Genomic DNA, 288,358 nt, shown 5'->3' with positions numbered 1-288,358 from the left:
AACTTCGGACCGACGCAGTTGCTGAATCCGGTGACGCCGCCTACAACCGACTCTGTGATCTTCGCTGGAACGTGGCGACCTTCGCAGGCCCGACGCCGCTGCAGCCCCGCCGAAGTCCACAACTCCGTGGAAGTCGCCGCACCACATCGTGACAGACGCCGCTCGAAGTGCGCGGATTCAACATTTTGCACAGACGCCGAGATCCCCGACTTCGCGCATTGACTTATTTTCACGCATTGACTTATTTTCACTCTTCACCAAAGGTACTTTACTTGGGGGTCTACACGACTCCGTGTCCGACGCTGCTGCTGAATCCGGTGACGCCACCTGCAACCGACTCTGTGATCTTTGCTGGAACGTGACGACCTTCGCAGGCCCAACGCCTCTGCAGCCCCGCTGAAGTCCACGACTCCGTGGATGTTGCCGCACCACATCGTGACGGACGCCGCTCGAAGTGCGCGGATTCAACGTTTCGCACAGACGCCGAGATCCCCGACTTCGCGCATCAACTTATTTTCACTCTTCACCAAAGGTACTGTGCTTGGTGGTCTACGCGACTCTGTGTCTGGCTCCGCTGGTGTCAGCTTGTTGGGAACGACTCCCTCACGATGCCATGTTAACACCTCATCAAAGCATTTTGTGTTTCTAAGCGCTATTTTTGAGTTTAATCTTTAAAAATTCATAACTTGACTTGTGTATGTCGGATGTTTGTCGTTTTGTTCTTGTTTTGTTTAGGTAAATATTTCCTATTGTTCTAAACTGTTGTTGTGTCATTTTGTAGTGTTTTAATTAAGTTACTGTGGGTGTTGGTACAAATACTTTACACCTAGCACTCTGAAGTTAAGCCTACTGCTCTGCCAATCTATCAAGGGGGTAAGTAAGGGTTAGCTGAGGGTGATTCTCTTTTACCCTGACTAGAGTGAAGGTCCTTGCTTGAACAGGGGGTAACCTGACTGTCAACCAAAGACCCCATTTCTAACAGTGGATAAATAAATAACTACCTTGGACACAGGCAACGCATATCCAACATACATCATAGGGAAAAGTGCAAGACAAATTAGGTTGACAATGCACAAGACTAGCTGAACCATTTACCATTTGATATACCACCCAAAACAATGTCTCGCCCAATTTGGATACATCCCACATATACATCCATGCAACAGTGCATTGCCCTGGGTAGGTCCTGTACAGGTCTCAAAATGTAAATATACAAACGTGGTCACATTGATCACGATTAAGGGTGAAAATAACACACCTGCAGTCCTGCAACCCAATGTATCAAAGCACAGAAACAAGGTGGGGCAAGTGCTCAGCACCATGATGAATGCCTGCCCAGAAAAATCCTATCACCAGCATATACCATTACAATCTGTGCACGTACATAACAAAGTGCACCATAAACATATGTGGAGTAAAACCTGCCATAATGTGTAGACACCATGACATTGTGTCACAATCCAACTGATGTAATATTGGTATGTTCCCAAAACTAGCTAGGCAAAAGTAAAATAAGGACTAATGTTTTCAAAAAAACATATTTTAATTTTATATAAAACAAAAAACAACTGCTTAATTGTGGTGTGCTCACTGCTGTGCTTCCAAACTTGCTTCGGAAGACACTGCCAGGGTAACCTCCTCACAAAGGGACATCCATTAGGCAGGGTAGGCACCTCAAAGTAATCATTTGGGAGGGAAATGTTTGGGTTTGGGGGGGATGGACTTGGTATGAGAAGTGGTGGGTTGGGAAGATGAAGGAGTTGATCTACATTTAGGAGGGGGTGTCTGGGAAGTGGAAGGGGTGGAAACACATTTGGAATGGGTAACTTGGGACCTGAAAGAGGAAGAAGGGTGGGTAATAGGGGTGGGTTGAGAGGTGGGAGAGGTGGTCTTTTGTGGGGGAGGGGGAGGAACCTTTTTGGAAGTTGGGGGTTTGAGGTTTGGGAGGGTTCAGAGCCAGGGAAAAGGAAGGGTCCTCAACAGGGAAAGTTAGGAGTGGGAATGGGAAGGAATGGGGTCTTGTATGGAGAGAGAGGTACTGGGTATGATGTGTTTGGGTCTGTTGTGGGTGCATGTGCATGTGTGTCAGGTGAATGTGCTGAAATATGGGTGTGTTCACTAAATGTGGAGTGTGTTGGGTGATTGATTGTGTGTGTCTATGTTTCTTGGGTGTGAATATTGTATCTGTGGATGTTGCTGCTGTGGAAGTGCTGGGTGTGGGTGTTGATGTGATGGTGACAGTGGGTGTGGTTGTGTGTGATGTGTGAATGGATGTGATGGAGGGAGGTGCATGTGGGTGTGGTGTTGTCTTTGCTGGCTGTGGATGGAGATGAGGGTATGCTGTGTGCATGTGTGTGTACTGCCATCTGTGCTGTGTGTGGATGTTATGGGGGAGTGGTGGAGTATGTGGATGTGGTGTTGTTAGTGGCGGCTGTGGCAGTGATGGCCATGATGGTGTCTGTGGGAGGGGTGACGGAATTTAATGACTGTCTGGATCTGTGTCTGTTTTTTTGTATTTGTGCCTATGTATGGATGTGCTGCTTGGGCCTATATGTGTGTGTGAGTGGAAATGTGCGTGTGCGCTTTGGACAGGTGGGGGAATAGGGTACTGGTATGGGGGAGGGGCTGGTGGAGGGACACAAGGTTGGGGGGATGGGAGGCTGCACTGAGGGAGAAGTCCAGAGCCTGTAATGATCTCTGTAGGCCAGACATTGCACTATGAATGCCTTTCAGGTAGGCCACCATCTGCTGCTGATGGCTGCCTTGACCCTGGATAGCATTCAGAATGGCAGTCTGACCCACAGAGGTTTGTTCTCAGGAGGTCAATAGCCTCCTCACTCTGTGCAGCGGGGGAGCAGGGGCAGAGGCTAAGGTGCCTGGAGCAAAGGAGAAGGCCCCCATTTTAGGAGAGCGAGCCCGGCCAACTGGGTGGGAGCAACAGGGAGGGTGGAATTGGAACTGGTGTTGGCAGAAATGGATGAAGCAGGCACTAATCCCGTGGGGTCCACCACCACTCGGGAGTGTCCACTGGGAAAGGACTCAGATGATGCCGATGTTGAGCTTGCATCCTCTGTGGCCCTTCCCACACCCTCACAGCCACTGGGTCCCTCTGTGTCTTGCGACTCGTAACTGGAACCACTGTGGTCAACTGCTTCCCCAACGATGTTAGTCCTGTCTCCTTCGCTTGCCCTGGATGATTTTGAAATGACACATTAAAAATGGTTGATTGCATCTACGTGAACACACCTGACCATCAGATTCAAACCCAAAACATTAAAGAAGAGCACAGATTACTGCAGCTGCATGGCTCACTACATGGCCTTGAACATTAGTAAGTGTGTGTGCATGCATGTTAGATTAGCAGGGAATAGTTGGTCACAGTGATGTCATAATCCTAAAAGATCCTATACCATGATTTAACCTGTCAACACTCCATCCTCATGTATATAGTAGGACAGCTGACCACCTTGTATACTTTGGCCCTTGTAGCGTACCATTCTGAACTGATTTCACAAGATATGATGGCTACCAATAATACATCTCTATTGTGTCTACACAAGCCCCCCAATTCATCTAATGCTAATTTCTCTGAAACAACATCATGATATTATGAAGGGCACATAATTCAGCAAGGTAGCTGCAATAAGTGTGGAACAACACCATTCTCAGATTACGTTCCTAATAGCCAATCCACCTTTGATGTTTGCTGTATGGCAGGAATATCAATGACATGAAGAGGTGGACACAGTTCAGTCCTGGTGATATGGCACAATACAGCACCGTTTGGTACATGAAACACTAATAGATGAGCAAAAAATGAGGGACAGGGAGGTTAAAGGTCCAGTGTATGTTCTCCCAAACCTACTAAAACAAAACAAGAATACACTGTTCCTAATAGAGGAAAATGAAAGAAAAACACAGGGAAACCCTTAGGTTAAAAGCTAGTGCCCTCACACATCCCATCGTTTTTTGGGTTTTGAGCCAATTTTAACCTTTTCTGTTTGCCATTTCTTCTCTCTCCTCGCTTAAATGGTGCCTGGAATTGGGGCACCAACCACTTGATCTTCTTTTTCGGCACTGTGTTACTGAGAAAAGATCTCCGGCAAAGAGCCCCCGTTCAGGGGTGCCCATCAGACATTACAGCGCCGGTCTGACGAGGAGCTTGCCCGATGATGAAGCATGTGAATGTGCCTTGAAACTATATTGCAGATGAAACAACAGGGAAAAGTACATTAGGTAACATGTAGGCACTAATTCTGATGCCACCAGTGATGTTTGCACACTCACTGTAGAATCCCAACTTACCAATGGGAAGTATAGTTCAATCACTGCAGCAAATGAAACACTGTATGCTATGGCACATGAGACACAGTAGTGAGGGAGCATCACTCCTGACACAATGAAGACAAGTGGTCTGTCTGGTACAACCTTCATCCAGAACATCAAACAACATGAAGTGACCATGGCTTTACTCAGCAATGTGTCTGGTCAAAACAGAAAATTGGCATTTGACTGGCCTCTGTTGGCTTCTTGGTCATAAAGACATTAGGCAAAGCACATCATCATTCATCTACTACCATACCTACACAATCCCGAACTCTTCCCGTGCGTTGGACATTGCACACCCACAATGTTTTTGGGAAAATGGCAAAAAATAGTTTGTAAGGCTACATGGACAACTCTGGCCAGGACTAACCCCACTGTAGCTGCTGTTGGGCCCTCAACTGCCCATCAAGTTCAAGATAGGTCACTGCCAGTAGACGGGGCACTAGGGGTGGTCAGCTGCCGACATGCGCACCGTTGGGAGGACTTCCCCAGCTGGACCTCTGTGATCTTGCCAGTCCAGCGCCTCAGGACCTCCCACTTCATCCTGCAATGGAAACTGCAACTGCACCGACGATCTACCCCCAGGGTCCACACTTTCTGGGGTATGGCTTTCCAAATAATATGCTTCTGATGGGCATTGACCTGTATGGACACAAGAGAGGAAAAACAGTATGTCACTGCAAATATTTGGCTATTGTTTTTTGTTGTTACACAATTTGTCTACATCTAGCAGAAGCACAAATCTAAATTGAACATATAACAGGTTTGGTTTCCAGATGTTGAGCACTATAAAGACATGAATATATACAAAGGTAGTCATCTGCTAATCAACTTCATCCCTGGTTATGTCCTTCTCTGACTAAGCCAACACACCAACATCATGCAGCCCTGGGCCATCATACATATAATGTGATGGTAGACACTCTGAAACATGACACACCATTGTGAGCTTAAGAACAGCATACTATTTGTGCTTTATTGCACAAACATCTTTACAGCCAGGCCTACTGACTTGAGGTATATGGTCCATACATCCTGGAAGCATAGTACAGACTAGATCCTAAGACCTGGACACTCATGACAGCCCTTCCAATATGACCTCTGATAGCTTCCTCTCTGCTGATGTGTGGGCACATGGACAACTTAACATAATATCGTGCTATGTCTGTTAGAGTTTGTGTAGTACGCACTGGCATGACAGGACAAAGCTTTTGTCCTATGTGGCACTGTTACAGGGATGACATGAGCATACCATTGTTTTTCTTGTTTGGATGGATGTTAAATAACTGTTGATACATATATTAGAACCACTTTTAAAAACAAATATCTGCACTGTAAATGTATCACATGAGAAAAAGGCATTAAGAGCCTGTCATCGTGAAATGTGGGTCAATGGAATGAAGTATCAGGTCAAAGGGGTTACTTCAGTGACCATTCAAAATATATCCCATGTATAAGCAATCAGGGCTGCTATTGTATGTTCAAACTCTTTCAGTTATCATCCAAATCACAGATGTACAGGGAAAATACTCTTGGTATCAGTTGTATTGCCGCACAACTGGCAATGACTGGGCACAACTCATTGCCAGGCCTTGCTACCTGCAGGCAGAGCATACTAATCCTTCCTGAACATCACATTTCCAACCTTTCAACATACCACTTTTCAACTTGAGATCATTCCATATGTGTGCTCAAGGCTGTGTATCACTCTGAAGGGGTCTGGGAGCGATTGTTGGTTCACAGACAACATTTTTTGGAGTCCTGAAATATACTGAGCGATATGTGGGAACTTACACCTACTCAACATCATCCTCAACAGTTTTGCCCAGGATACATTTACAGCTCATGCAGGTAAAGGCCAGACATATGTTTGCATGATCTGAATATGAAATTTGTCATAGGTACCATGAAAGCTATACATGAATATATGTCTGCATACACCACAAATGAAATGTAGGGCTTTCCACACTTCCCATATCTCGATTATGATGTTCGGTACACAATGCATAGTGCTGGCCAATCCCTGACATTATTATCCTAAGTAGGGACCACAATACTTTACACCAGTAATCAAACTGAACAATTTGACTCAGAGGCACAATGTTACGTGTGGGAATGAACATTATGGTGTAAAATATAGAAACATGCATGTGAGAGAGTTACCTGTTCCTTTGGTGAGCCATAGAGCTGACCACACAGGGAAGGGACCTCATCTGCCAGCAGCTCTAGCTCCCCTGCTGAGAAGGCACGGGCCCTCTCACCTACTTGGCCTGCCATGATTGCTCCCAGAGGTGACAAACAGCAGCTAAAAATGGAAGAGGTCTTGATAGTAGCAGTGTCAGGAAGTGAGGTATTTTCCAAACATGGCGTACATATACGCGTTGTACGCAATCGTCAGTATATATAGACACAAGCACTGGCCCTCTACCATCACAATCCCCAACGTTAGCCTATGGCTGTGTTTATCGTGCATGTTAGACCTGGCAGCTCTTGGTGTGGTTTCCCTGTACTTTTTGCATCTGACCAACTGTTTTTGGACCCTGTGCTGTAATTCATTTTTGCTGGTTTTGATACTATGGGCACTTTACCACTGCTAACCAGTGCTAATGTGCAAGTGCTCTCTGTCTAAAGGATATTGATAATTAGTTTTCCATGACTGGCACATTTGATTTACTGGTAAGTCCTTAATAAACTGCACTATGGGTGCCCAGGGCCTGTAAATCAAATGCAACTAGCGGGCTTGCAGCACTGATTGTGCCTCCCACATGAGTAGCCATGTAAACATGTCTCAGACCTGTCACTGCAGTGTCTGGGTGTGCAGTTTTGCACTGTCAATTCGATCTGGTAAGTGTACCCAGTGGCAAGGTCCAAATCTTCCCTTTTACTACATGTAAGGCACCCCTAAGGTAGGCCCTAAGCAGCCCCATGGGCAGGGTGCAGTGTATTTCAAAGGTAGGACATGTACTGGTGTGTTTTACATGTCCGAATAGTGAAATACTGCCAAATTCGGTTTTCAGCAAGGCCATTCTCTCCCATAGGTTAACATGGGGACTACCGTTAAATATCTTTTAAATGGAGTTTCCCATTGGGAGCAGATAGAGATCTGGAGTTTGGGGTCTCTGAACTCACAATTTAAAAAATACATCTATTGGTAAATTTGGTTTTTAGATTGTCAGCTTGAAAATGCCACTTTTAGAAAGCACGCATTTTCATGCTTAACCATTCTGTGCCTCTGCTTGCTTGTGGAATCCATGTCTGGGTCAGACTGACAGTTGGGCTGTTTGTGAATTCCCTCTAGACAGTGACACAAAGGGAGTTGGGGAGTGTCCTGCATATCCTGATGAGTCTCCTAGGCTAGAGTGGGAAGGGATGAGCTGGCACTTACACCTGAAAGGGCTGTATCTGTCCTCACACAATGCAGACTCCAACCCCCTGGAGTATGTCTGGGGCCAGGCATGGGCAAGGCAGGACTTGTGAACAACAGATACTTTCCTTTAAAGTTTGCCTACTTCAAAGGCAGAAAGGAGTATAAGTAGTGGGCCCAAAACCCCTGACTTCAGATTACATCTGGATCAAGAGGAACCTCTGCCAAGGAGAAGAGCTTGATGCTTGGGAGGACCTGCCACTCTGCCTGTTCCTTTGCTGTGCTGGCCTGCTGCTTCTGCCTAAAGAGGGAAATAACTGGACTTTGCTTTCTGAAATCCTGCTTGTGAAGTTTCTCTAAGGGCTTGGACAGAGCTTGCCCCCTGTTCTGAAGTTTCAGGGACATCAAGGACTTCATCTGACAGTGCCTAGGCTCTTCTGTTGAGCGTCCTGACTTGCTGAGTGGGGTCAAATCCAGTCCCTGGGCCCTTAGAAGTGGAAGCTGGTAACTTGCAAGGGAAACTCCACGCACTGCTGTGTGCGTGTCAGAAAAATTGATGCACTCCCCGTCCTGCGGCTGAAAACTGGATGCAGCGTCTGCCTCACAGCTGGAAAAATGATCCAGCGCCTGTTCTCAATGTGGACTCTTCCCACAGCGCAGCGGAAATTTCCACGCACGGATCCTGGGCGTCATAATCTGCAAGAATCCCCACACGGACCTGAGGCTGCGCACCCATAATCGACGCACGGTTTCCCTTGTGAGTAAAGAACTGACGCACAGCCTCCAGTGCTGGTAAAGAATTGACGCATGGCCTCACTTGCGAGTAAGAAATCGATGCCTGGCTTGCTTTTCTGATGCACTTTTGACAGGCTTGTCACCCACTTTTATTGGCACCGAATGAGGAAGAACTCATATGCATTCTGCAGAACGCGTCAGACCTGCCAGACGAGTGGCAAATCTTGGAAAAGGTGCAAGGCTCCTCTTCAACCCTTTCCTGTCGTGAGCACCCCTTTTGAGCGGGTGGGCATTGACATTGTGGGGCCTCTGGATCCCAAGACAGCCATGGGCAACAGGTTTATCCAAGTCTTGGTGGACCTTTCCATCCTCTACCTGGAAGCTATCCACCTGAGGACAGTGACAGTGCCCACAGTGGCCAGGGCACTGATGGGGATCTTTACCGGTGTGGGTTTCCCCAAGGAGGTGGTATCTGACAGGGGTACCAATTTCATATTGTTATACACAAAGGTCATGTGGAAAGCATGTGGTGTAACATACAAGTTCACCACGCTTTACCGCCCCCATGGCAATGAGTTGGTTGAGAGATGCAACCGTACCCTGAAGGGCATGATTGTGGGTCTCTCTGAACCCATGAGGCGTAAGTGAGACGTCTTGTTACCACTGTCACGATTCACCCTTGGCTTACCGTCCGGATCAGAGGGAGATGGTGTGCGGCCCCGGTTCTTGCAAGTCCTACTCCGACTGAGGTGGGGGCGACCCCTTCCAGCAGCCACGGTGCTGTTGACAATAGTACGCCACCACAGTTCGTGCCCTCCAGATGGAGTCCCAGAGGAAAAACCCCAAGGGGAAAAAACCTCCAACAGGAACTCCCTGGAACAGAAAGGAGGACACAAGGAATTAGCACTTCGAAGCCTGGAAATACTGGAAAGCAGAGGAAAAAACAGGAGCAACTGGAGTCCAAGCGAAGACCAGCCAGAGCGTGACCACCACAGCAGAAATGTTGCAACGCAATGAGAAGAAGAATTGATTCCCCTTATATACCCCTAGACAGGAAGTGATAGACAGGAAGAAGTAACACCACCACTTTGGATTGGGAAGGGGCTATAGCAACAGATAGGAACAGATACCATAGCAAAAAAGGGAACAGATGCATGCAGGGAAAAAGAGAAGTGAATGGTGTGCTGGGAAGGAGAAGGCATGGCTCCATTAGCCAGAAGGAGGAAGAAAAGAAAGCCCTGGAATGGGGCACCCGGTAAGTGTGGGATTCGAGTGGGGGGTGCGGACACCCCATGACTACACCCGCGCTGCGCGCTGTGCGCTGTGAGGACCGACGCCCAATCCTGGGCCCCAGGCCGGAAAAAAGAGCTGCGGCGGTCCCCGCAGCCCCAAACATGGACCGCGGCCCCCAAAGCGGCCCGATCAGGAGATGCTGCGGGCCGCTGCAGCGAGACAACCATGCCTTTGTTTGCTTACAGGGAGATACCACAGAAGAAGATTGACTTCAGCCTTTTTTAACTTATATATGGGCACCCTGTGAGAGGGCCTCTCAGTTTGGCAAAGGAGAGCTGGGAGCAAGCTCCCCAGAAGCCTCCCTAGGATGTATTCAATTACATGCTGGCCTTCAGGAACCAGACAGCCTACTTCTGGAAACTCACCTAAGAGAATCTGGAGACTGGCCAGGAAGATATGAAACACTGGTATGACCAGAATACCATTCTGGTTGAGTTTCAGCCTGGCCTGAAGGTATGAGTGATGGTGCCTGTAGAGCCCCGTGCTCTCCAAGACCATTGGTCTGGGCTATTTGAGGTGAAGGAGCGTAATAGTGATGTCACCTACGTAGTGGACATGCAGACTCCTGGAAACCCCTTAAGGGTGTTACACATGAACTGCCTCAAATCACACTGAGAGGCCTGAGTTGAGCATGCTCTTGGTTACAGATGATGGGGGGGAAGAGGAGAGTGAGCCTCTCCCTGACCTCCTGTCTACCAAAGAGCAGAATGGGTCAGTGAAGGGTGTAAACTTCTCCCCTACTCTGACCCTAGATCAGCAGAGGGACTGTCTACAGTTGCTGAGACAGTTTGCCTCCCTTTTCTTACTTACCGCTAAGGTCACCCACTGGTACACCCATGAAATTGATACTGGGGACAGTCTGCCTGTTAAGCACAAGACTTACAGGTTAACTGCCAAAGTGAGAAACAGCATCAAGGAAGAAGTCTCCAAGATGCTGGAGTTAGGGGTGTGAGAAAATAGTGCTGATTGCAGAGGCCCCCTAACCTTTTGCCCCCATTTTTCACTTTTTGCTGGAGTTTTCCTGACTCTGATGTGCCCTGGGTACTGCTAACCAGTCCCAGGGCCTGTGCTCTGTATAAAATAGGTATGCAAATTAGGCTAATTATAATTACCAATATTAACCTACCTATAAGTCCCCAGTACATGGTAGGGCATGTAGGTTTAGGGACCCTAGTATAGGTAGTGCACCCATAGGTGCACTGCTGAGGTGCCCAGTGTCATTTTAGAGGCAGCCCTGCCTTGCTGGCTGCTTTTAAATTAAATGTATATGCAAATTCGACTTTGGAATTAAAAGTACTTTCAAAGTCTTAAACAACCTTATTTTTTTATATAAGTCACCCCTAAGGTGTGCCCTATGTGCCCCCAGGGTTGGGTGCCATGTAATTATAAGCAGGGACCTTATAAACATAGATTTATAAGCCCTGGTGAGGTAAAACATCCAAATTCATTTTTCTGTCATTGTAGTGAATGGCCTCCATAGGCTAGAATGGGGAGACTTTGGTGGTCATTACAACCCCTGGCGGACGGTGTTAAAGCGGCGGAAAGACCGCCAACAGGCTGGCAGTAAAAATTTTGCAATTACGACCGTGGCGGAAACCGCCAACAAAGACAGCCACTTTAACACTCCGACCGCCATGGCGGTACAAACAAACAGCGCGGCGGTCACCGCCAACAGACAGGCGGAAGACAATGTACCGCCCACAGTATCACAACCTACCAATCCGCCACCTTTTCCGGGGCGGATTCACCGCGGATAAAAACACGGCAGAAACAGCCATTTCAAAGGGAAAACGCTCACCTCTACACACTCCACGAGGAAGGAGGGCACCATGGAGCCGGAACTTCATATTCTTCCAGCACTAGTCTTCCTGCTCATCTACGAGGAGCATCAACGCCGGCGGTGAAGACCACGGTGAGTACTGCACCTACGACATAGGGGAGGGGGGAGGCAAAAACACAGGGACACACACACTCAACACCCCAACCCCCACCCGACCCTCACCCACTACAACACACACACCAATGCTTATCTATACATTACAGTGAAACACCCCAACCCCCCCTTGGAAGAATGCAAAGACAAAAGGAAATGAGTGGAACCATTGTAATATATCAAAATACAGTAAGCAAATATATACATATATATATATATATATATACACAAAAACAAAATATACTCCACGATTAGTAGTGCAGGTATTGCACCATTCATAGTCCGTGGACCACTGGACCCAGAATGCATGGGCGAGGCCCACACAAGATACCCGATCCAAACGGAGAGAACACTGCAGGGGCATCAGATAGAAATACAACAGGCACCTCAGGGGGAAGGGAAGGGGGGCACCTCAGCCGGATGAGTGCACCACGCCAAATCCACGAGGGGGCTCCATGCCCATTGACGTATCCTGGGGAGTGCAAAGCCACAGTCTCTCAAGTCTCTACAGTGGGTGGTATGCCCACTGTACCATCCTGGGGAGTGCAAGCCACAGTCTCTCAAGTCTCTACAGTGGGTGGGTTGCCCACTGTTCCATCCTGGGGAGCGCAAAGCCACAGTCTCTCAAGTCTCTACAGTGGGTGGTTTGCCCACTGTGCCATCCTGGGGAGTGCAAAGCCACAGTCTCTCAAGTCTCTACAGTGGGTGGGTTGCCCACTGTTCCATCCTGGGGAGTGCAAAGCCACAGTCTCTCAAGTGGATGTAGGTCTCCACTGGTTCTGGAGGGGGACTGGTGCCCAGATTGCTTCATCCTGCCAAGGACAGACAGAGTGGATGCAGGTCTCCACTGGTTCTGGAGGGGGACTGGTGCCCAGATTGCTTCATGCTGCCAAGGACAGACGGAGTGGATGCAGGTCTCCACTGGTTCTGGAGGGGGACTGGTGCCAAGAGTGCAGCACTCACCCGTGACGGTCCCAGTTACGTCATTGCCCCTGCCGCAAATGGGCTAGCGGTGCTTTCCATGGCGGTCTTTGCCCTGTTCAGCGGTGCTTTCCATGGCGGTCTTTGCCCTGTTCAGCGGTCCTTGCCATGGCGGTCTTTGCCCTGTTCAGCAGTCCTTGGCCTGTTCAGCGGTGCTTGAGTTGCCAGTGTCTGACCTGTTCAGCGCTGCTTTCCATGGCGGTCTTTGCCCTGGTCAGCGGTCCTTGCCATGGCGGTCTTCGCCCTGTTCAGCGGTCCTTGGCTTGTTCAGCGGTGCATGAGTTGCCAGTGTCTGACCCGTTCAGCGCTGCTTTCCATGGCGGTCTTTGCCCTGTTCAGCGGTCCTTGCCATGGCGGTCTTTGCCCTGTTCAGCGGTCCTTGGCCTGTTCAGCGGTGCTTGAGTTGCCAGTGTCTGACCTGTGCAGCGGTCCTTCCCAAGGCGGTCCTTCATTGCCCAGCAGGGCTGTGGCTTGCGGGGCCCTCCTGGCCAGCTGGGCTGTGGCTGGCGGTGGCCTCCTGGGCAGTGACGATGGGGCTGGCGGTGGCCTCCTGGGCAGTGACGATGGAGCTGGCGGTGGCCTCCTGGGCAGTGACTCTGGCGGTGGCCTCCTGGGCAGTGACGATGGGGCTGGCGGTGGCCTCCTGGGCAGTGACTCTGGCGGTGGCCTCCTGGGCAGTGACGATGGGACTTGCGGTGGCCTCCTGGGCAGTGACCCTGGCGGTGGCCTCCTGGGCAGTGACGATGGGGCTTGCGGTGGCCTCCTGGGCAGTGACTCTGGCGGTGGCCTCCTGGGCAGTGACGATGGGGCTGGCGGTGGCCTCCTGGGCAGTGACTCTGGCAGTGGCCTCCTGGGCAGTGACGATGGGGCTGGCGGTGGCCTCCTGGGCAGTGGGGATGATGGCAGTCTTCTCCGCCATGCTGCTCCTCCCAGACTTTGGAGATTTCTTCTGCCCCTTCCCCACCTTGGGAGGAGTCACAGCTGAGTCGACACTCCCCCCGAGACCCCTGTGAGCGGCTTGGCTGGCTGGAGTCTTCCCCCTCTCCCGCCGGGCACTGTCCAACTTCTGGTGCTTCACAGGGGGGGGACTGGCTGTGCTGTGGCTCCGTGCCACACTGGCTGGCCTGGTGGCCGGTGCACTCCACATACTTGTAACAACAGGCACCACTGGTCCCGGAGATTTTTTTGCTGATGTGCTAGTATGGGACCTATGAGTTGGACGGGGGGGTGGTGGTGGGAAATAGGTTAAGGGGGGACAGGAAAAGTTTTTGGGAGACACTGGGACGGGTAGCTGGAGGGGGTTTGGGAGTGGAGGAAGAGGTGGTGGTTGTAGGAGGTGTACATTTGGTGACTTTGGGTGAAGGTGCATGCGCTGGAGGCTGTCGTGAGGTGGATGGCTGTTGGGTGGGTGTGTGCCTGCATTTGTATATCTTAAGAGGGGGCATCACAGACACACTGGGAGAGGACACAGGGGACGTGTAAATGGTAGTGGGGTGGTGAGTGCCCGGGGTGTGGTGGTGGGTGTGCTGGTGCGGGACGTAGAGGTAGTGCATGCAGGTGTGAGTGTAGACGAGACTGGGAGGGAGGAGGGAGATGAGGAGGAGGGGGACACAGTGGAGGCAGTGGATGTTGGTGTGTCTGTATGTGTGTGATGCTTGCGTGAGTGCCTGTGGGATGTGTGGTGCTTAAGTTTGCCTGAGCTTCCTTTGTGTGTTGAGGTGTGTGCAAGCTGATCTGATGGTGTGCTTGGGATAGGCAGAGGTACAGGGGATTGGGTCTGGGTGGAGGAAGTTGGAGGGGGAGGCTAGACACAGGGACAATGGCTGCCATCAGTCCTGAGGCCAGAGTCTGAAGGGTTCGGTGAAGGGCAGCCTGACCAGAATGAATGCCCTCCAGGAATGCATTTGTGTGTTGCAACTCCTTTTCTACACCCTGGATGTCATTCAAAATGGTAGACTGTCCAACAGTGAGGGACCTGAGGAGGTCAATGGCCTCCTCACTGAGGGCAGCAGAGGTGATTGGGGCAGGGGCTGAGGTGCCTGGGGCGAAGGTGATGCCCACCCTCCTGGGTGAGCTGGCATGGGGCAAAGGCTGAGGGGCTGCTGGAAGGGCGGTGCTGGTAGGGAGCTCCCATCGGGGATCAGTCCGTATCGCTGGTTGCAGATCCTGTGACCGCCGTGGTCCTCCCCTCGCCCTCCATCCCACTGGTGTATTCTGAGTGCGTAGTGTGGCCCTCCATGGCCATGTGGGATGCAGCTCCCTCGTGCTCCGTTGCCACTGTACCTCCGCCTGATGATGCTAATGCACACAAGAACAGGGAGACCACAAAAGGGGGGGGGACAGCAGAAGAAAGACAGGTTGAGTGCATGGCTTACCGCTACCTTTAGCGGACAATACAGACACAGCAGCCCCCTGCACTACGTCTCGCTGTTGGGCTCTACAGATGCAATTCCTGGGAAATGGCCTACAAGGCTATGGACGATATCTGCACACATAGATGACACAGGGGCATGAATACCTGTACTTGGCACTCTACAGAGGTGGGGTGCCAAATGGGCTGCCTTACGGAGGGGCCTTGCCTACGGAACTCGCCCTGGCCTAGGGAAACCCACAGCCCTCCTCCCCCACCCAGACACCTTCACTGCGCGCAAAGTCCACTGAATGAGAGAGTACTCACTCCCTTGTGTCTGCTGTGATGCCCTCAAGCGCCCATCCAACTCAGGGTAGGCCACCGCCAGGATCCTGAACATCAGGGGGGTCATGGTTCGACGGGCACCCCTCCCACATTGGGAGGCCATACCCAGCTGAGCCTCCGCCGTCTTCTTGCTCCAGCGGCAAATGTCCTCCCATCTTTTACGGCAGTGGGTGCTCCGTCTGTGGTGGACCCACAGGGTCCGGACGTCCTTGGCGATGGCATGCCAAATATCCTTCTTCTGGTGGGCGCTGACCTACATGACATGTACAGGGGAAGAAGAGAAGTCATTACCAACTACACCGTCAAAGTGAGTGGCCCACATCCCTACCCTTGCCATGTGGCACATGCATTCACAGTCCTTCATGCACGCAGAACTGTGCCCCCTTCCTTCTTACAACCAGCCCTCTCCACACAGGCATAGCCCATACAACATGCTCCCTGTGTACTTACCTGTTGGTCTGGAGGACCGTAGAGTAGCGTGTACTGGGGGAGGACCCCGTCGACGAGCTTCTCCAACTCCTCTGCAGTGAAGGCAGGGGCCCTTTCCCCAGACGCACGAGCCATTGTCTCTTCCAGACCGAGGTCACAGCAGCACTTGCAGTGTAGGTCCTCTCCTGTCGAAGATCAGGTATCGAGTGATTCAACAGATAGAAAATGGCGGTCACGTCCGCAGCGGTCACGTCCGTGGCGGTGCGTACCATCACTGCCGGCGTACATCGTCATTGGCTCCTGGGACCCATAGGGTTCAATGTTAACCAATGCAGTATTGCGCTGCCGTCTTCGACCGCCTACCGCAACGGTGTACAACGCCAGCGCAGTTACCTCACATCCCATTGTCCCAGTTTAGAGGTCAGACAGCCGCCATTTCAGGGGCCCACATGGCCTAATTACCAACTGCGTCACACATACCTAGGCCTTGTCTCACAACACAAATACAGGCCACATTTTGTGTATGAATGGTGTTCTCCGTAGACTGTGGGTACATACCTCTGACTTGTTTGACTCTGTTGTCGCTGTTGTCCTTCACAGGCACCGTCCGCTGGGACATGTGAGGAGATGGCGGAATCCTCCTGTGTACCGACCGCTGGTGGACCTGTCGACAATGGAGGAAAGAAATCTGATAATCACCTACAGGCTTGACCGTGCCACAATCCAGGAACTGTGTACACAGTTGGAGCCAGGCCTGATGTCAGCAATCCGCCATCCCACAGGAATCCCCCCTCAAGTGCAGGTGCTATCAGTGCTCCATTTCCTTGCAAGTGGGTCATTTCAAACAACAGTGACCATGGCATCAGGGATGTCACAGCCTATGTTTTCCAACATGTTGTCCAGACTGTTGTCTGCGCTGCTGAAACACATGCGGAGCTATATAGTTTTCCCTCAGGTGGAGGACTTGCCTACAGTGAAAGGTGACTTCTATGCCATGGGACATATCCCCAACATCATAGGCGCCATTGATGGGACCCATGTAGCTTTGGTCCCCCCCCACAGGAGTGAACAGGTGTACAGGAACCGGAAGAGTTATCATTTCATGAATGTACAGATGGTATGTTTGGCAGACCAGTACATCTCCCAGGAAAATGCTATGTTCCTTGGCTCTGTGCATGACGCCTACATCCTGCGGAATAGCAGCATCCCTTATGTGATGGGTCAACTCCAGAGGCACCGGGTGTGGCTATTAGGGGACTCTGGTTACCCCAACCTGTCATGGCTACTGACCTCAGTAAGGAATCCCAGGACCAGGGCAGAGGAACGCTACAATGAGGCCCATGCGCAGACTAGGAGGGTGATCGAACACACCTTCGGCAGCGTTCAGGTGCCTCCATATGACAGGTGGATCCCTATTCTACTCACCAAGGAAGGTGTGCCAGATCATCGTGTCCTGTTGTATGCTTCACAACTTGGCTTTGCGACGACAGGTACCTTTTCTGCAGGAGGATGGTCCAGATGGCGGTGTTGTGGCAGCTGTGGAGCCTGTGGACAGTGATGAGGAGTGCAGAGGAAGAAGACATTGACAACAGGGACTCAGTCATCCAGCAATATTTCCAGTGACACACAGGTGAGAAAACATTCCTGCCTACTACAAGTACTTTAACACTTCTACCTCTATCCTGTCTGTCGATTTCACCCAGTGTATGGTCACTGAGTTGTCATTTTCCCTTACGGTTTCACAGGTGTGGTTTCCAACGTGTGTCATCTGCTTAGATTCCTCATGGACTTGAGCTGTGTGACATAGGTATGTTGACATGACATTTGAAAAAAAGCATTTTGTCACTGTAATTGCTAATACACAATTTCGAAATCACAGACTGACTCCAGATTGTTTTGTGCTTCAAGGGTGTTTATTGAAGTGCTCAATATTGGAGGGGGTTGTAAAATGGTGAGGGATGATGGTGGAGGAATGTCCATGGCAGAGTCCAGTCTATTAGTCTCACAGGTGCATTGCCCATATGGACATAGGAAGTGGAGCTGGGGCAGTTCCAATATAGACAGGGTTACAAAGTGGGACAGTAGGATGACAATCAGTGTGGTCTCATTTCTTGGCGGGGTCTTGGCATTGTGCTCTGTCTTGTTCCTGGATCTCAGGGACCGCTTGCGGGGTGGTTCTCCGTCTGCAGGGGGTGGGGTGCTGGTGTGGTGGTCCTTTGGCGGTGCCTCCTGTCCACTAGCGCCGGCGGAGGTGGTGGGCAGTTCATCGTCCATGCTAGTGTCAGGGGCCCCTTGGAGTGCCACAGTGTCCCTCCTGGTGTTAAGTATTTCCTTCAGCACCCCTACGATGGTGCCCAGGGTGGAGCTGATGGTTCTGAGTTCCTCCCTGAACCCCAAATACTGTTCCTCCTGCATTCACTGGGTCTCCTGAAACTTGTCCAGGACCGTTGCCATTGTCTCCTGGGAGTGGTGCTATGCTCCCATGATGGAGGAGAGGGCCTCGTGGAGAGTGGGTTCCCTTGGCCTGTCCGCCCCCTGTCGCACGGCAGCCCTCCCAGTTCCCCTGTGTTCCTGGGCCTCTGTCCCCTGGACCGTGTGCCCACTGCCACTGCCCCCAGGTCCCTGTTGTTGTTGGGGTGGTGGGTTATCCTGGGTTCCCTGTAGTGGTGGACACACAGCTGATTGACGTGTCCTGGGGACGGAGGTATGGGCCCGCTGGGTGGGTGCTGTGCTGGTGTTACCAGAGGGTGGAAGGTCTGTGGTGGGCTGTGCCTGTGTGAGGAGAACCGACTGTCCCGAGGCCCACGATGGTCCGGGCTGGTCACCTGGATCCAGTAGGACAGAGCTGCTGTCATCAATGTGGGCCTCTTCTGTGGGTGGGGTGGAGATGTCTGGACCCTCCTGTCTGGTGACGTTGGGTAGGGGTCCTGCAGGGGTGGAAAAACATGATTATTGCATCTGTGTGTATCATGGTGTGCAATGGGTGGGTGACCGTGTACCCCAGTGCTAGCATTCCTGTGTGGGGGCTTGTGTGATCATGGTTGAGGGGGGTGTTATGGGTATGTGCAGTGGGTATGCTTTAGTGATGGGTGTCCATGCTTTGTTGTGTCATGCAGGGCTTGGTGTTTGGATGTGTGGTTTGTGTTATTGGTACATTTGTGAGGAGTTGGATTGATAGGGGAGGGGGTGAGGGTAGGGGTCTGTGATGGCATGCAGGTAGGGTGGGGGATATGGTAGTTAAAGGTTTGACTTACCAGAGTCCATTCCTCCACTGACTCCTGCGAGGCCCTCAGGATGCAGAATCGCCAAGACCTGCTCCTCCCAAGTTGTTAGTTGTGGGGGAGGAGGTGGGGGTCCACCGCCAGTCCGCTGTACCGCCAGGTGGTGTCTTGAGACCACGGAACGCACCTTCCCCCGTAGGTCGTTCCACCTCTTCCTGATGTCGTCCCGATTTCTTGGGTGCTGTCCCACTGCGTTGACCCTGTCGACTATTCTTCGCCATAGCTCCATCTTCCTTGCAATTGAGGTGTGCTGCACCTGTGCTCCGAAGAGCTGTGGCTCTACCCGGACGATTTCCTCCACCATGACCCTGAGCTCCTCCTCCGAGAACCTGGGGTGTCTTTGCCATGCCATGGGGTGGTGTGGGTGATGTGTGGGGTGGTGTGTGTGGTGATAAGTATGGTGATATGTAGTGGTGTGTGGTGTTTTGTGCATGGAAGTTGTGTGGGTGATGGTGTTGAGTGCCTGTGGCTGCTAGTTTGTGGATGGTGGTGTCTCTCTCTGGCCTTCGTTCATGAATTTTGGCCATAGGGGTTGGTGGGTGATGTGGGTGTGTGTTTTATATTGTATTGGGTGTGTGGGAGTGGTGTGTGAATGTGTATCAGGTGTGTGTATTTTGAATTGTCCAATGTGGCGGTGTTTTGTAGAAGTGTGTGTATTTTGAGCGCGACGGTGTGTACCGCCAATGGAATACCGCGGTTGAAAGACCACCGCGTGGGTTCGTGTGTTGTGATAGTGTGGGCGTATTTCTGTTGGCGTGACGATGGAGGTTTTGTTTTTGCCAGTTTATCACTGACCTATGGTGTGGCGGAGTTGTGTGGGTGTCTGAATTTTGTCGGATTTCGAGATGTGGGTCATAATAGCTGTGGCGGAATTCCGCGGCGGTTTTTTGGCGGTCTTCTGCACGGCGGTAAGCGGCTTTTACCGCCAATGTTGTGATGACCGCCTTTATTTTGATTTATAAAGTCCCCCTAACTGTCAGATACCTCAGGTTTGGTATCAAATTAATTATTATAAGAAATCCCACAATTTACAATTGTTGGATTTAATATAACTTGTTAAGGTAAAGAGTTTTAAACTCTACCTAAAAACTTGCCAACGTCAGCCCTGTAGTGCTCTGCTCTGATTGGCCTGCCTCTGGCAGCCTGGCCAGGCTGCCTAGCTGGGCTCAGCCACATATAACCTCAAAAAATCAGTTTCAGCCATGATGGATTTTTGAAGAATGTTGCTCCCTGGGACTGATTTTTGCCACACTTTCCAGGAAGTGGTCATAACATGGGGAAGGACCCTGCACCTGATTGGGGAACCAGGACCCTCCTGTTTATCACCCAGGAGCAAGGATAAAACTGGCAGACCTGCACCCACGCCTCAGACCCCAACCAGATCTCTACAAGGTAGAACTACAGGAGAAGAAGGACTGCCCTGCTGGACCCCTGATCTGCACCTGGACACTGCACTCTGGAGGACTACACCAGCTGCACACTTGGGATTCACAACAAGAAGGACTTTGCCTGTCTTCATCTGGTTCAAGGAGGAACTCCCTGTTTGCTACAGGTAAAAAAATTGCTAACCAGAGTCCCCTGCACCAACTCCTGAAGAAACTGACCAGCTGGCCACTGTCCAGTAGCCAATTTGGAGTTTGTGCCAGGTGCACTCTGGGAGTTGTAGTCTGCACCCTCAAAGAGCATCTCAGAGCTTCTGGAACCTTGGGGTGAGCTGTGGACCCCAAAATAACCTTAAACATACATCTGGAAGAAGATCCAGAAGTATGGAGATGTTTGGAGAACTTTTGGAAAAAACCTCCATAAAGGGACCGACGAGCCACGGCAACTCTAGCTGCCTTGCCTCAACCGCGACTTGGTCCCACTGAAGAAAATCTTCAAGAAAACGACTAAGTCCGAAGGTAAACTTTTGACCAAGGCCTCCCATGGGCTGTAGCCGAGCAGGGCTCCATCGCGGTCAGCCTTAAACTTTGACTTTGCCCTGGTCGAGGTGCAACCAGATTTGCGCTATTCCTTTATAAGCGCTAAGAAGCATTTCTTTTTTTAATTCATTTCTACGGTTCTCCTTATCCGATTTTAATAGTTTGGGTGTCATTTTAAAGATAAAAATATAATCTATTTTTATAAATTGGTGTTGGATTTATATATTGTTTTGTGTTTTACTTATTTACTGTTTTGTGATTTTTAAATGCTTTACACATTTGTCTCCTAAGATAAGCCTTGTGGCTCGTTGCCAAGCTACCAAGGGTAGAGCTGGGTTTAATTTATTGAGACCTAACTGGACCTACGCGGATGTTAGTGGGTCTTTTGCTAAGTGTAGGTACTTACCTGACCTTACCAATAATCCATTTTCCAACAAGGGGTGATTGAGCACTCCAACAGCCCTTGGTCTAGCCCTGTGGTTCTGGTCCCCAAGGATGCTCCACCTGGTGTCACACCTGAACTTAGGCTCTGTGTTGACTTCAGGGGGCTCAATGCTGTCACCAGGACCGATGCCCATCCCATCCCCCGAGCTGATGAGCTCACTGACTGTCTGGGAGCTGCCAAGTTCCTCAGCACATTTGAGCTGACGTCTGGGTACTGGCAGATTGCCTTACCCAAGGAGGCAAAAGAGAGGTCTGCGTTCTCAACACCAGAGGGGCAATACCAGTTTTGTGTCATGCCCCTGCCACATTCCAAAGGCTAGTCAACCAGGTCCTGGCTGGGTTGGAGAACAACTTCAGTGCTGCCTACCTAAATGACATTGATGTCTTTAGCTCTATCAGGTAGGACCACTGGCACCATCGCCAGGAGGTGTTGAAGGCCCTGCAAAGTGCAAGCCTCACTAATGAGGCCAGTAAGGGCCAAATAGGGCAGGTGTCTGCAGTGTACTTAGGACTCCAGGTAAGGAGTGGGTAGGTGGCCCCTACAGGCAAAGATTGACACCATTCGGGCTTGGGCACCCCCCCCAAGACCCAGACTGAGGTGAGACCCTTCTTAGGACTCACTGTATATTACAGAGGATTTGTCAAGGGGTATGGCACCATTGTTGCTCCCTCGACAGAGCTGATGTCCAAGAAGCAGCCACATCAGATGATATGGACAGAGGTGTGCCAGACTGCATTTGACACCTGAAGAGGGCCATGTGCACAGTACCCGTGCTCAAGGCTCCTGACTTTTCCAAGGAGTCTGTGGTGCAGACAGATGCTTCAGAGCCTGGAGTGGTGGCTGTGCTCTCACAGCTGAATGAAGAGGGCCTAGATCAACCTGTAGCCGTCATCAGTAGGAGATTACTTCCCAGTGAACAGAAGTGGAGTGCAATAGCAATGGAAGCTTTTGCTGTGGTCTGGGTACTGAAGAAACTAAGACCCTACTTCTTTGGGACTCACTTCTGGGTTCAGAAAGACCACAGGCCTCTCAGATGGCTAATGCAGATGAGGGGTGAGAATCCTAAACTGTTGAGGTGGTCCATCTCCCTGCAGGGAATGGACTTTACGGTGGAGCACCGCCCTGGAACAGAGCACGCCAAAGCTGATGGTCTTTCCAGGTTTTTCCTCCTTAGTGATGAGAACTCCCAAGGGGTTGGGTAGTTCTCCCCACTTTCATTTAGAGGGGACACGTTAGACCTGGCAGCTCTTGGTGTAGTTTCCCTGTACTTTTTGCTTCCTTTGCTGTGCTGTAATTCATTTTCGCTGGTTTTGATACTCTGGTCACTTTACCACTGCTAACCAGTGCTAAAGTGCTCTCTGTCTAAAGGATATTGGTAACTGGTTTTCCATGAATGGCACATTTGATTTACTGGTAAGTCCTTAATAAACTGCACTATGGGTGCCCAGGGCCTGTAAATCAAATGCCACTAGTGGGCCTGCAGCACTGATTGTGCCACTCACATGAGTAGCCCTGTAAACATGTGTCAGACCTCCCACTGCAGTGTCTGTGGGTGGAGTTTTGCACTGCCAATTCGACCTGGCAAGTGTACCCACTTGCCAGGTACAAACCTTTCCTTTTACTACATGTAAGGCACCCCTAAGGTAGGCCGTAGGTAGTCCCATGGGCAGGGTGCAGTGTGTTTAAAAGGTAGGACATGAACTGGTGTGTTTTAGATGTCCTAATGGTGAAATACTGCAAGGCCTATCCCTCCCATAGGTTAACTTGGTGACTGCCTTTAAGTATCTTTTACGTGCAGTTTCTATTGGGAACAGATAGAGATATGGTGTATGGGGTCTCTGAACTCACAATTTAAAAATATATCTTTTGGTAAAGTTTGTTTTTAGATTGTCAGTTTGAAAATGCAGTGCAGGCATTTTCTTGCTAACCATTCTGTGCCTCAGCCTGCTTGTGGAATCCACGTCTGGGTCAGACTGACAGTTGGGCTGTTTGTGAATTCCTTCTAGACAGTGACACAAAGGGAGCTGGGGAGTGTCCTGCATATCCTGATGAGTCCCCTGGGCTAGAGTGGGGAGGGATGAGCTGACACTTACACCTGAAAGTGCTTTGCCTTTCCTCACACAATGCAGACTCCAACCCCCTGGAGTGTGTCTGGGGCAAGGCCTGGGCAAGGCAGGATCTTGTGAACAACAGAGACCGTCCTTTAAAGGGTGCCTACTTCAAAGGCAGAAAAAAGTATAAGTAGGGGACGCAAAACCCCAGACTTCAGATTACTTCTGGATCAAAAGGGAACCTTAGCTGAGGAGAAAAGCTTGATGCTTGAGGAGGACCTGCCACTCTGCCTGTTGCTTTACTGTGCTGGCCTGCTGCTTATGCCTGTAGAGGGAAAGAACTGGACTTTGCTTTCTGAAATCCTGTTTGTGAAGTTTCTCCAAGGGCTTTGACTAAGCTTGTCCCCTGTTCTGAAGTCTCAGGGACATCAAAGTCTTCATCTGCCAGTGCCTCGGCTTTTCTACTGAGAGTCCTAACTTACTAAGTGGTGCCAAATCCAGTCGCTGGGCTCTTAAAAGTGGAAGCTGGTTACCTGCAGGGGAAAATCCATGCACCGCTGTGTGCACGTCAGAAAAATTGACACTCTGCCCGTCGCGCGGCTGACAATTCGAAGCTGAGCCTGCCTGGCAGCTGGAGAAATGACACAGCGCCGGTTCTCAACGCGGGCTCTTTGCACAGCGCATCGAAAATTTCCACGCATGTGTCCTATGCACCAAAATCTGCAAACATCACCCCACAGACCCGAGGCAGTGCACCCGGATCAACGCACAGCATCACTTCCGAGTAAAGAATCGATGCACAACCTCTGATGTGGGTAAAGTATATGCGCACCTCCTCACTTGAAAGTGAGGAATAGATGCATCGCTTGCTTTTCTGACGCACTGTTACCCTTGCGACTTTATTTTCGATGCATACCAGGTACATGGTGCTAAAACAACACATCCATTGATTCCCATGGATTAAGACTCTTTTTATTTTAAAAATTCATATCTTTGCTTGGATATGTTAGTTTTTTGACGTTCTCATCTTGTGTGATGTAGATAAATATTGGCTATTTTTCTCAACTGGTGTGGAGTCCCTTTGTGGTATTTTCACTGTGTTACTGTGTGTGTTTGTACAAATACTTTACACCTTGCCTCTGAGATAAGCCTGACTGCTTTTGCTTAGCTACCAAGGGGGTGAGCAGGGGTTATCTGAGCTGTGTATCTCCCTTACCCTGACTAGAGTGAGGGTCTCTGCTTGGACAGCGTACAAATGACTGCCAACCAGAGACCCTATTTCTAACAGTGCACTCATCCGCCCACTGCATGGTCGACTTCCAACGGCAGTGTCAGATGAACAATGTCCAATATGCTAGCTCAGACAGCTGCCCTTTTAACATCTGAAAGTGCTGTTATGGTGACTGTTAACTTCGTCACCACAACTACAAATGAGGGGTTACATGAGTTAATATGTAAATAACCACTGTAAATTAATTTAATTACAATTTTCATTTGTCTGGTGCGTTTGTGTGCATATAGGCTAGATTAGCGTGGTGCACTGTACACTGCTGTTGATGGTATTTTCTCCAATACAAATTTAAAAAATAAAAATAAAAAGGTGCAAATGATACATCCAAAATGTATGATTTACACATCAATGGGCAAAAGACATGTCAAGACAACAATGTGGTTTGGTGATGGATGTTGCAAAATATACCGCTGAAATGTAAATGTCTATTTTGCAATATGAAACAGTTATGGACTGTCACATGAGTTTTGGCTTACTCTTTACATATGTTACTGTGGACAGTGTGACCAACGTTCCTTTACTGTTTTCAGTTCACACATAGGTACCCTGGGAGAGGGAGAAAACGACAGCCTCCTGTATTCCACCCATTTCCAAACCTTCACAGCATGGAAGAAAGGGACATCATCCGTAAGTTCCGTTTGAATAAGCAAACTATACTGGATCTATGTCATCAATTGGAACCTGATCTCCTGTCTCCAAACATCAATCCCACATGTTATGCCAATTGTGAAAGTGATGGCAGTATTGCATTTTCTGCCATCAGGTTCTTTTCAATACATAGTGGCAGTATGTGGTGGTATGTCACAATCAATGTTCTGTCATGTGCTAAGAGATGTGATTTCAACAATGATGAGACACCTGGACAGCTACATCCGGTTCCCCGTCATGAGGATTTAGCCAATATGAAGGCTGGACTCTATGGATTTGCTCGGGTACCACATTAGTTGGAGCCACTGATGGCACCTGTATTGCCTTTCTACCACCACATACCAGGGAACAAGTTTACTGTAAAAGGAACAAGTTCGATTCTAGCAACCTCCCAAGTTGCCTTCTTGCCCAATTTGTATATTTCCAATGTCTGTGCTCGGTCCTCTGGATCAGTCCATGATTCCTTTGTCATGCGGAACAGCACCATATCCCAGCTGATGTCACAACTACAACCGGAAAGGGCCTGGCCAGTTGGTAAGTATGATCTGACCTAACTTTGTGTGGGAAATGTCAGGTAGTATAAACAGGAACTGTATAACTTAATGTTTCACCTTCCATCTGTCTTCTATCTAGGAGACTCAGCGTATCCCAACCGGCCATGGATGGTGGCCCTGCAGAGGAATCCAACAATGCCAGGGAAGTCTGCTTTAATGTGGCCCATGAAGGACAAGGTGGTCAGTGGAGCAGAATTTGGGCTCCTGACGGTCAAATTCTGCTGTCTGGGCAAAACTACGGTATCCCTCTTCTACTGAAAAGGGAAGGTGTGTCAGATCACCATGGCCTGCTGCATCGTCCACAACCTAGCACTGTGATGGAAGGATAAGTTACTTACCTGTAAATCCTATTTCTCTTCCTGGGGAATCCTCATCAAAGGCATAAGCACTGAATACTCCTACACGCATACGGGGACCCCGGAGTATATATAAACATGCATGTATTTATCTTACATGTATATGTAAGAGAGAAAATCATATAGAGAATTTTAGTACATATATATTGTATACATGTGTAAGCAATCATGCAGTCTTTGTTGACAAACAGGCTAAAAATGTCTTCTTTTTGTAAAGTTTTTCTTTAATAAAACTCACCAACAAGAGTTAACACCTTTCTGCAATCCAAGAAGAGAGCATAGTATTATTATTAGCATTAGCAATCTCATATAGATAGAAAAAGTGCAGAGAAAATGCAAAGGCATTATTAGCCAATAGGCTGCATCCCATTTAACATAGTAGAACCAAAAAACTGGCACTGTGCCTTTAAGGCTCTGAGAACCTCCAGTATCCCACCATGCCTCAGAGGTGAGAGTGAGGTGACAGTTGGGCTACAGTTAGGTCAGTACTTTTTTACGGTGCTTAGAAGAGTAGAATAGAAGACTAAACTGCTGAACCTCCTGAATGACAACCGGGGTGGAGGCCGGGTTGCTTATGACTTTGATGAGGATTTCCCTGGAAGAGAACTTAGATTTACAGGTAAGTAACTTATACTATTCTTCCAGGGATTCCTCATCAATAGTCATCAGCACTGAATATATTAGCAAGCCCCTCCCGCATCTCTGCGGACGAAGAGGTGGAAGCAGAAGCAGCTTACTCGTTCTAGTTAAATACATTTCTTAAAGAAGCCTGACTCACTCAAGTGTCTGTCTTAGCGTCTGAATCTAGACAGTAATGCCTTGTAAAAATATGCACCAATCTCCAGGTTGCTGCTGTGAATATCTTGGAGATAGGAACATTCTTCAGAAGGGCAGTAATGCCTTGTAAAAATATGCACCAATCTCCATGTTGCTGCTTTGAATATCTTGGAGATAGGAACATTCTTCAGAAGGGCTGTTGTTGCCAAATTGCCCCTTGTTGAATGGGCTTTTGGTCTTGCAGTCAATTATTTGTTAGCCAATTGGTAAGTAAATACAATACAGGAGACTATCCACCTGGAAATAGTTTGTTTTGAGGCAGCTAAGCCCATTCTCATGGGGTCATAGTTTACAAACAATTGATCACACTGTCTTATATCTTTAGTCTTATCCAGATAACATTTTAGCACTCTTTTTACATCTAAAGAATGTAAAGTTCTTTCTGCTGGGGTAGCTGGTTTAGGAAAGAATGTTGGAAGAGAGATGGTCTGGTTAGTATAAAAATCAGACACTACTTTAGGTAGGAAGCCCGGATGGGTCCTCATTGCCATCCTATTATCATGAAAAACTGTGAAGGGTTCTTTGGAACAGAGAGCCTGAATTTTGCTGACTCTTCGGGCTGACGTAACGGCAACAAGAAAAGCTGTCTTCCATGTAAGATGTTGCAGAGACGCTTTGTGTATAGGTTCAAAGGGGGAACCCATGAGCTTAGACAAGACCAAATTCAATTCCCTTTGAGGGGAATGAGTTCGAAATGGTGGAAAAACTTTCCTCAAGCCTTCTATAAAATCCTTAACTACAGGCATCGTAAAAAATGATGCTTGCAAGGGTGATTTTCGATAAACAGTAATGGCTGAAAGATGTACCTTAATCGATGAAAACTGCAAACCTGATTTTGCTAGTTGAAGGAGGTAGGGTAGTCTGACATCCTCCCGACATAGACTCAGATTGGAGTCTTTCTGGATACACCACATGTAGAATCTATTCTACTTGAATGAATAAGACCGCCGTGTTAAAGGTCTTTTAGACTACTTTAGGATGTTCATGCATTCCTGCGAGGGACCTAGATGTCCATATTGCAGGAATTCAGGAGCCATGCTATCAAGCTGAGCAAGGGAAGGTTGGGATGAAAAACTTTCCCTTCTAATTTTTGGAGAAGATCCGGTCCGCACAGAAGCCTCCTGTGAGGTGGAGGAGATCCTTGTCCACCTTTGACAGGGCCATTCTGGGGCTATTAATATCATTCTGGTTTTGGCCCTGTAGAATTTGTTGATCACTGTGGGAATAGGGGAATGGGTGGAAAAGCATAGAGAAATGTCTCTGACCAGTCTATCAACAGAGCATTCCCCATTGTCCCTGGTCGGTAAAACCTGGATGCGAAGCTTGTGCATTTTTTGTTTTTTTCGTCGGCAAACAGGTCTACCTGAGGATACCCCCATTCTTGAAAAATGTCTCTTACAACGTCGTTGTGAAGCACCAGTCGCGTGTGTCTGAAAAGCTTCGACTGAGAGAGTCTGCTGGACTCCTGGTATCGATAACCTGCTTGCTATTAGCCAATGCCAGATGGTCTGCGTCTCTCGAGATAGGAGGCAAGATTGTGTGCCCCCTGTTTGTTCAAATAGTACATTGTGGTCGTGTTGTCTGTTTGGACTAATAGGGAGCTGTTCCTGATGGATGAATAAAAGGACTTGAGGGCTCGATAGACTGCTTGCAACTCTAGAAGTGGATGTGGTATTGCTGTTATTTGTCTGACCACAGGCCCTGAGCTTGGAGAGAGTTCACCTGAGCTCCCCAGCCGTGAAGCGATGCATCTGTTACAAGAGTTTGAGTAGGAGTGTTCTGATGAAAAGGAACTCATATTAACAGATGCTGTCTATGGGTCCATTACGGTAGTGAGTTCTTTGTTGCTGATGACAGTCAATTTTGCATCCCATTTGCCTGCAAACTGACTCCACTGATCCTCCAGATTCTCTTGGAGAGGTCTTGTGTAACCTGGCATTCGATACAATGAAAATGCACGAGGCCATGGAACCCAGAAGTGAGGCTATTTGTCTGGCCGTTGGTTGCAGGGTGTGAAGGATACTGTGACACTTCTGTGCTATTGATAATAGTCTCTCCTCTGAAGCATACAGTTTTGCGAGGTTTATAGCCAGCGTTGCTCCTAAGTAGCAGAGCCTCTGGGTTGGAGTCTGTGTTCATTTTTGTATATTTACTTGAAGACCGAGATTTCTGAAGGTATTCAAGCTGATTTGTAGATGTTGTGTGGTCTGAATTGAAGAGCTGCATTTCAGTAGTCAATCATCTAGGTAAGGATTAATGAAAATCTTTTTCCTCCTCGGGTGTGCTGCTACTACTGCTATACGCTTGGGAAACATGCGAGGAGCTGACTTTAGGCCAAAGGGTAGTACCCTGTACCAGTAATGCTTGGATGCAACTAGAAAAGTGCAGGAATTTCCAGTGTTTCTTTGCCACTGGGTTGTGAAAGTAGGCATCCTGCAGATCTAGGGAGCACATCTAGTCCCCCTGATGTAGTTGGGGGTAGATTTGACGGAAGGCCAGCATTCTGAATTTTTCTTTGCAAGTGTATTTGTTGAGATGTCTCAGATATAAGATGCGTCTGAATTCTGTGTTTGGGCCTTTTTTTCCACACCAGTAAATGTGGGAGTACACCCCTTTTCCTCTCTGCAAAGGTGATACTTCTTTGATAGCTCTTTTTCATAGCAGAGTAAGAACTTTGGGCCAGATGTATCAAACTTTTTGCATTCGCAAACTGTGCAAATCGCAAAAAAACGGCCGTTTGCGAATGCAAAAATGCCCTCCACGATGTATGAAAGGCATTCGTAGTGTGAAAATAAGGAATCACTAAAACTGATCATTTTAGTGAATTTGACATGGTTTTTCATGTCGCAAACAGCGTATCGCAAATAGCGACATGATTTACTGAATCACTATTTGCTTGAAGCAAACTGTGACAAAGAATTGCGAATCGCAGATAGCGATTTTCAAAATCATGAAGCAAATTGCGATACGCTGATTGCGACACGCAAAACCATGCCGCATTGCGATGCATCAAAAAATCACAAATTGCAATTATTCGCAGAATGGCCTTTTGGACATGCAAATTACCGCAAATTGAAATCAGGTGGTAACCAGGTCCAACCTATATAAAGAGGCCCAGAATGACTCAGCCTCTTTTACACAAAGGCTGCCCTCTATGTGATGGTGAGGAGAATGAGGATCTTGGCAGGTTTGAGGAGAGGGAGGAGGAGACAGGAGCGCATTTTCAGAGTGCGCATAACCCTATTTGACCAGACAGAGGATGACATTTATGAGAAGTACAGGTTAAGCTCAGCCATGATACTTGACCTGATAGCAGATCTACAACCCATAGTGCAGCGCACCACACACAGGACCAATAGTATACCCACCTATGTGCAGGTATTATGCTCCCTGCTCCTATTAGCCTCAGGGAGGTATCAAGGGGTTATAGCAGCAGCGGGAGGGGTCTCACAGAGTGCTCTCTCAAGCTCCTTCACTGAATTTCTCAAAGCCATGCTGAGCAAAATACAAGAGCACATAAGATTCTCCAACACACCACAGGAATTACAACAGACAAAAATAAATTTCTATCAGATTGCACAGTTCCCACATGTCATAGGTGCCATTGATGGGACACATGTAGCAATCTGTCCACCACCGGCCACCGAGTATGTGCATCGCAACCGTAAGAACCATTATTCCATGAACATACAGGTGATTAGCAATGCCTCCAACATCATTAGCGATCTCGTGACCAGATACACAGGTAGCACACATGAATCATACATCTTTCGCTACAGCGGGATTCACACAAGACTTCTAGCTGGGGAGTTTGCCGAAGGATATCTACTGGGTAATGTAATAGTTGTAAATGTTGCATTGATGTTATTGTGACATCAGATATCAGCAGTACTCATTTTACGCTCTGTTCATTACAGGAGACAGTGCCTATGCAGTGCGGACCTATATACTGATGCCCTACCTGAACCCTGCAACACCAGCAGAGAGGAGGTACAATGCTGCACAAAGTGCAACCCGCAGTGTGGTGGAGCGGAGTGGAGGTGCACTACAGTACATCCCAGAGACGACCTGCATAATTGTGGCTACATGTCCTATATTGCACAACATTGCAACCAGACAGAGCATACCAGTTAAACCAATGGAGCCGGACTCAGATGAAGATGGTGATCCCTTACCACTCCATCAGCCAGTAGACAGGAACAGTGCAGCCGAGGGCAGGCAAAAACATGCAGACATCACGCACAACCATTTCTGAAGCAAGTGATGACAACAACACTTCAATATTATGTATTTCTGTAATTAGCAACTTTATTACCTTGATTTCAGATAATGTATGTGTCAATAGGACATAGCCATCTACTATAGGCAAACGTGCGATTAACAGTGTCATACTATTAGCATCATAGTATAATTGTATAGCTACATATGACGGTAGTCCCCTGTAGTCCTCAACATTACTTCCTACATCCACGCACTCCACTTGAGTGCTCAGTGGCCTCACTGGCACCTCTTGTAGTGGGTTTACTGGCAGCACTGTGTCTGGTAATGTGACGCCTAGGATCCATCACAGAGGCTGTAAGACTGCTGAGGCTAGAAAACTCCTCACTATCCCCACCACCCAGTTTGCTATTTGTAGCACTGCGTGCTGTCTGCATTACATCCAGAACATTGGTTATTTGCACCCAACCCTGTGCAACGTCCCGACTGAAATTAAGACAGTTGAGCTAGCAAGCTGATTGACCGATCTGCAGAACCCATCAAACCTTCCCATGAATTGGTGATGGCGCCAACAGTAGCTGACAAGCTCCTGCTGAATCTCAGTGCAGAGGTCCCTAATGGCGTTTGTCAACTCCTTTGTGTTTTCTGCTGCTGTTTGCTGTCCCTCATTCAGAGACTCCAACTGCTCATTCATTGATCCAATGTTTTCATTGAGTACATCCATCTGCTTGTGCAGTACTCCCATATTGTCATTGTGAGACTCAAACTGCCTGTGCATTGCACCAATGTTATGATCGATTGACACCAACTGCCTGTACACTGACCTCATGCGTTTGCATTGCAGGTGCTGCACTTTCAGCATGGAAGCTTCAAGGCTGCCAAAGATTGATGGGCCCTCTTCTTCATCTGTGCACTGTCTGCCTGCTTTGTGACGCCTCCTGAGGGGAGTTGACTCACGCTGGGGCAGGGACTGCAGTCTTCCTGTGGATCTAGCCTCTGGGGTTGGTGTGGGGACTTCATCCGGCATTTCATCTGAGTCCTAGTTATACTCTGAGAGAGGTAACACCCTTGCCCTGCGTCTCGTTGGTGCAATACTGAAAGACTCACTTGTGTTGGAGTCGGACTGTGGCTGTGTTTCAACATCCCCCACATTTCCACCTTCTGCTGCAGCATGGCCCAGGACATCTGCAATGACAATGTGCAGCATATCATTTATGTATATATATCACAAGATGTTGAACAAAAGTATAAATGTACACTGACATCATTTCACTATGTGTCGGTTGTGTTGTTTCTCTATGTGGTTGCACACTAACTTGCTATTTCTGTGCTATTTTGACTTTAGGGTTGTGAACTACCACTCCCATAAGGCATAGTTGGGTTGTATGCAAGATTTGGCATGGACTACTGATCACAATGCATCTAACTAATAGCTATTTTCTGAGGGGGCATTTGTACATGCACATATGGGGATACACATCATTACTGCCCTTACCTTTGCTGGTGCTTGGTGTGTCTGAGGTGTCAATGTCAGTGACACCACTGACAACTTCAGGAAGAAGTGTGGACTCTACCATGTCTTCCATTGGTGTGGACAGTGTCTGGGTGGGTGGTTCTCTAATGCTCCTTGCCTCCTTTAGCCTGCTGGCTACCCTTTCTTTGGCAAGGGAACTTAAGTCGTACCATCACTTGCGTATCTTCTCAACAGAGCGCTGTGCAACACCCACTGCACATATTTTGGTCTGGATTTCTGACCACAGTTTCCTCTTCTCACTTTCAGGTACCTGGAGTGAGCTCTTCCCAAATACTTTGTGATGGTTCCTGACCACCTCCTCAGTGAGCACCTCCAATTCATGCTCACTGAATTTGAGCTTGTGCTTCCTGTCCCCTTTCTCCTTCGCAATCCCATCATTGGCAATGTTGCAGTTTGGTCCTGGCTGGCTCACAAAGCTGGCTCCCTGGTGCTGGACTGTGTCTCTCTGCCTGCTCATGTGGGCACGGCTCATGGAAACAGCATGGGCTGACTCACTTCCTGGTTGTGACGTCATCAGGCTGTTCCAGTTTGCCATTTTCGCAACTTACGATTTTCAAATACCGATTCGCTATTTAGTTGCGATTCGGTGTTTGCTACTCACAAATTGTGTTTGGGAATTTTAAGAAATCGCTATTTCTGAATCACAATTTTGATACATCCCATTTTGCATTTCTTAAATAGCGATTTCTTAAAATTCATTATTTAGGAAATGCAAACCGGGATCTTGATACATCTGGCCCTTCGTAGGAAAAGTTGTTGATGACAAGAGGTTTTTGTTGGTTGTACTGGAGGAGGTGGAGATTTGAAAAGTAGAGAATACCCATTTTCGACAATATTTAGGATCCATTTGTCTTTGGTTATAGAGCACCATTCGTGTATGTGATTGGTGATACTTCCACCCACTGGATTCCTCATTGTTTTCCTGATGTCTTTGATGTAGACTGATTTTTTCTGCCTGTTCCTTGTTCCCTTGATTGTTTTCGGAACTGATAGAAGGGTCTTCCTTGCCTTTGTTGCTGCCTTGGAGCCCAGTGAAGAGTTTGAACCCTCTGCTGGTATGGGCGCCTGTGTTAAGGCCTGTATCTTCTGCATTATTCTTTGCGCTTTTCCAGACCTACGGCTTTTAGAGTATCTAGTTCAGAATTGATTTTGGCCATCTCCTCGTCTGTGTGGGCCCCAAACAGAGAATTGCCCGTGAATGGTAATTTCATAATGTGATGTTGTGCTTTTGGCTTGAAGCCAAGATGATCTTCTGGTGCATATAGCATGAGCATACCCATGTGCAGCTAGATCTGAGCCGTCCGCAGCTGCACTAATTATTTGATTGGCTACTAGGCCTCCTTCTTGTAGGATTTCTTGGCAATCCTGTGTCCTCTTTGGGTAGTTTGTCGACAAATCTGGATAAGGAATCCCAGAGAGATCTGTTGTATCTCCCTAAAAGCACAGATGCACTAGACATTTTCATAAAGGAAGCAGAGGTGCCACACATTGTTTTCCCCAATGAGCCTAGATGTTTGCTTTCTTTATCTGGAGGTACTGTTGATGAGGACGCAACTGAATGGGTTTTTCTAGCTGCAGCAAGAATGACCGAGTCTGGAGGAGGATCAGATCTGAGAAATAAAGGGTCATGTTCTGGGGTTTTATATTTCTTTAGGATTGTTGCTGGTGATGCACATAAAGTTGCTGGTGTGAGGAACGTATTCATTGCTGGTTGTAAGAGCCCTGGAACCAGAGGAAGGAGTTGTCTTGAAGAAGAACGATGGTGCAGCATTTCAAATATTATTCAAAAAGATGCTGTGGGTTCAGGGATATCTATGTTAACTTTATTGGCTCCTCTGACCAACACTTCAGTGAAAGTGGTAATGTTGTCTACTGGGCAAACCTTCGCCTGAGGAGTATTCGTTAAAGTAGGTGAATAGTTTTTATTAGACGCCGAAGAAGCCTAAGACCATGAAGGTGATCTATGTTTTTGGTGATGAAATTGAGAGCTTCTAAAACTCCTCAAAGGAGAAGGTGATCTTCCTCTGGATGTTTGAGGTGTTCTTCTTCTTGTGCATGAACAAGGAGTTGTATGTCTTTTTTGTGGCACTGAATGACCTACTGGAGTCTGCGCTGTCACCATCCTGGTTTGAGGAGTCAGTGATGGCGTCCTTGGAAAGGCTCTTGAAGGAGAGTACATCTGAGAGTATTGTGAGTCTGGAGACTGATAACCTTGGGCCTTTGTTAAGACTCTCCAGCCATCTTGGTGACAGATTAATCGGTGAGACCTGACCTCTTGAAGGTGAGGAGGCTTTTGAGGATGCCAAAGGTGATCTAAGTGGTATAGCTGTTGCAGGATCATGTCTTTGAGCCATTGATGTTGTTAAAGAACCAGTAGGTGAAGTTGTTTTTGCCAGTGGAGAATGTGTCAGTGTCGTATGATGTTGCGTACAAACGTGATCTGTGTTGTTTCGATGTTAGAGTTTGTTTTGGGGTCGATGGAGCAAGTGAAGTGTGTCTCGACATCGAACAACGATGTACTGTAGCTGGTGGAGAACGAGAATGGCTATATTTTGGTGTTGAATGTCTTGATGTCGATTGAGATGCCGCAGGGGGAGTATGTCTCGAGGTCAAGAGGCGTCTGGTTGCCGCTGACGGAGAAACAGATCTGTGACTAGACGTCGATGTTTGTTGGCCTGCCGTTGACGTCGTGGTCTTCGGTGCGGAGTGTTGTCTCGACGTCAATGGGTCATGATGCGCCCTCGATGGAGTATAAACATAGTGGTGCTGGCTCAACACTGAGCAGTGAGTGCCTGTTGACAACAACTTCTCTTTAGACGTTGAGACTGTGGTTGCCGTCGTGGCTTTTGACATCAAGTCTCTTGACGTCACGTGTGTTATCGATGGAGGCATGCTTCTCGATGACGATGGTGTGATGTTGACAGAGGTGTCGACGCTGATGTCTACAACTAGGTATTTTCCTACCTGCTGAGGTAGTTCTTGTTCACTGTGTCTCCATTATACCTCTTTCTTTGGATAATTTCTTGTGAAGAGAGGTGGATGTTTTCTCCCTCTCTTATAAGCCATAAAGACGAATCCTTTCTCTGTCTCACTCTCACCTCTGAGGCATGGTGGGATAATGGAGGTTCTCAGAGCCTTAAAGGCACGGTGCCAGTTTTTTGGTTTTACTATGTTAATTGGGATGCAGCCTACTGGCTAATAATGCCTCTGTATTTTCACTGCAGTTTTTCTCTATATATGAGATTGCTAATACTTTCTATACTTTCTTCTTGGATTGCAGAAAAGTGTTAACTCTTGTTGGAGAGTTTTTTTACAGAAAAACTACAAAATTAGAATTTTTTAGCCTGTTTGTCAACATAGACTGCATGATTGCTTACACATGTATATAATATATATGTACTAAATCTCTCTATATGATCTTCACTCTTACATATACATTTAAGATATATACATGTGTGTTTATGTATAATCTGGGGTCCTGGCACGTGGGCGGGAGTATTCAGTGCTTATGACTATTGATGAGGATCACCTGGAAGAGAACATCCCTTATAACGCAGAGGACGGAGGCACTGAGGATTCTGGAATGCCAAATGATGATGACAGTGGTGAGGAGGAAGGAGCTGACGCGTCAAGATCTCATCAACAATGTCTTCTCATTAGTGTAAGTATTTTAGTGACATGTCATGACTTGGACTGTAACAGAAACACTAGTTGTGATGATAAGAGGAGTATGTTAGGAGAAAATATGATGGAGGGCAAGCTCTGGGTAATCCAGGTGGAAGGTGTTTGTTGAACAAGGTAATGACACATGGTCATTATGTTTGTGTTGCTTTGTATTGCTCTGATTTTTGTCACGGACTGTGTTTTACAGGAGTGGACTAACTGAATTGTCCTACCTGTGTGGTTTGATAACTAATGTTCATTCACTTGCTGTTTTGAGTACCTTCACCATGGCTTCATTATTTGGACATTTCAGAGTTTTGACATTTGTGGATATATGGTGCTGTTTGGATATACAATGGGGACAATGGTTGTTCCTTGGTATAACAGACACAGACTTTGGATGTACCAAGACAGCTTGCACAGTGATATGGTGGAAGTAATGGGGAATAGACTGGACTTGTTCCTTGTCATGTGATGGTCCTAATGCAATATGTGTGCCATCATATGCTACAACCAAATGTTGTTGTGGAGCCAAATCATACTATTCTCCCTTCAGACTGGCTAAATCACTATTTTGTGTGTTGTGTATGTAGCTGTTCATGTGTATCATCATTGTAGGGTAAGGTGCTTGTAGCACAACACAGATATTTGTTTGTGACATTCCACCAGATACTGGAAATATGGATTGGATGATCCTGTGATCATAAAATGTAGTATTGCCATGTGTATGTCTATTGATCTTATTGATGAGGGATTATCCTTGTAGGCTAGGTGATTTGGTTTCAGCTTGTGACATAGACCAATTGTGTTTTGCTTACTCAATATGTAATTGTCAGATGTATCCCATCCTTCCAAGTTCCTAATGTCTACAAAATAAACTGTGACCACTGGAACACATTATAGGTGTCATCTGATTTGGTATGTTTCTGACATGATGCCTGACTATTGTTGGCGCAATATACTTAAGATAGTATATGAGAACACACTTGTATGTATGTTTTGGTGAGACATGGTTGTGATCCTGAGCTACACATTGTATATATCCAACATATCCATACTTACACAAGTAGATATTTATGTCATTATCAAGTTCATGTGGAAGTACACTCATACATTGCTGGATGTGAGATATACAATAGCAGGCAATGAGCTTCAAACTCGTGGATTTATTTTAGTGAACAAGGAGAAAAGTAACATTGTGTAATACAGACATGAAAAATGAAAAGTGAAGAAGTCATTCATGGTGAATTAAACCATAGTTATAGTTGGCACATTATTTGGAGTCCAAAGTCCAAAATACTGCTGCTGTCAAAAAGGTAGATGTGTGCGGAATTAGTCCACAGTATGAATGTTACACACACTGGAGGAAATTAGGTTTGAGGTTTCTTGGTGGTGGAGGTCTTACCATCCTCACCTCCTGGTAATTTGCATTGATGTCTCCGCTTGCCAATGCGGATCTACACCTGCAGGGACAGGGGTTTCTGGAGGCATGTCTTCCTCTGGCAGTGCCTATCTTCCGCTGGCTGCAGCAGATGTTGATGCCCCTGATGTAGTCGGACCACAGAAAGAGGTAGATGGTGCCTGGAAAGCCCTGCACAGGTATGTAGAGATGTCAATCAGCACCCCTATTAGGGAGCCCATGTTGTAGTTATGAGCCTCCATCTGATGGTGTATGTCCCTCTGCAGCTACTTCATATCAATGAGTTAGGTGAGTACCTGTCCCATCATGCCATGGGACTCCTGATAGGCACCCAGGACCTGGCAGATGATGTCCTGGGTGTGAATGTCCCTAGTGGCCTCACTCTGCCAGCCTACAGTTACCCTCCTACAACTCCTCCTACCACAAGCCTGTGGCTTGGCCCAGGGTGCCCACTCTCACTGGTTCAGGCTCCTCTGTAACGGGGGTGATGACTGTCACATCAGGATCCAGCACGGGGTAGGTGGCACATGATGGTGGTTACTGTGCAAGGTGCATAGGTTGTGGTGGATAATGTTGGATGAGGTGTTGTATCTGGGGTAGGAGGTGTTGTTGTGGGCCCAGTCACGCTCACAATTGACGTCTGTCAAGGCTGACCAGATGGACCAGCACCATCATCCTTATCCAGATCACCAGGATTGTTGTCATCCCTGAAGGCTTGGTCCTGGGGTGAGGTGGATGTCTCTTCTGTCTCCAAGCTCTGGCCAGGTGCTCTGTCAGATAGACCTGTTGTGAAATAGAGAATAATGTTATCAGTGGAATTGTGTAATCTACCTCTTAAATGTTTGTGACACAGTAAGTAGAAACCTAGAAGAAGATAAGATAGGGAGAGGTTAGTATTGTGATATATTTCAGTGGTCTTAAGCTTGTTGTTTTGAGGGATGAACATGACATCTCCACAACATTCTGGTCAACACAGTGGAGAGTTAACAAGTATATCTGACTATTCCAAAGATCTAGCTGTATACAATACAGGCAATCACACAACTTGGTTATATATTTCGCATTAGTCATCATGCGATTGGTGCACAGACAATAGTTCACCTGCAATTTCTAGACAGCTGAGTTAACTTCATGCGTTGCAAAACTTTGGCGCACACACTGGTTATGATGTCACTCATTCCATCAATTGTTTAGGTTGGGGAGACCAGGACAACCTAAAGCAAAGTAGGCAGAATTGTCTCTGAGTTAGAGCACTGTATGTTGATTGCTCACTCCATGAGATGAGGACATCAGTTGTGATATGTCAGACAAGAGAGAATGGTCAAAATTACAATTGTGTTGTGTTTGGAGTTGCAAAAACAAGGCCTCATGGTAGTTGCAGTCATTTTAATGTCTACTTTCCAATACTTACAGAATGGTTACTATAACATACCTGTTCAGAAACTGCATTAGGAATGGGCCATGTAGTTACCTATTGACAAATATAATAGGTGATGAGATTGGTTTTTGTGGGACTACACTTACAGACTCCATTACAACATGTGGAATGTGATGGTAATTGATACATGTGATCTTCTATGCAACAAGACATATCAACAATGATAAAACAATCTCTCTGCTACTTTGTGGATCACATGTTAGGAAACTAGGTAAACAACACAATGGCAAAAGCTGGATTGGGGGCACACAGGACATTGAGGTTTTGTGACAGTTAGTGAGATGTAACTTTCCAGAGCCTACTCCCCCAGGTATTCCTGCTAAGCCTTCAGTATGTAGGATCTGCAAGACCTTCTCCTCCCACAGGAACCATCTGATTGGGTTGCTGGGAGGACCACCCCCAGTCCTATTGGTCTCCAGGTGTTGCTTGGAGGCCACTAATAGTGGTATGTTAGACTTGGGCACCAAACAATTGTGGCTCTACTCTTATGATTTCATCCACCATGACTGTCAACCATGCCTCTAAAAGTTAGCCATAGTCCAACATAAAACTACTCAAAGGGATGAGAAAGAAAGTACTGACAAGGTGTCTGGTGAGTAGTAATAGGGATGGGGAAAAATAGGCCTGCCTTCTCTCACCAAAATGCTGTGTCCAAATGGCTGTGCTGCAGTGGAGTGGCAAAGGATCATGGCCTGGAATGGCGTGTATTTTATACTGTGATTTGCAGGTGTATCCACTTGGCCAATGAACATAAGGTGTGTTGTATCCATCCAATGGCCACTGTTATGGTGCTATGCTGAGCACGTACCATGGCGGACGACTGCCATCAGTGAACTGCTGCAAGGAAACTGCCAGTGCCACTGTGTTTTTGCAATCTGCTCGGTGGGAACCTGCTGCCCTGACAGAGTACTTAAGCCAGCATTGCAGTTTGCCACTTCGCAAGTAGCACACACTCCTTCAACGCCGTCGGCAGTTCAGGCTTCATGCATCGTAATAGGGTGAGTGAAAGACCGCCGACTCAATAGTGTACTGGGACTGCCGCCACAGTGGACTGGCAGTACAACCCCAAACTTGCAATCAAGCCCAAAGACACTGCAAACCCTTGTCTTGTTTCTCATTAAAAAAAATCTCAGTATCAGACTTCTTGGTGAAGATGCAATCGCAGATTAATTCTCTTGATTTTCTCCATCTAGTAAGCTGCACAGCCAGGAATACGCAAAGGTGAGAGAGTACCCTCTCCGCCAAACGGAAGGTCCGGCCACCTTGTTTAGAGTTGGGCAGACCTTCAGTATGCTAACGGCAGAGACTACTCCATTTCTGCTGCTGCCATACACCTCCAACAGCCCAACAGAAAAAGAGCTGCCAGAGGTTTTGCCATTTGTCCGCCCACCCTATTTAGAGCGGGAGAACAAATGGCACGTTTTCACTACTCTTTTAGGGACAATAACCACTAAAAAATAACCCCCACATCATGGGAGAAAACACCCACAGTGATCTGAGTTATTGCTTTCTTCTTTTGTTTTAAACCAAATCCTGTTTTGGGATTTTCATTTTGATGGAGCCGTCTGTCAAATATTTAATGCACTAACAGGACCCACCATGAGAAACTCTAAGTGAGGCCCTTAGTTATTTTTTCCTCCACACAACAACTGATTGCAACAGCAACTGATCCATTGCATACTTATAACTCTGAAAAAAAATTGCAATTAAACGGTGGCAAAACGAAATAAATGTATTTTGGGTGTATCGATCCAAAATACAACTGGACTGTGGACACAACAAAGAATCCAAAACATGCCACATTATACATATCCTGTATTTTACGATTTAGACTCTATCTCCCTTTTGCTTATTTTGACAGCTCGTGAAGAAAAGTAACTAAGGAGAACATTCTTTGTTGTTTTAGAAACCCACGTGATTTGACTATCTAGAACATACTCTGCTTGTGCTCATGTTTTCCTATCTACAGCGAAAATATTTCAAACCAATTTTCCGACTTGAAGATATAACCTCTGTTAATGAGACAACTTTATGTTTTTAAGAGAATCTCTCCAAAAATAAATGGCCAAATTATGAAATTTAATACGTTTTTTTTAATTATCTAATAACATTCTAGAGAGTAAAATAATGAAAATAGATTTTATATCAAAAGAATGATAAACTACATTTATGCAGCTTTAATGATATGTCAGGTTACTTTTATTGCACATGGGTTTTTCAAACTTGTACAATGTATTTACTTATTACCATCAGCCGCCAGTGTCATACTTGATGCTAACTTTTCTATTGCTGAACTCTCCTGCTTCATCAAAGTAGAAGTTAAGGAAAGAGTAAACATCGTTAATGGCCAAAGAAAACTTTAAAGGTGCGAGACTGATTTTAAGTGTACCATTCCTGCATTTTGTTCAATTATCATTCAATTATTTGGAGTACTTTTCGCTAGATTAATTGACTGCTGTGGCTTACACCAGTTTCCATTAGGTGGTTGCTCAGACAGAAATTCAGTTTTTCCTGATTCGAAGCAGAGTGAAACTTACCCCACATAAATCTTTTGGCTGGCGTGATAAAAAGGTTGCTGCCATTTAAAATTGGAAAATTGGACAGAAGTAAGGATTGATTGATTTGGTGCTAGGGAATTTTATAAAGCGCAGTGTTCCCCAAGAAGATCTTAAGGTGCTAAGAAACAGTAATCTGTACAGCAAGACAAACCTAAGCAGTAATTATAGACTGAATAACCAGGCTATTCAATATCGTGCAAAACGTTAGTGAACAAGGTCCACTGCAAACATTGAAGAGGACAAGGTTCCAACCTAAGGCACATGAAGATGGAGAGTGACCCCTACTTCTCTCTTAAGGCTTTAACTGCCAGGTTTTCAAAACTAATACTGTGTTACATATTTAAATCAACCTCAAAATTAGATCAAGAGAGTGCATCACACGTGAATCATGAAAGCATATAAAGAAGTGACTGGGTAATAAAAGTAAGAATGAGAATATAGTAACCAGGAAATCCCCAACAAGACTATAAAATGTCAGGAAGTAGGGTCTTCCTGGTGCATTGTTTCCCATGGCACCAAAGATATTTCCACTAGTCCTGAAGTCCACATCCCTGACCACTTTTCTTCCAATTACAGTCATCACTGGGAGCATTACTTGTAAGGGCAGTCCTTAGAATACCAGCAGAGAGATCTGACGTCCATTTTGAGTGTTTTGATAAAATATTGAATACAAAATATTGTGAAGCAAAAATATTGTCAAGACTATTGCAGTGTGAAAAATAACACGGACAGAAATATCAAAGGTGAGAATATCATTTTAAATGTTGTATTTAATGTGTTGTAAGAAATATTGTTCCCTAATCATCATGGTAAATAATATTGTTTCATGGTTAATTTATTATTTATTTAATTAGTGTTGTATGTTAATTTTTATGTTTCCAATGTGTTCATAGCAATTCCTAAACATTATAAATATTTTCTTAACTATTGATTAGAGTATTGTTTTTCTTCTTTACATTTATAAGTTTATTCAAGTCATGGGAATGGGATATTGGGCTAATACGGGAAATGGGTGGGGAGATTTTTAAAATATGTCTGTATTATTCGTTTGTGAAATTGCCTGTATGAGTGATAATATGATATTTTTGTAATTTTAAATGAAATACTCTTCATTTAATGAGCAAATCTTGGATGAAAGTTTATGAACTTCTTATTTGTAATATTTCATGAATTGCTTTGATATATTTTATATGTAGAATTATTTAACATTTTTAATTATTTTGACAACTTTGTACATTTTTTTTTAATTAATATGTAATCATTTATATTACTCAAAAAGTTTAACATTTTTTAAAAGATTCAAATTTTGTGTAGTGCTAGAATTTTTAGTGCCGCAAAAATACAACAATTCATATTACAATAAAAAATAATGTATGGTTTTCCCATTACATATTAGGTTTTAATCATAAAGTTTTTATTTTTAATTAAAATAAGGATAATTCATATGCTTACTTGATTAATTTTCAATTTGTTTTGTTTAATGCATAGGTTTACTGTTATGCTATTTTTTGAAACAGTATATGATTTTGTTTAAACATGACCATGTAGTGGGCAGTACCGGGGCCCTCCTGCCCAGCACCCTTGGAATGCACACTGTCTGCTACAGTGCGCATTCCAAGGGTGCTGGGGACACCCTCTGTGCGACGGCATTGGCCTTGGCTCCCTGAGGAGCCGAGGCCAATACCGCTGCACTGTTTACACCTGGTTGGCCTGCGGAAACCTCCGAATTCAGAGGTTTCTGCCAGTCAGCCCGGCAAAAACATTGTGATAGGGTTGGGGGAGACATTCAGTTTTGCGGCTGTCTCCTCACCACGGGTTTGGCGGGCCGATGGTTGGCCCTCTAAACTCATATTGAGGCCCTTAGATTAGAGTGGGTAGAGTAAGCGTGACTACCTTAGTGTCCAATACCTTTCCCTCAATGGCTTCGGTTAGAGTGGGAAAAGTAAATGTCACCCATTTAGGGCCTGATTTGTCCGCCAAGGTACCGCCGCTGAATGACCGCACCGCGGTCAAAAGACCGCGGCGGCCATTTAGACATTTCCTCTGGGCCGGCGGGCGCTCTCCAAAAGAGCGCCCGCCGGCCCAGAGGAAATGCCCCTGCAACGAGGACGCCGGCTCAGAATTGAGCCAGCGGAGTTGCAGGGGTGCGACGGGTGCAGTTGCACCCGTCGCGTATTTCAGTGTCTGCTTAGCAGACACTGAAATACTTTGCGGGGCCCTCTTACGGGGGCCCGCGGCACCCCCTACCGCCATCCTGTTCCTGGCGGGCGAACCGCCAGGAACAGGATGGCGGTAGGGGGTGTCAGAATCCCCCATGGCGGCGCAGCAAGCTGCGCCGCCATGGGGGATTCTAAGGGCAGCGGTAAACCGGCGGGAGACCGCCGGTTTGCCTCTTCTGACCGCGGCCGAACCGCTGCGGTCAGAATGCCCTGCGGGGCACCGCCGGCCTGTCGGCGGTGCTCCCGCCGACCCTGGCCCCGGCGGTCTTAGACCGCCGGGGTCAGAATGACCCCCTTAGTGTCTAACACCTTCTCCTAAATCAGTGGTTCCCAGCATGTGGTTCAGAGACCCCTGGGGGTCCGCGACTGCTTTGAACATTAAATAATATTAACAGATTAATAAAGTGTATATAAATGGAGAGGCAAAATTTACAACTGAATATTTTAAAACATACTGTAAATGTCAAGGAATTTGAATTTGGAGGCTAAAAATTTAACTAGTATCCTCAGATTGATTAATGGGAGCAGTGAAGCTGCATCAAGCAGAATATAGTATGGATGATCTTTGGCTTCAAATGAATTTAGTAAAGCTCCAACCTTTCTATTACATTTTTTTTTTTTATTTACCTTTGTTTGCAAATGAAATAAAATATGTTATCATTCATTTATGTGTTTGATGAATATGTGTTTCTGTATTTTTTGTGCACTGTTTTACATTTCAAATCATCGTCAATGTATAGGTTGGGCTTCCCGGCTTCCAGTAATGACTCTGTAGGGGGTCCCCGAATTCGAATAAAGATTCAGTGGGGGGGTCCCTGGGTTTCGGTAATGATAAAGTGGGGGTCCACAGAAGTCAAAAGGTTAGGAACCACTGCCCTAAATGGTTTAGAATGGAGTGGGAATAGTAAATGTGAGCACTTTCGTGGCCAACACCTCCCCCTAAATGGTTTAGACTGGAGTGGGAATTGGAAATGTAACCCCCTTAAGTGTCCATCACCTTCACATAAATTGTTTAGATTACAGTAGGAAAAGTGAATGTGACCACTTTAGTGTCCAACACCTTTCCGTAAATGGCTCAGATTGCAATGGGAATAGTAAGTGTGACCCCCTTTACTGTCCAACACTTTCCTCTAACTGGCTTTAATTGTAGTGTGAATAGCAAAAAAACACCTGTTTAGCATTCAACATCTTCCCCTAAATGGCTGAGCTTGGAATGGGTATAGTAAATGTGACAACTTTAGTGTTCAACAGCTTCCCATAAATGGCTTATAGTGAGAATAGTAAATGTGATCCCTTTACTGTAGAACATAATTCCAAAAATGGATTCAACAGAAGTGAGAGTAATAAAGCAAACTGTTTTAGTGTATAGCATCTTTATACTAATATGTTATACAATCTACTAGATGTAAACTTTTAAGTATTGCAATTTTCACATATACCATTAACACTGATTTTTTTTTTAAGACTGTAAATGACAGTTTATGATTTTAAAATGTTTCTGTATTTATTTTTATATTTTATTTAATGTATATGTTTATTTTTTAACACATTTTTCAAAACATAAAATAAAAATTGTTATTTATTTACAACATTTCTTATATTTTTGCAGTGTAAAGCATGTTATATATTTTTTTACATTGTTTGGCGTATTGGTATTTTTCAACATCTTTGCAAATATGATTCCATTTTATTTTAACCCTATAAATTTGTTGTACATACATTTGTTGAAACAGTTTTAATATACTTTTTAGGTATATTATAAATAATACTATATTGCTTACTTCTTTTTAATAATGTTATTTACTTTATGCTTGCATAATTATTTGCATTTGCGTAATACATTTTTGGCAATTTTTACATTTTCTTAAATAAAATTGTTACATATTTGTTAAACATTTTAACAAGTTTTAGTTAAAGTCACAATATTTTCCATAGGGAGATAGTATTTTTTTTAATTTTCATATGGGGCCATTTTTTACCTCTATGTGTACTTCTGTTGTCTTTTCCTGTCATTTTTCATCATATTTTCTGGAAGTGAGTTGCATTTAGCAGCTGCTGATTCTTTTGATAATGTAGGGCCTTTTTTAAGTTTTTCGAATGGGCCGGGTATAAGTGGGATGTGGGTACAGCTAGTTAATGCTAGTTACGGTGTTGATTTTTATTTTGACAATAATTTAGTTGTAGAGTGTGTAGTAGTTTGATAGTAGATATTGTAATGTTATATTTTGTGTTTATTATAGCTGTAATGTATTCTTTATGTTACATTTAAAAATAGTGGCCCTCATTATGAGGCTGGCGGTCATGAGACCGCCAGTCTCTCTGTGGTGATTCTTCCGCCGCAGAGCTTGCGGGAAGGACCACCACATTAAGAGTTGTGAGGCTTGGCAGACGCCAAGCCTCCACAACTCCGCCTGACCCACCGGTGCGGTCACACCGCCGCGGCCGACAGTGAGCAACTCCAACCTGGCGGCAAGATTACAAGGCTGCAAACCGCCAGGCTTTCCGTGGCAGTCACCCCGCCATGAAAACCATGGAGGTCATGCACCTAACAACAGGAATCTCCATTCCTTTCGCTGGCAACACATGCACACGTCCCGACACATGCACACACCCGTCCACACACTCACAAACACCCCCTCACCCCTTCACGCACGCATGCATTCACATACACACCCATTCAGCATTTGTATGCATCCACACAGACACACCGTACAAGCGCATATACACGCAAACACACATTCACATTCACTTGCATACACACACACATTCATCACCCCCTCCCTCCTCCGCAGACACGCACACACGCACCCAAACACACAGAAACCCCCTTTCGGACGCCCATTTACCTTCTCTGTCGAGGAGGACATCTGGGAGGGGATGGGTCCTGGCAGTCTTGCATCGCCAGCACCACCACACCAGCAGGACTAGGGCCAAGCCGTACTACAGCTTGTAATACGGTACTGTCAATGCACCCGCCACATCAGAGTTGGACTTTCACCCGGAAATGTGAGGAAGTCCTCCAAGGACTCCTAATATGGCGTGCAAAAGAGCAGCACTGGCAGTCTTTTGCCTGCATCGGTGGTCCTGGAAAAGGACCTCAGAAGTTGTAATGAGGCCCAGTGTTTTGTGAGAGTGGGCATTGTATTTCTTTTAGAATTTTACGGATCAGAAGTCATCCCATGGATCTGGGGTTTTGCGTTTTGTTTTTAGGAAATTATTATGCTTTCTGGTAAAACAATATTATTAGTTTTACTTCTACTTATTAGTCTAATGTGTTGTCATATCCACTGAGAAAATTAGGTGCGCCACTCAAGTTGTTAATCTGTTATTTTACAGCCCTGAAGAAGCAGTAATATTACCATGAAACATATGTTGACTGTACATGTGCTGTTTCATTTAGAATATTGGATTTCATGAATAATGTACTTCACTACTTATACTGTCTAAAGAGAGAAATGGAATCTGGAACTTTGAGAATTAATTGACATAATTATTCCATGTTGGCTTTAATGAGTATTAACCTGATGATATTTTGTATATAAAGTATTTTACTTGTCAATCATTGATGAAAAAATGTATCTTCATGCTAAATTAAATGTATTGTTGGTTGTGTAGAATTAAGCACTAGTCCCCACACTCTAGTATTCTCCCTAGCCATCTCTCTTCTGCGTTGTTGGTTTTGGCTTCTTGAGCCATGGTGTTGTCGTAGACATATCACTATGGTATTTGAAATTTGGGTGGGCAGCTCTGTCCAGAGCACTGCAGTCTGCCAACCCAAGTGCCTTCAAGTAGTTCATTAGGGGACTTAGTTTGTTTTTGTTTTTTCTTGGTAAAATTGACATTCTGTAAGTAAGTTGTAGTGGTTAGCTACCTCTGTTACAGGGACACACAGTAGTGCAATTAGCTTTTTTATTTCAAACGTAAAATGGCTGTTTCTTACATATTCTACGTTAAATGCAGATTGTTGGAGATGTCTCCAAATGCTTTGATCGAAGTGGTAGTAACAGCCTTGAATAGCTGGGTGTGGGTATAGATTATGGGACTCACTATGAGTATGGCAGTCTGACTGCCGCATCCTTGGAGGTTCGATCAGGATTAGGATGCTGGTGGTCGGACCATCACAACACTGCCGACACCGCCAGGATCAAAGATCCTGTGGTTACAGTGGTGGTGAAAGCTGTGCTCATGCACAACGGTGCCCATGGCAGCACCGCCGTGCTGATCACGATTTGCCTATCCGCCAGCCTTTTCATGACGGTGTCACCACCATGAAAAGGCTGGCCAAAAGGCAGAGGTGGGGCCTCAGGGGGCCCCCTGCACTGCCCATGCCCCTGTCGTGGGCAGTGCAGGGCCCCCTTTCAGCACACTTGGCATGCACACTGTCTGCAACAGCATCAGTGCCCATTCTGACTCTGCTGGCTGTGCAGACAGTGCGGCGGGGAAATCATGATACAGTGGTTGAGAGGCTGCCGGCTTGACAGTGGCCTCTCAAGTGTTGAGGAAATCATGATACGGCGGTTGAGAGGCTTCAGGCTTGGCAGCAGCCTCTCAAGTGTTGTAGTTGCAGTCCGCCACAATCATAATCAGGCCCTAAGTATTGTTTGTATCATGGCTTTTTCAAAGTGTTCAGTGGTGTCGGGCTGCCCAAAAATGAGGCGCATGGCCTCATAAAACTATCTGAGTTGAGCAGGAGTCGCTCCGGCTCCTGGAAACTTAGGGAGGCACAGAGTCAGCCCAGGCACAGGCTCCGCAGAGTGAGGCCTAGAATGTCGATGCTCCCTCATCGATCAGCAGATGAGGAGAAGTCGAAGAAAGCTTCAACTTCTTGGTCTTCTTCTTATGCCTCGACTTTCCCGATCGCCCGAGGACTTGGAGTGGGACAACAACGATGGAGGACTCTGTGACTGATCCTGGTACCTTCTTCTTGACTTCTGTGGAGTCAAGCGTTTGGCCACCATCAGCTTTAGGGAGCGTTTCCTCAAAACCTTCGGATGCATGGTCCGACACTCGGAACATGACTTCAGGTTGTGACCGTGCTCACGGGCCTGAAGACACACAAGATGCGGACCCATGAAAGACATTGCCCGATGCCAGGATCCACAGGGCTTGAATCCGGATTTCTGGATGACATCCTTGACACATCAAGAATGGAACACTCGAAAAACTCTTCAACAATATTTTTAAAAAGGCAGGCAAAAAGTGACTAAGAGGTAGCTCTCGTCAAATCAGTGCTTGCTGGTGCGTAAGGAAAAGAACTTACATCAGTGCATCGGGGTGGCACCTATATAAGAACGACAATGTCATATCTGAAGCAGACGTGGCTAATTTCAGACACCGAGCCAATCAACGCCACCTAAAGGTACCAGGGGTACTGCTCAGGAAAATCTCCAGATCCAGTCTAACGCCTGGGGTAAATTCAAAGGCAAGGAATCTACAACTAGAAGTCTCTATCATTTACTGTAATTCATCATGGGACCCACAACTTGATGATAGGGAATGATTCAAGCATGCAAGTCTTTGAAATATTCAATGCTGGAGACAGTATTTTCTACAAGTAGACCTATTCTAAAAGATGACTTACTCTAAAAAAAATGGCTTATTGTTCTTTAGCAAATTGTTCATAAAACAGGGCCAACCATGGACCAGTACAATGCACAACCGAGCCCAGAATGGGGTATAACCAAGTCTTGCTTTTAGATTCTTGAAAACCTTGCTGACCTCAAGTTTTTTCAAGGTTTGGCCTACGGATGTCCAACATTTTTTTAAAAGAACCGTATCCTTTTCAGATCTTCAGGATAGGCACATATGAAAAATCTGAATAAGCTAGGTGAAAAATAATTTACATATTCACCAGTTATCTGAGACTCCGGCACACATTGAGCTCTTCTGGACCTACATTAGACACCCTGGTCTCGTCAGTTCAGTTTGTGCAGTTTCAGCTAGGACGTCTGAATGGTATCCACTCACCTATATGTTTCATCTTTGAGCGTATTGCACGCTGTATAATACTGGGTGGTATAAAACTATTTCTAGTTATTCTTGTAGAAATATGAATATATCAGACTGATGATAATGCATGGTTCCATAAAGACACAGTGCAATAGTATATTAACCTGTAAAACTCGTAGGCGCCAAACTGAAAAAATGTTAACATGCTAGAAACAGATACGGATTGTATAGCTTTCAGTATTAAGGCATGCTTCATCTACTCTGATTATTGATTTACACTATACGTGGCAGTACTTTATACAGTCGCGGCTCGCTGGGGCTACAGGGGCCGGGTGGGGCGTGGGTGGGGGGAGAGCAGGAAGGGTGGGATATTAATAAACTTAAAAAACATATTTTTTTTAAATTACCTCCGCTCCGGGCAGCGCCGCCGCTTCTCTGTTTCCTCAGCAGGCAGGCACAGGCTCCCAGCCTGCCCTGTGCCCAATCCTGACTCTGTTCAGAGCAGCATTAGGATTGTCTGGGAGCACGCAGCCAGGATGCTCCCACGCAGACTAGGAGCCTGTGCCTGCTCTCTCCAGCCAGGCAGCACAGTGCCAGGCTGGAGAGAGTACAGTGCGCATGTGTGTTTGGCTGGCCTGAGACGGCTGACCAAACATACATGCGCACTGAGCACTCCCCTCCATGGCTGTCATCCACAATGCCCGGCCCCTTTTACTACAAAACGATAATAAACATAGGTTAATATCATTTTGTAGTAAAAGGTTTGCAGAGGAGCCGCAACTGACTTTATAAATGAACAAAGAGTTTTATCAATTTCAAGGCGATTTATTGTCTGCACTGCTGTTTAAAGTGTTGCAATTTAACCATTGTTTGCTCTGCCCATGTTCACAGAATTTTAAGAAGGTATACAGGCGGATGATAGCATTTAGAATGTTAACTACAGAAAAACGTGAGATGAGATGGAATCTACACAATATTAAAAGGCACACGGGGAAATATAATAAAGACTGTCTTCATTTAGGAGGCAATTCAAAAGTATATTTTTTTAACCCAATGCCTACATAATAAACTAATATAACTCTCTCGTACACTGCAATTCACTTAAGAAAAATTAACAATGTCTAATTTGTTTGTAAGGAGTAAAACATAAACTTCAACAGCATAATACTTTAGGAAAAAATGAAAGGATTCCCTCTTCACTTGTGGGAGTCCTAAGGGAACAACAGGCCAGTTCTGAAACTCATGTGTGGATGTGTGTGTTTTGGCCAATTTATGAGTATTACGTTCAGGGGCCAGTATTGTTAGTTTCAGTGACTGCTGATTATCAAAATACAACACTCTTCACACTGGTCCCGGAACTGTTGCAGTTCGACTTGCTCTAGGTAAAACTGCTGGTTGAGGGATGACAGTACTTGTGTTTGTACTAAGCCAGTCCTACAAGAAGTCGCGACTATCGTCCCAATCCTCCTGGCTCACAAGCAGTACCTCACCAAAAACCTAACACAGTAAAAGCTGATTTGTGGCAGCCTTTACGCATGGACTCAAGAGTGCGACATCTCAGGGAGTGTCGTGGTTAAATGGAGATTACCCCTTTCTCACATGAACAACATGTCTCAGTCAAACACATAGGCAATGAAAGAGATGCAGTAAAGTTTCAATAGTTTTGATAAACAATACTGCAATCTACAATAAATTGCTTGGGCTGCAATGATTAGGATAATGAATAATGGAAGGAACAGAATTGTGAAAACAAGTCATTAATACAAAGACCCCCACCATCTTGCCATAACATAAAATGACATGAGATATGAAATATGTCCTAATACCCTAACATGATGAACCTAACCCCTAACCTAAAGAGAGCTAGGTGTGATAAACCTAATCTGCCAATGCTATGTCCATTGAAGGAGCCTTGTTACCTTGGAATGGGGTCTCTATATCAGACTCCGTGGGGACACGGAGACTGGGTTAGAATCAAGGTGACGTGCAGCATCGACAGCTTCGATTACATCTGGTAGGAATCCCTCTAACTATCTGTCTGTGTAAGGTACATTTATACAGATCTGATCGGACCCCTGAAATAGGTTTGTTCCAAAACAATAGATAACAAGACATGCTTGGGGCGGCAATTACATATACAATTCCCTCGAAAGCACAAAGTGGGAAAGTACCTAATGTGAATACCTACACCTTATTTATCTTTGGCGCTGATAGTGATGTCTAGGCAGAGTGGCGCTGATAACATGAAACTAAAACATCATCCTAACTAAAATCAATGCAGCCATCTTGGAAAGATATAATTAAATAATTGCACTAAAAGAGAGCAAGCTAAGTAGGGTAAAAGACACTGGGTGATGGGGCAGATGTCTGCAAGCCGGAAGGCTAGGCTAACTACTGCTTCCCATTAAAACAAGATAGGATTCACTACAGAACAAGTAAAGTCATGTGTGAAGTGACACTTCCCTTTTGTGATATGGGCTCCAAACTGCCCAGCAGTGTGCACCAGACAATAAACCATAAGTGCATCCTGTCATCAGAATGTGGGCTTTGGCCTGATCACCATGGGCGTAGCTTCGGAAGGAGGGCTGCTTGTTTGGGGTGTTACACCGCCTAATAAATGTATAATTTAATAAATAAGATGGATACAGGAGCTTTTAGTTGGGAATGGCAATATGGGTGTTCGATTTCATATGGGAGTTTTAAATACTCAATCACACCAAAACACACACATGCACGCACACACAAATATACACCTTCCTCTCTATTTTAAAGGTCTTAAAACATGGGTATTTTACAAAATACTGTGTTTTAAGTACCTCTCACAATCTGCACTCCATTCCCTTTAGCCCCATGTTGGAAATGGCCTTTCTGCAGGGTCACCCCCAAACTTTTTATTACCTAATTTCTGCTGGCTTTAGCACTCTGTGCACTATACCACTGCTAATCAGTGCTAAAATGCATATGCTCTCTCCCTAAAAAATGGTGACATTGGCTCATACCCAATTGGCATATTTAATTTACTTGTAAGTCCCTATCAAAGTGTACTACATGTGCCCAGGTCCTGTAAATTAAATACTACTAGTGGGCCTGCAGCACTGGTTGGGCCACCCACATAAGTAGCCCCTAACCATGCCTCAGGCCTGCCACTGCAAGGCCTGTGTGTGCAGGTTCACTGCCACTTCGACTTGGCATTTAAAAGTAATTGCCAAACCTTAAACTCCCCTTTTTCTACAGATAAGTCACCCCTAAGGTAGGCCCTTGGTAGCCCATAGGTCAGGGTGCTATATAGGTAAAAGGCAGGATAGGAACATGTGTGTTCTATATGTCCTGGTAGTGTAAAACTCCTAAATTTGTTTTACACTGCTGTGAGGCCTGCTCCTTGCATAGGATAGCATTAGGGCTACCTTCACATAATGTTTGAGTGGTAGATTCTGATCTGAAAGGAGTAGCCAAGTCATATTTAGTATGGCCAGAATGGTAATAGAAAATCCTTCTTATTGGCGAAGTTGGATTTAATATTACTATTCTACAAATGCTACTTTTAGAAAGTGAGCATTTCTCTACACTTAAATCCTTCTGTGCCTTCCAATCCACGTTGGGCTAGGTTAGTTGACAGCTCCCTTGTGCATTTCACTCAGACAACCCCAAACACAGGATGCTCAGTCACACCTGCACACATCTGCATACTGAATGGGTCTTCCTGGGCTGGGAGGGTGGTGGGCCTGACACTTACATGTCAAAGGACAGCGGCCTGCCCTCACACAATGGACTGCCAAACCCCCTACTGGGACCCTGGCAGACAGGATGTAACTGAAAGGGGACTTTGTGCACTTCTAAGCCACTCTCTGAAGTCTCCTCCACTTCAAAGGCACATTTGGGTATTTAAACAGGGCCTCTGACCCTACCAACTCAGACACTTCCACAGACACTTCTGGACCTGAACCTGCAACCTGTCAAGAGGAACTGCCTGGGTGCCCAAAGGACTCACAAGGACTGCTTTTCTGAGAAGGACTGCTGCCTTTCTGTTGCCCTGCTGCCTTGCTGCCCTCTGACTCTGCTAACAAGTGCTCTCCAAGGGCTTGGATTGAGCTTGCCTCCTGCTTTATGAAGTCTCAGAGCCAAAAAGACTTCATCTCTGCGAAGAACTCCTTGTGCGGCGACAAATCAACGCACAGCCTGCCGGTATCGACGCACAGCCTGCACTGCGGTGAGAAAATAACCGCACCGGAACGACACAGCCTGGCTCCCAGAGTGGAGATCGACGCAGCACCAGCATTGAGACCGGAACTTCGACGCACGGCCCTTTGGATTGACGCATTGCCAAGCCAGGACGATGCAGCCTGACTTCCTGGGAAGAGGAATCGACGCAGAGCCTGCCATGCAACAGACATTTCCCAGCATCTCCCATCGAATCGACGGAGCTCCTGTGACTTTGTCCCACACGCCCAGGATTTCTCTACATCACCCCCGGGGCGTACAATACCCTGCAACCCAAAGAGGATCCAAGTCCGTGCGCCGGAAATTGGCGCAAGACCCTTGCTGCGTGGAAACTATCGACACATCGTCTGTGTGCGCCCGGAGAAACCGACGCACACCTCCCAGTTTTCCATGCATCTCCACTTCGCATCTCCTCTTCTGCGGTCCCTTGCGGATAACTTAGACGCAAACCAGGTACTTTGTGCTTGCAAGAGACACTTATTGCTTTTAAGAACTTGAGACTCTTTTTATCATTTTCTAAAGTGATATTCCAACGTATACTTATCAAATCTTGATCGTTTTGACCTGCATTCAGTCAGATAAATGTTCTTTATTTTTCTAAACCTGAGTGATTTATTTTTGTGGTGTTTATACTATGTTATTGCGTGATTTATTGCACAGATACTTTACACATTGCCTTCTAAGTTAAGCTTGACTGCTCAGTGCCAAGCTACCAGAGGGTGGGCACAGGATCATTTGGATTGTGTGTGACTTACTCTTACTAGAGTGAAGGTCCTTGCTTGGACAGGGGGTAACCTGACTGGCAACCAAAGACCCCATTTCTAACACCCCATTATGCACTTCTTCACATATAATGATTAATATGATATGCCAGCGTGATTGTCAGAAAACCTGAAGCTCACACCCCACCCCAGTCTTACTGACCAAGAAAAGCCTCTGCTGATCTCATTCCAAACTGATATTTTCATAGCAAAGAGAGTGTGCTCATGAGTGCATATGCTTGGGTCTAACATAGAAGGGATTGGTAAAGTGTGTGGAAGAACTGTTTTTGGAAATATTGGATTGGTATGCATAGTGGAGTGAAGATTTAGGATAGTAGTGGCTGGTTGAAATGTGCTGAGACAGATGAAAGGGTGAATTCAGCAGTAGCCCCTGCAAATCTCAAGGGCAGGGGGGCGATGGGGACGAGGGAAGTAAATAATAACAATTTGTAAAAGTACCTGTTCCTGATGCCGATGCCTCGCTCCTCTTCTGTTCTCTTCTGGTGTGCCAGAATTCCCTGAGGCACCAGCACAGGCTCACCAGCAATCCTGGCATTTGCTCTCATGCTATACCTAGAGTGAGAGCCGTGTCAGGATGGGTCTGAGCGGCTTGGTCCGCCACTCAGACAGCACCCTGGACCCTGTGCAGTTTCTCCAACCCGGCTGTGGGCGGCCGGCCAAACACACATGTGCACTTAGTGCACAGACCCCACTGCCCTCCCCTTTCCCCCTCCCGTGGCCCAGCCCCGCACCTTCCCGCACATACTGCTGGCCGAGCCAGCAGCTGTAAAATAAAACGGTAGTGAAACATTGTTTTATTTTACAGCTGCTGGCTCTTACCAGGGGGGCGATGCTCCTCAGTCATTGCGGAGAAGCCACGACTGGGTGAATTGCGCATATGTGAGGTGTTGTAAGAAGTGGACTGCCAGGTCCAAGTGGACAGATGTAGTAGGAATAGTCCTTGAGACAAAGATCAATGGGTGACATATTTTTAAAGGGTCATAAGACAATGAGTTAGGAGTGATTTGTGTGTGGTGGTGGAGTTTTGTCTGTAGGAGGATCTGTTTCTTGTGTTGTTTAACCTAAGGAGGTGTGGTCTCTGCTAACCTGAAGGTTCACTCCTGGCCTTTGAGATACCTTGATTTGTGATACTATGGTTCTTGTGATATTGTGAGTTGCCATTACACAGAAGGATCTGTACTTGTTGGGACCGTGGGAGGAAGAGGGGAAGAAGCTGAAGGATTTCTCTGCAATTCATGTGAACGCTGGCACTTCATCTGGATAACTGCACAGTCTTGCAATCTTCTAGCAAATTTATTAGGGAGTGCTGATGTGTTTGTTTATAACCCGTACGGACTGGCTCATATTGGTTCCAGCAGTGCTGACCTTTCTGACAGACACAGAAAAACACTATTTGGGAGACGTGCACTTCGCTGTAGGCTTGCTTATGGTTAGAAGACTCCGCAAGACCCTGGTGACCTAGCAGTTTTGAGCAAAATGAACAGTGCAAGTGCAACATGCACAAAATATGTAATGGACAGTTTTCATTATACATGCCAGCCTGCATACATGCACTATATGCACACTAGCCACTTTAAAGGTGATGCCTTAGCCCGAGGAAGAGACACTAGTCAATCATGGATAGTGAACAAAACAATATTTACTGACGAACAACTACATGCCTACAATGTAAGGAGCCCTGCCTGTGTTGCACCTGACAGGGATGTGAGCATGCTGGTGCCTCTTTTTGAGAGGGTGTTTAAGGTTTTTCTCTTTCTGGCCAGGAAGTTGATATCACAGTTATTTCCAATTTCCAGTGGTACTATACACTTAATCCAGCGTGATATGTAGGTCCACTATTTCAGTAGGTAAAAAACTGTTTAACTTCCTACATTTTCATTACATAGGGACTACGTCCTTAACACTATCATTAAACAATTCACCAATAAGTAGCTTAGTTGGGTAATAAGGCTTCTAAGGAAACATTGCTATATATGGAGGTCATAGGTTTTACTATCAGTGAGAGCTCTAGTGTACTACGTTTCTATAGAGATAGTTTGTAAAGTGCTGCCGGTTGTTTCTGTGGTTTTCAAGGTAGCCCTGTTTCAATCTCTTCATTTCATTGTCTGGATATCTACGCTTCAGCAACAAGAACATACGTAATACACTTCCACTGTCTAAGAAAGTGGTCTCATTCTTCATCTTGTGCCATGTTAGCGCCATGGTAAATGGATCCCACCGGTTTCAAGACTCAAATTCATATACACACAGATTCCTACTACTACACATGTGCTACACGCATATTACACATGTGCAACCCCTCAACAAACGCACAGGATGTCAGTGCAAGGTGCTACGTTTTCACATAACAGCATAACTCTACATGAGAATAGCCAATAGCCTACCACCCCACTGACACAGAGAGAAAGTCTGGTAAACAATAGGAGATGATAAAATTCAGGATAAGCTGCCACCACTGTCTTACACATTAAGCCCAGGAGAAGGACAGTAGTCCCTTGTCCACACAGTGTGTACCTTGGCTGTGCCCCTGACCTCGTATTGTTTGAGACAGGCCTAGGTTTCCAGGTACATGCTAGATTAGGGCGTGGGGCCAAAACAAAAAGCCAGGATACCAGATACACAGGACCTCAAGGCAGGGGTAAACACATATACCATGAAAGGGACATTGCTGTCACGACAGAAAGCAATCCTAGAGGCAGAAAGACTGTTTAGTCTGATTCTATCGGCAATAAAAATACTTAATATAGCACTATCTCATATGCACATAATGTTGTTTTTCTTTCTACAGTTTTACATCCTCAGATTGCGTGCTATCCCCAAAAAAAGACTACTATGTTCTAAGCCCTGCACAAAAATCTGACTTTGACCTACCACTTTCAGTTGATCCATTTCCTTTCTTTCAAATGACCCTCTCCTTCCCTCCATCCTTTACATGCCTCTTCTCTCTGGGTATAGCCCACTCTAAGGTGATACCTGTTTCCCATACTCTTGTTTATTTTATTACTGCAGATTACTAACAAACTCATTTCATTGACCACAAGCTCCTGTTCTTTGAACCACCAACCATTTGCAAGAACTGTCATCTAATCTACCACAAAGAAACTGGAGCAACGGCATGGATTGCTTTCAATTGGCTAACACGATTATTTCCAGTAACTGTAATAATCAATAAACACTGGATCAATCACTATATCGTGGGTTCCTAGAGTAGCATGGTACGAGCTGTAAAACGCTTCAACACCTCGCCTCGGGAAGTAAGCGCTATGTAAAACCAATTACAGTACAATCTGGGTGAGGACATGTGCACTATGCGGACCAGTTGTCATAACGTTTAACCACTTCACAATGTGCTTTCAAGTGTTTCATTGCATAAACATACACTTTGCTCCTCAACAATTTCCGTGTGCAAATAAGTAGACTTTGGGTATGTGCACATGAATATAGCCCTTCTTTAGCGCAAAAGACACACATAGGGGGTCATTCTGACCTCGGCGGTAAAAAGCGCTTACCGCCGATCAGAAGACCGCCATAACACCGCCGCGGTCGCGGTAAACCGCCACGGTCATTCTGACCCGCAACTGGCAAACCGCCAAAAACCCGACACCAACAAAAGTCCGCCACACCAAAGGTCAGCGGGAAACTGGCGATGACCAAATCTCCACCGTCACGCCAACAGAAATACGCCCATACCATTCCGACCCACAAATCCCCGCAGCTGTCTTTCAACCGCGGTATTCCATTGGCGGTACACACCGCCGCGCTCAAAATACACACACCTTTACAAAACACTACCACATTGGACAAATCAAAATATACACACCTGAGACACATACACACACCACTCCCTCACACCCAATTAAATATAAAACACACACCCACATCACCCACAAACCCTTACGACCACAATTGCGACTGAAGGACAGAGAGAGACAGCACAGCATAGAGTAGACCATCACACAGAGGCAAATCACAACATCACCCACACAATTTCCACGCACAAAACACCATACACCACCACACTCACCACACTCTACAACACATACACCACCCCTCACCTCATCCACACCACCCCATGACACCCCAAAGACACCCCAAGTTCTCTGACGCAGAACTCAGGGTCATGGTGGAGGAAATAGTTTGTGTAGAGCCCCAGCTCTTCGGGGCACAGGTGCAGCACACCACCATTGCCAGGAAGATGGAGCTATGGAGCAGAATAGTGGACAGGGTCAACGCTGTGGGACAGCATCCACGCAATCGGGATGACATCAGGAAGCGGTGGAACGACCTACGGGGGAAGGTGCGTTCCATGGTATCAAGGCACAACATCGCGGTACAGCGGACTGGCGGCGGATCCCCACCTACTCCCCCAGAATTCACAGCATGGGAGGAGGAAGTCTTGCACATCCTGCATCCTGAGGGCCTCGCAGGAGTAGGCGGAGGAATGGACTCTGGTAAGGCAAATCTCCACTACTTCATTCCTCCCACCCCACCTGCATGCCAAATCATACCCCCACCCTCACCCCCACCCCCATCACATCAACTCCTTGCAAATGGCTCACCATCACATCCCACCCATCCCAAAACCTAGCCCTGCATGCGTCCCCAAAGCATGGACACCCATCCCCAAAGCATGCCCACTGCACACACCCATCACCCCCACAAGCCACCGTCGCAAAAGCCCCCACAAGGGAATGCCAGCACTGGGGTACACGGCCACCCACCCATTACACGAAATGCCACACACAGAAGCAATAACCATACTCTTATTCCCCTGCAGGACCCGAACGCCACCACACCGCCACGGAGGGTCCAGAGATGTCCATCCCACCCCCAGAAGAGGCCCCCAGTGATGACAGCAGCTCTGTCTCCCTGGACCCAGATGACCAGCCCGGCCCATCGGGGACCTCGGGACAGTCGGTTCCTCACAGACAGCCACAGGCTACACCTGACCTATCCCCCTCTGGGAACACCAGCACAGCTCCCACCCAGCGGGCCCATGCCTCTGTCTCCAGGACACGTCAATCAGCGGTGTGTCCACCACTACAGGGCACCCAGGTTGACCCACCAGCCCAACAACAACTGGGACCTGGGGGCAGTCGTAGTGGGCACACCGTCCAAGGGACAGAGGCCCAGGGAAACAGGGGAACTGGGAGGGCTGCTGTGCGACAGGGGGGGGACAGGCCCAGGGAACCGACTCTCCAAGAGGCCCTCTCCTCCATCATGGGAGCATACCACCACTCCCATGAGACGATGGCTACGGTACTGGCCAGGTTCCAGGAGATACAGGTACTGCAGGAGGAACAGTACATGGGGTTCAGAGAGGAACTGAGGAACATTAGTTCCGCAATGGGGACCATTGTCGTGGCCCTTAACCAGATAGTCACCACATTGCGGGACCATGTGGCACCACAAAGGGCCCCTGTCACTAGCCTGGACCAGGACCAGCCTACCACCTCCTCCGGCGCTAGTGGACAGGAGGCCCCCACACAACGACAGGCCACCAGAACCCCACCTCCTGCAGAAGAAGAACCACCCCGCAAGCGGAACCTGAGATCTCAAAAGAAGACAGAGTAGGATGCCAAGACCCCCGCCAGCAAACGATACCCCCTGATGTCATCCCACTGTCCCACATTGTCACCCTGTCCAACCTTGAACTGCCCCTGCTCCATCCTTCCACAGGCATATGGACAATGCACCTGTGAGACTGAGAACTGGACTCTGCCATGGACATTACTCCACCATCACCCATCACCGTTTTACAATCATGTTCCTAAATGTAGCACTTTAATTAAATCACTTATTGCACTTAAAAAATCTGGAGTCTGCTTGTATTTTGAACAAATGTATTAGACATAACGGTGCAAAAATGTTCAGTTACATTGTGATGACAACATACCACTGTCACACAGCTGTAGTCCATGGGCAAACAAAGCAGAGGTCACGCAGTGGGGCCAACATCTCTGAAAACGGAAGGGAAAGTCACAACTCAGTTAACAGGAACTGGGGGGGAACTCAGACAGTAGAGAGGCAGGAGACTTTAAGTAAATGTAAAATGGCGTGGTTGATTCGTACCTGTGTGCTACTGAAAATACTGTTGTATCACTGTGTCCCTGTTGTCTGTGTCGTCCCCGTCGTCTTCCTCCTCTTCACTCTCCACAGGCTCCACAGCTGCTACAACACCACCATCTGGACCATCCTCCTGCAGGAAAGGCACCTGGCGTTGCAAAGTCAGGTTGTGAAGCATACAGCAGGCCACGATGATATGGCACACCTTCTTTGGTGAGTACATTAGGGATCCACCTGTCATATGCAGGCACCTAAACCTGGCCTTCAGGAGGCCGAAGGTTCTTTCTATAATCCTCCTAGTTCGCCCATGGGCCTCATTGTAGCGTTCCTCTGCCCATGTCCTGGGATTCCTCACTGGGATAAGTAGCCACGACAGGTTGGGGTAACCAGAGTCACCTATTAGCCACACACGATGTCTCTGTAGCTGTTCCATTACATAAGGGATGCTGCTATTTTGCATGATGTACGCGTCATGCACTGACCCAGGGAACTTGGCATTTACATGGGAGATGTACTGGTCAGCCAAACAGACCACCTAGACATTCATCGAATGATAACTTTTTCTGTTCCTGTACACCTGCTCACTTCCACTGGGGGGAACCAAAGCCACATGGGTCCCATCAATGGCACCAATGATGTTGGGGATATGTCCAAGGGCATAGAAATCACCCTTCACTGTAGCCAAATCGCCCACCTCAGGGAAAACAATGTAGCTCTGCATGTATTTCATCAGGGCAGACAACACTCTGGACAAAACCTTAGAAAACATAGGCGGAGACATCCCTGATGATATGGCCACTGTTGTTTGGAATGATCCACTTGCCAAAAAATGGAGTACTGACAGAACCTGCACCAGAGGGGGAATCCCTGTGGGTTGGCGAATGGGGGACATCAGGTCTGGCTCCAGCTGGGCACACAGTTCCTGTATAGTGGCTCGGTCAAGTCTGTATGTCAGTATGACATGTCTTTCTTCCATTGTCGACAGGTCCACCAGCGGTCTGTACACGGGAGGATTCCTCCATCTCCTCGCAAGTCCCAGCGGACGGTGCCTAGGAAGGACAACATGGAGCACAGAGTCAAGCAACCCACAGGTACGTAACCACAGCTTGCACAGTACACGATTCGCTATGCATTGAATGGCTTGTATGAGTGGCAATGCAAGGCCTAGGCCTGTGTGACGCAGTAGAAATTAAGCCATGTGGGCCCTTGAAATGGCGGCTGCCTGACCTGTAAAGTGTGACAATGGGATGTGAGGTCAATGCGCTGGCGTGGCACACCGTGGCGGTAGGCGGTCGAAGACCGCGGCGCAAAGCAGCATTGGTTAACATTGAACCCTATGGGTCTCAGGAGCCAATGACGATGTGCGCCGGCGGTCGCAGTACGCACCGCCGCGGGCGTGACCGCCATTTTCTAACTGCTTAATCACTCGAGACCAGATCATCCACAGGAGAGGACCAATACTGCAAGTGCTGCTGTGACCTCGGTCTGGAAGATACAATGGCTGCTGCGACTGGGGAAAGGGCCCCTGCCTTCACATCTGAGGAATTGGAGAAACTTGTTGATGGGGTCCTCCCCCAGTATGCGCTACTCTACGGTCCTCCAGACCAACAGGTAAGTACACAGGGAGCACGTAGTATGGGCTATGCCTGTGTTGAGTGGGGTAGATGTAAGATGGTGGGGAGGGGAGCGAATGAGGAGTGCAACGCACGACAGATGAGAGCATGTGCCACATGGCAAGGTTGGGGAGGGGGGGCCACTCACATCGACCATGCAGAAAAGTGATGATATTTCTTTTTCCACCCTGTACATGTCACATAGGTCAGCGCCCATCAGAAGATCGACATTTGGTGTGCCATCGCCAAGGACGTCCGGGCCCTGGGGGTCCACAACAGACGGGGCACCCACTGCCGCAAGAGGTGGGAGGACATCCGCCGCGGGAGCAGAAAGACCGCCGAGGCTCTGCTGGGGATGGCCTCCCAACCTAGGAGGGGTGCCACACGGCAATTGACCCCCCTGATGTCCCGGATCCTGGCGGTGGCCTACCTCGATTTGGATGGGCGCGTGAGGACATCACAGCAGACACAAGGGGGTGAGTATCAGCACATTCTGCTATATTAGCGCACAGTGGAGGTGTCTGGGTGGGGGAGGAGGGCTGTGGCTATCTCTAGGCCAGGGCGGTTTCTGTAGGCTAGGCCCCTCCGTTAGGTATGGCCCTGTGCCCCCGCCCCCCACCTCTGTATGGTGCTAAGTACAGCTATCCATGGTCCGGGCTCACCTATGTGTGCATTTGTCGTCCATAGACTTGTAGGCCAAGTCACAATAATTGAGTAGTGTACCCCGAGTGCGCGGCGTAGTGCAGGGGGCTTCTGTGTCTGTCCTCTCCGCCAACGGTGCCGCCAATGCATGCACTCAACATGTCTTTCTTTCTTCTCCCCCCCCCTTTTTTTTGGTTTTCCTGTTCATGTGTGCATTAGCATCATCAGGCGGAGGAGAAGTGGCATCGGCGCACGAGGGAGCTGCATCTCACATGGCCCCGGAGGGCCATGCAACCGACTCCGAGTACACCAGTGAGACGGAGGGCGAGGGGAGCTCCACAACGGGGACCCGTGGAGACGTCAGCGACACCGACACGTCCTCGGAAGGGAGCTCCCTTGTGGTGGCGTCAACATCCGTGCCCACCGCAACAACAGGTACAGCCGCCACCCAGCGCACCAGCTCCGCCCTCCCAGCAGCCCCTCATCTTTCGCCCCGTGCCCGCTCGGCCAGGAAGCCGGGCATCTCCTTCGCCCCTGGCACCTCAGGTCCTGCCCCAGTTACCCCTGCTGCCCTCAGTGCGGAGATCATTGACCTCCTCCAGACGCTCATTGTTGGGCAGTCTACCCTTTTGAATGCCATCCAGGGGGTAGAAAGGGAGGTGCATCGGAGCAATGCATACCTAGAGGGCATTCAGTCGGGTCAGGCTGCCCATCAGCGATCGTTCAACGCTCTGGCCTCAGCACTGACGGCAGCAATTGTCCCTGTGTCTAGCCTCCCCCCTCCAACTTCCTCAACCCAGTCCCACTCCCCTGTTCCTCTGCCTATCCCAGACACACCTACAGACCAGCCTGCACACACCTCAACACCCAAGGGCAGCTCATCCAGACATAAGCACCACAGATCACACAAGCATTCACCCAAGCAACATCCACATGCAGACATGCCAACAGCCACTGCCTCCTCTGTGTCCCCCTCCTCCTCGTCTCCCTCCTCCCTCCCTGTGACGTCTCCACTCACACCTGCATGCACACCACCATCAGCCAGTACGTCCATCACCACCACACCCACCAGAACAGTCCGCACACGTGCAGTCACCACCCCACTGCCATTTACACGTCCCCTGTGTCCTCTCCCAGTGTGTCTGTCACCCCCTCTTCCAAACCACACAAACGCAGGCAGCCACCCACCCAACAGCCATCCACCTCACCACAGCCTCCAGCACAAGCACCTGCACCCAAAGACACCAGACTTCACTCTCCTACAACCGCATCCTCTTCCTCCACTCCCATACCCACTACAACTACCCGTCCCTGTCTTTCTAAATTGATTTTCCTTTCCAACCTTGACCTCTTTCCAACAACTGACCCACCCCCTCCATCTCATAAGACTCCAATCAGCACCTCAGCCACCACAAGCCCTGCACCTACTAGGACCATCGTTCAATGCTATTGGAGTCCACCAGCTCCTAGGGCAGGAACATCGGCCAGCAGCAAGGGGACAGCCAGCCCACCCCCTGGGAAAAGAACCAAAAAAGGGAAGGGCCGGCGCGACAGGCCTGAGACGGCTGCCCCCAAGGACACCACCCTTGCACCGTCACCTGGCCCATCCACAAAGGGAGGCAAGGGCCCCAGAGTTTCTGCCAAGGAGGGCAAGGGCAGCAGGGCGGACAAGCCCGGCAGCAGGCGAGCTGTCCAGGAGGGCCCCACCAGCCCCATTTGGGGTGTGACGGAGGACACCCACAGGCCCAGGACTCCAGCACAGGAGGGCCCTGCAAGCGAAAGGTCGGATGGCGACTGAGCGGGAATTATTGGCCAGATCTGGTTCCCTAGGAACACAAGACAAGCACCGCTGAACAGGGCCCCGCCGTGAGAAGCACCGCTGAACAGGCCCCGCCGTGAGAAGCACCGCTGAACAGGGCCCCGCCAAGACAAGCACCGCTGAACAGGGCCCCGCCGTGAGAAGCACCGCTGAACAGGGCCCCGCCGTGAGAGGCACCGCTGAACAGGGCCCCGCCAAGACAAGCACCGCTAAACAGGGCCCCGCCGTGAGAAGCACCGCTGAACAGGGCCCCGCCAAGACAAGCACCGCTGAACAGGGCCCCGCCGTGAGAAGCACCGCTGAACAGGGCCCCGCCGTGAGAAGCACCGCTGAACAGGGCCCCGCCGTGAGAAGCACCGCTGAACAGGGCCCCGCCAAGACAAGCACCGCTGAACAGGGCCCCACCGTGGGAAGCACCGCTGAACAGGGCCCCGCCGTGAGAAGCACCGCTGAACAGGGCCCCGCCAAGACAAGCACCGCTGAACAGGGCCCCGCCGTGAGAAGCACCGCTGAACAGGGCCCCGCCGTGAGAAGCACCGCTGAACAGGGCCCCGCCGTGACAAGCACCGTTGAACAGGGCCCCGCCGTGAGAAGCACCGCTGAACAGGGCCACGCCAAGACAAGCACCGCTGAACAGGGCCCCACCGTGAGAAGCACCGCTCCGCTGGGCCCTTCCTGTCAAGCACCGCTCCGCTGGGCACCGCCGTCTCTGAACTGCTCCGCTGGGCCCTTCATCTCAAGCACCGCTCCACTGGGCACCGCCGTCCCTGAACTGCTCCGCTGGGCCCTTCCTGTAAAGCACCGCTCCGCTGGGCACCGCCGTCTCTGAACTGCTCCGCTGGGCCCTTCCTGTCAAGCACCGCTCCGCTGGGCACCGCCGTCTCTGAATTGCTCCGCTGGGCCCTTCCTGTCAAGCACCGCTCTGCTGGGCACCGCAGTCTTTGAACTGCTCCGCTGGGCCCTTCCTGTCAAGCACCGCTCCACTGGGCACCGCCGTCTCTGAACTGCTCCGCTGGGCCCTTCATCTCAAGCACCGCTCCGCTGGGCACCGCCGTCTCTGAACTGCTCTGCTGGGCCCTTCATCTCAAGCACCGCTCCGCTGGGCACCGCCGTCTCTGAACTGCTCCGCTGGGCCCTTTCTGTCAAGCACCGCTCCGCTGGGCACCACCGTCTCTGAACTGCTCCGCTGGGCCCTTCATCTCAAGCACCGCTCCGCTGGGCACCGCCGTCTCTGAACTGCTCCGCTGGGCCCTTCCTGTCAAGCACCGCTCCGCTGGGCACCGCCGTCTCTGAACTGCTCCGCTGGGCCCTTCATCTCAAGCACCGCTGGCCCATTGGCAGGGCCGGATCTGTGTCGGGCAGGGCTTCACGAAGCACTCTGGCCAACATGCCTCCTCCATAACCAGTGGAGTCTGTAATCCAACTGATGGACTGTGGCTTTGCACTCCCCCGGATGGTACAATGGGCAATCCACCCACTGCAGAGACTTGGAAAACTGTGGCTTTGCACTCCCCAGGATGGTACAATGGGCAATCCACCCACTGTAGAGACTTGAGAGACTGTGGCTTTGCACTCCCCAGGATGGTACAGTGGGCATGGAGGCCCCTCGTGGATCTGGCGTCGTGGACTCATGTGGCTGAGGTGCTCCCCCTTCCCTTCCCCCTGAGGTGCCTGTGGTTTTATTATCTGATGCCCCAGCAGTGTTCTCTCCAATGGAATCGGGTCTCGTGTGTGGGCTTTGCCCATGTGTTTATGCACATTGGCCCACGAACAATGGAATGTAGCCAATATGTGCCAGACTTTTGGACTATGTATATATTGTTTATGTTGTAATATATTTATTTGATAAATTTCATATTTCACTTAAGTTCAAATATGCTTTAATATACTTCAATTTTAATGAACATTTTATTTTGTCTTTGCATTATTCCGGGGGGTTTGGGGGGTGTCACTCTGACTTTTTGCTCTGCATTGGTGTGAAGGGATTTGGGGGGGGGTCGCGTATGTGTGTGCCAGTAACCTTTTCTCCTTCCCCCTCCCCTGTGTCGTAGGTGCAGTACTCACCGTTGTCTTCTGTGCCGGCGTTCGTGCTCCTGGTAGAGGAGCAGGAAGACAATGGCTGGTAGGATGTTTAATTCGGGTTCCATGCTGTCCAGATTCCTCGTGGAGTGTGTATAGGTGAGCGTTTTCCCGTTCGTAGTCTGTTTCCGCCGTGTTTTTATCGGCGGGGCGCCCGCCCCGGAAAAGGTGGCGGATTGGTGGGTCGTGATAGTGTGGGCGGTACATCGTCTGCCGCCTGTCTGTTGGCAGTGACCGCTGCGCTGTTTGTTTGTCCCGCCGTGGCAGTCGGAGTGTTAAAGTGGCGGCCTGTGTTGGCGGTTCCCGCCAGGGTCAGATTTCCATTTTTATTACCGCCTGCCTGTTGGCGGCTTGGCCGCCACTTTAACACCGACCGCCAGGGTTGGAATGACCCCCATAGTCCCGTTGCGACTCACCCCTCATTCCCCATAAAATTCAAAGGGGGATAGCTGTAGGCTTGGAGGCTCCGCAGACCCATGTCCAAATGATCTTCTTTACCTCACTATATTCAGTAGCGTAACGTAAAACAATGGGCCCCCTGCAGTATGTGAGGAGGGGCCCTTGAGTCTCCCTTCTCACAAATATTCGTTGTCCTCGGGCGGAATGGCCTCTGCGAAGGGTTTGGGGACCCATAATGGGTAGGGGACCCTCCTGCGCCCCAGGGTTTGCAGGGACCGGTTTTATGGCCGTGGCGTGACTGACTATCAGTGTCATTTGCAGTAGGGCAATCAATTTCAAATAAACGGACTTTCTCAGCAACAGACGGATGAGTCTGGGTCATCAGTATCACTCTTTGAAGCAAATGTAACACTTGTCGACATTGCTGTGTAAAGTGTGCAGTCGGGTAATTCTACAGTATTTCGAAAGCGTTACAAACCCTACTTGATAAATACGCAAGAGTATTTCTGGCCGCAAGGCGAAGCGAATGAAACAAAAGCATACACTATCCGGGCAGTCTTGAGGTGGACCACACTAAAGAGAATTCTAGCCGGACTTGTATGAATGAATCCAAGGATTACATTGTGCAGCATATTACATTTCTGCAGCAAATCGAATGTCTGCAGCACATCAGAATTCCAGCAGCTGATGAAACGTGCAACCATTCTCCACTGCTCTATGAAATCTACAAATACACGCGTTCGCAGTGGAAAACAACCACAATGTTGCCTCATAAATATAAATGAAAAGCTGCTGCTACTCTCATAATCCATAAACCTCACTTCAAACACGGTTTCGTCAGGCAAAACATCTTTCAAATACGTTCAACATTCACAGACGCATTTGCGGTTTATCGGTGGGAGATAGTTGACAAGCTTTGCTTTCAGAAAAACGAAGCAAGAGGAAGACAAAAATGAGACATCTCCCGGAAATGGCAAGTACTAAATGTAAGAATCAACGTTTGCTTTTTTTAGTTGCTCTATTATTAACACAACACCACCCCATGCACTGCTTATACACGCCATCTAATACAAACAAATGCCTCCCACAATGGAGCATCACACACAATTAAAACAAGCATTTACAATGCAGTGGGCCTCGCGTTTGCTCGAATTAGAGCTATTAGCGTTGTAAATTCCTAACAGGACTTTTCTTTCCACAATAATTGAAAATAAAAACAGTTCACATAAGCAAGCCGATTCAAAGCTCCACGGCACAAGCATACGCGCAAAGGAGAGACACAAAAATAAAAATAAGTTTGCCCGCAGTCAAACGTATCGGCAAACTTGCAATTATCTATGTAAACAGGGTCGATGGCCAAGGAGGTAAGAAAACTGCCCCAAGGAGGGACAAACGTAAAGCATTTACCAATGATAACAGAGGGTTTTTGAAAGGCAAGCACATGAACGAGTGATAGGCATGCGGTGGGCGTGTTTAAAAGCCCACTGAGGTCACAACAAGTCAGAGCGCTTGCATGCTCGACCTAAAAAGTTACTTTAATTTCCCAGGCACAAACGTTGTCATCTGTGAAAGACTTAGGGAGCCTGAGTTCGGCAGTGTTTCACAATATAGCGTGTACCTTCAAAGGTGTTTGTATACAAGCTCCCAACCTATCCCGCCCTCTTACACTCGCAATCACTAACCTTGCAGCTTAGGCGGAAGGCGCAGACCGCTGGCACCAATGCACGTGCAGTTTATAGTGAATGCATGCCCACACAACACACTGTGATAACCACTGCCCCACCCTGTAGACCACACAGCAGCATGCTGGCGGCGCAGCATGCACTAAATCTGAATGTGCGGCCGCTCGAGCAGAGCTATGGACCGACATTTTAATGCCTCCCCCTCATCCCCCAACTTGCACAGTGCCGGCCAGAGCACAGTGTGTGATTGTGCACAGCGCACAACGAGTCTTAGAGTAAACTAGCTGGTCCCAGAACCAGTTAGTGTACTGTGCTGAGGGGGCCCCCTAGGGTTCGGGCACTCCTGCACCGCAGATGCTGCGAGGCTAATGTTAAGCCACTGACTCAATTTTGGAATGATCTGGGCTTCAATTCTCTACAGAGATTGGAAGAGACTCTGGGCTGTGAGTTTACTCTTAGGGAGTTCCACCGTATCTATCAGTCCCCTCTTTTTCTGATTTCTGTAGAGGTCACACACCTGCACCATTTAGAGAAAGAAGATGGTACCAATGGTTTTTGCAATATCTCAACAGAGAAGGGAGCGCTATCAAATCACAATGGGGCACTTGGGCAATTCAAGCCTGTCTTATGAGGGGTGATACCTCGAAACCGATACCAGGATGCTCATTTATGGTCCAGGGAGGACCTGGCCTGGAACTTGGGGCTGGAATGTTCCCATGGGGAGCAGGGTCAAGGCTGATTTGCATAGTTCTGGGTCCAAACTGGGGTGGCATGGTGAGCAAAAGAACAATGGCTTCAACCCAGATCAGTGACTGGGGGAGAGAGTTTCAGCACTCCGTCCATCATCTTTTTGTGTTGCTATGTTTGCCTGAAGTGGCCAGGGTATGCCCAGACATGGGTCCCTTGCTCACTGTATCACTGAATTCAAGCTAGCCTTGCCGATGAGGGGTGATACCTTGAAACTGGTCCCAGGATGCTCATTTCAGGTCCAGGGAGGACCTGGCCTGGCAGTTCGGGCTGGAGTGTTCCTATGGGGAGCAGATTCAAGACTGATTTGCATATGGCTGGGTCCAAACGGGGGTGGCATGGTGAGCAAAAGAAATATGGATTTAACCCAGATCTGTGATATGGGTGAGTGTTTGAAAGGTTTCAGCACTCCGTCCATCATCTTCTTGTGGTGCTATGTTTGCCTTAAGTGGCCAGGGTATGGTCAGACGTGGTTCCCTTGCTTTCTGTGCCACTTGATTCAAGCTAACCTGGCTGATGATGGGTGATACCTCAAAACCAATCCCAGGATGCTTGCTTCTAGTCTAGGGAAGACCTGGCCTGGCAGTTCGGGCTGGACTGTTCCCATGGGGAGCAGGGTCAAAACTGATTTGCATGGTCCTGGGTCCAAACCGGGGTGGCATGGTTAGCAAAGGAACGATGGATTTAACCCAGATCTGTGAAAGGGGGTGAGTTTTTGAAAAGTTTCAGCACTCCATCCATTATCTTGTTCTGGTGCTAAATTCAATTATATTGCCATAAACTAGAACATCATTCCTTTCATCAAGATGACAAGTTCTTCATTCAGTCCATACACACTTAGATACACAGGAGCTGTAATGGTGTAATGTGGCATCTTCAACACACTTTTATTCTTCAGTACAAAAATACAGCTCAGCCAATGGGTTTCGTCCCTCCAATAAGACTTCATCAGGGCATTTCTGCTTCCATTGTTGCTTCCTATGTCAAAAGTATGTTTCCTTTGGTGTTTTCTTCCCCAATATTAAATGAGAGCACTATCCCTTCTCTGTTGAGAGTGTTCTGTGAAAAAGTGGGGTCAGAGAGCAGTAGGGCATATTGAAGATGTAGAGCTGTAACTTTAAGATGTATGTAATAACATTGGTGCAGTCAGGGCAAACCTTTGTACTGCTATGTTTTTTGTTTTTTCCTTCGTTTTTTGCAGTGTGGCTGCTATCTAGGAGTCAGTTAAGCTCTGTCCTCTTTTGGATATGTATTCTGCAGTGATATATACCATGGTAACCCAGATTCAGTATTCATGCCTTTGTTATGTAGTAAATTGCTAGAGTTCAATTAGCCGATAATTTCTGCTTAAAGTGAGATCTTTTGTGAATTTCCTCAACTACGTACAGCTTAAAATAAAGAGAAATTGCTTTAAAATTAATAGTCCACAGATGAAAACACAATCAACAAAAATATCTCTGTACATAGAAAAAAATACTCTACCACACTGATAGTGTAGTGAAAAAAGTAGACCCACTCTTCACAGACTGGGCATTCTGTATTTGATCACAAGTGAATCTTCAATACTATAAAACAAGCTAATTAATTTTCTTCTCACGATAGGGAAAGCATTAAAAATAATATTCCGGTGGCCAAGGGCGTCAAGATGGCGGTCGCACTCTAAGAGTGCTCTGGACCCCTCCGTCATCCGCCCGGAAGGCCAAGCCGTGCCGCACCCGTAGCGGAAACCTAGGAGACCCCTTGTGGGTCCTGGAGTGCCGCGGGACCTGAGGCCGAAAAGTCAGAAGAAATCCGACGCCGGAGGGTGCCCTGGTGAGGGTCGGGCCCAGAGGCGAGAGAGGAGCGGAGTCGGCGAGGCTCGAGGCGGCCCCGCGGGACGGAGAGCCGAGCAGTGGCCGGAGCCTGGGGCTGTTGGAGCCGGGTGCGGTGTTCCGGGCCCCACGCGCGGGGGCGCCGAGCGAGGGACCGGAGGAGCGGGGCCGGGTGCTGCCGGCCGCCGGTGAGTCGCGTCGGCAGCTGGGCCCAGGGGAGGACCGCTGGGCCTGAGGTTGGGCCCCGCGGCTAAGGCGGGCCCCTGGCGTGGGCTCAGACGGACTCTGAGGACCCGGGTCTGGGCCTGGGCCTGGGGCCGCGGATGAAAGAGGATCCTGGGCTCCCTCACCTGGAGGAGGTTGGTGAGCGGACCCGCCGCGGGTGCGGCGCGTGCCCTGAGCTGCCGACGGGGCCTTGGCCCCGGCAGACACTAAAGAGAGCCCGGTCCAGCGGGGGAGGCACTCGGAGAAGCGAGGCCTGCCCACGAGGACCATCAGAGAGAGAGGTCCGGGACCTGAGGAATGAACCCCCTATCTAGTAGGGAATGGATACCTGAAGAACCTAGGTTGGTGCTGGGACCCTACTGACTCCAGTGAAAATCCTGTTACAGCCGCGAAAGGGGCACTGAGCGGGGACCCCGATACTTGCACAGGGACCTGGCCGATGCCGGAGGTGGGCTGAAGCGGGGATTATCTCTCAGTCCTCATCCTGCAGCGAGATCTCCAATACCCCCTGAGTGACTTGCCCCCAGACCGGGAGAGAGCAAGGGACAAAATGGGAAAGGACAGGGCCACCAGGCAGCCCCCGGCCTCGCAGCAGAAAATTGAACAATATACCGTCCCGGCGCCCCCCCACGGGGAGACTACGACGCTATCAGGAACCTCCACACCAGACGGAGTAAACGCAATCCTAATGGCTATTCAATCCTCGCAATTGGCAGTGGAGTCCAAGATAGGAGAGGTCCATGTGGACATGGGTCTCATTAGGCAAGACATCAGGAATGCTGTGGGCCGCATAACAGAGGTTGAAACTAGAGTCTCACAAACAGAAGACGACCTTGCTGAACTTAGAATTAAAGTGGCCCAACTACAATCCCGAACTGGCGAACTCCACCGAAGGGCCGAGGACGCTGAAAATCGCTCCAGGAGGAACAACCTGCGCTTTGTGGGATTTCCGGAGGGAGTGGAAGAGAATAAAGCAGTTGAGTTCTTGGAGAGCTGGATCAAATCCTGGATGCCAGACCAGTCGCTATCTCCGTGGTTCTCGATTGAAAGGGCCTTGTATCAGACGCCTGCACCTGGCCCTGGCGCACCGTGATACCCTGGCCGTCTCATCGAAAGCTCTTCTCCTCCTCGATTTTGAGAAGGCGTTTGACACAGTAGATTGGTCATACCTACATCAGGTCCTGAGGGGCAATGGGATTGGCCCCAGATTTAGGAACCTTGTGAAACTCCTGTACTCACAGCCGACGGCCAAAGTACAGGTGAATGGAACGGTGTCGGACTCTTTCCCCATAGGAAGAGGCACGCGCCAGGGTTGCCCCCTGTCCCCACTCCTTTTCGCGCTAGTGATAGAACCGCTCGCCAAACTGCTAAGAGAGGACCCTCTGATTGAGGGATGGTCCTGGCCCTCTGGCTCTGAAGACCGCGTGGCCCTCTATGCGGACGACGTTCTTGTATATGTCGCGAACCCTGCCACAAGCGGTCCGCGTATTCTGCAGTTGCTTGATCTTTTCTCGGAAGCATCCGGCCTCACCCTGAATCACCGTAAGTCCCTACTTATTCCGTTACACCCGGCGAGGGATTGCATAGATTGGCAGCAAACCATCCCCATTCGGCAAAACAATTTTAAATACTTGGGGATCTCAGTCTCCCTTGTACCAGAGCTAGCGTGGGAACTCAATGTGGCACCCCTCGTAGCTAAAGCCAAGACAGACCTTCTGCGTTGGCAAACCCTGCCCATTAACTTACTTGGGTAAGTGGCTCTCTTCAAAATGATGGTCCTCCCTAAATTTCTCTATCTGCTGCAAAACTTCCCTTTCCGAATCCCCAAGAAATGGTTTAAAAACCTGGATTCTATGATCCGTCAATTTCTATGGAAAGACGCCCGCCCGCGACTGGCACTCGCTACATGCCAACGTGGCCTGTGTGAGGGGGGGCCTCGCGATGTCAAACCTATACTACTACCACCTCGCGACGCAACGCTTCATGGTGAACGACTGGGTTAGTGGAGGCTGGTCAGACCCGGCCTATAGACTTGAGCTCTGCACGCTGCAATACGAGGGAGTATTCTATGTCCTTTACGGATGCCCAATTCCCAACTGCACCCCAGAGGTGACCAAGGTGACGCTCCTGGGATGGAGAGAGGCCCAGAGGGTCACCGGTTGGTGGAAACGAATCACCGGTCAAACCCCACTATGGCATGGTAGTCTCCTGACCGAGGTCAGGAGACTGCAGGGATTTCGGAAATGGGATGAAATCGGAATCTCCACACTTGGAGATGTCTGGGAGGGCTCACACATGAAATCCTTTGAGGGCCTCCAGAGCACCTTCTCCATGAAAAAGTCACAGTTCTATAGATACTTTCAGATTCGTCATGCTCTAATGACGCACATGCATACTGATGCACCCACACCAGACCACTCACCAATGGAGGCCAAAATACTGATGGGCAAACTCGGCAAGGGAGGAATCTCACAAATATACCGCTCATTGATTTCCAACACCCTTAGTCCTTTGACCAGACTTCGCAAGAAGTGGGAGGGATGGGTGGGTAGAATAGAAGAAGGAGACTGGAATGATGCCCTGGGAGCCCCCGGTACCCTAACTATATCCTCCAGGCTCCGTTTGATACAATCCTACTTCTTACACGCCGTATACATGTCACCCAAGAGACTATGCGAGGCGGGCCTCCGCCCCACAGCTGCCTGCCACAGATGCTCCCAGCCGGGAGCAGATTTCTACCACATGACATGGTTATGCCCGATCATACAGAAATACTGGAAAGAGATCGCAGCACAAATCTCTGGGGCCCTGCAAACAGACCTACCCCCCAAACCCCTCCTGTTCCTACTGGGGGTGGCGGGAGACACAGATTTGGGAAGAATGAAGAGCGCCTTTGTGGGTATAGCATGTCTGGTTGCCAAAAGGGACATCATGACCAAATGGATGACAGAGGGAGCCCCATCCCTAAATAAATGGAAACGGGGGATGGACTGGTGTGCACAACAAGAGAGAGTGGTGTACGAGGCCAGGGGGTGCCCGGGCAAATACGATAAGATTTGGGGAGGTTGGGAGGCCCGGGGAGTGGACTAGATTACATGGGATCCCAATTTACACTTGCGTTCCAAAACCAATTCCATTGACTAATCCAAATACTTGTGGGCCTGGTCCTCCTGCTCAACCTCGTTCTGGGCCTAAGGGAGACCTACCCCGCATAACTGAGTGGGGCCGACTAACAAAGGGCAAACCCATGATCGAAATTGGCCGCAGGGCGCCAAAAACGCCCACAAAATTTATACCATATACCATGAATCACTCGTGGACAGGAGACACTCTTTTCACCCTTTTCCCTCTTTTCCCTCTTTTCCCTCTTTTCCCTCTTTTCCCTTTAACCAACTCCCACGCCTTTTTCCTGTGGGTTTGTTTCTTTCGTATTGCTTTACCCATCTCAAGTGATCCTATTAATTCCGAAATAAGTTTTATGCGCACAGTAGGGTGCTAGGCAATAATGTGTATCACTTGGCTTGGCAATGTTTTTGTAAATCTCTTTTTGGAAAACAATAAAGCAACTTTATAAAAAAAAAAAAAATAATGATAATATTCCATGAAGTCTCCCATTATGCAAGAACGATAAGGTGCAAAAAGGAAAAAGACAGTAGCCAGAAATGTGCACAATTTACTCCAAGTTTCACTATAATTTTGGAGAACCAGCATTGGATTATTTGAAGCATTGCTCCTAGACGCAAAGAATGAGTAATTCAAAAATCAATGTTGTCCATTGCATTTGTTAGAAGTGTTCATATAATACATGCCTAACCCCAGAGTGCAGACAAGCTTTACGTCGGTCAGGCAATTAAAAGCTGAGAGGTGCAGATGACTTACAGATAGATGGATATTGCCTTACGAATAGAGTACGTATTTCATAAAGACTGCTGAAGTATCAACAGTGGATGTATAAATTAGAGAGCTCAGAGCCATGATGGGACATCCATAGTTCATATGCAGCCTTAGTTCATATATGCAGGTGTGTTATGGGAGGGGGGTAATTTTCTACAGATGGAAAATGAATGGAGAAGAGAATGTTCTTGTGTTGATCCTTTGGGGAGGTTGTTCCACAGGGAGGAGACAAATGTGGAAAAGGTTTCTTTATCTTATTTTCCTTGCTTTGAAGGATCTCCTTAACTGCTTAGTTTTTGCTGCTGGTGGTGCAGTTGCAGCCAGTGGATGTTAGTTCTTTGGACTGGTAAGTCATGCTTTTTGATGTGAATGGACTAGTAAATTATAATGAAAGAATTCACATTTGATGAGTGCCAACAGATCAGGCTTGTGGAATTCATAATGTGTAGGGCTGATTTGATCGTAGTAGTACTGCGTTAATTAGCAGGGTAATGGGGAAGCTCAAGAGGCTAGTGTGGGGAGCATTACTCTGACCAATATGCGATAAGGCGTAGGCAAACACAAGGAACTAAGGGGCAGATTTACAAGGGGCTCCGATGCACCCCTTTCCTTCCATCGCCCTGTGCCCCCTTTAATATCACCATGGTAGCGCTGTATTTACTACACAATGCACCATGGCACACGTCAGTACAATAGCGCAATAATTTATGATGTTATTGTGGTGCTTTGCTGGATTAGCACCATAAATTAGTCCAGCAAAGCACAGGGAGGCCCGTAGGCTAATATGGGAGTGCCACTTTAATGCCTGCCGTGAGCAGGCGTTAAAAATGATAGAAAAAATGGCGCAGTGAAATCTTGTAAATTTCACTGTGCCATTTTTGGGCCTCCCTGTGTGGGAACATCCCCCTTGCATAGAATTTTACCTGGTGAGGGTATAAGGTGACACAATGGGTTACAAAGTGGCGCAATGCATGCATTGCACCACTTTGTAAATATGGCGCTCAGTGGGGGCCTACTTAGCACCTCCTTTATGTAAAAAATAATTATGCTAGGGCGACGCAAGTAGTTTGTAAATATACCCCTAAATGAGCAGATAGAGAGGAAAGGTTTCATATCACTAAGAGGAACAATTTGGTACCCAACTGTCTGGATTGTATTGTTTATATCCTTTATGAAGAATAAGCATACACTGATGAGATGTTTCTCAAGGTGGACGAAAGGTCATTAAGCAACATGGCATCCAGCCATTCGGATGAGGGAGCTTGCCCTCATATATAAGCTTTAGATCAAAAGTAATATGATTAGGATAGAATGCAGATAGGATAGGTGCAGGTAGTGTCCAAGTGACAGATGTTAGCTGCTGAGGACACCTTACAGTACAGTTGTTTGTCACTTGCAAACTAGTGTAGGGTGATATTAAGTTTGACCGAAGAAGATCTAGAAACCCTAAGTATATATTAGATAACAGTGAGCAAGAAATGACACATTTAGGGACACCATACTTCAAATAGAAACAGGGAAAAATGGAAGTGTTCATGTAAATATATTCATGTTAACTGGTATAACCGGAGACAGAGCAATTAAGGACTGTCTTGTATGTGCTCACGTGGGTGGAGACGCTGCTAAATAGGACTTAGGCCCTTATTACGGCATAGACGGTCTTTTTGTAAGACACCCGAAGCCGCTGCAGCTAACAGAACACCAGTGCTGGCAGTCTGCTGACCGCCATATTAGGAGTCATTGGAAGAGGCGGTTGCATGGCCAGCACCGCCATGGCAGCAAGACTCCACCCGCCGTATTACGAGCTGTAATACGGCTTGGCGGAGTCTTGCTGGCGTGGTGGTGGTGGCGGTGCAAACCCACCAGGACCCATCCCCTCCCGGACGACCTCCTCAACAGAGATGGTAAGTGATCGTCTGTAAGGGGGGTTTGGGGAGTGTTTGGTGCATGTGTGTGGTGTATGCATGTATATGTGCAAATGTGGGTGCATGTGTGCAAGTCTGCGAGTGAATGAGGGTACATGTGCGCAAGTGTGCATATGTGGAGGGGCAAGTGTGTGAATGTATGCGTGCGTGGAGGGGGTGGGGTTGTGAATGACTGTGGATAGGGGTAGGTGGGGGTGTTTGTGGGTGTGTCTGTGCATGTGTTTGTGTGAGTGAACAGGGAGAGCGGGTGAATGTATGAATGCGGTGCAGGGGGAGGGAGGTGTGAATGTATTGCGGAGGGTGGTGCGTATGTGTGATTGGGGCTGTGTGTATGTCAGTGTGAGTCGGGTGTGGGTGTTTGGATGGCTGTGTTCCGTTGGGGGGTGTTTGGTAGTGTGTGGACATGTGAGGTGTGGGGACATGTGTGCATGTGTGTGACAGCGACAGGAATGGGGATTCCTGTCGCCGGGCGCGTCACCACCAGGGTTTTCGTGGAGGGGTGACCACCATGGAAAGCCTTGCGGTCTGCAGCCTTGAAATCCGGCCAGCAAGCTGAGGCCTGTCGCCGGGCTGGAGGTGGTCACCGCCAGCCGCGTTGGTGCGACTGCACCTGCAGGCCAGGCGGCGTTGTGGAGGTTTGGCTTCTGCCAAACCTCCACAACTTGAAATGCAGCAGTCTTTACTACCAGCTCCGCGGCAGTCAGATCGCCACAGCGAAGCTGGTGATCTGATGACCGCCAGCCTCGTAATGAGGACCTTAGTAATCAGTTGTGATAAATTCTGCCAAGAGGTCAAGGGGGGAAGAGGTGGGGAGCAAGAGGCTTCTGTGGTGCAGCTGGCGCACAAACTGATTGAAGGCATGACTGACGATGTCTGGGCTATGTGATCCTGAAGCTGCAGTGTCATCACACTCTTGCAAGCCTTAGTGAGAACGGATAGGTGTGGTGGACTAGTGATTGGTTAAGACGCCTGCGTCCAAATGGGGTTTTATGAGTCTAGAGTGGATATAATCAATTTTGAAAACGGATCGGAAGGTCCTATTGTACGGAGAGGAGCTCATAATACATGGTAGAGCACTGGCAGATGGGGTTAAGGCGAGGTTAGGAAAGGTTGTGTCTAGTGGTGTGCGAACTTTGCAGTATTTGACTTTGCATAATTACGTGAGAAATCAGTAAAACTACAAGAAGTTATGCATAATTAAATGAAACGAGAATCCATCATTTTGTATTACATTTAAACATGAAATGCGCCCTTGCATTAATTTTGCAGTGAGGAAGAATCGCAAACAGCTTCTTGCATACTGTTGCTTCTATACATTCATGGTTAATTTTTACTGCTAAAGATGTGTTTCGCTGTAATTTTTTACCACAAATAGCACGTAAGTATGTGAAGCAGCATAACCGCGTAACCGCATAACTGCGTAATCTCAGTAATTTTCCATAGCAAGCGTAATTACAAAAATTATGTGAAATAGTCCGGCATATTTTAAATTTGACCCAGGCCTAGTCGTGTCCTCAGAGGACTGGAGAATACTAACAAGATCATTGGTTAGTGGGAGCTTGTAAAGAGTTGTTGGGTTATAGCAGGGAGTATACCAGGTGTTTCCATAGCTCAGTCTGGATGAAATGATGTCTCAGCACCTTTTTTAAACTTCCATAGACAGTATAGGAAAGATCTTAAAGATTTCAATGGTAGAAAACAAGTAGCAGCAACCTCTAGGACCTGAAAAAGAAAGACAAGATTGGATCACAACAACAGTACTCAGGTTACAGGCCAGTCTGTCTATGAGAGGAGGGTCGTCTACGGCTGAATGTCACCGTCCCTATCTGGTGCCAGCCAAAACCCCGAAAAGAAGAATTTTGGGGCAGATTTAAGAGCCACTTTAACGCTGTCTTAGAGTAATTTTTTGACGCTAAGCTGGCCTTTTTCCTGTGCCATATTTACAAAGCATGCTTTGCGCCACTTCGTAACCCCTTGTGCCACATTAGGGCTGCGCCATGCATAATGTATGCAAGTGGGGTGGTCCCCCGTTAAGAGGTCTGAAAAAATGGCTGGTGAAATTTAAAAGATTTCACTGCGCACCATTTGTTCTGTTATTTTTAACGCCTGCTTAGAGCAGGTGCCAAAATGACGCACCCATTTAAATCAATGAGACTCCTTGCACTTTGCTGCACTAGTGTTAAAAAATTTTACGCTTGTGTAGCAAAGCGCCATAATAGCGTTAAAAATGTTGACGCTATTGTTTCAATTACCACCATGGTGCGCTCTATCTTATACATGACGCACACACGGTGGCGTTAGAGCGCACAGGGGGCAAGAAAAGTGGTGCTGCATTGGGTGCAGCGCCACTTTTCTTAAATTCGGCCCTTGGTTTTCTGAGACTTCAGTTTTAAATACCTGTCTAGTATTCATTTATCAAATGCAGTTGAGCAGTTATGGAAATGATTAGGGGAGGACAATAAACGAAGGCCCTGATTTAAGGAAAGTGGCGCGGCACTCGGTGCAGCGCTACTTTCCTGGCACCCCTTAGCGCCCCCTTAACACCACCATGTGTGCGCAATAGCTAAGATACGGCGCACCATGGCGGTAATTAGGGAAACTAGTGTCAACATTTTGGATGCTAGTTCGGAGCTTTGCAGGATTAGCGTAAAAAATGTTGACACTAATCCTGAAAAGCACCCAGAGGCCAACTGAAAACAAAAATTTTCATCAGAATAATATGAAAGTGCAAAGCAAAAGGGAGCAATAGGAATGCTAAAGAAATCATACAAATATGAATTGAAGTTTTACTCAATGAGGTGAGGAAGTTCAGAAGACACCACAGGGAAGCTCACAAAAATTGGAAGCAGAAGGGCGGAGAGCCAACAGTTTGCCTTGCATTGGTTAAACAAGATAACAACCAACCAGGGGTACAACCCACCCACCTCAATATGTGTCAAACAGAAGGAAGGGGTGGGATACTGTTTTGAAGGATGCTGACAGATTCAGTACAACCAGAGTCCAAAATAGCTTGATCTCACCTGCAGCACCTACAGCGGCTGCTCAAACAGATTCCATGTCATGAATTGCACAAAACAGAGCAGGATCCAGCAAAGAATGTTGTTCCAAGAAAAATCTAATTTGGTAACTGACATAAGATTCTAACGTTTTTGATATGACAGGAAGAGGCAAGCTAGACCTGAAGTTACCAAAGGATCAACTGTGGGCTATATTTGGAAAGTCAATTACTATATCCTCTTTCCAGGAAAATGGAACAGAGGTATATCCCAAAGGTTCACATGAAGCAGTGAAAAGTGTGGGTTTCAAAATCTAAATGAAAAAATTAGATAAAATGGAGGCAGATTAAATACTGCAAAAAGAAAGGAAATTTCCTATAGAGGAGTCACAAATATAGAACAAGTTATTTACTTTTGGTAATGCCTTATCTATCTAGCTGCAGATTCCTTACCTTAGAATTATCCCCGGGTGTCAGACTGGATACAGACATTTTTCGTGATCAGTAGCCCTGTGCACCCATAGGTGTAGTTGTTTGGGTCTGCATAATGTGGTCGGCGTCGTCTGCACAGAAAGTGATGTGCGTGCTCTCTGTATAGGCACCACCCCAACACACTGACTTGAGTTTCTTTTTGCAACGTTCATCTGATTGAGACTGCTAGTCGCAGATTCCTTACCTTAGAATACATACCCTAGCAATACCACCCCAGAGGTTGGTCTGCGAAACCGTTTCACACTAAAAAGAGGAAAGTGCCTGTCCCTATGGATGTGACTGTCCAGGCAGTACTCCTTGGTAAATGTCTGCAGCAAAGCTCACCTTGCTGCCCGGCAGATGTCCACAATGCAGAGTTCGGTCCTGGACATCTGCCGGGCAGCAAGGTGAGCTTTGCTGCAGACATTTACCAAGGAGTACTGCCTGGACAGTCACATCCATAGGGACAGGCACTTTCCTCTTTTTAGTGTGAAACGGTTTCGCAGGCCAACCTCTGGGGTGGTATTGCTAGGGTATGTATTCTAAGGTAAGGAATCTGCGACTAGGTCGAAGCCTTAGCTCTAGTGGCCTGAGTATGCAAACCCTCAGAGGAATGTTTCTTGGGCAGTGCATAGCAGATTTGAATACAGAGCACGATTCACCAGAAGACAGTTCATTTCTGCACAGCCTTCCCCTTCTTTGCTCCAACATATCCCACAAAGTTGGTCGCCCACCCGGAACTCTTTCAAGCGGTCAAGGTAGAATTACATCACTCTTTTTGGGTCCTGTTGGTGGAGTCACTCCTCTTCCTTAGATGGATGCAGTGGAGTGTTAAAGGTAGGCAGGGTGATGGACTGGCCAACATGAAAGGGATTGACAACTTTCGTCTGGAAGGAAACTCTAGTGAGAAGAACCAGCTTGTCTGGAAAGATGTTTAGGTACGGAGGCTTAGACGACAAAGCCTGGAGCTCACTAGCCCTCTGGGCAGATGTTATTGCCACTAGCAAGGTCTTCTTGTTGGTAAGGAGCCTGAGAGGACAATTGTGTAGTGGCTCAAAAGGAGCACATATTAGAAAAGCAAGTACTAAAACGAGGACCCACTCAGGCAGATGAAGGGAGGAGGTGGAAAAGTGTTTAAGACTTTTCAAAAACATATTCACAACAGGTAATTTCAACAGGGATAGCTAATCTGGTGACCGCACAGAGGCAGAGATGGCAGACAGATAGACCTTTAAGATGCCCAAAGCAGAGATCTCCTGTGCAAGAGAAAGAATAAATAGAAGGATCTGAGAAAGGGGAGTAGAGAGGGAATCAACTTGTTTTTCTGCAAACCATGCCACAAGCTTGCCCCAGCGGCAGGCGTATACCATCCTGGTGGGGGGACTCCTGGCTGTTAAGATAACATTGCAGACTTTGGGAGGAAGCTATTGCCGCTCATTCTCCATGCATGAAGGCAGAGCATTGCCAGGTTCAGGTGGAGGACCCTCCCTTGCTGCAACAGGAGATCCTCCTGAAAGGTTACCAAACTTTCAGTGCCAGTCTGGACCCAGGAGGATGACTTAAGCCTGGTTGTTCCTGATCTTCTTGAGAACTTTGGGTAGGAGAGGTATGGGCAGAAAGGCGTATAGGAGGCCCATCGGGGCTTAATAACAGGCTAAAATCCCTCGAGCAACATACTGAAGCGCACTTTTTAAAGATAAATTGCTCAAAAAGTAAAATCTTATGCTTTCACGGGAACAAAAAATTAAAGTACAGCAATTTTAACTGGACCATGGGAGCTCAACAGCTTGAAAGAGTAACCTCTTACACATATCTGGGTAAAATTGTCTGTGGGACTCTTAAAGAAAGAGAGCATATTGAGCACAATCAAAGAAAGGCCCAATCTCAAGCCAATGGTTTGAATACCCTCTATAGAGTAACGGGCAGAAGGCATTTTAAACATCTCTTAGAGGTATATCAGGTAAAGATACCTCCACCGTTACTGTATGGTATTGAGCATATTGCAGTTTCCAAGTGGATCTTTCTCGACAAACTCGAGGGACATGTTTTAAGAAATATTTTAAGTGTAAACCTCGCCTTCTGTGCACCATTACTAAGATTAGAGTTGGGCCTGTGTAGCTCTTTTATACAAGGACTGGACGCAATAATGCGTTGGATACTTAATTTGATGACGAGCTGTGACGACTCTTTGCGGTCACTGCTAAAAAAATAAATATTAGCTGGGCACAAAGTAAAATATACCATCAGTAGGAATTTCTTACACACCATGGATCTCTTACAACTAGATCCATCTGCAATCTTTGCCCTCTCACCAGCACAGCTTAAATTCGCTCTCAGAAAAGCAACTTGGGCAGTGAGTTTCAGCCAGGATAGTCAGGCTTGTATACATAGACAGAGTTTCCATATAATAGCTGTTAGAAATGGGGTCCTTGGTTGACAGTCAGGTTACCCCCTGTTCAAGCAAAGACCCTCACTCTAGTCAGGGTAAAAGAGAATCACCCTCAGCTAACCCCTGCTTACCCCCTTGGTAGCTTGGCAGAGCAGTAGGCTTAACCTCAGAGTGCTAGGTGTAAAGTATTTGTACCAACACACACAGTAACTTAATGAAAACACTACAAAATGACAAAACACAGGTTTAGAAAAATAGGAATTATTTATCTAAACAAAACAAGACCAAAACGACAAAAATCCACCATACACAAGTCAAGTTATTAATTAAAAATCAAAAAGAGTCTTTAAGTAGTTTTAAAAACACACTAGCGCTGCTAGAGTGAAAATGTACCTGGTGTGTGTCAAAAATAACCCCGCACGGGCGGGTGTGCGTCGAAAATAACTCCGCATGGCGGTACTCGAGTCAAAAATCCAGCCGCACGATGAGTTGAAGATCCCGCCGCGCAGGTTGCGATCTCCCAGCCTCCGTCAGCGATGCTGCGCGTCGTTTCTCCTGCTCCGTGCGTCGATTCTTCGGTTGCGTTTCCTGCGAGCGTCGTTTCTCAGCTGCGGAGCTGGCGGCGCGTCGTTTTTCAGCCGCAGATCGGATTCGCGTCGATCTTTTCCCCGCACGGCGCTCTGTGCGTGGATTTTCTTGTCTTTAGGCTGCCAGCTTCTCCTTTCAGGGTCCCAGGAACTGGATGGGCACCACAGGGCAGAGTAGGAGTCTCTCCAGAGACTCCAGGTGCTGGCAGAGAGAAGTCTTTGCTGTCCCTGAGACTTCAAACAACAGCAGGCAAGCTCTAGATCAAGCCCTTGGAGATTTCTTCTCAAGATGGAAGGCACACAAAGTCCAGTCTTTGCCCTCTTACTCTGGCAGAAGCAGCACTGCAGGAAAGCTCCACAAAGCACAGTCACAGGCAGGGCAGCACTTCTTCCTCAGCTATTCAGCTCTTCCCCAGGCAGAGGTTCCTCTTGGTTCCAGAAGTGTTTCTAAAGTCTGTAGATTTGGGTGCCCTTCTTATACCCATTTTAGTCTTTGAAGTCACCTTTCTTCAAAGGGGACTCACACCTACTTGTGAAATCCTGCCTTGCCCAGGCAAGGCCTCAGACACACACCAGGGGGTTGGAGCCGGCATTGTTAGAGGCAGGCACAGTCCTTTCAGATGAGAGTGACCACTCCACCTCTCCCTCCTAGCAGAGATGGCTAATCAGGAAATGCAGGTTACACCCCAGCTCCCTTTGTGTCCCTGTCTGGTGTGAGGTGAAAAACAACCCAACTGTCAAACTGACCCAGACAGGGAATCCACAAACAAGGCAGAGTCACAGAATGGTTTAAGCAAGAAAATGCTCACTTTCTAAAAGTGGCATTTTCAAACGCACAATCTTAAAATCAACTTTACTAAAAGATGTATTTTTAAATTGTGAGTTCAGGGACCCCAAACTCCACATGTCCATCTACTCCCTAGGGGAATCTACACTTTAATCATATTTAAAGGTAGCCCCCATATTATCCTATGAGAGAGACAGGCTTTGCAACAGTGATAAACGAAATTGGCAGTATTTCACTGTCAGGACATATAAACCACATTACTATATGTCCTACCTTATCCATACACTGCACCCTGCCCTTGGGGCAATCTAGGGCCTACCTTAGGGGTGCCTTACATGTAAGAAAAGGGAAGGTTTAGGCCTGGCAAGTGGGTACACTTGCCAAGTCGAATTTACAGTGTAAAAATACACACACAGACACTGCAGTGGCAGGTCTGAGACATGATTACAGAGCTACTTATGTGGGTGGCACAACCAGTGCTGCAGGCCCACTAGTAGCATTTGATTTACAGGCCCTGGCACCTCTAGTGCACCTTACTAGGGACTTACTAGTAAATCAAATATGCCAATCATGGATAAACCAATTACATACAATTTACACGGAGAGCATATGCACTTTAGCACTGGTTAGCAGTGGTAAAGTGCTCAGAGTTGAAAAGCCAACAGCAACAGGTCAGAAACAAATAGGAGGCAGGAGGCAAAAAGACTGGGGATGACCCTGCATAAGCAAAAGTCCAACACGACCCCCTACCAGCCTAAAGCCAGGGGAGAACAATCAATACCTTGATGTACTTCCCTGATTGGGGCGATAGAACAAGGACCCAGGCCCACAACAGCAGGGGCATGTTCCAGTTCTACGCCTTCCTGACTCCAGTTGGATCCCTCTGTCCATACTCTCAGGGCACACTAAGCTAACCCATGGGGAACCCTTCTCCACATCTACAGACACCATCTGTGCAGCATCTAACTTTACTTTGCTCACAGATGTATTGCAATGGGCAGATAGTACCACCAGGGCCAACACAGTGGTGTTGCCCACTCCACCCCCGGGGTGTGACTCTCGTCCCCCCCCCAGGGGAAACTCTGTCCACCAGGACAGCAAGCCACAGTGGCCCCAGACAACTGTCAGGGATGAGAGCCCGACCTCAGGCCTCTCCAAGCACTGTGACTGTGGAGAGTGGGGGGCAGTAGCCCCAGGTGCCTGACACCCTTTGACCACTCTCCCTTCCACCAGGTCAGAGAAGATAACCTGACCCTGGTCCTCCCCTCTGGGGCTCTGTACCCTCCCTCCAGGAGCGGCACACCCAGAGTAAAATATTGTCAGGGTGCTTGTAGAAGCAGTCCTGCACAATTCTTCCACCAGTGCAGGGATGTTAACCTGCAACTGATCCTCCAACCTGGGGTCTGTACCTTCAGGTTGGGCCAGGGGTGAGGCTTCCCTCCCCCTGCCCTCTCTTCTGGGGTCCTGAACCACCCAACTAGGAGTGGCCCTCCCAGAAGACAACATGGTAGGGGCACTGTTAGCAGTAGCCCCTTCCTTCAGGTCAGGGGGGACACCCTGAACCTGGCCTTCCAATCCATGGTCTGTACCCCTAGATTTCTCTAGGGTCAGGGGTGAGTCTTTCTCTCCCCTTCCCCTACTCTCAGGGTTCTGCACCCACCCCTCAGGGAGAGTACCCCTTGAAATCACACCAGGGGGGGTGATTGGGCAAACCGCCCCCCCCTTCAGGTCAGGGTTTATCCCCTGCACCTGATCCTCCAGTCCAGGGTCTGTACCCACAGACTGGACCACTGCCTGGCAACCCAGGACTTCCTGGGGGGCATACCTACCCCCCACCAGGTCAGAGTTTACCCTCTGAACCTGGTCATCCAACCCAGGGTCACCACCCTGCGGTTGAACCACTGCCTGGCGCACCAGGACTTCCTTGGGAGCACACTTACCCCCCACCAGGTCAGAGTTTACCTCCTGAACCTGATCATTCAACCCAGAGTCACCACCCTGCGGTTGAACCACTGCCTGGCACACCAGGACTTCCAGGGGGGCACACTTACCCCCCTCAAGGGACACACTGTCCCCAAGGGCCACACAAGAGTCTGGCTGGCGCAGGTCTCCTGACCTCTGCCCATCTGACAGAGTCTGGATTCCCCCCAACCCAGAAATGGTCTTACCAAGGTCATTCCTGGGGGCTCTGCTCTCAGAGCTGACCCCTGACCCTCCAGGTTCTCCACTGGGGTCCGCAACCCCCTCTCAACCCTCTGTCTGGACTTCTGCACCCCCTCACTAGGAGTGGTACTGCCAGACACCAGAACTGGTGGGACGCTGGCTACAGCCGCCCCCCCAAGTTCTCCTGACACTGTGGGATCTCCCTCAACAGATGGCCCTATGGTACAGGCTAGGCTCCCCTCCTGGTGTTCCCTCATGGAACCCTCCAGGACCTGGGACCGGATCTCGGGCACCTTGGACCTCAGCCCATCCCCATTCCCTCTCCTCAGAGACTGGACATGGGGTCCCTCACCCATCCCACTACACTGGGACCTACCTGGGACACTACAATCCTTCCCTACCTCACCTGGTTGGGAAATACCTAGACCACTCCTCTCAGGAGCCCCCCCCCCAAATGCCTCTTCAGACTCTCTGGTACTCACCAAGAGGTCTGCCTCCATTGTAAGCTCCCTGGGGTCAGAGAACTCACACTCCACCTGGTGTTGGCGTAGCTCTGGAAAATAAGGACTAGACATATGCTCTCCAGCAATTACATCACTCAGCCCCTTACATGAATTAACCAAAGTACCCTTCACCCAACCATCCAGTGACTCTGCTTTGGAAAAGCACCCCACATCACCCTTCTGAGACTGGTGAGACAGTACCTGACTGTCCCTGACACTCAACCCACACTCTTCTGGGATGTCTTCACACTCCATAACCAGGACTTCTACCTGGGGGGAACCCCTCTCCCTGTCACTCTCACCTAGAGTCAGTAGAGTGTCCCTCCCACCAGTAGGAATATGACTCCCCATGCCAGTTCCCCAATCCACCTCAGGGACCCTGTGCATCACTGGAGCTACCTCATACCCCTGAACCTCCTGGTGTGTGTTAACTCCCTCCTTCAAGTAGGGCACCACATCTCTGGGCATGTGCACTTCTTCAGCAGCACTAGATATAAAATTGTTGCTGCCACCATTCCAGCTGGATTCAGCCCACATGACTTCCAGCTCCTTCATTTTGAGCTCATAAGCCCAAATCCTCTTTTTGATCTCTAAGTTCCTCCTCCTTTCTTCCAAATCCTTCTCCCTTTGCATCTGCAACTCCTTGAACCGGCGAGCCCTCTCTGCCTGTCTGTCCTGTAACTCTTCAGGAGTCAGACCCTTGGATGACACCCTGCTACCCCTCCTGGGGACCCTCCCCCCAGGCGTAACAGGTACCTCCACTACACCACTGTGTATCCTCTGCACTTCCCCACCCACATGCTCCTCCTCTGTGTGCCCTCCAGCCTTCTTGATTGTCACCCCGGCCCTCTGTGCCTTTTGCAGCTCCCCCTCCCTGGTGGAGCTCTTAGTGGGACAGTCAAGATCTTTAAGGAACTGTTTCAATTGAGCAACTGAGTACTCCTTCAGTTTCTCCATTTCAAACACAGCTCCAGCTGTTGCATCTCCAGATTGAGACATGATGTCACAAGTGCAAAGTTCCAAAGGCAGAAAATAAGTTCCCAATGAAGTAAAAAGAATCAGTCAAGGGATCAGCAAAATCATGGAAGTAGAACAAAAAGGAGTCTTTAAGAGAAAAAGCAAAAGATCACCAAACAAGTAGTATGTGGTCACGTAGTGGTCTGAACTCAAACAGTAGTGTACACTTATACACTTAATCACTGTATGTCAAGTACAAATACAAGTCCAAATCCGAACCGCTGATCACCAATGTTAGAAATGGGGTCCTTGGTTGACAGTCAGGTTACCCCCTGTTCAAGCAAAGACCCTCACTCTAGTCAGGGTAAAAGAGAATCACCCTCAGCTAATCCCTGCTTACCCCCTTGGTAGCTTGGCAGAGCAATAAGCTTAACCTCAGAGTGCTAGGTGTAAAGTATTTGTACCAACACACACAGTAACTTAATGAAAACACTACAAAATGACACAACACAGGTATAGAAAAATAGGAATTATTTATCTAAACAAAACAAGACCAAAACGACAAAAATCCACCATACACAAGTCAAGTTATTAATTAAAAATCAAAAAGAGTCTTTAAGTAGTTTCAAAAACACACTAGCGCTGCTAGAGTGAAAATGTACCTGGTGTGCGTCAAAAATAACCCCGCACGGGCGGGTGTGCGTTGAAAATAACTCCGCACGGCGGTACTCGAGTCAAAAATCCAGCCGCACGATGAGTTGAAGATCCCGCCGCGCAGGTTGCGATCTCCCAGCCTCCGTCAGCGATGCTGCGCGTCATTTCTCCTGCTCCGTGCGTCGATTCTTCGGTCGCGTTTCCTGCGAGCGTCGTTTCTCAGCTGCGGAGCTGGCGGCGTGTCGTTTTTCAGCCGCAGATCGGATTCGCGTCGATCTTTTCCCCGCACGGCGCTCTGTGCGTGGATTTTCTTGTCTTTAGGCTGCCAGCTTCTCCTTTCAGGGTCCCAGGAACTGGATGGGCACCACAGGGCAGAGTAGGAGTCTCTCCAGAGACTCCAGGTGCTGGCAGAGAGAAGTCTTTGCTGTCCCTGAGACTTCAAACAACAGGAGGCAAGCTCTAAATCAAGCCCTTGGAGATTTCTTCTCAAGATGGAAGGCACACAAAGTCCAGTCTTTGCCCTCTTACTCTGGCAGAAGCAGCACTGCAGGAAAGCTCCACAAAGCACAGTCACAGGCAGGGCAGCACTTCTTCCTCAGCTATTCAGCTCTTCCCCAGGCAGAGGTTCCTCTTGGTTCCAGAAGTGTTTCTAAAGTCTGTAGATTTGGGTGCCCTTCTTATACCCATTTTAGTCTTTGAAGTCACCTTTCTTCAAAGGGGACTCACACCTACTTGTGAAATCCTGCCTTGCCCAGGCAAGGCCTCAGGCACACACCAGGGGGTTGGAGCCGGCATTGTTAGAGGCAGGCACAGTCCTTTCAGATGAGAGTGACCACTCCACCTCTCCCTCCTAGCAGAGATGGCTAATCAGGAAATGCAGGTTACACCCCAGCTCCCTTTGTGTCCCTGTCTGGTGTGAGGTGAAAAACAACCCAACTGTCAAACTGACCCAGACAGGGAATCCACAAACAAGGCAGAGTCACAGAATGGTTTAAGCAAGAAAATGCTCACTTTCTAAAAGTGGCATTTTCAAACGCACAATCTTAAAATCAACTTTACTAAAAGATGTATTTTTAAATTGTGAGTTCAGGGACCCCAAACTCCATATGTCCATCTACTCCCTAGGGGAATCTACACTTTAATCATATTTAAAGGTAGCCCCCATATTATCCTATGAGAGAGACAGGCTTTGCAACAGTGAAAAACGAAATTGGCAGTATTTCACTGTCAGGACATATAAACCACATTACTATATGTCCTACCTTATCCATACACTGCACCCTGCCCTTGGGGCTACCTAGGGCCTACCTTAGGGGTGCCTTACATGTAAGAAAAGGGAAGGTTTAGGCCTGGCAAGTGGGTACACTTGCCATGTCGAATTTACAGTGTAAAAATACACACACAGACACTGCAGTGGCAGGTCTGAGACATGATTACAGAGCTACTTATGTGGGTGGCACAACCAGTGCGGCAGGCCCACTAGTAGCATTTGATTTACAGGCCCTGGCACCTCTAGTGCACCTTACTAGGGACTTACTAGTAAATCAAATATGCCAATCATGGATAAACCAATTACATACAATTTACACGGAGAGCATATGCACTTTAGCACTGGTTAGCAGTGGTAAAGTGCTCAGAGTTGAAAAGCCAACAGCAACAGGTCAGAAACAAATAGGAGGCAGGAGGCAAAAAGACTGGGGATGACCCTGCATAAGCAAAAGTCCGACAATAGCTGACTCTTTAAGGCCAGGGGTCACACAGCCATACCCTACCTGGAACTTGCCTCATAGGGGTAAGAAGATTCTGGCTCCCGCTGCGACAGGGGCAGCTCCCCCTGAACACATTACAAGCAAAATGGTTTGCCTCTTCCGCCATTTGTTATCTATGTTATAACGGCGTTAAGGATTTGAAGCATGTTGTCTTAATTTGTTCGACCTTATTGCCTTATCGTCGTAAGTGGTTGCGCTCCATTTGTCTATCTCTTTCACTTAGATCTGCTTCTAATTTATCTCAAGCCTTATTTATTCTGCCTAATGAAATGTTTTGTGCTAGAGTTTTTAATTATTTTATAACTTTGTATTAATTTATTTCAATATGTTTATCAAAGTTTCATTTAATTGTTATTTCTTATATTTCGTCTCATTTGTGTATCTATCTTTTTATTCATATGTGGATCTCCATCTGAGTTCCATAACATAATAAACTTGAACTATGTGCCGCAAGCATCTACATCAGGATCAGCGTCAGTGAGAGTCGAGGTGGTATTTACGGCGTTGGTCCGGCTCCATCCATGAATCCAAGGGGTCAAACTGCTGCCAAGGGCCAGACCTGCCCCTGAAGAACCAATGAGGGACCTTCCAGAACCCACAGGGCCAGAAAATGCTCCAGCGTTGTCAGGCATCCCAAATTTGAGGTGCATAGCCTCATAAAATTCCCAGAGTTGGGTGGGGGGTCACTCCAGCTTCCAGAAACTCAGGGAGGCGCAGAGACAGCCTGGGTGCAGGCTCAACCCATAGCCAGACCTCAAGTGATGATACTCCCTCATCTTGTCAGATGACTGACGGATGGGATTAAATCGAAGATCTCTTTGACTTCGTACTCTTCTTCTTCTTGTGGGACTTACCGAAGTGCTATGACTTCGACTGTGATGAAGATCAATGGCTCAGCGACCGACGCCGGAACTGTCCTCTCAACCAGGATCATGACTGTTGGGGTGTCGCACGTGGAGCAGCAAGTGGAGCTTGTTCACTCAAGGCCTGTGGGTGCACGGCACGACAATCGACGCAGGTATTGTGGTCACGCTCAAGACACCAGAGGCAGATGACATGTGGATCTGTCAGCGACATCTGCCAGTTAGAAGCGCCACAGTGTTTTAATCCACCCTAACTCATGGACATCCCTGCCACATCAGGAGATACATATGGAAAAAAAACACTTTGACAAAAGTTGAGAAAAGATCAGTCAGAAAATGACTGGGGTAGCTCTCTTCGGATCTGTACTGACTGGTGTGGAAAGAAAACAACTGATATCAGCATGCTGGGGTAGCACCTACATAAGCACCATGCACATCACTTTTGGTGTAGACAATGCCATGAGGAGCCTAACGATGCACCTACTGGCACGCAGGGGAACTGCTCACGAGAAATTTCTGGATCCAGTCTGACGACTAGGTATGATTCTAAGCTAAGGTATCTGCAGCTAACAGTCTCTATAAAATAGGAAATTATATCTGTCTTTGTAGTAAAAAAGAACAAAACTTTTGCAAAAGTTTGTAATGAAAGTATGTACTTTGGAGGGGGTAGTAGGTGCAGGCCATTTACAGTTAAGAAAATGATTAAAATAATGTTATATCTCAGGGCAGTGACATGCCTTGTCAATTCAGCTTTGTAAGTATTTCTAGCTTTGTAGTGCCTGGTAAAGGAGCAACGTGACCTTTTGTATGAGGATTTTAAAGATGTAAGATCTTTGTTGTAGCCAGATTCCTTAGTGTGCAAGGTGAATGAATAAATCTGAATGAAGCAAATTTGTCTGCTGGCGTGCACTTGCACTAGATAAGGTACTTTGCAGCATAGTTAGAGCCCAAAGACAGCAGAGGAGCTGGAAGTAGAGCACACTCCAATAGAGAGACCAGAGCCAAACCAAGGGCCAGCATCCATTAGGGCCAGATTCTAAATACATTTAGGATTAATTTGTGTTATGCTGGAATAACCTCCCACAATCTTGAGAATTTTGATGAGCAGAAATGACACACTGTCGGAGTTCATGCCATTAACACCATGTCACGTGAACCCAATTGCTTATTGGTCAAAACCTTGTTGAGGGAGAACAGAAATAACGCAATTAACACAAACATGTGCACAAGTTGCTTAACATGGGTAACGCTAAAATGAATTCAAAAGTTCATTTCATATTGATTTTTTTGCATGACTGGGCATTTGGGTAATTTTTTTTTTACACATAAAATGTGTCTTTTTAAAACTGTTTTGTTGTTTACAGAGGAAATGCCACAGGAAATGGGGCTACTGTACATACAATACCAACTTCCTCTTCCTGTCCTAAAGTTTCAACCCTGTTGTTTGTTCAGCCCTTATTCTTTCTGAATTTGGATTCTGGAGGGAAAACATTACTCATCCTTTGACGCTGCTGCATCACCCACCCTTGGAATTTTTGCTTCGCAAAGTGGTTTTGTTAGAGGGAGTGCAGGCATTCCCTTTTTAGGGTCGAGCCTGCGTTGCATGCGCTCGCGCATGCGTATCGCAGCGAGACGCTTTAGTTATTAGAAAAGGGCTCGGAGCCCTGTCGATGTCACGTCAGTGTGTTTGATTGGTTTGTGGGCTTGCCTAGTAAAATCTGCTTGCTTTCATTAGTAGAAGGCATGCACACGTCATGCCTTTTCCGGTGGTTAGCCCTCCTCGAGCGCAGCGACCAAGTACAGAAAACATGCGAGGCTCGCTGTTTTCTGTCTGATCGTGGACCACTTTTTCTCTATTTTCCTAGCCCGATTTCGCTTGGCAGAAGTCGAGCGCCCTTACACAGTTAATTTCACTTATTCGGGTTACGTACATAAAAGCAATTTTGCCGATAGATGAAAAGTCGGGTTAGGAGTTTACAACGCGATCAGCTCTAACATGAGCAAACGCGAGAACCGTTGCATTGCAAATGCTTGTTCTTTTCTTTTTGCCTTTTTAAAATTGTGTTTATTCATTGCTGAATGGCTTGGAGTTTGGACTCAGGGGTGTAGGCATGCCAATGTGGGATTGGATACAGCATGTAAGTGCCATTGACATTTTAGGATGGTAGACGGTGAAGGTTCCTCCTTTTCCTTGTGTTTTTGTGAATTTTGCCCAGATTTGTCATTATACTGAAGTGTTTTACTGATTGCACCCTAGTCTACAGTAGGCCATTGATGTATTTTTTATGTACTTTTCACATTCTCACTCCTGGTTTGCTAGAGATATTTTTATTTAAGGTGCTTGAGGATGGCTTTTAATTTGGCCTAAATTCAGGTTATTTTTGTTTGCACATGCTTGTTGGTGGCTAGGGCTGGTGGGGCAAGGAATACAGGCCCATGTGGCTAAACATTTTCCTTTGATCCCTGGCACATTCCTCCCCGTGTGCTTGTCCACCACTTTATGTGTGAGTTTGTGTATGTATGAGCTGGATGATGTACTTTTCTGCAATTTTTAAAGAGTTTTTAAAGGGATAATTGTTTCCTTGGGCTGTCTGTATTTGGTGTATTTTTAATTTTATTTGAATCTTTTCTGGCAGGATCCATGTTGCTCTGCTGTTATATGTTTACCTTGTGTTGATTTATTCATGATATCGGTGCTGCTTTACAGATTTAAAGACCCACCTCTGGAACCAAACATACTTTAGGTATATATTTATGCAATTTGCTCACTGCAATTCTGCAACTTTTAGTTGGTGGAAGAAGGGGTACCAGCCAGGGTAGGTGAGCCATATTCTCTGTATTCATTAAACCTCCTTCTTTGTTTGCCATGTTGGGGAACACCACTTTGTGAAGCCAGTCTGTATGTTGATTATTAATCATTTTATGCCACTTTTGAAAGTCTTTTGCGAGGAACACTGATTGTTTAAGGAGCCCATATTATATTGTCCGTTTATAATTTTTTTACACATATGTATTTCATGTTTTTTATTCTTTTATTGTTGAATATAACCACTAGTACAACATGAGCCGGGTGTCTGGAAGTATTGTAACATCAGTTAGAAAGGCAATAGGCAGTGTACCTCAAATATCATTGAAGGTAAAGAGAGAGATCACGTCTATAATAATATGCATCAGAATAATATATGAAAGTGAAAGCGTGTTTTGTGACACAAACAATAAAAACAATAAGTAGTACAAGTAAAGAAATAAGTAGAGATCCCAGGCTCTAGTCTATGTAGTTCCATTAATGATAAATCAGCATTTCACATTACAAACGTATAGTATTACAATATCATAATACTTTGTACATAGCAGATAGAAGTCGTAATAAAATCAACAGTGTTAAGAGCGATGGAGAGGCCTCAAGTGGGGGAAAGAATGGATGGAGAGGAGACAGGAGGGGATTGTTGTGTGATGCAGCGTAAGTGTGGAGAAGAGTACAGCCGAGCGCACAACCACATCATGTTGCAAGGCGATTCTGCTGAAGTGCCTAAGGCATCAAAAGGTATCTTTTCCTGGTATTAGGAAGGGGGAACCATATATTGTTGTAGAGTTCCATTTTATCCTGAGGTCAGGATACAATCTGTTCATCGGACGCCACTTTATACATTTTGGTCAGCCACTCATTGTGTGTTGATAGTTGTTGCGATTTCCAGCGCCGCAATATGCAGAGCTTAATAGTGGCTATAGCCGTAATTTGCTTTCGTGGACTGTGAGCTTGGTAAGGTTGTTTGTGTCGTGTAGAAGGACAGCTCTAAAACAAGGCTAAGTGTGGATGTGATTTCACTCAGGGCATCAAACAATTTCATGTCACCTGCAAATAGGACTTTGTCAGAATGACAATACCCACTGTTTCCCACTCAACCAATATTATTGGTTGCTGTGAGGGATTGGGTCATTGGCTGAGGGGGGTGTGAGCCCTTCTCAAGCAACAGCCACAATCCTTGTCAGGGTGAACCGCAAAACATCACAGAATTTATCTGTGCTTAACGTTCAGGTAGCTTAGCTCAAAAGCAGTCAGTCTAAACTTAGAGGCAATATGTAAAGTATTTATGCAGCATTTTAAGCGTAATAAAGTGAAAACACATCACAGGAAAAATATCACACCAATTTAAAAGAATAGAGTAAATAAAAAAAAAGAAAATTCAGACCAAAACAACAAAAATCCAATCAGTTGAAATGGAGATAGGCAATTTGAAAGATTTAGATAAAAGTAACACTAAAAGGCGCAGAGAGACAACTGAGGACATCTGGTCGCGCTGGAATGGAACAAAGTCAGAAGTTCAGACAGACCGCGATGGAGTGGAGGTCGGCACAGGACTAAGGTGGTCATTATGACATCGGCGAGGAGTTATAAAGTGGCTGAAATACCGCCAACAGGCTGGCGGTAATTACTGCCAAATTATGACCTTGGCGATGAGAACACCCTTAGACAGCCAATGTACTACACCATCTGCCAGGGCGTTAACACCACTGACCACGGCGATAGCCATCAACAGCCAGGCGGAAGACAAGGTACCGCCCACCATATCATGACTTTGCAATCCGCCACGATTTCCGGGTGGAGCCAACACCATCCAAAGCCTGGTGGAAACGATGCACATAAGACCAAAGACTCCCCATCAGAGACACAGAGAAAAACAACGCCACCATAGAACTGGAACTGCAAGTCTTCCCGATGCTCTTCTACGCCATGCTCCACCTGGAACACCAACGCCGACGAAGATGATGACGATGAGTATAACCACCTAGCACACAAGGGACGGAGGGGGCAAAGGGAGAGTGACACACACACGCACAACACACACAAGACACACACACACCATACACAGAACCAGCTGCAGACCAAAAACAATGGCACATGACACACGGCATAATAATGTAAGGACAACAATAAGGCAGTACTGAGAATGTATTGAATGGGACTAGCCATCAAATTAACCAATTGGATAACAAAGAGATATGTACAATTGTCCACAAAGGGCCAGTGCCCAGTCAAAAGTACTAAGGGCTCACATGGCCACAGGGCACAGTCCAAGGCCCAACTTGTTTCCTGACGACATCCTCACAGAACTGTGCAGGGGCATCATTATTGAAGTGGGCAGGCACCTCAGGGGGGAGGAAGGGTGGAGGGCACCTCAGCCGCAGTCGGAAACTTGCCCACTGGTTCTGGAGGGGGCTCCATGCCCATTTCCCTTTGCTGGGGAGTGCAAGGCCACAGTTTCTGAAGTGGAGAACATGCCCACTGGTTCTGGGGGGGGCTCCATGCCCAATTGTCCCTGGGGGGGAGTGCAAGGCCACAGTCTCTGAAGTGGGAAACATGCCCACTGGTTCTGGAGGTGGCTCCATGCCCAATTGTCCCTGGTGGCGAGTGCAGGGCCACAGTCTCTGAAGTGGGAAACGCCCACTGGCTCTGGAGGGGGCTCCATGTCCAATTGTCCCTGGTGGGGAGCGGAAGCCCACAGTCTCTGAAGTGGGGAACATGTCCACTGGTTCTGGAGGGTGATCCATGCCCAATTGTCCCTGGTGGGGAGTAAACATGCCCACTGGTTCTGGAGGGGGCTCCATGCCCAATTGTCCCTGGTGGGGAGTGCAAGGCCATAGTCTCTGAAGTGGGGAACATGCCCACTGGTTCTGGAGGGGGCTCAATGCCCATTTCACATTGCTGGGGAGTGCAAGGTCACAGTCTCTGAAGTGGGTAACATGCCTACTGGTTCTGGAGGGGGCTCCATGCCCATTTTCCTTTGCTGGGGAGTGCAATGTCACAGTCTCTCAGGTGGGGAACTCGCCCACTGCTTCTGGAGGGGGTTCCTTGCACACCAGTCCCTGGAGGGTGGCCTACATGTCTGCTGCTGGAGGTGAGGGCTGCACCATCTCAGCTGGAGGTAAGAGCTCCGTGACCACTGGTGGTGGTGGTACACTGTCAGCCTCTGCTGGAGGTGAGGGCTGCAGTGTCTCAGCTGTGGAAGTTGCCTCCTGGGCAGCCTCTGCTGGAGGTGAGGGCTGCAGTGTCTCAGCTGTGGAAGGTGCCTTCTGGTCAGCCTCTGCTGGCGATGAGGGCTGCTGTGTCTCAGCTGTAGAAGTTGTCTCCTGGACAGCCTCTGCAGGAGGTGAGGGCTGCTGTGTCTCAGCTGTGGAAGGTGCCTCCTGGGCAGCCGCTACTGGAAGTGACGGCTGCTGTGTCTCAGCTGTGGAAAATGTCTCCTGGGCAGCCTTCATTGGAGGCGAGGGCTGCTGTGTGGCAGCTGGAGGTGAGGGCTTCTTCACTGTTATGGAAGGAGGTGAGGGCTTCTTCCCTGACCTGGCTGTGGGAGTGGGATCCTTTTCTTTCCTGGCTATTGAAGTGTGATCCTTCCCCTTCCTCGCTGGTGGTGTGGGATCCTTACCCTTCCTGACTGTTGGAGTGGGATCCTTCCCTTTCCTGGCTGACGGAGTGGGATCCTTCCCTTTCCTGGCTGGTGGAGTGGGACACTGTCAGTTTCCTGGAAGGTGGAGTGGAATCCTTCACTTTCTTGCCTCCACAAATAGGAGGTGCCTCCACTGTCCCCGTGGACTGTTTGGCTGAGGTGCTGGGCTGCGTCGTTGGGACCCTGCTCTTACTGGCAGGGTGGGGGGGTGAAGGAGGACGGAAGAGGTCAAGTTGGGCAAGGAAAAGCTTCTTAGGGACGGTGGGTTGGGATGAGGGAGGAGGGATGGGAGTGGAGGTTGAGGGAGTGGTTGTTGGAGGAGTACATCTGCTGGACTTGGGTGCAGGTGCATGGGCAGTTTGCTGATAGGAGGTCGATGGCTGTTGGGTGTCTGAGTGCGAGCGTTTGTGTCCCTTAGGAGGGGAGGACAGACAGGGTGGGAGAGGGCACGGGATGCATGGATGGATGTTGTGGATGTGTCTGCTAGTGAGGTGTATATGCTGCTTAGTTTGGTGATGGTGGTGCTGACTGTTGAAGCAGTGCATGCAGGTGTGAGTGCGGATGTGACTGTGAAGTAGGATGAGGAGGGGGAGACAGTGGAGGCAGTGGATGTTGCTGTGTGTGCAACCGCCTGGTGTTTGTGTGAGTGCTTGTGGCCTGAAGTGTGCTGCTTGTGTTTGACTGTGCTACTCTTGTCTGATGTTTTGCGTGCATGCTTGTCTGTATGTGTGCATGGGTTGGGGTTGAGGAGATTGGTACTGGGAAGTGGTAGTTGGAGGGGGGCGGTAGGAACAGGGACAATGGCAACCATCAGAGAGGTGGCCAGAGCTTGAATTGATCTCTGTTGGGCTGCCAATCCACTGTGGATGCCCTCCAGGAATGCATTGCATTGCTGCATCTGGGATGCCAGCCCCTGGATGGCATTCACGATGGTTGACTGCCCTACAGAGATGGATCTCAGGAGGTAAATAGCCTTCTCACTGAGGGCAGCAGGGCTCACTGGGGCAGGGCCTGAGGTGCCTGGGGCGAATAAGATGCCCACCCTCCTGGGTGAGTGGGCACAGGCAACTCGCTAAGGGGCTACTGGGAGAGCGGTGCTGGTACGGGGGTGGCGGCTGTACCTGCCACTGGGGTACTCACAGAGGTGTCCGCCACCACCAGGGAGCTTGCATCGGAGGAGGTATCTGAGTCAGTGTTGTCACTTCCTGTCTCTGCAGTGGTACTCCCCTCACCCTTCGTCCCACTGGTTCCCTCGGCGTCTGTGGACTCTGCCTCCTGGGTCCTGTGGGATGCTGCTCCCTCTGTCGCCAGTGCCCCTGCTCCTCTGCCAGATGATGCTAATTGCACACATGGACAGGATGACAGAAAGAAAAAGGGGGGAGAGAGAGAAAGGGAACACTGGATGAATTACAGCACCAACACCACAGTTGTCATACACAGCACCGTCACACACAGGGATCAGGATTGAGCACTATGCATTGCACTGCCATTGATTTGGGTAGATGCTACAGCAAGATGAGGGCCATCCACCACCAACTGCACCCCTCTTGGGACCCACAAAGCCCTGCCTGACATGGAATGCAAACAAGCTAGGTCACCTGCATTTGCCATACACCCATTACCCTTGAACTGGATCATGTTGCAATGTCTGGCCTGGCATTAAGGGGCACCCACTAACTCACACGCAGCACCCGGATCCCATGTCACCTAGCAATTATTGTAGTAATGCTCACTGTACTCACCCCCTTGTGGCTGCTGTGATGCCCTCAAGCGCCCATCCAGCTCTGGGTAGGTCACTGCCAGTATGTGAGCCATCAGGGGGGTCAGGTTCCGATGGGCAGTCCTTCCTCGTTGGGAGGCCATCCCCAGCTGGGCCTCCACAGTCCTCCATGCCCAGCGTCTCAGGTCCACCCGCTGTTTCCTGCAGTGGGTGCTCCACCTGCTGTCGACCCCCAGGGTCTGCATGTCCTTGGCGATGGCACGCCACAATCTCTTCTTTTGTTGGGCGCTGTCCTGCAGAGGGAATGCAGACAGGAGAACATCATTACACATACAATCCAGCCTGTCACAAATGTGGTCCTACAATCCCGTTTCCATCACCATTGGCACACACATCGTCCGTCGCCCACCATGTTCATTACCACCAGACATCCCCCGATGATGCGATGCTTGCACACGCATCCCCATGCATTCTTCCCACATGCATCGTGCCCATGGTGTACTCACCTATTGGTCTGGAGGCCCATCTCAATCGTGCTGGCAAGGGTTCTGTCTGCCCTGGTGAAACAGATGTGCAGCTACATTGTTTTCCCCAGATGGATGATTTATCCACTGTTAAGGCAGGACTCTATGCAATGGGCTATATCCCCAATATTATTGGGGCGATTGCCTGTACACATATTGCGTTCGCCCTCCCCTGCCAGAATGAACAGGTGTTCAGGAATCGGAAGAGTTTCCACTCACTAAATGTGCAAATGGTGTGCCTGGCTGACCAGTACATCTCCCACGTCACTGCCAAGTATCCTGGGTCGGTGCATGATGCCTTTGTCCTGTGAAATAGCAGCATCTCAAATGTGATGGCCCAACTACAGAGTCACAGGGTGTGGCTAATAGGTGAGCCAGAGTCTCCACCCACTGTATGTCAGTGTATGCCTTGAGGTGTTATCCCCATAGGATTGTGTAAGGCTAAATTGTGTCCCTCACTATTTGCAGGTGACTCTGGCTACCCAAACCTTTTGTGGCTCCTGACCCCTGTGAGGAATGCCAGGATAGTAGTGGCATGCTGCATGTTGCACAACCTGGCCGTCGGACGTCATGTGCCTTTTCTGCAGAAGGAGGAGACTGGAGATGCCCCTGTGGCAGCAGTGGACCCTGAGGACAGTGAGGATGAAGAGGCAGAGGATGTGGACAACAGAACATCAGTTATACGTCAATAGTTCCAATGACACACAGGTAATACAGTGGAACTGATCATTGCTCTGAATATTGATATAATCTATGTGACTGTGGCATGATGGCATTCGCTTCCTTTGCAACTAAACTTATTGACACCTATGGCTTGTCATTTTACAGATGTTGGTGATATGACAACAGTGTCCTGCTGTTATTACTACAGACAGATACAGGTCATTAATTGTATGCTATCACAGTGTCCATATCATTTGCACCAGATGTGACAGTTCCCCTAAATGCACATTTTCAACACATAAACTACTATCAGTCAAGTTGTGTTCAAGGGTGTTTATTGTGGTGCTATATAATTGAGGGTAAAGTGCAATTGAATGGGTTAATGGTAGAGAAAAGTCCAGGGTATTGTTCCAGTCTGTTTGTAGCACAGGTGCAGTATCCAAGGGGCCATAGGAAGGGGAGCTAAGGCAGTTCAAAGTGGACAAAGTGACATTGTGGGACACAAGGGGGACAATCAGGAGAGTCTCTTGTCCTGGCGGTGGTCTTGGTCTTGACAAGTGTCTCTGGCTTCTGTCTGGGTCACAGGGAACGTTTGCGGGGTGGTTCACCTTCTGCAGGGGGAGGGGTGCTGGTATCCTGTGGGTCTTGTGGTGGGGCCGCCTGACCACTAGCTGCAGTGGAGGTGGTGGGCTGGTCAATAGAATGGCTAGCGGTAGGGGCCCGCTGGTGTGTTGTTGATTCCCTCATGATGTTGGCCATGTCTGCCAGCACCCCTGCTATGGAGATCATGGTGGTGTTGAGAGCCTCCAAGTCCTCCCTGATCTCCTGATGGTGTACCTCCTGCAGTCACTTGTTCTCCTGCATGTTGTCAAGGATCTGGACGATCGTGTCCTGGGATTGTTGGTAGGCACCCAGGATCTTGGTGAGTGCCTCCTGGAGAGTCGGTTCCCTGGGCCTGTCCCCCCGGTGCAAAGCGGTCCTCCCAGTGTCCCTGTTGCCCTGTGCCTCTGTCCCCTGAACGGTGTGCCCACTGCCACTGAACCCAGGTTCCTGATTGTCTTGGGTGTGAGATGTGGACTGGGATCCCTGTACAGGTGGGCACACTGCTGATTGACGTGTCCTGGGGACAGAAGTGTGGGGTCGCTGGGTGGGTGCTGTGGTGTTGGATACTGATGGGGGAGGCTTTGTGGTGGACTGTGAGTGGGCTGGGGTGACTGAATGTCCAGTGGTCCCTGATGGGCCAGGTTGTTGATCCAGAACCTTAAGTACAGAGTTACTGTCATCACTGGGGGCATCTTCTGTTGGGGGACTGGTTTGTCGTGGCACCTCCTCTCCGCTGATATTGGCTGAGGCACCTGCGGGATGTAAGTGATGTATTATGCTTCCTGCCTGTGACGTAATGTACATCCCTAGCTTCCCCTCTACCGTTGCTGTTTCCCTTCCACATTGGTTTGTGTATAATGATGTATTGTGGGATTGTTAGTTCCCCTTTGCTGTGCATGCTTTAGTGATGGGTGTCCATGCAGGGCTGGGAGGGCTGTCCATGCATTGGTAATGCATGCAGGGATGGACATTGTGGTTAGTCATATGTGTAGGTGTAGTGTGTGGGACGGAGTGGAATGATGGGAGTGAGCGTGAGGGGGTGTGATGGCATGCAGGTATAGGGAGGATAAGTAGTAAATATTGACTCACCACTGTCCGGTCCTCCAGCAACTCTAGTGAGTCCCTCAGGATGCAGTACTGCCAAGACTTGCTCCTCCCATGCTGTGAGCTGTGGGGGAGGAGGTAGGGGTCCACCGCCAGTCCTCTGGATGGCGAGCTGGTGCCTTGCTGCTATGGAATGCACCTTACCCTGTAGGTCGTTCCACCCCTTCCTGATGTCGTCCCTTGTTCTTGGATGCTGTCCCACGGCGTTCACCCTGTCCATGATTCTCCGCCATAGCTCCATCTTCCTGGCAATGGAGATCTGCTGTACCTGTTCTCCAAATACCTGGGGCTCTACCCTGACTATTTCCTCCACCATGACTCTCAACTGTGAAATAGGGGTGCCTTTGTGGAGACATGGGTGTTGTGTGGTGTGTGTAAGTGTGTGGGTGTTGGGTACTGTGATTGGGTGTGCAAAGCGGAGTACGTGAAGAATGTAGGGGTGTATGTGGTTTGTATATCTAGTTATCGCAGCGGTCTTGGTGTCAGTCTGGTGGCAATGATTTGTATTCATAAAGGGTTGTGGGTAATGTGGGTGGGTGTTTTATAGTGCTGTGGGTGGGTGGGTGTGGTGTGTGTATTAGTGTCAGGTTTATGTGTTGGTTTTGGCCAATGCTGTGCTGTTTAGTATTTGGGTGTCCATTCTGAGTGCGCCGGTGTGTACCGCCCATGGTTTACCGCCGTTGAATGTCCGCCGTTGCGATGTCTGCCGCCATTATGTCATGTCAGCTATCATGATGTCGTGGACGTTGTTTTGTTGGCATAACGGTATGGGTGTTGGTACTGCCACTTTAGCACTGACCTTTGGACTGTCGGATTTGTGTATGTGGCAGTATACTGTCGGATTGGTGTGTGTCATAATATGGCGAATGGATATTCGCCACCACGGCAGTATGTTGCCGGCCGTCACCGTTGCGGTAAGCGGGATTACTGCCAATATCATAATGAGGGCCCAAGTTTGACCATTTGAGCAATGTATTTTATGTTCTTGGTGCTCGGTCAGCAATGTATTGCTTTGCGAGGCTTTGGTTTGTCCGGCATTGGTTCTGATGAAGCTGTCTAGCAAGGGTTTGAGTCACACTGTGTCAGTTCCGATAAACTGTGCACCAAAGCTTTGTGGGGTTTGTGTCTCTTAGCATCAGTTCCAATGAAGCTGTGCATCACTCATCATAGTTTTCGATGAAGCTTGCAGCTATGCAGAGAGGATTTGCAGGGATTGGCTTTGCTTCATGCCAGATTTGGTGAAACCTTCAGTTAGGTCTGAAAAAGCTCTCTCTGATGCCAGCCAAAAGCCCAGGTCCTTGGGAGGCACCACCTGGGAATCAGGAACTCAGTTCAACAGAGGCCAGCAGGGCTCAGGCACGTCTAGTTGTAGGTCCAGTGAAGCAGGTCAGCTGGTCAGTTGCAGGAAGGTCTTTGGAGCTAGTTGTGTCCCTGTCGTTCAGAACAGGAGGTTAGTCAGCTGATACTTCGAGTCACTTCAGCCTGGAATGAAGGAAGCAGGTTCAGTATTCCTTCTCAGACAGCAGGGCAGGCCTCAAGCAGGTCCAGATGCAGGTCCAGTGTAACAGGTCAGCGGAGCAGTCCTTCTTCTGTAGTATCCACAGGTCCAGAAGTTTCCTGAAGAGCTGGCCTAAGGGCCCTATTTGTATATCTAAGGCCAGCTAGTGGAAGAAACTTTGTAGTTTTCACCCCACCGAAGTAGACAGGCACTTCAGCACTTGTTAACAGTGGTAAAGTGCATAGAGTGATAATGCCAGCAGGAGTAGATTCAGCATAACAGGAGGGGTGAAGGCAGAAAGTTTTGGAGACTACCACCCAAGGCAGTTAGATCTAACATGTTCCCTGCAAGCTAAAAGTAGGGAGAACTTCAACCCTCCTGGGAGCTCCCATCACAAAAGCAGAAGAATCTGGAAAGACCGTGAGCATTGGAGAGATCAGTCCCAGGGTGGTCTTCCACTATGAAATCTTTGGTGAGATGGACCACCTCGCGAGTTTGGGACTCTCACCCCTCATTTGCCTGAGCCACCTGGGGGGGTCTGTCATCCATCTGAACCTAGAAGTGAGTCCTGCACAAGCATGGCCTCAACTTCTTCAGTGCCCAGACCACTGCAAAGGCTTCTCTTTCTATGGCACTCCACCTCTGTTCCATGGGTAATAGGCTGATAAAGGCTACAGGTTAGTCTCTTCATTCAGCTATGAGAGCACAATCCCAACGCCATGCTCTTAGGCTTCCTTAGAGAAGTAAGACACCTTGCATACAGGTGCCTCACACATAGCCTCCTTCAAGTTTTCTTTCTGGCACCCCTCTGACCAGATTATCTTTTTGGGCTGCTTCTTAGATGTCGGCTCTGTTGAGGGTGCAACAATGGTACCATAGCCTTTGATAAATCTCCTGTAGTAGCTGGTGAGGCCAAGAAAGGCCCTCATCTCTGTCTTGGTTTTGTGAAGTTCCAAAACAAGAAGGCCTGAATGGAACCCTGCCCTATCTGGCACCTACTGGCCTTGATATTTCAGCTTGCCTTCTTCTGGGCCTGAAGCACTGCCCAGAGGTGGTTCAGATGTTCGTTCCAGCTAGAGATGATGACCGCAATGTCATCCAAGTAGGTGGAACTGAAGTTACTTCAAACCAGCCAGGACCCGGCTGACCAACCTCTGGAAAGTGGCAGGGGAATTCTTTAAATCAGAGGACATCACCTGGAACTGGCCATTTGGGGTGGTGAATGGAGACCTCTCCTAGGCTCTCTCGGTTAAGGCAATTTTCCTGTGTCATGTTGTCAAATCAAAGGTAATCAGAAACTTGACAGCTCCCAACCCATCAATGAGCTCATCAGCTAAGGGGATGGAGTAGGATTCAGTTTTGGTGACTGAACTGAGCCCTCGATAATCCATACAGATTGGGGTCCTGGGGTGGCTCCTAGCGGGGCTGCCTTGGGTACCAGGACTGCTGGGCTGGCCCAATGGTTGTTGGAGTGCTCAATCAACCTTAGCAGCAGTATTTTGGACACCTTCTCCTTGATGCTGGCCATCACTTTGTCAGATAGTCTGTAAATCCTATTCTTCACAGACATACTGTTCCCTGTGCCAATGTCACTAATGGGTGAGCCCAGGGATAAGTGAGAATAGGGAAGAAAACTGCTCCAACAGCTGACTGCAGCTCTCTTTCCTGTTGTAGAGGTCAGAGTGGAGGAGAGGGTCACCCCCTCCCCCCCCCAACTGATCCACCATGCTTTTGTTTAGGAAAGGAGGTTCTGGAATGGTTCAATCTATTTCTCCTCATCCCCATCTGTCACCAAGAACCCATAAAGAGTTCCTGGGGGGTCTGGAGGTCCACCAGGTAGGTAACCTCCCCATTGTTCTCCTTTACCTTACATGGGCCAGAACCGGTCCTCAAAGGCCCATTATCATACCTTTCAAAGTCTTGTTGAACCTTGCAATATATCCATTGGTTTGGGGATGATAGGGTTTGGAGAAATTGTAGGTTACACCACATTCATTCCACATTGACTTCATGTATGCAGACATGAACTTGGTACCTCAGTCACATTCCACCTCCCTGGGGAATCCCACTTGAGTAATCTATTTACCGAATTGCAAAAATAGTTTGCGAGTCGCAATTAGGAAGGGGCGTTCCCTTAGTAATTGCGGGACGCAGTCCGTTATATGATTGTTTTGTGACCGTGAATGCGGTAACAAAACAATCGCACTTAGCACAAATTTCAAATTGGTGCTAACTCATTCACAAAGGGGAAGGGGTCAGGGACCCCTTCCCCTTTGTGAATGCATGCAAAAACATTTTTTAAGAGCAGGCAGTGGTCCCACGGACCAATGCCTGCTCTGAAAAAATGAAAAGAAAAGTTTTCATATTTTTTTCTAAATACATTACGTTTTCATTTAAGGAAAACGGGCTGCATTTTTTAAAAAAAATACTACTTTACTTAAAAGCAGTCACAGACATGGTGGTCTGCTGACCCCAGCAGGCCACCATCCTTGTGAGTGCCACCATTTCCAATGGGGTCGCAAAGTGCGAGTCACAAAACTCGGGGTCGTACATCTGGCCCCAAACGTCAGGAACTATGACAATACAGGCGTTAGTACAAGACTACTTGGATGACCAAAACAAAATCTTCTTTGATCAATAGACATTGAACTACTGGCATAAGAAAAAGGAACAGTGGCCAGAACTCAGTAGGCTGACAATAAAGTATATAGTATGTTGTGTAGCTAGTGTATCCTTTGAGGGGGCGCAGCTGGTGTAACTGTCACGGTCTGAAGGACGGGTTTCTCTCCTCAAGACTGAAGGTGGTTAAAATTAATAAACATTTGATCCCCAAATATTATAGAGCTATACAAGATGCAACAGTCGATGAGGGCAATTTGCCAACATCACAAGCGGGGGAATTACCATACTCCTGCTGAACTTGCTGAATTTGAAGTTGAACTCTAGTTTACGGATTAAATATAAAATCAGTTTTATTTTAATATATTTGAAGCACTGCTGATGTATATAAACTTAACTGGCCCAGTATGCACAGCATAGCTAAACTATCAGGGAGGGCACAGACATTTTGCAAAGTTTGCAATGAGAATTGGGAACTAAGTGCCAGGTTTAGAATACGTGTAATGGGTTACCCCAACACAACGGTGACAGATATCCCGTCCACCGAAATTTAAATCCCATAGGATAGAATGGGATTTAGATTTCGGCGGATGGGATATCTGTCACCGTTGTGACAGAGTAACTATCCGCTGAGTTCTTAATCCTGCCCTAAATATGCTATGGATGCCGCCGTTATCTGAAAAACAAGATGCCTGCCTCACAGGACTAACGTTTTAACACCATGCTCACGTCAGTGAAGATTCAACGGATTGCAGTGCTCATGTATGTTACTTCAATGTGAAAAGAGACAAATAGGCAGGTGGATGCCAAAATGTAAATTGACTCAATAAATGCCAAATGGTGATTCATGTGATGGATGGGAGGGGCTTAAGCATGGTATTTAATATATGGATGATCTTTCTGAGTGAACACTTTCATGTGTCATTAGCATGGTTACCTGATTTTCCTATTGTTAACTGAAGTCTGGCATTTCTTGTTTTTTCTGAAACCTCCCAGTTTACCTAGGCTAGACTACAACTAAATTTCTCTTTATGTTCTTTCTCAACATGCCTGACTCTTTTTTAAAGAAATAAGACCTGCTAACAAGATCCCGGAGAAGAACTAATGCCTATCTACTTCTATGGGAAATAAGACTCAAAGAGGCCCAGCACTTTGGGCTGAAAAAGGATGAATAGAAATTAGAATTATACAGACTAATGGCTTGAGTGGCAAATCCTAAGTAGTTGTGGAAATGATCATCATGGGCATAGCTAATCATTGGTGTTGTTTGGATGATCAGTCATTCAGAGTACATGCAGCTAGGTGTCTGGGAAGGGTACTAGATTAGCCCTTAGTTAATGCTATGCCAAATTATGCTCTGCCCTCTCTGAGTCCTCACAAATGGTTACCTTGACTCTCACATATTGTCATTTTCTTTTCTCATTTCACAGTTCTTCCATTCAACAAGACACATTCATGGTGGTCATGCTCTGTGGATCAACCATGTTCCCAGGATGGACAATGCCATGAATAATAAAGTGCACCTTGTGCATATAGACTTTTTACTTTCATTATAAATATATTTGAACTGTGTGCTTCTTCCCTACTTTGTGTTACAGCTGACTAACTTAGGGGGCGGTGGGCTGCTAAAAACTGTAAACGTAACTGTCATTTTGCTTCCACAACAGATGTCCTGTCCTCATGGAGTTGCTGAATGCTGTGTTTGTCTCTCTCTCTCAACTTTTCCTTAATTCCCCCTACCCATCCATTTACGAAATATGAAATCATCTTTCCCCAAGTTGTCCATCCTATTACATTCTTATCTACTTCCACCATTCAAAGATCTCACACTTTGTGGGGCAGATTTAATGTATGCAACTCTAAACTGTTGCGGGGAGGGCAGGGGTTAAAAAAACTGTAAATATCCTCAGCCCGTCCCCTTACTCTGGTAAGAAAGGGGCATCATGGTGAAAAAAAATACATTATCGGAGTGGTCGCTTCACAATCGTCAAAGGCTGCAAAAATTAGCCCTTAATATAGGATTTTTTCCTCCCGTCCTTCTCATAAGGCATGGAGACAGATGCAAAAGGCCAGGTGAACGCGACAATATCCTAAATAGGTCACCAGATGTTTACGCATTACCTATTAAAGGACACTGAGTCGAGGTCCTGGAGCCTTTGACAATTGTGAGGATACAACATGGAGCCGATGGTAATCCACTCTCAGAGACTAGGGTGTCTCTATTATGCTATACTGAGGAAGACCCGAACTGATGATTGAATAGCACCTATAGAAATATCGGTCGAACTATCAACCATATATGAATTTGCCTGTACAACTTAAATGTATTGGGAGGAAATTACCAGACTTATGTACCTCACCCCATGGAAATACATTTATATTTTGTGCAGCCAGGCCCTATCTCTTGTTAGGGTCGAGTCTGCGTTGCATGCGCTCGCGCATGCATATCGCAGCAAGACGCTTTAGTGTTTAGAAAAGGGCTCAGAGCCCTGTCAACATCACGTCCGTGTTTTTCATTGGTTCGTGGGCTTGCCTATTAAAATCTGCTTGCTTTCAATAGTCTAAGGCATGCATACGTCATGCCTTTTCCGGTGGCTAGCCCTCCTCGAGCGCATCGACCAAGTACAGAAAACATGCGAGGCTCGCTGTTTTCTGTCCGGCTTGTGGACTACTTTTTCTCTAATTTACTAGCGCGATTTCGCTTGGCAGAAGTGGAGCGCTTTACATGGTTAATTGCACTTTTTCAGGTTACGTACATAAATGCACTTTTGACAATAGGTGAAAAGTCGGGTTAGGAGTTTACAACGCTATCAGCTCTAACATGAGCAAACGTGAGACCCATTGCATTGCAAATGCTTGTGATTATATTTTATTGTACTTTTTTTCACGAGTATCTAGGCGCTTCACAAGCACTTTTAACTACTTTTGACTGTCACTGAGCAGGAAGCAGCCTATTTGCGCAATATTGCTTATGAAGTGATGTAGGACAACATATATTCGGGATAGGAGATTTTTTTTTTACTTACGTGTGACTTAACTTATCTATGAGAGGACTGTTATTCAGGCTCTATCTGAGCTACGGAACATTACTAATTGGTCTGACAGGACTATATATGTTTTGCACCATAACAAGCCTAGGTTCAGAGGAACACAAAGTTACCCCATTGAGTGTTACGTAGTACAAAAACAAGCAACCGCTTCCACGTCCTCCTCTTACAATGTATTTTGAGGGGTCGCACTTGAACATCTTCGAGAGCTAGTGCAGCCCCATGTCTCTGCAGTGACTGGGGCAGGGGACAACAAAAACAAAACAAGCATTTGCAATGCAATAGGTCTCATATTTGCAAGAGTTAGAGCTATTGCCGTTGTAAATGGATAAGTGGACTTTTTTGCCACATAAATTGGTCAACCCTGCCTCATAATTTGGTCCTTTTCAGACACATAATTCCACTAAACAAGCAGCTCTGCAAGATCATGCGTGACAAAAGCGAACTTTCAGTGTGAAACAGTGAAACAGGAATTGTCAAGGTTAGGGTATTACAGCCACAAACAACGAGGAAAAATATTAAAGTGCTTAACTATAGTTAAAGAAGTTTTGCACTGCCATTTTGTAAGCTGTGCACGAACTGGATGTACTGTCCTCTACGTAACTGTGACGTGAGGTAACTAATAAACAATGTGAAGTAACTGGTAGTCATGCATAGCGCTCCAATACTGCCTATTGCGCTGTGTAAAACTTGAAAGCACCATGGCCACTATGAGCGTGAAGGAAAAACCTGTCAAACAATGAGAAATAACTGGTAGTGGTGCAAATCGCTCAAATACAGCCTATTGCTCTGTGTAAAACTTGAAAGCACGATGGCCACCATGAGCGTGAAGGAAAAACAAAAGAAACAATGGCAAGTAACTGGTAGTTATGCACATCACTCCAATACTGCCCATTGCGCTGTGTAAAACTTGAAAGGGCCATGGCCGCTATGAGAGCAAAGGCAAAACAAAACAATGAGAGGTAACTTGTAGTCATGCAAGTGCTCCAATACTGCTGATTGAGTTCGCGCTGTGTAAGAGTTGAAAGCGCCATGGAGCGCAAAGGGGAAACAAAATAAACAATGTACAATGTGAAGTAACTGGTAGTCAGGCAAAGCACTCCAATACTGCCAATTAAGTTTGCGCTGTGTAATACTTGAAAGCAGCATGGAGCGCGAAGGAGAGAGACAAGAGAGAAGCTTGACCTAAAACATTTTTTTAAGTAGTCTAAAAACCATGCGTAAAACACCGAATAGTAGTTGGCCAGTGCTCTCGAGGAGGTTAAACACCGGAAAAGGCATGACGTATGCATACCTTTGACAAATGAAATCGAGGGAACTTTAAAAGGCAAGCCCACGAACAAATGAAAGTGATAGGCGTGACATGGGCATGGTTAGAGCCCACAGAATAGATCACAAAAGGTGGGAGGCACTTGTGTGCTCAACCTAACCAGAACTGGGGGGGGGATGAAAAAAAAAAAGCACAAGGTATGGAAAGCACACAAAAAGTTTACGTAAAGTTGGGAAAATGGGAGAGGTGAGCAAGAAAATGGTCAATGTGGCCTGTAATTGAGTAAGGAAAGGTTGGGAAACACTGGAGAACGGATATGCTGTAGGCAGGAGAGCCAAACTTTAAACAAAATGTCTGCTTGTGTGCATCACATGTCATGTGCCTTTGCGCTACATTTTTTAGCCTGAAATGCGTCTAACCTTCATTTTTGTGCACCGGATGCCAGAATAACATTGTGCGTAATAATGCGTCATTTTGCGTCATTTTTCATAGTTTCCAATAAGAAAATTAGATGAGTTGTGTCCTCTTTTAATTCTATTGTTACATTTTTGAATAAATTTTGTACAGGTTCTGGTTTTATGAAAAAGAAAGTCTGACCATCATAAAGGACTTTAAGCTTGGCAGGATAGAGCATAGCTTACTTGATCCTTTTTTCTCTCAGGACTTTTTTGAATTCAGCAAGCGATTGTCTAGGCTCATGAACAGAGGCTGTAAAATCTGAGAACAGTGAGATCTGAGCTCCCTAGTATACACAGTTGCCACTTTTCACTATTTGCATTGATTATCCAAAAATTATGTTTTGCTCTGCAGCAATGTTTCAGTTATGACACATATAAAGTAGAGGTGTGTAAAACGTGTGTAGTTTGCTTTTCCATAATTATAACAAACTTTTGGGTAAATTACGCAAAATGCAAATCCGCCATTTAGCACTATATTAAGCAAGAAATGTGTTTTTGCACCAGTTTATGACCGGGGACGCCTTTTGTGGAAAAAAATAGCACGCAAATCGCAAGTGACTCGTGTTCCGGCCGTTTGCGTTACTCTATGCAAATGACATGTGATTACGCAAAGTTGCATAAGGAGCTAATTTTAAGAATTTCATGTAACAAGCCTAACACGAAATTCCTGAAATTACGCAAAATACGACAGCATAACGGAAATGTTACCCGGGCCTAATAGGGAATATGAAATATATCCAGTATCAGTATATCTTAAAGAACACTGTAGGCCTTTTCAGATTCTAATGCTGTACACCCTTAAAAGAGACAACCTAATATCTTGCTTACATTTTCGCATACAGAAAAATGTTATATTGTCACGTACATATCTGGTTCCCTATGTGTTGTTGGATCGCCCTCTTATGTGTGATTTGTAATAGATTCAGGGTGGAAGCAGCAATGTACGAAATAGGAGTTTTACAGTAATTCGTTCTATGCAAAAATGACATGTAAACAAATCTGAGAGTTACTATCTTACATAATACTGTGAATTAAAATTGCAGCAAAAGTGCACGTGATACTGATATTTTTATTTACCTCTTTTTCGGTGTCTTTTAATTTTTTGGCCAATCCTTTTTGTGTTTCTTCTTTTTTAGTCTGCAGCTGTTTAAAAAATGACAATACAGCCCATTAATAGAACATTCGCACGCATCATATAATCATTTATTTAAATGGAGTGTGTGTTGTGAAGGGGGCGTAGTAGAAGGAGATTAAGTCATTTGCTTTGAGAGAAACATAGAAAAAAACAATGATTGCCGAAATACAACAACGTTTTTTTATATTTATGCAAACACTTGTGAGTTTCTTCAAAACATCCCTGGGCATCTCACCAAAAATTATGCATTTGAAAGGTTTTTAACCAAAGCAGTCTGGATACTTTGATCTGTTGTTTGGTAAAGAAGCCTTTTATGGTACACAATATGTGAATAGGATCGCAGTGACAGGCTCTTTATTTCTCAAGCCCTTTGTATTTTAAACACTTCTCGAATTAAGTGCTGCCCAGTCAAACAGTTTACGAGCAACAATCACAACGTGGCTTTCATTTAATAGCAATCATTGATTACCTCAGGTACGGTCGCACACAAATTCAAATGTTGTTCACCACAAAGATCACTAAATATGATCGATAAATGTTTGTGTTCACTACTTTTTTTTTTTATTAAGTACGAACAAGTACGTTTTTTCCCTGGAGGTTCCAGTGGATATTAATATCAGCAGCGAATGTTAGATTTGGGGAACCAAACATCATACGCACAGAAGACACAAACTACAGAAAGTCAAATTACTACACGGTAATAGCGCCACATGTAGAATTTAGCAAAAAACATTGACAGCGCTGCTTTTGTCGCTACCCTTTATCGGAAGGGCTTTTCGATCTGTACGGTGGTTTAGAGTGGGTGCTCTGTTGGATCCTCAATAGCGCATTAAACTTCGCTATAGGTGTGTTTTACAACAAACAACACAACTGGCTGAATTGGATCGATTGAATTTGAAGAAGATTTCCAATAAAAACAAGTGGATTGATCGGACATTGAAACACGAATTCATTTTGCCTTCTTTATTTAACACGAGTGCCTTGGACTGTTTATTAACGTTTTTTCTTCGGGATTTTGTGGGGGAGTATGGTGTGTCCTCCTCCCAGGAGCACCGTGGGGATATTATTACAATCATAGACATTAGGGCGGAAGCATGGTGAGCGCCATTCCTAATAACACACCCCGTTAGTTCTTTCAACACAACATAGCAGGGACATCTTACGCGCTAAATATCTTTTGTTACATGGATCCTCTCCAGCCATTTGTAGAATTATTGAACGCACCGGCCTTTCATGTGAATCTCCCTTTTACATTTTTTTAACTCACCGGATTTCTGATGGCCGTTTGTGTACTTTTATTTAACTGTTAATACTGTCTTTACACCGCCACTATGTGTGTTGCTGAACTCTAACCACTCCCTTTTCCCTGTCAGCCTCGTAGAGGTGCCCAGCTGCATTGATCCCATGTGGCCTCTGCGAAGCTGCATTGGAGTGGTTCTTAAATAGCGAATTCTCCTCTTGTGGAGTCTCTTGAGCAGTTTGGGATATTCTGCCTGGGATCGAAGGGCCAGTTGTACGCGGGGGACGAGGGAGAAACATGCTAAGTTAACGGGAAACACATCTGTGTACACTGTAGCTGACAGAGAAACACAGGGTATTATGAGAAGAAAAGGAGGGTTTACAGGGGGTTATACGTTTTGTTATTAGCAATGGACAGTTGGAGCTGCGGGGTGACCTTCTGGTGACCAGGAAGGAGTATATTTTTATAAATCGATACATCATATATGATTATTTCAATGGTACCGAGCAATTAACTGCTCCAAAGAACCCACACCATAGTAGCAAGACAACGGTGAACACTTCTATTTTTTCATTTATTTTTTTTAAAACCAACGCAATCTTAAACTAAATACTTAAGTTATTTTGCACTTTTTGTTAAAACGCATATTTCTTTGAGAATCAGCAATAAAGGACCCTCTTTGATAAGGGCCCTTTTGGTCCCCTACACCCCTACCAGGACCTTAAGATCCTCCAATGCACGACTACTGAGGGTTCTGCAAATCCAAAGGAGCAGAGGTGGTAGATCCTTTCCGTATCTGACCCCCAAGCTAAGGAACGTAATGCAGAATGATCTCAGAAAGAACTTAACATGACATGATGCTGAAAAAATGCTTAAAACATGGACATATCCCCACTAGCCCTAGACATGCACCGCCACAGAGACCCGTTAGTGAGCTCTAAGACTCACGCAGGGCTGGGAAGCCCTCGGGTACCTACCGGCTTTATAAATCCGCAGAGCACAGCAATAAAGCAGTGTTGTAGTTAAAATAGTGTTATAATGGAGTCGGACACATTGCAGCAGATGACATCCTTTTATTACTTCTGTTACCGAGTGAACTAGCCACTCCCTCAATTGACACGTGTAGATGATTTAGAGTATATTTATTAACTTCAGGGAGAAGGCTGTGGGACTAATGAATCACGAGGAGATGGATGCCGAGATAGAATATGAGCAATGTTTGATTGCTTTTACTGCAACACAGAACAAATGCAATCAATGAGGAAGAATGAAAGCATCCAACTCAACAGGATGGTGTAATGAATCAGTGATCCAGGATATCGAAATGATTAGTGTTAGCTTTTCGACCTTTTTGTAAACCCTCTTTTTGCTAGTTTTAGCAGTTTGTAAACCGACACACTGGCACTCAGTGCCACGGTGCATATCTTTTGGCCATAAACTGGTATTTTCAATATTGGTTTCACCCAATTGGGCTACTTATTTTCCTATAAGGCCATAGTGAGGGTGTAGAAATGTCAATACTGGCATGGAATTTCAACTGCATTTGTGGGCTGAGTGTGTATTTACATCGCTCATATATGATAAACATATGAAGCTGCTAGGAGCACCACTGTGTTCTGACTGAGCTGCAGTTTCAAAGCACTGCAGCGACAAATGGAAAGAAAAATAGCTTTCTCCATGCAGAAAAAACGTCTTTTTTCTATATTAACAACTCACCCGTAAAGTGTGCCTTGCATGCCCAGGGGGCTGAGTGCCTAATTTATAACAAGAATACACCTCAGCTGATACAGGCTGAGCTAATGACTTTGCCAATACTTTGCAGTGGCATTACCTAATGTCAAGATAGCCATAGTCTGTCAGTACAGATGCACAGGCATGTGCATGCACACACAACAATGTGGAATAGGGTTTCTAGTAAAGAAAAGCCATTTAAAGATGTCTGGCAATACATAGCATGCACTGTGACTTATGCATGGACCTGCATTGTGATATTTGCAGGAGGCCTGTAGACAATGGCTGCCAATGCACAGGCATCCGTGCAAATCCCTCCTCAGTCAGGCTTATCTTGCAGGCAATGTGTAAAGTATTTGTACCAAACACACAGTAATACAGTGAAAACACTACAAAGGGGACACAACACCAGTTTAGAAAAAGTATCCAATATTGATCTAAGTCAAATAAGACCGAAATGACAAACATCCAACACACACAAGCAAATATATGATTTTTTAAAATGAAAGAGTCTTAATCCATAGAAATCAATAGATGCTTTGCCGCACGGGTGAGCATGCTTTGGAAAAGTAAGCGATACGTTGATTTCTGACTCGCAATTGAGGCCGTGAGTCAATTCTTCTCCTGTCAGGTAGGCGATGCGCCATTTCTCTCTCCTGCAGAAGAGAGATGCATCGATTTACGGATGGGCAACCTTGGGGCCTTGCAGGTTCATTGGGGTTTTGACACCCAGCGGCGATGCATGCAAAGTACTGCCATATGGTGGTGAAGTGCTGCTTGGGTGATGCATTGATCTCGGCAGCCGCAAGTGCGTGTTGCGTAGATTTTCCAGCCGCAATGCAGGTGGTGCATCGATTTTTCAGCCACAGGGCAGGTGCTGCGTCAATTTTTCTCCTACTCAGCTCCTGTACATGGATTTCAGCCTTGGTTCCACCAGCTTCTCCTTTCAAAGGCCCAGGGACTGGATAGGGCACCACTTGGCAGAGAAGGAGTCTCAGCAAGAGTCCAGGTGCTGGCAGAAAAAGTATTTGATGACCCTGAGATTTCAGAACAGGGGGCAAGCTCAGCCCAAGCCCTTGGAGACACTTCACAAGCAGGAAAACATCACAAAGTCCAGCCTTTGTCCTCTCTCAGATAGAAGCAGGAACTGCAGGCCAACCCAGCAAAGCACACTCACAGTCAAAGGGGCAGTACTCCTCCTCCAGCTCTTCATCTCTCCTCCTTAGTAAAGGTTCCTCTTGATCCAAAAGTAATCTGAAAGTCTGGGGTTTTGGGTCAACTACTTCTACTCATTTCTAACTTAGAAGTAGGCAGACTTCAAAGGAAAGTTTCTGTTGTTCACAAGATCCTGCCTTGCCCAAGCCTGGCCCCAGACACACATCAGGAGGTTGGAGACTGCATTGTTTGAGGACAGACAAAGCCCTTTCAGGTGTAAGTGTCAGTTCCTCCCTCCCCACTCTAGCCCAGGAGACTCATCAGGATCTGCAGTACACTACTCAGCTCCGTTTGTGTCCCTGCCTAGAGGTAATTCAGAAACAACCCAAAGATCAGTCTGACCCAGGCTAGGATTCTACAGGCAAGCAGAGGCACAGATTGGTTAAGCAAGAAAATGCACACTTTCTCAAAGTGGCATTTTCAAACTGACAATCTAAAAACCAACTTTACCAAGAGATGCATTTTTTAATTTTGAGTTTAGAGACCAGAAACTCCATATCTCTATCTGCTCTCAATGGGAAACTACACTTGAAAGATATTTAAAGGCAGTCTCCATGTTAACCTATGGGAGAGATAGACTTTGCAATAGTGAAGACTGAATATGGCAGTATTTCACTATCAGGACATGTAAAACACATCAGTACATCTCCTACCTTTAACATACGCTGCACCCTGCCCCTTGGCCTACCTAGGGCCTACCTTAGGGGTGTCTTACATGTAGAAAAAGGGAAGGTTTGGGCCTGGCAAGTGGGTACATTTGCCAGGTCAAACAGGCAGCTCAGATCTGCACACACAGACACTGCAGTAGCAGGTCTGAGCCATGTTTACAGGACTACTCATGTCGGTGGCACAATCAGTGCAGCACGCCCACTAGTAGCATTTTATTTACAGGCTCTGGTCACCTCTAGTGCACTCTGTTAGGGACTTACTAGTAACTCAAATATGCCAAACATGAAAAACCCAATTAAAGTTACAATTTAAACAGAGAGCACTTGCACTTTAGCACTGGTCTGCAGTGGTAAAGTGCCCAGAGTACCAAAACCAGTAAAAATGACGTCCAGTACACAGTCACAAATACAGGAAGCAGAGGCAAAAAGACAGGGGAAGCTACACCAAGAATTGCAGGTTTAACACGTGCCCACCCCCCCCCCCCCTCAGCTGAAAGTGGGGAGAGCTACCCGACCAAATGGGAGTTCTCATCACTAAGGTGGAAGAATCTGCCCAGACCATCAGCAATGGCGTGTTCTGTACCAGGGAGAAGTTGCACCATAAGTGCATTCCCTGTAGGGAGATGGGCCACCTCAGCAGGTTTGGGTTCTTCCCCTCATCTGCATTAACCATCTGAGGGGCCTGTGGTCTGTCTGAACGTGGAAGTGAGTCCCAAATAAGTAGGGCATCAGATTCTTCAGTGCAACAGCAAAAGCTTCTCGCTGAATTGCACTTCACCTCTGTTCCTGGGGAAGTAACCTCCTACTAATGAAGGCTACAGGCTGGTCTAGGCCCTCTTCATTTAGCTGTGCTACAACTGCCCCCACACCATGATCTGAAGTGTCAGTCTGCACAACTAATTCCTTGAAAAAGTTGGGGTCCTTCAGCACGGGAGCTGTGCACATGGCTGACATCAGGGCATCAAAAGTGGTCTGGCAAGTCTCAGTCCAGATCACTTTCTTGGGTTGATTTTTAGAGGTCAAGCTCTGTCAAGGGGGAAACAATGGTGCCATATCCCTTGACTAACCTCCTGTAGTAACCGGTGAGACCTCGAAAGGCTTTCACCTCTGTCTAGGTCTTGGGGGCTCCCAAGCCAGACTAGTGTCCGTTTTTGGTAGCAGGGGAGGCACCTGGCCACTCCCCACCTGGTGTCCCAGGTAAAGCACAGATCCCTATCCTATTTGTCACTTACTGACATTAATAGTGAGGCATGTCTTCTGCAGGGCCTTCAACACTTCAGAGAGGTGTTGCAGGTGTTCCTCCCAGCTGGAGCTGAACACTGCAATGTCATTCAGGTAGGCTGCGCTGCAATACTCCAGCACAGCCGAAACCTGATTGAGTCACCCCTGAAAGGTGGCAGGGGCATTTTTTATCCCAAAGGGCATAACCCAGAATTGGTAGTGCCCCTCAGGGGTGGAAAATGCTGACCTCTCCTTTGCCCCATTGGTTAAGGCAATCTGTCAGTACCCAGGCGTTAAGTCAAATGTACTGAAAACTTGGCAGCTCCTAGCCGATCTATAAGCTCATCAGCTCTGGGGATGGGGTGCACGTCAGTCTTAGTGGTGGAGTTGAGTCCACTGTAGTCCACACAGAGCCTAAGTTCTGGGGTGGCACTGGGGGGTGCAGCCTTTGGGACCAAGACCACTGGGCGAGCTTAAAGACTTCAGGATAACTCAATTACACCTAACACTAGCATCTTGGAAACCTCATCCTTGTTGCTGGCTCTCACCATGTCAATCACCCTGTAAACCTTGTGTTTCACAGGTGAACTATCCCTAGTGTCCATATCATGGGTACACAGATGAGTGACCGCTGGGGTAATGGAAAAGAATTAAGCAAACTGTCTCAGCAACTGGCGACAGCCCCTCTGTTGCTCTGGGGTCAGTGTTGGGGAGAGGTACACACCCTTCACAGACCCATCTTTCTCTTGAGCAGACAGGAGGTCAGGAAGAGGCTCACTCTCCTCCTCCACCTTATCATCTGTTGCCAAGAGCATAGTCAGTTCAGACCTCTCAAAGTGAGGGTTGAGGCGGTTCACAAGTAGGACCCTCAAAGGGTTCCTGGGAGTCTGCAAGTTCACCAGATAGGTGTCATCACTCTTGCGCCCCACCACCTCAAAAGGTCCAGTCTGCTTGTTCTGGAGAGCCAGAGGCTACACTGGGGCCATGACCCACACTTTCTGGTCAGGTTGAAACTAGACCAGAGTGGCATACCTGAACGTACCACCGTTTCATATCTTCCTGGCTGGCTTCTAGGTTCACCTGAGTGAGTTTTTTGAAGCGGGCAGTCTGGTTTCTGAAGGCCAGTACGTAGCTAAACAGGTCCTGGGGGGGCTTATTGGAGGTTTTCTCCAAGCCCAATGTTAGACCTGACACCCTTAGGGTGGTCACCCCCAACTTTGTGCCTGCCGCCATCCACTTTTTTGACACTGTTTTTGCTGGTTTTAGGACTCTGCACACTTTACCACTGCTAACCAGTGCAAAAGTGCATATACTCTCTCCCTTAAAACATGGTAACATTGGTCATACCCAAATGGTATACTTAATTTACTTGTAAGTCCCTAGTAAAGTGCACTGCATGTGCCCAGGGCCCGTAAATTAAATGCTACTAGTGGGCCTGCAAAAACAACAACTGATGGACGGAATGCAGAATAAATCAAACATTCACCCCATTCACAAATCTGGGTTAAATCAGTTTTTTTGCTTGCTATGCCATTCCAGTTTGGACCCAGCCATATGCAAATCAGTCTTGACCGTGTTCCCCATGGTAACAGTCCAGCCCAAAATGCCAGTCCAGGTCCTCCCTGGACCAGAAACAAGCATCCTGGGGCAGGTTTCAGGGTATCACCCTTCATCAGCCAGGCTAGCTTGACTCTGGTGGCATAGCAAGCGTGGGACCCACGTCTGGGCATACCCTTCCACTTGGGACGACAAATGCAAAAACAACAGATGATGGACAGAACGCAGAACAAATCAAACATTCATCCCCAGTCACAGATCTAGGTTTAATCCTTCAGTTTTTTTGCTTGCCATGCCATTCCAGTTTGGACCCAGCCATATGCAAATCACTCTTGACCCTGTTCCCCATGGGAACAGTCCAGCCCGAACTGTCAGGCCAGGTCCTCCCTGGACCAGAAACAAGCATCATGGTACCTGTTTCAGATTATCACCCTTCATCAGCCAGGCTAGCCCGAATCTGGTGGCATAGCAAGCATAGGACCCACATCTGGGCATACCCTTCCCACTTGGGGCAACACATGCAAAAACAACAGATGATGGATGGAATGCAGAACAAATCAAACATTCACCCCCAGTCACAGATCTAGGTTTAATCCATCAGTTTTTTTTGCTTGCCATGCCATTTGAGTTTGGACCCAACCATTTGCAAATCAGTCTTGACCCGGTTCCCTATGAGAACAGTCCAGCCCAAACTGCCAGACAATGTCCTCCCTGGACCAGAAACAAGCATCCTGGAACCTGTTTCAGGGTATCACCCTTCATCAGCTAAGCTAGCTTGAATCTGGTGGGATAGCAAACATGGGACCCATGTCTGGGCATACCCTTTCTACTTGGGGCAACACATGCAAAAACAACAGATGATGGACGGAATGTAGAACAAATCAAACATTCACCCCCAGTCACAGATCTGGGTGTAATCCATCAGTTTTTTTTACTTGCCACGCCATTCCAGTTTGGACGCACCCATATTCAAATCAGTCTTGACCCTGTTCCCCAAGGGAATAGTCCAGCCCAAACTGCCAGGCCAGGTCCTCCCTCGACCAGAAACAAGCATCCTGGGGCAGGTTTCAGAGTATCACCCTTCATCAGCCAGGATAGATTGAATGTGGTGGCATAGCAAGCACTGGACCCACATCTGCGCATACCCTTCCCACTTAGGGCAACAAATGCAAAAACAACAGATGATGGATGAACTGCAGAACAAATCAAACATTCACTTTCAGTCACAGATCTGGGTTTAATCCATCAGTTTTTTTGCTTCTCATGCCATTTGAGTTTGGACCCAGTCATATGCAAATCAGTCTTGACCCTGTTTGCCATGGGAACAGTCCAGCCCAAACTGCCAGGCGAGGCTCTCCCTGGACCTGAAACAAGCATCCTGGGACCAGTTTCAGGGTATCACTCTTCATCAGCCAGGCTAGCTTGAATCTGGTGGCATAGCAAGCATGGGACCCACGTCTGAGCATACCCTTCCTACTTAGGGCAACAAATGCAAAAACAACAGATGATGGACGGAATGCAGAACAAGTCAAACATTCACACCCAGTCACAGATCTGGGTTTAATCCATCATTTTTTTGCCTGCCGTGCCATTTCAGTTTGGACCCAGCCACATGCAAATCAGTCTTGACCCTTTTCTCCATGGGAACAGTCCAGCTCAAACTGCCAGGCCCGGTCCTTCCTGGATCAGAAACAAGCATCCTGGGACCAGTTTCAGGATATCACCCTTCATCCGCCAGGCTAGCTTGAATCTGGTGGCATAGCAAGCACGGGACCCACGTCTGGGCATACCCTCCCCACTTGGGGCAACAAATGCAAAAACAACAGATGATGGACGGAATGCAGAACAAATCAAAAATCCACCCCCAGTCACAGATCTGGGTTTAATCCATCAGTTTTTTTGCTTGCCATGCCATTCCAGTTTGGACCCAGCCATATGCAAATCAGTTTTGACCATATTCCCCATGAGAACAGCCCAGCCCGAACCTGCTAGACCAGGTCCTCCCTGGACCTAGTGGGGCTGCAGCACTGATTGTGCCACCCACATAAGTAGCCCCTTAACTATGTCTCAGGCCTGCCATTACATGGCCTGGGTGTTCAGTTTCACTGCCACTTCGACTTGGCATTTAAAAGTGCTTGCCAAGCCTTAAACTCCCCTTTTTCTACATATAAGTCACCCCTAAGGTAGGCCCTAGGTAACCCATAGATTACTGTGTAGGTAAAAGGCAGGACCAATACCTGGGTGTTTTATATGTAATAGTAGTGGAAACCTCCTAAATTCATTTCCCACTGCTGTGAGGCCTGCTCCTTCCATGGGATAACATTAGGACTACCCTCATATACTGTTTGAGTGATAGATTCTGATCAGAAAGGGATAGACAAGTCATATTTAGTATGGCCAGAATGGCGATACAAAATCCTGCTTACTGGTGAGGTTGGAATTTATATTACTATTTTAAAAATACAAATTTTAGAAAGTGAGCATTTCTCTGTAATTAAATCCTTCTGTGCCTTATAATCCACATCTGGGCTGTGCTGGTTGACAGCTCCCTTGTGCATTTCACCCAGACATCCACAAACACAGGATGCTCGGTCACACCTGCACACATCTGCATATGAATGGGTCTTCCTGGGCTGGAAGGGTGAAGGGCCTGGCACTTACATTTCAAAGGACAGTGGCCTGCCCTCACACAATAAACTGCCAAACCCCCAACTGGGACCCTGGCAGACAGGGTTGTTCTGAAAGGGGACCTTGTGCACTTCAAAACCACTCTTTGAAGTCTTCTCCACTTCAAAGGCATTTTTGGGTATATAAGCTGGGTCTCTGACCCTACCAATTTAGACACATCTTGACAAGATACTTACTGGGAAAGGAACTCTGAACCAGAACCTGCAACATGCTAAGAGAAGCTGCCTGGCTGCCCAAAGGACTCACCTGAAAAGGGCTGCTGCCTTGCTGTTGCCCTGCGGCCTTGCTGCCCTCTGGCTCTGCTGAGAAGTGCTCTCCAAGGGCTTGGATTGAGCTTGCCTCCTGTTTTCTGAAGTCTCAGGGCCAAAAAGACTTCATCTCTGGAAAGAACTCCTTGTGTGGCGAACATCGATGCACAGACTGCCGGAATCGACGCACAGCCTGCCCTGCGTGAGAAAATCACTGCAAAGCCGAACCGGAATGACGCAGCCCAGCTCTCTGATTGGAGATCGATGCAGCGCCAGCGTTGCGACCGGAACTTCAACGCACTATCCACTGGATCGACGCCGAGCCGGAACAATGCGGCCCAACTTCCTGCAAGAGGAATCGATGCAGCACCTGCCGTGCAACAGAAATTTCTCTGCATTGCCCACCGGATCGATGCAGCGCCTGTGACTTCACCCTGCATGCCCAGGATTTCTTCGCATCATCCCGGGGGTGTCCAAATACCCTGCAACCCAAAGAGGATCCAAGTCTGCACACCGGAAATCGACGCAAAGCCCTTGTTGCATGAAAAAGTAGCGATGCCTCGTCTGTCTGTGCCCGGAGAAACCAAAGCACACCTACCTGCATCTCCTCCTCTGCAGTCCTGTGTGGATAAAAGACGCAAACCAATTACTTTGTGCTTGCAAGAGACACTTTTTGTTTTTATGAACTTAAAGACTCTATTTATCATTACAAAAGTAATATTTCAACTTGTACTTATAAACCTCGATCGTTTTGACCTTATTCTACTAAGATAAATATTCTATATTTTTCTAAACCTGTGTGGTGTATTTTCGTGGTGTTTATACTGTGTTATTGCATGACTTATTGCACAAATACTTAACACATTGCCTTTTAAGTTAAGCCTGACTGCTCAGTGCCAAGCTACCAGAGGGTGGGCACAGGATAATTTGGATTGTGTGTGACGTACCCTGACTAGAGAGAGGGTCCTTGCTTGGACAGGGGATAACCTGACTGCCAACCAAAGACCCCATTTCTAACACCCTCCTTTACCATACTTAGAGGTCCCCTCACAGGGTAGCCATACAGCAGCTCAAAGGGGTTAATACCAAGCCCCTTCTGTGGTCCCTGTAAGCAAAGAGAAGGCATCGCAAGAGGATGTCCCACATACACCTCAGGGGTTCTGACAGACCCATAATCATGCCCTTTAGGGTGTGGTTGAACCTTTCAACCAACCCACTTCCTTAGGGGTGGTAAGGAGTGGTGAACTTGTGTGTTACCCCACACTCCTTCCACAGAGACTTCATGTAGGTAGATATGAAGTTGGTACCCCAGTCAGAGACCATCTGCTTGGGGAACTCCAAGCGGTGCTTTGATCGACCTCAGAGGGATGTCCCCCAGGTAGCAGGTGGCATGGTCCACAACGACCAGCATAAACGTGTTGCCTATGGCTGTCTTGGGATCCAGAGGTCCCACAATGTGAATGCTCACCCACTCAAAAGGAGTGCTCACGTACGGGAAAAGGTTGGAGGGTGCCTTGCACTTCCCCCACTCTTGCCACTTGCCTGACAAGTTTGGCAAACCATGGAAACTGATTCAGAGTGCCTGCACATTTGGGGCCAGTAAAAGTGAATGACAAGCCTCTCAAAGGTCCTGCACCAAATATCCTGTAAAGACATCATGAGCCAGACCCAGTAGGAAGACTCTGAAGCGCTGAGGTACCACCAACACATGCGCTTCCCAGGTTCAGCAACTGTAGACTCACTATACAGGAGACCATTATCCCAATAGATCGAGTGTGATCCAGACTCCTTGCTAAATGCCTGGTCTGCAGCCCGTTGTCGCGGACCCTCAAGAGGAGGGCATGACTTCTGTGCCTCACAGAATTCGTCCCTTGTGGGACCCCCTTCCTACCTCCAATGGGTCAGCTCTTGCACCTCCCCCAGTTCAGCCACTTGTTCCCCTGTAGTCTCCGGGGCGTCCCCCTCAGGTTCAGCCTCATCCCAGACCGTGGGAAGTTCTGGGGTGGGTTTCCCACACCTCTTGCCCTTCCTCTTCCTGACAGGCACCTGGGCCACTCTTTCAGGCACCAGGGCCTCCTGATCACCTTAACGGGCTGCCACAGACTGGGTGGGCACACACACCCCCAGGCAGACCTAACATCTCCAAGTGTGACCGGTGTTCCAACTCACTCCAAGGAGAATTCTCCAGGTCATTGCCTAGCAGACAATCAACAGGCATGGTTGGACTCACAGCTACCCTCAGGGAACCTGAGACCCCACTCCCACTCAAAGGGAACCTGCGCCACCTTACACAGGTGCTCTGAGTTGTTAACCACAACTACCTGGTGAAGTACAAGGGGAACTACTTGCTCTTCAGACACCAGGTGATACCTCACAGTAGTCACACTGGCTCCTGTGTCTCTCAGAGCCTTCACCTTCTGTCCCTTGATGGTCACACACTGCATGTACTTCTTAGTGTTCTCAGGGACAAGGGTCCTCTGGACCATCTCACTCTCCCCTAGTGAGACAAGGGTCATCTCAGATGGCTCCCACCCCTCTCCTGGACCCAACTCCTCCCCAAGTGCTACACTGGCCAAACCCTGTGACTGAGCACAAGTGGGTGCCGGTGTCCACTTGGGACATTTGCCGTCCCCCCCTCATGTGACACAACTGATCACATGCAAAACACCTGCAGGGAAGCTTCTCTGCATGTTTCCCTGTAGAGACCCATGGCTTCTTCTCACCTGGGGGCTGGGAATCCTTACCCTGGGAACTAGGTTGGGACCCTTTACAGAAATCCCCCGCTTACCCTTACAACCTCCCCACACTTCTTCTGATCGGGACCCTGCCCATCCTTGGTGGAGTCTCCCCATACCTCCTTTGGACCTTGATGCTCTCCCATCAGTCCACTTTCTGGGCAAGCTTCCTGGGATCAGCTTACTGTCGATTAGGTGCTTGTGCAGCTCTGTAAAACAAAGACTATACAAGTGCTCCCATTCATTCAAATTGTACAGCCCCTCATAAGTTGTTCTGTTACTGCCCTTCACCCAACCATTCAGTGACCTGCAGAAAGAATCTACACATTCCAACCAAGTTTGGGATTCCTTTTTCTTATTTGATATAAACTTTTCTTTGTTCTGCTCAGGGGTGACACCATACCTAGTGAGTAGGGTGATCTTCATAATACAATAGGTGAGTCTCCGGGGATCCCCTAAGGATTTCAGGGTGTCCGTCCCCTCTACCTCAAAGTGCATCTACAGACCCGCCCCCCCCCCCCCCAGTGTACCTCAGGGACCATGTTCATGTCGACAACTGGCTCGTACCCCTTGAACCACAGGTATATGTCATCTTCCCTTTTGTAATCCTTCACTAAATCATTTGAGATCTGTACCATCTGTTGGAAACTGGCCCTTGTTGCAGCCACCCCCCCACACACACTTTGTGCCTGATATGAATGCTGACTTGACTGAGAGTGTGCTGGGATCCTGCTAACCAGGCCCCCAACACCAGTGTTCTTTCCCTAAAAATATATAATTGTTTCCACAATTGGCACACCTCTGGCACACAGATAAGTCCCTTGTAAAAGGTACAAGTGGTAACAAGGGCCCTGTGGCCAGGAAGGGTCCCTAAGGTCTAAAGCATGTGTTGTGCCACCCTAAGGGACCCCTCACCAAACCTATGCACACTGCCATTGCAGATTGGATTGTGTGTGTTGGTGGGGAGAAAAAGGCAAAGTCGACATGGCATCACCCTCAGGGTGCCATGCCAATAAAACACTGCCTGTTGCATAGGTAAGTCACCCCTCTAGCAGGCCTTACAGCCCTAAGGTAGGGTGAACTATACCACAGGTGAGGGCATAGCCGCATGAGCAATATGCCCCTACAGTGTCTAAGTCCATTCTTAGACATTGTAAGGGCTGTGTAGCCATATCGAGTATATGGTCTGGGAGTTTGACATGTCGAACTCCACAGCTCCATAATGGCTTCACTGAATACTGGGAAGTTTGGTATTAACCTTCTCAGCACAATAAACCCACACTGATGCCAGTGTTGGATTTATTCTAAAAAGCACCCAGAGGGCATCTTAGAGATGTCCCCTGTATTTGACCCAATCCTCTAGTGTAGGACTGACTAGTCTGTGCCAGCCTGCCACAGGCAGACAAGGTTCTGACCCCATGGGGTGAGGGCCTTTCTGCTCTCTGAGGCCAGAAACAAAGCCTGCTCTGGGTGGAGGTGCTTCACACCTCCCACCTGCAGAAACTGTAACACCTGGCGGTGAGCCTCAAAGGCTCAGGGCTCATGTTACAGTGCCCCAGGGCACTCCAGCTAGTAGAGAAGACCGCCCCCCCTCCCCTGGACAAAGCCCCACTTTTGGCAAAAAGTTTGGCGGGAAACTTAGGAAAAGCAAGGAGTGACCACTTCAGCTGGGAACACCCCTAAGATGTCCAGAGCTGAAGTGATCCGCTCCCTGCAGGACAAGGACCAATAGGGTTAGGAATGTGCGCCCCTCCCCTAAATGAGTGGGCAAAGGAAGGGTGTAGCCACCCTTAGGGACAGTAGCCACTGGCTACTGTCCTCTGACCCCTGTATCTCCCCTAAATCTTGTATTTAAGGGATTCTCTGAACCCAGCTCACCAGATTCCTGGTGACCTGACAAGAAGAAGAAGGACTGCATTGCTGAAACCCCCAGCAGAGAAGAAGTATGATGACAACTGATTTGGCCCCAGCCCTACCGTCCTGTCTCCTGCTTCAAAGAACCTGCACAAGCACAGCGACGCATCGAGCAGGACCAGCAACCTCTGCTCAGCTACAGCACCCGAAAGGACCAAGAACTCCTGTGGACAGGGGCCCTGTCCAAGAAGAAACAACAACTAAGGACTCCAGTCCCACTCAGAATGCGTGAGTCCTTACCACCCTGCACCTGGTGTCCAGGTAGCCCAACCAGCTAGAGAGGATCCCCACGCAGTTCTCAGCAAGTGCCCACCCTCAGTTAACCTCTCCACGACGATGCCTGCAGAGGGAATCCTGAGGCTCCCCCAACTGCAAAAGCTCCAGACAAAGCTATCCAACACCTAAAGACACACTGAACCCGCAGCCCCCAGGCCTTTGAGAACCCGACCTTTGGTGCAGCAACGTTCATCAGGTGACCCTCCTCCCTGTCCAGCCTGTGGTTTGACCAAGACAACCTCCTGGACCTCGCCTGCAGCATCTGAGTGACCCCGGGGTCCCCTCTTAGAGAATCATTGGAGATCCGACGCTTTGTTTGCACCCTGCACCCGCTGCCCCAGTGTTGTTGAGGTTGTATGTTTGGTGCCTACTTGTGGCCCCCTGGTGCTCCTCTAAACCCCCAAGATCTGCCCTCTGAAGACGCCTGGAGATCTGAAACTGAGTGCCCAAGTCTCCATAGGAGCCAACGTTAATTTTCCTTACGCTTTGACCTCTGCACCCAGCCGGCCCCATGTTGCTGGTGGTGGGTGTTTGGGGTTAACTTGAACCCCAACCTGTGGACTTCCTAACCCCCAGACACTGGAACTGTAAGTGTTGTACTTACCTGCAAATCGATCTAACTTTTCTCCCCCCTCCCACAGGAACTGTTTTCTGAAAATTGCCTGTCAAGTTTTAAAACAGATTATTGCCAATATTTCAAAAACTGTATAACTTATCGATTTCAAACAAAGTACTTATGATACATGTGTGAAATACGAATCTATAGAAGTACTTACCTGCAATCTGAATCTTGGGGTTCTGAAGATAAATTAAGAAAAGGTATTTTTTCTATATAAATACCATTGGTCTGGAGTTCAGTCATTGAGTGTATGCTTCTTCAATTGTCTGCGTGTGTACAACAAATGCTTTGCACTACCCTCCGATACGCCTAACTGCTCGACTACACTACCACAAAATAGAGCGATACTATTATCTACTTTAGCCTCTGGGGAACCCCTTGACTCTGTGCACCCTATATCTCACTTTGATATAGTATATACAGAGCCAGTTTCCTACACCATCCTTTCAGACTGCACTGTGATATTGCTGCCACCATCTCTGCTGGACTGGCTCATTTGGTCAGCTCTCTCAAACTTAACTCATGAGCCAAAAGCATGTTTTTCTCTTCCGTGGCTAATCTTTTCTCTTCCATTTCCATTGTAAGCTCCTCTAACTCAAATTGGTGCATTCTTTCTGTTTTTCTGTCCTGCAGCTCATCTGGCGTCAGACCTCTTGAAGAGACACTATGGCCTGCCCTGGAGGCCTTCCCTCAAGGCAGGTCAGGGTTACTCAATACAAAATCATGTATGCTCTGCACTGCCCCATCCACATTCTCCTTCTCTGTGTGCCCCCCCTCCCACCAGCCTCCTTAGCTGCCAACTAGGCCCTTAGTGCCTTTTGCAGCTCTTGCTTCCCAGCAGAGATTTTGATTGGGCAAGAAAGTTCCTAGCAGAATTGTTTAAGCTTATCCAATATATACTACTCCAGTTTCTACAACTCAAATACTCAACTTTTGTAGCAACAGCTGGTGCACCCCCAGATTGAGACATGCTTGTGGGTGAATGCTAGAGTTCCAACAAGGCCGAGCAATACCAAGGGGAAAAAGAACATAAAGGATGGTCTGAACTGAAAACAATAGGGTACTCCATTCACTGTATGTCAAGTACAAGTTTTATCCTCACCTCTTATCACCAATGTTAGAAATGGGATCTCTGATTGGCAGTCAGTTTGCACTCCGTCCAAGAAGGGACCTCACTCTAGTCAGGGCAAGGAAGTTACACTCCTCAGACAATCCCTGCTCACTCCCATGGTAGCTTAGCACAAGCAGCCAGGCTTACCTCAGAGGCATTGTGTAAAGTATTTGTACAAACACACAGAGTAATACAGTGAAAATACTACAAAGGGGACACAACACAAGGTTAGAAAAATAGCCAATATTTATCTAAATCAAACAAGACCAAAACAACAAAAATCCAACACACACGTGCAAAGATATGAATTTTTAGAAATAAAAAAGAGTCTTAATCCATAGAAATCAGTGGATGCGTTGTTTTTACACAAAGTACCTGGTATGTGTAAAAAATAAAGCTGCACAGGTGAGTGTGCATCGGAAAAGTAAGCGATGCGTTGATTCCTGACTCACAAGTGAGGGCGTGCATCGATTCTTCTCCGGTGGGGTAGGCAATGCGTTGTTTCTCTCTCCCTTCGAAGAGAGGTGCATCGATTTCCAGATAGGCAACCTCGGGTCCATGCAGGTTCACTGTGGTTTTGATGCCCAGTGACGATGCTTGCAAAACTCTGGTGCATGGTGGTGAAGAGTCAAGTGTAGGTGATGCGTTAATTTTGGCAGCCGAAAGCAGGTCTTGCATTGATTTTTCAGCTGCGAAGCGGGTCCTGCATTGATTTTTCTCCAGCTCGGCTCCAGTACGTGAATTTCAGCCTTGGTTCCACCAGCTTCTCCTTGCAAGGGCCCAGGGACTGGAAAGAGCACCACTTGGTAGGGTCGGAGGCTCAGCAAGAGAGTCCAGGTGCTGGCAGAGGAAGTCCTTGGTGGCCCTGAGACTTCAGAACAGAAGGCAAGCTCAGTCCAAGCCCTTAGAGACACTTCACAAGCAGCAAAAACACCACAAAGTCCAGTCTTTGTCCTCTCTCACATAGAAGCAGCAACTGCAGGCCAACCCAGCAGAGCACATTCACAGTCAAAGGGGTCAGGACTCCTCCTCCAGCTCTTCAGCTCTCTTCCTTGGCAGGGTTTCCTCTTGATCCAGAAGTAATCTGAAAGTCTCGGGTTTTGGGTCCACTACTTATACTCATTTCTGCCTCTGAAGTAGGCAAACTTCAAAGGAAGTCTTTGTTGTTCACAAGATACTGCCTTGCCCAGGCCTGGCCCCAGATACATACCAGATGGTTGGAGGCTGCATTGTGTGAGGACAGGCACAGCCCTTTCAGGTGTAAGTGCCAGCTCCTCCCTCCCCACTCTAGCCCAGGAGGCTCATCAGTATATGTAGGACACTTCTCAGCTCCCTTTGTGTCACTATCTAGAGGGGATTCACAAACAGCCCAACTGTCAGTCTGACCCAGACATGGATTCCATAGGCAGACAGAGGCACAGAATGGTTAAGCAAGAAAATGCCCACTTTCCAAAAGTGGCATTTTCAAACTGACAATCTAAAAAACAATTTTACCAAAAGATACATTTTTAAATTGTGAGTTACGAGACCTCAACCTCCACATCGCTATCTGCTCCCAATAGGAAACTGCACTTGAAATATATTTAAAAGCAGTCTCCATGTTAACCTATGGGAGAGATAGGCCATGCAATAGTGAAAAACGAATTTGGCGGTGTTTCACTATCAGGACATGTAAAACACATCATTACATGTCCTACCTTTAACATACACTGCACCCTGCCCATGGGTCTATGAGGGCCTGCCTTAGGGATGACTTACATGTCAAAAAGGGAAGGTTTGGGCCTGGCAAGTCGAACTGGCAGCACAGAACTGCACACACAGACAGTGCAGTGGCAGGTCTGAGCCATGTTTCCAGGGCTACTCGTGTGGGTGGCACAATCAGTGCTGCAGGCCCACTAGTAGCATTTGATTTACAGGCCCTGGGCACCTCTAGTGCACTCTACTAGGGACTTACTAGTAAATCAAATATAACAATCATGGAAAATTCAATTAGAGTTGCAATTTACACAGAGAGCACATGCACTTTAGCACTGGTCAGTAGTGGTAAAGTGCCTAGAGTACCAAAACTAGCAAAAACAAACCCCACCCCCTGTCAAAAATACAGGAAGCAGAGAAAGAAAAACAGGGGAAACCAAGCCAAGGAGGTCAGGTCTAACAACAAGAAAGAAAGAGGCCCAGCAGTACTCTCCAGCTACCGAGCTCCTGTTAAAAAAGTAATAAAAAACAAAGAAGGCTGTAACAGGGAAGCAGAGCAAGAAGGGGATCATCAGGCAGCACTAGAGCAGGATAAGGAGCACCAGGGAGTCGTGGATAAGTGAGGGAGGATACTTAATTGAAAGCTTGACAGGAGTGAACATGCTTGGAAATCTGCTGCAACAAGCAGGAGGCAGACCAAGGAAATACATGCACTCTCATTGAATGCTCGAATGCAAATAAATCAAGCAGGGTAAGTGAAGCTAATAGTGATTAATATAACATGCTAACACATGTACAAAGAAGTGCACTTGAAGGTAAGGGGGCCCCCTCAGAGCCTGTTTTTGGAGATTCTTCCAGGTTAGGAAAGGGGACACATCATAACAGCAGTAAGAAAGTGTAAGGGAGGGGTTTAACCAATCCTAAAAAGGGGAACTATCCTGCAACCCTGCAGCCTGAGATTAAATCAAGAAAGAGACATAGGCCCTCATTCCGACTTCGCCGCCCGCCGGTCGGAAACCGCCGAAAGACCGCACCGCGGTCATAAGACCGCGGGGGTCATTTTGACTTTACCGCTGGGCCGGCGGGCGAGCGCCAGAAGATTGCCCGCCGGCCCAGCGGGGAAGCCCCTGCAACGAGGAAGCCGGCTCCGAATGGACCCGGCGGAGTTGCAGGGGTGCGACGGGTGCAGTGGCACCCGTCGCGATTTTCACTGTCTGCAAAGCAGACAGTGAAAATCTGTATGGGGCCCTGTTAGGGGGCCCCACGACACCCGTTCCCGCCATCCTGGTTCTGGCGGTGAAAACCGCCAGAAACAGGCTGGCGGGAAGGGGGTCGGAATCCCCATGGCGGCACTGCAAGCAGCGCCGCCATGGAGGATTCCCTGGGCCAGGGGAAAACCGGCGGGAAACCGCCGGTTCCCCTTTTCTGACCGCGGCTTTACCGCTGCGGTCAGAATAGCCCTGGAAGCACCGCCAGCCTGTTGGCGGTGCTTCCGCTGCCCTCCGCCCTGGCGGGAATGAGGGCCATAGTAATAAGGCAGGTTTAACCTGCAGCTTAAATAAGGCCACCCTCTTGCAAGTTCAGTAACTAGAGGGGTTTAGGCCTATTTCTCCTCTTCTACCTTTTTTGAAAAAATGTCCTAAAGACACAGAAATGCAGACTTTACAAATTTTGGAGAACCCCCCCCTTCTCCCTGCTTCCCTCCCTGAGAACTTAGTAACAAGGGGACAAGACTACAACAAAGAGGTCAATCAAGATCAATCTGAGAAGCAGGTAGAGGCATCTGATCCCTCCTTATCTGAATCGCCAGTGGCTTCTTTGATTCCACAAGTCTTGTTGTTCAGAACCTGTCGATCTCACTAACTAAAGAGATAAGAGAAAAATTTGAGGTGTCCGAGCATAATCAAGGGAAAATTAGGGAATCTTGTGAAGTACTAGAGAGCAAATTGAATGTGCTAACTGAGAGAATGGGCAGGTTGGAGGCAGTGGTTGCAGAGAAACGATTACTTACTAACTTTCAGGACATTTCTCAACTGACACTTAAAGAAAAAGCTACCCAGGAGAAGTTGGAATCATTGGAAAATAACTTGAGGAGGAACGATATTAGGTTGTTGAATGTTCCTGAAGGGGTGGAAGGTGATGATATTAAGGGCTACGTAATTTCTTTGATTAGAGAGTTCTTTCCGTCTACGGCGCATTTAAAGCTGGAAGAGGACATCCAAAGAATTCATCGAGATCCCTTTAGAAGGAAATCTGACAGGAAAGTACCCAGGAAAATACTTATTAATTTTGGAACCCATTCCGTGAAAGAGAAAATCCTCTCTGAAGCTCTTAAGGCGGGCAGTTTTTCCAAGGGGGATTGGTGTTTTCGGATACGATCGGATGTCTCTAAGGCAACATCAGATAGACAGTGGGAACTGGGGAATTTCATGCAGGAGCTTAGATCTCTTGGTGCTACAGTTCAGATGAGGTTCCTGGCATCTCTAAGGATCATGTGGAACAATAAAATGTACAATATTAGGGACCATGTTGAAGTTCGGGCCTTAATCGAGAAGATTAAAGTATCACATTGATGGAACCTTTTTGTAGGAAATATTCATCTGGAAGTGAGCTCAAATGGGGTTGTAATATGCACCCCGTTAGAATGGTAGGGAAGATTCTCACAGGAGGGGGAGAGATTTGAAATTGGGTGGGGTTTTTTTAACACTAGGTGGGGGAGCATGGGGATAAAAAAAAAAATGTACACACAAGTGTCCTCAGGAACGTTGCGGGTGGTTTAGTTAAGGGTCTGATAGTGCATTTAGATTTTGGCTTCTTTTCCCTCTTTTTCTATCTTTACGGACAATGGCTAGTCATAAGATCTTGTTGAAATTTCTTTCATGGAATGTTAATGATTTATGGGTCAAAGGAAGAAGGAGGAAAACATTTTTATTTTTAAGAGGGATAGATGAGGAGGTGATTATCTTACAGGAGACCCACTTAATACAGTCAGAGTGGAATAAAACCCTTAAGTATTTGAATTGGGTGGGTTTTAACTCAAGCACAAATCAATCATGCGCTTTTAAAGGCGTGGCAATACTTATTAAGAAATCTTTAAGGGCAATTGTGGCAAATTTCGTCAGGGATCCCAAAGGTAGGTGGTAGATTGCAGAAGTGGGCCTGCACAGGGTTTGGTTTACAATAGTTGGTTATTATGGACCTAATGTGGATGACTTAGCACATTTTCAGGAATTATACAGTCATTTATCGGTAGCAAAATACCCAATTGTAATAAGTGGGGATTTTAATGTTTTATTGGACCCTGTGTTAGATAAGTCTAGTTCCAGACTGACGGTGAACTCCCCTAAAACTCGGTCTTGGATAAAACAAGCAATGGTAGATCTTGGCTTGATACATATTTGGCTTTGGAAAGGGGGTGAGAGCTCAAGGTTTACGTTTAACAATAAAAAGTACAGAAACCGGTCTAGGAAAGATGTTTTTTTGATACAGAATATCTAGGTGATATGGTGAACTATGTAGGCCATGCTCCGGCTCACCTTTCGGACCATTCTGCAGTAAAGTTGCATGTCTCTCTTAATATTCAGTCATCTATTCCCAGGTGGACAGTTAACCAAGCTCTTTTTCTGGATGAACTGATAGTCGATGGTCTGAGGCTGGACACAAAAGAGTTTTTTTTAAATCAACTATGGTTCTACCACTTTACAGACGATATGGGATGCATACAAAGCATTTATTAGAGGAAGGCTTGTGGATTTGGCTACCTATAAATATAGGGAAGAGAGAAAACAGCTAAAGTGTTTTAAATCTCAGATAGCCTCCTTGGAGGAAGCAATCTTTAATATCCATCAACATGGGGAGAGTCAGTTAGTTACCTTGGAAACCCAGTTAGAATCTGCTAAAATAGACCTACATTTATTCCTTGAGAGGAAAAATAGAAGGAGATGGGACAGTAGCCGGAATGGCCCATTACGAATATGGGGAAGGCTGTGGTAGGCTTCTAGTGTGGAAAACTAAAACAGACCGTTCTAGGAATTATGTTTTGTTGATTAAATCAGAGATTACCAGATTCCTATGTACAGGCGAAGCTAAGATAGAGGAGGCCTTCACAGCCTTTTTCCAGAATCTTTATACTGATGATTTGAAGATTTCAGAAGAGACGGCCACAGGTTTTTTGGAGGAGATTCATCTTCCCAAGCTAGATGCAACTGATCAGTTACAGCTGTAGAGGAGGATAGATCAGGCAGAGGTGGAGGCAGCAATAAAAAATTTAAAAAAGGGGAAGGCCTCGGGCCCGGATGGTTTGCCGAATGAATTGTATTGTGTGTTATATGAAGAGCTCTTGCCAATTTTAGTGGAGTTGTTTAATCTTCTGTAGGAAGGTGTAGATATGCCAAAGTCCTGGGATGAGGCCGTAATTAGCCTCCTTTAAAAACCCGTAAAAGACCCGGTGCAATGCAGTTCATATCGGCCCATACCTTTGTTAAATTCAGACTATAAACTCTATACTTATGTTTTGTCTAAAAGGCGTCAGGATCCGATTAGTAGGTTGATTCATGAAGATCAGAAGGGTTTTATTCAGGGTAGACAATTGCATGAACTTGCCCATGATTTGTTAGGTGCAGTAGATATGGCAACTCAAGGGGGGGCTCCACTAACGGTTCTTACCTTCGATGCTGCCAAGGCTTTTGACCGGGTTAACTGGTCCTTCTCACAGTCTGTCATGGAGGTGTATAAGTTTGGGCTAAAAGTTGTTAGAGCAATTCAGGCTATTTATAAATGCCCGACCGCTAGCATTTTGGTTAATGACAAGCTATCTCGGAGATTTAGGATTGGGATAGGGACTCGTCAGGGCTGTCCATTGTATCCTCTTCTTTTTAATCCATATATTGAGCTTTTGGCCACAACAATCAGGGCTGAGAGACAGATTTTTCCTTTCCAAAGTAAGGGCTGGGTAAAGAAGGTTGCCTTATATGCTGACGATCTTTTGATTTATACCAGTGACCTGACCCAAGCTCTTCCCAGAATCACGCAGTGGTTAGAGGATTTTAGTAGGGTGTCGGGTTACTCTGTGAACCCAGAGAAAACTGAGATTATGTGTTAGAATACTATTTACAATAGTCCCCTTGTCAAGCAACAGATCAGATACCTGGGGATTCAAGTTACTTCTAGCTTAAAGGAAATAGCCAAGGTTAACTTTGATAAGGTTTGCGTAGAAACTCGAAGATTGCTTAAAACATGGGCCGGTCTCCCCCTGTCTCCTATAGGAAGAGGTAATATTCTTAAAATGATTATTCTCCCCAAATTTACTTTTTTGTTCAATGCAATTCCATTAGAATTTAAGGGGTGTTGGTTTAAAAAGGTACAGGGGGACTTGACTTCGTTTGTATGGTCATCTAAGGGGGTACGAATAGTATGGCAAAAATTATGTAGAAAAAAAGAAAAAGGAGGGATTGTGGCTCCAGATTTTTATAAATACTATCTTGCCTTTCATTTGAAGAATGTGCGGATTTTGTTACGTGATAGATCTGAGTATACGGTACTCTGGGGCACAATGACTCAGGAATTATCAAAGGCCGGTGGACATTTTTTGTATAAATTTGGCCATCCAAAACATTTAAAAAGATTCATTTGAAGATACTTAAGGATGCTGCCAGGGTCTGGTGGTTGGTTCGACAAGCATTAGAGATTAAGTATTATAGTTTTTTGGCCCCGGTCTGGGACTCACCTGGTACCCCTGAATGTCTTACAGATAAGTTGGCACTTCTGTTAAAGGTTAAGGGGGTGGCAAGGTGGGGACAAGTTTTGGAGGGCTCTAAGCTGGTTTCCTGGAGGAATTAGCTGGATATAGGATTTCATAGTTTAAATATTATCAGTTAGCCAGTTGGGTCACTACTCTCCAAGACGAGGGTGCTGTGAAGAACATCTGGGAGGAGAAATTAGTCCAAGCCTCGGTTTATAAAGAGATCGCTGTTTGGTACCAGGCGTTATTAGACACATCAGAGGATGTGCTGCCTCTCTCTGTGAAGAAATGGGGAGAGGCCCTCCCAGCTTTAGATGTTGGTAAAACCTGGGAAACTTCATGCTCTATGCTTCATGCTCCAGATTGGCTTTGCTGAAGAAAAATCATTTATTTACGCTGCATAGGGTGTATTGGTCCCCGGAGAAGCTGACAGCCCTTGGGAAGTCACAGAGAGGTTGTCCGCGCTGTGGTGAGGTAAAGGCAAACGATGTGCATATGATTTGGAGCTGCTCTAAGCTTAGTGACTTTTGGGCTGCTGTAGAAAGAACACTTAAAGACGTTATAAGCTCAGAGGTGGAGGTAACTCTCTCCTTAATAATCTTTGGAGTAGCACTCGGTTCAACATGGGATTCGAAGCTCCCAAGGTGTTATAAGCAACTGATGTTTTGCCTGATTCTTCTGGCTAGACGGCACATCTGCCTGAGGTGGATTTTGTGGTCATCTCCCTCAGCCTCCGGTTGGGTGGCATCTATAAACTATTTTTGCAGTTTGGAGCATATGGGTTCCCTTGGCAAATGAGATGATTGTTGGGCTATTTGGGAAAATGCCCAGAAAGGTGGTAATTTTTATTTTGTATAGTCTGATGATTATGGTCCCCTTGTTTTCAAGGGGTTAAATCCACAAGTCTGGCTGGCCCAGGCACACACTTGGTCAGTGTGGTTGCCGAAACAGATCAGGGCGGGGAGAGGAGAGGAGAAATTACATGTGCCCTTTGGTGTTGACTGAATTGATGGGTCGTTCCCGTTGGGGCACATGTTGATGACCCTTGATCGTTGATGCGGACTATTATGAGGACAAATAAAAAAAAAATTAAAAAAAGGAAAACAGCATTAACAAATTAAAGCAAGACGCATATAATGGCCAAAGTAAGGTCTACATTCAAGGCTTCCTCCCTTATCTTCATTACTGCCCTGTGATGTGATGCATGGGCCTATGGGATGGTCCAATGCATTGAGCATTTGCCACTTGAACAAAGCAACAATGGTCAGATCACAAATGTAAAACCTATCAAGCTCCACTATCCCATTCACCCTTCCTCAGATTGGTAAATTGAGTAACTCGCAAAGCTAGAGGGATTAACCATAGGGCAACATGTACCTCCCCATGCCATCCTTCAAAGAGCAGACAACTCCATATTGGAAAAAGATAAAAAATGAGTTCAAACAGCTGCATAGTTGACTGTGACAGACTGGAGAAAGCAGACACTGATAACACATTATACATTTTGTGCACATCTATACTACAATTTGTCAACCTAAATTCCATTGTAGATGACTTGGAAGCAAATTGGCTGCTACTGAGAAAAAAATGCCCAAGGTGTACTCCTTGATACACCTTGGGTGCTGTCAGTGTCACTCAGCCATTCAGTGGTAACATTTCCTGACCAAGCTTCTTTATGAGGACCATGCTTGCCAGCTTTTCTTGCTGCGCAAGAACCTACTTGCCGGTTGTTATGAAATGATAACAGAGTGCCCACATCATCTGTTTTCTTAAACATGAGGCTAGTACATTTTGGCCAATCCCTTCTACTCACTACTGGGGAGGAAGCTAAGCTGTCCCTTTAAGTCAAAGTTCAGATTGTGTGTTTCTTGCTGCAACTGAAGAGACTTGAAATTGTATGACTACATCTAATCTGTCCGAAGATACCTACCTTGAAGGATACTGACAGGAAGAGCTTGTGTGAGGAGTGAGAAACAATGGCACAGGAATAAACTTTAAGATCGTCGCGCTCCAAAGCCTGTCAGGTCTGGTCTTTTGTTACTGATCACATGAGACATCAGGGGCAGCCATCTTTGGGTCAGACTGCCCACCATTATGACCAGTCAGTAGAGTGCCACTAGGCTCACATACGCGTAAAAATTGAATGTGTGAAAATTCTGTCTACTTTTGAGCTGTAAATTAGTGCACTAAAAGGTTATAACTCAAAATACCACAAGACCACAATGCTACTGAGTAAAATAAACAAAGGAATAGGTAGAAAAGCCATCAAATCAAGAGCAGAGACATGCAATAGGCAACAAAGGCATCCAAGCACAGGCAAAAGGCTGACCCCAAAGTCCACTCTAAGTACATGTAATGTTTTAGAAAAAACAGGTCTCCAGCAGGCAGCCAAGCATTAACGAAATGGCAGGCTACAAATCTGAACTCTGAAATAGTGTGCCGTCACAGTGACTGAATGTCAAAACACTGTTTAAGCTACATCATCCTAGATTAGGCAAGGTACAATTAAAATCCTTAAATTCTATCTCCACTAAGGAAAATGCTAGTAAAATGAATCAGACGTATTTTCAATTAGTTTTCAAAATCTAATTTAATAGTTAAATCAGATTTTGATAACACAAGTGAAAAATGTACTTTGAAAAACTGCCTAAGAACAAGTTTTGTCACTCATCTCACCTCCAAAGGCCAAACACATTCCTAGCTTGAATTAGCAATCACCAGTTGACTGGCCTATTGAGCCAACAACACAGGTTTATTGTCAACCATTGGCAACTAACAAGCATTAGCCACTGGGAGATGTACAGTAACAGCAGGAAGAACACAGGACAGCTTCATATTACATATTGTTATGTAGAGACTCGAAAGGTTCAGCTCACATTAATTCTCACGGCCTTCATAAAATGACTGGCTCCCATTCCAGCAGGGGTCAAAACCAGTTTGTGGCCCTGAAATTTTACAGTAAAATCAAAATGGAAGAGCTAAACAGGAAGTGGGTAGACATCAAGAAAGTTCACAGGATTGGGTAGGAAAAAATCTCTAATCACTGGCTAGTTACTGGAATTTCACCACTGCCACCTCTGAACATTCCTGGATCTGGGAAGACCAGGCCATGATATAAGAAGGCTCAAGAACTCTTGACTCTTGCCAGCACCCAAGGATTACAATTGCTCTTCAAGTGTCAGGGTCTGATCTCCTGGATTGTAGCCTGTAATACCGAGTGAGGAATAATGTGATATCTTAATATTGTAGTCAAAATATCAAGGACCAAATTATTGAAAGGTAAGTGCATAGAGGGAAGTATAGATATACTATTCGTCCCACCACATAAATGTACTTTGCAGAAATATATATATTGTCAAGGTACATATGGGTAGAGTTTGATAAAGCAAATTTACACATACTTACCTTTTTATTTTTTGTAGTTAATTTTTTGGCTATGGTATTAAGGTACAAAGGTATTTCCTTCTCGATATTCAGGACCCACATTGATCTCCTCTTTGCCTGACCAAGCCTCATAAAAAGCAGTAGGACTCTTGACTCCTGAAAGGCCCTGCTGACCACTGAGGGCTGGGCCCAGCAAGAGTGTTGGCTGAAGGGAGACCTGGTAGCTAGAAAGAAAGAAAAGTATTTTGTTCACACCTGGAGGACCTGGACAAAATATTGAGGGTTTCGCAGGGAGGTTGCAACCAAGGCGGGCAACAAACCAGATTTGTCCCTCTTGGAGCTTCATCCATCCTAAAAAATGGTTGAGCAGGACATTGTGGTAAAGGTATTCAGTACTACAGAGCCCCTCTGGCTACAGCTTCCAGCCTAGCCCAATTGGAGAATTTTGAGAACCAAAAAAGTGACTACGTCCATAGGCAAAACCTTAGACCCGAGTGAGATGGCAAATCTATCTCGGCAGCAAAGCAACCTTTGTGGCAATGAAATTCAGCACTGTCCCAGCTGTCTTTTAGTCCCAGAACCAAAGACTTCATCAAGAGCTCAATATTATATCCGACATCAAGTGACCCTCACTAGCTTCAGCCTTGGACCTTGCTCCACTAGAAAATTTTGACATCAAAAAAGAAAACTGAGGGCCTTTTTTAGACTATGGAGGATGGCTCACAGTGCATCAGAGAGGTCGGTGACATTTCGTCCGCCACTGTGGCTGGACTACTGTCCAACATATTTTGAGATCTTTGTTAGCCATGCGAAGATCGCTGTGCCTCGGAGAAAACCACTGTTAAGGTGGTTGTTATGATTGCACTCAAAGTTTGGTAAGTGGCCACCAAGTTCAAGGCATCCACTCATCAAACATTTTTTTTCCAAACACAAACTTCCAAAGCCAAAAAAATAAATGACCTCAAAAGCCTGAGAATTCTCTTCTAGGTTTTGGGTGTATTAGTTCCATTTTCACAGCGTGAAACTGCCAGGCTTTCCCTGGTGGTCCTGAACTAAAAAAAAATGTATTTGACCGCCTGTTCTAAAAAGGGCTGACACTCTGATGCACATACCCCAATGGGCCCAACACTGTCAAGCCATCAGTGTGGGCTTTCCAAAGTCAGAGCCTGCAGGAACTCCAGTGTCAGAAATATGGCAGTCTGTCCAACTCATAATACAGTGGACAGATCATCAGTTTGGTGGACAGGGCACTCTGTCACATTTGTGGTGTACTACCATGTGTGCCAAACTCTAAATCGTGCCCTACGTCAGAAAGCAAAAACACTGACCTGGACCACCCACTTGGTGTACCTGATCTCCACTCCATCATGGTCAGCCTGGTTGAACTTAGCTCCTGGTCAACGACAAGCTGAGAATTTTCAATGGTGCTTTATTTTTCTATGTACTTTTGGCCTTAATAGTTAAAAAATCAAACCTCTTGTTTCACATATGCTATTATAATAATGTTGCTGTCTATTTAATTAATAAAATATTCTTTTTTTTTTTTTTTCAGAATTTGCTTGTTCTGTTTTCTTGACTTTCAAATTGTTTCTACTGTTTGAACTTTAGAAGCATTTCTTTGGGGAATTGTCAGTTGCTTGTGCCATAGCTGTCACAGTTTGAGCAGACGTTTGTTGAGACTTGCGTTAAGAACTAATCATAGTGTGTTCATTAGGTTGATGAGGGTTCCCTCATGCCAAATAAATAAACCTGCTAAAGAACAGATGGCCAAAACATAACAATTAAAAGAGCACATATGCTCTCATAACAGAGGAGTGACAGCGTGAGTAGTCACACGTGGCAACAACCTAATTTCACCAACAGCAATGAAGGAAAGATTATTGATCCTTGCTTATGTGGAGGACCAGAAATGTGGAATGAAGAAAAAAGTCTGAGGGTTTCACACTAATGACCGTGTATGGACAGTGACATACAGATGTTAGTGAAATATTGTGGAATATTTCATTTGAGTGATAAAACGTACAAGATAAATGTGTGCCTGGGCAAGGCCAGTGTGCAACCTCTGATAACTATGAGCTTCCAGATAAGCAAGGGTGCAATGATGTTGTTGCTATCATGGGATTGAAAAGGTGGAATTTGTTGACAAGATAATAAGGCGTCAGGTACTTAAGATTTTGGAGCAAATATTCAATAAAGGCTCTTGTGAAGAGCTGTCATCCAATAATGGCGTACACTTGTGCTCAGAGGAAATGAGTTGGTATCTAGAGGAGAGGTAATCAAACATAAAACAATGGCCCTGTATAATGCCATGATCAACAGGCTTGTGGAAACTATGGATAGACTGATTCAAGGCAGTTTGTAATTGGTGATTGCTAATTATTTGCACAAGAAGGAGGTGGCAAAGGAAATGGGGTGGGCCTAAAGGATCCCAGAACCATCTTTTACAGGATGCAGTCCACTTTTGTTAGTGAGAGGGAGGTAACTGAGGACAACAATTAATATGTATTGAAATGTAGATGTGGTTGATATGAAGTGTGTTAAGGAGTGTGGGAAAATAGCAGGCCAGTTTTCATTCTTCAATAAATCTACTTTAACATACACTGGATATGATTATTCACACATCTTTCAAAACAAAAGACAACAACCATTAACTTGGCTCACTCGTCTTCCAAAATGCCCAAATCAAACAACTATTCCCAAGAGAGAGCCTAAAGTCCCACAAAGGAAGCAATCCAAGATAGCAGTTGAGGGGTTAGATCCTCCTTCACAGAGCTCCGAAGACTCTGGGGAATTTTGATTATCTCTACTGGCCATCCACCCACCTTTGCTGCCATCCATCTATCCCAACTGCAGTCACCAGAATGGCAGGGACTTATGGGGACGCTTGATGATATTTGTTAGGGCACTTTGAAGTATTCGCAGACATGCGCAAACTGGAGGCAATTAGCACTACGGGCTGCAGGGTGAAGAACTCAAGCATTTGACAGAGACATTGAGCTTGTGGTTCCTACTGTCCTTGCTCTCCTGATAGCTGATGGGTCTTCATTGCTGCAGTTTTTGATGACTGGGGCAGGATGACTTGGGAATGCTGAAACAGAAGGGCCTCTTTTGTGCATTAGCTCAACACTGTTAGATTTGAGACAACAGATATTTAGTTTTTACTGGTGGGCACTGCTTCCAGTTCAGGAAATGACTAAAATGACATAAATGTTTAAGTTGTCTGCATTCTGTGAAGGCAGCCATGTTCTAAAATAGTTTGACCATTAACCTAGTGTCATGGTTGCATCAAGTCTCTGATTTCTGACAGTGCCTCAGGCAGACTGAATTTGGAGGGTGAAGCCATAGAGATCAAGATGGGCACCTTTTACTTTCCAGTGGTAGCCAAGGAGTAAGCCAGCCCTGGTTGCATAAAAGGTATGTTCTTTTATCGTATTGTATTTCCTTTAGACAGGGGTGCTAGAGTGTCCACGGAAAGATGGTCGCAAGATGAATGGACCTAAGTGCAGCTCTGCTGGCCGGAAAGTGCAATCTAACGATAATCATGCCATCCAGCTGCTGAAACACTACAAATGTAAGAGCTGTGAGTGAAAGCAGAGGGGGCAATCCGCAGAGCCCAAGAAATTGCCTCAAGCCACTTAACAATGGACATTACCAGCCTACAGCTGTGGTCTGCTTGGAAAGGCTTCCAGAAGTGAGGCAGCGCCGGCACTGAGTGAAGAGGCAAACAAAAGAGCTGTGTGGCTGTGGCAGAACCTACTCGAACATCAGGGACGCCCACCAAAGAAGCGCCAGCTGCAGACATTGGCATTGGACTGAGGTGCGGGCCAGACTGTGTGGGCCATGGGCCCAGGCACCAATGTTCAGAGACACAGCAGCGAATGCTATCGCCAGGAAGGTTAACAGGTGCACTATAGTGGCTGTGGCCTCAGATTGTTTATTTTGCTAATCAGCGGCTGCTTTGGTGTGAGAGTCGCCAGGTGGACTGGGGCAGCAACAGTGTGTTCTGGCACATACGATCTATCTAGCAGACCTGCTGGCAACATAACCCTATGTGCTGCAGCACCTGTGGGAGTGTGGATCGCTATTCACTGACTGCCCCACTGCGCCTATGAGACTGCTGCTGTGGCACCTACTTCACTGTTAGAGTCTGCAGGCTGAGCCTCACATACTGCTCGCGAAGGGTCTGCTTGTCTTGTTTGCTATGCCACTAGATTCAAGCTAGCCTGGCTGATGAGGGGTGATACCCCGAAACCAGACCCAGGACGCTTGTTTCTGGTCCAGATAGGACTTGGCCAGGCAGTTCGGGCTGGACCGTTCCCATGGGGAGCAGGGTCAAGACTGATTTGCATTTGGCTACATCCAAACTAGAATGGCATGGTGAGCAAAAAAAAGATGGATTAAACCAAGATCTGTGACTGGGGTGAATGTTTGTTTTGTTCCTCATTCCATCCATCATCTGTTCTTTTTGCATTTGTCACCCTAAGTGGGAAAGGTATGCCCAGACGTGGATCAATACTCTCTATCCCACCAGATTCAAGCTGGCCTGGCTGATGAAGGGTGATACCCCAAAACCAATCCCAGGCTGCTTGTTTCTGGTCCAGGGAGGACCTGGCCTTGCAGTCTGGGCAGGACTGTTCCCATGGAGAGCAGGGTCAAAACTGATTTGCATATGGCTGGGTCCAAGCTGGAATGGCATGGCAAGCAAAAAAAAAGAATAAATTGAACCCAGATCTGTGACTGGGGTAAATGTTTGATTTGTTCCACATTCCTTCCATTGTCTGTTCTTTCTGTATATTGAGACTTTGACAATCAGCTTCATGTGAGGGTACGTTCGTGTCCTCTGTGCATGTATAATGGTCTCGCCTAGAATACTGGCTGGTCACCCGCAACAAAAGTAATTCATCTCCCCAAGACATTAACTGATCGTGCACCCGTGAAACTTGTACATTCAACTACTAACCACACCACATCCTAATTTATGTGGCGGTCCCAGGCGACAGCTGTCGTGGATGCCGTGTTTCACAATGGGCTCCGCACCACCTTAGTTGAGTACTTAGATTGGAATGCTGGCTTGGTGGATGGAATGGATACGCTCTGGGAAGCATTTAAGGTCACAATCAGAGGGTTGTGCATAGGCACACAGGTCTGAGTGCTGCCGGCAATATGCACCCAATTACAAGATACTGAGACCCCAGAAAGAGTCTACGAGGTCAGTCTTTGCCCTGTTACTCTAACAGCCACTAGAGAAGACATCACCACCTTTCATAAGCTGGCTTCCCAAGAACTGCAGTTCTTATCCAAGCTTTACAGAGCTAGAACATATGGAAACATATGGGAAGGGTGGACAACCAGGTCAAAGTTTAGCTACAAAGCTGAGCTCACCGACGGGGCATGCCCACATGGTACGACTCACCGCCCTGGAGGGCATAGACCACTATGATACTCTCTCCATATTTAATGATTTAATGAATTTTTATGCCCACCTGTATGGACCTTGCCCTTTTGTCGTGGAGGCTGAGCTGGGGAGCTATCTAGAAGACATAGCGTTTGTGTGGCTGTCCCTGGGACAGCGGGAATATCTTACACAACCTATTACACCCCAGAAGATTAAAGATGACATTTGCTCACTCTCTAATGCTAAGGCTCCAGCCCTGGATGGCCAAATGGGTGAGTTCTGTAAGGAATTTGTTGATTTACTGGTGCCACAGCTACACACGCTCTATGCAGAGGCATACACTAGGCATATACTACCCCCTCCACTAAAGAACTCTCTTATTGTTGTGTTGTTAAAACCGGACAAAGCACCGGAACACTGTGAATCATACTGACCACTGTCTTTAATCAATGTTGATGCAAGGATACTGGCCAAGATATTGGCAACCCCGCTAAAACCATTGCTTCCCAGCTTGCAACTGCCAGACCAGTCAGGCTTTGTACCGGCCCACTCCACCACGCCTAACTTGCGCACTCTGTTTGCACTGTTACACGAGCTAAATCCATCACTGTAGGCAGTGGCTGTCCTACAGGATGCAGCCAAAGCTTTTGACTTTATTGAATGGGACTACATGTTCATGATTCTTGCCTGTATGAGGTTACCTACAGCATTCCTGTGATGGATTTGATTACTGTTAGACTTTTCATCCTTGGCATGGTCTTCCTTAACTTTTTGCCTCTGTTCCCCAGGTTGTTGATGTGTGCTGGACTCTGATTTTACTGTTTTTGTTACTCTGGGCACTTTACCACTGCTTACCAGTGCTAAAGTGCAAGTGCTCCTTTACAAAATGTGTATGTAATTGGCTTATCCATGATTGACACATTTGATTTCTTAGTAAGTCCCTAGTACAGTGCACTAGAGGTGCCCAGGGCTTGTAAATCAAATGCTACTAGTGGGCCTGCAGCACTGGTTGTGCACCCACATAAGTAGCTCTGTAAACATGTCTCAGGCCTGCCATTGCAGTGTCTGTGTGTGCAGTTTTAACTGTAAATTCAAGTTGGCAAGTGTACCCACATGCCAGGCCTAAACCTTCCCTTTTTCTTACATGTAAGGCACCCCTAAGGTAACTGTTTTTTACTGTTGCAAGGCCTGTCCTTAACATTGGGGGCTAACTTTAAATCTGATTAAAGTGTAGATTCCCTTTGGGAGCGGATGGACATGCAAAGTTTGGGGTCTCTGAGCTCACATTTTAAAAATACATCTTTTATTAAAGTTGATTTTAAGGTTGTTTGTTTGAAAATACCACTTTTAGAAAGTGAGCATTTTTTTTGCTTATACCATTTCTGTGACTCTGCCTGTTTGTGCATTCCCTGTCTGGGTCATTTCAACAGTTGGGCTGGTTGCACCTCACAGTAGACAGTGACACAAAGGGAGCTGGGGTGTAGTCTGCATTTCCTGGTGAGCCATCTGTGCTAGGAGGGAGGGGAGGAGTGGTCACTTACACCTGAAAGGGCTGTGCCTGTCCTCACGCAATGCAGTCTCCAACCCCCTGGTGAGTGTCTGGGGCCTGGCCTGGGCAAGGCAGGATTTCACATTCAAGAGAGACTTTCCTTTGAAGTAGGCCTTCTTCAAAGGGGAAATTGGGTATAAGAAGGGCACCCAAAACCACAGACTTTAGAACACTTCTGGAACGAAGAGGAACCTCTGCCTGGAGAAGAGCTGAAGATCTGAGGAAGAAGAGCTGTCCTGCCTGTGACTGTGCTTTTTGGAGCTATCTTGCAGTTGCTGCTTCTGCCAGAGTAAGAGGGCAAAGACTGGACTTTGTGTGCCTTCATCTTGAGAAGAAATCTCCAAGGGTTTGATTTAGAGCTTGCCTCCTGTTGTTTCAAGTCTCAGGGACAGCAAAGACTTCTCTCTGCCAGCACCTGGAGTCTCTGGAGAGACTCCTACTCTGCTCTGTGGTGTCCATCCTGTTCCTGGGACCCTGAAAGGAGAAGCTGGCAGCCTAAGAGGAGGAAATCAACGCACAGAGCGATGTGCGGGGAAAAGATCGATGCAACTCTGATCTGCTGCTGAAGAAACGACGCACCACCGGCTCTCTGACTGAAAATTGACACTCCCTGGAAACGCGATCGAAGAATCGACGCACGGAGCTGGAGAAACGACGTGCAGCATCGCTGACGGAGACCGAAACCCAAGCTGCGTGGTTTTTGAATCATCGTGGGGCTGGATTTCCAACGCAAGTACTGCTGGGCGTGTAAAAACAATGCAAGGCCTGCCCGGACCCGAGAGTGCTGACCGGATCGACGCATCGCTCTCCTGCGGAGAGAAGAAACGATGCGCCCGACTCGACGAAAGGAGAAACAACGCAAGGTCTCACTCGTGAGAGAAATCGATGCATCGCAATCCCTTTTTGACGCACACTCGTCCGTGCGGGTTATTTTTGACGCACCCAAGGTACATTTTCATGCTAACAGTGTTAGTGTGTGTTTTTAACTACATAAAGACTCCTTTTGCTTTTTAATTGATAACTTGACTTGTGTATTGTGGATTTTTGTAGTGTTGGTCTTGTTTTGATTAGATAAATATTTCCTATTTTTCTAAACCTGTGTTCTGTCATTTTGTAGTGTTTTCATTAAGTTACTGTGTGTGGTGGTACAAATACTTTACACCTAACACTCTGAAGTTAAGCCTACTCCTTTGCCAAGCTACCAAGGGGGTAAGCAGAGGTTAGCTGAGGGTGATTCTCTTTCACCCTGACTAGAGTGAGGGTCCTTGCTTGAATAGGGGGTAACCTGACTGTCAACCAAAGACCCCATTTCTAACAATTACTATACACAAATCCAGTAGCCAGGGAGCGTATAAATGGTAACAAATGTGAGGGGATTCCCAGTACACTAGGGCACGCAACAGGGATGCTCTCTGTCACCGTTATTATTTGCTATTGCTCTGGAGCCCCTGGCTTGTGTGATCCCTCAGCATCATGCTGCATCTGTTCTCCACTTTCCAATGCACCTTCTGGGCATCTCCCTATACGTGGACAATATGGTGCTGTATGTTAGAGACCCTATAACACATTTAGCTCCAGTAATCCGTGAATATCTAAGGTTTGAACAATACTCCTACCTGAGCGTTAACTGGTCAAAATCGGTGGTGTTTCTCTTAACACTGAGTACCCAGGCTTACACGCTAGATTTTCCCCTGCAGTGGAGTAACAACTCTGTTAAATACTTGGGAATCTGGATTCATAGTGATCCTGAACTAGTAATGTTATAATTATGGCAGGGCCATCTCACACTTGAAGGATCAAATTCAAAGGTGGTCCAGCCTGCTGCTCTTTTTAGTAGACAGAATAGCCATTACGAAAATGGTACTACTGCCAACATTTTTATACCTCTTTATCAACATTCTAATCGTGTTGCCACAACACTTTTTAAAACACTTTGGGTGCACATGATAACATTGGTGTGGGCAGAGAAACAGCCATGCATACATTGGGAAGTACTCACCTTACCATACAGACTTGGAAGCTTTAATGCACCAGGACTACACTTTTACTATCTATGTGCACAGGCCCATTTTGCCCTCTACTAGTATGCTTCCATGATTATGTCCAGCATCTGGCAGTGGAGCATGAGGATGCGTTTCCCATCCCATTACAAGCTGTACTACTGCATAAGCAAGAGGGTTTGGTATGCACAGAACTCAACACAATACACTCCACCATGCTTGCCTGGTGAGCTCTAGGGGTAAGTGTGGGTAATATCCCTTTGTATGCTCCAGATCTCCTGTTGAAGTGTGTCAGTAACGCTGGAGAGTAAGGGGTTGAGACTACTTGGTTGGGCTGGGCAGAAGACGTGAGGGGATTCCTACTGAAACGGCACATTTTTAGTCTTGAATGATGTGCCACAGATGCAGCAACACACCCCGCTATTGACCTTCACATACTATCACCTCGGAGCTGCCATGCATGAGTACTATCTTCAATTTAGTAATGCACCCCCCACACTGTGCTTTGCAAACCTTGCTGACTAGTGACATACGCATGAACCTCATCACTAAATTATACAATGTGGCGCAGGAGGATAGACCAAAAGCCCAGGACCCAGCGCTGGAGAACTGGAATGCGGTGTTGGACAGACCACCGGGAGTGGAGGACTTTCTGCTGCACGCAGTTGAGTATCCTCACATCTAACTGTAATTTGTGCATTATTCACTTTAAGTATCTACACCAAATGTACTATACATCTGTTAAATTGTGCAGATATGGATTGAGGGCGGATACAAAATGTGTGCGTTGCAGAGCACCGGACACAGATTTCCTGCATCTAGCCTGGCTGTGTCCATCAGTTCAGAGCTTTTGGAAACATGTTGCCTGGAACATGACCGATATGGTGCTAGAAATGGTGGATTGCGCACATGGGTGTGTTTGCTGGGACTGTTCAAAGACTAACAGCTGGGTAATAGAGTCTTTGTGACTTTACTGTTAGCAAAGCCAAGAGTTGCTATGCATTGGGGCACACATGCCATACCCACCAAAGGACAGTGGCTCTTGGATCTCACCTACTGCAAGGAGCAGTTGAAAGTGCATGCGGAAGAGCTACGAGGGCCATTACAGCCAAAATACATTTTGGGCCCTCTCACTGCTTACTTGCCCCCTGCTCAAGAGGAAATGTAGCAGATGATGCCATCAGGATGGTAGCCTTCACTATTTGTATGTGTTTTATCTTTACAATTGCGGAAGTGATGCAGTCCAGGGGACCTAGTCTACTTCATTGTCAACAGCATTGATGGTCGCTATGTTACTGTGCGTTTTGCATATTCTAAAACAGCAAATAACAAGCATTTGCAATGTAACGGGTCTCACGCTATGTCGAGTTACAGCTATTAGCGTTGTAAACTCGAAACCGGACTTTTCTTGCCACATTAAATGTAAAAAAAAAAAAATAAGCGCGATCACCGCGCTGCGAAATAAAGAGAAAAAGTAGTCCAGAAACCATACAGAAAATATGGAGCCTCTCATGTTTCCAGTAGTTTACCAGTGCTCTCGAGGAGGGCTAAACACCGTAAAAAGTCATGACGTATGCATGCCTTTCACGAATGAAACGAAGCGGATTTTAAAAGGCTCCTCAAAGAATCAAAGAAAACTTGTCGTGCCCTTGAGAAGGCCTGGCGCAAGGACCACACCGCTGACAACATGACCGCCCTCAAGAACGCTACACGCGAACACCACCACCTGATCCGCACTGCCAAAAGGAACTTTTTCACCGACAGACTAGACAAAAACAGCCACAACAGCAGAGAACTCTTCAGCATCGTCAAAGAGTTCTCCAACCCCAGCGCCAGCGCCAACGCCGTCACGCCCTCACAGGATTTGTGCGAATCCCTCGCCACTTTCTTCCATCGCAAGATCAGCGACCTCCACGACAGCTTCGGACACCAGACCCAACCATACACCACTGAACCCGCTTCCCCGGACATCACCCTCAACAACTGGACCCACATCAACACGGAAGAAACCAAATCCATCATGAACTCTATCCACTCCGGCGCCCCTTCGGACCCCTGCCCGCACTTCATCTTTAACAAAGCCGACGACATCATCGCCCCGCACCTCCAGACCGTCATCAACTCTTCTTTTTCTTCTGCTACCTTCCCCGAATGCTGGAAGCACGCTGAAGTCAACGCCCTACTAAAGAAACCTACGGCTGACCCAAGCGACCTGAAAAACTTCCGCCCCATCTCTCTTCTACCTTTCCCAGCCAAGGTAATAGAAAAGACCGTCAACAAACAGCTGACCACCTTCCTGGAAGACAACAACCTGCTCGACCCTTCACAAACCGGATTCCGAACCAACCACAGCACGGAAACCGCCCTCATCTCAGTCACAGACGACATCAGAACCCTGATGGACAACGGTGAAACAGTCGCCCTCATTCTCCTCGACCTCTCGGCTGCCTTTGACACCGTCTGTCACCGCACCCTAATCACCCGCCTACGCTCCACCGGGATCCAAGGCCAGGCCCTGGACTGGATCGCCTCCTTCCTCGCTAACCGCTCCCAAAGAGTTTACCTCCCTCCGTTTCGCTCAGAACCCACCAAGATCATCTGCGGCGTACCTCAAGGCTCATCGCTCAGCCCGACACTCTTCAATGTCTACATGAGCCCCCTCGCCGACATCGTACGCAAGCACGACATCATCATCACCTCCTACGCCGACGACACCCAACTTGTACTCTCCCTCACCAAGGACCCCGCCAGCGCCAAGACCAACCTACAAGAGGGTATGAAGGACGTCGCAGATTGGATGAGGCTCAGCCGCCTAAAGCTGAACTCTGAAAAAACGGAAGTCCTCATCCTCGGCAACACCCCGTCCGCCTGGGACGACTCCTGGTGGCCCACGGCCCTCGGCACCGCACCGACCCCCGCAGACCACGCCCGCAACCTCGGCTTCATCTTGGACCCTCTTCTCACCATGACCAAGCAAGTCAACGCCGTGTCCTCCGCCTGCTTCCTCACTCTCCGCATGCTCCGCAAGATCTTCCGCTGGATCCCCGCCGACACCAGAAAAACCGTGACCCACGCCCTTGTCACGAGTCGCCTGGACTACGGCAACACCCTCTACGCCGGGACCACCGCCAAACTCCAAAACCGCCTGCAACGCATCCAAAACGCCTCGGCCCGCCTCATCCTCGACGTACCCCGCAACAGCCACATCTCCGCACACCTGAGACACCTGCATTGGCTCCCAGTCAGCAAAAGGATCACCTTCCGTCTTCTCACCCACGCACACAAAGCCCTCCACAACAAGGGACCGGAATACCTCAACAGACGCCTCAGCTTCTACGTCCCCACCCGCCCCCTCCGCTCCGCTGGCCTCGCACTTGCTGCCGTCCCTCGCACCCGCCGCTCCACGGCGGGTGGGAGATCTTTCTCCTTCCTGGCGGCCAAGACCTGGAACTCCCTCCCCACCAGCCTCAGGACCACCCAGGACCACTCCGCTTTCCGGAGACTCCTAAAGACTTGGCTGTTCGAGCAGCGATAACCCCCCCTTTCCCCCCTAGCGCCTTGAGACCCGCACGGGTGAGTAGCGCGCTTTATAAATGTTAATGATTTGATTTGATTTGAAAGGCAAGGCCACAAAGCAATCAAAGTGACTGACGTAACATGGGTGTGGTTAAAATCCCCCTCAAGAGAGATTAGAAGAGGGTCGGAGCACTTTGCGCTCGCCCCTAAAAACTGCTTAACAACACTCAGACCTGAGTTCTGAGAGACCAGCTTCCACCAACAAATACGTGTTACCTCTGGTTGCTAATATGAGAACAAATCTACATTCTGAAATGCTAACTTGTTGGGCCTCATTACACAAAATCCCACCTTGGAGGGGCAGTAGTTGCTCCCATAAAATATTATATAAGGCGGTACCAGAGTCTCCATGGTGTGTGGTCTTACCACTGACTAAAGGGCATAGGACCTACTCCTCTAAGATGGATTAGGACATAATTCACATGACCATAAGCAGGTCTTGAGGAGTCACTGGGTGGACACAACAGCTTCATCCAAAGTAATACAAAAAAAAAAGGTTTTATTTTCAGGGATCACGTCACATTGTAGCGGTGGGTGACAGAGTCCATCAGCCTTGCATATATTCCATTCAAATGGCACCTACTGGCACATAGGAAGGGCTGGCCTTTGGGATCAACACTGCCCAGGGTGGAAAACAAATTGATGCACCCTTTAAATTCAAACATCCACCACATAAGCTCATGGTTTGATATAAACAAAGAAGCACAAGTGTCGCCTTTTCTTATACATAGAACAATTACCGTACAAGCAGCAACAGTGTAAGCATTGCTTGCAAGCACAGAACAGGTGTGGTACACACCTACCCCCTCACCACATATATTGTAGGTAGCATCAATGCTTCGTTGTGACCAAGCCAAAAACTCTAAGCACATAAGTAGCTCATCCTAACCTGTTGACTTTATCTCATGCTTCCTGGTTTAATTAAGACTTTCAATGTCCAACTTATGGATCTCAGAATGAGTACCCTTCATATATCAGTACATTGAATGTCATCAAATTAGGCAATATAGTACCTATGCTTAGATAAGGCTTAAGCGAAGTATGAAAACTATAGAAAAGGTAGTTTTTAGAGGGTGACAGTTGTCTTGTGTGCAAATACTCTAATCCACGAAACTAAACTGATTCATATAAATCACAAATGTAAATGAAGAATGCTAGTTTACTAAATTACATTTTTCAGAGAAAAAAAAAAAATACTGGACTCTGCATCAGATATACATTAATTAATTTTTTTTTGCTTATCTAGGTGATGCAGAGTACCGCTATTAGTTATTAGAGCAAAGGATGTCTCTTAAATAAACCCAACTGTAAAAAAAATAGAACTCAGATGCAGTCCGACCAAAAAACAACAAAGTGTCTCACAATAATATTTTATTAGCACCGGTCTCGACCATCAGATGAACCCTTTTACTGGCCAATCCTACCACTCCAGAAATGCGTTCTTAGACTTGAGTCACTCACTTTGGGAAAAAGGGAACCATAAAGCAACATCAAGAAAATCAGGCAGGCCTTTGCAGGAAGAAAGTAGGAAATACGAGCCCTATCTTTGTGTTACTGAACTTTTAGTCCTGCAGATAAGGAAGAGGGTGCGCCAACAACTGAGATAACCTGCGATTCATGCCCTCTTCCACTCACAACTAGAGGACACAGATGTCTTTCTGTGACTTGCAGAGAGAGACTAGCAAAAGTTCATGAAGAAAGTGATCATTTCCACCTTGGCAAAGAATCCACTGCCCAAGGAAAGAACAAATACCTCTTACTCCGTACAGGGCACCTCCTTAACAGCAGTCTCTAACAACAGTTGGCTTCTCGCTAGTAGGCCACCTTATAGGGTGCCCCTCCTTATAGAGTGTCCCAGGCAGTGGGGACTCTAATAAAGTGGATACTCACACTATGACCCCTCGCATTTCTCCGAGTTAGAGCTATTAGCAGTTTTAAACACCCAACCGGATTTTTCTTGCCACATTAAATGGAAAAAAAGAGCGCGATCGAGCAGCCACAGTTTACTTGTAGTGAAACCTATCGGCAAAAGTGCAATTATCTACGTAACCGGCAAAAGTGCAATTAACTATGTAACAGGGTCGATGTCATGAAAAGTGCTCGACTTCTGCCAAGTGAGATCGCACTTCGAAAAAAGATAAAAAGTAGTCCACAAACTGGACGGAAAACAGCGAGCCTCGTATGTTTTCAGTACTTCGTCGCTGCGCTCGAGGAGGGCTAACCACCGGAAAAGGCATGACATATGCATGCCTTCCACTAATGAAAGCAAGCAGATTTTAAAAGGCAAGGCCACGAACCAATGAAAGACACTGACATGACATGGACGATGCTCCGAGCCCTTTTCTAACTCCTAAAGCGTCTCGCAAGCGAGACTCATGCGCAAGCACATGCGACGCAGGTTCGACCATAAAAACAAAATTTAAAAAATGTATTTCCTTTAGAACCACAGTGGTATAGTTAATCAGCGTTATGTGACTGTTTTTTACTATTACACAATTGCTTCCCATGGTCGTGCAAGACTTAAAAGTCTCAAAGGGCATCTTGGAAGATGAGGGCTATATAAACCATTTCCTCATTTCTCAGCATTCCTAAGTAATCTGAAACCTGTTGCATAAGCAAGTAGGTTTTGGATATTGAACAAAAACAATTTTTTAAGAATCTTTGCGCAAGTCAGACTTCGAGAGAGAATGCTTAGAGAATCTGAGTGTCCTGAAGAGTTTACACAGGATCTAGCTCACGAGTACTTGCAGCGGCAAAAGAAAAGTAACGAGAACTGAGTATAGCTGAGACCTTTTTGATAATACATTCATGCATCAATGCCAAGAGCTCGAGACTAAAATACAAGTGACCGTTGGAAAAGAACAAGCATCTTAGTGGTCTTTGTGAAAGAAACCTGTGCAGAAACAGGGAGTTACAAGTTAGAAAGAATCTGTGTTGAAACAAGAAAGTTATAAGGTAAAAGGAAGCTATGTTTGAACAGGGAGTTAGAACTCTAAACATGAGGGCCCAGATTTACAAAGAAATCATAGTGGCAGCACAGCAAGTAAAGATGCTCCTTTGCATGAAACAGAGAGAGCAGAACAGCGCCATATCCAGTGGCGGCCAGCAGCTTTAGGAGGGAGGAAGGCGGGCGGGAAGCACACACACACTCATTCTTTCACACACACAGGCACGCACACATGCACATCCATTAACAACACTCATAACATTCAAACATGCACGCATGTACCAAACATTCATTTTAAAAGATCACACACGCACACACACGCACACACACTTACCTTCAGCCTCGAAGGTCCCAGGAGGGCTGGGACTGCTGCCTTCCCTCTAGCCAATGAGGGAATGCAGCAGTCCCAGCCTCGTCACAGAGTGGGATGGGGTCAGTGAGACTGCTGACCCACCCCACTCTGTGACGAAGTGTCACTGATTGACACTCGTCATAGGCGCTTCAGGGCTTATACCTGAAGCGACCAGGTTGAAGTAAATGGGTGACGCTTTCCACGTCACCTGGGGGAGGGACTCGAGGTACCTTTGCTGAGCAGAGGAGGTCACACCCATAGGAGCTGTGACCTCCTCCACCCACCAAAGTTCAGCTCAGGCAGCCAGGAGTCTGCGCAAATCGCACATGTCTGCTCTTGGCTGCTTGACCTGAACATGAAGAGTGTCTGTCAGGCTGACCTTTGTTCAGCCTGACAGACACTTTTCATGAGGGGCAAAAGGTGGGGGGAGGGGGGGCCCTCCGCCCTAAAGGAGGGGCCGCGCCTGGCCATATCTACTAAGACGTGGCACTGTTCTGCTCTCTCCGTGCGGTGGCACACTTTGGCTGCACAAAAACTATGTTTTAAGGCATTTCCCACTTTGATCTGTGCCGATACAGCACACATACAAAGAGGGAGAAATGAGGAGAGATTAAAACATTTCTCCTTGTGACACATGCCTCAAAGAGGCAAAGGATTTTGGCACTAACCCCTGTCTACAATTCTTTGAACATAGGGATTTGTGTCAAGGTCCATTGGTGGTTGCATTGAAATGTGCTTGCATCACCCAGGGAACACCCCCTTGATGCAAAGTACTGCAAGGAAGTGCACTGTGCAGCTTTGTGTTACTTTTTGTTACAATCCATTGCAAATCAGGATTTGCTTTGGTTTGTAAATCCCATCACACCACTTTGCGTATTGTTTGTGTTAGAAAAGTAACGCAATCCCTACATAAAGTGTTTGTACATCCGGGCTGAGCAGTGCATCCCAACATCTGTGATGTACAAGACCCAAGAGACTCAGGGCTGAATCTAGAGTTTAGCAAATGTGGACAGGCTGTTAGAAACCCACAATTCAACTGTCTGCTGCCATGGTGGACAGTCCATCAGTCCTATTTTAAGTATGGCAGTTAGAAAATCCATCAGTTCATCATTCATCTGCTGCCCACCCCACATTTTCCTTACTCTGTTGATAGCGGTATTCAAAACACAACAAAGGTACCAACGGACAGTCAATACTTTCATTAATTTACATTGATGGAACTATGGCGTTTTATTCCCCAAACCTGTTTTGTATGAAAAAAAGCATAAATAGGCAAACCCTGCCCACAACCTACCCAATCAATCTGTCTCTGCAACTAGAAGCTCTGGTACTCTAGCTAGAACTGGTGGAGGAGCAACAACATAACGAACAACAAAAGAGAATGCAACTAAAACAGTTAGAGTGTTTTTAAGTACTGTGTTCACTATCAATGCCTGTTAGAAATGGGTCTCTGGTTGGCAGTCAGTTTGCACTCTGTCCAAGCAGGGACCCTCACTGTAGTCAGGGTAAGGGACATACACACTTAGGATAACCCCTGCTCACCCCCTTGGTAGCTTAGCACAAGCAGTCAGGCTTATCTCAAAGGCAATGGGTAAAGTATTTGTATCAAAACACACAGTAATAGAGTGAAAACACTACAAAATGAACACAACACCAGTTTAAAAAAACAGTCAATATTTATCTAAATCAAACAAAACAAAAATGACAAAAATCCAACATACTCAAGTAAAGTCATGAATTAAAAAAAAATAAAGAGTCTTACTCAATAGAAAACAATGGAAGCGTTGTTGTTACACAAAGTACCAGGTTTGTGTAAAAAATAAAGCCGCACGGATAAGTGTGCATTGGAAAAGTCAGTGATGTGTCGATTCCTTACTTGCAATTGAGGCTGTGTGTCATATCTTCTCTGGCCGGGTAGGCGATATGTCGTTTTTCTCTCCCGCAAGAGAGTGATGCGTCAAATTCCAGACGGGCACCTCGGATCCAGGCAGTTTCACGTCGATCTTGACACCCAGCGATGATGCGTTCTAAATCAGGCCACACGGTGATGAGGAAAGCGTTGCATAGGCTTGCGTTCATTTCAGTAGCCACAAGCGGGTGTTGCGTTGTTTCTCTAGCCACGATGCAGGTGGTGTGTCAATTTCACGGTGCAGGTGGTGAGTCCTTTTTACAGCCACCCTGCAGGTGGTGCGTCAAACTTTTCCCCGCCCGGCTTCTGGGTGTGGATTTCCGCCTTGGTTCCATCAGCTTCACCTTTCAAGGGCCCATGGACTGGAGTGGGCACCACCTGGCAGGGTAGGAGTCTCAGGAGAGAGTCCAGGTGCTGGCAGAGAAAGTCTTTGATGGCCCTGAGACTTCAAAACAGGAGGAAAGCTCAGTCCAAGCCCTTGGAGAAACTTTACCAGCAGGAATATACCACAAAGTCCAGTCTTTGTCCTTTTTCAGGCAGAAGCAGCAACTGCAGGCCAACCCAGCAAAGCACAGTCACAGGCAAAGGGGCAGTACTCATCCTCCAGCTCTTCCCCTTGGCAGAGGTTCCTCTTGGCTCCAGAAGTAATCTAAAATCTGGGGGTTTGGGTTCACTACTTATACCCCTTTCTGCCTTTGAAGTAGGCAAACTTCAAAGGAAAGTCTCTGTTGTTCACAAGACCCTAGCATGCCCAGGCCTGGCCCAAGACACATACCAGGGGGTTGGAGACTGCTTTGTGTGAGGGCAGGCACAGCCCATTCAGGTGCAAGTGTCAGCTCCTCCCTCCACTCTAGCCTAGATGACCCATCAGGATATGCAGGCTACACCCCAGCTCCCTTTGTGTCACTGTCTAGTGGAGATTCAAAAACAGCCCAACTGTCAGTCTGACCCAGATCAGATAGGGAATACACAAGCAGGCAGAGTCACAGGCTGGTTTAAGCAAGAAAATGCCCACTTTCTAAAAGTGACATGTTTAAACCTACAATCTAAAAACAACTTTACCAAAAGATGTATTTTTAAATTGTGAGTTCAGAGACACCAAACTCCAAATCTCCATCTGCTCCCAAAGGGAAACTGCACTTAAAAGTAATTTAAAGGCAGCCCCCCATGTAAACCTATGAGAGAGATAGGCCTTGCAACAGTGAAAACCGAATATGGCAGCATTTCACTGTCAGGGCATGTAAAACACAACAATACATGTCCTACCTTTTACATACACTGCATCCTGGCCATGGGGCTACCCAGGGCCTACCTTAGGGTTGCCTTACATGTATAAAAAGGGAAGGTTTGGGCTTGGCAAATGGGTGCAGTTCCAGGTCGAATTGGCAGTTTAATATTGCATACACAGACACTGCAGTGGCCGGTCTGAGCCATGTTTACAGGGCTGCTCAGGTGGGTGGCACAATCAGTGCTGCAGGCCCACTAGTAGCATTTGAGTTACAGGCCCTGGTCAAGTCTAGTGCACTTTGCTAGGGACTTACTAGTAAATCAAATATGCCAATTATGGAAAAGCCAATTACACATACTGTTTACACAGAGTGCACTTGCACATTAGCACTGGTCAGCAGTGGTAAAGTGTACAGAGTACCAAAAGCAGCAAAACCAATTTCCGGCACACAGTCAAGACATGGGAAGCAGAGGCAAAAAAGACAGGGAAGGCCACGCCAAGGATGCCAGGTCTAACAATGCCACATACATTTATTTCTGTCTTCCTGTCCGTCCACAAACCTCACACAACCTACCCATATAAAAAAACATTTACAATAGCCAATTACCACACAGTCCGTAATATGTAAGTACTCCACGTGTTTATAATGGATATGTGCAGCATAACATATAATACAAGTAAAGTATACAAAATATCAAGTAATTTCAGTATTTAAATATAGGGGCTTTATGTGACTAAAATACATTTTAAAAACATGTAAACTACATCTACAGACCTATCTGACACTACCCAATCATATAAATCGACATTGTACTCCCAAAGAATATTACCTCACTCTTCCCATTACAAAGATATATGTTTGAATATTTCATCTAAAACTAAGCATGGGCCACACATTCACATACCACAGATAGACACTAATATAGGTACCTAAGTGCATATGTACTCAATATGTGACATCTACTTTATGTACACAACAACACCAGACAGATGCTATACCACAATGTGTCATACGTGTAACTATGCTCAATGATTCCTGACACCCCCCACTCTACATTCCACACAGACTATACCCCATGCTTGCATTCTTAGTCCAATTAACACACATGAGAATTTGCTATTTTGTCAGTTTCTTAAACTTCCACACACCGCCCCAACACCTATCAGACTCTGCTTTTCGGTTGACTACATGTACCTATTTCTGTTCTTCCTAATATTTTGACTTTGTGCCGCATGACCTACTCCACTTTTTATGTACATAGAATATTGTTTGTTGTATAACACCATTTCGCTATTAAGATTGGAAAGTGCTCTGTCACCAGAAAGGGTCTTGTTTCCACTACATAAAACCCTATTAAATCAACAACAACAAAACTCCATCTCCCACAATACAGCACCTAGGAGTTCACAAAGCCTAGCATTCATAAACAATTAGTAACACTAAAACATATTGAACTATTCAATCATATTTTAACCAGAAAAGAATGCCACAAAACACACAAACACAAAGTTTTGAACAAAAAGATTTTTACAAAAAATCTTCAGGACAAGAAATAAATAATAAATACATACAAATAAATAAATAAAAACGTCGAAATGTTCATCATAGTGTTTAATGTGGGCGGGGAGGTAATAGTGTCCTAACACAGTTTATTGATTATTTTAGCAATACTCCATGCCTTCCAGCTTGCCTCTAAACATTCTGCATGGATCCTTCTCATAGGGCTTACCATCTTCAGAGAGCAGATGGTCCTTCAGTGACTTGTGGGACTGGACAGGATTGACAGTGCCTGGGTATCAGGGAATGGAAGTTTTGGGTATGGTGATTTCTTACGGAATGAGCATGTTTTGCGGTATGGTGTGATTTAGGGGCATGGTGTGGATTTGATGCATGTGCAGTACTTTTGGAAGTGGGAGAAATTGTGGTAGGAGGAGTGATTGGGCAGGAATCCTGAAAACACTGGTGCATGAGGGGCCATTAGAACTGTCAGGGTATTTCTGTGAGGAAGACACATAGGAGCGGATGTCCTCCAGGATGCCAGTCATCTGCTTAAGTTATATACTAAAACCCTCGAAGGCATTCAAGACTGCTGTCACCCCATAGAATGGTTCTTCAAAATTTCCAGTGGCTCTTTTAACACCAGTGCTGGCAGGATGACGGCAGGAGGAGAGGTGTCAAGCATGAAGATGACCCAAGTCCATTTTCAGAGTGTGTGCCCGCCTCGAATGGGGGTGGAGGGTGAATGGTTGGAGGCGAGGGGAGTATGGTCCTGGTGGTAGTGGTGGAGGTGGTAGCCGACAGGAGCCAATGATGGTGGTTGAGATTTTTCGGCTGCCACCCGAGGGACTGACCAGAGTCAGTGTCTTTATATTCAGATGGATGAGTGGGCTCAATGCCTGTGCTCTCACCTTTAGTGCTGCCAGGTCCTTCATATTTGTTTCTCCAACTTCAGACTACCAGTGCCTCCCCCCATCCCGCTATGTTCTTAAAGGCTGGCTAGCATCTCCCTTGCTTGCTCTGGAAGGAGCTGAAAGGGGACATATGCACACATCAGTTACTGTTCACAAAAATCGCACAAATTACACAAAACAAAGATTTCCTGATATATTTCTAAACAATGCTAAGAGGCTGAAAAAAGGGCACATAATGTAAATTCTCAAAATAAGCCAAATGGGCACATAACGTAAATTCTCAAAATAAGCCAAATACCAAATAGCAAATCTACCGAACATTGATTGTTAATATATAATTGTGTGGGAACAAAACTCACTCCGGGCCTAAATCTGAGTTTGTTTGATGGGGAACACTGTCACAAATGAGACAGTGATCTCATATCTTGTCTTACCCTTTCCATATACTTTAAGTCACATTTTGTAAGGTGGACGGGCATCCACAGCCATTTGTGAGGGAGGACACCATTTGTTAATTGATAAAGGAAACATTAAGTAAAAGTCTATGATGAATATACATTCTGGGTGACACTGCCGTATATCACATGAAAATCATTATGGCGGTCATTCCTACCTTGGCGGGCGGCAGTCGCTGCCCGCCTGGCGGGAACCGCCAGAAGACCGTACCGCGGTCAAAAGACCACCCGCCCGCCCGGCGGGAAAGCACCAGCAACGAGGAAGCCGGCTCCGAATGGAGCCGGCGGAGTTGCTGGTGTGCGACGGGTGCAGTTGCACCCGTCGCGATTTTCAGTGTCTGCCAAGCAGACACTGAAAATCACTGTGGGGCCCTGTTAGGGGGCCCCTGCAGTGCCCATGCCAGTGGCATGGGCACTGCAGGGGCCCCCAGGGGCCCCACGACACCCGTTCCCGCCAGCCTTTCACCGCCAGAACCAGGATGGCGGGAAGGGGGTCGGAATCCCCATGGCGGCGCTGCTTGCAGCGCCACCGTGGAGGATTCACAGGGGCAGCGGGAAGCCGGCGGGAAACCGCCGGCTTCCCTTTTCTGACCGCGGCTTTACCGCCGCGGTCAGAATAGCCCCAGAAGCACCGCCAGCCTGTTGGCGGTGCTTCCTCCGTTCCCTACCCTGGCGGTCTCGGACCGCCAGGGTAGGAATGACCCCCTATATGTTGTACTCAACAACTCTTTGTTAAAATGTTGCCAATAAATATAACATATTTATGCACAAGCAGATGCCAGAGTGAGACTATAAACATGCCACAATTAGCTTAACGAGTGCAACACACAGGTCGCATTACATATGAACCCAAACACCTCCAAATGAAATTACTTTAATACACTTTACAAATTATTTTTTTTATAGCATTAACTAGTGCTGTGACAGCTATGTTCCATGCAAGGTGTACACTATAACATTTCCTGCATCTACACATGAATATTTTGGTCCTCCTTTCACATCACAACTTTGTGCATGAAGAGTTTGGTCACGAATTTCCACAGGTTCTACAGGGTCACCTTTTTGCTGTTATGTTGGGCCAACACCTTCGCAAACACAGCACCCTCGGCGCCTGCCCACCTTGCGCATGCCAAATTCTGTTTGACCACAGTACACCAGGAAATTAATAAATATGTTTTATTTTACAAAGATACTACTCAGGGCATGAATGTGAGTTTGGCAAAAGTGCTACTCAGTCGAACCCCTTCAAACAGATTAGTTAAAATATATAATTGTGATATGGTAAACAAAATATTCACCACAATTATGACAGTTACCTGTCTGACTATCTCGGATTCGAGCCCAGAGAAGTGTACCTGGTAGAATAAAACATTTATTATCTATTGCACTGTGGTCGAAACAACATTTGGGATGGGCAAGTTGAGCCATTTCCCTGGGCCCTGTATTTTCAATGATTGGGTCTAATGTAACAGTGAAAAAATGCCTGCACTGATTTGTATGAACCATACAGGGAACAGAAACACATTGTAGGTACTGCAACATATGTGCCATGGGGAGAAGAGGGCACATTACTTTTTAACTACATGGAACTAGACATCCACGGCTTTAGACTCAGGTTAGAATGATTACAGTTTTTTAAATATTTTAGATGAATTATGAAAAATCTGTGGTTTCAACTGTAACACCTGACTCTCTGCTGAGCCATGTAGGTGGCTGTAGTTGGCCAGCGCCCCTTGCTAGAATCTCCAACTCCCCTGGAGTAAATCTAGGGCACTTTCACCAGATCCGTCAGCCATAGAAGCTCCAAGCAGAAGAGCAGCAATAGTATAGGAGGTCCTGTTCAGATGGTGGTTGGGAGGCCAGTGACCTCAGGGCAAAGGGTTTTATCCAATGAGGGCCTACGTCCATCGGAAAAGGTAAGGTCCACATTGGTTTATTAGTCCGTTGTGCATGAACAATATGACAGGCATCCACCACGGTTGGTCAATTAAAGGGCATAAGCTGACAATGTCTGGCCAACGTATGCCTGACAATATGACAGGAGCATCTGTCATCAGTTACGTTGCTTCCGTCAATAGCAACTCCAATGTCCCCACAATACCGTTCACTGTATAATTTCTGTTAAATCTGATAGATTTATATAAAAATATTAAAAATGGTTAAATGGCATAGGTGTAAATACATAATATTTTTTAATAAATATATGTGAATGTTGAAATAGTAAAAAATGTGAACATTTAGTTTCATAAAACTAGTGTAAAAAATGTGGAACAAAAGAAAAATTTGAATGTGTGTGTGTGTGTGTATAAGTTATTTTAGAGATAGCTGAAAAATATATAACTGTGTCTGTTGCATATTATATTTGCGAGCGTGTGTGTGTAAAACTAACGCCACCTACATCACTCACATTGTAGCAGTGTTGAATGTATGTGCATAAATACATTTGGCAACAATTACATTTCTACAAAAATGTCAATCTAACGTGTGTACTTATATCATTTAGACCATGGATACTCAAAGTACGGCCCTGGGGCCGCATGCGGCCCTCCTGGCCTCTAATTGTGGCGCCCTGGTGAACAGCAGCACTTGCCTGCTGTTCACTTGACAAAGCAGAAAAATTCAGAAACGGGCATACTTTATTTACACATTAAGTGGCCTAGACAACTTATTTGTAGGAACACGTTTAGTTTTGTACTTTTTGCAGTTTAGTATCTTGCACTAAAAGTAAAAATGTGATAAACTGTCTGCAAACTTCAAAAAAGTGCATTTTATTAAATTACATGAGCGTTTTACCTTACTAGATCAGATTATAGCACTGCATTGAGAGGCATTTAATAGAAGTAATACTTTCAGACACGATCTTGGAAACATCCAGGCCCTCCCCATTCTGAAAACAATGCCATCAGTGAACCCAGAGGCAAGTAATTTGTCAGGTGCACCTTGTGTGTATTCTTGGTTGTTTAGAATTGGAACAACATCATAGTTTATTGAATAAAACACAAGATAATATTTTATTTAGCACACATCCTAAGCCTGTGTATTTCAAGGGGCTCTCACGTGGTATTGAAGTAAAAGGAGGCAAATGACATCAACCAATTGCCTAGGATCACACAGTTTGGTCAAATGAGGAAGCAGGGACTGATGCCTAGTTTTCTAGTATCACATTTTGCAATTCAGCTACCAGATGAGTATCTCCTTTTCTCTCACAGTTTGTCATTCATACCATGTATCTGCTTCGCCCCCCACCCACTTCCTATGCCCAGCTTTCATCACCCGACTCTCAGCCTGCTGGCATCAGTGTGGCCCTCGGGTATGCCACAGACAGTATTTTGTGGCCCCTGGAGAAATGTTTGCGAGTACCCATGATTTAGACAATGCACTTATATTTTGCAGATATGTCCATCATCCACCCAAAGCATGAAGGATACGTCAATTTAATCAAAATGTCTACAGACCATGCCCAGATCCACAGACACAGACCATGCAGGAAAGGCACATCAATGAGAGGTAGAGGCTAAACCGTAACACCACAGAAGCACTGGAAAAGCAATTTCAATCAGACCTTTTGCCTGACATCAGAATTCAGACTGCATGCTACATAGTTTGAAGACTATGGGGGTCATTACGACCCTGGCGGTCTGAGACCGCCAGGGCTAAAGTGGCGTCCGTACCGCCAACAGGCTGGCGGTACGGAGACCCATATTATGACCGCGGCGCACCGCCAGGGCCGGCGGTTTCCCGCCGTTTTAGCCCCGGCGGTGATAATCCGCAAGGGCAGCGCTGCCCTGGGGATTATGACTCCCCTACCGCCAGCCTGTTTCTGGCGGTTTGCACCGCCAGGAAGAGGCTGGCGGTAAGGGGAGTCCTGGGGCCCCTGGGGGCCCGTGCAGCTTTTCACTGTCCATTAGGAGCCGGCTCCCATGTTGCGGCCGCATCCCCGCTGGGCCGGCGGGCGTAAACTAGGTTTTCGCCCGCCGGCCCAGCGGGGATGTTGTAATGGAGGCGGTTGCAGCTTGGCGGGCGGCAGAAGCCGCCCGCCAAGCTTGTAATGACCCCCTATGTCACTGTTGCATTTCTCTTCAACTGGTTCATTCAAATATACACTGGGTGACTCAAAAAGAATGTCCCAGCCAACTTTTTCTACTGTCCTCAACCAGGTCCTGGATGTTATGTTCAGGCACATGAATGACTACATCCAATTTCCTATGGCTAAAGCTACAATGAACAATATTAAGGCATAGTTCTGTGGATTAAGAGGCATGCTACATGTGTTAGGTGCCATAGATGAAACCCGCATTGCACTGGTGCTACCTCATGACCGGGAGCAAGAGTATCACAATGGTAAGCATTTCCACTCCATCAAACAGCAAGTGGTTTGCATTGCAGACATCTACATCACCAGCGTCTGTGCAAGACTTCCAGGTTCTACCCATGAATTGCTGCAGACGACTCCAGATGGTAGACCTCGCACAGAGGAGGGCCTGGTAAGTCTCAGCCATTATACTTCTGCCATTATGGTCATTATGAGCCCAGCCAAACAGTTCACTTATGTTTGTGATTATGTTTTTCAGGGGATCCGAGTGAAACATGGCTGTTAACACCTCTTTGGAACCCAAAAATGCCAGGGGAAGTCTACTTTAATGAGACTCACCAGACTCATGCAAAATGTGATTGTGACTAATATCATAACAACTAAAAACAGAAAAAACATGCATACAGACAACTTATGTTATGAACCACTTGAAGTTGCCTTGTAGAAATGATGGTGTAAACATCAAATGTGAAGGCAAAGTTGCAATGCTCATGAATTCATCTTTTCAAACCTCCCTACATCATGTCATTCTGTCATCTTCTAAGTCATTAGCAATGCACTGGTGTATACTTTGGGCTATTGCACACGTACTGGTGTGAGAAAGTGAAATAATAATTGGGGTGGATGGTGGTGTTTAACTTGTTAGATCCAGTCAGAGTTCAGTAATTTACACCTGAGCGTAACCCCTACTGGCTAGGGCACAGAACAGACATGCTTAACATAGAGAAAATGTGCTAAGCATTTAGAGGTACTAAACACTTAAGAAGTCAAAAACACAAATAAAAATAAAGTAAAATGTAATTAACAAAATGACACCAAAACAACAAAAATTAAAAAAGGGGTACTGCGGCTATAAATGTTTAAAGATTGCCAAAAAAGCAAAGAGCCAACAGTAGTCAGGGTTTGCAGTAGACTGGGGCCTATGCATTATTAAAGGTCTCTGCGACATAGTTGCCAGTGGTTAGATGAGATTCTTTACAGGAATGTCCTCTTCAGCCTTTTTATGTTTTTTTTTAAGCTGCTGAAGCCACTCAGGAGTTTAGCCTTGTCATCCTTGGAGATGTTTCTCTTCTTGGATTTCAAGAGGAAGGGATTCCAAGCTACTCAGGTCCTTCTTGCAGGTCACAGATACCAAGTTCAGGAGGTTCAGTTCACCTGGTGTGCTTTCACACGTTTATCAGTGCTTTGAGGAAGGCTGGGTGAGGGCCCCAATTTGTAGGTATCATCAGCCTGTCAGTAGGGGACACCTCAAGACACTACTGGTTTTTCTTTGACCAGTGGAGTGAAGATTCCCAAACCCTGACCTAACTAAGTTTGTAGTAGAACCTGTTTGCTTTACTGCCGACGGGCCCAAGATACAATGTGTTGACAATTCAAAGATGGCAAAGTTCAGCTCTGAGGTGGTGAGAGGGGCTGTGAGTGGGGACTGTAGTGTGGTAATCCTAGTGTCCTCCAACATATGACACTAAAATCCAGTTTGAAGCATGAACGATACTTGCAGCAAACCCAGAGACAGATGTCTAGTAGAACAAAAGCAGGGTCCAGACGGGATACACAAGAATTGCTCTGGCAGCCTTTCTCTCCCTTTGAAGTGTGCAAAATGTATACATGAGCTTCAGATAGACCTGTGATACAATATCTGATACAGTGGTGTCAACAATGCAGGCACAGCCCCCATCCTACATTTTCTAAAAAGCTCAGACAAGTCATCCTTGCCCAGTCAGGTCAGCCTAATGTGTTCTCCTGAGAGGAATTTTACACCTTGTTCACACTTCTTTCTGTGCCCAACACAAGCTGGGAGATGGCAGAGGCTAATGCTAATTAGCCTTCTGACGATTTAGGTAGATAAAGGGTAGCTTTCTAAAAGTTACATTCCTTTAATATTTATTAAACATCAGACTATCATTGATCTGGACTTTTAATAGCTATTAAACATAATGGTTTAATTAATTCTCCAGCTGGTCCCATTCCTGAGATGTGGAGGATTTGACAGTGTGTTGTCACAGGTTGCTTTAGGCCTCCACTTGGAATATTCTTTGGAATTCAAAGGAGTCATCTATGCACATTCAGGTCATCCTATTGTTTGCTCCTGGGTGGCATTTCACACATCATTCACACCTATCCAAGGAGGAGCACAGGCTGGAAAAAGCTGAAGTAAAAATGCAAATCAGCCTTCAGGCAGGGAAAAGATGACTTTTTAAAAGATAATTTCCCATAATATTGATTAAAACTCCAACTTTACTACTGAATTGGATTTTTAATAACTATCAATATAGTTTTTACATTATTTTTCTAGATGGTCCAATTCCCAAGATATAATATTGGTATTTTAATCAGTGCTCTTGTTTTCTAGATAGAATAGCTACGCCTGCTTTAGTGAAACTATCTTTAAGGGCCTTGTCACTGTAGGGATATGGTATCATCATTTTCTACATGCTCCACCTTTAAATACCATGCACCCTCCCTTGTGAGTTACAAGACCTATATTGTGGTGACTTACTAATATTTAAAAGGGAGTTTTTTACCAGCAAAAATAGTTATTTTAACAGGTCACACTGAAGGTTTTACACTGCAACAATCAGGCTAGACAGAGAAGACTTGTAGCCATGTTTGTACTGCCCCTAAAGTAGATGGCACAATAGATGCTGCAGACTGCCATTATAGTGGATGGCACAATAGATGCTGCAGTCCACTAGCGGCATGTAACTCTCAGGCCCTGGGTGCAATTTCTACACCATATACTAGGGACATAGAAGAAAGGTAAATGTGCCAGTTGGAAATAAACCAATTTGACAGGTTAAAGGGGGAGCATAGACAGTCTACTCCTGGTTAGCAGGGGTGAAGGGTATACAGATCTAAAGCTAGTAATGCAAATATGACAAAAATATGGGGTGACCGTGCAGAAAAAGGTGGATATCCTACAACATTGTTGACATGTTCTGCTCCCAGGTTGTGCTTTTGGATGTCTACTGCATTTTAATTAAAAAGTGTTGTTTCACAAAAGCAATTGCTTTTGTTTTTTATACTAATGTTAGGAATGGTTTGTGGCCATGAAATGTGTTTTGTCTGTCTAGCCTACATGATTGAAAAATGTTTTAACCTTGCTGTAAAGTATGAATGAGTTGTGACACAAACTATATTGTTGGCAAAATGTTTCTATGAAGGTGCTTACAGACATCAGTTATATCCATTATTGAATTTTTTTATCATCGAGTCAATCTGGGCTATTCACAGAGTTAACTTACTGGTGAGTAAGTTACATGTGAGTATACTTTTGAGTATCTTTACTTCTGGCTATTCACCATTTACATGTGAAAAGTTACTCAAAAGAGTAGACTTACATTTCTCCATGCACTGAAACCAGCTGAGAAGCCAAACATTATGGGGCCTATTCACAAACCGTATTTTGTAATACATTAGTACTACTAAAGTGCTACAAAATTCTATTCAGAAACTGACAGGTGTAAATCTCCACCTCACCTATCTTTTGTCTGGGAAAATCCTCCCAAATGTACATTTGCTACTTTGTAGCAAATGTGGGAGGGACCAAGGGAAGTGCCTGGAAAAGGAGCATATTTACTCCTAAATGGAGGGGGTTCATGGTAAATAAGGAGTGGATTAGAAAGAGCTAGGGAAGGATTTAGAGAGGGACATGCACCCACCCACAAAAGAGTAAGGTGATTCCTATTTGCACACTGCACGTCTGAAATTACTACATATACATAGGACAAGTTCAGCACCACACAGTGTCAGCCACTGGTGCCACAACACTCTTTAATGTAAAATAAGGGAGGCAGAGACTTAAAATAAAACCCCATCTGAAATATTGCTATATTAAATTTAAAAATATTTAAACTTGGGTGTGGCCTAACAAGATGGCTGAGAGGATGTAGATTTCCTGGCTCCGGGCCGAATAGTCTAAGTCCTGCTACATCCTGCCGCCTGCCTGTTGTTTGCAGGCACCTGTTTGATCCCTGCTGTGTGCTGGAGCTGTTGTGTACCTGTGACTTTCAAAGTAGTCCAAGGCTGCGATCAAGAAGAGTGCTGCCAGGGAAGAGTGCAGAGGCCAGAGGGGGCCTGGCTGGCCTGAGGTGCCAGGGGAAGAGCGGACTATGATGACTGCACCTGAGCAATGAGCAGGGACTGAGTGCTGGCCTGGAAGGAGGGTCCTGTGGACTCTAATGGCCGCTTGGGGCCTGAATGAGGAGTCGACTGGGCCAGGGTCATTATGGACCTGGTGCGGCTAGGCCTTATGGAAAGGGGAGCTGGGTGCTCAGACGTGTCCTTTAAGAGCTGCCCGGGGACGCCCGCTCTGCCGTCACCACTGGAGGAGGAGAAGAGAAGCAGCTTCCTGGGTGTCAAGGCGGTGTTCCCCGGATGGATGGCAGGGGCTGCTGGGATTATCCCGCCTCAAGCTCAGAAAGGAGCTGAGCCACAGACTGGGAAGGCCCGGGGTAGACCTGTGATTGCCTGGGGCTAGGTGAGGCCCGTGTCCTGTGGAGCAGCTGCAGTGGAGTGCTCTGGGCTGCGCTTGAGCTACAGGGGCCTGCTCTGGGTTGGGGCCTCTTGCTTGTGGAACAGAGAGGCTGTGCTCCTGGGGAATGGGAGCAGTGGCCTGAGGAAATTAAACCACAGGTGGGATCCCATCGTGGACTGCTGGCCGCCTTCTGATTGAGCTTTGGAAGGGGCTACCTTGGGAGGGGCCTGGCTACATTACAAAAGGTTTGCATGGGTGTCAGAGGATCCTTGGAGCCAAGAATGGCCTGACTGACCCAGGCTGCAGGTGATCACCTAAGGTACGGTCGTTGGGTGTCAAGAGTCGGGGGCACAGGTGACCGTGACTGAGAGGAATGTGCTGGTGGCAGAATTGTCATGGTGTGGCTGCGGGGGTCTCTGCCTCCCCATCTGGAGGGTGACTGCCTTGACTGGTGTAGCTTCTGGGATGCCTGGAGCCTGGCCCATGAACTTGGGGGCTTATTCCAGGGGCTCAGAGATGGCTTGCTGCCTGTTGAGTGGAGAGCACTGGAGGGGATTGCGTTGCTGCCTCTGGAGTGGTGAAACATGGGGAAAGACAAGTGGGTGCGCTCATATTCCAGTAACACCATCACACAATACGCAACGCCTCAGCAGCTAGGGGGTACTGGTTTGGGTGGTACCGATGTATACCGTTTTCTCTTACTCTTACTTACTTTGAGGCTCATGTAGAAGGCTACTACAGGGGACATTGGATGGGTAAACAGTGCCCCTGCTTAACACTTATGCTCCAAACATGGTCGATTTCTACTTCTTCTACGGTGTGCAGTACTTGGTATGTCAGGACGCAGATTTTGGTTAGGTGGCAATTTAATTGTGTTAATTGCGTAATCAACAGGGACCTCTGTAGATTGCCACCTAGGATAGGTACTAAACCCCATATGACTAAATTTCTGAGTGATTAGATGCACAATTTGGGGCTTGTGCACCTGGCCCTTTTTGCAGGGTCATCCCCAGTCTTTTTGCCTCCTTCCTCCTAATTTTTCTGACCAGTTTTTGTTGGCTTTAAGACTCTGGGCACTTTACCACTGCTAAAACAGTGCTAAAGTGCATATGCTCTCCATGTAAATTGTACTGTTGATTGGTTTATCCATGATTGGCATATTTGATTTACAGGTAAGTCCCTAGTAAAGTGGACTAGAGGTGCCCAGGGCCTGTAAATCAAATGCTACTAGTGGGCCTGCAGCACTGGTTTTGCTACCCACATTAGTAGCCCTGTAAACATGACTCAGACCTGCCACTGCAGTGTCTGTGTTTTCAGTTTTAAACTGCCAATTCGACTTGGCCAGTGTACACACATGCCAGGCCTAAACCTTCCCTTTTACTACGTCAGGCACCCCTTAGGTAGGCCCTGGGTAGCCCCAGGGGCAGAATTCAATGTATGTTTAAGGTAGGACATATACTAGTATTTTATATGTCCTAACAGGGAAATACTGCCAAATTCGTTTTTCACTGTGCAAGGCCTATCTCTTTCATAGGTTAACATGGGGGCTGCCTGTAAATATCCTTAAAGTGCAGATTCCCTTTGAGAGCAGATGAAAATGTGGAGTGTAGGGTCTTTGAACTCACAATTCAAAAATACATCTTTAATGGAGTTGGTTCTTAAATTGCCTGTTTGAAAATGCCACTTTTAGAAAGTAGGCATTTTCTTGCTTAAACCATTCTGTGACTCAGCCTGTTTGCGGATTGTCTGTCTGGGTCAGTTTGACAGTTGGGCTGTTTCACACATCTCCTCTAGACAGTGACACAAAGGGAGCTGGGGTGTACCCTGCATATCCTGATGAGCCATCTGAGCTAGAGTGGAGAGAAGAGTGGTCACTTACACCTGAAAGGACTGTGCCTGCCCTTACACAGTGCAGTCTCCAATCTCCTGGTGTGCATCTGGGGCCTGGTCTGGACAAGGGAAGATCTCACAAACACTTGAGACTTTGCTTTGAAGTTTGCCAACTTCAAAGGCAGAAAGGGGTATAAGAAGAAGATCCAAAAACCCAGACTTTTAGAATCTTTCTGGAATCAAGAGGAACCCCTGCCCAGGAGAAGAGCTGAAAAGCTGGAGGAGTACTGTCCCTTTGCTCTGTTGCCTTGCTGGACCAGCCTGCAGTTACTGCTTCTGCCTGAAAAGAGTGCAAATGGTGGACTTTGTTACATTCCTACTTGAAAAGTGACTCCAAGGGCTTGGAGTAGAGTTTGCCTCCTGTTTTGAAACCTCAGGGACAGCAAAGGCTTCACCAAATAGACCTCAGTGGACTTGCTGTGGACTCTAGCTTGCCAGAGGGTGCCATTCCAGTTCCTGGAAACCTGGAAGTGAATTTCCTGGAGAAGAACCAGTCTACTGATGTCGGACGAGGCCGGGCGACTTCGTAAAGGACGCCGCTGCCCGGACCGCAACGTCGATTGCCCCGAGGCCATGGACCTTGCTGAGTGTGAATCCGACGACCCTGTGAGCTGACGCCGCTACCCCGGAACCACAACGCCACCTGCCCCTAGGCCGTGGACCTCGCAGAAGCCCGACGACCCTGTAGGCCTCGGGTCGCCTCAACCGCTGATCCTGCCCGAGTTTGCTGAGACTGGAGTGTGATAAGTCCAACGTTGGTGACGATCCGATGCCATTGCAGCACCTGTGGCCCTGTGACGTCATTGTGACCCCGTGAGGTCGTCCCGAAGCATCGTAACTCCCCCGTACTTCGCATCTGCTGGAACCAAGGGACCGACTTTGCATCCGATGCTGCCTCACCGCCACTGCCCTGTTGAGACGACCCAACGCTGCTGCACGACGCTGCAGTCTTCATGCCCCTTCGCAGCGGAACCAACGCCGCATTGGATCCAGCGAAGCCGCTCTCCCCGACTCCATGCACCTGCCTGTTTTCTACTTGTTCTGATGGTACTGTACCTGGGGGTCGACCGACTCCGTGAATGGCGCCATTGGCGTCGCATTGTAGGAAACAACGCCGTTACGACACCGTGATTCACCAACTTGCAGTGTTTTCACCTCAAATCACAGTTTTCTTGCTTTTAAGTGCTACATTCGTATTTTTAACTGGATATTGTATTTGGCCTTGTTTATTTACATAAAATATTTAATATTTTGCTGAGCAGGTGACTTTCTCGTACTTAGCCAGATTTTTCTCTGTTTTTCGTCTTACCACTCCCCGGTTTGTTGCATGCTGAAGTGGGGGGACCAGTGTGGAAATTCCCCGTGGAGGTTCAGACGGACACAGTGGGTAAGGAGGTGCTGTCTCAGGCATTGACAAATTATATGGTGCTTAATTGAGGCTGTACCACATGTCGGGCCACTGAATTGGAGACTATGAAGGCAGTGAAGTGAGGCCAATGTCTGGGGTTAACATATGGGGTGCGGCAACAGCTACAGAAGGACATTCAGACGGTGGAGACTGGACTGGCTAATATGCCGGCACAAAACCAGTCTGATCAGACTCATGTAGAGAAAGGACTGAGATGCATCATCAAATAGTAAATACGTGTGACAGACTAAACAAGTATTCCTTGAAATAGTATTGTCTGAGGTTACATCAGGAGTGTGACATGTTGGGCAACCTTTTGGCCTAGATTCTGTGCTGGGGAAGCCACCATTACCCCAATATCCCGTTGAGGGTGTGTCCATGACCTTGAGAGTGGACATTGTGACCGCTTTTCTGCATCACCTTGAAGGGGTGTTCACAGGGAACATGCAGATTGCAACTGACTAGATTTAGTCATTCCTGAATTGCTTAGAGCTCCCAAGGGTTGGGACAGTTGTGGCTGATGAGCTGGACTGGTAATTCGCACTGGAGGAGCTGAGTGCAGCACTGTGGATGGTCCCTAATTTTAAGGCTCCTAGGGAGGATGGATTCCCAGTGGAGTTCTATCAGGAGTTCTCACCATCCTAAAGCAAGTTCTCGAGGTTTTTCTGGAAGCCAGCGAGAAAAAGGAGCTTCCACCCACTATGAAGGATGGAGACATCTGTATGCTACGCAATGCTGGGCAGACTTGGCGATGAATAAGCCACTTACAATGATAAACTCAGATGTAAAAGTCTTATGTAAATTCTTGGTCAACCGACTGAACCTGGTGATGAGTGGCCAAGAACATAAGGACCAGTGCAGGTTTATCCCAGACCGTTGCACAGGGACGAACCTAATGCACTTGACACATGTGCTTCAGAAGGTAGAGGCCAGTTGTGAAGAAATGGCATTGGTATCTGTAGACTTGAGGAAGGCTTTTGACACTGTGGATTTGGAGGTACTTGCTTAAGGTCCGGCAGGTCATGGGGCTTGCCACTCAGTTTCAGGCATGGATCTGGCTGTTTTATACTGGTCTTACCGCTAAGGTACGGCTGGGGCAGTCTCGGTCTGATTGTGAGATTTGCATAGGGGAACTCATCAGGGATACACACTGACTCTTTTACTTCCCCTGGCGATGGAGAATTTGGCAGTGTGGGATCAACAGGAATTGCAAGAATGGGGCGTAGAGCTGGGAGCAACGCAACACCTTCTCTCACCATATGTAGACAATGCCCTGTTTTACCTGAAAGCCCCCAGAAAATCCTTCAGGATTCTGCTGCGAGTACTGAATAAGTTTGGTGCAGTGTCCGGCTTGTGGTTCAATTGCAGGAAATCTTTACTGTTCCCTCTGGTGCCGCTCGTAGGGACTCTGGAGGAGAGTCTGCCTAATATCGGGCTGCAGCAAGAGTTGGACCACTTCTGTTACCTGGGCGTGATGGTTGCGCACAGAAGAGAGAAGCAACTGCGGCTAAATATCAGGTGGGTGCTCAACTTGCTGCATTTGTCGGTGTCCTTTTGGAACACCTTACCGTTGTTGGCATAGGCAGGACAGAAAACTCTAAAATGGTGCTGTTACCACGCTGTCTGTACACCTTTCAGAATTCCCTGTGCTAACTGCCCTCAAGAATGTTCAGGCAGCTGGACTCCATACCCACCTCACTTATTTAGGCTGGTAAGCGCAGTAGGGTGGCTCGGGTCACCTTGATGAGGAATTATGAGGAAGGTGGCCTTGAAATGCTGCAGCTGGAGTTATATTATTTTGCTGCTATGATGCAACATGCTGCCCGATGGATGGAGGACAGCAGCAACTGGGAGAAATTACTTCTAGTGGGTCTGGTTAATGGTGTTGAGCTTCCGGCACTGTTTGATGGAGGGGACAGGCATATTGAACACTTTACCGTATGTAGTTAGACAGACCGCTAGTGAGTGGCAGAGGCTGATAACTGTTGTTCGCCAGAGGGCACCCTTCTATCTGGCGTTACAGGTTTGGATTCTCATTCCAGTCTAGCGAATGGAGGCCAACATGTCCTTTCAGGATTGGCAGGTCGGGGTTTAAGTTGCTGTGGCACTGTTACCTTAATGAGCATTTTATCTCCTATGGGAGACACAGGGAAAGTTTGTGGTGGGGCCTGGACACTTTCTACATTACGCTGGCTTGGCTGAACAGACAAGTTACTTACCTTTGGTAAAGCCTTATCTGGTAGAGACACTATCTATTTGCAGATTCCTTACCTTAGAATTTCCCCCAGGTGTCAGTCTGGATCCCTTGATTTTTCTTGAGCAGTACCCCTGTGCCTAGTTAGGTGGCATCGATCGGCTCCACGTCCGTCTTCGGCATCATCAGCGCTGGAAATGACGTTGCAGGTATAAGTGCCACCCCGGCGTGCTGATGTCAGTTTCTTTTCACAACTTTCCACGCCAGAAGGGCAGAGTCATGAAGAACACTGACCACTGATGCGTCAAACTAGGGCCCTGAAAGGGAAGCCCCTGTCCCTAGAAATCAGTTTGCAGAGCGGGGAGTTTGGATGGGTCGGTAAGGAATGTGCAACTAGGCATTGTCTCTACCAGATAAGGCATTACTGAAGGTAAGTAACTTGTTCATCCGATAGAGACAGCTAGTTAGCATTTTGAATTTCTCCTTTTTGAGGAAAAGATGGAGGGACCGGAGTTCTAGGATAGGGCGGAGGTCATTATCCTTTTTGGGAACCAGAAAGTAACAGAAATAAGGAACACAACCTACTTCTGGCATAGGGAACTTTTCTATGGCTCCTTAGTCCGAGAGAGCTGTAAGCCAAGTGGTCCTCTGCCATCCGATCGTAGGATGGCGGCATGGATAGAAGAGTTGTCTCGAAGGGGAGGGTGAAACCCCTTTGTACTATCTGTAAAACCCACCTGTCTGACGTGATGGACTGCCAGTGGAGCAGGTGATGGCAAATCCTGCCTCTGAATGCTCCCCCAAGTTTAGTGTGGTTGAAGACATTTGGCATCTTGAAAAGGCCCTGACACATGACATTCTGAGTCTGTTTGCAGTAAGGCAAGCAGGAACTACTAAAAAAGAGGCTAGGTTTGCCCCAGAGAACTTTTGTCCCTCCCTTTGTTTAAGGAGTGCCCAACAGTCACCCCCACCCACTAACTGGTGTAAAGTGAAATGAGGCACCCAAGGTAGCATCCTCAGAACACTTTCTGGACCTGTAGAAGAGGACTGGACCTGTTGTCTGTGACAATAAAGGAGGCCAGAAGTACTAGACTATTGTACCTGAGACACAGATTCCAAAGCTTAATTGGCTGACCTTCTATATGTTTCCAGAGAACAACATTCTTTAAAAGGCCTTTCTCCTAAATTTCAAGCTGACCAGATGTAATTAGACAGGGACTAGACATTGCTATTAGCCTCTGTCTGATTGACTGGAAGCATCTATGTGGCCTCCCTTAAATACCTAGGGCCAGATTTACAGGAAAGTGGTACATGAGTACTGATGGCCACTTCTCTTGCGTCATCCTTGCCCTACCTATCGACACAGTGTGTGCGCCGTATTTATAATATCCTACGTCCCCAGCCTCACAGTGGCTGGGCAGCATGCGCAGCATGGTGGCTAGAGGGGAACAGACGTGGTGTGACACCCCTTCCGTAGCCACGAAAGGGATGAAAAGCAGACTGAGGTGGGCAAGGGGCTGTAGAACAAGAATCCTTGAAGCGATCAAGCGCCGATTCTGCTTTGCCACTGAAGAGATGAGTGTCATGAAAGGTCATGTCCAGAAGATTTGCTTGGACATCCCCCAAAAAGGCAGATGTCTTCAACCAGGTGTGACGCCTCAGGGGGGCTCTGTGACGGTTCTCAGGACCTTTCTTCCAACCAAGATCAGGAGCGACGTGAAGGTGAGCACCAGGCTGCAAGGAGCTTTAGGGGCCACTCTCTCAAAGCTTTCAGATTCATAGCCCAGCATTAGGAGTACAACTTCGGGTCATGGGCGCACTCCAGACACCACAAGCACATGAGGCGTGGATCCGTTACTGACATAACCCGATGGCAAGATCCACAGGGCTTGAACGTGATCTTATGCGAAGACATCCTCGATGTACCAGTAGTGTCAAGACTCAAAAATCTTCGCCCTTCAAGTAAAAAAAAGATCAGTCAAAAAAGCGACTGAGGGGTAGCTCTTCTTCGGATCAGCGCTAGGCTGGCGCAGAAAGAAAAGAACTGACGTCAGCGTGCGGGGTGGTGCCTATATACGACCCACAATGTCATATTCGGTGCGGACGATGCCGATGATGGACGCAGAGCAAATCAACATCACCTAACTGCATGCAGGGGGTACAGCTTGAGAAAAATCTCCAGATCCAGACTGACTTCTGGAAGAAATTCCAAGGTAAGGAATCTGTAACTAGATATCTCTATCAGATTTTCCAAGCAGACTTGGGCAATGTTCCCTGAGGCGTCTAGTACATTAGGGGCCTTGTTAATCTGCAGGTCGGAAAATCACTAGGTGTGTTAGCTGTATGAAGCTATGATGACTGATGTCATGGGTTGACCTTTGTGTACCCCGATGAACTGGGAGATTGATCTGGGCACTCCCCTAATTAGGCCTGCATTTGTGACCTGGTGAGAACTTTATCTAGCAACGCTCGTTTTAAACTGGTTCACTTTAATTTCTCCCATCGTACCTATGTGATGCTCCTAGATTTACACCGGAACTCCCAGCCCGCTTAGATGCATGCCCAAGCTGCGATTTTCCAGGGGCTGATTTCCAGCATATGGGCTGGATTTGCCCACAGGTGAAGGACTTCTGGGTCCGGGTGGTTGATGAACTCACATATACCACAGCAGTGTGGGGCACCCTAACTCTGCGGTTTTGTTTATTGGTGAATGCTAGTAGGCCTAAGGGACGTAAGATGGAGTACAAATAGTTACAGCTGACTTTGGGGCTGGCCCAAAGGACAGTGGCTATCACATGGATGGAGCAACACGCCCCATTGGAAGAGCACTGGAATAGGGATGTAATGGAGTGGGCTTTGGTGGAGAAACTTCATATGAAGCATAGTAGGGGTGATGTCAAGCTTGCGGATGATCCGGCTACATGAGGGGCCCTTTGGAAAAGACTGGAGTCCCTCATCAGACTGCTTTTGGTCTTAGTTTGGCTGTAAAACCTTGAATCATGGTGAACTGCCTTGTTTGTTTGATTGTTTACCTATACTCTACATACTGTAATGTAACGAACCAGAAAGTGCTTATGTTTTGGAACTACTCTTGTAAAGCGCTCTGAAACCTTATTGGGCCTGAAATGGTGTTATATAAAGCTGTGAATGAATGAATGGATGAGTAAATAAGTAGATAAATGAAAATAAAGTGCTATGAGGAATACATTTCTTCACTGGATTTCATGATTCAGGACCTGATTTTGAGTTTGGAGGCATGTTACTCAGACACAAACATTACGGATATCCAGTTTGCTCTATTGCAAGTGCTATTGGATATAATCCACTTGTAATATGACAAACAAAATGTGCGCCACATCGCTGACAGAGTAACCCGTCCGTCGAACTGTAAATCAAAAAGTCGGGACCCACAACCTACTAGGACAACATGTCAAATCGGGAAACAGCTCGCTTTAGGGGAAATCTGTGTTGAAAGGCCAAAGGAGGAATTCAGACTTCACTTCTTCATCACATATAAGAGGAAGGAACAGGCAGGTGACATCGTGATCCATGATTGATAGGCCTTACGCCAGTGACAGTTTACCTTTGGTTGCAAACGTCACTGGAGGCTGGTTCTCTGCTGTCCATGTGCTTGTACATCAGCCTGAAGGCCGTCTCTCTGTTGTCCATGATCGAGGCCAGACTGGCCGTACTGGGTATTGGGCATTTTCCCAGGAAGCTGGAACATTGGAGGGGGAGGTGTTTTTGTTACTGGGGGCTGGTCTTATAGCAGTGCAGCAGTTTTAAAAACATTGCCTAATTCCTTGTATATTCAACAGTTTTCAAGCAACAATAAAAGTGCCAAGATAACTCTGGTGATTAGTGTACCTGCTGGAGAGAGATCAAGGTTTTGTCTAATGGCAGTGTTGACTTATCGTAGGTAGCGTAGAGGGTTAATACGCCTGCAGCAAAGAACGTGTACTAAGCAGATCACAGAACATTATTTTGTGTCCACAGCTCAGTGGGATACTACTTTTGTCACAAAGCTCCTTTTGTTAATGTGTAGTTCATAAATTACAATCATAATCTAGCACAGTGAGCAATGAACTGCCATCAAAGAGCTGCATGCAAACTGCATGGTACAGGTTAGAAAGTTACATTTTTTCATAGTCTTTGATTATCCTAATTTTGCTAAAAAGGGTTTGTTTGGGTAGCAATAAACTTTTATTGGTAAAGGCAACCGTAACCATTGTATTATGCTCTGAATCCTGAGTTTATGCTTCCCCAGACCAAGCGCTCTTAAAAAATGCCTACCAGTATGGATGACATATGAGTCCTTCACCTTGTTGTCCCATTTGTCAACATTTTCTATGCACTGATTTACACACGCATGATTCATTGTCTCTATGTGTGTGATGTAAAGTGCTTCAACACCCTAAGCTGGTAGGAGAGGTGCTATAAAATAAATTAAATAGATGTGAGAGAGGGTCTATGGATAGATGAGAGGCACTCTTGGAGGGTGAGGGAATCATTGAAGAGCCCCAATAAAGATTGCTGTATCCTGGTGCACTGTAAGGCTAATATTTACTGACCTTTAAAAACTAGTACAATGTAATATATATTGAAAAATGTGTTGTAGAACGCACCGTTTTTGTAATTTTTCCCAATTTTATTGGGGTGGAGAAGCCCCCCAAGCTTTATTGTGGTGGCCAGGGTCACTCACTATACACCCTATAGGAGCTGGTCTGACAACATTTGTCAAGGCTGCTTTAGGTTCCCAATCCGGCCCTGTCCATGATGCACACTCTCTCTGGCACTGGAATCCAGGAGCAACAGTGTTATGACCGTGTCTACATTGGCTCTTTGGCGATGGTGTGCTTGATGCTCGTGTTCCATCACTTAACATATTCTACTTCGGTACCTATACTGAAAAAAGGTCAGGAAAAGTGTCTCTTCTACTTTCTTAATCTAGTTTAACATATAACAGCATCATTTCTAAGGACTTCAAACCTTTTCCTACGTTATTTCCCTTAGCGCAATCCATCATAACAACCACAAAATGCCAAATATTGGCAAGTGCGGACAAGAATTCCAGATAGGGCTTTGTAGTGGGAATATTTAGCACTGATAATTTGGTGTTGAGAGTACAATTATTCTATATCTTTATCATGCCCCATGGATAGTCTCCTTTCAGCAGCATAACTCACCTACCACTGTGCATTGCTGCTGCTAGGTGAGTGTTAGACTTTGGTACTGGAAAGCACGTTGTACTCTACTGCCAATGAGGGCCACTACACAAATAAGACTTGTGGCAGACTTAGCTTGCAGCTCCTGTCCTTGATCCCAAATAGATGTTGGGAATGGCTTTATAGACAAACTGAAGTGCATGCTATGTGTGTTTATCTGACCTCCTGCCTCGCCAACTTTCCCCCTTTCGGTACTCCAACAGCAGCAGCAAAATACACAGCCCTGTACAGTGCTGCTGCTGCTGCGAAGGAATCATGAGACTTCTAGGCTTAAAAGATTTTTGTGTCCATCAACGATGACCACCGCCTCTATGGGACTTCACAATAGCTCCGGTTTGCAGCCCAAGACCTTTATTCCAGCAAAAAGTGGGACCTTGGGATTTAAAGGCACACCAAGCTGCATGATATGTGTGCTTCTCTAACCCTCACCTGCCCTGTGGAATGGTTCACTCTCGTGCTCCGACCCCACATACTATGATATTTTGCTCCAGCTGTAAGTGAAGCAGGACTAATCTGGGTTACAAGGTATGTTGCTCACAGCACCAAGGTGACTGCTGTTGCCTTGAACTGCAAATCTGACACCTGATTCTAGCAAGGGATAGGAAAACCAGGTCACCCATTTCGTGTACTTCTCTAACCTTCTCTGTCCCACAGATTCCCTCCTTGTTGGTGTCCCACCCTGTATATACCCAAATGCTGCTGCTGCAAGGGGAAAGTGAGAATGTGTAGCTGTAAAAACACTTTACTCACTACCACAGAGCATAGCCCTGCTGCTTTTACCTTTGATTACAACTACGGTCTAGGCGTTGGGCTTCACAGGCACACTGTGCCACTGGCGGCCAAGCGTTGGCCCATCTGATGAGGCTGAAGCAGGCTAACCCCCTCTTTTGATTTTACTGGAATTAAGACCGTGTTTTGTGGATTTGAAAAAAGTGCAAAGGGTTTCGAAAGGTATAGACATTTTTAGTTATTGTTTGCAGGACTGGGTAAAAAGGGAACTGTCTGACTCACTGTGCCAGCAGGGGGCTCCCTTGGACAGTCTGGCTGGAGCATGAGTCTTATTGCAGGTTATCGGTTCTTCCTCTTTCCTCTTGATGGTGAATTTTTAACATTGTGGGTGGCGTGGACAAATCTGATTCAAAAAATGAATATCTATTTTGTAAGTCCTTAAAAACCCTTATTCAGTCCGTGGAGCTAAAGTAAGGAGATCTGCTGGGGTGAAAAACAAACTGATTACGTGGCGAAATGACTCTCAATGGTATTGGCTCTTAGCCAAATCACAGATAGAAGAAGGGCAGCCTGCAAACATAAGACGCCAGGCTCTTTCAGGGGTTCTACTGAAAAATCTTCATACTATGTAGCAAATACCGAACAACTACTGGAGTAGTCAATTCGAGTCAAAAGCCTGTCCGCCTACTAAAGACAAACACTCCCAAAACGTCCAAAGGATGATTATAATCAGACAAAATCAAGGGGCAGATTTAAGAGTCCCTTGCGCCATATATCGCCACATTAGTGTCATTTTTTATGCTAATGTGGCGATATTATGGCAAAAACGCCACACCATATCTACAAAGTGGCACAATGCATTAATTGTGCCACTTTGTAACCCCTTGCGCTACATTATGCCTGCACCTGGATAATGTATGCAAGGGGGGCGTTCCCCCATTAAGGGCGGGCCGAAAAAATGGTGCAAAGAAATCTAAAAGATTTCTTTGCACCATTTTTCGTGGCTTCTTTTAACGCCTGCTCAGAGCAGGCATTAAAAGAGGGCACACCCTTCGTTACAATGGTCCCTACGTACTGTTCAGGGTTAGCGGCAACAGTTTGTCGCTAAGCCTGAACAGTACATCACTAGCGTACATTTTTTTGACAGTATAGCCACCTACCCTTTGCCATGGTGTGCCGTATTTTAAATATGGCCCACACATGGTGGCGGTAGGGAGGCGCAAGGAAAGTGGTGCTGCACTGGGTGCTGCACCACTTTTATTAAGTCTGCCCTAACTTCTCAAGTGCCGATTACAAAGACTCAGACTCGGATAAAACAAACTTCCTCCCTTCTGAAATTGAAGATCATCCAACAGAGCAAAGGGCCAAGATGAGTATATATTTAACTGCACAAAATCTGAATAGCGCAGAGCCAGATCTAGAGCTAAGAGAATTACACATGCTTTGTGAAGGTATATTTTGCTGATGACCTTTGTATCAAAAGAAGAGGAGGGACTGTATAATTAAGAGGGTACTTCCACCTCAAAGAAAACACATCCCCAGAGACTTCCTCTGATGGAACGTAATCAAGCAAAACCAGAGATCCATGTGAGAACCCCAAACTTGAAATATCTCATATGTCAACTCTGGATATTGAATGTGATGCCACTTGTGGTTCACCAAAGTCATTCTGCTCAGAGAGTCAGAAGTCTTTTTCACGCTACCCACTAGATGAACTACTAACAGCTCAAGCGGCCTGCCCAGGACTCACTGCTAAAGACTCCAAGATTCTAAAAAAAAGGAACAAAAACACACCGCTTGCTTGTTGATGTAGAACATGGTATTGATGCTGTTTGAATTACTCGGTATTGATGCTGCCCTCCAAGACTTCCACCTTTCTGCCTTGTAAAGAGTAGATGAAAGCATTCAAAGCTGTCTTGAACGCCCTTAACTTAAGATTGGTTATGTGCAGACTTCTTTCCTAACTTGACAGGAAGCATTGGTCACAAGGGTATCCCCTGGCCACTGAGGATGATAAAAAACTCGCCCTTCCTAAGATGACTTTCTGAAGATGTTTCGCACACTCCTGCCACTGCATTCTGCTTACAACTGAAACTCTGCAACACTTCTCATCTATTAGCCTCCCATAAAACTGGTTCTTTTAACCTCTTTACTGCGGGCGTCGGCCACTGGCCGATGCCCACACTACCTCCCTGGTGCGGGTCACGACCAGTGGCCGACACCAGGGATGGGGTAAATAATCCCTGGGAGACACGGAAACTCCCCCCACCCGCCCCTTTGTGACTGACGTTACAATGTTGATTTCCCCATCGGAGCAGGAAGCAGCCTTGTGGCCGCTTCCTGCTCTCATGGGGAAAACGACCACAAACGGCCTTCCCCACATTCGGGAAGGCCTCGTAAGAAAGGGGAGAGCCTCCCCTTTCTTAAGAAGGCCTTCCTGAAAGTGTTGCCTGGCCCCTGATCGCAGCACAGCTGTGATCGGGGGCCAGGAAACACTTTTCAGGTTTCCTGGCCCCGACTGCAGCACAGCTGCGATCGGGGGCCAGGAAAAAGTTTCAGGAAGGCCTCGTAAGAAAGGGGAGACTCTCCCCTTTCTTACGAGGCGTTCTGAAAGTGTTTCCTGGCCCCCGATCGCAGCTGTGCTGCGGTCGGGGGCCAGGAAACAGTTCCAACAAATAAATAAAAAATAAAAAAAAAAATATATATATATATATATATATAGATATAGATATATCTATGTAGATATATCTATGTACATGGATATATCTATAGTTAGATCTATAGATATATATAGATATATGTATATATATATATATATAGATCTATCTATAGATATATCTATGTAGATATATATATATATATATATATAGATAGATCTATATATATATATTTATTTATATATATATATATATCACTTTTGTCAATATGTGTGTGGTTTCCCTGGGGGCTGCGATTGGCCCCCAGGAAAACCAGACCCACATATAAAAGTTATATATATATATATATATATATATATATATATATATATATATATGTTTGCCACAAGTTGTCTTGCAGTTGCAGCTTGCGTCTTCAAAGCAATGCACATACTTCAACTGACGCTTTTCATCTGTAGCTTTTAGGCAGCAATAAAAAAGTCAAGTAAGTATTGTGATTATGTTTCTGCTACAAAAGGGTCAGACTTGTCTAGTGGTAGTTTTAGTGCCATAAAGAAGCACAGAAGGTTTATATGCCTACTGCAAAGAGCAAATCTGTATTTTATGTAAATAGCTGAGTACATTAGTAAAGTCAGCCATTACCTGCGCTATAATACAAATGAAATGTATGTGCGGGGTGGAGGGAGGCTATGGAGAGATGAAGGGCACTTTTGCTGGGTGGTAATGAGGGAATCCGAGGAGGAGGGAGTGGGAGCACCAATAATGATTGTTGGACTGGGCTTAGGAGGTGCTAAAGACTGTGACGAATGGTATGTGACAAGGTGTTTTTTGAGTGTCTTGAAAGAACGTGCTGATTGAGGGAAGAAGCACAGGTAAGGTGGCCTCTACTGTTGCACATATCTCACACACACCATCGATTTTGTGACTGTCTACGTAGGCTAGTGTTTTAGAGCAACAGTTTAGCCAATAGCAGAGATGGCATCTTGATGGATGACTGCTGCCATCACTCGGGTTATAGAGGACAGCTCTGACATAGGATCAGAGACTGAGACATCAGATACTGAGACAGCATCTGAGGGATAGGACAATGGCGCAGACTCTGGGCGTGATTTTTCAGTCGGAGGAGTCCCATTCGGTAACTCCTCTTCCAGTACATTATGAGGGAGGTGATGAGGACAGTCCTGCTGTCCCTTCGCAAGCAGTCTGTGCAACTGGGTAATAGTGGGTTAGCCCAACCCAGAGAGCAGGTGAATGCAGCGGCAAGCAGAGAGAGAGAGAGAGAGTGCTCTCTTGGGAGCTCCCCAATTTAGTTCAGTCCCAAATTCCACCGCCCAAATCGTATTGTGGAGACATCTAAATTATCTATCGCAAAACAAACTTGTTTTGTAAGGCAGGCACCTGTGTTTTTGGTCCTGGGTTCGGCGGCCATATAGAGAAACACACTAAACCCAAACATTTCTGGAAACTAGACATTCGGGGGAGTCCACAGAGGTGTGACTTGTGTGGATTCCCCAAAGTTATCTTACCCAGAATACCCTGCAAATCTGAAATGTTGAATAAAAACAAAATTCCTACCACCCAGTGATTCCTCACCTGTCCTGATAAAAACACTACCCCACTTGAGTGCCTACACCTAGTGCCTGCGTCAGGAATGGATCACCCCAGGGTCAACAGCTGCCTCATGTAAGGACCAACATTGACCGTTGTGTGATCTATTCCTGTCGTGGGCACCAGGCCTACCCACACAAGTGAGGTACCATTTTTATCGGGAGACTTGGGGGAATGCTGGGTGGAAGGAAATTTGTGTCTCCTCTCAGATTCCAGAACTTTCTGTCACCGAAATGAGAGGAAAAAGTGTTTTTTTGGACAAATTTTGATGTTTGCAAAGGATTCTGGGTAACAGAACCTGGTCAGAGCCCCACAAGTCACCCCATCTTGGATTCCCCTGGGTTTCTAGTTTTCAAACATGCACTGGTTTGCTAGGTTTCCCTAGGTGCTGGTTGAGCTAGAGGCCAAAACCCACAGGTAGGCACTGTTTTCTATGAAAAAATGTGATGTGTCCACGTTGTGTTTTTGGGCATTTCCTGTCGCGGGCGCTAGGCCTACCCACACAAGTGAGGTATAATTTTTATCGGGAGTCTTGGGGGAACGCTGGGTGGAAGGACATTTGTGGCTCCTCTCAGATTCCAGAACTTTCTGTCACCGAAATGTGAGGAAAACGTGTTATTTTAGCCACATTTTGAGGTTTGCAAAGGATTCTGGGTAACAGAACCTGGTCAGAGCCCCACAAGTCACCCCATCTTGGATTCCCCTAGGTCTCTAGTTTTCAAAAATGCACAGGTTTTGCAGGTTTCCCTAGGTGCCGGCTGAGCTAGAGGCCAAAATCTACAGGTAGGCACTTAGCAAAAAACAGCTCTGTTTTCTGTCAAAAAATGGGATTGTCCACGTTGTGTTTTGGGGCATTTCTTGTTGCGGGCGCTAGGCCTACCCACACAAGTGAGGTATCATTTGTATCGGGAGACTTGGGAGAAGGCTGGGTGGAAGGAAATTTGTGGCTCCTCTCAGATTCCAGAACTTTCTGTCACTGAAATGTGAGGAAAACGTGTTTTTTTAGCCACATTTTGAGGTTTGCAAAGGATTCTGGATAACAGAACCTGGTCATAGCCCCACAAGTCACCCCATCTTGGATTCCCCTAGGTCTCTAGTTTTCAAAAATGCACAGGTTTGGTAGGTTTCCCTAGGTGCCGGCTGAGCTAGAGGCCAAAATCTACAGGTAGGCACTTTGCAAAAATCAGCTCTGTTTTCTGTCAAAAAATGGGATGTGTCCACATTGTGTTTTGGGGCATTTCCTGTCACGGGCGCTAGGCCTACCTACACAATTGAGGTATCATTTTTATCGGGAGACTTGGGGGAACTCTGGGTGGAAGGAAATGTGTGGCTCCTCTCAGATTCCAGAACTTTCTGTTACCGAAATGTGAGTAAAACGTATTTTTTTAGCCACATTTTGAGGTTTGCAAAGGATTCAGGGTAACAGAACCTGGTCAGAGCCCCACAAGTCTCCCCATCTTGGATTCCCCTAGGTCTCTAGTTTTAAAAAATGCACAGGTTTGGTAGGTTTCCCTATGTGCCGGCTGAGCTAGAGGCCAAAATCTACAGGTAGGCACTTTGCAAAAAACAGCTCTGTTTTCTGTCAAAAAATGGGATGTGTCCACGTTGTGTTTTGGGGCATTTCCTGTCGCCGGCGCTAGGCCTACCCACACAAGTGAGGTATAATTTTTATCGGGAGACTTGGGGGAACGCTGGGTGGAAGGAAATTTGTGGCTCCTCTCAGATTCCACAACTTTCTGTTACCGAATTGTGAGGAAAACGTGTTTTTTTAGCCACATTTTGAGGTTTGCAAAGGATTCTGGGTAACAGAACCTGGTCAGAGCCCCACAAGTCTCCCCATCTTGGATTCCCCTAGGTCTCTAGTTTTCAAAAATGCACAGGTTTGGTAGGTTTCCTTATGTGCCGGCTGAGCTAGAGGCCAAAATCTACAGGTAGGCACTTTGCAAAAAACCGCTCTGTTTTCTGTCAAAAAATGGGATGTGTCCACGTTGTGTTTTGGGGCATTTCCTGTCGCGGGCGCTAGGCCTACCCACACAAGTGAGGGATCATTTTTATCGGGAGACTCTGGGGAACATAGAATAGCAAAACAAGTGTTATTGCTCTAATCTTTCTCTAAATTTTTCCCTTCCAAATATAAGAGAGTGTGTAAAAAGGACGTCTATTTGAGAAATGCCCTGCAATTCACATGCTAGTATGGGCACCCCGGAATTCAGAGATGTGCAAATAACCACTGCTCCTCAAAACCTTATCTTGAGCCCATTTTGTAAATGCAAAGGTTTTCTTGATACCTATTTTTCACTCTTCATATTTCAGCAAATGAATTGCTGTATACCCAGTATAGAATGAAAACCAACTGCAGGGTGCAGCTCATTTATTGTCTCTGGGTACCTAGGGTTCTTGATGAACCTACAAGCCCTTTATATCCCCGCAACCAGAAGAGTCCAGCAGACATAACGGTATATTGCTTTCAAAAATCTGACATCGCAGGAAAATGTTACAGAGTAAAACATAAAGAAAAATGTCTGTTGTTTTCAGCTCAATTTCAATATTTTTTTATTTCAGCTGTTATTTTCTGTAGGAAAACCTTGTAGGATCTACACAAATGATCCCTTGCTGAATTCAGAATTTTGTCTAGTTTTCAGAAATGTTTAGCTTTCTGGGTTCCAGCATTGGTTTCACACCCATTCCTGCCACTAACTGGAAGGAGGCTGAAAGCACCAAAAATAGTAAAAATGGGGTATGTCCCAGTAAAATGCCAAATTTGTGTTGAAAAATGTGGTTTTCTGATTCAAGTCTGCCCGTTCCTGAAAGGTGGGAAGATGGTGATTTTAGCACCAGAAACCCTTTGTTGATGCCATTTTCAGGGGAAAAACCACAAGCCTTCTTCGGCAGCCCTTTTTTCCCATTTTTTTGGAAAAAACGAAATGTTCACTGTATTTTGGCTAATTTATTGGTCTCCTCCAGGGGAAACCACAAACTCTTGGTACCATTAGAATCCCTAGGATGTTGGAAAAAAAGGACGCAAATTTGGCGTGGATAGCTTATGTGAACAAAAAGTTATGAAGGCCTAAGCGCAAACTACCCCAAATAGCCAAAAAAGGGCTCAGCACTGGGGGGGAACCAGCCCAGCAGCTAAGGGGTTAAAGACACAGCTCCCATTGAAGGGGATGCATCATCAACCAAGCCAGAGGTACTAAGAACAGGTATAAAGCTATTAGTCCCAGAAACCGAACTGCAATCCTAACAGACCAAATCCAACTACTTTCCAAAAATGATACTGTGTAAGGAACAGATATAACACTCTCTGGAGATAGAAATGCCCTCATCAGGGTGTGTCCATGATTGCTCCATATATAGAATCACCTGACATGGAATCAGATATGACTTTTTCCAATTTACTGAGAAACTCATATCTAGCAAAAGTAGTATTTAGGTTTTTCTACACCAAGTCAGAAGAACTGACCTTTTTCAACCAATCTACTAAAGGATAAACATATACAAATTCTCTCCTCAGAAGAGCAACCACCACCACCATGACCCTAGTAAACATTCAGCAGGTGAGGGACATTCCAAAAGGCAACACTTAAATCTCGAAAAGGAGATACCCCATTGTAAACCTCATGTATCTCACACATGAGCTGACAAAGTAATATGAAAGTAGGCATCCTAGAAATCTAAGACAATTGACCAATTCTGCCCCTGTAAAGCCCAAATCACCTGATGGATGGTCAACATCTTGAACGGTTCCTTCCTGTGAGAAAATGAGTTGTTGCTTGAGTGGACATGCAATTGCTACAATCCCTGTCAGGTTGAACCAAAAAAGACACTAAATCAATCTGTGCAAAATTCGCAAAAACCTCAAGGACTTCATCGCCCTAGTAGTCCCCAATGTTAAAGCTTTTATCCTCCTGGGTGACCTCAATTCCCATCTTGAAGACTGGACTGACCCCAACTCATCTGTCCTTCTTCAAACCTTGGGAACCTAGGACTAGCCCAATGCATTATGGAGCCCATCCACGCTGTGGAACACGTCCTCGACCCCATCTTCACATCCTTCGGCTCATTTCAATCAACACCCTAAGACCCATCACCTAGACAGACCACGCCATAGTTTTACAATAGACATCCATCAACTCAGAAGAGCCGTCACAGTGGAGTGGGCCTAGTATGCCAAGACTAGAACAATCTAACAGAGGCAGCCTTTTTGACCGCTCTACATGAGAAGGTACCAGAACCCACAGGCATCCTGTCCCACAACATCGAGAACTTGAACAAGTGATTACCAACTGCGCCAACACTCTAACCTCAATGAAACACACCAACACAGCAAAAACCAGAAGACAATCCAGCTGGCATAGAGAAGACCTACAAATGACCACTGCAAACAACTGGCATTGATATGGAGAACCAGCAAAGGGGAAATGGAAAAAGGCATCTTCAAAGCCGCCCGACGAAGTAACACCAGCCCATCTGAGAAATAAAGAGGATGGCCCTAGTTGAACAAAGAAACCTCAGCTCCAACAACAACAAGCATATCTTTGCAACTGTCAAAGATTTCAACAAATTCACAGCTGTCACTGGAAACATCAACCCATCACAAGATTTGTGCACCGACCTCTGAAAATATTCCGGCAGCAAAATCACAGCCATATACAGCAACTTACCCCCCTTAACCGGACCTCCTGTTTCTCCCCAGACGTCTGCCAGTGACGAAGGAGCCATCACCGTCACCAAGTAGGACACCGTTGGAACAGAGGAATCCACAACAATCATGAAGACCATTCATGCCCGACGGACCCCTGCCCCCACCATGCCTTTGAAAAAAGACCAATCCCCATCAGCGAGGCAATCACCACTATCCTCAACACCTACAACAGTAAATCCACCTTCTTGGAATCATGAAAACATGCAGGTCACAATGTCCCCCTAAAGAAACCCTTGGCTGACCCTACCAACTTCACCAAATACTGACTGATATCCCTCCTTCCCTACCCAGCAGTCCATCAAAAAAACATCAGCAAGCACCTCACCAAACACCAGCTTCTTGATATTACACACTCAGATTTCAGACCCAACCACAGCATGGTGGAAATTGCGCTTATAGCAGCAACGGATGACATTCAGATGATCCTCTATGGGGGCATAAAGCGGCCCTTCAGCCTTCTAGACCGATTAGAAGCCTTCAACACTGTCCCTGACCACACACTAATCCAAAGACTCCATGAAGCAGGCATCCAGGGACTCGGATGGCCATGCAGACCTGAACAGCTGCATTCATTTCCAATAACCTTCTAGACACCTCCACTCTGCCAGTCTCCCACTAGCACATACCCCACGCATACACAAAAGCACAGCACGAGGATGCACCTTCTCGTAAATGTTACCTAAAGCCTTGAACACCCTCTGACAACACATCAGAGCCTCCTCCTAATTTCTTGACTTTCACAAGAAGCTGAAGACCTGGCTTTTCAAGTAAGCCCCAAGGCCAGCCTCCTCACCTAGGTGATTAGCGCACTGTATAAATACCAATAACATAACATAAGACTGCACCAGCACCTTCTTTACAACACCCTCAGAAACCTCTTATTAAACAGATATATTTTCTCTCTTTCTGATCCCGAAGGAAAAACCAGTCAGGTTCAAGTCCATCTGTTTTCCTCTGTGAATGTCCCCCCTCCTTCTCCATGGGCCTGACTCTGAATATGGAGGGGGAATATGGACAGTCCCATGTATCCCTCTTCTATGTAACAGGGTGATTGGTTGGCCACGTTCTAATGTGTGATGACAGTGAAGCGCAATTTGAATGTCTGTGGGAGGCCTAGCCCCACCCCTTTCATCACAAACTCCTCATCTTTGATGTATGCCTCCCGCAACGGTGCCCCCTTGTACATAAGAGCCACACCACAAATCATGTAAAAATATTACAGATTGTTTCATGCAATCTAGGATTGAAGGGACACTACTAATATTGCAGGCTTGCATGGTCCTTGGACATCAGGCTCAGTGAACAACTTAACTGGAAAATATTGGAAACTATTCATAAAATTGAGGATTCAGTCTCATTATTATTCAAAAAGAAAATTCAGAGATCATTATTACAATGTGAAGCTAAAATGATTCTCCGCCTCCAAACTGAGAACAGGATCAACAAAATGTTAGAACTATAGAATGCCCAGATGGACTGGAATGTCATATGGACTGATTTTGGTCAGATTTTATAACTCCCACATTTCTCAGAAGAACCCCCTGTGGATTTCAGTAAGATTCATTATGTTTTAAATCTCCCTAAAATCGTTTCTATTTCATTTCAATTAATTCCAGATAGTCAATTATTGTGTGTATTCAACTAATGGGGCTTTTGGAGGTCACACACATTTCACTGAAAGAGGTTATTAATAATACCAAGTCATTTACTATAAAGAGATATGTACTTATCCTTGTATATTAGGGAAGAAAACTTTGGACATTGCAAGGTCTTTTTACCAAAAACACTCAAGTGCCTTTATAACTGCACACGGGCTTTGAGTTTTCGTACAGGAACCCGATCGTCGGGGGATGCACCACTCTTGGAAACAAACTGTATGCGTATGAAAGTTTAAGCCGTGGCCATTTTTACATGCCAGATGAATCACAGCATTGATAACTTGTGTCAGCAGGAAAACCCGAGGATGCCAGCGACAGCTGCCGAAGAAATAACCAGGGGCCAGATGTAGCAAACCATTAGCGACTCGCAAACGGCGAAAATCGCCGTTTGTGAGTCGCAAACGTGGGTTTGCTATGCAGAAATGCATATTGCGAGTCGTTACCGACTCGCAATATGCATTTCCGACTCGCAAATAGGAAGGGGAGTTCCCTTCCTATTTGCGAGTCGCAGTGGGATGCAATACCATTTGCGACCGCGTAGGCGGTCGCAAATGGCATCGCAGTTACCATCCACTTCAAGTGGATGGTAACCCACTCGCAAATTGGAAGGGGTCCCCATGGGACCCCTTCCAGTTTGTGACTGGACCCAAAAATATTTTTTCAGGGCAGGGAGTGGTCCAAGGGACCACTCCCTGCCCTGAAAAAATACCGAAACTAAAGGTTTCGTTTTTTTTTTAAGTGCAGCTCGTTTTCCTGTAAGGAAAACGGGCTAAACTTTAAAAAAAAAAAACTGCTTTATTTAAAAGCAGGTCACGAACATGGAGGTCTGCTGACGTCAGCAGGCCTCCATGTTAGCGAGTGCCTATACTCGCTATGGGGCCGCAATTTGCGACCCACCTCATGAATATTCATGAAGTGGGTCATTGCGACCCCATAGCGAGTTGCAGTCGGTGTCTGAGACACCGTACTGCATACGAATTTGCGAGTTGCAAATTGCGAGTCGCATGGACTCGCACTTTGCAACTCGCAAATTCGTCAGTTGCTACATCTGGCCCCAGATGTATTTGAAGGCATACAAAGTGGTCTTTATTACATGCCAGACTAACCATAGTATTTACAATCTTTCAGTGGAAACACCGAATGACTCTGCTGACTTCATTATACTGTCAAGTCTCCTCGAAGATTTGGCCTGCTGTGCTTACCACCAAGCAGATGGTAAGCTATCTCGACTCGAGACCTAACCCTAACTTAGGGCTCCATTGAACAGATTACAGCCCTCATTATGACACTGGCGCCAAAACACTGTCACCATGGCTCTCAGCTGACCGCCATATTATGACCGCAGCCGGAATTCTGCCAGAAGGATGGTGGAATTCCAGCGACGGCCATGGCGGCGGACGGTGGAAAGGTGGCGCTGCTGCCAACAGCCGCGCCATGCGAGTAGACCTCCGCAGACCGTACCATGACCCATGATTCGGGCTGGCAGTGTTCTGTTGGCGGACGCTGCTGCTGACAGCAGCGCCTGTAGGAAAGTACCATCTTGCCTCGCATGTTACCCCCATATTTCACTGTATATATGTAGTTTTAGTCTATGTGTCACTGGGACCCTGCCAGGCAGGGCCCCAGTGCTCATAAGTATGTGCCCTGTATGTGTTCCCTGTGTGATGCCTCACTGTCTCACTGAGGCTCTGCTTACCAGAACCTCAGGGGTTATGCTCTCTCTGCTTTCCAAATTTGTCACTAACAGGCTAGTGACTAAATTTACCAATTCATATTGGCATACTTGTACACCCATATAATTCCCTAGTATATGGTACTGAGGTACCCAGGGTATTGGGGTTCCAGGAGATCCCTATGGGCTGCAGCATTTCTTTTGCCACCCATAGGGAGCTCTGACAATTCTTACACAGGCCTGCCACTGCAGCCTTCGTGAAATAACGTCCACGTTATTTCACAGCCATTTACCACTGCACTTAAGTAACTTATAAGTCACCTATATGTCTAACCTTCACCTGGTGAAGGTTGGGTACAAAGTCACTTAGTGTGTGGGCACCCTGGCACTAGCCAAGGTGCCCCCACATTGTTCAGGGCAAATTCCCCAGACTTTGTGAGTGCGGGGACACCATTACATGTGTGCACTGCACATAGGTCACTTACTATGTACAGCGTCACAATGGTAACTCCGAACATGGCCATGTAACATGTCTATAATCATGGAATTGTCACCCCAATGCCACTCTGGCATTGGGGGGACAATTCCATGATCCCCCGGGTCTCTAGCACAGAACCCGGGTACTGCCAAACTGCCTTTCCGGGGTCTCCACTGCAGCTGCTGCTGCTGCCAACCCCTCAGACAGGTTTCTGCCCTCCTGGGGTCCAGGCAGCCCTGGCCCAGGAATGCAGAACAAAGGACTTCCTCTGAGAGAGGGTGTAACACCCTCTCCCTCTGGAAATAGGTGTGAGGGCTGGGGAGGAGTAGCCTCCCCCAGCCTCTGGAAATGCTTTGATGGGCATAAGCCAGTCTACACCGGTTCAGGGATCCCCCAGCCCTGCTCTGGCGTGAAACTGGACAAAGGAAAGGGGAGTGACCACTCCCCTGCACCTCCCACTCAGACTGCTCTGGCATCTCAGCACTCACTAGCACCCGGAGGAGTGTTCCATGAGTAGCCTGACATGCAAGGCAAAAACAAGACAGCAAATGTCCTGCAATCCAGCATGAAACACAAGAAGCCAAACTTGCTCTTCATCTTTGATCTACAAGCGACCATCATGAATTTCTGAAAAGGGGCATGGAGAAGTCGTATTGCCTGCCCATCCCAAGATGGTGGAATGACCACTGAACATTACTGATTATGTTAAGTGCCCATATATGGTGTTACTTCAGGATTGTGTGAATGCATCTGGACAGAATATGCAGGCTTATGTAGATAACATAGACTCTGTACCTAGATCCATGTGGCTTTTGCAGGTATTAAGATGCCATGCATTAATGCAGACTACTGATTTATTTCCTGCTGTTGAATCACAGTTCATTAATGTCCAATTCATTGGCAAAGGTATCTGGTGAGAAGGCGAATGTCTAACAGGTATAATTGAGTCTCCCAATCACCAGTGCATTAGATCTTGCTTTATGTCACGTGGTGCGGTTTCCAAGGGGTGGTTCCATTGGTTCCATTTTCTTTACAAAGTAGGGAGTCCTCACCTGCCGTTGATAGTGGGGGCATTGTTCAGGGTTGTGAGGCCCCACAGCGACAACTCAGTGGACCAACTATGGGGTCAGAGACTGTGGCAGTTCCTGCTGAGCAAGATATGATCATGAGTCAGAGTCTTCAGATTGGGAGTGTATAGAACTGGGAGGCCAGCCGCTTTGACCTCACCTTCTTCCAGGTTGAGTGGGAAGCAACATAGAAGCATGCAGGAAGTCACAAGATAGGATGAAAATGACTGGTGGTTGAGAAGGTCTGTTGGGTTCCCTTGGTGGTCCCAAGAAAGGGCTGATCCTCTCCATAGCCACAGTGCCACATTGCCTAGAACTGTATACAATAAAGTTTTTAAGTGTCTCCTTAAAATCGTCCAAGGGAGGAGGGAAACCCCATAAAAGAAAAAACCTCTTTAATTGTAGACAAAAATTTAAATTTAAGAAATCAGCAAGGCTCCTCCTAACACCAGGAATAAGAAAAGAGCCAAACAAATATCCAGGCAAAGAAATGCAGAAGCGGATCAATCTGTAGAAGGCAAAAAAGGGGAACCCAAATAGTAGTACGTCAGTGAATAATGCAATGGAAAAACAAGGAAAGAAATGCATTGTGATGCATCTTCCTCTTGTGACTCTCTCCCTTATATGATTCAAGAAGGATTAACTTCAAGGAAAAGACTCTACTTTATCTGAAATTGGGAGTCTCCCACAGGGTACGCGCAAATCTTGCCAGCAATACGATAAACACAGTACTTAGCTTCCAGATGTAAACTCGTTTTTGCTCATGTACAAATTTCTTAACCCTTTATCTGTCATGTTCCCTAGAGTAGAACCAAAGCTTCAACTATCAAACTCTCTGGCTTCGTTTGAATGGACAAATAAGGTGGATCAGATGTGCCAATTTCCATTTCTCAGAAGCAGCCCTAGCCACTCGCCGAGTCGAAGGTGGTTTTGATCAGAGAGCTTTAATCTGCTCCTTTAAAGCCTCAATGAAAGCAATTAATTCAGTTGACGTCTTCCCTGTAAAACGTACTGTGAATAAATAAGCGTTCTGCTACGTCGTGTGCAACTGAATGTGCAATCTCTGAGCTGCCTAGTTCAACACCATCACAAAATTAGCTTGCACAATGGTAGCATGACTTGCTGGCCCAGGAAGGTTTGTCGCGAGAGAGCTAAGAAATCCAGACTACTGTCAGTGTGGAGATCTGCCAATTCTGTTGAAACTGGAATCCAAAGGCTGTTAAAAACCCCTCATCTGACTCATCAGAATATTCCTTAGACTGATTCAGGAACTCCAAACCATCAGAGCATATTCCTTGGAAACTTTAGAGACTATGCAATTACTTCTCCTCCAATTAGTCTAGCAACTTATTTGGAAAACTGTAAATTCTCAGTACATCGTGGATCTACAGTCCCTGAAGTTTCTAAACGTTGGGGCTATGCCCTTCATGGGTTTCAGCTTCCGAACCCACTACAACGAAGAAATCACTGACAGAACACCCAAAGGCACAGTTGAAGCTAGGATTGAGGTCGTCAAAAGCACCTCATCACAGTCTCCAGCAAAGGTGAAGCAAGCAAAGCAGCAACAACTCATAGGGGCTGGAACAGGAGTTGAAGATAGAGCTGAGAAAATTCGAAGCATAGCCTCTTTGAAGGCCTGGATTTGCTCAACAGAAGCCAACAATACCCCTCTGAACATGAAAACGACGATTCTTTCTCTTCTAACCTTTTCTTCTTACCATGATTGTTATTTGTGCCTCTCGTGATGTATCTGAGATGAACACCTCGCACTGGACCTACCCCTTGTTTTAGACCTTGGTAGGGAAAGTGACTCCCTGAGAAACCCAGTATGAGCTTTGACTGTTTCTCCCTACGTGGTTTAGATGTTGAAACAAATCACAGGTTGCCAGATCATGGCCCATCTCTAGGCATCACAACCTAAACCAGAGGGATGAGGGTCTGTGACTAACATTTCTCTCCTGCAAGCTTTACAGCGCTTAAAGCGTGACGAATTGGGAGGAAACATAATGTTGAAAAATGCAAAAATTCCCAAAATGCCAGACAAAAACTTTAAATTTATGTTGAGAATATTCTGTGTTTCATGATCCAAGGAGTTGGAAAAAAGTAGCTGACATCACCATTGAATGGGAATCTTTTGTGATGATCGGCACATACTTTCTGATGCAGTTGTAAGACACTTAGGGGGTCATTCAGGGTCGGCGGGAGCACCGCCGACAGACCGGCAGTGCCCCGCAGGGCATTCTGACCGCGGCGGTTCGGCCGCGGTCAGATGCGGGAAACCGGCGGTCTCCCGCCGGTTTCCCGCTGCCCTGCAGAATCCCGCGCTCCGCCGCCATGGGGATTCTGACACCCCCTACCGCCATCCTGTTCCTGGCGGGTCTCCCGCCAGGAACAGGATGGCGGTAGGGGGTGCCGCGGGGCCCCTGGGGGCCCCTGCAGTGCCCATGCCAATGGCATGGGCACTGCAGGGGCCCCCGTAAGAGGGCCCCACAAAGTATTTCAGTGTCTGCTATGCAGACACTGAAATACGCGACGGGTGCCACTGCACCCGTCGCACCTTCCCACTACGCCGGCTCAATTCTGAGCCGGCGTCCTCGTGGGAAGGTTGATTTGCCCTGGGCTGGCGGGCGGCCTTTTGGCGGCCGCCCGCCAGCCCAGGGTAAATCCCAAAATACCCTCAGCGGTCTTTCGACCGCGGAACAGTATTTTGGTGGGGGAACTTTGGCGGGCGGCCTCCGCCGCCCGCCGAAGTTAGAATCACCCCCTTAGGGCCTTGTTTATACTTTTTGGTGCAAAACTACACTAACGCAGTTTTGCACCAAAATGTTTTGCACCGGCTTGCACAATTTTTTAGCACCAGCTGGGCGCCATATTTATGGAATGGTGTAAGCCGGTGCAAAGGGTAGGCTAGCTTTAAAAAAAATGACGTTAGGCAGGTTTGAGTCAAAATAAATGATTCTGACCAGATTAGCATCATTTTCTGACGATAAGGGGCATTTTATACTCTGTTTGCACTGAATTAGCGTCATTTTGTTTTTACTCTAATTCAGTGCAAAACTAACTCCATATTTATACTTTGGTGCTAGACCCGTCTAGTGCCAAATTTATGGAGTTAAAGTAATTTTTTGGAAGTGTAAACCTACCTTGCCTTAATGAGATGCAAGGTAGGCGTTCCCGTGCAAAAAATGACTCTACAGTATGGCCTTAACGCCATATTTATACTCCCATGCAAAAATGGTGCAAGGGAGGGAGGAGTGGTCAAAAAATGGGGCAAAGCATGCTTTGCCCCATTTTTTAAGACCAGGGTCAGGGCAGGCGTTAGGGACCTGTGGGCCTATTTCCATGGTGGAACACCATGGAATAAGCCCACAGGTGCCCTCCCCAGGCCCCAGGGGCACCCCCACCCACACTAGAGGGACTGCGAGGATGGGGGACCCCATCCCAGGTAAGTACAGGTAAGATTGCATTTTATTTTTGAAAGTGCCGTAGGAGGCCCAGAAATGGGCCCCCATACATGGCACAGGGTGCAATGGCCATGCCCAGGGGACCCCTGTCCTCTGTGCTGGCCATTGGGGTGGTGGGCATGACTCCAGCCTTTTCTAAGGCAGGAGTCATGTGGCATGGTAGGTTTAGCACCATAAAATGACACTAATCTGGTTAGAGTCATTTTTTTTACTCTAACCTGCCTAAAGCCATTTTTTGGTGCTAAACCCTCTTCTATACTGCCAGCCCCACCCAACTAAAGTCATTTTTTTAACTCTAGCCTACCCTTTGCACCGGCTTGCACCATTCCATAAATATGGTGCCCGGCTGGTGCACAGAAATGGTGCAAGCCGGTGCTAAACTTTTTGGTGCAAAACTGAGTTAGTGCAGTTTTGCAGCAAAAAGTATAAATAAGGGCCAATATTTTGTACGTTTACGCCACTTTTGGGTCAAAAAATGACGTTAATGCGGCGCAAAAAAAGTAGAAATCAGGGCCTTGGTGCTAGACGGGTCTAGCACCAAAGTATAAATATGGAGTTCGATTTGCACCGAATTAGAGTAAAAAAAAAATACGCTAATTTGGTGCAAACAGAGTATAAATATGCCGCAGAGTATAAATATGCCCCTAAATATGGTGTTAAGGCCACCGAGTCATTTTTTGCACGGGAACGCCTACCTTGCATCTCATTAAGGCAAGGTAGGTCTCCACTTTCAAAAAATGACTAACTCCATAAATTTGGTGCTAGAGGGGTCTAGCACCAAAGTATAAATATGGAGTTAGTTTTGCACCGAATTAGAGTAAAAAAAAAATGACACTAATTTGGTGCAAACAGAGTATAAATATGCCCCTTAGGCCCATATTTATGCTTTTTGACGCAAACCAGCGGCAGCGCTGGTTTGTGTCAAAAAATGTACCGCCGGCTAACGCCATTCCTACGCACCATGCGGGTGCCTTATTAAAGGACTGGCGTTAGCCAGCGCTGCGGGCTGGTCAGAGTAAAAAAAAAAAAATGAGACAAACCCGGCAGCGCCAGCGTAAGGGAAAATGGGGGCTGTGCGTCAAAAAATGGTGCAAGTCAGGTTTGAGTAAAAAATCATGGCTCAAACCGGACATGCGCCATTATTTTAAGCACAACCCCCACTGAAATGACTCCTGTCATAGCAAAGACAGGAGTCATGCCCCCTTGCCCAATCGCCATGCCCAGGGGACTTAAGTCCCCTGGGCATGGCCATTGGGCACATTAGCATGTATGGGGGGCCAAATTAGGACCCCCTATGCCACTTTAAAAAAAATAGATATATACTTACCCTAAATTACCTGTACTTACCTGGGATGGGTCCCACCATCCATTGGTGTCCTCCTGCGGTGGGCGAGGGTGGCAGGGGGTGTCCCTGGGGGCAGGGAAGGGCACCTCTGGACTGCTTCCATGGTCTGAGACCATGGAAGTGAGCCCACAGGTCCCTTAACGCCTGCCCTCACCCAGGCGTTAAAAAACGGTGCACATCAGGCTGGGCGGTGTTTTTTAAGGCCTGCCCCTTCCTGTGCGTCAAAATGATGCAGGAGTATAAATAAGGCGCCCAGGCCTTAAAGTCATTTTTTTGACGGGAACGCCTGCCTTGCATGTCATTAACGCAAGGTGGTTTCCCGCATCCAAAAAATGACGCACACTGAGGTTTTTTTACATCCGCGGGATCGGGCGTCATAGTTTAAATATGGGGCAAGGTTTGCGCCAAATGTGCGTCAAAACGTTTGACGCACATTCGGCGCAAACAGAATATAAATATGCCTGTAAGGCCAATATTTATACTTTTTTAACTCCGCATTTGCGCCGCTTTTTGACACAAAAGTGGCGCACACTTACAAAATACAATTGTATTTTGTATGTTTGCACCACTTTTGCGCCAAAAAGCGGCGCAAGTGCGGTGCTAAAAAAGTATAAATATGGGCCTAAGACCCATATTTATACTTTTTAGCGCCCTATTTGCGTTATTTTGTGGCGCAAACTTGCAAAATATAATTGTATTTTGTAAATTTGAGCTGCTTTTGCGTCAAAAAATGACCCAAATGCGGCACTAAAAAAGTATAAATATGGGCCTAATTATCACCTCCATGTCACAGTTAGTGACATGGATGATGAACAAGTGCTAGGAAAAGTTTTCTGACCCCGTATAGCTCCTGGGGGGTGGGGGGGGGGGGTTATCTGAGTATTCTGCTGGATTTGGGTCCATTAGAATATTAACTTTGAGCATGTGATTGAGGATATTCCTGTGGGCAAGGGGTCTGGGAAAAACATGGGAATGTGTTCTAACAACAGATTCATTCATACCTGATTGTGGTGCAATGTCTGCTTGCTCCTTCATTAAATTATATTTGTTCATAGAATGCACAAAGAAGAAATATTCTGAACTTTGTGCCAGTTGAGCTGGAAGTCGCTTTAGTTTGCTACATTTGCTCGCCTGTCCCTGTTTATTCATTAAACAGTTAACTACATCCACTTGAAGTAGTCGTTATCTCCATTATGTCAACTGGTGATAAGCTTCTAGGCACCCATGATGCAGGTGAATAGCAAACATTAGCAGCGTGAACTGCGCAGTAAACGTTATAATCGCAGGTGTGTTTCAACTACAGCATATTGTAATTGTGTCCTCGCCCAGTCAAGCTGCCCCCAGAAGAGGGCAGGAGGTTATTATTGTAGTTTTAGATGATTAAGGACATGCCATTTTAACAGCTTGTGGTAGAACATGCTACATCTTTGCGCTGAGTACTCACATAAACGTGGGCTCCTAATAGTGTACACAGTATTAGGAAGGAATGTGTGCAGGAAAGGGGGCACTTGGATATCGTGATGCTTCACCATGAGGCCACCCGTCGGTGCCAGGTTACCTGTGCCAGCCCACCTCACCAGAGACTCCTCTATGCTGTCTTTGGGTAGGGGCATCTGGCAAGAGCGAGGGTCTACAATAGGTCGATCGCAAGCTAGCAGTAGGCTCTTAGGCTGCCACAGAAAAGCTCGTGCATAATTGCTATCAGCAAGCCTGAGAAAATACAGCTGCCCACCTGATAAGGCAGCTATTTATAACTCTGTGGCTGTTTCTGTGAGGGCTCAAAAACTGACAGTTCAGGATGATGCAGCCTGCCCTCTTCTGAAAAATTCTCTAATTATTTTTCTCCTTTCTTTCTTTCCTCTCCTTCCGTCCCTTTCATTCTTTCTTTCCTTGCTTTCCTTGCTTTCATGTATTTCTCTTTTTTTCTATTTGTTTTACTTCCTCTTTCTTCCTTTCCCCTTCTTCCTGTCTTTCTTCCTACGTTTTTTATACTACACTACTTCTTTCTTTCCCTCCTTTCCTGTGCATTCTTTCCATTTCTTTCTCTCTTGTTCCTTCTTTTCTTTATTTTATTCCTCCTGGTTTTCTTTCTTTTCATTTCTATTTTTACTTTCTCATTTTCCTTCATTTTTCACCTTGTTTCTTTCTTGCTTTTTTTTTCTCCTTTTGTGCTTCTTTCATTTCTCGCAATTTGTTTTCACCTTTCCTTCTCTCCTTTTCTCAAAAAATTCTCTTTTGTTCTTTCATCTCCCCCGTAGACCTGTCATCTTAAGGTGGTCTTCGCCTAGATTTTTTGCCTTACTCCTCCATTTTTGCTCACCTCATTTTTGTTCACCTCAGGACTCTATGCAGTTTACCACTGCTAGCCAGTGCTAAAGTGTGTGTGCTCGCCCCCTAAAACATGGCAAAATTGTCTTACAACCAATTGGCATAAATAATGTACTTGTAAAACTCTATTAAGTTGGCAGTACATGTACCCAGGGTCCGTAATGTAATGCTACTAGTCGATATGAAGTACTTATTGTGCCGCCCACTTAAGTAGCCTTTTAAACATGTCTCAGGCCTGCCATTGCAGCCTGTGTGTGCAATTTTTAAAAATGCCATTTCAACCTGGTAAAATAAACCTTTTGCCAGTCCTAAACATTAGTTTTATTATATACAAGTCAACTGTAGGGTAGGCCCTAATCAGCCGATATGGCAGGATGCACTGTATTTAAAAAGTTGGACATGTACTTTCAACTTTGACATGTCCTCGTGGTGAAAAACTCTTGAATTCGTTCTTCACTACTGCAAGGCCTATCTCTCCCATAGGACAATATTGTGTTACCTTATTACTTTTAATTGGGAGCAAGTAGGAGTGTTGAGTTTGGTGTCTAAGGGGTTGTAGTTTAAAACCCTTTTTGATGGTAAAGTCAGATTTTGAATCACAATTCTGAAAATACCACTTTTATAAAGTCTTTTTGTTCTAACCATTCGTGTCTGTATCCTGGGTCACATGACTAGGAGTACATGGTAGCTGAACTTTGTGTATTGAGTCCAGATAGTGAGGCAAAGTGGGAACAGGTGTTGGCAAGATGAGCCAGTTCTGACTTAATGATGGGGAGGAGCTGTCACTGACCACACTTGCACATCACAAAGGCTCTGCCTCAGCACACACAAAAAGGGTTTCACACCAGTCTACTGTGCCCCAGACAAGTTGGGGTTGGGGCAGGGAGGCAGGAACTTCCAAATGCCTCCAGGGATGGAAACCTCCAGAATCTTCTCCTACTTCAAAGCTGGCAGCAAGTATAAATATAGGACCGAGGGGCGTGGCCTGAGGCCGATGGAGCAGCACGCGTAAAGTGGAGCTCCCGGCGGCCTCCAACCATCTCACAATAATCCTGTCTCCCAGGCCCCCGGCTCTCGCTGGGTAAGACTCGAATCATGAGGTGGTACCCCTGGGGCATTAATAGAACTGTGCCACGGGAGCATGGACAGTCCTGGACGGGCGATCAGCCCGGGCCGTGAAGTAGTGCCGCTGGACAAGATGGCGATGCCGGTGAAACGCAGCGGATGAGCCCGAGAAGCGAGCCGGAGGTGTGGGGCTTGCCCGGCGGCTACGTCGCAAGGCTCTGCTGGAGGATCGTAGGGGCTGACCGGAGCCTATGCTCGACACTGCTGTGACCTGACGACTGTACGGTGAGCAGTGGGATGGGAGCGTGCCCCTTATAGATGTAGGGCGCCGCTCCTACGACATGGTTCAAGACCTCTGGCGGGATTGGGAAGCCCCGGAGAAATCCCTCTGACCCTTGTCTCGTGCAGAGGGGAAAGAATGAATTGCACGGTCCCGAGCTGGGGGCACAGTGGGGATCCTTGGTCCCGGGGCCGGCGCCGGGACCCGGACGTGATGGCTGTGGGAGGACTGGAGGACGGTGGCCCCACCCCTGGGGCCCAGAGAGGAGGACACCACAATAGAGGGGCTGCAGGGGGCCCACAGGAGCGGGGCACTTACTGGGCCCCCTGACGAGGAGACCGGACCGGGGGCCTAGAGATCAGACCCCGAAATACAAAGCTGGGCCCGCGTGTGCGGCCCAGCCACTCCCATCTGACAGTTGGACATTGAGGAGATCTCGGCAGACTCCTACACACAGACTGGCAATACAAGGGGCCACAGTGATAATAGATTAAACAGTCAAGCCCAGAAACAATATAGAACAGATCCTGACTGGAAACATCGAGGAGAAGTACCCCGGTAGGGCAGTCAGGGCAGAAACAGGGTGGGCCTTAACCCGGGGAAAGGGAGCGAGCTGCCAAAAATGGGTAAACCCAAAAAGCGTGACAGCCCAGGGGAGGACAGCGGCTCCCAGAGAGAGGGTGGAACTGGTGAATCTGAGAAGGGAACCACGCTGGACACCTTGCTACAGGCTATACAAGCATCCAGAGAAGCGCTAAACTCAAAATAAACTCGCTATCTGTGGATCTGATGCTTCTCAGAGATGACCATAGACGACTACCTGATAGAGGGGTTGCCAACGAAAAGTCATTGGAGCAACTCACCCTGGAATGCCTGAAGATCACCAAAACAATAACTTCACTGACGTCGCGAATTAAAAAACTAGAAGCGCGTGCGAAAGACGCCGAAAATAGGGCATGAAGAAGTAATATACACCTGGTGGGTTTCCCTGAGAAAGCAGAACAAGAGGTACCAGATTTGGAAACATACTTGGAGCAGTGGATACGCAGAGAAGTGGCTCCGGAGGGCCTGTCGCCATACTTCACAATAGAACAAGCTCACAGAGTGCCGATGAGATCTACCCCACCCTGGGGCCAGACCGCGCCCGATAATTGGGAAGCTGTTGCATTTCAAAGACAGAGACTTCGTACTTTCACAAGCTAGGAAAAAAGGGGAGATTATAATGGGTGACAGGCGGATAATGGTCTTCCCGGACTTCACTAGAGACAACCAGAAACAAAGAGCCACATTTATGGAGGTCAAGCGATGACTTAGAGAGCGAGGTATCCGGTATGCCATGGTGTTCCCGGCCAAACTAAAGATCATCACAAACAATGACATGCTCTTCTTCACGTCACCGCAACAAGCGCAAGAATGGATGGATACGCTGGTGACAACAGAAAGAGAAAACTGGGATGGAGCTACCGGGTTACACAAGGAACATAGCAGGGAGAAGGGGAGATGCCTGACTGCCATAGCTCCACCATGCCACCAGGCACTACAGGATAGGCAAGAGGCGGTGAAAGCCGTAGCATCCCTGAGACAGGGGGGCTCCTCCTCCCCGTGCCTACCTGAGATTCAATCAGACCGGGAATCGTTGTCCGGGGATGCCTCCTGCTCATCACAGGACACAACAGACAACCTACAAAGATTCACCCCGGGGACTTCCGACAAGATCATTTGAAGGACAGTTATATTTATCACACGCCCAGAAGAAACAAATAAAGAGGCGTGACTCAAAGGAAAGATACGGCCGGAGGCCTGGGCCGCAATGGAACTGCAGAACTTGCTGGGTCCTGCAAAAGCCCGCACACAATGAAACTAAATAATAGACGATATGGCCCTGAAGTTTCACCACCATACAGCAACCGCAAGTATCACTGGGGAGCCGGGGAGAAAGGCACGAACTCAAATGAACTAGGTATGGGAGGTGGCTTACGGGTTAAGCACATGGATCTTGCCTCAACCCCCACACACAATGTTTACAGAGTTGGGGAAGGTTTGGACGGGGAAAGTTAAAATACCGGGCAGAGGGAGTTTGGACATTAAGAGTACCGTTATGTTAGTAGTTAATAGGTTTAAAACAGGGGATTCAGCTCCAGGTCACATGTCCACCCGACCGGACCCATGGTCATTGTCATGCAGGAAAAGGGTAGCTGAGGGCGACAACACCTACGCATCACAAACACACACAGACCATGGATAGAGCATTGGACTACAAGTTTCTCACCTGAATGTCAGGGGATTGAATAGTATTAATAAGCATTATAAAGTCTACAACCAGCTCAAAAGGCGAGGAATACACATAGCAATTTTACAAGAAACACACCTGATAGGAAAGGAGCTCTCATCGCTATCGAAAAGATGGAGAGGTCAGATATACGCCACAGAATATTCAGCATATGCATGGGGTTCCTGATATGGGTGCGACCAGGTGTCCTGTTCCAAAAAACTGAAGTGCTTATAGACAGAGATGGACCTTACGTCCTAGTGACAGGTCGTTTGAGGGGACGGGACGTCACACTGGGAGGTATTTATGCCCCTAACCAAGACCAGAACACCTTCCTAAACACAATCTCACACAAATGGGGTCCACACCTTACCCAGGCAACAATGGTAGGGGGTGACTTTAACTGTATTGCAAACACCAAGTTAGACAGATCCCACCCACCTCTTGAGCGCTCCCCTGTACTTAGGACAGCAACGAGCTTCACTGACTGGCAAAGGGACTGGGGTTTGATAGACTCATGGAGGCACCTCCATCCGCAAGAGAGGGACTACTCTTTCTACTCGCCCATGCATGATCTACACGTCTGACTGGACGTTTTCCTAACATCACCTGATGTGAATTGCACAGTACGAAGTGCAGAGTATCTCTGCCGCACAATATATGGCCACAGCCTGCTACTGCTTACACTGGACTGGAGGAGAGAAAGTCCCCAGACACCGGACTGGCGACTCAATGTGGAATCACGAGAAGATAGTGCCTTCCGGCAAACTATTAGACACAGTCAAAGAATACTTTACACATAATCAGGGCACAGCAACCTCCTGAGCTCAAGAGTGGGAAGCGTTTAAAGTGACTATCAGGGGTCAGTGTTTATCCGGAATAATGGGGGTCAGGAATTCCCTCGAAGGAGAAATTGATAAACATGAGACAGAACTGAGAACCCTGGAACGTAACAGACCAGATGACCCAGAACTTGCCCTTAGTACATCCGAGACTAAGAATAAAATAGCAGTAGCTCTTGAAAAACTTAGATGCTTTGACTATAAGAAATTCCTTGCCAGCATGCAGAAGGAGACAGGGCAGGGGCATTACTGGCCTGGCTTGCGGCTCCACCGAGACAGCAGTCGCTGATAATGGAGAAAGTGGACTTGGCGGGAAGGAGAATATATGGACAAGGCGAGATTAACACTAGCTTTACCAAATACTACTTGCGCTCTATACCCCTCCAGCAGTGCCCCTGGAGCTCGCACAGCTGTGATGTCTGGAAAGTATCCGACTCCAGACCCTGGGAAGGGATGACCAACGAACACTGGGAGAAGTGATAACCCCTTGGGAGTTAACCGGGGCGTTGGAGGCAATGGCCAGAGGGAAGGTACCCAGGGCGGATGGACTGCCCACGGAATTTTATAATGCATACATAGACCTCCTGGTGCCGCGGCTGAGCAATCTCTATAAAGAAGTGCTTAAGACCGGAAGCCTACCCCGGTCCACGAGCGAGGCCATAGTGGTCCCACTGCCTAAACAGGGTCGCCCGCCCACAGATGTACGTTCATATCGCCTCCTACCCATGCTTAACATGGACTACAAAATATTAAGTCGCATCCTCGCCACAAGACTATTGCCCCACATGGAAAAACTGATCCACCCTGACCAGACAGGTTTTATCCCAAATCACAACACCGCCAACAATATAAGAAGACTGATTAAAATAATACAATCGGGCTCCCCAAACCTCAACACAGCAGCAATAATAGTGGTGGATATCGAAAAAGCACTAGACAGCCTCAGGTGGGATTACCTAGAAACAGTAATGAAGCAGATGGGTATGGGCCTGGGGTTCCTCAGGTGGATGGGCTGTTATACTTGTCTCCCACAGCACAAGTTTGCACGGGCCGAACAATCTCAAGTTCGTACAGAATTGGCAGGGGCACAAGGCAGGGATGTTTGGTATCGCCATTGCTCTTTGCCATTGCAATGGAGCCACCCACTGGCACAGATGGCCAGAACCGGAGAGCATTATGAGGGACTAATCATAGGGGATCAGACACACCGGATCGCTCTTTACGCGGACGATATGCTAATCCGAATATGGACCTACCAGGAGCCATGTCCTTGTTGGAGCGGTTTGGTGATATGTCCGGACTCCGCATCAACTGGCAGAAATCCCTCCTTTTCCCATTACAAAAAGGGACGCCCCAAATTGTAAACGACCGCGGCCTGGGATGGTCTTCGACCACCTTCCGCTACTTAGGAGTCAAGATATACCATGACCTGAGAGACCTCTTAGAGAGCAACGTGAGTAGTGCGATTAAGAAATTGAGAGCAGATGCCCAATTCTGGGAGACACTGCCTCTCTCGGTAGCTGGCCGGGGAGTCCTGGTAAGGATGGTGGCCCTACCAACATTGTTGTATGGCTTCTCGACCTTGTCCATATTGATCCCCCGCTCAACCTTCAGAGAAATTAACTCTATCCTCACTAGAATTATCTGGGGGGGCAGGGCGTCACAGACTGGCCCTGAACAAAATCCAAAGACCTACAACGGAAGGGGGGTTGGCAGCCCCAGACATGGAGCTATATTAACTTACGGGCCAGCATCAATGGCTTTGCTAAAGAATGGCATGTGACGGTCCAGAAGACACCTGGGAGACACCCGGGGGAATGCCCCTCCACGACCCTCGCAGGGATACTCCTCACCCCTGGGGGAAAGCAGGAGATGAGCTCGCTAGACCTTCAGGTCATGAGTAACTGTTGGAAACGCAGTCTGCAGCGCACACAAACCACACTCCCATATTCCCTGACCCTTCCCTTGTCCTGGCTGACCGTGCTTCCTGGGGGAAATGCTATTGCGGGGATCACAAAGATAGGGACATTTGGCGTCACTGTGGTGGGGGACCTCTTCAAAGACGGAGTACTGATGACATACGAAGACATGATGACACACTATGGGACTCCTTAAGGGCTGTTCCTCATGCACAGATCACTCATAACACTTCTACAGTGACACTGGAAACAAGGATTAAAGGAACCCCCCCACACACGATGGATGCCATGCCATCTGCACAATAGGGGGAGACAAGAAAGTGGTATCCACACTTCACAAAACACTACAAAGAGACACACTTTCCCCCCTAGAAAAACTAAGGACCCTTTGGCAAGCGGATATTGAGGAACGAATAGATGATTTACAATGGGGAAAAATCACAACACATGTTCATACAGTATCTAGGAATGCTTGATTTAAGCTGATTAATTTCTATATATATACCACAGAGCATACCTCAGCCCTGCAAAGATAGCATTGATGTATAACAATACAAATAGCACATGCCCTCAGTGCGCGGAACGAGAGGCCGATCTGAAACATATGTTATGGAAGTGTAGGGCATTAAGACAATACTGGGATGAGGTCTTCCACAACATTACAACAGTGACGAATAGGAAGCTCAGGCCTACTCCAGTGGTGGCACTTTTGGGGGGTTTCCCCAGACCCCACCCGAAGAAAATCACAACTAAATACATAGATCTGGCATTGATCTTGGCAAAAAGGGAGATTACAATGCACTGGAAGGACCCCAGAGGCCCCCTTGTACCAAGGTGGTGGGACACACTAATAAAATGGGCCGAAGCAGAGGGAAAGACCTTACACCAAGAAGTGGCGAAAGGGGCCGGGAGTGTGGACGGGGTACAGCAGTGGGACCGCCTGCTTGATTGCTTGAAGGACCCTGAAACTGAATCCCAGGAACGGAGTGCATCCTCGGAGGACTTAGCTGCAGATGAGGAACAACATCTTTGATACACATGAAGACACATGCCGAGCCATGCTAAGAATGGCGAAGACCCAGAATGACAATGTCCAGAAGGGACGGTGTACCAGGAACAGAGCTGACATGGGGAGAAGGGGTTGGGGGAGGGAGCGGAGAGGAGAGGCAAATTGTTTAACGATTGTTTGTTGACTAAACGCTAATAAAAATATATTTATTTTTAAAAAGTATACATATTAGACCCTCAGATCCAACTCTTCAGTACACCTCTGGACCTGTGGAAGAGTCAAAAGGACTGCTGTGCTGTTCTGCTGCAAGGAGTACTGCTACTCACCTTCCCTGCTGCTCTGCTGCCTGCTGCCCTGCTGTCTGAGTGAAAAGGTCTGGACCTGCACCTTGAATCGAGGACCACCACACTGACTCCAAAGGCTAGTTGGCTGGGCTCTTGATTAGAGCCTCAGGGACAGAAAAGGCTCCAACCACCTTGCACCCAGCACATGTCTGCTGTGAGTCTTGACCCCCTCAACTGGTGCCACCCCGTCCTGCACTCTTGGAAGTGGGCCTGAAGATACTCCGCTAGCCCAGTTGTGGTCACTTGGGCAGAACCAATGCAGCACAATGCATCTCCTCATTAGAACGAAGACTGCACACTGCATCCTGCCACATCTCTGACACAAGGTCTTATGCCACAGCCCGCAGATCATGGGAATCGCCGCTGCACAACACATCCAGATATAGGACTTTGCATCGCAAGCCTCCGTCAACGGCATCCTCAACGACAACGCAGGAACTTGCATTGCAGCCTTGTCGATGGCTTGATCTGAACTGTTGTTGTTCAGTGTATCTCCAACACAGGCCCTCGTATTACAGCCCCACAGCTTCTCGGAACCACCGCTGTCCAATGCATCCTCAATGAGGGAACTCGCAATGCTCTTCAACCACAACTTAATATACTTTGTTCCGCGGTCCTAACTTAGTCCCTGAATCCGGACCGTGCTCTATTGCCGTGGGCTCAGAACCTATGACTTTGTCCTAGTCCAGCATGACCAGATAACCACATGAGGTGTGTTGTGCTTTTTGGCACTAGTTTTACTTGAATATTTAAAATTGCACATCTCTGGTTCTAGTGACTGGATGTTTGTCATTTTGGTCTCAAATGATTTATTACATTTTACTCTATGTTTCTAAATTGCTATGTTGTGTTTTCAATTTATTACAGTTTGAAATGCTGCATAACTACTTTAGACATTGCCTCTAACCTAAGCCTGACTGCTTTTCTGACAAGCTACTAGAGTTTTAAGCATAGTTTAACCATGCAATTTGATTTTGGTTTTCCTTCTGACTTTACCCAGACAGGAATTATGGTTGTTGCATTTGAGTAAGGCTTCACTCCCCTCAACCTGTAAAAAAAAAATCCTAAGCCTCCCCTTTCCGTCTTTCTCCTTATTATTCCTTACTCCCCTCTTTCTTGATTTCTTGCCTTCTCTCCTTTATTTTTGTCCTGTTTATTTCTTACTTTCTCCTTTGCTCTTTTCTCTCTTCCTACCTCTGTTCTTTCTCCGTCCTTCTATTTTTCTTGTTGTATTTACATATTGTACTTTTTCCTTTCTTTTTCTCCTTTCTTCCTCCACTACTCTACTGACCTTTAATCTATGTCTCTCCTTGGTTTTTTTTTTCTTATTTTCTTTGTTCTTCCACTCTTTCTTTCCTTTTCTTTGGTCATTTGTGCCTTTCTTTAATTTCATCTTTGTTGTTTCTCTTGCTTTCTTTTCTCTGTGTCGTACCCATATTCCTTTCTCTTGCCACTCATTTCTTTGCCCTTCTTTCCTTATTTCCCTCCTTTCATTTGTTTCCCTATTTTTATTGCTCATTCTTTCTTTTTCTTTGTTCGCTCTTTCTTCCTTCACCTTTCCTTCTTTGCTTCTTTTTTTATTTTTCATCATTCTTTCTCCTTTTCATCCTTTTCCTCTCTCTTGCTCTGCTCCTTTCTTATTTTACTTTTTCTATCTGCTTTTTTGTCTCATTCTGACCTTATCTCTTTTCTCTGTCTTTCTCTCTTCTCACTTCTTTTTTCTTTCACTTTCTGTCTAATTCTCTCTCACTTTCTCCCTTCCACTATCTCAACAGCAGAGGGACAAAACAGTTTTTTAAGGGCATCGAATGTAAACTTTTTGCAGTACAGCTCCTGTGCCATTAATACTGTGTGGTCCCTTTTGTAGGACTGGGTACCATAGGGACAGTATTTAAGTTATTTGTCGTCAGTGTACATTTATGGAATCCCTATATTAGGGAGTAGCTCACAACAATTTTCAATAATCACAAGTAGCTCTCACTGTAGGAAAAGTAGGCGACCCCTGTGCGAGAGGCGGTCTATATGCTGTCCGTGATGCAGTCTCTCTCAGGCACAGGAGTGCATGAGGAAACAGTGTTTATACTGTGTCTACATTGTCTGTTCTACAGAGGTTTGTTTGATATCAGTGAGCTCCGACAGTCATTCTATTAACTGGTTGAATTACCCAACACCATGAGTTGGCAAACTGTTTGTGGACTGTTAAGGCATTGCAATTGACACCGATCTGTAAGCTGGAGAAAATACAAAGGAGTGTACAACTTTGTAGACTGTCTGACATCAATCTGCACGCCTGAGAAGACACAAATAAGAGTGCGAGTAACAAACAGGCAATTCAGATTGGGCATATTATGGGACACTGAATACGTTTTATTGTTTATTAGGTACGGTTGTCAACCAATGCATTACTTATATTGATATTCAATGTTTTACTATTATCAATATGCAGAATGACTCTCCACCAGCACCTATTTTGCCAGATCATGTTGAGGCTCCTACGAAACAAATGTTCTGGATCAGATCGTTTGATGAGTACCTAGGGTAAATTAATTAACTTAGATACAGACCACATGGGGAAAAGTTTGTTGTTTGTGAGTTGGGGGTAAGAATATGTTTGAGCACATTCCCAAATAAATTCCGACACTACCGACACTATGGGATTATCAGATTAAATTCCAAACTGCAGTCAAGCAGTTTCTAAGTACTTTGAGAGGCAGAAAATCATATGGTATTCAAACACAAACAGGGCAATTCACCTGTGAGTAAATTACACATATTATAGTTTACTGTTACACTATTGAGTAACTTTACTACTTTTGGCTATTGATCATTTATAATTGTAAAGTTACTCAAAAGTTTACACTTACATGTCTCCTCCCCATGAAACAGGAGCGATGCCAAATGTATAAGGATAAGTTACTACAGCCAAAAAGGAGCAATAGTAAGTTAGCAGAACACATGGCCAACTACTGATACTGCAAAACCCTCCCACAGAAAATACTGGAGGTGTGGCCCTAGAATTGAACCCGTTAAGAAGTACGGTTAAATTAAATTACCTTATTTTGACCTTTTAAATACATACATACATTTGTTGTAATGTTCAAAATGTTAACATGTTAACATGCTTAAAAATATATACTATTTTATTATAAAATCATTTATTTACATTTTTAAAAAAAAAACAAAAGTTAAGTAAACTTTTTTAAAAAGCATAAATATTTAGTGTTGATTATTAATGCAAAAAATTTATTATCTTTATTTATAAAGTAGACCACAAAATGCTACAGCACTACAAACTAAAGGCTGCAGCCAAACTCATCAGTGTGGTAATCAATGGATCATCTCTCAGCCCCGCTCTCTTCAATGACTACATAGTAGCACTTGCCAACACCATCCGATCCCAAAAAATTTACATCATCTCCCACGCCGACAACATCCAACTCAATCTCTCCCTCCCTGACTAAACATCCAACACCCGAACTGGCTTCACCTCAAGCATGTCCGAAGTCACCAACTAGATGAAGACCAACTGCCTGAAACTCAACACAGACAAAACAGAAGTAGTACTGTTGGGTGAAAGCACTTCCTATGGAACTCATACTGGTGGCCAGCAGACCTCGTACCAACACCATGCCCATGTATTCAAGCCAGGAACCTGGCCATAGTTGTGGAAACCCAACTCTCTCTGACCGGCCAAGACAATGCGTTTGTTTCATCCTGCTTCTACACTCTAAAGATTCTTAGAAAAATCAACACGTGCAGATCCATCACCCAGACCCTTACCACCAGCAAAATAGACTGGTAACACATTTTATGCCAGCATCACCAGCCAAATGACCAGGAGACTTCATATCATACACAATGGAGCAGCCAGACTCATCCCATGGTTCCCACCCAGCAGACACATCACCCAGCACTGCAAAGAGCTGTACTGCCTCACCCTCACACACAAAGCCTTCCACAACCTAGATCCTGCTTACTTCAACAGCCTCACCAACCTCCTCGCCCCACTGAGAAACTCATGAGCAGCCGATCGCCTGCTTGCTCACATTCCCCGCATCAGCAGAGCCAGAGAAGGCAGCAGCGCCTTCTCTTACTTCAAACCCAAGGCCTGGAACAACCTCCCCATGTACCACAGAGCCGTATCCTGAGTCCTTGAATTGCTCAAGAAACGAAAGACATGGCTCTTTACCTAGAACTCAGACAGAGCTGGCATAGTTTCCTTCTTATTTAGCACCTATAAACCCTTTGAAGGTAAATATTTTTTCTGAAGTGAATAGTTTAAAGAAACCTGCTTACATTAAAACAAATATATTTGTATTTCTTTATTTTGTATTAATAATATTATTTATTTTGTATTGATAATAATTATTAAATGTGATATATAGAATTAATTAATTTAAATAGTTATTAAAAGTGATATACAGAATTAATTAAAAGTAATTTCATTATATTTTCACACAAATTAACGTTACATTAATTCTTAAATTCAAAGATGTTCTTCGGGGAGTGGACTGGTGCGCGCAGAGCGAAAAACTTGTATATGAGGCTAGAGGATGTCCAAATAAGTACAATAAGATATGGGGGAAATGGGAGGCCGCACTAGGCTCCTAAACAGCGTGCAATCCCCAATATAACATGTTGCCTGGGATAATGGGTTTGACCATTGTTGGATGCCCGTTGGCATTGTGTTTGATGTATGTATCATTGTCTTTATTTTCTTGCAAAATCAATAAAAAATATTTATCAAAAAAAAATTCAAAGATGTTCTTAAAATAGTTTAGAAAAAAAAATACCTATTTTTATATTTTAAGTTCTTACCTCCATTAATTTCCATTAGACTATGAGAGTGTTGCAGTACCAGTGCTTGGTCAAGCATGATTCTGAACATACTAGTTCTGAGCTGGAGTACATTTACTGCTGTTTGGGTCCTTTTTGGATGTATTAACTATAGAATTGCAGTTTGTGAACAGGAGTCTGCTTAATCTTTTGTGGGTGGGTGCGCATCCCCCAAAAGCCCTTCCCTAAACCCCTTCTTTGTCCTCGCTGACCCCCATCCCTTTTAGTAGTAAGTATGTTCAGTTTCCCAGCCATTCCGCCTGGTCTACATTTAATACTAAGTACTAAAATTACATGTGTGAGGTTCATCCCATAGAAAGAAAATAAGAGAGGTGGAGATATAGACTTGTAGGGTTTCTGAATTGCATTTTGTAGTATGTGAGTAGTACATACTACCAAAAGTAGTTTCTGAAACAGGCACATGTTTACAAGAGTACAGCGATCAGACAAGTCTTTCTATACTTTTGAGACAGCTTTAAAGATTGCAGCTGTCAACTGTGAGTTTGAGAGATTGATCTTACAGGTAACTGCACAGCAACTGGTGACAAGATGAACTTATAAAAAGGAACAAGAACACCTATTAGCATGTAAGAATCCATTGCAGGAATACTGGGAAATAAGATGATGAGAAGAGCTTAATATATTTGTACCAGCTGGGGTTGATTTGACCGCTGGAGCAGTTGACTGAAAGACCAGGGCCTGATTGGGAGAGCAATCCAGGTGGTTAGGTGCTAGCAATATGTCAAATAGGATGCTACAACAGAATTCCACAGGAGTGGGTGTACATTAGATGTGTCAAATGTCAAGAATTTCCTTGCAGTGGGTCAGGAATGTAGGAGAGGTGGCACAGTTGCAGAGTGTAAAGAAATGGAAGAAAAGAAGAGGTACAGTGTCATAGTGAATGATGAGGAGGACAATCCTGATGCAACAGGCACAATGAGTGAGTTGATGTTAAGTGTCTGGTGTCAGAAAATCAGCGGGTGATAAAGAGATGTTAACCTCCCCATGTAGGGCATGTGTTGATGGATTTGAGATCAGATTACATTATGCTAGTTTAGCACTTGGTAGCAATGAATTTGAACAGGATGCCAATGTGGAGGAGACTCTAGAGGAATTGTTAATTATTTAGCAAGATAAAGGAATTCCACATAGAAAAGATAATGGGGGTCATTCTAACTCTGGCGGGCGGCGGAGGCCGCCCGCCAGAGTTCCCCCCTCCGAAATACCGCACCGCGGTCAGTAGACCGCGGAGGGTATTCTAAGTTTTTCCCTGGGCTGGCGGGCGGTTGCCAAAAGACCGCCCGCCAGCCCAGGGAAAAACTCCCTTCCCACGAGGATGCCGGCTCGTAATCGAGCCGGCGGAGTGGGAAGGTGCGACGGGTGCTGTTGCACCCGTCGCGTATTTCACTGTCTGCCAAGCAGACAGTGAAATACTTGTAGGGGCCCTCTTACGGGGGCCCCTGCAGTGCCCATGCCAGTGGCATGGGCACTGCAGGGGCCCCCAGGGGCCCCGCAACCCCCCCCTACCGCCATCCGGTTTCCGGCGGGCGGACCGCCGGGAACTGGATGGCGGTAGGGGGGGTCGGAATCCCCTCGGCGGCGCAGCTAGCTGCGCCGCCTTGGAGGATTCCAAAGGGCGGCGGTACACTGGCGGGAGACCGCCAGTGTTGCCGGTCCGACCGCGGCTTTACCGCCGCGGTCGGAATGCCCTTGGGAGCACCGCCGGCCTGTCGGCGGTGCTCCCGCCGACCCTGGCCCCGGCGGTCTTAGACCGCCGGGGTCAGAATGACCCCCAATGTGTTTAACAAACAAATACGACTTAGCACTTAGCCTACATCTTGTCTAGTGATGAAGCTTTCTAAAGGTGCCACTGCCAAAAAATGCAGACTAGACACTGAGAGGGTCATTCCGACCCTGGCGGTCATGGACCGCCAGGGCCGGGGACCGCGGATGCACCGCCAACAGGCTGGCGGTGCATCCATGGGCATTCTGACCGCGGCGGTACAGCCGCGGTCAGAAACGGAAAACCGGCGGTGTCCCGCCGGTTTCCCGCCATGGGGATTCCGACCCCCTTACCGCCAGCCTGGCTCTGGCGGTTTTGATCGCCAGAACCTGGCTGGCGGTAACGGGTGTCGCAGGGCCCCCTAACAGGGCCCCACCAAGATTTTCAGTGTCTGCCAAGCAGACACTGAAAATCGCGACGGGTGCAACTGCACCCGTCGCACCCCTTCCACTCCACCGGCTCCATTCAGAGCCGGCATCCTCATGGAATGGGGTTTCCCGCTGGGCTGGCAGGTGGCCTTCTGGCGGTCGCCCGCCAGCCCAGCGGGAAACTCAGAATAACTGCGGCGGTCTTTTGACCGCGCAGCGGTATTCTGGCGGTTCCCGCTTGGCGGGCGGCTCCCGCCGCCCGCCAAGCTCAGAATCACCCCCTGAGTGTTGTAGCCCTTTACCCAAAACAGATGCTTTATTTTAGATGGGCTACAGAATGGCTAGATATTTGTGGTGTCATCAAGAAAGCGATATCAGTGGCACCAGCATTACAACCGCTTACTGAGGATAAAACTAGTTGCTTGAAAGTTTAAATGAGACCCATGATAAGATGGCATGATGAAGCCAGATAGTCCAACTGAAGTGACAGTTGCTTTTGCATGAATACATTTGTAGCCTATGAAACAAGGTATTCTTATATCGAGAGGTGGATGCTGAAGTGTGTGAAGTGTGGAAAGTTTTGAAGTTTTTTTGTAGGACAGATCTTAGTTTTAAAGACTGATGACTGGTCATGTTAGACATCCTGGCTGCAGTCATGACTAAGAGATCAACTGCTCATTTGTGAATTGTAGGGACTAAGCACTTGCAGCTTAGTTTCAAAACAGAATATATTTCAGTAAGCAAGAATGTGAGGATGGGTGATCTATATAAACTGCCTATGGACAAAACTAGGTCATAATATAGAAGAGAAGATTGAGGAATGCATTATTGCTGACGTGGGAGTCAATTCACTTCTGCTCCACCACTGGATCTTTCAATAATTCACATGCTTGAGTCAGAATAGTAAGCAGTACATAGTGGGAAGCAGGTTGACCTTTCCTGAAACAGGTTGCAAAGTACTGGCTGTCCCATTTCTGAGTCAGATGTTGCACTTATGTCCAGGCAGTAGTGCTTTGTGAACATCTACCTGATTTTCCAGGGAGCTACAAGACAGATGTCTTGTAAAGGCACACCAGAGTAGAGTGCAGCATTCATGCTCCTGGTAGAATGCGTCCTTACTCTGTCCTGAAGTGTATGCTTTCCCTTGATGTGGCAGAAGATGTTGCAGGCTGACAGACAAAGTGCAAATGCCTGTTTTGACTGGGGTAGGTCTCTTCCTGGCTGGTAGACAGACATGAACAATTGGTCAGATGAACGTACGTCTTTTCTCTTCTCCAGGTGAAAGCAAATGCATCTGCATACTTCTAGTCAGTGCTGCAAGCTTTCCACAGAAAAATTAACACAGAACAGGCTCATTCAGATGGAAGTCTAGGGACTTTAGCCATGAATTTAGAGTTGTCTGCAAGATGATTCTGTCCCTTATAAAGGGAGAAAGGGTTTTTACACAGTAAAACCTTGTATTTCTATTACTCTCCTTGCGAAAGTAAGCACCATGGGAAGTGTTGCCTTAGAGAATATAAACTTGACATGCATTTTGTTGATCGGCTGAAAGGGAGACAGCATAAACTGACTCAACACAGTGTTGAGCTCCCAGAGCACCGAACGGGAGGAAACTGTTTTATGAACCTTTGAAAGAATAGAGTGGGCCAGGGGTCCTCAGTTTTTCTAAACCATGATATTGCTCACAGACTGATTTGTACTGACGAGTACTTAAGGACACTCTTCGCTAGGTCCAGCAAGCATGGAAGTATTTGATAGGGTTGTATATACACTGGATGGAAGGCTTTGTTTGTGCCCAGGCACTGAAACAATTCCACTTGGTGTTATACACCTTTGTGGTTGGTTGCACCCGTGCCTGCACCAGGATGCTCCTCCATCCCACCTGCACATCAAAATGACCAAACTTTAATGTCAAGTACCATTCTGTCAGGCTCAATGACTTGAGGTTATGATGGAGTATCTCTCCATTGTGTTTGTGAAGGCTCCTGGAGTTCATATTCAGTTGTACCGCCAGAAGTGCAGATATTCTAAGGAGTTTGCTGCACCAGTACTGCCATGATCCTGCCAGGAAAATGAAAACTAGGGAACTAGCGATCCAGTTTTGCCTCACATAGTACTCTGGGGATCAGTGGAAACAGAGGAAAGGCCTATGCAAAGATGTTGAACCCTTTGATTGAAAAAGCAGGGCCCTTGCTTCCTGGCTGCCAAAACCTGCTGTCACAGAAGCACCATTTCTTGCTGTTCAGGGAGGCAAACAAATCAAGTGTGAGACGGCCCCATTTGATGAAGTTATTGTCCACTTGATCTTGGTGGGGCTCTGTTTATGACTGTCTGATAGTGCCCAACTGACTGTGAGCTTCTAATTGTTTTGGCATCCTGGTATGTGCTCCATGGTGATGTTGACTTGTTGGCAGATGTTCCAGGCCACAGCAGCTGGGTCTCCTCTTGCTGATGTACAACATTTAATTTCAGATGAGAACTTCTGGACCTGTCAGTTTAGGAGGAACCATTGATGTCCCAGTCTTATGGCACATAGCTCCAGGATACTGATGTAGAGCATCTTTTCTGACCAGAGGCCTCTGGCTACAGTTTCCTGCATATGAGCTCCCCAGCTCATGAATGCAACCAGTGGTAGCACTACTTTGTCTGATGAAATATGGAATAGAAGGCCTTTTTTGAGATTTGTAGAGAACTTCCTATTTCAGCTGTTTTGTGATGTGGACAGTGTCATACCACAAGCCGTTCATTTGTTTTAATTGAATATTTCGTTTTTGTTGAACAGATCTCACCTAGAGTCTATAAGGGGGTATAAGGAATAGGCAAGATGACATCAGACCCAGCAGAGATTTATATTGCTCAGACATGACAGACTATTGGGCAATGGTCTTGGTCAAGGCCTAGAGTATAATCGCTATGACCGAGGGAAATGCCTTTCCTAAGTGCATGTCCAGTATTGCAACCAAAAATTTAAGTTTCATCACTGGGTTCATAGAAGGCTTGCCAATGTTTAGGGCCAGTCCTAAACTGTGAAACTAATTAATGCTGGTGACTGTAGAAGTATTTGCCTCTTCATTTGATGCAGGTTGCTGAGACAGTCATTCAAGTACATGTGTACATGGTGACCCTGTTATCTGAGGAAGGCAGCAACTGGCGCTATGAACTAGGTGATAATCTGTGGTACTGATTTGAAGACAAAAGGCACCTTGAATAGATCGTGTTGCCCGTCCACTGAAAAGCAGAGGTACTACCTGTGTTTCTGGTATGTGCTCGCCTTCCTGAAGCATCAGGAGGACTTCTTGAAACATCACCATGCAAAAGGATTTTTTTCACAAGCCTGTTGACCTCACTGAGGGCTCGAATAGGGTCCCACTGTCCGGTTTTCTTTTTAATAAATATATCTAGAATTAAATCCCTGGTTTTTCTGAGACCCCTGAGACCGCTTGACCATATTTATTGTTCCCTTTAGAAGGAGGAGCAGAATTTCCTATTGTATTTTCCTCCAGTATAGATGATGGTTCGTTCCTGGGTGGGCAGTCACGTGGCTTCTGTACAAACTCTAGTGTATTTCCTAAATGTACAATCTGCTGCACCAATTGGTCTGATGTTATGGACTCCCATGCAGGGGCAAAAGGGATATTATTCTCTGTCCTGCTAAAATCAAGATGGTAGGGGCATCAGCTATGAAATATGAAGCTCATTTTTGGTTGTCTTGCAGTGCGATTGAGTGGTGCTTCTCTTCCCTCTGAAAAATTGTCCATATCCTAGCCTTTGGTTCCTTTTGGATGTATACCTATGGTCAAATTTGACCTGTTGTAGGGGATAATATTTGTTGAAAACTTCCCTATATGCAGAGGATCCTCATAAAAAGTCAGTGATCTCTTATCATGTCTGCATCTGTTTTAATGTTTTGCAGAGCACCATCCTAGTGTTTCCCGTACAGGGTTAGTCCTTCAAATGGCATGTGCAGGATCTTTGCCTGCACCTCTGGATGGAAAGCTGTAGTCCAATGCCATCCTTTCTTCCTTAAAACCACTGATTGTGCCAGCTGGCAGAAGCCTGCATTGGAGCCATTAATTGTTGCATTGATGATGGCTGCAAATGATTGTGCTACATCTGCGATTATAATGGCCCAAAATTGCTAATCCGTTTGTGGTCTTGAATGATGTTGCCACCTTTTAATTAACTCTATGGCCCAAATTATTCATCTTTCAACTATCTCTTTCTGGAGGTGCCAATGGTGGCATGATTGGGTTCATAGATTTGTGTTTGGCTTCTGACACAATAACAAAGTCTGGCTTTGGATGTCAGTAAGGCAGGCTGGGGCCCAATACGGGACCCTGTACTTCTGTTCCAAAAGGCGCACCACTGCTGGAACTGCAGTTTGTGTCTTCATCAATTTTAGGCCATATGACCATACAAAATCCAGTGTGGGTGTGGACCTTGCAGCTTTGAGTGGCTGTGCTTTAAACTTAGAGTGATTGAATGTCTTAGCTGCCCTCACCATCAGAGTATGAAAGCAGGTTATGTCATCAGGAGGTGATTCTGGTTCAACGGGTGCTTTATCACCATCCTTGTGTAAGATATAATCATCCCATTCATCACTGCCTCTTCCACCTCTATGAGGGAGTTCACCTTCTTTTTCCGAATCTCAACACTCTCTGCCTGACGATTCTTTGTCCCACATATCCCTAGATGTTGGCAAGAACAGTGGGTGGTGACAGCTCTGGGATATCCCGTCAATGAGGTAATAGACATCATTTTTGGGTTTGTCATAGATGATGAAAGAAGGTTTGTCAATGGTGCGATCATCATAAATAGGATCAATATCAATGGTGGAAGGAGAGGTATCCTTTGGGTGATCTTAGATGGTGTCTTTGTCAACAATGGTTTTGTTTAAAAAAGGTGTTGTGGTCGCTGAGGGATGGGTCATTCATGCCTATCAATTGCCCAATGAGGGGCTTGAACACTCTGGTGAAAATACCTGCAGTCATAGGGCCTATAGGAATGTCTCTTGAATTATTTATTTTTCTTCAGCTCTACTGCCCAGAGAGAGTCGAGTTCTGTCTTCATGAGAGACATCTCATCATCAGCATAAGATCAGAACAATGTGTTACCTGAAAAATAGAGGTTCAAATCCGGTGTTGAATTTCAGGCTTCAGCCCTATGAATCCGAGCCTGGATGGGGGGCATAAAGGCAAACCATGACAACATCCGTGAGTAGCTGAGATGGACGTATATGCTGCTGCAAAGATTATATGTTTGGATACCACCATACCCTCATTGACGATCTCTTGGAAATCTTGGCGTATGTTTCTTGGGAGGTCCTCCATGAACTGTTGTAGAGTGTCTCAGAGCGAGCTGTTGTATCTTCTAAGAAGGGAATATGCACTTGCTGACTTCATAGACAGGCCCTTGATACAGTGTCTCAAAGATGACCGATGTAGTAACTGGTAGCAGGCAAGATGCTATTCAATTTGTTGGTACCCCTGATCAGAACCTCCTGCAAGCTATTAATCTCGTTTTACAGAAGAGATCTTCACTGGAGGTGAGTCTGACAATGCAGAAGTGTAGAGACCAGAAGAAGTGGTTGTGTGATGTGATCTTAACAACCTCAATGAGGATGGAGTGTCACGCTTTCATCTTGAGTGTGACCATCTTGGAGATCTTGGTTGGTAATGATGATGGTGAGATCTTGACCTAGCCCTTTAGTTGGGTTTCGTGCAATGTGATCAAGCTCTTGAGTGCCTTGATGGAGGTACCACTGGTGCAGGTGACTGTGATGGTCCAGAAGGCATGGAAGTTCTTCTGGTGGATTTGTTGGCAGAACTGCAGCTGGAATTATCAAATGTGGAGGAAGAGGATTACACTCTACATGGCTCTGAGGAGGTGGTGTAGATGGCATGGGACGTAGGGAAGAAGAATCCGGTATGAGGATCGGAGAAGCCAGTCTAGATGGAGAGTAGGTTCTGAAGTATTTGGAATCCAATTCTGAAGGGAGTCTGTGAGATTTCAGTGGCAAAAGAGATTCCCCTGTTGTCTTCTCCACAGAAGAATGGTGTCTACAATATCAAACCATGTCTTGACATGGAAGTTCTTCTTATTGACGGATATCTTGGAATTGAAGTTCCTCTGGACGTTAATGGTCTCCTCCCACTCGATGTTGTGTGTGTCCTCAATGTCAAACCAGCCGTTGACAACAGGAAAGTAGGTGCTGTACACCTCTTCTCACTCTTCTCAATGTTGATGTCCTCAAAGTCGACTGGGGATGGAGACCCTCACCAGATCTTCTCCTTTTTGATCCCATTCCCGCAGCAGTCTTCAGAAGGTAAGATAAGTCACATTCTGGACACATCACAAAAAAGGATGGAATACTGCAGTAAAATATATATATTTCTCTTGGAAAATATCTGAAAATACTCTCTGCCCTAAAGGACGTTGAGTGAACCACTTTAAAAATGGTTTTGATTGAAATTCTGGGTAAAAAAGCCTTAAAAGGCAGAGCTCTGTGGATGGCTTCTGCTCACATATACAGACAAGAACATTGCAAGGTTGACTTTGTCACACACTTCAGTGGGATACAATGTTGAGATGTTTCCTAAATATTAGCTCATTAGGAGCCTGAAGTCGGGGATCTAAAGGAATATGTTTGCTTGTATGATCCACACATAGGGGCTGATTCACAAAGGTTAACTTACACTTTTTGTGTAAGTTTACGATTGTTTGCTATTCACAAGTAGTATTTTTACAAGTTGCATCCTTTTGTGAATAGTAAACAATAGTAAACTAACACAAAAGTGTAACTCTACCTTTGTGAATCAGGCTCATTCTGTGCAGCACAAACCTTTAGAAGCAATGTCTATTCACAAAATATTACTGTTTGGCCATGATGACTTGATTCTGTACAGGCATTTCACACATGCAGATACTGTTGTTTGAGTACCTGATGGAGAAATGCAAAGCTGTAATACCAATAAAAATAGTTTTGCAAACAAATATAAGGCAGTGCTCTGCTTCAGGATCCTGTCAACAGGAACCAGAAAGAAGAGCTGGGTGAACTGCCACCTGCAGGACATGATGGGACACTGGTGGTCAAGATACCATTAAAGGCACAGTGTTCTATTCTAATTGTTTCAGTTCGGTGACCTATACAGTTACTCAGCCTTATCTTTCCCTGTCATTCACTTTAAAATACCACAAAAATTTGACTTTCTGAGAAGAGCTCAGGGTATCCGCAAGTGGACAGGGCTATTCATTGCTTATGATTATCAATGGAGATCCCCTGAGAAAGAAATGTCACTGTTGTAGATAACTATTCCTTATGTGGCTAAGGACTAAGCTGACATTTAAAATAATGAGAAATAGGACAGTAGGTTTTGTGCCCATTTTGGCTGACTTTAGCAGTAAGTAAGAAGGGCAATTGTGGAAGATATGGAAGGAAGGTAAAGTGAGGGCTGATCATAAGACTGACATGTCAAAGTCCCGACTAGTGGGAAGTGGTAGGAAACATCAGTATTTATTTTCTGCTGGAGAACCAGTGTGCATTAAGGCCTCCATTTCAAGGAAAAAGAGTTTGTCTAAGTTTTGAGATCTAGTTCAAAGCCTAGGAAGTAAGAAGTAATGTGATGGTGATTCTGGGAGGGCAGGAATCATGTAAGGGTGGTTAACATGGAGAAAATAAGAAGGCAGAGAAAAGTGCACTCATGAAAAGGGCTGGCACAGCATCGAAAAGCAAGGATGGGCTCAAGAAACGGTGGTCAGGACACTATCATGAATGTGGCAGCCATCATAATAGTACTCCACCATGGCATAGTTGTCTCATGCGGAGGCGCCACATGGGCTAAAAATGTAGTCTTTTGTATTATACCATTTTTGTATTTCTTTCTTTTGTGACTTGTGCCTATTGGTTATCTATTCTCTTGTAGTTTTTCATGGAGATCTTATTTTGGCAGATACAATGTGTGGTGTCCTCTCTGTATGTTCTATCATGGAATAATTTTTATGGATAGAACACTCAGCGAAGGATATTCTATAGTCAACTGGGCCCACTGTTAGATTGCTGTTTCAGGTTGTCTGTGCCTGTTTATACATTAAGCAGTTTACTACACTCATGTTTGATCATCATTACTTCAATCTCATCACCCTGTCTAATAGATAAAGTGCTGAGTAATGGCCATTGTGTACTGAAGACCGCTGTTTTAATCGGAGGGAAAACCTGTGACACAACTAATTTACAAAAATGAAATTTGAAGGCTGAAATACATAATCAGACCCACAGTATGTTTTTAGAGTAGCCCTTATGAATAAACATTCCTGGGCCTACTCTAAATTTTATAGATAATTGACAAGGAAAACATTTATTAATGGCACTAAAAGTAAAAAATTAAAGGATCATTAAACATGTAATTGTCAAAGGAAAAATACATTGGCAGATGAATGGCCTGAAGGTGTTGAGACACTCTGTCCTGCTACACAAGGCCAGAAGCAAGCGTGGAAAGCTAATAGCATGACCAATGGCAAGAGCCCAAATCTTGATTTGCTACTGGCTGATTACTGAAATGCAACCCTGAGAATGTTCTAATTTTATGTTGCATAAGTAACACAACCCTAAGACTTGGGTGCTGGTATTTTTAAGGGTCTTTAAATATGGACGTTGCAAATCAAAGAGTTATAAGGTCTTCAATTTACCATTCTTCACATAAACATTAGCAATGCCAATAAGCAAAGGTGCGGCTTAAAACTGAAAGTTCTTCTATGACTAGCAAGTTTAGCCACTCAATAACTCATCATACAAGCACAATACTTGCTTGCAACCATGCTTCCATTCACCCGTTCAGTCATCTACCCATCCCTCCATTCACTGACTCATTATTTCATTTACCCACTCATCCATTTACATCAGAATACACACACATACACACACACGTAAAGAGGCTCAACAAGCATATGTAATATAAAAAAGAACAAAATTCTGCTGCCTAAATGCCAATCAATCTATCAATCAGGATTTATTAAGTGCAGCTAAACACCTGATAGGGTGTCCATTTGCTTGCAGGTCCCAGAAGCTTATTCGAATAGCCAGGTCTTGAGGGAATTCCAGAAGTGAGGTGATGGCCCGGAGGTGTGTGGGGAGACTGTTCCAGGTTTTTGCTGCAACGTGAGAGAAGAAGCATCCTCTACTTCTGCTCCTGTAAATGCGGAGAGTATGGGCAAGTGAAAAGAAGGCAGAGCGTAGTAATCTCGATGGTTGGTGGAAGTTCAGGCGGTGGTTAATGTACGCGGCTCCTTGGTTGTATAGAGCCTTGTATGTGTGGGTCAGCAGCTTGAATTAGCATCTCTTCTGTACGGGAAGCCAGTGGAGTTGCTTGAGGTGGGGTGTGATGTGGGTTCATCGGGGAAGGCCGAGAATGAGTCTGGCTGCGGCATTTTGTATGGTCTGAAGTCTCTGTAGGAGGTGAGTGCTGATTCCTACGTAGAGAGCATTGCGGTAGTCCAGTCGCCAGGTGATGAGAGCCTGTGTCATGTTGCGCGAAGGGCCACGTGAAGATCTTACGTAGCATGCGAAAAGTTAGGAAGCAGGCAGAGGAGACTGCATTGATCTGTGATTTCATGGTGAGCTTGTTGTCAATGATGACTCCAAGGTTTCTGGCATGGTCGGAGGGAGTGGGTGTGGGTCCTAGGTCTGATGGCCACAAGGAGTCATTCCATGTGTTGCTGCTGCTGCCAAAGATCAGTACTTCCATCTTGTCTGTGTTCAGCTGCAGGCAGTAGTTCTTCATCCATGTGGTGTGCATATGCTTACAATAAAAAAATAAACAATTAAACATAGCAGTCGGTGGACATCCTGGAATGGTATTATCTATGCTGTATCGTTGTTGCCACTTTCCGCAGCAATATACCGACTATCACGGAACATTAATACAATGACACACAGTGCCACTTCTAGATGGCTGCCAAGTAAACATCGCACTCAGTGACCAGCTTGAACTTGTGCTGTCATAGTGTACGTATTTTGTACTAGTTGCTTCTAAACATTGAAGCCTTCATGAAATGTTGTAACAATGATACACCATGGACAGTAGTATTCAAAGATGGCTGCCTCCTTTAGAAGCTGAGGCAGGTGCAGCGCACTGCAGACTAAATGAGCAGCAAGCGATTGACATGGCAGCACTATCTGTGGAGCTAGCAGGCACCCAAAAAATGAAATGCAATCTATAAAAGGAACCCTGGTTGTCCCACACAATTTGTAATCCCTTGTTACCCACTAACTCAGTAATTACTGACAACTTATCAAAAGGTTCCATCCTAGCTAAAAGTTAGAATAAACTACACAGGGTGAGAACCATTAGAGTATGGATAGCACTATTTTGCAGCAACTGCAACAATGGCAATAAAGACAGGCAGTGCTCTACAAAGATTACCTTTCAGCAATATTCAGCAAAAAAGTGTTAAGAATAAATGTCAATAAATCCAAAGTTATGTAACTATGCCATATAAAATGAAAAATGCAATATGCCTTGAGTTATGGCAAGGTGGGGATAGCCGATATCTAAACTATCTAGTAGAGAGGCTTTCTACTATAAATCTGAGAAAGCGTATAACAAAAAGTTAACCTTTGCACCATTTCAAACTAAATTTCGCTCATTGGAAGGCTAACTCGACTCACTGGAAGGGGAACACCTGAATTAAAGCACAAATAAGAGTTTAAAAGACCAAATCGACCGTGAGGACAATTCAAGAAGAAGCAAGGGAACATAAGGTGCCAACTCTGTAGTTATAACCTGAAAATAAACACATAAAAAGAGTTTTATAAATCCTGCTGGAAGTCACCAATTTGATAGTTCACTGGGAGCAGGGTACTATTTTTTAATGATAATGCAGAACTAAAGATAACACCTGGACTAAAAAGAAACCTTTAGTGGCATCTAGCTTGATGGAAGAATCCCTACATTCTGCTAGCTTCATTGGAATTCCGTTATTGTTTTGCAAATCGTAAACTGAGAAAGCAGTTTAAAGACTGATAAAATCTACCACAGGATACAATTTGCATCCTTACAAGGACTCAGATTTGAGGTACGTAAAATGCCGTTAGTCCACATTTGTGATTAATATGGAGCTGTATCAGTTCAGCTCAACTCAAAAATGTTTATTTCGGCTCAACAGTCATAAAAGCAAGCAAAGTCATACAAAATATAGTTAAAACATGCAATTTTAATAAACACATACATTGGAGCCCCCCAAAGCTCTATGTTACACGTAAAATCAATTAACGCAACCCTTGATTCGTGTGAACCAAAAAGATGAAAAAATATAAAATTAAGGAAAAATCAGCGCTGTTCAGGTTACGACATAATAAAATGAGAATACAGAGTGGAAATATTGTACATAATGAGTCATTACTAATTTGCTGCTCTTGTAGGGCACAAACTATTTGCCTTGCTCTCCACATTGGCAACAAGTAAGGGGTAAGGGCAAAAATCAGGACTTTGCTAGTGTCTGTTCTTAAAATCCTTAGGGACACTTTGGGCTTTCTGACACCCATGTTCCGACACAGCGGACGTATCCAACGGCGCTTACTGCTCATGTAGACTGAACAAAAGAACAGGACATGCTTGATAGATTCATTGGGGCGTCACACACTGAGCACCTGGTCCTCATACCTCGGCGACTTTGCCCACTTAGAGGTGAAAGAATATAGAGGCAGGGTCCTGTATCGAAACAGCAAACACAGACGCCTGGCTAATGGTGGCTCTATCTCATCTAGGAAATCCTCTCTATAGTAGGAATCCTTGACTGTGAGAAAAGAGTCTGTCAGGGAACTTAATACTGTTGGATTGGCCCTGGTTGAATGACCTGAGTTCAAAACCATGTAATTGGTTTGGCCCACAATTATTTCTGGACCCCTCTCCTTGCAAAATCACTCAAAGTGATTCAGGAGTTTTTGGAGGCCCTTGGGGGATTTAGAAATAAGGGGGGTATCATTGGCGAACACCAGGAGGGGGAACCCTCATGTTGGCCAACCTGGGGGCATCATTATCGCACTGGTCTAAATAATTTATGAGGTCATTAATGTATCATACGAATAATGTGGGGGCAAGAATGCACCCTGGTCCCTCTATTTACCGGAAATGGCTCTGTCAGCTCACCTGCCTAACCATATCTTACCTGCGCATAGTTGCTAAAATGTATTCTAACAATCACATCTAATAAGTGGCTGGGAACCCCATCTCTAAAAGAACATGGCATAGAGTAGACCTGGGGAACTAGGTCGAAGGCGGAGCCATTCCTCCAATATGCCTAAAATGGATCCTACTGAATAGCTTTTGTGAGCTATCGATAAGACTGATGAGTCTATAATTTGCCGGTAAATCACGTGAGTCCTTTTTAAATAAGCGGATGATTTCGTCCCCAGCCCACGTCGGTGGCAGTGGTGCCCCTTTCATGATGGCTGAAAATATTATGGAGGAATAGGCACTTCAGATGCCTATCTCATTCAGGAATAGGTCCCTGGGGATTCTGTCTAGCTCTGGTGCTTTATGGCCCACAATTCCCTTAATAGCTACACTGATTTCCTGCACTGAGATTCCCAGCCCATCACTGTCGGTCCTTCTTACAATGGTCCCTGCCCCAGCCTCCGCAGTACTCGCTGTCTTCTCCCCTCCAGCTTTGTCTGACAGGAAAACAGACGTCAAGCTCTTTTGATCACAGTCATGGCCCAGCTGAATTCCCGTCTGCCGATATAATCTGAAAAAATGAGCAACCCAATCACTAGCTAGGATATTAGTGTCAATGGAGTAAAACCCATCCCCACTACCAGAGGACCTCAAGTTCCAAAAGGAACGATGGTCTCTTTGCCTAGTAGCACCTACCAGACTCTCCCACTTACCACGCTGCCACTTTGTTTTAGCAACAAATAGTGTCTTTTTATTGGAGCATCTTGAGGCCTGGATCAGAGCTCTGTCTTTCTTTTTTATTGTATCAACCAGAGTGGACTTATCAGCTCTACACTTCCTCTCAACTTATCTCTTGGTCTCGATAAAGAAGATGGCTCTCACTCTTTCAAGCAGCCAGTGTGCAGCTCAGAGACAGCCCAAAGGGCTCTCTTGGGTCCTCCTCTTGCACCAGCAGTAAAAATCCCTCCATACTTTAGGCGACTAGGATGTACACCTTCTTGATGGATTCCTTAGATTTCACCATGCTACTCCATTTAACCCTACGTCTATTGCAAGTGACTCGCAATCTCCCACCAAATGGCTCTCAGGGTTTACCCAGTTGAGTATTGGTGATTGATCTCAACATGGGAGCCAAGGGATTTTGGTTACTATCTTGGCGAGGCATTACCATCATAACAACCAGATAGGACCATAGCTTGAGATCTAGCAATAAATAATCAATTAAGCTGATGTGATGTGTACAGTTAAATGTGTAGCTGCTTGCCTTATCAGAGTTGGTTCTGCCATTAAAGGCTCAAAACCCCTGATTTAATGTAAGTGTGTTAATTTGGACTGCTGTAGATGACCATCTCTTAATTGGAGGGATTTCAAGGACTAGGATGGACCGTATTGCATCCTCATCTGCTGTAATGGCTTGCATGTCCACAATTAAAGGCTTGTATTGACAGTTAAATTCACCTCCACCATTTCCCATGCATTGGATGGCAGCATGGTTAAATGTGCATTAAGTTGGTCTAGTGCAGAAGGTACAGTTTTGGGACCGAGGGGTCTTCAGTACACATTTTAGGTATAAGTTACGCCCTGAGAGACCGACAAACAAATGCATAGAATGTAGAGGGAATCCACCTCAATCTTACTTAGCCTACCCCATTGTGGTTCTCATGTAGATGGAAAGTCCTCCTAATGGCCTGCCCATCCCTGCTGACATAGCGTCCTTAGAGAAGGTAACATATCCTACATGATGGAGAGGTTGCAGGGACCAGTTCTCTTGAAAGAGACAAAAATTGTGTTGCTCTACAAATTCACACCACTCAGGGCATGCTAGTTTTGGGGCCAGACTTGCTCATTCTAGCAATAAGCTTAGTAGAAGTATCCTGGGTGACAGAAGCATCCCACACTTCAATGTGGACATTGGGAGTGAAGTGGGTTGGGTCATCTAAATCTGATAAATGGAGGGTGATGCTATGTCGTTGGAGACCCCCTTCAGCGCTTGTTCCTCATGTCTAGCACTCTTGCCAACTATGATAGTTTGCTTACACTTGATGTTGACTTGCTGGTTCCCCACTGCTATTGAATGGAATTCAAGGTATGAGGTTCTACTATTAGGCCAACAGTCTAAATGCAGAGACTCCAACCTCAACTGCCCCTGCCTAGACGAGGCCCACAATCATTTGAGGTGCGGGTCCCTAGCATCACTTAAGCTGAGATCATCAGTGGAATGATTCACAATTAGACCTCCAATTGACCTAAACTGAATATCACTCCACATACCGGTCCCCCAGGATTGGAACTGTAAGAAGAACACTGGTATTTGACAGGAAGCCAATCTACTCATTGTAATGGGTCAAATCGATTGTGAATGGGCATGGAGTAGGTGGCACGCAGACTCAGCTGACTTGGGCACGGGAGAGGCACTCGGGGGAACATGAACTGCCTTAGTGAGTGCTGCTCAATAGGAGAAAGTTGTTGTGGACAAGAATGATAAAAAATCCTAAGGGTCGGGCTCAGTCAGGGTCCCTGCCACTGGGTTGTTTGCACGGCCAAATAACACATTTTGCACTAAAGATGGGAATCTGAAATTAATAATGATACCGTTCCTTCCCCCGATCCGTCCTCCCGGGCCCAATCCAAGCCACTCTTCTGGCAAGAATAATACTATTGGCCTTGGATAGTGGAGAACCTCTAAACCTGACAAGCCAGCTCAGGGTTTTACTATAGAGCTCTTCTTGTGACTCGTTCTGCCCTACTGCAACTGGGGAACTCTAATTAAAACTACTACATAAGGGCAGGAGGCCGGTGGTAGGTTTATCACTGGTTAATTAACAGACTCCCTGGGGCCATTCCAGCCATGATTTCTGGCAAAGGGTGTCGGGGGCAGGGGATGCGCTGGTATGCCCTTCCTTGTGACAAAGGGCCTTTCCCGATTTGAACGAAGTACGAGATGTCAAGCAATCGGTGTCAGGCCCCTTCTTGGTCTGAGGAGAGAGGTCTTTGTATGGTCTGATCTCTGAGGGCAGTAGACTTGAAGAGGGACCTTGTGCACTAGTTTCAAGAATCAGAAGGCAATAAACTTAAAGGAGGACCTTGGGCACACGTAATAAGGCACTCCTTGTTCGCGACTCCCTGCACTGCAATGGAGTCCCTTGGGGCATGGGGATTGGTTGTGTCAGACTGAGACTGCGTCTGCCTGATAGCAGTCAGATTGTTTTCAATTGCTAGCAGGCGAGCGCAAAGTGGGTGGTTTTTTCCTAGGGTATGAAAGTCTGGGGGGGGGGGTACAGCAGGTAACCTCTTGGTTAGTATGGGCTAAAGGCTGTCTAGATCTCATGACTCTCCCCTGTGGTTTGGCTACACCACTTGCAATTTCCTCTGTGACAGTTACAAGGTCAGATTCAAGCGCTCTTAGGGTGGGGCTCAGCTGGGATGCTATAGTCCCAAGTGAGGTGCGGGTGGGTGAAACTGGGTCAAGGCCCAGCTCTGAGGCTGGCCCAGATTGCAAGGACAGATGTCACTCTGTGAGCTTGGTCTCTCTGCTTAAGAACCCTCAAAGCCCTTTGTAACATTCTGTGAATGGAGGTAGACTTGGCCGGGGGGGTGTGAGCGGATCAGCTGTCTAAGGATTTCTGCTTACCTATCTCAGTTATGTTATCGGGCTCCACCAGATACCCCTATGCCCCCCTGGTGTGTGAAAGAGATAGAAACCCAAGAAGCCCATGCAACAACTGTCCAGGAAAAGGGGGTCTACAGTGCAAGTTGCCATAAGGGATAGCCTAAGACCTACAAGGATAGGAAGGGACTTATTTAGGTTGTGGAGGGAAGCAACTGTGAACTAAAGCCCACCCAATCTAAAGTTAAAAACAACTAAGCAGACACCCACCCCTAGGGTGTAGCTCCTCCACACACAATGTATCTCACTCCTACTACAGTGTTCAATAACAATTCCAGCCACAGCAACTCCACTTAAAGGTTGCACTCTAGATCCTATAGGTGTGCTCTTAGAATTTTGCACTGGCTTACGTAAGGGCAACGCTGATAACAACAAATGGCTACTGTCAAGTTAGGGGGAGAAAGACCAGGGCTAGACTTGGACAAAAGATAACAGTATCTTCACACAGTGAGCTCCGGTAGTGTCCACCAATGGAATCAAGAGAGGTTGGCCATGCCCTGCCTCTTCCTTGCGCTGGATGGGCCTGCCCTTTACCCGGGCTTTGTCCGGGAGTGACCTGCATGTGTCTTGCACAACGGGACACAGAATGTGCTTAAGTAGCACCCAGGAGGCAGGTGAGGCTGGTTGCAGGGCTCCTTCTCCACCCTCATGGTCAATTGGACAGGTAGTCTCTCACAGTAGCAGAATTCAGCTTCCCCCAGCCGCCAGACACCAGATATGCTTAAGTAGCGCCCAGGAGCAGATGAAGCTCATTGCAGGGCTCCTCCTCTGTCCTGATGGTCACTGGGACAGGTAGTCCCTCACAGTAGCAGAATTCAGTTTCCCCCACAGCAAGACATAGAATGCCCTTAAGTAGTGCTTAGGAGGCAGGTGAGCCTTGTTGCAGGGCTCCTCCTCCACCTTGATGGCTACTGGGACAGGTAGTCCCTCAGAGCAGAAGAATTCACTTTCTCTTGAACCTGAGCTCAGCCTGTGTGAGTCCTGTCCCTCCAAGTGGTGCCCCTCCAGTCCTGGACTCTTGGAAATGGTGCTAAACATCCCAGATCACCAACATCCAAAAGCGAGGACATAAGATTTTTGCCTAAAAACGGCTCTGAGAACCAGGAGGAGACTAGGACCAACCTGCTCACCTATCCTCCTGAGGTGCATCACCAGGTATATTGACCTTGTGACTTCTCTCATTACGTTCCTCTCCGTAGCAGCAAATCCTTTTTAGGGGTCCTTTGCAAAAGGGGTATCCGACCTTGTGGACATGTCTTTGGCTATAGTCCTCTGGCTTGACCTCTATTTCGGCAACTAAGTCTGAATGTAGAAATCTTCACTGCGGCTTTGTCCCAAGGCCATCCGACCACAATGCTCCCTCCTCGGGCACCTCCTGCAGCCTTGCTCCATTGAACTTTACCTTTTCAGAACATTTTTCTCAAGAATTTTTCAAAGTCAGAAGGTAATAACTGACCAGGCCCAATCGACTTCTTGTATCTAAACTGAACCTACCATGAACCTACCATGACCTACCATGAACTGCAAGTAACGTATGTAGGCAGGCAGAATGGAAATATGAAAGTAGTCATCCTGCAAGTACAACGCTACCATTTTTGAGTGCCCAGAGGTCTAGGATAGGATGAAAGACCGTTTCCTTTTTGGGCCCTAGAAAGTAGCAGGAATTACAACCACAATCTACTTCTGGCACAGGGACCCTCTCTATTGCTCCCTTGGCCAAGAAAGCCGTATCCTCCTTGCGGATAAGTTCCAAATGATCCTCCATCATAGTCTTGAAGGGGAGGGAGTAGCCCCTTCGGACTAGTTGCAGAAACCACCTGTCTGTTGTGATGGATTCCCAGTGGGGCAGGTGATGGTGGATCCTGCCTCTAACTGGTCTGGGATGGAGCGACAGACTAGGAGGGCTTGGAGGCTGCAGTGGGGGTGGTGGTGGACTGGGTGGACCGCTGGCTCCCTGATCCACAAGCATGTGGGTTCCCGCAGCAATGCAGAGGCTGTGCAGCTTGCGCAGCACGGTGGCTGGAGATGAATGGACACGGTTGGGTTCCCCTTCCGTAGCCACGAAAGGGGCAAAAAGCGGACTGGGTGGGGCAAGGAGCAGCTGCGAGACCAAAAGATCAAGCCATAGCCTGGGACTCCTTAAAGCGCTCGAGAGCCGAGTCCACTTTGTCTCTGCAAAGACGAGTGCCATCGAAGGGGATGTCCATGAGGGATTGTTGGACATCCCTGAAAAGCCAGATGTCCTTAACCAGGTGTGACGCTGTAAGGCTACCATCAACGCAACCGATCTGCCCAGACAGTCGGTCATGTCCAGCATACAACGAATGGTGAACTTGACTGCACTGCTCCCATCAGCACCGGCTTGGGAAAGAATCGCCCGGGCCTCTTACGGGACATGCGGCAGCACCCTGTGCGACCGTATCCCATCGGGTATGCAAATAGCGAATCAAAAGGCATGCAGTGTTCACAGACTGCAATGCCGGGCTGGAGGAAGAGAACATTTTCTTCCCAAGTTGATCTTGTCTCTTTGATTCGCGGATTGTGCGGAAAGGAATGTGTCTGATGAAGAAGAAGCCTGGATGACAAGACTCTCTGATGTAGGGTGTTGGGTTAGGAATTTAGGGTTCTTTGGTGTAAGCTGATGGTGGTGGATGATTGTCCTGTTCACAGAAGCCCCTGTGCTGGGTCTGGACCAGGTACCCAGTAAGACATCAGTGAGGGCTTAATTAAAAGGTAAAAGGGGTTCCGAGGTGGACGCCCCAGGCTTAAGCACCTCAGTCAAGAGGTTAGTCCTGACTGCCACAGAAGGTAGCTCAAGGCCGAGGACCTCAGCAGCCCTTCTCACCACTATAGAATATGATGCTCCCTCCTCCGCACCCACAGTAGGAGGAAGAAGCATGCTAGCAAAAGAAGAGGTATCCAGACCACTAGCTTCGCCTAATTCCCAGGCCCAGTCCATTTCAGGGTCTTCCAGTTGGAATTTTAAAGGGTCGAGCGACCCCTTCACACTTTCCCCATACCCATACCCATAAGAATAAGGGTCAGGATCCAAGCTGGGAAATGTATGCCCTGTCTAAAGACGGAACCAGCGTTGAGCGATGTCGGTGCAAATCCTGGTGGGAGTCGGGTATAAGTATGGGTTCAACGTCAATCGTGGGCCTGACTGATGTCGAAGCATCAACGTCTTTGCCAGGGAAGGGTGCACTGGCATGACTGGCATCGGCACAGATCTGACATGGATCCTGAGGGGCCCTTCTGAGCTGAAGCCGCAGGCACGGAGCCCAAGGGGGCCTCCCTTGACACTACTGGGCCCGAAGGCATCATAGGGTGTCGGTCTGCCCAAAAATGAGGAGGATGGCCTCATAAATTTCTTTAAGTTGGGCAGGGGTGGCTCTGGCTCCAGGAAACTCAGGGAGATGCGGACTTGACCCAGAAACAGGCTCCGAACAGATTGTCCGAGTGACTGGGTGAAGCAGAAGAACATTTGGGCTTCTTCAACTTCTTCTTCTTGAGAATCGAATGTCCCGAGGACTTCAAGTGGGACGAAGAAAAGTGGTGGTGACTCTGCAAGTGGTCTCGTGACCTTCCTCTCGAGCGAGACTGAGAGCAATGCGGAGTCACGCGCCGGGCCACCAAGAGCTTTAGGGATCGCACCCTCAATTCTTTCAGGTTCATGGCCCGGCACTCGGAGCATGTCTTTGGATTGTGGTCGCACTCCAGGCACCACAAGCGCACATGGTGAGGATCCGTCACGGACATCATGTGGTGACAGTAGTCACACGGCTTAAAACCGTTCTTCCATGACATCCTCGATGCACCAAAAAGTGTAAAGAACTAAACGGTTGAAGTCAGTCAAAAAACGACTGAGGGTAGCTCTTCTCCAGATCTGCTTGTAGGCTGGCGTGAAAAGAAAAGAACTGACGTCAACACACCACGGTGGCGCTATATACAACCACAACGTCATCACAGCATCCACAGCCCCAACGACGCATGCAGAGTTGACTGATGCCACCTGACGGCGCGCAAGGGTACTGTTTGAAGAAAAATCTCCAGATCCAGTCTGACACCAGGGGGAAGTTCTAAGATAAGGAATCTGCAAGTAGAAGTCTCTATCAGATATTTTTTGATATACCTTCTGCCCCACTGCTTTTTAAAAGCACCAACACTACTGACGTAAAGTGTACGTCCATCTTTACTGGCAATAATTTTACCCTCTTTATCGAGTGAGGCACTGTCAAAAGACCCTTTTCCAATATTCAACGATGAGTGTACCCATACTATTAGGTCACTAAAAGGCTGGCCTTTCCCTTTGTACTGGTTTGGGATGCACAAATTCCTATGTAAAGAATCTAAACATTAGGTCTCCTGAAAAAGAGAAACATCAAATTGGTCAACAAACAAGCCCCATGTAGGATCACCAAGTTTAGATTTTTGACATCCCCCTCCCCCCCACATTATAGGGCAATGTTGATGATATTTGGGTCCTCATTTTGCACATATGCTACTGAGCTAGGGGGCTCCCCAAACAATAACACACTACTTAGGTTCGCCCCACCCCCTGTTTGGCCTTCAGGATACACCACCTCTGCAAGCTGAATTTCCGAAACCCTGGCGGGTATATCATGGCACCGGGGTCCGAGTACATCAACCATAGAAATCCCTTGTCCCTCCCTTGCATTAAATCTAATAGATAGGGAGTTAATGAATAGAGATGGACACACAGGGTGCCTATAATGCAGCTACCTGGCGGAGGGCTTTTGTGCAATCCTAGTCCTTCTAGGCCCTCTGCCGTGTAGGTGTATTCACCTCTAAACTCAGTGTAATCAAAATTCCCCCAAATGAGGATGGATAATGGAATCTTCTTACTTGAACGATATCTGAACGAATTAGGGAACAACAGTTAAGTGTGGACCTTATTGGATAAATATATTTGTTTTTGAGAGAATCCTCATCCTCTCGTGCCCCAGAATTCAATTTGGGCACATTTAATTTAACATATAAACGCAACCTGGCTTCTCGTCATCCTCCTCGCACCCCTCCCATATGCAGCTCTCCCACCAGGGCTCGGAGGGTATAGACCCATTACTTTCTGCTTTCTAATATTAGGTATGGGTGGCCTGTTTCCTGATCTCTGAGTCTGCCTCCTTCTGTGCATTATGACCCATGCCGAGACAAATTCTAACTCTATCAAGTTTGCACTTGTTAAACTCTGCTGCCATGTTAGTATTTGCTATGTAGGGGGAATAGCTGTCGATCTAGCTTCAGCGGTCTTTATTATTTTGTAATTTTTCTACAAGTACAGTTAGAGCCACTTGTTTTGCCCTTGGGTCTCTTCTCTCATCCTGAAGCCTCATAACTGTTGCATTTATATTACCTGACGTTTCGCTCTCATTTGCCCCCTGCTTAAATTCCTCATCAATTAAACCACCTAGTTTGCGACCTTCTCTGACCCTCCATAATGGTTTTTTCAGGGCCACTATAAGGTTGGTTGACCGAGAGGACAAAGAAGCCATTTGTATATATTATTTGGGGTTCATTGGGAACAGGAACACAAACAACAGGTCTGCATTTGCAATTGCATTCTCTATAGCGACCTTTTGGGACAAGTTAGTTGTTAAATCTGCCCAAGAAATCGAACTCTGCTTGTCAGTCCCTGGTTTACTCTTTGATGATTTTTTCCCAAATATAAGTGAAACCTTGCGTTGAGATTTTCCTTGTTTCTGGTCTTCAGTTTTATCACCCCACAAGCAGGGATTAAACCACCTCAATTAATGTGTCTATGTTCTCCAGCGTCGTTTTAGTTTGAGGCTTGGCGGCAATGTCTGCAGGCATTAATGTAGTACTCTTATTCGTTTATCCTTCAAGCGACTCTGTGGGCTTGGTGCTTAGCCATCGGGCCAATCATACACAATAGATGCAGAGAGCAGAGGTGCGATACATGTTAAAAAGAATAAACTCATAAGTGTTATATAAAATCTCAGCCTTGTACCAAATTGATAGGGATGTTCCGTGGACAGATGTTAGGGAGTTGGCCTGTTTTTGTTCCTGAGAACTGCTTTTCAAAGTAACAAGCCCTGGCAAAGCCAGTAATGAAACTGATGACTTTGCCAATACACTTTTTTCTTAGATGGACGCCTCTAATTTATTTATTTATTTATTTATTTATTGATTGATTTTATATAGCGCACAGCTACCCGAAGGTTTCCCGGCGCTAAAAACAATGCAAGACAGAGGCAGGCTTAAACGAGCCGCTTGGGCAATTACTGGTTAAAGAGCCATGTCTTCAGCTCCTTTCGAAATCTGATTAACACCCTTTCATAACGTAAATAAGAAGGAGGAGAATTGCAGAGAGAGGGAGCTAGGAAAGCAAAAGAGCGTCCCCCCATCTTAGCACGTCGGAATTTGGGCACCTGGAATTTTAGTTGATTAGAAGATCGAAGAGAACGAGAGGGCCGATATTGTTGAACTAAGATTTTAAGGTAGTTGGGAGCTAAGCCCGTATTAATTTTATGCATATAGCATAGGGCTTTAAATTTGATACGGTTCTCAATTCTTAACCAATGAAGTTCATGAAGTGCACCAGAAGTAGGCGTGATTCTAGGAAGTTGGCAAAGAAGCCTGGCCGCCGAGTTCTGAACAACCTGCAATTTGTGAAGAGCTTCTTTATTCGCACCTAAGTAAAGCACGTTTCCGTAGTCCAGTCTAGAAATAACCAACGCTTGGACCACAGTTCTCTGGGCAGCCACAGGAAGCATCCAGAGAATTTTACGAAGCTACTTCAAGATAGCAAAGCAGGTAGAAGCTACTTTGGTCACCTGTTTTTTCATAGTCAGCTGATCATCAATTAGGAAGCCCAGGTTACGTGCTGAGAGGGAAGCAATTGGGGGGGCACCCAATTCCAAGGGACAATGTTGGGGGCCCCAGAGAGATTTTTTATTTCCAAAAATGATGAGTTCTGTCTTTTCTCCATTAAGTTTGAGTTTATTAGAATGCATCCAATTGGCTATCTTAGATAGTCCTATTTGCAAAGAGGGAGGATTAACGGTTTCTTTGGAGGAGAGTGAAAAAATAAGTTGAGTGTCATCGGCATAAGAAAAGATAGTTAGACCAGCTTGTTCTGCTATGCTCGCCAAAGGACTGACATATATATTGAAAAGTAATGGACTAAGAATGGAGCCCTGGGGAACTCCATAAGAGGATGCGTGAGTCAAAGAGGAAGCTGTATGGGAGAAAACCTGAAAAGTCCTCTTAGCTAAAAAGCTGGACAACCACATGAGGGCTTTGCCGCCAATGCCCTTGATATTAAGAATTTTTAGGAGAGATGAGTGAGATACAGTATCAAACGCTGCGCTTAGATCCAATAGGATAAGAGCTACAGTTTCTCCTTTGTCAATTTGTTGGCGGATGATTTCAGTCACGCCCAATAGGGTCGCCTCAGTTGAATAACCAGCACGAAAACCAGATTGAGATGGATGGAGAATGTTACTAGTTTCTACAAACTGGGATAATTGAAGATTAACATGTTTTTCTAAAATTTTGGAAAAAGCAGGCAGAAGAGAGATTGGACGAAAGTTAGAGAAAATTTCCGGATCAGAGTTAGTTTTCTTAAGTAAAGGGAGAACCATTGCATGCTTCCATAATGCAGGCACATAAGCTTCGGTAAGAGACAAGTTAAGAAACTGCATAATGAAAAGCAGTACGGGGGGATTTAGCTTTTGAAGTACTGTAATGGGATCTTGCGGGGAACCAGATTTAATGCTTGTGAGAATATTAAAAAAAGAGGCAGTATCCATAGGGAGCCATTCATTAAGTGAGTTAGAATTATTAGCTTGGGTTATTTCTTGAATGATAGGAGGAAATATAGAGTGATTGGATTGAGATTTAATACTAATACCGGGATGATTAGAGTAATTGTGAAATTCAGCATAAATGTTGTCAATTTTATCCACAAAGAAGGATGGCAAATCATTACATTAATGCATGCATATGAATGACAGCCATCTTTAAATGGATTTGTTCACAGATCATAAATGCATTCAAAGATGGCCACCATGAATGTGCACACATCCATGGCAGCCATCTTTGAATGCATTTATAATAACTGAACAAACCCATTCCATGGTGGATGTGTGCAACTGCAGCACCTATATTTCATTAGATGTGTTCACATACTTCAAACCAATGCCTAGGTGTCTGTCATGCAGGCATGCACATGCGCACTAATGATCGGTCATCTTGATAAGAGTAAAAATTAAATTTAAGATGGATGGATACCCGCCATTAGCGCGGAGGGCAACATTTAAAAAAAATAACATAACAGAAGTTATAGAGCAATGGGAAAAAAGGTAAGACAAATGGGTAGAGGCAGGTGAGAGGTGGTGAGCAACAAAGGAGCAGGGTGGGCTAAATCTTTTTTTTAAAACAAGAGGGATGGGGTGGTAGAGGCAACAGACAAACTGGAAGGAAGTGGCTTAAGCGGTAACATTGAGAACAAGGATAAGATGGCACAGAGGCATGGGAAAGCACCATGGAGATCAGGGAGATGGGTGTAAAGTAAAGACGAAGCAGCATGAAGAAGAACACATGCACTCCCATGGAGTTCACATAGGAGAAGGCAAAAGTAGTTCCCTACATGAAAGCAATATCAGCAGTGGAAGGGTACAAGTCAACCAATCAGAATGCTGTCAAAGCTAAATGCTCCTGAGCTGGACAAACATAATAGGAAACACAGCCATGGAATCGAGAAGAGACAGTTGTATTAAACAACAAATCCATCAGATCACAGCAATAGTTTGACTCAATGTGCACTTTTTTGTTAGCTGTGCGCAGTCTGTAGCCTAGGCCTAAAAATGCCCTCCCAAAAAATTGCACTGGATTCACCCTTTGCTTCCATGATGGGGTATGCAAATTCACCCACTTCACATGAACAGGCAAATAAAGGGATCAATCTTTTCAGAATCTTTTTATGTGAACTTCCCTGACATGTCAGTTATTTGCCGTAAAGGACAGAATTACAGCATAACAGTATTTTTAGTTAGTGAGCTTCTACTTTTCAAAACAGGGAAAAACTAATTTGGATACAGATTCCCACTTGTGATAAAACACTGTCCTAAAAGAATTTCTTTAAAGATACAAAAGATTTTATGCATTAGGAAAAATCCTGCGGCTATATGACCAAGACAGACAGCACTAAGGGGGCTCCGTAAAGAATTGTTTCTCTCCTTGATACACAAAATATATTCAAAACAAAGACAATCAGAAAAGATTTCATTAGATCGTATAGATACACAATCTGTACATTGCATGCATTTATTTTACCAGTAATGCAGATGAATACTTTTCTTTTTCTAGTTCAGTTTTTGCTTTTTCTAAAGCTGCAGAGAGCTGCAAGAAAAAAAAACACAAAACGTGGGCATTAATTTTTACAATTCTTTCAAACTCAATAGAACTGCATTTTCAAAAACACATATATAAGTCAGAAGCTGAAACTAAGCTATAACAAGCATTTTCAATGCAATAGGTATCACATTAGCTCGAGTTAGAGCTAATAGTGTTGTAAATTCTTAACTGGAATTGTCTTGCCACATAAATTAAAAATGAAAAGTAAAACAGTTGACATAACAGAGCTGATCTAAAGTGCCCTGGCCGCCATGAGCAAGAAGTGGAGACACAAAAAGAAAAAGAAGTTCGCTCACAGTCAAACGTATCGGCAATCGTGCAATTTTATGCATGTAACGGGGCAGTCTGCAAGGCGGTAACAAAACCACCCCAAGGAGGGACAAACGTAAAGCATTTACCAATGATAACAAAAAGCTTGTGAAAGGCAAGCCCGCAAACCAATGAAAGTGATGGGTACATGGTGGGCGTGGTTAGAAGCCCACGATACTTGTGAGCTCAACCTAAAAACACTCCCATGCAGGAGGACCAGTAAAATTAATCTATTATTAACCATGAACCGCCTGAGTGGCTTGTTTATTTTATAATGCTTTATCTTATGCTGGCGGACACTTCTTCTCTTTGTCAAAACAATTGATCAAAGAATTGAATACAATTTAAGAGCTCCACATTTGGTGAAATCGCTCAATCATTATAAGAATCTCATAGCTGTAGCAACTGTTAGAAACCGTGTTATCCTAGTACAGAAGTCCACGAAGAGCCTCTCCCAGATAATTAATTTGCATAAAGAGTAAATATGAAAAAATGACTTTCAGAGAATTTGACACCAAAAACGATTTTGTAAATCTCCCCCCCCCCCACCCAAGGAAACAGTGAAAAACAGTGAAAAACAGTTTTATTGTGCAATTAAACACAGAATAATACACTCATTTGGATAAAAGGTGGTATCACAGAGATACACTGGTAGGCAAATACTTTAACCTGACAAAAAGATCAAAAGATATTTCTAGCAACATTGTACACTTACAGTGACAGTTACGCTCATCAAAACAGTCAGACATGACCAGAATGTCTTCAAACTACATGGTAAATAGCTTGTTCAGAGGAGAAAAAAAAGAGACAAACCAACTGGTTGTGTAAAAATGTAAGCTTTTAGGTATATGCTGTGAGCTCATGTACAGTGTGTGACATGCCACAATAAGTATGTGTCATTGACTTACGATTAAAACAATCAAGAATCTGTAACAAATTAACCTGTAACTTACAAGATACATATATCACAAAGCAATATCTGGGAAGCAACTGATCAATTTCTTAGGTTTCCAAACCACGTGATGAAGCTAATTTGCAAGCCAACCTGTTCAAAAACTTAGATTTCTAAAAATGTATCTTTGAGTAACAAAACACAGGGAATTAAATCACTTCAAGAATAATATTAGCAATGGCAATACCACTATCGCTATCAGGTGTAATTTTAAAGCATTTCATTCTAAATATGGGCTGTACGTACTGTATTTTAAGAACAGTGAATATGATTAAATTCACTGTTACAATACTGCAGACAGCTGCTGTTGGAAACCCATGGGCACTCATAACAAAAGATAAGAAAAACAGTTTTTTTTTCAAAATCAAAACATTGTGCACAAAATAGGCCATGAGCCAGGACCCCAAATTTAGGCCAGTGGTACCACTCGGGGTGATGGGTCCCAACATTTTTTGTTTGCAAAGCATGGATGCCTAGAGATGGAAAATATGTGATAACAAGTCATCACTCTTTACCTTGTGTCTGATATTATTGGATTAGCAACCATTTTGATAAATAGCATACAAATCCCTTATAATGTGTGAAAAAATGAATCTAATTCCAATAGATTGCTTACATTCTATATAGTTTTAAAAAAGTATGATTATTAAGTGTAATAATAACAATGTAGCCCTTAAAATCATAACAATAAAACTTCATTGTATTCCTCACATATTGGTATAAATTATATGCATAATTTTCACTGTTTCACTGTTCACCTATTTAAGCACCTTCAATATGTCGGATAGTATGTCTTGAAATGCCTTTTTTTGCTGTGGAGAGACTAATGAGATAATGTGACCCAAAACAAGGGTTTATCCAGCTCTGAAACAGACTAACAGATCTCATAACAGTATCTTCATCTTTATCAAATCGTGACTTATGTAGATTTGCGTGAGTAAGAGCTGATCTGTTGTTACAAACCATTTTCATTATCTGACACAAAAAGGCGCTTCTGTGTTCAACAGCACCCGTGTTGAGGTTGAACCTTGTCGTACCACCCGGAGTCTGTGTGTCTTTGTTGACTGTTACCTCTGATCGATAAGAATTGACAGTTGAAGTGAAAAGCATCCGTTGTTCAAGTTGTGGTGTATCTCTGGATGTTTCACTGTAAGTAATGTCATTTTGGCATAGTATACAGGAAGATATCTAGCATAGTTTATCCTGTCATAAGTAAAACATCATGGGATCATAAAGCATATGGCAGTAAGATGTAAATTCCAATTTCCTTCTAGAGCAGTACGCAGCAGAGCCAGCAAGACATTTCCAACAATATCCACATACGACATCCAAAATGGAGATCTCCGTTGTCATGAAGAGGCTGTTTCGGGAATACATCCCAGAGATGTTTTACTTTGGCAAAGGCAGCATTCTGCAAGAGGTCATCTAATCTCTGTTCGCATAGGTCTTTTGCAAAGTCATTAACATCCTCCATGAATGATTAGACTACCTGAATGTTCTCTTTGTAATTCTTCTCCACCCAGGGGATCAATTCCAACCAAGCCAGTCTCAACATATCTTCATACACGTACTTGAACTGCACAATTGTACATACAGCCTTCTAGTACTGATTATATTGATCCTTCTGCTATCATGTCTGCTTCATTGCAAAGGAGACAAAGGCCAACGTCTTGAAAGCATTTTCCAAGAACGGACATGACATTGCAAATGGTGTGAAAGGTGCCCATTTGAAAAATGATTCTGTCCTACGTTGCTTTATGCTTCCACACGATCTCAGTTGCTTTTGCATGGAGAGCTTGATATATGACTACTACAATTTTTGCCAAATGCAGTGATTTCCTTATCAGCTCTGATTGTTTCAAAATTTCAGAAACAGTTGTCAACTCAGTTACAGGGGCATTAATAGTGGGCAAGTAGCCAATGGAATCCTATGATATACTAACTAGGTCTCAAGTACTGATGTTAAATCCTGTCCGACTTGATAGTATCTGTGCGGGGTTCGCTTCTTGTATTGTAACAACACAGATTATGTTCTTAATTTGTGCAAGCTTCAATTGGGCAACACATTCCGGCATGACTTCGGTACTTGTCATCAATGGCTGAGGCCCAACTAGTTCACCAGAAACATACATGAACAATTCTTCAGTATTTGTGGTGGTCAGTGTTCTTTGCTTTTGTTTCTTAATGCTTGGGAGAGGAGCTTTAAAAGGTTGTGGTCCAAACAACTTGGACTGTATAGCTGTACCATTGAATCATTGAGTTGTCCCCTTACCAGTAAGAGTGTCTTCCAGCCTATCAATGCTATCCCATGCTAAGTTAGTGAAGACATGAGGCTGAATGTCGATTGGAAAAACAATTTACTCATTTAAGGTAGCAGCAAATTTCTGAAGACACAAGGCTGTATCATTTTCTTCAATGGGAGTATGAAATCCCATGACGAAGTCTGTTTATAGTGCAAATGATTTCAACACTGCCTGTCAGCGTTTTTATAGCATATGGAAGCAACAATTGCTTTGGGGGTTTCTGCTGGCCATTTGTGACTGCATAGAAAAAAGTCCTGACTGCATGATTGCAGAAGTAAGGTGACCCTTTTGGATGGCTTTGTGTTTTCTGGATCTCCAGTCAGAAGTCCTAATAGTAACTGTAGGAAAATACCCTATTTCTGTCATGGTTACCCCCAGGTTTTGCCTATTGTCAGTATGTTTTGACTGTGTGCACTGGGATCCTGCTAACCAGGACCCCAGTGACTATGCTCTCTCCCTTTAAACTTGGTTGCTTGGGCCACACACACCCCGCATTTGACATACTGGTGCCCCCATATAAGTCCCTATTATATGGTACCCAGGGCACTGGGGTGCCAGGGGTTCCCCATATGCCACCCATGGGGAGCCCATGCTAAATGTATCTGCAGGCCTGCCACTGCAGCCTGCATGAAAGGGTGCATGCACCCTTTCCACTACAGGTCACTGCACCAGGTCACTGCACCAGGTCACTGTAGGTCACCCCTATGGTAGACCCTCCTAGCACAGAGGGTAGGGTGCAGGTACCTGTGTGTGTGGGCACCCATGCATGAGCAGAGGGGCCCCCGCAAACTCCAGCTCCATTTTCATGGACTTCGTGAGTGCGGGGACACCATTTTACGTGTGTGCTGGACATAATAACTACCTATGTCCAACTACATCATGGTAACTGCGAACCGAGGCGTGTTTGGTATCAAACATGTCGGAATCATACCCCAATACTGTTGCCAGTATTGGAAGTATTATTCCATGCACTCTGGGGGCTACTCAGACCTTCTGATGCTTGCTCAGCTCAAGCCCAGGAAAGCAGAACAAAGGGCTTCCTCTGGAAGAGGGGGATAACACCTTCTCCCTTTGGAAATAGGTGTTCCATGGCTTGGGAAGGGTAGCCTTCCCAAACCACTGGCATGCTTTGAAGGGCACATTTGGTGCCCTCCTTGCATAAACCAGTCTGCACCACTTCAGGGACCCCCAGTCCCTGCTCTGGCATGAAACTGGACAATGGAAGGGGGAGTGACCACTCCCCTGTCCATCACCACCACAGGGGTGGTGCCCAGAGCTCCTCCAGAGAGTCCCTTGATTGTGTCATCTTGAATCCAAGGTGGGCAGAGGCCTCTGGGAGCATCTGAGTGGCCAAGTCAGGCAGGTGACATCAGAGCCCCCTCCCGTTAGGTGGTCACCCGGCTAGGTGACCAATCCCCCTCCCAGGGCTATTTAGGGTCTCCCTATTGGGTGGGTCCTCAGATTCAGTTTGTAAGAGTCCAGCAGGACTCCTCTTCAACCTCTCCTTCGACATCTGATCACTGGAACTGCAAATGGACCCTCCAGGAACCGACAATCTGCATCCATGACGAAGACTCTGCTTGCAACATTGTTTCCACAGCTCCTTCCAGCTTCTGCAACATTTCCCCAGCTGTGCATCCTCTGAAGGTGGCAAGTCTTCAGCCTGCACAAGAAGGAAAAAGGAATCTAACTTGGAGTGAAGGCTTCACTCCCCTGCATCCGCAGGCACCAACTGCAACGACGACCGGCTGTGTGGATCTCCTCTCATCCTGAGCTGTGTGAATCCTACATCACGGGTGGTGATCTGGAGTGGTCCCCTGGGTCCTTTCTGCCAGCTGTCCAACTTTGGTGAAGGTAAGCCTTGCCTTTCCACACAGGACAGTACCCCTGTGCACTGCATCTCTTGCAGCTAGCAAGGTTTCTTGGCATCTCCTCCAAAGGATTTTCAGGCTCTGTGTAGCCCCAGCCCCAAGCACTCTTCCCTGGGTTGCACAGCCCTGTGCGTGCTTCTCCTGCCGCGTGGTACCTTTCTTCATTTGTGCTTCGGGGGCTCCTCTGCAAGTCCTGGTTGTTGGTGGCTTTTGCACACCACAGATAGACTGCAATCTACCATCCGGAATGGGACATCGACTGCATCCTCAGGAACTCTTCACCGGTTCCAGGGCTGCATTTCTGACTGTCTTCGTCTTACCATCGACCAACTCTTGCAACCACAGAGGAGTGGGTAGTGGCTCCTGCCACCAACAGACACTCCTGCAAGTTCTGGACTTGGTCCCCTTCTGGAAAAAGAAATTAATTAAAAAAATTATACATTTTACTTGGTGTACTTAATATAATCATGCATACTATTATAAGTATTATCAATGTATATAATCCCATTGACTGTAATTGTAAGTTTTTATAATAAAATTCACAATAATAAAAATGATGAAAAAATGTCCATTTACATCAAGGAATCTTCGGACTGGAGTGGTAATTCCCAAAATGCAAAGAGTTATGACTTGCTATGACATATTTTCCATCTCTGGGCCGCCATACCTTGTAAATAAATAATATTAGAACCCATCCCCCAAGTGGTACTGATTACATGGTTGGCTCAAGGCCTAAAATCCATGGGCTAGTGTTATGCAATTGCTTTTGACCACATTAATGGAGAGGTCTCTAATTGTAACAGGTAAGATCCAGTGGCATGAATGAATAGTTTAAGATCAATGTTAGATAAGGTCTGCCGACTATGATGTACATAACATTGTTGATTGTAGTAGAAGACACAATCTTATTATGTATAGTGAAGCACTGGGAGTCCCTTTCTCTGTGGAATTTGTTCCTTTTAGTAAAAACACACTGGGGTAGATTTATGAAAATAATAGCAATTTCCTGATGTATGAAACTCTTTTATGTTTCATTAGCAATTCAAAGTGGGTTTCAAATAGACATGCCTCCTAATTATTAATGAAGTAGGTCGCAATTTGTGTCTAACTGCTATTTGCTTCCATCACAGGGATAGTGGCCTGTTGGAGTCAGAAGACTACCATCTCTGTGATTGCTTTTAAATAACCAATCATTTGTTTTTAAATGCAGCCCATTTTCCTTAAAGTAAAACAGGATGCATTTACCAAAAAAAAATTAAACTTTGAAGTTTAAAAAAAATATGCTTTCAACCATTCTACCTTGGGGACCCCTTCCCATTTGCAAAAGGGTTACCAGCAATTTTCAAATGGCGGTAAATTGTGAATGTTTTGCAACAGTATTTCAGTCACAAAACATTCATACATACCTTTCCAATTCAGTATTTGGAAGGGACACCCTCAAAACACCCTTTCCAAATACTGAATGGCAAAACCCAATTTGCAATTTAGTAACAAGTTTCCCAATCATAATTTGCTTTGCACCTCTAGCCCACTAAATGACTCCTTTCTTAAAAAGGGCGAAAGCCATCACTGCCCCTTCTTCACCGTGAAGACATAAAGATTACTGACTGCGAAGTCTTTGGAGCTCTTTGATTGGAAGATGTTAGACATGTCATCAGGTTTAGGGTGGTCTTCCTCCAAACATTTTGCCTTCCTCCTCCATTTTGTCTGATCTCGTTTTCACTTACCTTCTGGCTCTGCATACTTTACCACTGCTAACCAGTGCTAAAGCGTATGTGCTCCCCAGTGGAGTAATTAAATCAGAGGGATCCCCCTGGAAATTACTTGGAAGTGTCCCACTCCGAGCTCACTCTGGAGCTCTCAGGCCAGGGTACTGTGCTGAGGGCACCTCCTGGAGCTCGGGGGCCTCCCGCACCCAAGGGCTCTTTGGGCCTTTATTACGTCACTGGTGCTCCCTCCTTAAAATATTGTAACACTGGCTTATCCCCAGTTGTAATATTGAATTTACTTGTTAGTCCCCAGTACAGTGGCAATACATATGCCCAGGGCCTTTAAGTTAAATGCTAGTAGTGCACCTCCAGCACTGGCTGTGCACCAACTTAAGTGGCCCTTTAAACATGTCTCTGGCCTCCCACTGCAGCCTGCTTGTGCTGTTTTTAAACTTCCAATACGACCTGGCAAAATAAACCTTTTGCCAGGCCCAAACCTTCCATTTTAGTTCATATAAGTCACCCCTAGGGTAGGCCCTGGACAGCCCAGAGAGCAGGGTACAGTGTATTTAAAGGGTAGGACATGTACTTTTAAGTTGTAAACGCACTGGTAGTGAAATACTCTTAAATGTATTTTTCACTATTGCAAGTCCTGCCTCTCCCATGGAATAGCATGGGAGTTACCTTCTCATATTTAAAAAGCTGTAATTTCCAAATGGGAGGAGGTACTCAGTTCATGTTTGGTGTCTTTGGAGTTGTAATGATAAAAAATCCTAAATTATGATGAAGTCAGATTTTAAATTATAATTTTGAAGATATTACTTTAAGAAGGTTGGTATTTTCCTGCCTTAACCATTATGTGCCTGTAGCTTGTACTTAGGTCACATGACTGGGTGTAGTTGACAGTTTAGCTTTGTGTATTCCTCCTAAACAGCCATTCACAATAGGGAGCTTAGGTGTGCCTGGAAGGCTCACCACTGGCAGCATGGAAGGTAGAAGTTGGGCACAGCCCGACTTATATTTGAATAGGCTGTACCCTGCCTCCAAACAACGATCTGCATACCTCCTGTAGTTAGTCTGGAGCCAGGGCAGGAAAGGCAGGATTACTGGGGGCTTCAAATAGAAAACTCTAGAAGGTTATCCCCTACTTCAAAGGCGCAAATGGGTATAAATACTTTACTTTACCTCAGACCCCAACTCTTCAGTACGCTTCTGGACCCATGGAGTCTCTGCCAGGAAAAAGAACTGCTGTGCTGCTGAAGGACTGAAACTCTGCTGGACTGCTGCCTTGCTGGACTCTACCATGCTGGGCTGCTGCCTTGCTGTCCTGACCTGCTGCATGCTGCCCCCTTGCCTTTGTGAGAAGGACTGGATCTGCATCTCTTGAACCCAGAATCCCAGAGTGACTCCAAGGGCTTGTTGGCTGGCCTCCTGACTTCATCCTCAGGGACAGAAGACTACAACAACCTTGCTCCTGCACCTGGCGTTTGCCATGTGTGTGTCTACCCTGGCAAGTTTTGCCCCGTCCCAGTCCTGGACCTTTGGAAGCACGCCTAAGGTTCTCTGCCAGCATCTGTGGATCCAGCAGGACTGACGCATCGCCCAGACAGCGAGACACATCCCAGACTCCGAACATCTCATTGCAAGCCCCCATCCATGGTATATTTCAGAACACGACAGCAGAACCTCGCATTGCAGTCTCTCAGAATCTTGGAACTGACGCATCACTTTGGCAACCAGGATTTAAGATACTCTGATCCGCAGGACTAAATGAGTTCCTGTGGCAGGCCCACAGCCCATCGCAGTTGGCCTGAACTTTTTTTCTAACTCTGTTGTGGGATCCTTATATGGTGTGTTTTCACTGTGTTACTGTTGGAAGTGTTGCACAAATACATTACACATTGCCTCTGAGTTAAGCCTGACTGTTCTGTGCAAAGGTAATTGAGAGTTGAGCAGAGGTTAATTTATGGTTGCTTGAGACTTCACCTTGAGAATAATTGTGGTTGTTACTTGAGAAGGGTTTCACTCCCCTTAACTGACAACTCAATTTCTTACAGGGCAGTAGGTGAATGTGCCTACCTATTAAGTAATGTCCTTGGAGACCAAAGACTTTTGCCCTCATTACAAGTTTGGCGGTCAGACTTGGGGTGACAGTCGGACCACCACACATTACACACTCCAGCCGCCACATTACGATCCTGGCTGTCGAACCACCAGGGGACCGGCGTCTCCACCAAGAACATGGTTCCTGATGAGCTGATGACAGTTGGGGTTGTGCTCCACCACGGCGGCGCTGAACTCAACCGCCATTCTGATCACAACCCCACTTACCACCAGCCCCTTACCACCAGCCCTTCCATGGCAGGGACCTGGCCATGGAAAGGCTGGAGGTCAGCTAGTGCTGGGGCCCCCTTGCTTTGCAGACAGTGCACATTCCGAGTGTGATGGGGTGGTAAGGTACCTTAGTACTGTTCCCACCGGTCAGCCGGGTGGGAACGTCATAGTACAATGTTCCCGCTGGTCAGCCCTAATATGATGGGGGCATAATGGCCACTGGATTTGGCGGGTCTGTTGTGGGGCCCCCAAAGTCGTAATGAGGCCCTAGGAGGCTAAAAATGAGTAGAGTACTGACTTTTATAAATTTTATAGCCCACTCCCTATCACATGATTAAAAAAGAATATGGCTGAGTAACTGTGCAATGAGGAAACACAGTGATATGCCAGCATGTTAATGCCCACTGAAAAGGCCTCTAGAGGTACGGGATATTTTGAGGGCAATTAGGTCCCCTACATACCTAATGGCAACCTTATTTGAATCGTATAGATTCATGTCTGTTGGTCTGTCATACAAGTGGGATACTAAACCTTGCCTGTGTCAGTACACCCCAAATTGGCCCTCGTGACATGTACCATAATTAGAAGAATTATTTAGGTACATCCCAGTATCATAATTGCCTTTTTTTGTTGTGTAGCACATGTGAACACTATACCACACATGTACCACCACACTCAAACCTATTATAATTTAAAACCATAACCTGTTCATTCACATCAGTTATATTCCAATCTCAGAGGGTATGGCCTACTTCAAGCCACATGCCTGGAACTTGTAGTGTTATGGTGGTAGTATTGTAAAATAAGTATTTATTAGTGGTAGAAATTGTATTCTTTTGCAATGAAGTTCTTATAGTGGAATATTACACTAAAATATCCCATTTCAAAGACGAAGTCAAAAATCTACTCCCTCTCTAAACAACAGACTACAACTCCATGCTCACATGCAAAAAATCGTTGAGTGTTCTATTGGACTCAAGTGCTGAATCAACTACCTATATATAGATCCAAAAATATAGATCAACTTCCTTTTATTTTTTCATAGGATGCTGAACTCAATTTCTTTACCCATTTTTTCTTTACTTTAGTACCGAAGGAACTTGCAACACAAATGTTCTTTGACTTTTCGTTTTTACTTATTCCTAATCCATCTTTGTACGAGTTCCCCCATAACCAACTCACAATTCTTACTATTTCGCATCTTAGGTTAGCTTTCTGTATACGGACTACGACATTCACCGTCAGCTAGACACAATTCCAGAGATTCTGCAAAGTCTTATGAGTGATGCAAAAGCTTTCCCACCACAAACGTTTCGACATGCATGCTTCTCCGATATCTCCGCTTAAACCTGTCAATGTCATGTACATTCAAAGTGTGTACATTGGGGTGTATGCTATAGTATAGTTAAGGGTGCTTATTCTTCATGTTACACAGGATTTTCGAAATTAATTGCTCTTCACCTGTGAGAGCTGGTGATTGCTAACCCTTGAATGATTCTGACTTGAACTAGTTTAAGAATTTTAATATTGTGCACTTGCAATCTGAATGACCTTTAGAAGCTGACAGTTGAATGAATGTGAGTGGGTTATGTTGTTTAATTAAATTAGGAAGAGGGCTTTTAGTGATGAGGCTAACAGATTAGTGGGCAGTGGGTAGGAACTTTGATGCTTTTAGACAAGCCACAAATAACCCCTAGTCATTCTTAGAAGCAACTCGGCTCTGAAACGTCAATAGGTCCAGGTAAGATATCTCATGGAGACAGATTTTGTGGTTCAGATTCAAAAAACCTGGTTAAATAGGTGTTTGTGTTTAATGCAGCATAATTAAAAGGACGAAGGCTGTGTGAGTGGTAAACAGAAGGTTTTCAGATTGAGAAAATGTAATCTGTTTCAGATTGGCCACTAAACATACCCTTAAGATTTCTAGATTTTGGATGCTGCACCGGTATGCTAAAGGACAGTACTGTATGCCCTTAGCCCCACCCTGAGAACAGTAGGACTTTCTTCTTCATCACTAATTCAACAGGAACCTCAGTGCATGGACGCCTTGAAGGGCAGTTTCCAGCTCTTCACACATGCCCTAGTTGAGAAATTTGCAAGCTTAGCCAGGATAGCCTTTTGGAGAGTTCATCAATAAACCTCACAAAACACTTGGCTATTGCCTTGCCAAATATACCCTAAACACAGGGGGAGATGGGTGTTTGCCCCTACAGCCTTGGTGCTAAGGATGTACTGTGTTAGATTCTATGAGCTGACAGCGGAATTCAAGAAAAACCTAATGGTCAGATTTACTAAAAGGTGGTGCATTGCGGTGCTGTGCCAAAATTGGCAGTGTCGTACTGTGTCACTTTAGAAACGCAGGGATGCGCTGTATTTATTAGAATATGGCACACATCTGCATTTCCCATGCGCTGGTGCTAAATTGAGCTGCCTAGCACCATCGCAGGCATCCTTGCACCGTTGTGCAAGGATGTCTGCGTTGAGGGGTTTGATTGTTTATGTGTTGGAAGGTGTCCCTTCCTGCACATAAACAATCACAAACAATCACGAAAGGCGATTGGATCTTCTGTGTGTGCTGCAGAGTGCAACACACTTAGAAAAAACAAAAAACGAGGAAGAATAAAAGTATTCTTCCTCGTTGCACCCTTCTAATGCGACCCCCGGGGCAGCGTTAGATTTTGACGCTGCCTCAGGTTTAAGAAAACTCGTCATCTGAGGCAGTGTCAAAACGCAATAGGTGTTGCTGTGGCACACCCGCAGCAACACCCATTGCAAGCCCCTTCCACCCAAAGGGCTGCGTGTGAAGGGGCCGTATCTACACAGTGGCGTTAAGCCACAAAAAGTGGCTTAACGCCACCTTGTAAATACAGCGCAGGGCATTGCGCCACAGAAGCGTCACGAAGAGTGATGCTCTTGTGGTGCTAGGGGCTCTTAAAAATGCCCCTTAGTGTCATTGTTTTTCCTCAATATCAAAAAACATTGAAAATACTGTTTCAACTACCTGGCTCAAAGAGCAAACCTGCTTCAATGTCATCCTATTCCAAGGTTGTTATCAAGAACTACTGAGAAGTTGTCACACTCACAGTTCCACTGCAGGGATGGCTGCTGGCCCACGGGACATCTCTAGCTCTGGCAAGAGCTACCATAATGGCGGTTCCTGTCAATGCATTGTAAGTTTGACGGATGGCTCCATCAACTTGATGGAGCCATATGGCAAAGTTACAAACTCTTTTTTTGTGTCCTAAACAAAATCCAAAGGGGATTTTGTTTGGAAAAAAAAATAAAATCAATGTGGGGGGAGGGCATTTTGCAGTTTTCACTGCCTGTTATCACCAGGTTTCACCTGGTTGTGAAGGACAGTGAAACCTCGCCATGTGTTTGCCACTCTAATTTGGGCAGACAGACACATGGTTGGACCTCCAATGACCCTTACTCCGCAGGCCATAGGGAGTTTATATTGGTATTGGTGATGAATTAGTCTCCACCATCAACATAATGAAGGTCCACCTACCCCTAATGATGCAGGTGGACCTTCAGTTTGGCGAAAAGTGTACATTCTGTCGCTGTTGCAACAGAGTACCCTCTCCACCAAACTCTAAATAAGCCCAAAAGTTACTTGAACAATGCACTGATCAATAGATTCCAAGTGGATGCACTCACTGACGGAACAATTGCACAATATTGTGGCTAACAATATTGTTGGCAAAAATATTGTCAAAAATATCATTTACCACAATATTGTGCTCCTATACTTAAAATGGTAAGAAACTAAATATCGTAAAAAAATATTGTTGACACTAATATCATCCAAAAACATAGTAAATTTTGATTTTTTAATATACATAGAGTTTAAAATAGTAAATGTTAAATATTTTAATATATACATTTGACATAATGTAAAATAAATACATTCCACTAATATTTATTAAAATATATAAATATATACTAATATGAACACACACACACATATTGTGTTCATATAAATAGACATGTATTGTGTAACATAATTAATAAAACTATTTCTTTTACATTGTATTCTTATAAATGTATTGCTATGAAAACAATATAGTTATAGTTAGAATTGCTTCTCCATAGACAATGCGTTTTTTGTTTTGGTAATAACTTTTGCACCATTTGATGAATCTTCACAAAACCTTCCAAAAAAAAGAAATTCGCCTCAGCTCCTTTTTGGAAAGTTTCAGGGGATATGTCAAGTGGGGGGTTGAGAAATAAGGAGGGTCAAAAAAAGCAAACTTGCTCATGCATTTTCCATAGATGTCTTTAGGCAGTCTTACTGGCAAAAACTGCTAAACAGAATCACACCAAATCTGGCAGGAAGCTAGACCTTGATTCGCAGAGTGTGCTTTTTGTCACTTGGTGTAAATCCGTTCAGTAGTTTTTGAGAAACTAGGTTTCACAAACATTTGTATATCTGGACGGTGGGCCTGAGTGCCAATTAAAAAATAGAGAGTTCTGAATGGTCCAGGGAACATTTTACCATTTTGGCCATCTCGCTCCCAGGGTGTCAGACTCACCCCAGGAGCGAACCCCGTGAATGGCTGTCAGCAATATGAGAAAAATGTTGCTGGCAGCCATTATAGGACTCAGGGACTTAGGGTCTCATTAGAAGTTTGGCGGTCTTGCGACTGCCAAACTCACAGTGGAGGTCAAACGGCCGCAGACCTAGCGGTCCGACTGCCAGATTATGACCCTGGCGGTCAGACCGCCAGGAGACTGCCACCATCACCAGGATCATGAATCCCAAGGGGTTGGCAGTGGGTGAAGTCATGGTCAGCCATGGCGGTCGGCCCACCAAATTTGTAATGAGTCCCTTAGTCCTGTAAGGGATAACCTGCCCCACTAGACCCTGTGGGTGTGTGTATGGGGGACACCCAGAGGAATCCTCCCCCCCGACAAAATGAAAAAAACAAAAATCAGTGTATTTGCAGTGATCCTGCAAGATTCTGGGGGGATCGCTGCAAAAACAAATATAAAAGAAAATATATCTAATATATATGTATATATATATGAGGTGCATCGTGAGTAAGTAGGGCCCCCCTCCCTGAGCCCTTTTTAGGCCCTGGGAACCCCTCCATCCAAGCAGCCCTTCTCCCCATGCCGATATTGGTCACGGGGATTCCGTTCCCGGGGGCCAAAATGTGCAAAAAAGTGGGGAGGGCCACGTGGCCTCCCTCCCGAGCCTTTGAGGCCCCGGGTGCCTCAAGCCTGGCACCAATTACTTTTTAAAAAGGGAGGGCCCGTGGGTCCCCCACTTCCTTAGCCTGTGAAGGCTTGTGGATCCCCTTCCCTGTGGCTGAAATCAGAAATAAGTGGAGGGGGGCTACATGGTCGCCCTACCCAAGCCTTTAAAGGACCCAGGGACCACATCCCCGGGGCAGTAAATAACTTAAAAAGGAGGAGCAGTGTGTGCCCCCCCTTCCCTGAGCCTTTAAAGGCCCCAGGGACCCTATCCCCTGGGTCCAGCTCGCTTACTGTATCCTAGGGAGCCCAACCCCTAGACACATTAGTTTCCCTGGCAGCACTACAGTGGGACGGGGGACACATGTTTGCTCCCACCTGGCAGGAGCATTTTAAAATCTCCAGCCAAACAGGAGCAAACATGTAAAACTGCTCCCAGCCAACAGGGGAGATTTAGGGCCTCATTGCGAGGCTGCTGGTCTTGAGACTGCCAGCCGTGCGGTGGCAGTCAGGACCGCCACTGCTGTGGTGGCCCGATTGCCACATTGCGACCCTGGTGGTCAGACCAACAAGGTACCACCTTCTCTGCCGAGATTGATGATTCTGACAGGCTGATGGAAGCGGAGGTCGGAATCAGCCAGGGCAACGCTGCAAGCAGCACCGCCCTTGGTGATTACGACCTCGTTCTCCACCAGCCTTTTCATGGCGGCATCACGGCCATGAAAAGGCTGGTGGAGAACAGGTGCAGGAAGCCTCAGGGGGGCCCTGCACTACCCATGCACTTGGCATGAGCAGTGCAGGGGTTCCCTTGCCCGCACCCTTGCAATGCTCACTGCCTGCTGTGCAAATAGAGAGCATTGCGAGTGTGCTGGTGCTCCCTGCACCACAGCATTGCCGCTGGCTCAATTACGATCCAGTGACAATGCTGCTGCGACTTTCCTGCTGGGCTGACGGGCGGAAGCATTGGTTTCCGCCCGTCAGCCTAGCGGGAAAGTCGTAATGGGTCCAGCAGGGTGGTAGCCAGTATGGCGGCAACCTCCCCATCGGAAGTTCAGCGGATGGGTCATCCTGTCTGCCAAACTCCTAATCAGACCCATAAGCTCCTGCCAGCTGGGATCAAATTTGTGTCCTGTTTCCCTCCAGGCAGGAGCATTGCCACGTCATGCACCACCATGGAGATTCGTGAGTGTCCTGGGTGTGCATGCACCTATAATTAATGGAGCCCCCAGGAGATGGTGCCCTGGGGCCAAAACAGTCTTGGGGAGCAGGGCCAAGTGTTTTTAAAAAACAGACAGCCTCAAGGAATGGGGTCCCCGGGCATAACAAGGCTTGTGGAGTGGGGGCCAGGTGGCCCCTATCCCCTTTAAAATAACAAAAGGTCCGAGAAGGGGTGCCCAGGGTCTTGTGGCCCAGAGGTGTGGTTCTCAGGGCTGAAAATGCTCGGGCCGAGGGACAAGCAGCCTTCCTCTCCTTTTTTAACTGAATTTGGCTCTAGGGAATGGGTTCCCCTGGGCCTTTGAAGGCTTGGGGAGGGGGGCATGTGGCCCCTTCCCTTTTTTGTTAAATTTTGCCCCAGGAGGTGGGGTCCATGTGTCCGAATGAGTGTCAGGGAGGGGGCCCCATGGCCCCTCCCCGTTTAATTGATTTTCGCCCTGGGGGATGGGGTTCCTACATTCTTATGAGGCTCAGGTCGGACTGCTGTGGGACCCCCTCCCTATTTTTAATTAAATGTATCCCCATGGGATGGGCTTGGCAGGGCCAAATAAGACTCAGGAATGGGGCCACATGGCTCCCTCCCTTTTTTAATGGAATTTGGCCCCAGGGATGGAGTCCCCAGGGACTATTTAGGCTGGGGAGAGGGGCTGCACACTCCCTCCACTTAATATATATGTTTGTGTTCCTGGGGATTGGGTTCCCTGGCCCTGAAGGCCAACCCTACTCTAAAGGCTCTGAGTGGTGTGGGTTTGGCAGCCTGTTAGGGAGTTCTCTGCTTTAGGTGGGCTGGCCTATGGCCAGGCCCTATGGCCAACCTCTTGCTGTGCATGACACCTTCGTTGACATCATTGATAATATCACTAAAACATTTGCAACTAAATTATTGCTGAGAGAAGCCTGCATGGATGGGATGTGAGTTATAGTTACCTTAGGGCACGAGTTATAGTTACTTGAGATAACTATAACTGGTGAATTTCTGTGTTTTTTTTTGTTTCAAATGTTACATTGTCACTGAACATTTCAGCTAACTATAACATCACTGTAACCTTTGTTTTTTCAGTGACTATATGTGTGTGTGGGCGTGTGTGTGGGTGTATATATATATATATATATATATATATATATATATATATATATATATATATATATATATATAGCTATATACACAGACATACATACACAAATACACAAAAAAACGTAAAAATGGAAATAATTCAATAACAAAATATATGAATTACCTTAGGCAATAAATTAAATAATAAAAATAGAAAACTGAACACAAATCATTTATTAAAAATACAATAAAAAAATAAATGCAAAAATAAAAACAAATATTATTAAAACAATTTTTTTTAAAAATGATACCAGAAAATGTATTTAACTAGTATTATGGAAACTACTGAATATTAAATACACTAAGTCCACTCCTGTTTATGCAAAAGGAGGGAAATTTCAGAAAAGCTAGATTTATTTTTCCAGCTCCAGCAACCGCAATAGTAGGGAAAGTGTTGGACTTTGGTGGGTTTAGATTTACCATTCCTACTCCAGTGTAAGCAATAGTAGAAAATTGTTGGCCTGCGTGGGTTTGAATTTACTATTTCAACTCCAGTTAAACAACATTAGGGAGAGTGCTGGACTTCAAATTGTTTAGATTGACCTTTTCCACTCCAGTCTAAGGAACAGCATGAAATATTTTTAACCGAAATAGTATTACATACATAAATACAAATCCTATTAAATTAGTAAAATATTTTTGAACATTTACTACAAAACACTATTAACCCCATAGGAGCATGCGTTGGCCACTGGCCGACACACGCACACCCTCTCTTGTGTGGGTCACAACCAGTGACCGACGACAGGGAGGGATTTTTTTAATTCAAAACTCCCTCTGGAGACACGAAAGAGCTTCTGTGTCTCCCTCCACCCCCTCACCTGCCCCTCTGTGACGTCAGCACACCGTAGTGTGAGCAGATGTCACAATTTGTTTTCCCCATCGGAGCAGGAAGCAGCAGGTAAAGCTGCTTTCTGCTTCGGTGGGGACAACAGGCCCGAAAAGGCCTCCCCAGCCTTCAGGAAGGCCTCGTTTGAAAGGGGAGATTCTCCCCTTTCAAACGAGGATTTCCTGAAATGGTTTCCTGGCCATGGATCGAGAGCGCGCTGTGATCAAAGACTGGGAAACCCTACTAGACACCAGGGATTACACTTGGGGCAACTCCTTCCCTCTTCTGCGAATGGGCCATCCCACGCACGTGGGACATATTTTTAAAAAACAAATGTTTGTTTACCCCAGGTGGTGCAATTGCGTCCCCCCCCCCCTCTGGGGTTAAAAATAAAAAATTGAAAAAACTGAAATGAAACTGACACTAGTTCTCCTGTGAGCAGGGCTGACCCTCTGTGGGGCAATTGTTTTTTTAATAGATTTATGGTTCCCTGGGGGCCACAATCGCCACACCTCCAGGGAAACAATACAGCTGTTAAAAAATATTTATATATATATCTATGGCTATATCTATCTATATATATATATATATATCTATGCATATATAGATATATCTATATTTGTCTATATATAGATATATATATCTAGATAGATACATATATATCTATATATAAATAAATATATATATATATATATATATATATATATATATATATATATATATATATATATATATACATTTCAAAAAGTATTCACTGCACTCCACGAGGTATCAATAGTGCAAATGTAATCCAAATAACAACCACCAACGCATTTCAACTCCCTCAGGAGTCTTGTTCACAAGACTCCTGAGGGAGTTGAAACACGTTGGTGGTTGTTATTTGGATTACATTTGCACTATTGATACCTCGTGGAGTGCAGTGAATACTTTTTGAAATTTATATTTTTACGAGACTGGTCCTCTCCGTCACTGGCACCGACAGTGGAGTGCCCCGCCCAACAATTTTTAGACCATATTTGCTTGAGGATATATATATATATATATATATATATATATATATATATATATATATAAATCTCAAACATTTTCTTGTAACCACAAAGAAGGTCAGGACACTTCCAGACAATTGTACAAAAATTTACTGTCACACAGAGTCTTCCTCGCAACGCGTTTCAGCCGTAGCCTTGTCGGTGAACAAGGCTACAGCTGAAACGCGTTGGGAGGAAGACTCTGTGTGACAGTAAATTTTTGTTCAATTGACTGGAAGTGTCCTGACCTTCTTTGTGGTTACTAGAAAATGTTTGATATATTTCATGGAAATTCACGAATACATGGTAGGCCCGCCCAATCTTGAGCCTCAGTATTTCGGGATCTTTTTGGCAATATATATATATATATACATATATATATATATATATATTGCAAACTAAACAATTATAAATCCGTAGTACTCCAAGAGAGTTAATCCTTTTATTATTGTAATCCAGCACTAATTCCACCACCAACGCGTTTCAACCAACAGGTCTTGCTCACAGTATGAGAGTGCATTTTCTATGTCTTATTTTTATACTATTTACAGGTACCACCCTGACAATGCATTATGGGAAATGTAGTACACCAACATTAAAACTACTATAAATCTTTTAAAAAAATACTCTACATGGAATCCAAATTAACAGTTCTTTTAAAACGGGGATAAGGAGTCTAATTCAAGAAAATGTTGTCCTTACTTCTTGTCTCTCTACCTCATATTTCTCAATTCATTAGTACACATTGTATTCTTATATATCTCATGTGTCCAAATAATTACAAAAAATATATCTTCATGTTTACTTTCTTCTCAATTAAATCATATTATACTTATATTCATCTTATTACTAAATATATTTATAAACATTATTTAACTGGATTTTTTTATTTATTTCTTTCATCACTTTTCAATATTCTGTGATATTCTGTGTATTAGAATTCTTTATATATATTTCCCATATTCTTTTGCAATATTTTTCAAACTCTACTTATGGTGTTTATAAATGGCTATAAAGTTCTTCATCCCCATTAAGACCTCTCGGGGTCTTAGTCTGCAATTTAATAATCAATCGTGATTCTAAAATTCTAAGTTTCAATTCACGGTCTCCACCTCTTTCATTTTTATCAATACTGGCAATACCAAAAAAGCTCATGTTCATCCAATCTTTTCCTTCATGTGTGGATAAATGTTTTGACATGGCATAATTCGAGTCTTTGTTTTGTACAGCCCTAACATGCTCTAATATTCGTTTTTTCAGAGGACATATTGTGCTACCAACATACCGTAGTCCACAAAAACATTCTATTATATATACTACGGAGGTAGTATTACATGTGATCCTCTTGTTAATCAATATTTTATTTCCTCTGAAATCTTTATATTCTTTTGTATTGATACCTATCTGACATGCTTTACATTTTCCACAACATGTGAATCCATTTCCTTGAGCCTCTAGCCAGTTCAATGGTCTATTAGTTTGAAAGTGACTCTTTACCAAAAGACCTTGTAGTGATGGAACCTTTTTGTATGTGATAGTTGGTCTTGCTTCCAGTAATCCCACATCTGGATCTTTCTTTATAATATCCCAATACTTGTTTAGGATATTTAAAATTAAATGATTTTCTTTACTGAATGTCATCACCTTTCTTAAATTTGAGTCTGTGCTTATGTTGTACGTATATATAGATATAGATATATATTAGGTGATCACTTTTGTTAATGTGTGAGTGGGTTTCCCTGGGGGCTGCGATCGGCCCCCAGAGAAGCCACATATAAAAGTGAACTCTTTAAATAAATAAATATATATATATATATATATATATATACATATATTGATTCGCTACCAGTTCTCTTGCAACACGCGTCTTCAAAGCGATGCACATACTCCAACTGACGTGTTTCAACCGTAGCTTTTAGGCAGCAATAAAAAAAATCAAGCTAACTTTTGTGATGATGTTTCTGCTAGAGAAGGATCAGACTTTTGTCTAGTGGCAGTTTTGATCTCATAAAGTAGCGCAGAAGGTTTATATGCCTGTTGCAAAGATCAAATCCGTATTTTACGTGAATATCTGAGTGGATTAGTAAGGCCACTCATTACCTGCGCTATAATACAAATGAAATGTATGTGTGGGAGGGGCTATGGAGAGATAAAGGGCAATTTTGATGGTTGGTAGTGAGGGAATCTGAAGAGGAGGTAATGGGAGTGGGGGCACCAATAATGATAGTCGGAAGGGGCACCACAGGCGCCAAATACTAAGATGATGGGTATGTGACAAAGTGAAGTAATAGTGTGTCTTTTTTGTTTTTTTGAGTGTCTTGAGAGAACGTGCTGATTGAGGGAAAAAGCAAAGGTAAGGTGACTAACCTTTACTGTTGCACACATCACACACACACACACCAGCAATTTTGAGACAGTCTATGTAGGCTAGTGTTTTAAAGGGGCAGTTTAGCCAGTAGCAGAGATGGCGTCTCGTTGGAGGGCTGCTGCTCAAGCCCTAACTAGGGTTATGGAGGACAGCTCTGACGTAGGATCAGAGACTGAAACAGCAGATACCGAGACAGCATCTGAGGGATAGGACAATGGAGCAGACTCTGAGAGTGGTTTTTCAGTCATTGGAGTCCCATCCGACAACTCCTCTTCCAGTGATTCTGAGGGAGGTGATGAGGACAGTCTGTGCAGTGGGACAATAGTGGGTCAGCCCAACCCAGACAGCAGGTGCATGCGGCGGCAAGCACAGAGAGAGTGCTCTCTTGGGAGCTTCCAAATTTAGTTCAGCTCCAAATTCCAACGCCCAATTCGTATTGTGGAGACATCAAAATTATCTATCACGAAACAACCTGGTTTTGTAAGGCAGGCACCTGCGTTTTTGGTCCTGGGCTCGGCAGCCACATAGGGAATCCTACCAAACCAAGACATTTCTGGAAACTAGACACCCGGGGGAGTCCACGGAGGTGTGGGCTGTGTGGATTCCCCAGAGTTTTCTTTCCCAGAATACCCTGCAAAGGTGAAATGTTGAATACAAACTCTATTTTTTCTTGCATTTCTGTCACATAAACAATAGGAATATGCTGGGTTGCACAAAATTCCTACTAACCAGTGTTTCCCCACCTGTCCTGATAAAAATGCTCCCCCACTTGAGAGCCTGTACCTTGTGCCTGCGTCAGGAATAGATCACCCCAGGGTCAACAGTTCAGTTGCTCTCATCTAAGGACTATCATTGACCGTTGTGTGATCCATTCCAGTCACGGGCACTAGGCCTACCCACACAAATGAGGTACCACTGGGTGGAATGAAGTTTGTGGCTACCCTCAGATTCCAGAACTTTACAGTACCGAAATGTGAGGAAAACGTGTTTTTATAGCCCACTTTTGAGGTTTGCAAAGGATTTTGGGTGACAGAACCCAGTGAGAGCCCCACAAGTTACCCCATTCTGGATTTCCCTAGGTGTCTAATTTCCATAAATATATAGGCTTGGTAGGTTTCCATAGCTGCCGACTGAGCTAGAGGCCAAAATCCACAGCTAGGCATCTGTTTTCATTAGAAAAATGTGATGTGCCCATGTTGTGTTTTGGGGCAATTCCTGTACTGGGCACTAAGCCTACCACACAAGTGAGGTACCATTTTTATTGGGAGACTTGAGGGAATGCTGGGTGGAAGGAACTTTGTGGCTCCGCTCAGATTCCAGAGCTTTACAGTACCGAAATGTGAGGAAAATGTGTTTTTATAGCCCAATTTTGAGGTTTGCAAAGGATTCTGAGTAACAGAACCGAGTGAGAGCCCCACAAGTTACACCATTCTGGATTCCCCTAGGTGTCTACTTTCCATAAATGTATAGGTTTGGTAGGTTTCTCTAGGTGCCGGCTGAGCTAGAGTCCAAAATCCATGGCTTCGCACTTTGCAAAAAATGTGTCAATTTCCATTAGAAAAATGTTATGTGTCCATGTTGTGTTTTGGGGCATTCCTTGTCGCGGGCACTAGGCCTACCCACACAAGTGGGGTACAATTTTGTATCGGGAGATTTAGAGGAATGCTGGGGGGAAGGGAGTTTGTGGCTTCCCTCAGATTCCAGAAGTTTTGCAGCACTAAAATGTGAGTAAATAATGTTTTTTAGCACAATTTTGAGGTTTGCAAAGGATTGTGGGTGACAGAACCCAGTGAGAGCCGCACAAGTCACCCCATCCTAGATTCCCCTAGTGGTCTACTTTCCATACATGTATAGGTTTAGTAGGATTCCCTAGGTGCTGGCTGAGCTACATCCCAAAATCCACAGCTAGGCACTTTGCAAAAAACACATCATTTTTGAATGTCAAAATCTGATGTGTCCATGTTGCATTTTGGGGCATTTTCTGTCACGGGCACTAGGCCTGCCTAACAAGTGAGATACCAGTTTTATTGGGAGACTTGAGGGAATGCTGGGTGCAAGGAAGTTTGTGGCTTCCCTCAGATTCCACAAGTTTGCAGCACTGAAATATGAGGAAAGAGTGTTTTTTCAGGCCAATTTTGAGGTTTGCAAAGGATTCTGGGTGACAGAACCCAGTGAGAGCCCCACAAGTCACCCCATCCTGAATCCCCCCAGTTGTCTACTTTCCATAAATGTATAGGTTTGGGGGGGTTTCCCTAGGTGCCGGCTGAGCTCCAGCCCAAAATCCACAGCTAGGCACTTTGCAAATAAACACATCATCTTTCAATGGAACAATGGGAAGTGTCCATGTTGCATTTTGGGGCGTTTCCTGTCGCGGGCACTAGGCCTACCCACACAAGTGAGGTACCATTTTTATCAGGAGACTTAGGGGAACACAAAACAGAAGAACAAGTGTTATTGCCAGTTATCTTTCTCTACAGTTTTGTCTTCCAAATGTAAGGCAGTTTGTAAGAAAGAAGTCATTTTGAGAAATGCTCTGTAATTCACATGCTAGTATGGGGACCCCCGAATTCAGAGATGTGCAAATAACCAATGTTTCTAAACTCCTTATCTTGTGCCCATTTCATAAATACATAGGTTTCCTTGATACCTATTTTTCACTCTTTATATTTTACCAAATGATTTGCTGTATACCCGGTATACTATAAAAACCCATAGCAAGGTGCAGCTCATTTATTGGCTCTGAGTAGCTTGGGTTCTTGATGAAGCTACAAGACATATATATCCCCGCAGCCAGGAGGGTCCAGCAAACATAACAGTATATTGCTTTCAAAGATCTATTATAGCTGGAAAAAGTTAAAGAAGAAAACATGGTCAGAAAGGGCTGTTTCTTGCAACTCAATGTCAATATTTCTTTATTTCAACTGTTACGTTCTGTAGGAAAATCTTGAAGTATCTACACAAATGACCCCTTTCTGAATTCTGAATTTTGTCTATTTTTCAGAAATGTTTAGCTGCCCGGGATCCACCATTGGTTTCATACCTATTTATGTCACTAACTGGAAGAAGGCTGAAAGCACAAAAAATAGTAGAAATGTGGCCTGGGGGAGAGCCTGTCCCCTGGAGGAGTGGGTAGAGTATGCACAAGTAGTATGCCTGAAGGTAAACTAGTGGTCCCTGAGGGTGGGGTCATCACTTTCATCAGATTACATTCAACAGGGTTCCTGTCACTACTTCAAGGAATACCAGTGCCAGCAAGACCATGGCTGTGGCAAACTGGCTTCCTTGGAGCAGTATTTGCCAGGACAAGTAGGTATGGTAACCCAAACCCATTGGCAGAACTTTTTCTGCCCTAAGGCCCTGGTATCCCTGGAATGGAGGACTTGTGGCCCACAGGAGGGTCACTGACAGCCACAAAATGGCCATTGACTGGATCCTTGGCAATGAGCTCCCACCGGAGAGAAAAAAGCTGGGTAGGGCAGTCATCCAGGGTGCCCCAAGAACACAGATTTCTGGAGGTGCTGCTCCCAAACAGACAGTACCACAGCCCAAATGGATAAGAAAGGGTAGGAGGGTGGAGGCCATCCACAGAGGGAGGACCTGTAGGTCAGGGATTAAGTTCTCTGGGAGAGGAGCACCCCAAGAATGACCTAGATAAGGCTCCGTCTGACCTGGAAGTGCTGCTTACACTGTCACAGAGACAGAGGACAGTAGACCTACCCCAGGGAGACCCCTACAATGCACAGAGTGTGTCCCCTTAAGGATGGTGGTGGTCCCCCCAGATGTCTTGGACTGCGAGAAGAAGCATGTTGTCCATGTCTACCTCCTAAGCAGAGAAATCCCTCAAGTGTTGATTAGTCTACCCTGGCTTTTGGTTCGTGGAGGGGACTCTGTTGGAAATTTTCCCTTTCCGCATGGTTGTCCCAATTTTTTGCCTTTTTGTAGAACCCCATTTTTATTGGCTACAGAAAGCTGTGCACTTTCTCCCTACTTTATGTTACATGCAGTTCATAAAGTACAATCATGCTAATACAGAAAAGTGAGCTATGAGCTGGCACTAAAACACTTCATACAAACTGCATTACAAAAGCTTTCAACCTTATGTTTTTCCCGTCTTTTATTATCCTACAATTGCTAAAAAGGATTTGTTTAGGTACAAATAAATTGTATTTTAGTAAAGCCAATGTCAGTCTGTGTGTGATATATAAAATCCTGAGTTTGTGCTTCTCCAGTCCAAGCACTCTACAAATATTCTGCCTACCTCTATACATGACACAAGACACCTACACCTTGAATGATTCACTTTCTCTATATAATGACAGTGTGGGGTAAACTGCTTTAACATCCTCCAATGTTTTGAGTAGTCCTATAAAACAAATTAAATTAATGTGAGAAAGTAGTAGAGAGGCTATGGAGAAATAAGGGGCACCTTTGGAGGGGGGCAGTGAGGAAATCTGTGGAAAATGGCACTGTTAGACCTGGCATCCTTGGTGTGGGTTCCCCTAATGTCTTGCCCTCTGACCTCTTGTTTGCTCACTTTTAGGATTCTGGGCACTTTACCACTGCTGACCAGTGCTAAAGCACAGGTGCGCAGTACTGTAAAACATGGTATCATTGGCTTCCCCACAACTGCATATCTAATTTACTTGTACGTCCCTAGTAAAGTGCGTTATATGTGCCCAGGGCCTGTAAATGTAATGCTACTAATGGGCCTGCAGCACTGATTGTGCCACCCACTACTGTAGCCTTTCAAACATGTTTCAGGCCTGCCACTGCAGGGCATGTGTGTGCAGTTTTAAACTGCCATTTGACCCGGCAAGTGCACCCATTTGCCAGGCCCAAACCTTCCTTTTTATTACATGTACGTCACCTCTAAGGTAGGCCCTAGTTAGCCGAAAGGACAGGGAACAGTGCATTTAAAAAGTTGGACCTTCACTTTCAAGTTTAACATGTCCAGATAGTGACAAACTCTTAAATTAGTATTTCACTATCGCAATGTCTAGCTCTCCCGTAGGCTAGCATTGGGATTACCTTAAAACATCCTTTAAGTGTCATTTCCCACTGGGAAAAGATTGAAATATGGGGTTTGGTGGATTTAAAATCACAATTTATGGTGAAGTCAGATTATAAATTGCAAATCTGAACATGCCACCTTTAGGAAGTTGGCATTTTCTTACTTCAACCATTCTGTGCCTCTGCCTGTCATTAAATACACGTCTAGGATTGTTGACAGCTGAGCGTTGTGCATTCCCTCTAGACAGTCACATAAAGGGAGCTTGGGTCTTGACATTTGCATCCTGATAGTCATCACCAGTCTGATGGGCCTTCCTGGGATAGATGGATGGGAGGAGTTGACACTTACTTCTGAATAGGGCTGTGCCTCTCCTCTCACAATGGGCTGCATTTACCCCTGTAGAGTGTCTGGAGTCGGGAAGGAAAGGGTAAGGACCTTGTGATTTTCAAATGCCTCCTTTTAAGTCTCCCCTACTTCAAAGGCACATTTGGGCATAAGTAGTGAACCCCAAACCACAGCAAATAAGAAACTACTGGAACCAAGGACACTGCCAGGAAGAAGGACTGCTGTTCTGCCAGGAGGAATTGCCACTTTGTTACTTGCTTTGCTGTGTTGGCCTGCTGCCTGCTGCCTTTGCCTGCAGTGAGAAGGACTGGACTCTCTACATCCTTGAACCCAAGAACATCCAAGGGCTTGCCCTCTGTTTTTCTATGGTCTCAGAGACATCAATGACTGCTTGCAACTCTCCTGGTGCTGCCATCTGTGAATCCTACCCTTGCCTGAGGTGCCCCCTCAGTCCTGGGCCTCAGAAGTGGGTTCTCCAGCTAAAGTCTACAAAAAGGAAGGCATCGCCCCGAGTGTGGCAGAAAAGTTGGCGCATCGCATACCCGACAGCGATGCAGCAGCTGCTTGACGACGGATTCACAGTCTGTTCCGCCCGACAACGACGCTCTGCATGGCCCAACAACAACGCATCGCCTCACTTCCATGGAGCCTGAGGACACTCCCGAGTGCAGTGAAAATACTGACGCATCGTATCCTCGCAGTCAATGCATTGCTCCATCAAAGGTACTGCTCAGAGGACCATGCACGGGTTCTGTAGCCAGTCTGCCCTCCATTGAAGCCAACCTGGATTTTGGATTTGCACTGGTCCTTTGAGAAATCTTTTGACCACTAGTGACTTCTAAGCACTGTTTTCATAGTTAACTTTTAAAAATTAATATCTCGACTTCTGCCTATTGGATTTTGTTGTTTTGGTCTTGTTTTAATCAGATAAATATTATCTATTTTTCTAATCTGGTGTTCAGTCTTTTGTGGTGTCTTTCTCTGTGTTACTGTAATTACACAAATACTTACAGATTGCCTCTTAGGTTAAGCCTGAATGCTCTGTGTCAAGCTACCGGAGGGTGAGCACAGGTTGATTTAGGGTGTGTATCTGACTCACCCTAACTAGGATTGTGGTCCCAACTTGGACAGGGTGCATACCTCTGCCAACTAGTGACCCAATTTCTAGCAGAAGTTATTGGGGGGAGCATTAACAAAGACTGTTGTACCTAAAACTAGCCCTGGGTGGTATTATATAAATGGCATAAAAGAACAAGTTACTTACCTTTGGTAACACCTTGTCTGGTAGAGACTCTATCTAGCTGCAGATTCCTTAGCTTAGAATTATCCCCAGGCACCAGATTGGATCTGGATTTTTTTTCGTAAGCAGTACCCCTGCACACCAGTAGGTGGCGATGTTCGACTCCGGGTGGAGTCGTCCGCACTGGAAGTGGCAAGCATGGTGCCTATATAGACGCCACCCAGCAAGCTGATGTCAGTTTCTTTTTGTGACTTTTCACGCCAGGAGCGTGGAGTCACAAAGAACACTGACCACTGGTGTGTGGAACTAGGGATCTGAACAGGAATAGCCCTGTACCTACAAATCTGTTCACAGAGTGGGGAGAGTGGGGGGTGGGTGGGAAAGGAATATGTGGCTAGACAGAGCATCTACCAAATAAGGCAAGTAACGTGTTCATCTGAAAGAGACTTTTAGCCTTCGATTCCCTATCTTAGAATTGATACCCAAGCAATGCCTCCCCGGAGGAGGCTCTGCAAACACCACTTAGACCAGAAAGCCCTGCAGGACTGCATACAAAGTGCCCATCGCAACGGATCTGACTGTCCATGCAGTAGTGCTTGGTGAACATGTGCAGCGAGGCCTATGTTGCTGCTTGGCAGATGTCCAGAACCAGAACTTTGTGTGCTAAAGCAGTGGTTGCAGCCTTTGCTCTGGTGGAATTAGCATACAAATCTCTGGTGTTGCTTCTTGGCCAATGTGTAGCGGATCTTAACGCAGAGTATAACCTATCAGCAGATGGTTGGTTTATGCATGGCCTTTCCTTTCTTGGCTCCAACATATCCCACAAAGAATGGTTTTGTGCTGTTAAGGAAGAAAGGCAAAGCCCTTTCTGGGGCCAGCCAGTGGAGTCTCTCCTCTTCCTTAGAAGGTTTGACGCGGAGCATAAAAGGTAGGCAAAGTGATGGACTAGCCTACATGGAATGGGGTGACTACCTTCGGCTAGAAGGATGCTTGAGTTCAAATTACCAGTTTGTCTGGGAAGAAAGAGAAATATGAAGGCTGAGATGACAGCGCCAGTAGTTCACTAACCCCCCGGGCATATGTAATTGCCACCAGAAAGACCATCTTGATGGTGAGGAGCCTAAAAGGGCAGGTATGAAGCGGCTCAAAGGGAGCCCCCATTTGAAAGGTAAGATTCAAGTTAAGGTCCCATTGAGTTATAATGAAGGGAGCTAGATGAAACATGTGCTGCATACCCTTAAGGAGCCTACTTAAAATAGGGGACTTGAAGGAAAGCTGAAATGGCAGTCGAAGGAAGGCAGACATGGCAGATAAATAACCCTTCAACGTGCCCAATTAAGGGCCCTACTGAGCAAGGATACGACAAAACATAAGAATTTGGGAAAGGGGTGCAGATAAATGGTCAGCCTGTTTGGCTGTATACCATCCCACAAACTTGCTGCACCGAATAGCGTATACCGTCTTTGTGGAGGGATGCCAGGCAACCAAAACAACATTACAGACTTCAAGCAGAAGGTTGAAAGCTATCAACTGTAGCAGCTCAATCTCCACACATGAAGGAGGAGTGTTCAAAGGTTTGGGTGGAAAACCCCACCCTGCTGCTGTGACAGAAGATACTCCAAAAGAGGCAGCCCAATGGGAGGACTGACGGACACACACAACAGCTCGGGATAACAGACTCTCCAAGCCCATTCCGGAGCCACAAGGATGACTCGGGCCTAGTCATTCCTGATCTTCTATGGGCAGTGAGGCGTACAGGAGGCAGAAGCTCCATTCAAGGCGAAAAGTGTCTCCAAGGGAAAGCTGCCTTGGAAACTCCAGTGCGCAGGACTGCTGACATTGCACTTTATCTGAGGTGGTGTACAGATCTAACCATTGCACGTCCCAATGCTGAAAGAGACCAGGCACCACCTCTGGCTGGAGATGGTATTTGTGATCTGCTAGGCATCTTCGGCTGAGTTTGTCCTCTTTGGCGTTCATGGAGCCTGCCAGGTACTGAATCCCCAGAGAAATGCCCTGCCGTTCCAGCCATATCCAGGAGTGCAGGGCCATTTGACAGAGGGTCCATGGCCACAACCCACCCTGTTTGTTTCAATGCAAAATGGCGGTGGTGTTGTCTATGAACAACTGCACTAGCTTTCCCTGGATGGAGGGTAGAAAGGCTTTCAGTGCCAATCGAATCACACAGAGCTCCAACAGGTTGATCTAGAGTCTGGATTCCACTGGTGACAGAGTCCTCTGATCTCCACTTCTCCCCGAGGGCCACCTCATCCCAAGAGTGACGCATCTGTCACTACTGTCAGATCAGGATGGGGAAGGGAGAGAAATCTGCTGCTGACCCAATCGCGGGTGGTCCACCACCACTGCAGATCTTTTGCCATGCCGTCTTAGATTTGGACCATGTTGGAGAGATTCCCCTGATGATGCAGCCACTGGAAAGTCAGCTCCCACTGCAGAGCCCACACATGCCAACAGGCATGCATCACTAGCAGGATACAGGAGGCCATGAGGCCGAGCAGGCTCAGAGTCAGTCTCACCGAAACCAAGGATAGAGGCTGAAATATCTGTATTATAGCCTGAATATCCTGAACTCGCAGTTCAGGAGAATAGGTCTGAAACTGCACTGTGTCCAGGACATCGATGAAAGTGAGCATCTGACAATGAATGTAGGATGTCTGCCATTGTCTGGAGGTAGAAGGCGACCACTTGAGCCGAGCTCACCTTCAACAGCCAGTCATTGAGATAGGGGAAGTCTGGCACCCCTGACCTCCACAGATGAGCTGCGACCACTGCCATCACCTTGGTAAATACCCTAAGGGCACTGGTAAGACTGAAGGGGAGCACTGCAAACTGAAAGTGCTTGTGGTCTACTGTGAACCCCAAGTAACATCTGTGGGCAGGCAGGACGAGAATGTGGAAGTATGTGTCCTGCAAGTCCACGCTACCATTCAGTCTCCCAGGTCCAAGCAGACAGGACTTGAGAAAGCGTTAGCATTTTGGATTTCTCTCACAAGTGGGTGGCATGGGTGAGGGGTAGTCTCAAAGGGGAGGGAGTAGCCTCTTTAGACAATCTGCAGAACCCAGCTGTAGGATGTTATCGACCTCCAATGATGCAGGTGATGGGGGAACGTCCTCCCACTTGATGCCCATGATGGTCAGAGGACAAACTAAAGAGGCTTGGAGGCTGTAGCTGCCAAGGGGGTGGCGGACTGTCCCAACATCTGGCTACGTGACCCAAGAGGTCTATAAGTACTGTGTCCTCAGTCACACAGTTGCTGGGATGCCAATGGGCCATGGTGGCTGGGCAGGTAGAGATGCGCCTAGAAGCCCTTTCTGTGGCCATGAAAGGAGTAAAAGGTGTACTGGGGCTAGCGAGGGACCATGGATCTGGCCGTAGCCCTGCTGTCCTTAAAGTGCTCCAGTGCTGAGTTAGTCTTGTCTCTGAAAAGAGTGGAACAATTGAAAGGTATGCCCGTGAGCAAGGCCTGGACATGCCCCAAAAAAACAGTGGTTCTCAATCAGGCATCGCGCCTAAGGGCCACCAACGATGAAACTGCTCTGCCTAGTGTAGGAAAGTACCATCTTGCCTGGCATGTTACCCCCATTTTTCACTGTATATATGTTGTTTTAGTTGTATGTGTCACTGGGACCCTGGTAACCCAGGGCCCCAGTGCTCATAAGTGTGCCTGAATGTGTTACCTGTGTAGTGACTAACTGTCTCACTGAGGCTCTGCTAATCAGAACCTCAGTGGTTATGCTCTCTCATTTCTTTCCAAATTGTCACTAACAGGCTAGTGACCATTTTTACCAATTTACATTGGCTTACTGGAACACCCTTATAATTCCCTAGTATATGGTACTGAGGTACCCAGGGTATTGGGGTTCCAGGAGATCCCTATGGGCTGCAGCATTTCTTTTGCCACCCATAGGGAGCTCTGACAAATCTTACACAGGCCTGCCACTGCAGCCTGAGTGAAATAATGTCCACGTTATTTCACAGCCATTTTACACTGCACTTAAGTAACTTATAAGTCACCTATATGTCTAACCTTTACCTGGTAAAGGTTAGGTGCAAAGTTACTTAGTGTGAGGGCACCCTGGCACTAGCCAAGGTGCCCCCACATTGTTCAGAGCCAATTCCCTGAACTTTGTGAGTGCGGGGACACCATTACACGCGTGCACTACATATAGGTCACTACCTATATGTAGCTTCACAATGGTAACTCCAAATATGGCCATGTAACATGTCTATGATCATGGAATTGCCCCCTCTATGCCATCCTGGCATAGTTGGCACAATCCCATGATCCCAGTGGTCTGTAGCACAGACCCTGGTACTGCCAAACTGCCCTTCCTGGGGTTTCACTGCAGCTGCTGCTGCTGCCAACCCCTCAGACAGGCAGCTGCCCTCCTGGGGTCCAGCCAGGCCTGGCCCAGGATGGCAGAACAAAGAACTTCCTCTGAGAGAGGGTGTGACACCCTCTCCCTTTGGAAAATGGTGTGAAGGCAGGGGAGGAGTAGCCTCCCACAGCCTCTGGAAATGCTTTGTTGGGCACAGATGTGCCCAATTCTGCATAAGCCAGTCTACACCGGTTCAGGGACCCCTTAGCCCCTGCTCTGGCGCGAAACTGGACAAAGGAAAGGGGAGTGACCACTCCCCTGACCTGCACCTCCCCTGGGAGGTGTCCAGAGCTCCTCCAGTGTACTCCAGACCTCTGCCATCTTGGAAACAGAGGTGCTGCTGGCACACTGGACTGCTCTGAGTGGCCAGTGCCACCAGGTGACGTCAGAGACTCCTTGTGATAGGCTCCTTCAGGTGTTGCTAGCCTATCCTCTCTCCTAGGTAGCCAAACCCTCTTTTCTGGCTATTTAGGGTCTCTGTCGAAACTTCAGATAACGAATGCAAGAGCTCATCCGAGTTCCTCTGCATCTCCCTCTTCACCTTCTGATAAGGAATCGACTGCTGACCGCGCTGGAAGCCTGCAAACCTGCAACATAGTAGCAAAGACGACTACTGCAACTCTGTAACGCTGATCCTGCCGCCTTCTCGACTGTTTTCCTGCTTGTGCATGCTGTGGGGGTAGCCTGCCTCCTCTCTGCACCAGAAGCTCCGAAGAAATCTCCCATGGGTCGACGGAATCTTCCCCCTGCAACCGCATGCACCAAACAGCTGCATTACCGGTCCCTTGGGTCTCCTCTCAGCACGACGAGCGAGGTCCCTCGAATCCAGCGACTCTGTCCAAGTGACCCCCACAGTCCAGTGACTCTTCAGCCCAAGTTTGGTGGAGGTAAGTCCTTGCCTCACCTCGCTGTGCTGCATTGCTGGGAACCGCGACTTTGCAGCTACTCCGGCCCCTGTGCACTTCCGGCGGAAATACTTTGTGCACAGCCAAGCCTGGGTCCACGGCACTCTAACCTGCATTGCACGACTTTCTAAGTTGGTCTCCGGCGACGTGGGACTCCTTTGTGCAACTTCGGCGAGCACCGTTTCACACATCCTCGTAGTGCCTGTTTCTGGCACTTCTCCGGGTGCTACCTGCTTCAGTGAGGGTTCTTTGTCTTGCTCGACGTCCCCTCTTTCTTCAGGTCCAATTTGCGACCTCCTGGTCCCTCCTGGGCCCCGGCAGCGTCCAAAAACGCCAAACGCACGATTTGCAACTAGCAAGGCTTGTTGGCGTCCTTCCGGAGGGAAAACACTTCTGCACAACTCTCCAAGGCGAGAGGGATCCGTCCACCAAAGGGGAAGTCTCTAGCCCTTTTCGTTCCTGCAGAAACCTCAGCTTCTTCTGTCCAGTCGAAGCTTCTTTGCACCCACAGCTGGCATTTCCTGGGCATCTGCCCATCTCCGACTTGCTTGTGACTTTTGGACTTGGTCCCCTTGTTCCACAGGTACCCTAGATTGGAAATCCACAGTTGTTGCATTGCTGGTTTGTGTCTTTCCTGCATTATTCCTCTAACACGACTACTTTGTCCTTAGGGGAACTTTAGTGCACTTTGCACTCACTTTTCAGGGTCTTGGGGAGGGTTATTTTTCTAACTCTCACTATTTTCTAATAGTCCCAGCGACCCTCTACAGGGTCACATAGGTTTGGGGTCCATTCGTGGTTCGCATTCCACTTTTGGAGTATATGGTTTGTGTTGCCCCTATCCCTATGTTTCCCCATTGCATCCTATTGTAACTATACATTGTTTGCACTGTTTTCTAAGACTATACTGCATATTTTTGCTATTGTGTATATATATCTTGTGTATATTTCCTATCCTCCCACTGAGGGTACACTCTAAGATACTTTGGCATATTGTCATAAAAATAAAGTACCTTTATTTTTAGTATAACTGTGTATTGTGTTTTCTTATGATATTGTGCATATGACACTAAGTGGTACTGTAGTAGCTTCACACGTCTCCTAGTTCAGCCTAAGCTGCTCTGCTAAGCTACCATTATCTATCAGCCTAAGCTGCTAGACACCCTATACACTAATAAGGGATAACTGGGCCTGGTGCAAGGTGCAAGTACCCCTTGGTACTCACTACAAGCCAGTCCAGCCTCCTACACCTAGTGAGTTGGTTGTATTCAGCCTACAGTGTATGGCGAACTTAGCTGTGTCCCTCCCATCAGCAATAGCTTGGGAGAGTTTGGCTCAGGCCTCCTCTGAGCCTATAGGCAGGACCTGCGCAACACAGTCCCAGACTGAATGGGGGTATTGGTCCAAAAGGCATGTGGAGTACCCCGATCACAGTACCAGCTTGGTGGAAGAAAACATCTTCTTTTCCAAGGTATCCAGCCTCTTTGGTACCCTGTCATGTTGAGTGGTACGGAATGTGCCAGGATTTACTCTAGAAGTGCATGCTTGGACCACCAAGCTCTCTGAGGTAGGGTGCTGGGTGAAGAAGTTAGGGTCCCCTGGGGTGGGGCAATGAGGGCAGGCAATTGTTCTATTCACAGGAGCCCCTGTGCAGGGCTTGGACCAGGCCCTGGGTAAGAAGTCAGTGAGTGCTTTGTTAAACGGGAAGTGGTTTGGATAGGATCACTCCCAACTGAAGCACCTCCGGTGAGATGTTCATCTTGACCACCACAGAGAGCCGCTGCAGATCCAGAACCTCCCCCGCCCTCCTCACCAACATAACAAATGAGGCTTCCTCCTCCGTAGCCAAGGTGGGAGGAGGGACCAAGCCAGTATCTGGGGAGGTGTCCAGACCATTGGCACCTGCCAGATCCTCACACTAAGTGTCCTGGTGACATCTAGGGGCTGGTAATCATCAGAGTGCAGTGGCCCCTCCCAACCATCCACAAGTCCTATCCCATAGGAATTTGGCACAGGCTCCGGCCTGGAAAGGATGCCTCCAGTCGGGGCTGGAGTTGGCCTTGGATGACGTCCATCAGGCTTTATGTCAGAGTCAGGATGAGTATGGGTACAGCACCACCAGTGGGTGTCGGCGGCGCCAGGGATGTTGGCAATTGACCGGGTGCTAGGGAAGGTAGAGGTGGATCGACCAGCATCAGTCTGGACCTGTCCATAGATCCAAGGGTGACGCTGGGGGTGAGCCTGCCAGCGGAAAAACAGTAGGGGCCTCTCCTGGCAGCACAGCAGTCCTTCTTCCTGGCAGAGTGTCCTTGGTTCCAATAGAGATCTGATTTGCTGTGGAATGGGGTCCAGTACTTGTACCCAAATGTGCTTGAAGTGGGGAAGACTTCAAAGGAGGTCTTTGAAAACCACAAGGTCCCTGCCCTTCACTTCCCTGGCGTCAAACACTCCACAGGGGGGTATGCAGCCTTTTGTGTGAGGAGAGGCACAACCCTATTCAGAAGTAAGTGTCAACTCTTCCAACCCATCTGGCCCAGGAAGGCCCATCAGCCTGGTGATGGACCTCCAGGATGCAAATGTCACATGCAACCTCCTGTTGTGTGTGACTGTCTAGAGGGAATGCACAAAGCTCAGCTGTCAACAACCCCATATATGAATTCAGAGACAGGCATAGGCACAGAGTGGTAAAAGTAAGAAAATGCCAACTTTTTAAAGTGGCATTTTCAGACTTACAATTTAAAATCCGACTGCACCATAAGTTGTAATTTTAAATTGGGAGTCCAGAGACACCAAACTGCATATTTCTATCTTTTGTCAATGGGAAATTACACTTAAAGGATGTTTCAAGATAATCCCAATGCTAGCCTATGGGAGAGATAGTCCTTGCAATAGTGAAAAACAAATTTAAGAGTTTTTCACTTTCTGGACCTGAGGGGCCTGAGGGTGCACCAGGAGGGATGGGACGCCCAAATATGAGGTGAATGGCCTCATAAAACTTTCAAAGTTAGGCGGGGGTCACTCCACCTTCAGGAAACTGAGGGAGGCATGGAGATGGCCCTGGCCCAACCATGGAGCCAGACATCAAATGCCGACATTCATGCGTCTCATCAGATGACTTCAATGGACAGGGTGAGGTCGAAGGCCTCTTCGAAATGTCTTTCTTCTCATGCTTGTGAGACATACCTGAACACCTGGGCGACTTCAATTGTGACCTAGAGTGCCTGGAATAGCTCTGCAACCGATCCCAGGACCTTCCTCTCAACCGAGATTGAGACTGTTATGGTATCATGTGTCGAGCAGCAAAGAGCTTGAGGGATCATTCCCTCATTCCCTCAAGGCCTTGAGGTGCATGGTGCGACAATCAAAGCAGGTCTTGGTGTTGCGGTAGCACTCAAGGCACAAAAGGAAGACGAAGTGTGGGACCGTTACTGACATTTGCCAGTAACAAGTGCCACAGGGGTGGAAACCAGCCTTCCTTCCTCATGCACATCCCTGCCACACCAGAAGACAATGTCTCAAAAATCTTCGACAAAAGGTTTGAAAAAATCCCACTCAAAACGTGACTGGGGGTAGCTCTTCTCCAGATCTGCATTGACTGGCACAAAAAGAAATGTACTGATATCAGTGTGCTGGGGTGGCACCTATATAGGCACCATGAACATTGCTTCCGGCGAGGACAACACCAGCAATCCCAGGCAAGCTGAATGATGCCACCTATCGGGGCACAGGAGTACTGTGCATGAAAAAAATCACAGATCCAGTCTGAAGCCTGGGGATAATTCTAACGGAAGGAATCAGAGACTAGAAGTCTCTGTCACATCTAGGATTGTACTGCTTGTACCACATGCATCTCTACAGGGCACAGGGCCTCGCCATCAGCAGTGTTCTGTACCCAGTACATATAAAGCATGATTTCAAGGCAACACACATGTTATATTACTATCATTAGTAGGGCCAGCTTACCAATAAATCATGGCATCATTAATGACTGAACTGATGACATTATTGATGATACAGACTATAGCTGTAAGTGTATAACGGACTATGTGGAGTCAGACCCTGAGCAGGATAAGAAGTTCAGTGTTAATACTTTCTTCAGCACCGAAAACCGCTGGCCCATTCCACAATAATATATATATATATAATAGCAGTAAATGGAAATTATGGCCATAGATGTAGTTTTTTTGCAAGTATAAGCCCATGAATATTTATTGATATTGTAAGGTTATATGTCACAAAATAAAAAAAACACCAAAGCATGAACTATGGGTTTTAATGTAAATTGGTAACATAATTTTAACACCGATATTATTTTAAAATGTGTCCAGTAGAAACATCCACTTTTAACGTTTTTGCTTTGGCTTCAAACTCAAACTCTTTCCTATTGATTAGAACACGATATTACAGCCCAAGAATGCATTCTATCTTGCCGTTTGCATGCGCTTGGCCTTTTTCCTGCCATAGGTCCATCGCCACACGTCCTGTTCACAACCAATTGTTCTGCAACACATCCAGGCACGAGTAGCATTCCAGCTAAAAGAGTTATCCTTCACATTCCCCGTGTGGTAGCATCAATGCATTGTTCTGTAACACTGCACTGATAGCGAGCGACTGGCATTGGATTTCTCGGCTGTGCCTGCGCAGTAAGTAGCTGTCTAAATCGACTGCTCGGAGTGCAATGAAGTCTACAAATGAGTAAGACGTCGTATCCCCCTCTGGACTGGTATCTCTTATATTACGACCACTTATAATTTAATCGGCTGCACTGTACAAAAGAAAATGTATTAAACACAATGCCACGTGTGGCATTTCAAAATGCATTCATAGATTCATTTAGCAAATTGTTCTCATACATAGAGGCCAGTGAGGAGGCCCCGGTCCCGAAAGCAACGAAGGAAAATGAGCCCTGTACCCCTTGTCGGGAAATACAATACAGTCACAGGTGAGGTGCATTGGTCACCTTACGCCTCGCGCCCCGGTGCCACTGTACCTGCTGCAGTAATGATAGCTGCGGCCCTCCATGAAGGCATAACGTTTGAGCCGGTAAAAAATCATAAGAATCAAATAGTTAACTAAACAAACCATTTCTGATCACTGAGACCGTTAGCAGTGTTTTGATGGAGGCAGACGGTAACAGTGTGGGAGTTGGAAAAAGCGTAATCACTGTACTAAGTTCTATTTCACTTTCACATTTTTGTGAAAAATAAAAAATACTATCAATTTCCCCCAAAAGCACCTTCGCCGCTGTTCTAAATAACAGAGAGGGTGTAGACGCGAAGACACTTGTAAGTAAACATAGGAAGTGTAAATGGGACGCACTAAACACGTAATAACAGCTTTGCCCTTTGTTCCATGCTTTAGGGGCGTTGGGGTTGTACAATGAACTGAGATGAGAAAGTCATCAGTGTGCTATGGAAAGTCATTATTTAACGTCAAACATCTGAGTACCTTCTCAATCGTCTTCTGGTCCATTTCGATTTTCTCTTTCATATGTCTCACGTCCATTTCTGAAAGGAGAACAAAAGAAAGGCAGAGCATGAAATGGCGAGCCTCCCCTCGTGCATTCATGTGGGGCGCTCGGGTCAGCCGGCAGAGCGCGGCGGAATGCGCAGAGGACGAGAGTCCGGGCGGGGCCGCGACCTTCACGGCCGCCCTTGGCATTCAAGGCCCCCACCCCGCTGTTCAGCCGGCTGGTCAGGTCCAGACGGAGACGTAAGTTCAACATTCAAGTGTGGTATAGAGTGACCACGGCTTTTCAACAATGCCATCGCTGCCCATTCTCACTGTTAGTCACAGCCAATACAAAGTGCTTTAGCAGGTGGTTCTTTATTGCTAGAAAACATATTGTATTCGTCGAGGAGGCTCGCCAATGAATCAAATGACACCCAGTCAGAGGGACTATCAGTCGAGGTGGGGTTAATTATTTCCATATTTAAGAACCACGGGCTTTAGCACTTTGTAGCACAGAATAACACACCATGGGCCATATGTACTAACACATTTTCCCATAGACACAGAATGGGCAAAACCCTTTGATATATCTGGCCCCATATCTTGTGTTTCGGATAACATAACCCTAGCGCAGTTTCTAAAGCACACTAAAATGTGGTGTGGTTTTATAGCTGTTGTGACAGAAACATGTAGCAAAATTAAAGGAACCAATACATACATTGGAAATCCCATGAAAGAAATACACGGGTACTTCATCTCGAAGTGCAGTTTTTTAGCAAAGCATCCAGTCAAAGAAGGCATGCATGACATTCTGGTCAAAATACAAATCCAAACCAATTTGCACAAACCCTCAAGCAGAAGGAAAGCAACAGCATACCATTTCATTAACAATTCGTCCGTGCGCTGCAGCTAATCTATCCCACAGGTTTCAAGTCCCCTAGTCCGTATAGCGCTTCCCTATACTGATACATCTACATTTATTTCTCCCTGTTTGCTACGGGAACACTTCTTGCTCATCTAATTACTCACTAATGAACACCTACAGCCAGATTACGGAAGTGACCCTGGGTGCATTAGGCGTTTGCAGCCTCTTTTGAAATACGTATTGCGCAGGCACCTATTTTGCACCCGCACATTCTCAAGGGGGCATACTCATTTGCATATGGGTGTGGCTCCACCTGTTATGCAATGCAGGCATAGGGGCAAACAGGTCTCTGGAGGCGCGCATACTGGACGTCACTTAAGAAGTGGTACACAATATGCACTTGAAGGGAGTTTTTTGGGAGAGGAAATGGGGGTGGCAGGGACACCCCCATATACTTCCATAAAGGCGGTTAATTCTCAAACTACACATTTTGTGTGGGAGGAGTGTGTCACTGCCCAGTTTCAGAAGTCAGGTCAGATCACCTGCAGTGAAAGGCAAAGAGGCAACTTAAAACCAATGCTCCATCTTTCACTGCTGTGTGGAATTTCACTTTCATAGGAAACAAAACAAGTGGAGTAACAACACACAATACAAAGTCAAATATCTTACAGTGCCCTTAATGTACTAAAATAATGACTGCTGCATTGAGCCATAACAACACATCTTCATAACGTCAAATACCTTATGGCCTGTTACAAAACCACATGCCCTGTTAATATTTATTTTGACAAAGTTTTGATCAATTACTTATTCACTTCATTCATGACTAAGTGCACTTTCTAAACTATTTAAGCTCTCATATATCAAACCATAGGTTATGTCACTCTTTATCTTATTCACACTTCATGATGGGAGAGAGTAAATGTTGTACCTACTACAGTCTCAAAAGAACATTCACTAAAGATTTCTCAGCACAGAGATGTTTATGTATCGTTTTTCTTGCAAGCAATTCTTTTGCTATGTTTTTTATTTAATATCTGTGGCAGGATCCGTGAATGTAACAATAAACTTTAGCACTTATTAAACGTAATAAGGTAACCTAATGTTATCCAATGGGAGAGGTAGGCCTCACAGTAGCAAAAAACAAATCTAGGTGTTTTTCACTACCAGCACATATAAAACTTAAAACTACATGTCCAACTGTGTAAACACAATGCACCTCCCCCTATGGGCTATTTGGGGCCTACATCAGAGGTGGGTTATATCTTTTAAAAGGAAGGTTTGGGCCTGGCAAAGGTTTATTTTGCCAGGCCTTATTGGCAGTTTAAAACTGCACATGAGCTGCAATTGCAGGCCTGAGACATGTTTTACAGGGTGCCTTAAATGGGTGGCATAATACGTGCTACAGGCCCACTAGTAGCATTTAATATACAAGCCCTGGTTACATGTTGTACCATTGCACTAGGGACTTATAAGTAAATTAAATGTGCCAAATGGGTGTAAGCCAATTTTAATATGTTTTAAGGAGTGAGCACAAGCACTTTAGCACTGGTTAGCAGTGATAAAATGCACAGAGTCCTAAAAGCCAACCAAAACAGGTTCAGAAAATTGGAGGGATGAATCTAAAAAGTTTAGCGGTAACCCTGCAGAGAGAGCCAAGTCCAACACACCACCAGAAAACTGCTTTCATTGATATGGTGGAAAAATGTGTTTACACCAAGAACTGCTCTATCTTACCACCAACGAGTAATATAGGGGCAATTAAAAGTGCCTTGTGATCCAGCTACATGTGGGGTAAACCCAATTGGGGTTACAATAATAGGTAATAGTATTCAATATCTGCATTGTTTTCACTATCTTAATAATAGAATGAAAAGTAAGAATATGCTTACCTAGATTTCTTTACATATTGTAAGAGTTTATGTATGTATATATGTGATTGTCAGCTCAATAGTATGAATCAGACTTTAGGCTAAGCTCCATCACCCAAAATGTTTCTACCTGAATAAGGGCCAGGTTCAGCCAGTTATCCTAACATCTTCTGGCACAATCCCTACCTACACTACTGGTCTGGCATCCACCATGTCTAAGTCTTTTTGAGGTGCTTGCAGTCCACTTCAGACATTGTCAACCAGGGAAGGATGGTGTCAAAGCGGCGGTGGATGTCTTCATCAATTTAAAGTTGGTGATATGCTTCATGATACCCTCTGAGTCACAGGGATCACGCGAGATTGCACTGGCAGCCTGCTGCACATGTACAGCAGGTTCTGTGGGCAGCCGTAGACACTCCAAGTGTCAATGTTATCTGGGCACCCAGGAGGCAAGGGTTACCTTCCTCCGGGTGTGCATTTGCTTCATCCCAGAATTTTCTGAGGCCTAAAGTGGCCTTGATATTTTGCTACATCTTGACAGCCTCAAGTTTTACCAGGTGGCACTGATTGGGCTTCCTGTGGTATATGACCACCAGACTGAAGTGCTCCTCCACACAGGTGGCTCCAAAATAGGAAAGCAAAAACTTGGGTGACTGTGAAGGGATGATGTTGGCACCATGGCATAGAAGAGCTCAAATCGGAGATTCAATTTGAAATGATTGAGACGACAATGAAGCAGAGTATTTGCTAAGCACATCTCAAGGTTAAACACAATACCTGGAATTAGATCCTGAGAAGCCGAAATGGATTCCATCATTAAAGCTGTTACCTTCCGTTCCTAACATTGTCCAGCCACACATTTGTCATACACTAGATGAAGAGAGAACTGTCCAGTGGAGGAAAGGGGAAATGGACCAAAGAAAGAAGGACAGAGACTACACACAACCATGGAATCTATTGTAATTCTAATGAATGGACCCACTCCAAAACTTTGTTAATGGAACAATAGGGTTAATTATGGATGCACCCTACAAAATTAAATTTTACAGTAGTAGTATTAATAGTCTTCGAGTACCTGAGGGTTTCTTTCCTCAACAATTCCTGTAACTAGCACTCCCTGGTCAGGACTAGCAAGTACATATACGAATAAAAATACAAACTGAGTAATCATATCAATAATACTATGTGGCCCAATCTGATAGTACTACTGAAAAATAAACCTGTAGGGTTGGTGAATATTTACGAAAAACGACTCTCAAAATTCAGCCCAACACACGTTTATACAAATGGATAGCTACAAAGATAAAGTGTCCCACAGGAATGAGATATTAAGCAACTAGATACGTCATGATGTTGTCTGTTAACTGTTACCACCTGCAAGAGACAATCTGGTCCCCAATTGCACTATAATCCTAAAGTTTTCCGTTGAAGAAAGTTCATCCAGTATTACATCAGTGTCTTCACAAGTTTCACTCAAAGGAATAATATGACAGTTTACCAAAAGTCTCAGCTCTCAACACAGAAAACACAGCTTGTAACGCTTCATTTTAGGGTTTGGTAAATTGTGTGTGTATTTTTGTTGGGCTAGGTGTTTCAACACACAGTAAGATACAAATACAGATTCTCAGCAAATGACACCCCAAACCACGGAGAGAAATTCAACACCTCAGATGCCAGATTATGTGCACAAATAATTGCATCCAAGTGCGGGGTAAACCACAAAAAACCAATCTAATCCCGTTAAGTAAGCACTCTTCAACTGAAGCCAACTTGGATTGCAGAAAGAAGGAACTCGGAACACAGAGTGGGAACCTGCACCTTCTGGGCTCCTTTATTTTGCCTAACTTCCTCTACACCTGCGCTCTAGCCGGAACTCGAACAGCAACAGTCTTTGCCAAACGTCTGCCCCTTAGTCATCGCGATCCCAGCGAAGACTGTGACAGTATTACTGTAAGTCTGTTTATGTATGTCCGTAAAAAGTAGTCCATCTTTCAATGTTATCTGTAACTCGGTGAAACTGGCCCATATATTTGCTGTCTCGAGGCTAAAACTCATGGGTATATTGTTCTCTTCCAACAAGTCTTTGAACCAATCTAACCCTTCTGGATTAACTCTCAAATGAAAAAAAACACATGTTGTCTAGTTCTACTCTGAAAATACTAATAAAATAGCTTAGTAAAACATGCTGTCTAAATCGTTTTCATATAGTTAGGACTTTAGATAGATAGATAGATAGATAGATAGATAGATAGATAGATAGATAGATAGATAGATAGATAGATAGATAGATAGATAGATAGATAGACAGACAGATTGATAGATAACGGGTTGAGTCAATGTTTTTTTTTCAAATGGTGCCATAAACGGTTTTGCATATAAGGGGTACAAAAGTGGCACCAATACTAGAGTCTTTTATTTGAATCATTTTTTTGCAAATAAAATAGTTATGGGCGGGGCCACCAGACAGTGGGAGCACACAAAAGTTGCTGTGTAGTGAGACTCTTGCAGTTGTGCCGACTATCCACCATGATCTGCTGAATATAGCTTCACATACAGGTCAGATTCCTTGAGACCTGGCCGGGTAGAAGTTCCTCTTCAACAACAAGCCCGTATTTTCCTTGGCAAACTATTAGACGAGAAGAACGATCACGGGCGCTGAGCGGGCCTCGGGGGCTCAAGAGGTCAACCCTGAACCTGTAACCGAAGCATAGCAAAAGAGGGTCAAGCTGCTTGGCCTG

The 288,358-nt window shown here is 46.3% G+C and overlaps 2 long non-coding RNA genes across 2 annotated transcripts; both read right to left on the bottom strand.

The window, feature by feature from the left end:
• Positions 1–37,707: 37,707 nt before the first annotated feature.
• LOC138260816 (uncharacterized) lies at positions 37,708–39,452 on the bottom strand. The gene is made up of 2 exons (XR_011199009.1): positions 39,409–39,452; positions 37,708–38,759 (listed from the first exon to the last, which is right to left on the bottom strand). It is a non-coding gene; the product is annotated as an uncharacterized lncRNA (long non-coding RNA).
• Positions 39,453–113,202: 73,750 nt separating this feature from the next.
• Positions 113,203–283,014, bottom strand: LOC138260815 (uncharacterized). Its single transcript, XR_011199008.1, has 3 exons — positions 282,882–283,014; positions 244,220–244,285; positions 113,203–113,275 (listed from the first exon to the last, which is right to left on the bottom strand). It is a non-coding gene; the product is annotated as an uncharacterized lncRNA (long non-coding RNA).
• Between the last annotated feature and the right edge of the window lie 5,344 nt (positions 283,015–288,358).

Source organism: Pleurodeles waltl, chromosome 10 (genome assembly GCF_031143425.1).
Source record: "Pleurodeles waltl isolate 20211129_DDA chromosome 10, aPleWal1.hap1.20221129, whole genome shotgun sequence".
Lineage (NCBI taxonomy): Eukaryota > Metazoa > Chordata > Amphibia > Caudata > Salamandridae > Pleurodeles > Pleurodeles waltl.
The sequence above is the reverse complement of the archived record's forward strand: the minus strand, read 5'-3'. Positions and strand labels throughout refer to the sequence as shown.